Raw genomic sequence first — 288358 nt, 5'->3', positions numbered from 1 at the left:
TTGTTCAAAAGTACATACAATAATTAATACAGATTTGAATACACTTCTTCCAGGATGTGCGGAAAAAAAAAATAGTCAGGGTGATATAGCTCTCCTGATATAATTAGAGGGGGGGGGGAATCAAACTTGAAATTCTTTATTAAGTAGTTTGGCATAGTCTTGTTACTTTTTATAGAAAAAAAAAATATCTAAGCTGCACTGTTATTAATATTTGCACTGTTACTAATATTTGAAAAAAGAAATGAAAGAAAATTGTCCACCAAATCAAAACCATTCAGCTTATCTCAGGACACAGGACAGGTTGTAAAATACCATTAACAAATAATTCAAATAATTATTTATATATACAGGTGCTGGTCATATAATTAGAATATCATCAAAAAGTTGATTTATTTCACTAATTCAATTCAAAAAGTGAAACTTGTATATTATATTCATTCATTACACACAGACTGATATATTTGAAATGTTTATTTCTTTTCATTTTGATGATTATAACTGACATCTAAGGAAAATTCCAAATTCAGTATCTCAGAAAATTAGAATATTGTGAAAAGGTTCAATACTGAAGACACCTGGTGCCACACTCTAATCTGCTAATTAACTCAAAACACCTGCAAAGGCCTTTAAATGGTCTCTCAGTCTAATTCTGTAGGCTACACAATCATGGGGAAGACTGCTGACTTGACAGTTGTCCAAAAGACGACCATTGACACCTTGCACAAGGAGGACAAGACACAAAAGGTGATTGCAAAAGAGGCTGGCTGTTCACAGAGCTCTGTGTCCAAGCACATTAATAGAGAGGCAAAGGGAAGGTAAAGATGTGGTAGAAAAAAAGTGTACAAGCAATAGGGATAACCGCACCCTGGAGAGGATTGTGAAACAAAACACACTCAAAAATGTGGGGGAGATTCACAAAGAGTGGACTGCAGCTGGAGTCAGTGCTTCAAGAACCACTACGCACAGACTTATGCAAGACATGGATTTCAGCTGTCGCATTCCTTGTGTCAAGCCACTCTTGAACAACAGACAGTGTCTGGACTGCTGCTGAGTGGTCCAAAGTTATGTTCTCTGATGAAAGTAAATTTTGCATTTCCTTTGGAAATCAGGGTCCCAGAGTCTGGAGGAAGAGAGGAGAGGCACACAATTCACGTCCAGTGTAAAGTTTCCACAGTCAGTGATGGTTTGGGGTGCCATGTTATCTGCTGGTGTTGCTCTACTGTGTTTTCTGAGGTCCAAGGTCAACGCAGCCATATACCAGGAAGTTTTAGAGCACTTCATGCTTCCTGCTGCTGACCAACTTTATGGAGATGCAAATTTCATCTTCCAACAGGTCTTGTCACCTGCACACAGTGCCAAAGCTACCAGTACCTGGTTTAAGGACCATGGTATCCCTGTTCTTAATTGGCCAGCAAACTCGCCTGACCTTAACCCCATAGAAAATCTATGGGGTATTGTGAAGAGGAAGATGCGATATGCCAGACCCAAGAATGCAGAAGAGCTGAAGGCCACTATCAGAGCAACCTGGGCTCTCATAACACCTGAGCAGTGCCACAGACTAATCGACTCCATGCCATGCCGCATTGCTGCAGTAATTCAGGCAAAAGGAGCCCCAACTTTGAGTGCTGCACATGCTCATACTTTTCATGTTCATACTTTTCAGTTGGCCAAGATTTCTAAAAATCCTTTCTTTGTATTGGTCTTAAGTAATATTCTAATTTTCTGAGATACTGAATTTGGGATTTTCCTTAGTTGTCAGTTATAATCTTCAAAATGAAAAGAAATAAACATTTGAATATATCAGTCTGTGTGTAATGAATGAATATAATATACAAGTTTCACTTTTTGAATGGAATTGGTGAAATAAATCAACTTTTTGATGATATTCTAATTATATGACCAGCACCTGTATAGGTATATATATATATATATATATATATGATTTAGATAAGATTTAGATAAGTATGCCAAAATATAAGGTGTACAATAAATATTTTATTACTAGATGGTCACACCACATGACATTATATATTTTTTCAAAACCATGAAACCAACATTTACATGTAAATTACATTTATAACCACTGGCATAGGCATAAACCAAATGATGTATGAAAAAGACTGTAATCAAATGTATCTGAAATACTACATGTACCATCTAGATCATTTTTGTTCTCTGATAAACTCCCTCTATATGTACTCATGCATCCAATCATCAATCAATCCATGAATCATTCTGCTCTGACAAACAGCACATCAAGAGATCAAATTATCTGGTGTGTGATAAAGACAAATGTACAGGTGTTTATGACTGTCTTTCTCCCTCTCTCTTAAACACACACAAACAATCTCACTCCAGCAGGAAAACGGACCACTTGGGTCCCAGTTCCCAGCTCTAATAGCCAGCAATGATGGATGGGCGTCATTTAACTGGATGTATCAGTGCGCTGCCTGCATGGCCCAGCTGTGAGACACTAAACCAATTAGAGGGGGTAATTAATCTGGGCCAGGGAGCACCCCTGCCAATGCAGAGTCATACACACAGAAAGGGCCCACAGGAAAACTCAATGCGAGGCCTCCTGTGGGATCTCTCCACTTATTAAATCACATCTGAACACATATTGTAGGGTTAAGCAGACAGAAAGGGAAAGAATGAAACATTTTAACAGGTGCAACAGTAGCTCTGTTTTCATCAAATGTGTATGAAAATCAGCAATATATGACCTTTTTCACTATACAAACTTAGAGACTTTTTATATAATAACACAAATTATATATAATATTATAACATAATCATTTGCAAATTATTGCTTTTTGGAGGCAGTTCTTGGAGCACATTTTTCAAGTGCCATGAGCCAATCAGCACTGCTATGATGGCATATATTTACGGCTCATGCGATTGGATCAAAACAACCTGCATACTTTTGAGAAGCTGTAATGCACCAGCTTCCTTGACATTTGATAACGTTTTAGGTTCTCTGGGTATTTTTTTTTTTTTTTCTGTCAGAGAAGTTTATTTCCCAGTAGTTAAAAAAACTAGTCAAAAAATGTCTTCCTCAAGACATAAAAAAAAATAAATAAATGAAAAATACTTCTTATTTAAAGTTCGAGAGTCACCACTTCTCTCTGAAGTGCGTGACAAGCTGGCATTTAGTATTAATAGGCCAACTAATGTACATCATGCATCATGCAAAGATAAATGGCAAAGGATGAACGCTGCTAAAGGAGGAGGCAGTGTAATGTCATTAGTGTTGGAGAGACATGGGCAGGGATCAGACGTGTGGCATGAGTTGTGGCACTGCTCGTCTTCTCCACCGGGTGCATTTGTCACATGTACCACTCCGCAGCACAGTGGATTAGATGTTTTCCTTGGATCATTAAGTTTAGCTCAAATCCTGACAGGACAGACAAGCATTTCATCCTTGTCAAACCACACTGATGCTGTAGAGAGCGAGAAAGGCAGGGGGTGGGGTAGGTGGGGGGTTCAGGCGGAGGGGCAGGAAAAAGCCAGTGATAGGACTAGAAGAGACCAACAAGGTCTACAATACCTGATGAAAGCCACCAATTAGCATTTACATTTCATCTCAGTGGCAGTTGCTTGGCTGACGCAGGATGCCCCCCATTGAGATCCGCCATCTTTGCTCACAGGCGTTCAGTTCTGCTGCCAGGTTGTTTTGAGACGACCACCTATGCCGTGAATGCCATGCAATTTATTTCTGTGGAGCAGAAGAAAAATAATACTATGACAACACGGATTGGCTGACTGCACAACAAGAATAAACCCAGCCATAAACATCTTGCCACATTCATGAGACAGGAAAAAGTTGTCAATTTAAAGGGTTAGTTCACCCAAAAATGAAAATTAGCCTGTGATTTACTCACCCTCGAGGCATCCTAGGTTTATATGACTTTCTTCTTTCAGACGAGTCTAGCTCTATCATTGCAGTGGGTGGGTGTTTCTGTTCAACAGTTCCAAATATGTCAAATAAAGCTCACGCATCCATAATAAAACGTGGCTCCGTGGTCTGACGTCCTATGATTAGATGAAGTGAGAGAGAAGTGTTTATTACATTATTACATTTTTCTTACAAAATCGCATGGATTCTCTACAGGAGACCTTTATTCACACCCCAGAGCCGTGTGAGGCACGTTTTATTATGGATGCGCATGCTTTATTTGACGTGTTTTGTACTGTTGAACAAAAACACCCGTCAACTGCAATGATAACGCTTGGAATAGCCAGGACAATTTTTAATACAACACTAATAGGATTCATCTGAAAGAATAAAGTCATATACACCTAGGATGCCTCGAGTGTGATTAAAGCACAGGCTAATTTTCATTTTTGGGTGGACTAACCCTTTAAGGGCAATAGCAAGCTAAATCAATCAATGAATACATGTGTGCAAATCAGTGTTGCTATTGTTTACTTAAACTATTACGAATCATTATCATTAACTGAAATTGAGCTGTAATGAAATAAAATGTAAATATTAGACAAAAAATAAATAAAAAAAATAAATACAAATTAAACTGAAACTACAACTAAAATTTAAATAAAGCTATTTAGAAATATATATAAAAAAACTGAAACACAAAAGCACATGCAACATACCTAAAACTTAAACTAAAATAAAATTGGATACTCTGTGTATACATACAATAAAAAGTAATTGAAAAGGCTATGAAAATAATATTATAAAAGTATATAAATAATACTTAAATAATAACAGGGTTGCATCTGTAAAATCTTCTATAAAAATGCTAAATTAATTTAAATGTAGATGCCTTTATCAAATACACAGCCAGCTACACTGGAATGGATGTCAATAGATGCAGTCAGATGGTGTAGTTACGGCATCCACCTACAGGGGCTAACCAGCCAATGCTGACTGGAAACTCTAAACGGAATATAACAGGGATATACATTCAGAGAAGTTTCATGTTTCTAACTCTGCAAAGAAGAGGATCATAGGACGTGAGAGCTGGGGCATCAGTGGCAATTAATGCAAGTGGAATCTCAGACAAGGAGGCTAATGAGTTTTAATATACACGCAGGTGAGGAAAAGGGGAGGCACTGAAGCCCTTAATGAACCCATGACAGCCTAATTAGCCACAATTTACAATTCCCGGATTTTAATCAGAGGCACTGAAATGATGCCATAGATCTTTGTATGAGTGAGTCTTTTTAAATGCTCCAATCTGTTGCATGGTATTTGATTGATAATTGCTGTTTTTTCCTCCTTCTTTTCCATTACTCTGGCTCTGCTTCAGAGGCAAGTGCCCACATCGAACTGTGAAATAATGGAAGATGTCTAGCTATTTATAAATCAATTCTGAATTTGTACTTTTTATATTTGGTATGAGTAATGCAGTACAGCTATCATTGTTTTGAGAGTAGGTAAGCTGACAGGTGATCATTAAACTGACAATGACATGTAGATATGGTTTAACTCTATCCTGAGCAGAGTGTAATGCTTGAAAGTTGAGTTTCACACATTTAAAGACCCCATGAGATGGCTTAATGAGCTCACTTGTTCCAGTATTGATGTATTTCCAAATGAAACAGGATGCTGGGATGGAATGCAATAAAGACTGCATCTATATATATATATATATATATATATATATATATATCGATATATATATATATATATATATATATATTTTAATAGCCAATGTTTTAGTTTATATCATGGTTGTGAGATGTGCCACTTGATATTGTTAGAAAGTTATACTTGAGTTATACATATACTTGTGAGTACTAGGTGAATCACTAATATCTCTGTTCATTTTAAACGGAATTAAATATATTTAAATTTAAATTTAAATTGCTATCTTAATAAAGTTTTTTTATTTTTTTTTATTTTGTCAACTATTTTTGATAATACATTTGTTTTAAATCATAAATCCAGAAAAATTACAACACACAATCCAAAATAATACCCAAATTAAAACATTTTAAAGGGCCCTGTTATTGTAAAAAATGTATATTAAAAAAGTGTTACAGTTTTATGAATTTAATTGATTAGACATGAGTTTTTTATTGATCAAATTTATTTTATACATTAAAATGAAATCCAGAAAAAAATAAAAAAGAAAACAAATAATTTGTGGGGGAGAGATAAATAAATAAACAAACATATTTCATAGGGCCCTAAAAATGTAATTTTTGTTAAACTTTTAATAACATTTTTGGTGCATTACATATGTTTAATTAATTCAATTAATTAGACATGCTTTTTTGATTACTAAAATTTTAATTTTAACCATTAAAACAGTCCAGAAAAATTAACTCGGGGTTGGAAAAGAAAACAAGATTTCATAGGACCCTAGATTGACATGGATTACAAAAACTCATATTTTGATACTATGCAGCTGCTGTATATGTATGAAAAATGGGAGAATGTTTAAATGTTTCACACTGACACACTGAGATTGTAAATTATTTGATTTGACATTGTTTACAGACATGGACTACCTACAGCTGTTATACATTTTTAGAGTCAAAGAGCTAACCAGAGCATCAGCAGCTAGGAGAATGAGCTCCCAAAATATGAAATAAACAGTGACTTTGACCAGCAGTGCATTTTTGAAGGCACACACAGAACACTCAAACACACTCACATGTCTGCTGTCTGGACCATTCATTACACAAACTTCATAAAACAAACTTCTCTATTCTGTAAAACAGGTTACATCGTTCCCATTGAGTTTTTATGTGCTTTGTTAACTATGGAGCTGTTTTACTCAAGATGCCTTAAAAGGATATCAAAGACACGCATAGAATGTCCATCACATATGTAGATTGATATCCAAGTAGGGATGCAACAAATGATTATCGAATGATTAATGATCGAATAATCTAATGTTTTTATCAAAATTTTTTTTAACAATTAATCAACTAACTGTCAATTATTTCACTGATTAATCAGTAGGCTTTTGATCGATTATTCATATTTTGCTTTTTTGTTATAATTAGTTATGTTAATTGCATTAATTAGTTATTAAGGATAAGCATATCATAAGTTTTAAAGGCTTTTATTGGCAAAGAATATATAATGAGTCAATATTTACAGTCTTGACCCTTGTTCTTCATAACCTCTGTAATTCGCTCTGGCATGCTGGATATTAGCTTCTGGGCCAGATCTTGACTGATGGTGATCCTTTCTTGTTTTATTAGTTCTCGGAGTTGATTACAATTTGTGGGTTCTGCTTGTCCACTCGCTTTTTGAGGACTGACCACAGGTTCTCTATGGGATTGAGATCCAGGGAGTTGCCTGACCATGGATCCAAAATTTCAATGTAATGATCTTCGAGCCACTTCTTTATCACTCATGCTCCATCATGCTGGAAAATGCACAGATCATTACCAAATTGCTCATGGATCATTGGAAGAAGTTGCTCTTGCAGGACCTTTTGATACCATTCTTTATTCATGGAAGTGTTTTTGGGCAGAATTATGAGAGAGCCTACTCCCTTGGTTGAAAAGCAACCCCAAACATGGATCTCAGGATGCTTCACTGCTGGGACAACACAGGACTCACGGTAGCCTTCACCTTTTCTTCTCTTAACAATCGATTTTCCAGATGTCCCAAACAGTCAGAAGGGAGCTTCATCAGAGAAAATATCTTTGCACCAGTTTTCTGCTGTCCCTTCCTTGTACTTCCTGCTGAATTTCAGTCTGTCCTTGACGTTTTTTTCTTGGAGAGAAGTGGCTTCTTTGCTATCCTTATTGACACCAGGTTGTTGTCCAAAAATCTTGGCCTGACTGTGCGTGCAGATGCTCTCACACCAACCTGCTGCCATTCCTGAGCAAGCTCTGCACTGCTGGAGACACGATTCTGTAGCTGACTCCTCAGGAGGAGGTCCTGGCACTTGCTGGACACTCTGGGATGGCCTGAAGACTTCTTCACTGCAGTCAAACCTCTCTCCTTGAAGTTCTTGATGATCCGGTAAATGGTTCTTTAGGGGCAATATTCTTTGTAGCAATTTCCTTGCATTTGAGGCCTTTTTGATGAAAAGCGATAATGGCTGCATGTGTTTCTTTGGAGGTAACCATTGCTTACAAGAACACAATGATTGGAAGAGCTTCTTCCTCCTTTTAAAGTAATCAGTCTGCTCTTACAATCTAATTAGTATGATAGTGATTAACCTAACTAGTACTCATTCACACTTTCACATGTGCTGCAGATATGATTAGTCAATTAATGTTAGCTGGTTATTGTGTGTCAGGATCAAAAAACAGTGAACATTTGTTTATTTTGTGTGTGTGTGAAAAGTTTGTTTTTTGGAAGTTTTAGCAATTATTTAAAATTCATCTGATCACTCTACACAATAATCTAGAAACTGTGAATAAACACCACAACTGCTTAAGCAGAAAACTTTGCAAAACACAAAATTTATGTTACTGCCAAAACTTTTGGCCATGACTGTATATTACATTTGCTTCATACACAGCATCAAAGCAGTAAACAGCTTTTTGTTAGCATCTCATAATGTAGGCTAGCTCTCTTTTTAATTTGCTTGATGGAAGTTGAATTACTTTACATTATAATTAGCTTGTAGCTTGACAAGCTTGTTTCTATATAGCCTTTTAAACATGTTCTGTATATTCTAAACCAATTGTTTTCAGGCCAAATAGACTGAGCATTGTTTCTCATGCCTCTGATTCTGCAGTCTCTGTAATTTGGCACAATTTGGATTAAATGTGCAAAACTCATATCAATCCTAATTTACAGGGCCAAAGTTTGGAATAGGATGTTTGCACAACTACATCAGTTTATCTCTGTTGCTTCATTAACTCTCTCTCTCTCTCTCTTTCTCTCTCTCTCTCTCTCTCTCTCTCTCTCTCTCTCTCTCTCTCTCTCTCTCTCTCTCTCTCACTCTCTCTCTCTTTCTCTCATTCAGACCAGTATGCTGGTACATTTTATTCCCCACCAAATTGGCCCAGGGCACAATTTTGCTGTATGCAATTTACTTTTTGTTTTTTGGGGATTGTTTTTGAAGGGATGGTAACTAGATATGTTAAAAGATATTATAAAAGAGACATGCAGCTCCTGGTTCCTACATCAGTAGCGTGAATTGATACACGCAGGTCATTGACTAAAGACATCATAATTACTCAAGTAATTTGACTGTGAGAGTGGAAATTGCACATTAATTGGAAGGTGATAAATTGATCAGTGTACAATTAACAGTACATCATTTGGGACACCGCTTGGACTGGGTCGGGAACTTACATGCTAACAAGACATGATCAAAGCCAAGAGGCTGGACACAAATGATTCTGATTTAGTTCTTGGCCTTATGATGTGTATCAAATAATTTCACTGCCAAAGTGGAAATCATATTGCGATTGCATATAGTCTTGTCCTTGCAAAATTGTACAGTGGAATATATGCTTGTTTTTGACTGATTCCTTCTCTTCTGTCTACCCAGATGTCTTGATTTGTGTGTAATTAAGACACTAAAATCTTTGTTTGGCTCCACTCTAGACAATTCTGGGCATATTTTGTGCCTTTAGTCATTTACAAAGCACCATTCTGGCATTGCCACCAAAGCATGTGCAGAGTTTCACAGCACTGTTCTGCAGTCTGTCCAAACAATGGATAAAACCCATTTTAGACTGCGACTCATTATTCCAGACGGTGAAATTTCACTTTTTTTTTTTTTTTGGTCCTCCAACAGTCACCACAGGTAATTGTTGAGGATTCCAATAGTTCAGATGTTTAATCGGGTTGGTTTTCATCACCGGTCAGGGCCGCCTAAAATCTAATCTCATCAAGGAGATTAAACATGGCTATTTAAATCAAATCCATTCATATATGCTTGAGGATGATCTCAAACTTCAATCAAAGTTTGATGCTTTTTATCATCATCCCGCTCTCAATGGGATTTCAGATCCTTCATGTGGAGTTTGACAAGAGCCTCTCACCTGCCTCAGATGAGATAAGATTAATATGAGTCTATTTCAGTAGGATTTTAATAAGTCAATCTTAACCATCTTTACACAGAAAATGAAAGATAAAGGTCAGGGATTAGTGTAGATACAGTGTAAAGGTCAAAGCTTTACAATCAGAAATAACCCACCGACTGCTTTATCTAAAATAATCTTTCTTGATGCCAGTAACATAAACAGAAAATTACTGATCAGAAGCACAAGGTTTGGGAAAATAAATAATCCAGTGACATGACATGTTTGAAATGGGTATTTCGAGGCATGATAATTGCCTAGACAAAACAAACAGTTCTGATTTATGCAACCTTTTCACCTTCACCGCCAAGTTTTATTACTGCAGTACTCAAAAACTTCCTTTAAAAAATGACTGCTCTCCTTGTGCAGTTGTAATATAAAAGGGTGATATAACATATAATTTCCTTTTCTAAAATAGAGGACCATGGCGAATGTCAAAAATGTTATGGCCCTACATATCACCAAGTGAATTATTACTAATCATAACTCCTTTAAAAGACATAATTAACATTACTGTTTAAATTATCTACTGAACCAATGCCTGCTGAAGTCTACAAACAACAAACAAATGCAATTTGCTTGTAGGCTAGTACTTATTAAGTCTTTGTATGAAATTACTTGACATTATAATTTAGTCACCCTATAATTTCAATTCAAAGGCCAAATTGCAGATATGCATTTTGTTGCCATAGCAGCAATAACCATGGGGACAGTTTCTTTTGTGTGCCGAAGGATGTATCTTAGCCATATCAGTGTGCAGTATTATTATAAATTTAATTAAGAACAACAAAGCATCTACACAATCTCTGTTTTATCACTGATACAAAAATAAAATAAAAATACAACTATATTTTCATACATTTCCATTCAGCAGATACTTATATAACATTCAAGGTGTGTGTGTGTGTGTGTGTGTGTGTGTGTGTGTTATAGTGTATATATATATATATATATATATATATATATATATATATATATATGCATATTTTTTTTATTTTATATTTATTTATTTATTTATATTTAAATTTTGTTTTTTTGTTTTTGTTTTTAAATTGTTTTTATATTCTTAAAGTGTTGGTGAATAGTTATTAAATGGATGTCAAAAGTAATTCTGTGAAGAATTATAATTTTGCCTCCCTTTGGTAAAAGATATTGGATTAATAATTGAAAATGTAACTAACATTTTGCATTGCTATTTATAATTAATTAAAATGCTAGACAATAATAATGTATCACAAGTGAAACAAATTGAAAATAAATGATTCCTTCAGGAATGTGCACGTCAATATAAATAATTTCATTCAAAAGGTATTTGAGGCTTCTCTAAGGTCTAACTTAAAGATAGAATTCAACGGGGTTTTGTATATGCTAAGTTACCTGTCGTGGTTGGATGGGACTGTAAAGAGTGAGAATTAGAGGCAGAGTTTCTATGCTGTCAGTGCATGATTAAAGAGACGAGGCCTAAATTGCCTTTGAACTTGCGCTGTTACCAGCTTGCTCGCCATGAAGGGCACACTGAACACCACACGTACACACCGCCATGATGTCAGACTTGTAATGTAATTACAAGCCCATCTGTCTCTCATCGCTTGACAAGCACAAAATGTCCAATTATGGTTTCATTTAAATTCTAATTAGTTCGGCCCAATTTCACAGGCTCCGGAGCGGGGGAGGGGAGGGTGCGGTTTGCTGTGCTGGTGTTGGGAAGATGCATGTTTGAGTCAGTGCCGGAGAACCAGGAAACTCTCTGCAAGTTAACTGATGGAACATTCATGTTGGTTTGGAGCAAATCAGGGGCAATATCAGGTGTGAACAGGGGCATCAGGCATCAGTGTCTTTTTTCATCCTGAATACAAACAAATAAAACCCTTTCACTTCATATTTCGTGGAACTTAGTTTCTTAAGCTTATAATGACTGCATTTATTGGATAAAAAAAAAAAAAAAAACATTGCAATTATTGAAATATTATTGCAATTTAAAATAATGGGTTTTTATTTGAATACTTACTACAAGTACTTAATGTACTTGATGTTTTTTTAAATTGTAATTTTTTGTACACACACACTTTTATTACACACTTTTATTTAAGGTGATAATTAAAAATAGTGTGTATATTTTATCAAAAAAATTGTGGTTCAGTGTTGTATAGAAAATAATGAGAACATTTCACTAATAAAACAAAGAAATATGTTATCCACTTTTTTTCTTTTTTTTAGAAAACTTATGAAGTTTTTAGGCTTAAAACAGAGAACTGATTAAGCTGATAAAATGACTATTTATTTTAAGAGAATTAGCTCAATTATGCATTTTATTTTGGTGGTGATTGTTAGTTTTAAGCTTGCTTTGCATATTGGCTGGATATGGAGAGTAAATACTGAAATTAAGTTTTATTTTTTGTGTTTTGAGTGAAGGGAAACATATTTAATGTTTAGTGATATGTTTGACATCTGAAAGAGTTTCTGTTATGTTGAATTTCTGTCATTACCATTGTGCAGAGAGCTTATAGTTAGGTTGTGGATAACTGCATACTAACACTATAAGTCATGATGCTTTTTGCTCAATGAGCAGTAGCTTTGCTAATGTCAGTGCAGTAAAAAAAAAAAAAAAAAATCCTGCTTGAGCTGTTGTATATAGTCTTTAAAGTGTAAAAGATAACTCAGTCAAATACAAACAGGCCTTACTAAAAATCACAGACCTTTGAGAATTAACTAATTAATTACATGAGCACATTAAACTTAAACTGAGCACATTTGAATAATATTAAATTAATATTAAATGAATTGTGTCATAGATTATACAATTTAGGGGATTTTACATGATTTATTCAGGTATAGATTCCATTAAAGAAATCAAGCCTTAAAAAGTACTCAAAAATATTATGTGATATTGTTACCATATATATATATAAAAGATAGCACATAACGCTTTTTGCTATATAAAATTGCAATTTAAAAAAACTGTTGCCTCAGAAGTCTGAGGGGGCATGTGGACGTTCCTCTATTTGAATGGCATGGTGCTTCTAGCCGTGAATGATTGTATTTATTTGTCTGCCAAATACGACTGGCAGCATTAATAATTTGTCTGACAAGGCTGTTTTCTTAAAAAAATCAGTTCAAAAAGCGCACATTTTGAATGAATATTCACAATGTGTATTGCTGCATATGTAAAGAACATCCTCTTCATCACAGAGGATAAACAAATCAATGAAAAACAAGAAACAGCCCTTGAAGAACTAAAATGGCAGGATGTTCTTTATGTTTTACCTTGTGTTCATCTGTTTATCCTTGACTTCCTGTGTGTGCATTCGGATGCAAATCAGGACTCATCAGAGAGTAAATATTGTAGCTCTTTGAATGCCAGGGAAGCTACTTAATACCCAATAGCTTTTGATTTCTCTCCCTTTCCTTCCATCTGTCTAGGCAGACCGTCACTTGTTAAGTGAAGACAGGGATGTAGGATCAGTGCTGCTAACTGTGGGCCCTGTGCTCTGTTTGGTCCATGATTAGCTCCTAATCAGCCAAGAACAAACTGATTATTAGCTTGGCGCCACTTGACAGTCTTCAGGGAATGTGTTCGCTCTCTCTCACTCTCTTTCTGTCTCTCTCGTTCTCTCTATCCATCGTTTCTCTAGGCTGATTAGACAAGTCGGACACTCCTTTATGTGCACAATGGTTCTGGCGGAATGCTGAAGCCTCTTTCGGTGCAAGTGCTGTTCCTCTTCTGTCACCTCCTCTTAATGATTGGAACAGCATCTCCCTTGATTGCACCCTGGGTCTGATTACAGCTGCCTTGCAGCTGGGCTGACTCACAAATGTCATTCTGAACATCCTCATACTTTCTCTCCCTTTTTCTAGAATCTTCATAGCCGGGCCAGAATGGACTTTGCGACCTCTGCCAGTTTTCTCATGGTTTGGATGCCTGTATTTAATTGAAATGATCTTGTTTGGTTTTGAATTCCTGTAGTTATTTTATATTGTTTTTTGGTTTTGTTATGGTTTGTCTATTTAATATTGGTTTGGAGATAAGCAAAGAAAGTCTGGGCCTGATCACTAACTAGAAACACTAGGTTGTCAGAATTATTTAACCACAAAACACCAGGATTTAATGGTGGTTTACAAAGTCTGTTGCATTGTGTTCAATTTACCTTAGTCAGGTTAGACACCATATTGAATTTTACACATATAAAGAAGTGGCTATGTGCGACAGACTTTCAGTCTTTTCAATGGCTTGCACTATATAAAGATCCACACAATTTTCACAACTCAAAACTGTTTTTTGTACAATTTTAGTTTCTTTGGGCTTTTGAATTTTTTTTGTTGAGTTTTCTGTTTTTTGTTATGGAAGTTTATTTTGAAATGAACATGTTTTGTTTGTGTTTTTAGATAACAAGGAAAGGAAAAAAAAAACATGACCTGTCATCTTTATTAGATGCCATCTTCTTTAACAAATGCCAAGCAAGCTCAGTTGTGGATAGCAGGGAAAGCCGAAAACCCTATTCAGAAAGACACAAATACAACACTTTTCTTTTAGTTCCTTAGTTTTTCCTTCACATGAAAATCGTTTAAAATAAAGTTTTATATACAGGTTGTGCATTTTACAAACAATTACAAAGACAGCAGGTATATAAAACAAAAAAAAAATAGTCAAGTCGAGTCTGCTTTATTGTCAATTCTTCCACATGTACAGTAAATACATACAGAGAATTGAAATTGTGTTACTCTCAGACCCTTGGTGCACACAGATAACACAGTAGAACATTAAATACAGATAAAATATGAAATACAACTATACAAATAAGGTCATGTAAAAAAAGATAAGTAAAGCAGCACAAGGCACATGGCAGATAGAGTGCAAACCAGCGAAGTTAAAAAAAAACAGTGCAGATATAATGATTGTAGTGCAAAGGAGCTTTTTCAGTCTGATTAAAGTGACAAAAATCTCAGAGAGCAGTTAGTATGGTAATTGAATGAGGTCAGTTAAATGCTAAATGAGGTAGTGAGCAGACCAAATGCTGCACAAAGTGTCTGGTGCAGGTCACAGTGTGTTAGTGGGAGCTGGTGGGGGGTGACGGGGGACTGAGGTTCAGAGTTCAGTGGTGCATGGGGGAAAAAAGGGGGAGGGGGGCAAGGCCGGGAGGGAGTTCAGCTTCCTGACAGCCGGATGAATGAAGCTGTCCTTCAGTCTGCTGGAAGAAGCTGTATGACGGGTGGGTGGGATCACCTGCAATGCAGAGGGCTTTACGGGTGAGACAGGTTACATAAATGTCCTTGAGGGAGGGGAGGGAGACACCAACGATCTTCTCAGCTGCTCTTACTATGCGTTGAAGTGACTTGCGGCAGGACGTGTTGCAGGCGCCATACCACACAGTGATGCAGCTCATCAGAATCCTCTCGATGGTGCCTCTATAGAAGGTGCACATGATGAGGCCCGGGGCTCTGGCTCTTCTCAGTTTGCGGAGGAAGTAGAGACACTGCTGTGCTTTCTTGGCAAGTGGTGCGGTCCCGAAGAGTTCCTCTGTGATGTGCTCACCCAGGAACTTGGTGCTGCTCACTCTCTCCACAGTTGCACTGTTGCACTTTCCTGAAATCAACAACAATCTCCTTCGTCTTCTCCACATTCAGAGAGAGATTGTTGTCACTACACCAACTGGCCAGGTGGCTCACCTCGCTCCTGTAGTTTGTCTCATCTCAGTTGCTAATGAGATCCACCACAGTTGTGTCATCCGCAAACTTAATAAAGATGTTAGAGTTGTGTGATGGCGTGCAGTCGTGGGTCAGCAGAGTGACGAGGAGGGGGCTCAGCACACATCATTGGGGGGCCCCAGTGTTCAGTGTGATGGTGCTGGATGTGTTGCTGCTGAGCCTTACTGCCTGAGGTCTTCGTGTCAGAAAGTCCACAGCGCAGAGAAGTGTTGAGCCCCAGCTGGACCAGTTTGTGAATGAGCTGTTGAGGGATGATTGTGTTGAATGCTGAACTGAAGTCTATGAACAGCATTCTGAAGTATGAGTCTTTTTTTGTCCAGATGTGTGAGTGCTGAGTGGAGGGAAGTGGCGATGGCATCATCGGTCGAGTGGTTGGACCGATATGCACAATGGAAAAGGTCCGGGTGGGGGTGGGGGAGGAGGGACTTGATGTGGTGCATGACTAACCGTTCAAAGCACTTCATGAGAATAGGGGTAAGTACAACTGGATGGTAGTCATTGAAGCAGGATAGAGACGGCTTCTTCGGGACTGGAATGATGGTGGTAGCTTTGAAGCATGCGGGGACAACAGCCTGACTAAGCTTGAAAATATCTGTGAAGACATCAGTGAGTTCCACTGCACAGTCTCTCAGTATATGGCCAGGAATGTTGTCAGGAACTTGAGCTTTGCGTACATTGATCCTGCTGAGGGATCCCCTCACGCTGTCTGGGGACAATGTCATCACCTGGTCGTCGGGAGGAGGTGGAGTCTTCTGTGCAGTGGTGCTGTTTTGGCCTCAAAGCAAGCGAAGAAGGCATTCAGCTTGTTTATCAGGGAGATGGTGCTGTCACAGGTCCGCGGTGGGGGCTTGTAGTCCGTAATAGTCTGTATCCCCTGCCACAGGCTCAGAGTCTCTCTGCTGTCGCTGAAATGAAGGGCAATCCTCCTGGAGTACTGTCTCTTAGCCTCTCTGATGCCGCAGGATAGGTTGGCCCTAGCTGTCCTCAGGCCCATCTCATCGCCAGCTCTGAAGGCAGCGTTCCACGTCTTCAGGAGTCTGTATACCTCCCCTGTCATCCACGGCTTCTGGTTGGCCTGGACAGTGATGGTCTTTGTGACTGTTACATCATCAATACACATGGTGATGTATGCAGTGACAGTCTCTGAGTACTCTTGGAGGTCTGTGGTGTTGTTGTATGCGGCAGCCTACTTAAACATATGCCAGTCAGTGGTGTCAAAACAGTCTTGAAGAGCCTCTGACGACCCTTCCGGCCACACTTGTATCGGTTTGTGAACTGGTTTAGTTACTTTAACGAGCGTAGGAGCCTCACTCCTATTGTTGTTGTTGGAGATGGGAGGGATGTATACAGCAACTAGCAGTATGGCTGTATATCCCCTCGGTAGATAGAACGGCCGGCACTTAATAATCATAAACTCCACCAGGGGTGAGCAGTGTTTGTAGACCACAACAGCATCGCGGCACCACGCATCATTGACATAAACACAAAGCCCACCGCGACGTGATTTACCTCCCACGACGAGGACTCTGTCCGCTCAAAAGCATGTCAGCTAATCGAGCTGAATAGCACAGTCTGGAAAGCTGTTGCTGGGCCATGTTTCTGTGAACACATAAACACAACAGTCTCTTATAGTCCTCTGTGTTTTGCATAGTAATCGGATGTAGTACAGTTTATTGTGTAAAGAGTGTACGTTAGCCAGCACGATGGTGGGGATAGCTGGCTTGTGTGGGTTAGCTGTTAGCCTAGCCCAGATACCTCCGCGCTTACCCCTCTTCTGCTTCCTCTCACGCCGCTTGTAGCGCCTCCGCTGTGGGTGAGATGTAGTAGTGGGGGTCGGTGATGGTGAAGGCCTCTGGAGCAGACCGAGATCCTGCAGCTCTTTTGCGTACATGGAGTTCAACTCTAAAAATGTGGTTCTGCCGACAGAGAGCAGAAACTTTTTAGGTAATGTATTCTGCAACATAGCCTCATTGGAAATACTTGCCTCTAAATACATTTCTGTGAAACTTAAAAAAAATGTACCGATACAAACAAATCACTGCAGTTTCTAGCTGAAATGAACACTAGAGGCAGTAAAACTCGGACAACTTTTATTCTTTTTCACACAAAGTGTGATTTGCAGGTCCAGGGCCTAGTCCAGAGTTTAAAGAGCAGGTCAGATGGGTTTTTGAAAAATCTCTCTTTTGCAGTTTATAACGTAGCTATCCTTAAATGAAAACAATCTGCAAAGTTGTTAATCAAAAAAAGTGCATGATAAATAAAGATATTGTCTCTCAAAAGAGAGAGTTGGTTCTGAATCGCCGTAACGAGTCGTTATATGTTCGACTCTTTTGCCTGTTACCGGTGTACGTCACTGGGAACACATTTGCATAATCCCCGCCTGCCCGCGAAATACGAACAGAGTCTGATCTGCCCACAAACACTTTTGCTATTAGTGCGTTTTCATGATGTTGAGAAGATGCGGTGTTCAAGGATACCACAGAAATACAATTCGAGCCTTTTGTTGTGTGCTTGTCATTTTATTAAGAACTGCTTCTCTAATCTGGGCTTTTATCTCCGTTGGCTTCTAATCTTCTTGATTTGGACTAACAAACTCTCTGAACCACGACCTGTAAGTAGTACGATTGATACGTTAGGTGTACATTTTCAATTGAGTGCTCAAAATATTTTTTTTTTGTGCCAATATGTGATGTATACCTATAGTGCAGCTTTAGGTTTCCAGGTAAAGCACGATATTACTGTCTTACTGAAGTAGTTCTAAAAATTCGCAGTGAACCTAAGAATATGTCGATTATTGTAAACTGACGTTGTTCTAATTACTTTGTTTAATAATAAGAATGTAGTGTAGCACACAGACTTTATAATAATTGTGAAACTGCTGTTTATTGTGCTTCACTGGCAGTTACAGGGTTAATGCTGGAGAGATGAGTGATTTCGGCTGGTGCTCCTGTGATACAACTGTTCTGCGTTCTGATTAAAAGTTAAGACCAAGCGTCTTTTGTCTGTCGTTCTTCAAACATTACAGTAGACACATTTTGGTTTACAAACTGTATTGTTTAATCATTTAGTCACGTTAGCACTCGGCTAACGTATCCACCTAGTGTTCACAGTTTAGCAGCTAAACTTTAGCTGTGGGCACGATTCGCTAGTAAGTGTTTTTGTATTTTATGTCATTATAAGAACGGATTGACTATATTATTGTTTTATGTAAAGGTGCTTTGTTAATGGTAGCGCTGGCTAACTGGCTCAAGGACTCATCTCTGTGCCAATCACAACAGGCTTGGCCAGCTGACCAATCAGAGCAGAGTAGGCTTGAGGAAGGGAGGGGCTTGCTCCGAACTTGCTTGAAACGAATCATTTCCTAATCATTGGCAAATGACTCTAATATTAAATGTATATTCTGAGAAAATTACAATGTTTTCTGACCTTAGATGCATTTAAACCTGATGTAGGGGACTCCAATACAATATTGGGACACTTTAAAATACCATCTGAACTGCTCTTTAATTTTTGTAAAATTAGGGTCCAGGGCCTAGTCCAGAGCCTTATTTTTGCTAAATTACTTAGGAATATTATTATATTATTATTATGGATTCAAAACTAATTTAACATGCTGCGAGATTTGAAAACTAATACTTTTGAACGTGTCATCACATATACAGCTTCACATGCATGAGTTTTCTAATTTAGTAGGTTTGCTCGTTAGCTCGTGTGATCTGGCGTTGTACTTGAGTAATGAAGAGCTCTGGTACGAACCCCGTGAAACTATGGTTCAACAAAACAGCTGGTTCAGAATTTGCTTCATACATGGTCTAATTGCTTGAGAGGTGTTTTTTTTTTTTTTCAGTCCAAGCTAAATGGTATGAAATTTTCAATTGTAGTTATTGACAGTGCTAAAATATTCCTTGGGCTACAGTCGTTGTAAGTATAATGTTTAAAAATATGTTGATATTTTCCACTAATCATGACGACCGGAACTGTCATGGAGATTCATGGAAATCAAAAAGTATGGAACCCTGAATAAATAACAAATCTTGTCCTCAACGGTAAAAACCAACCAAGCTGCACAAACAGACTGTGTTTAACTATACAGTGGCGTGTGAAAGTATGGTCCACAAGAGGAATGATGTTCCTTTCAGGCACAGGTCTTTGAGAGGGGAGGTCAACATACTTATCGATCCATTCCACACAGTGGGCTGTATTCTCAGAGGTTCTTGCCATGCGCTTACATGCCTCACACATCTTGACTCATGTATCATACTCGAGCAGGCAGGTTGCAGACCAAAGGCACACAGTTACCGTGGTGATTAATTAGGTGCTTGGATGGTGATGTAGAGAGTATGAAGGAACATGGTGTAACAGAAGAGGTCAATAACCTGCTGAAGTACAAATGGCCCAGCAAAGTCTATAGTGTAAGGTTTTAGCAATCATGCCATAGAAGAATTTTCGGTTCCATAAAGAACATTTCAGTGAACATTTCTTAAAAGAACCATTTTTTTTCTTAGTGTGAGGAACATTTTATTTATCTGAAGGACCTTTTCCACTATTTTGTGCAATACACTGGAAAACAAAATCTATTTATTTTCCTTGAAGTTCTGCTTGAAGAACATTTAATAAAGTTGAGAGGTCCAGTTATTTGCATTTGAAGAAAGATAGCGAGAGATGATAAAAAAGACTCTAAATCCATCATCATTAAATATACCTCCAAACTGAGGTTTGAAGCACACCTTTTTCTAATTAGAGAGAGGGATCAAGAAAATGAAATCTCAATCTCATAAAGGTTAAACTTTATTCTCTGTTTGGCAGAGAGATGAGAGAGGTGAGCGAATCCCTCTGTGCTCTTTCATTACCAGACAGATTGATCCACTGATGAGTCGAGTCAAAAAGATTAATCAGAACGATTCCCCAAAGCTAATATTCTCCAACTCAGCTAATGTGTAAATGCTCAAGTCACATTTTAATTGGAGTGAATGATTCAACTATTTTGCATGTTCAGGAACACTATGTAATCAAAATGCAAAACAAAATATAGTACCGATCTATTGCAAAATAGACTGCAAAATATATATTTGACAAGTGATGGATATGAATTTTTTGGGAATTAAATGTCTGACTTTTTTGTATTCTTATAATGAAAATGTAATGGCTAACATTTTATGTATCATTAATACAAGTAAATATTATTTTCATACTTTGTGACAAAATTGCACCTTTATCAGAAATGACAAACAATAAAATATTTGTAACACTTTAAAATAATGATTTATTTCTTAGTTATATACATTAGGGGGAAGTCGTGGCCTAGTGGTTAGAGAGTGTGTGTGCACTTTGGATGGGAGCACGAATTCTGACTATGGTTCACCATACTTGGCTGTATGTCACGTCACATTATTTAATTATTTTTTTACTAATTTTTTAATATATTAAAATTAATAAAGTCATCGTCCAGGGACATTTTAACTACAGATGGTTGCTAACCATTTTGAGTTGCAAGATTTTGAAAGATATAAAGGTATACTGTTATGTTGCCACGGACAACACTGTGAGATATAACTGACCAATCAGAATCAAGCATTCAAGAGAACCATGCAATAATCATTTGTAAAATTTACAGCAATTTATGTGCAAAGTATTTAAACGTGTTTTTATTTCATGCAACAAAAAAAATAAAAAATAAAACTGATTATAGCCCAATGAATACATACAGTGCCAATTATGCCATATTTAATTGCTTCAAAATACTGAAACACTGGTGAAAATCCAAATGGTGCTCATTCACCAACAGTGAATTATAATGACGAGCCTGAAATATTTCAGCACTTACAGAGGAACCAATGTCAGCCTGCCTTTGATAATCATTTAACAACAGAATGTAATTATAATCTATTCATACAATGAGAGCTTTATTTGCTTTGTTTCTGGGCATCACATTACAGCATGGATTTTTCCAATATGTGTTAATTATGCAAAGAAACAGACTAAGAGCCGCCTGCAGACAGAAATCAACGACTACTTAAAGCCGAACGCATTTTAATCTGTGGCACGTCTTGAATGCCGGGCTGATCCTCCTCAGCCTCGGTTGTTTGCCTGCAGTGTATGAGATCCTTGCAGGCTTTGGGCCCTGTTCCCTCCAAGTGACTTCCTGTGTCTCATTTCCTCCTGAAGCGAGAGTGGCTTTGGCAAACGCAAATAAAGTTAATCAGATGATGTGGATTTTTCATTTCCTGTCATGCCGGTCTGGCCGCAGTACATGCATCCATATTAATAGGCTGGAAGTGATGATTCAATAACTTAATTCCAGAGTAATAGAGAGAGAAAGTCCTTACATCTCTGTCCAGCATCTTAGACATCTCATGTTTCAGAGTATTTAAAAAAATCTAACCGGTTTAACTAGACCACATTGCATGAACTTTAACAAAATAAACCAAGAAGTAGGTCATGGGATATCAAAAGTGGTTTTCAGATTTTTGAAATAGAAATTTTTGGATTTATGAAAGTGTATTTTCAAAAATTAACACCTGCTCCCAACAAAATCTGAATGATTTGTTTTCTTTTAGTCAAACCGATGACACTCCCATTTCATGAAATAACTCAGTTATCTTTAATATATTGAGGTTAAACTTATTTTGGCTTATTTGGCTTGCTGTCCGCAGCAGAGGACTTTGAGGAATCAGCTTCAGCTCAAGCTCTGATAAACTCCCAGGGTCTTGGAAGATGCTTGGAAGATACATAAATTATGTTGGAGTTGAGGATATGGAGTGATGACAAAACAGCTGATGCACTGCTTATTGTGCATCAGCAGTTAAAGGGATCGTATGCAGGTTCACAGTCGTATTCAGAAGCCAATCGGGCAGATGACATGGGATGTATGCGCAGCGCATGCACCCATGAGAACTGACAAACATGGAAGCGTTGAGGAGAGAGCAAAACAAAACGCCGGTCACAAATTAAAGTACAAAATGAGGATTTGTAAAGAAAAATGTAGGAGGTTTTCGATGTAAGCCAAAGAAAGTAAGGTAACTGCTTCCTTTGCTACTGTAAACAAATGTTGGTTCTCGTGAGACTAGCATACTCTCACCAGCGCATACATCCTACGCCATCCTCCCGGAATCGCTTCCACTTACAACAGTTAAAAGAAGTTAGAAAAAACTGGTTATAATATTTTACATATGGATATTTTTCTCACAAAAACGCATCAATTCACTACAGCAGGCCTTTATTCACACACCAGAGCCATGTGAGGCACTTTCTCTTATGGATAGAGGCATTTTATTGGACTTATTTTAGACTGTTGAATGAAAACACCCACCCACTGCCATTATAAAGCTTGGAAGAGCAAGGGCATTTTTAAATATAACTCTGATTGGATTCATATGAAAGAAGAAAGTCATATACACCTAGAATGCCTTGAGGGTCAGTAAATCGTGGGCTAATTTCCATTTTTGGGTGAACTATCCCTTAAACGGAAAGATTAGATGTTTTGACTGCATTTAGGTATTTCATAAAATCAGATTAATTAGTTACATATCAAAATAAATTTCTGTGTGGTCCGTTTTCCTTTTGCTTATGGATTACTGGTAGTCTATCAAGACCACCAGTAGGTAAGATTAACACTTTTACTAAATAGATCTGTGTGAATGGGGACCAGTTTTCACAACATTGCTGCTTGTATGTGAAACTTTTCAAAAACTTAATAGAAAAACTTTATGTTATATTGTGTTAATGTAGTCATGTCAACCCTCCCCTTTGTCTATTGTGTAGCAATATACTTCAGGCAAACCAAAGAATGCATGACATTCCCGTACGCATAATTTACATAGTTGTAATTCATGGGCATGTATTATGGTAATTGTGGATGAGTGCGCAATTGTGCACCACTTACAAGTCACTGGAGTTTAATAACATGCACGTTTAACTATCAAATCCAAGTTTGTGAACCTGGAGGAGCATTTTCAGGAAGGTCCCTTTTACGTGCAAATTACTCTGAATTTACCCATAAATATATACCCCATGTGTGTATGCCCTTTCCATAGAAAATCTAAAAAAAAAAATTGTTTAAAGGAGCCATGTGTAATGTCTGGCAAATAAATCAAGTCATACTCCACATTCCATACCAGATGGGGGCAGTATGCCTCAATAAAGTGAATTGGTCTACTCTAGAGTAACAAACGAGAAACGGCATAGTCTCTATGCTCCGCCCCTACCTTCACAACAACCCTAGAGCCATAGCCGAAGCCTAAAGGACGTTTTGCCTCCAGAGGAACGTTGGGTGATGTCAAGTGATTTTTAAACATGACATCTTCAAGCTACTCCCCTTCACCTTTACCAGTGAATATGTTCATATTCGTTTTGTTCATATTACATTTTGAATTAAATTAATTTGACAGACAGCATTCTGTCAACATCATTGGTCAACATCAGACAGCTGATGTTGACCAAGCTAGCGCCAACCAACGTAACCAGAGCTGCCAACTCTCAAGCATTCACCGTGAGACACACGCAATTGACTGTTTTCACACGCTTTCAAAAACTTGACCGCTCTGAATATAGTGAGTGAGTGCGCGCGCGCGGGCGGGGCTCTCTCTCTCTCTCTCTCTCTCTCTCTCTCTCGGGTTCATTATCATCGAAGACATTTCAAGCTTCTTAGGTATTGTTACATTTTAGCATCAGCTTGGTAGAGACGGGCTTTGGTAGATAACAGGTGAAAACCGGATCAGATCTGTGGGTAAGTTATAGCTAGCTAATTATCAAACGCAGCTACGGTTAGCCATCGCTAAAATTAGCACGTTTATCGAACAGCCTTCGATACATTTCTATGTTATAACTTCCCGAAAAAAATACGCATACATATAAAACAAACTTCTAGCGAAATACTAACAGCATCTTACTTACCAATCCAAAAGAAATGTTGCAAGTTCGGAGTCGAACCTCATTTCTTTCAAGTCCATCAGTTGTCTCCAGCGATGGAAAGCAGTGCCGATGTTTACTCTGGTTCGGCTCCTTTTCTTATCGGATTTGATTTGTGATTCCGAGCGTGGTTATTTCCCTGTAGCGGGTGGTGGTGGTAGGTGTCTCTTGCCAATGGCTTCAGCCATCCTTCAGCTCTCTTCCCTGAACTGAAATGAAGTAGTGGGCTGTACCTTCCACACGATTGACATCAGGTTTAAGTACGCCCACAAGCCGTGCGAGTTATTCATGTATTGCAGGTTGGCTGGTGGTTATGTTGCCCGCATACCGCCTCCCATGGCCGAAACTGGTATTACGACACCTGTCGGGCCGTGGCTAGTAATGCTAATGCTAATTAAGGTTGATATCTCTGCAGCACTATAACTTGACATCATTTTTAAAGACATCATCGCCCTTATTTCTTCTCATTCTTTTGATGCGTGTAGGTCATTTTTTTGATATTTTTACCTCAATTTTTACACATGGCACCTTTAAAGTTTCAGAGGATATGGTTACTAACTGCTGATATATGTAAACTGTGCAGTGACTGAGATGAAAATAATATACGTATGCTGGATAGTGTTTTATTTTACTGCAACTACTAGCATCAAGAGGCATGTAAATCAAATAAGTACTTTCTGTTTCCCGATCAGAGATGGGAGGGGAAAATATGCAATTGACTCACACATTGAAGAGGGGGAGAAAAACAGATGCAAGGAAAACACTGTGTACTCAGCAGGATCTGGCAGCATCCAGCTGTCTGTTTTCTGGATATAAATGGCTGAAATTATTAGTATCACTGTCCACTGATAAATGGGTTATTCACAGGACCTTCATGCTAGCTGGCTTCCTCTAGATATCCGAGCATCATCAGCAGGAACATGTCACTGGTTTTTATGCATACGAGTACAAAATGAATGTTAAACAAAACAAAGTGCAGAGGAATATTGTTTGGATGAATATGACACTGCTTTTAGGGATCAGTCCCAGTATATTTCACTTTGCAGCATTAAGAATATTTCATTTAATATGCAATTTTAGATTAGCACCTGGTAATTGAACAATTTTTGAAAGCAGCTTTTAGACCAATACTGTATATGTAACTTGCAAAATGGAGTGCATATTGGACCAGACTGCTATTGGACTTGTGTTGCAACAAAAAGTCTAATTTCTTTGATAGGAAAGAATTGTTCATTAGAAATATTGCTACCATCCTGTTCCCTCCCAAGTCAGTGCAACGCACCTTTCTGACTGAACTGCTGAAATTATTCCAAGTGTATGAACAACTAAATCCAGAGAATCCAGGCTATGGTGAGATTTTATACAGTAATGCCACTACAGTTTAATATGGTATTTATGACAACACCTAATGCCTAAAATAAGGGTTGAGTCTGATTTTGAATCCGGTGCTGGAACACACTTCTGAAAACTTTATGAATGCAAATGCATACACAAATTTCAGAGCTGAATTTCTAGTCTTGTTTGTTCACCATATTTGTCCAAAGCAGCTCATAAATAAGGAACAAAACTGCATTAGTAACTGTAACATGATATAAGCATGACACCCAACAAGACAATGTCAAAACCAAGAACTCACCAGAACATCAACGACCAACATACAGGTGTGCAGTGTGCACAATTAACATGGAAACAACCAGCATTTACAATGACTCAAATATTCTTTCAAAATACAAGACACAACAAATTTCAAAACAAAAGCCCGGTTTAAACTAAAAGACTTCATGTCTCGTAAAAAGTGTCATGCAATAAGCTTGATGTGCAAGACACCCCTAGTAAAAAAAAGTCATATATTTTTTTCATACTAAGTATAGTTCAAATCTATTAACATTTACTGACGTATCGCTTAATTACTGATATAAAAATTAGAATTAATTTTTGGAGTACTACTTGTGCACAATGCACATTTCTTAATAATAAGCCTAAAGAGAGTTTTAATGTCACTATTGATGAGGATTGTATGATCTTTGAATAATATCGATCTTTAAATGCAATGTATTTAAAGTGTACCTGAAGTCAAATATACTTCACCCAAAAATGAAAATGTGGTTCCAAACCCATAAGACCTCTGTTCATCTTCGGAACACAAATTAAGATATTTTAGATTAATTCTGAGAGCTCTCTGACTCTCCCATAGACAGGTCCAGAAATGTACAGTAGTAAGCAGTGGCGGACTGGGACAGTAAATCAGGCCGGGAATTTGACTCCACCCCAGGCCACCTCTGTTGGTGCAGTCACCACCACCCAATCCATGTGTCCACCAGACTGCTAAACTTGTAGGCTAACCCTGATGTAACAGGTAGACTACCATACATAATAGGAATGGATAAATAAATAAACCCTCAAAAACTCACTAGCAATACGCCATCTATATCATCTTTCCCTGAATCCCTCTCTCTCTCACTCTGCACATCTAGTTTCTCTGCTATATGAAATAAGCACTTTCAATAATCTATATTAATTGTGCAGCCATCAATTGTATGTCCCTATGATCACAGTCCTACTACTGATGATCTTATAAATCATAAAAGCACATATTGTTCTAAGAGTATAGCCAGCATGTTTAGTTTTGCTTATAGCTTAATCTTTACCTGAAGGTTCCTGCTCTGACTCAAAAGCTGAACTGTTCATCCCCTTAACAGCAGGAGCACTTGGAGCACTAGTGCTACTGTTGCTTCCTTTGTCACCTTCAAAATAAATAAATATACATTGTAGACTAGGCTACATATTGTATGCTAGAAATGGAAAATCAAAATTTCTGGTCAAATTTGGCACTAAAAAAAATTCTGTATCCCCATATGTAAAACAGTGTGCTAGTTTGTCATAAAGATGCTCTTTTAAAACTTCTATCATTATATATATTTGTAATTTTTTGTAGAATAGTTTGTATCTATTGTAAGTCTCTTTGGATGAAACCGTCCGTCTGCCAAATGATTACGTAAATATAAGGGGTGGAACAGCTCAACTTTTTCACGGTTCGGTTTGTTTCACGGTTTTAGAGTCACCTTTGTATGTGCTATGTTTATGGAAAAACTATACTTTCAAAAAATATATATTTTATCATATCATTAAGAATATTCTAACTACAAGCAACAGCACAAATAAATACAATAGAGTAAAGCTACAAATAAAATAAACTGACTTTCAGGTTTTTTTTAGGTAGGTATAGCATAGTTTTTAGGTACAGAAATTGAATAAAGTAATCAAATGTAAAACAGCATTGCATTTTGGACTATAAATTAAAGATAAATCTTTATTAAAGTTACAAAAGCTTTTCAATCAAGAGCAGTGAGCGATTTCTTTCTTGTTGCTGTTCGATTAATATAAAGACTGTCACTTTAAAAGAATGCACTGATCCAGTGTTTGTATTCGTATTGAACAAGAGTGAATGGTTTCGCTAGGTTTTTTTTTTTCATTGCTGTTGTTGTAATGTCTGGGAAGCCAGAATGTTCATCCATTAACAGAAACATATATTAACTGAACCCTGTTTGTTTTACGTGTTATTTATAGTAAACCATATTACAGATGCTTTCTCAGATTTAAGTTGAACCGCGGTCCCAGCGCGTGCTGAACCGTGTGTGGAGAACCAAACAGTTTGATTTTTTCAGTGAAATATCCCACCCCTAGTAAAATGTTAATGTAATTCTGACCGAGCTGCTACCTTACTGGTGAACATGGCTGGGATTTTGGGTAACTTGCTGCGTCTGTGGCCAGGGCTTTTCTCCTTTTTATACGTTCCCGCTCTGCTCCTCCTCTGCTTTTACGCTCCATTTTTTGCACGGTTTTCTAAGATGAAGCCTGCCTCTGGATATAGCCAATTAGGTAGTGCTTCGCTGATGTTGGGTCATGTGGTGGTGTCATTTTCACTCCGCGATCGCCTGATTCGTGGATTCATAAATCCGTAAATTAATTCACAGTTGCATACCAGCCTATTGCACGTCAGCCTGATCGACTGCACAGCGAAATGTCCCGGTGCTCCCGATGGCCAGTCCGCCCCTGGTAGTAAGGACATCGGTAAATAATCCATGTGACATTAGTGGTTTAACCATAATTTTATGGTTAAAGGAAGGGAGTCGTGGCCTAATGGTTAGAGAGTCGGACTCCCAATCGAAGGGTTGTGAGTTCGAGTCTCGGGCCGGCAGGAATTGTGGGTGGGGGGAGTGCATGTACAGTTCTCTCTCCACCTTCAATACCACGACTTAGGTGCCCTTGAGCAAGGCATCGAACCCCCAACTGCTCCCCGGGCGCCGCAGCATAAAATGGCTGCCCACTGCTCCGGGTGTGTGTTCACAGTGTGTGTGTGTGTTCACTGCTCTGTGTGTGTGCACTTCGGATGGGTTAAATGCAGAGCACTAATTCTGAGTATGGGTCACCATACTTGGCTGAATGTCACGTCACTCACTCACTCACATAATTTTACAAAGCTACGAGAATACTTTTTGTATGCAAAGAAAACAAAAATAACAACTTTATTAAACAATTTGTCTCCTCTGCGTCCCCCTAGCACCATTGTGGAGAATATCCACTGAACGTAAATGCTGTTCTATGTCAGCTGACACAGAACAATAATAAGTAACAACATATTTAAAAATGTGTTTTGAGCACCAAATCAGTATATTAGAATGATTTCTGAAGGATCACGTGACACTGAAGACTGGAGTAAAGACTGCTGAAAATTCAGCTTTGCCACCACAGGAATAAATAACATTTTAAAATATATTTAAATAGAACACAGTTTTGTAATTGTAATAATATTTCATAATATTACTGTTTTTCTGTTTGTTTGCAGGCTTGGTGAGCATAAGAGACTTCTTTCAAAAATCTTACCAACCGCAAACTTTCAGCCTGTAGTGTATAGTTTTATTTTCAGTTTTTTTCCAGTATCAAGAATAAATCCCAGTGACAGAAAATTAAATAGTCCGTCATAGGTGGGTTATACAGTTTCAGATATACAACTGCATTACTTTTACAGCGGATCTGAGTTATAAATTGAACACAAATATCAGTTAATTACTGTACCATTGCATCAGACTGTACTTCACTGGAGCAATAAGGCTCAACTTCTATCACACTTGAAGTCAGTTTTCATTATTAGTCATGAATGAGAGTGAATGAATTGCTGCCATTCCAGTGGTCATAACCTCAGACTGCTGATTAATGCCTCGCTGACACTTAATCTGAAATTGATGTGCTGCCGCTAGACTGAGCTAAACTCCCTTGGTGGTTTTTACACTGCAAATACACAAGGTTTTTTTTTTTTTTTTTTTCATGAGAGTTCTTTTTTTTTTTTCACATATACGACAGTGAGATAAGCTTAAACCCATCTGCCAGTGGTCCCGGATTTATTAATTTCCAGAAAGTGTAAATTTCCTTAATGTGAAAAATCCCATAACCACAGAGACTGAGGAAGCTTAATGAACCTTAGTAATTGCAGCCGCTATGGCCAGAGTTACCTGGCCATTCTGATATTAAACACAGACTTCTGTCCCCAGTGAGACAGTTCAAGGAAAAGCAAAGCAGATGAAATACTTTCAATATGCAAAAATGTCTCCTTCAGGCATAAATAGGTAGAAAGGCATTATATCGTTATCTGCTAAAAAATGAAGCACTGAAGTCATTATGGTGCCGCCAATGGAGTAACATTTTAATAAACTAATGTTCTCCCTTCTGCTTCTCATTGGATTTTAATGTCCACAAGTGACTGCAATAATAAAATCTACCACTAAAGTAACACAAACTCTGTCCCAAATATAAAACAACAAAAAATGGCATTACACTGGTTCTGTATGTGAATCTGTTTTTGTAAACCAGTTAATGCAAGTTAGCATTTAACAAGCGTTAATGCTGCAGAGCTGCAAAATAATAACATTTACATATTTATGTACTTAATAAAAAAAATACCATGCAATTGTACTTTTAGTATACTAAACTGGTATATATATTTAGTCTGCTAAATTGGAACAACTAATTTTGTACTTGAATGTGCTTTAATTGTGCTGAAGTAGTGCTGAAATCCAACAAAAAAATGTGCTGATGCATATCTGATTGTAATGATATTATTCAAAAATCATACAATCCTCATCAATAGTGACATTAAAACACATTTTAGGCTTAATATTAAGAAACGTGCATTGTGCACAAGTAGTACTCCAAATAAAGTATATTTATCATTTCATATTCATATCAGTAAGTCTAGAGCGATGTCAATAGATTTGAAATATACTTAGTATGAAATAAATGTATTTTAAACATATATTTTTTTTACTAGGGACGTCGAGGATAACTGCACTAAAAATAGGTTTTATTTTTTATATTTTTTTTTAGCCATGAAAAAGATTTTCGAGATGTTTTTTTAGTTTTTCTTTTTACTTCATTTTAAGACATCTCTTAAATATTTGTATGCTATAAGTTACTATTATTATTTTTACTATTATTATAACTTTACCTTTCCTTTTTATTGGTGTGGGTTCTTCATAATTCATAATTTGAGAAGCTGTTGAGTTTCAAATCACAGTTGTGCCCAAAGGTGCTAAAAGAGACGGCTTCTAAATTGCTATGGATAACCAGATTATTACTAAATTACGATATAAGGAAGCCAGAGTCCACTGGAATCGCTGGGGAAATCTGTTGCTCTATTCATAACCTCTGATTCAGTAATTACAGTAGATCAATCTTTGACACAATTAAGTGTCAGAATCCAATAGAAAATGTTTCTAGATAGAAGAAATCAATCTTTGCGTAACTATCTGACACCGCTGACAGGCCATTTCCATCAAACAGATAGAAAATAAAATGCTAAGTGAGAGGTGCGGGTGACATAACATGAAAAATATCCATTTGAGCCTCAGAAGTAACAGTTAGCAAACATCTCCTCTCAGTGTTGACTGTCCCCTTGTTGAACGACAGAGGGAGGCACAGAGAGAGAGACGGGGAAGAGAGACGCTTTGACGGGCTGTCATAGAACAATGTGTCAACTCCACGGCTGCTCTCCATTGATGCTAATTACAGGTGACAGGGCTAAGTACAAGGCTTTACACATGATAACGATGGCTCTAGAGGAAGTTCTTCATGGTCTCCTTTACAGCCAGGCTGACAGCCGCCATTATGCATGCTGGGATTTTATCAGGATTCACTGATGAAGATGGCCACTCAAAGAAAAAGAGGAGAACAGGACATACTTACAGTATTGCCTGATGTGTGCAGACACTGTATAGAGCCTGTCAGTTCATCAAAGTACTGAAAAAGAAAGATTTGTTTAACATTTTGATGTGTGCTATTGTTTAGTTTGATGTATAAATTAAATAAACAATAACATGAATTGCTTCATCATTTCAACACTTGTGACAAAATAACTTTGCCACCTGCATTTATATATCATGTAATGTTAAAATCAGACTGGAGATCCCTTTAACATGCATTTTTATCCTCCTAAATAACAGTATCATTCAATTATGGAGAATGGAAATATACCTGTCATTACCATTTATTTTAATGGAAATTGGCCTAAAAAAACATAATTGCTCTTAACACACTACAATTCTATACAATATTTTAAAAGTATGATACAGAAAAAAAACAAAAAAATCATCAAAATACACCACTAACATTGAATGTGTATGTAGCAAATGCAGTTGTGAAAGTACCCTACTCACAGATATATTTGTCGCCTTACTATTTATTAATGAGCCAAAATTGTATGACAAAAGAAGGAAGGAGGTAAAATGAACAGTATTCGAATGGCCATAATATCTTAAAATGGCGGCAATATCGTGGCTACACTTTTTTTTTCTAGGCAGTTGTTATAAGTAACATTTATTTCATTTCAAGTTTTTGAGATGGCCATTTTAAACAGGATTTTTGATCTCTTTAGTGTCTCAATATTTTTCTCCCAATGTGGCAGCAACTTTAGGCCGCACATATTCATTGGAGTGAACTTCATTTTATTTTAGATTTCAAGATATTTAATCTCTTTAATATCTCAATTTTGTCATGCAATGACATCAAATGGAGATACTATTACTTCACTCTCCTGCGTGTCAGATAATCTTAAATATGTCTCTTTTAGATTTCAATAATCTCTCATACTATGCTCAGTTTTTCCAAAATACCTACATTTCTGATCAAAAGTCAAATATTTCAGTCTGAGTTCAAACATCACTTCATATTCTGTTCATATTTTTAATTACCTCTATACTTTTACTGTATCTCATTTGTTTGTATTTTCATTTATTCTTTTTAAAAGAAACATTTAAAGGCGTCATATGATGTGATTTCAAATTTTCCTTTCTCTTTGCACATCAACATCAACTGTGCACTGTGGATCGCTGAATTGGCTTTCACCGTGGATGAAGCGGAGTCCAACTCATCAGTGTTGTCATGTGTTTTTTGTGGAAGAAAGGTGTACGCTCCTTCTTTTTTCCGCCTGCCACACCGTTCTCAAACTGCCCACCTCTGCTCACTTATGGAATTACATTTGCTTCTATAAAAATGAACGAATCTTTATAAAACTGAACGTAACTTTTTCAGAAACTATCAAAAATATGCCATTGAAAGAAGAAAAACACAATGAAAATGAAACAAAAAAAAATGAACTCATTCGCACAAAATTTAACAGTCTCTTCAAATATGCTTCATTCTTTGTTAATGTTTTTTCAAAGATTCGTTTTCGCTAATCGTGGATTCTGAATGCATTGCCACAGATTTCGCTTACGCTTCGCAGCTTTTCGTTTGGTGTTTTGACACAAACTTCTCGTGGGGGTTGGCTTAACAGTGATCTACTCTGATTGGATAGTGAGCTTTTGATGGACAGGTGCTCTCTGACCGGGAAGTACAGACGCCACTCAGTGGCGCGCATATTGGAAAGCTCTCGCGGTGATTTGTATTACTAAATATGTAAATAATATTTGGCCTTCGATCGTCTCAGTCTGTAAAGATGAGCTCTTGTCCTTCAAGGCAGCTTGAAGTAAGCTTGTGTTACAGAATGACAATAATAACCCGCAACAAACTGTTGCACACTGTAACATGAAAAACTTGTATTGATGTTATTGGCAGCTCAATCTAGGCCTCTGGCCTCTGCTCACTCAAGGCTGCGGTGTGTGACGCTGTTTTGTTGAGAAAGCAAAACTACTTTGTTTTTGCCTTCCAAAAGAAGACATGACTAGAAGTCATGTTTATATCATGTTTATAATGGGTTTTATGTTTATGTCTCGTCGCTCTGGCCGGACAAGGCATCACAATATGTTAAGAGGTGTAACATTTCCGTCACAAGCTTGAGGCATTCGGCCAATCACAATGTGCTGGATAGCTGGCCAATCACAGCACTCCTTGCTTTTCAGAGCGATGAGCCTTGTAAAAATCTTCCACGTTTCAGAAGGCGGGGTATAGAGAAACAATTATGTACAGTATGTGGAAAATAATGTGTTTTTAACCTTAAACCGCATAAACACATTTCATTACACCAAAAACACAAAATAATGTTCTTATTAGCAACATCATATGACCCCTTTAAGAAAGCAAACAGAGAAAGCAAGAGGTAATATACAGCAAATATCACCATTAACTGAGTATGCTGTCTAATTTATTAGAGATGACAAATAAGAAGTGGATATTCAAAATTTGCTTTGCTTAAGAAAACTTTTAGGTACGTTCATGATTTATGGTATTCAAGATCACATACAGCTTTACTTGCGCGTGAAATCAACTACATGCCAACAAACCACTGAGAACATAACTGACACAGGTTTGCAGAAAATTACCATTGTTTGGCAAATAAATAATTTACAGATAGTTACATACGTATTTCCATCATTTTATTATGTAAGGTTTAAGTTAAACCTCAAATTACAGGAATATCTGTAGTGATGTTAATATTTTGTCATATTTTGTAAAATATTTTGAGCTCATTCTTTCGGATGGCATGGATATGCAAGGCATTGATATCTGGACTGAACACAGTGAGCGAGAGAGAAGTATGAACAGCCAAGCAGAGGACAAATGCAGCAGCTACAAAAGCAACATGCCATATAAACAAGCATAAGGCAACACACAGGTGTACATGATGTAGCTGTACTGCATCAGTGTTATCAGTCAAAGTCAATGCTGCTCCAGTTACCAGGGAGAAAAACGTGGGTGCACAACCCATGTTTGACATCTGATGACCAAAGGAAGCTTAGAAGTAGTTCTGACAAGTTTGTCAGATAATTTGTACAGAAAACCTAGGAGAAAAACATTCGCTGAAAGGTTGCTCCCAGGACAAGAGTTGTTATATCAGAATGTTCATTTAAAAGTGCACTTTAGTTCAAAAGAATGGTTCACCCAAAATGAAAATTTGCTGAAAATGTACTCACTCTCAGGACAACCAAGATGTAGATGAACTTACAAACATGCAGATTTTCACTTCCCATGACATTAACTGATAGACTAGAGTTGTGTGAATCACCCTTAAAAAATAAAGGTGCTTCACGATGCCATAGAAGAACCTTTTTGTCTAAATGGTTCCATAAAGAACCTTTAACATCTAAAGAACCTTTCTGTTTCACAAAAGGGTTCTTCAGATTATAAAAAGGTTAGAAAGAGATGGGGTTTTTTTAAAGAACCTTTGACTGAACGGTTCTTTGTGGAAACAAAAATGGTTCTTTTTTTTGAGCACCTTTATTTTTAAGAGTGATTAGTGTATTATTGTGATGGTTTACCAGCCATTTGCACCTTTTCACTACAAATGATTCAATGGTGAAAGAGTAATGTAATGTTACATTTCTGTTCCAATGAAGAAACAAATTCATCTACTTCTTGGATGGCCTGAGGGTGAGTACATTTTCAGCTATTTTTAATTTTTGGGTGAACATTTTCTGAAGCTTTTATACCTGAAAAATAACAATTTTATTGCTTTGAGGGTGTTCTTTCATACTGTAAGTCAGGAGACTTAAAGAAGCCACTGCTTGTTACTGTCATATAGTATGGTACATTTTGCTGGGATAATAGATTTATATTGTAGCTTTGCCCATTATTACTTAGATGTTTTGATAGAGTGTTATTTAGTTGCTTAATGTGTATTAAAAAAAGGTCTTTAAAGGGGAACACTAATTAGATTGTACCTCATTATGTTATCAATGTTTATTCCAAACAAAATTCATAATCTAGCTACACTTAACTTGGGCCAAGATAATTTAGAAATTGCACTCTTTGTAGCACTAATTAAAATTAGACAGCCAACAAATCCATTTATCTTTAATTGAATCTTCTTAATTGCACTGGTCCTTTTGCCTCTTGCCCCACTAGAAACGGTACTAGAAATTTTTGTTTGTCACCAAAAGAGCTGAAAGCAGCAGCTGGGAACACAGGGAATATTATCATTTATAGGGTTTGCTCAACACCTGGCTCTAATAAGCAACTTATGCAGTTCTATTCTTTTTATTTTTATTTGCGTATGATGGAGAAATTAGTTCCTGTCTATCAAACCCAATGGAGCTGTCACAACCAATGAAGTAGTCCATTTGTTAGTGGACATACTTGCACACTGCATTCTACACCAGTAGTAAAATGGGGGTGAGGTGGGCCATAAATCAATATACATTGGACACAGTCCATTTCCCACCCCAGCAGTTGTCCAGAGCTGTACTTTGTGAAATCAACCGATGGGGGGAAAAAAGTCACAACTCAAAATAAGTTGCTGGATGCATTTCAGCATGAGAAGGTCCATCACGTGTCATTACACTGAAATGATTGACAGGGCCTCCTAAACCAGCCTAACACGATCCGATTAAAAATGGAAATAAACATAAAGACGAAAAGGGGTTTTCAACATCAAAAAATAAATGTTACTCAACTTGAAGTTTATTTGGCTATTTATTTTTTATGTACATTCGAACGTGTCCTTTTTGTTTTAATTGTTATTTTTCTGAGCAAAAAATAATGACTTTACCATGCATGATTTTGTTTGAAGGACTATCACACAAATTTATGAATGTAAGGTGACTAAGAAGGGCTCGTTAGTCCTTTCTGATGTCACTCATCTATTGTGTAATGAATTTCAACTGTTTCCTTCTGACCGGAAATGTAAACTCCCTTTGTGCAAATCAAATAGATATAAAAATTCCTTTGTACCTGCTACGATTATGTCACCCACTAAAATGCCATTTAGTGTGACAATAGTTTATAAATGATCTTGTCAGGCATATTTAATATTGTCATTGTTCCCATAATTCCAATGTTTTTAGTATTAGTCTAAAATATTGTGAATCAGTCTCTTTAAATTTGTTTTAATAATAATCCTAAGTAAATGACAGCAGAAGCAGATGCTGAAAATGACTAAGCATTTCATTCTACTGTTTGATGCTCCCTGCCCTTCTTGCAAAGCTTGTCACTTTGTTTCTGATGTGCCTGGCCCCAAATATGACAGCTTGCAGCTATATTTATGAATCCTTTTTGTTTTTCAACATAAATGACATTATCAGGATGGGTATTTAGTGTATTTTTGAGAATCCCCTCAATGGTTTCTCTTGAACTTGTAGTTGAACTTGACATAGTGAGGGGGGACTCTGTTGAGAAATTTTGATAAATTGTATTATTCTGACTTATGAAATCCTCAATACCTTTCTTGTCTTCTTGCTAACAATGCCTCTAGCTACTAGGTCAGCAATGACTTTTTGGCAGTGCCTAACAACTCTTTTTGTTCATGGACATCTAAATAAAAATCAATAATACAAAAATGCATTAAAATATTGATATCAATTAGGTTTAAAATATGTGTCAGAGCTTAACATTCCTCATTTATCTGAAATATAATTAAGATGCTAAAATTGCAATCTATACTGTCATTTAGTGTAATTGATGACACTTTGGTGAAACAGAGAATTTGCATTGCACTGAATGACAAAAACATTACCCTAAATGCAAAACCTCCACTTCAGCTTGTATTGCAGGCTATCAGCTGGCCACCTATATCAGTGAGCATGAGCAGTAAATTTAATCACAATTATTGGCAACACTTACTTATTAAAATAATAAATAAATAAATAAATAAATAAATAAAGTAAGTGGAGGACATACACCATGAAAAGATGAAACCACATGGTCTTCAAAGCACTTTTTGATGATGTCACAGACTGTCAAATCAGTCTTCATAACTTCAAAAAAGAACATTTTGTCTGAAAATGCAAAAAAAAAAAAAAAAAAAAAAAACGTTTTCTAACAGTTTAGAACATTGTATTACCCATAATATTGACATTTTATTTTCACAAAAATAAATAAATAAATAAACACGGAAGTAGACATGAATTTAAATGTTTCCTATGTATATAAAATCACTTTTGTAAATTTAATTTGATGCGGACACCAAAATCGTGATGTCTTGTCTTTGACCCAAAGGGGTTTTCTCTTAGAAATTAATATGTTGTGAGAGGGATGTTGCTAATACTTTCGTAGCAGCTAAAACACATACACATCTCCAGCCCGGTATTGATTTGGTCAGACTCAGCTGTTGATTATTAGAAAGTCTTCTTGACACTCAGACAACCAGGAAAAAGCTGTCATTTCCTCTCTTCAGCATCTTGCCAAGCCAATCTCTGTCTCGTTTCCCTCAATATTGCATCCTTTACCTCTTAACCACTGATTTATACTAAGGTGTAAAATATAGACCTATATTTCACCTCATTGAGAATCTTTTTCCCCCAGTCAAAAAACATCTAATTGCTAATCTATAATCCTTTTAATATGCTCTTGCCTGTTTTTGATTGATCCTCTGCCAGGCGGAACAGCATGGCTGGGGGCTACATTAATCTTATTAAGGGTGGGTTTAGGATGGTGCCGCAAATCCAAACAGTGCTTTTTCCCATTCTATATTGAACGCCCCTCTCTCTCTTTCTTTCTTTACCTATCTTTGATACATCTCAATGCCAGGCTCACCTTGCTTTTGTTTATCAGTGACAAACTTGACAAGCCCAGGTATAAAAGGGCTTTGTTGAGTGATGTTTTTTCATTAATATTTATGTTTACTTACGGTGAGGATTTGTTGTGTTTTGTTGCCGGTATTTCTCTCTCTTTTTTTTTTGATTAATATTTATACACACACACACACACTCACACACACACATTGCAATACATCATCATATTCTTTCTATATTATTCAGACAGCCCACTCGCTCAACTGTAATGTTGCCCTTCACTTTCTAAGATGGATCTAGAGGTAACACTTGACTTATATTATTAAGGCCTATTCTTGGTTATGAAGGTCTTTGTTTGAGAATGTAGACATGTTTTGTCTAACTTTGAAGCTGCTTTTTTAATGTTTGTAGTTTTAGTTAACTTTGATAAACCTGGATGCAGTCAGGCTTTACTCTTTTGAATTAATTAGCTACACTACCAAACTGCTAAGAAAAAGTATTTGACTACACTGAGCTAATTAAGGGTGCAACATCTTTTAAAATATAACTACAAACTGATGGTTTTTTTAACAATCAGAGCAGTATTTATTTGGCACAAAAACAATGCATCTCAACAAATGCGACAGCATTAAACTTATAGAAGAAATGTACTACAAATGCAACAGATAAAACTATAAACACTCTAATTGGGCCTGTAACTGAGTCAAACACACATTGACAAACAGCAGCATTAAGCAGATGAATAAAAAGTAAAGCTGAATGCCGAACGTAGTGTGTCATAAACTTGTTGGAAAAAGTAGCTTGAAAATCTAAATCATTTTGAAAACTGATACAGTTAGGCTACTATATAATGTGCATGTCCATAATACAGTAAATGCTATGTTTAACAAGGTAAACATTGTAAATGACAACATTTAGGCAATGTGTGCCCTGACAATATTTTTGATAATGAAATGCGTGTTGTTTTATTGTATGATTGATTTTTTGTTTGGACATTAATTAAAGTACTATCAATAGATGTTTAGGTAAGGCCATTTACTGCACTGCTCTGAGCAGTTTACTGATGTGATAGCTGACATTACATGATATATCTTCAGAAATGTGCTACTCTGTTCACGTAACCATGTATAATACAGACACAGCGGGGGGAAAAAATTAAATCTTCACAATTTTCCTTTTTTAATGGAATGGTTAATTTCTGCGTAAGGGATCAGCAATCCTTGAAAACAACGTTCACGCTCTATTCAAGTGCTCAGAATCTTTCTTCAGTAAGGATTTGTTTTACAGTAAGTTGCTGATGTTTATTGAAAATGTAGCTGATGTGTGTTTAAATTTGTTGATGATGTGTGTTTATTTTAATTGATTTTTAGAAATTTTATTTTGGCTGTAAACTATTTAGCCTAGAATTTCCACAATGACTAAAAGTTAAGTTGTAATTATGATTTAAATGTTCACTATTTACTCATACAGCGTCACATATTTAAATCAGATGTGTAAGACAGACCTAGCCCAAACAAAACAAAATAATTATATTGTAAAAAATTAACCCAAATAACAACGCCTTAATTCAAAATTATGAAAAATTGTTAGCTTCTGTCATTTACAGCTACATGGTATAAAAATAATGTTTAGTTATAAAATACAGCATGTAAAATCAAAATATCTTGAAAACCCATTCAGTACTACAGACTTGAAAACGTCACAAGTGCATCATCTAGAATTCTGACTAACAGCAACTCTGTAGATCAGTAAAAAATATTTTGTGGAAAAAGGTTTGGACGCTTCCTAACAAGTATTTATTGGTAAATAAGGTTAAAGAGATTTCTTTTAAGCTCATTCATCAGTACTATCCTGTTAAAACATTTATTGTGTCGAAATTCAAATTAAACATAGATGTGAACTGTACTTTCTGTGACTCGCAACCAGAGACTGTCCTGCATCTTTTTTGGCATTGTGTTTTACATAAGAAAACTTTGGCAAGATATCTGCCAATTCATTGTAAACTTCATACACAATGACTTTGAGCTTTTCTTTAAGGATTTTTGTTGGGAATTTTCACTTTTGAGAAGCAATATGGAAATGTTTACTTTCTCTGCAACTTAATTATTTTGCTTGCAAAATATTTTATCCACAAATGTAAGGTTATGAAAGTCAGGCCCCACTTCTCTTACTTTCTAGAAGATATTAAAATTTATATAAAATCTTTATCTACCTCCTGTAACAAAAAGGCAACTAAAACTTTGAATGTATGCTCACTTTTTGGTGTTTTTGTATAATCTCTATCTGACTATCATCTTTAATGAAAAATAAGTTTTCTTATTCTTTATTTTAGCTTATTGTATTGTTTTTTCTTTTTTTTCTACTCTTTCTTTTTTGATTTGTAATTGTTTGGTCATCCTTGAACCCCTGGCTCTTTTACTTGGCATATGTTCTATCATACTTGTATTTTTGAATGAATGTTTTAATAAATCTAAAAAAAAAAAAAAAAAAAAAAAAAACTAACAGCAACTTTGAACTCCTAATTACGATTATTCCGACCTCATAGAACTTTATAAGCGAATTAGACACGCCCCTTCTTATATACACACACACACACACCTGCCCCACAGAAGCAAGATAAGCACCTGTTTTGAAGATCTCTGCTCCTTCCAGCGATGAAAAGCTTGACAGTCTTGCTTCTTTTTCTTCATGTCGCCTTTTTACTCCTTTATTGTCCATTTAAATGTACTGTTCGAACACATTTCGCACCCTCCAAACTCATAAAAACTCTTTCAGTGCCTGTTGCCCAAATATGGAGTGCGCTGCGTAAACGCGCAGAATGGTTGAGAGGCAGAAAACTCCTCAAACGCCTTCTGATTGGCTACGAAAATCCTAATCCCGGGTTTTTTTATTTTATTTTATTTTATTTTATTTTATTTTATTTTATTTTATTTTATTTTATTTTATTTTATTTTATTTTATTTTATTTTATTATTTTATTTTATTTTATTTTATTTTATTATTTTAGTTATTTTAGTTTTAGTCTAATGATAGTGATATGTTTTTGCAGTAGTGTTATCTTTCTTCACTACATTTCCTGTATTTCATTCCATAAAAAAGAGAAAGAGACAACGAAAACAATAGATTAGATGCATTAGAGATACAAGATACAGAATATAAATATAAGAATGAATTAAAAATATAAAAGAGGTCATATTCAATAATATTTTTTATTTCATTATTTTCCTTTTGTCCACTTCTAACATGTGACCCTGGACCACAAAACCAGTCACAAGGGTAATTTTTTAAAAAAAAAATTAGATTTGATCTGAATAAATAAGATTTCCATTGGTGTATGGTTTGGTTTGTTAGGATAGGACAATATTTGGCCGAGATTCAACTATTTGAAAATCTGAAATCTGAGGGAGAGAAAAAAAAAAAAAAATCAAAGTATTCAGAAAATCACCTTTAAAATTTTCCAAGTTCTTACCAATGCATATTACTAATAAAAAAGTAAGTTTTGATATATTTACAGCAGGACATGTATAAAATATCTTCATGGAATATGAACTTTATTTAATATTCTAATGATTTTAGGCATAAAAGAAAAATGTATTATTTTGTCCTATACAATGTGTTTTTGGCTATTGCTACAAATACACCTATGCCACTTGTTTTTTTTTTTTTTTGTTTTTTTTTTGACTAAAGTTTTATTAAAATTTTATATTACCCCTTCTCTGACCACCAAAATAAATCCAGCTGTTTTTAAATGTCTTAAGCTAAGTATACAGTATGAGATGTTTATGTGGGAAAGACATTAATCCATGTTACAAAGTTGCATAAAGTGCAGAGGAAGTCATTTCTACAACCAAATTTTAATAAACTGCCATTTTATTATGAGGAAGAGCATTTCTAATAACAGAATGAACCCTTAAATTTAAAGGGGTCATATGATGCGATTTCAAATTTTCCTTTCTCTTTGGAGTGTTACAAGCTCTTGGTGAATAAAGAAGATCTGTGAAGTTGCAAAGACTAAAGTCTAAAATCCAAAGATATTCTTTATAAAAGTTAACACTCATCCACGCCCCCCTGAAATGGATCGTTCTAACACGCCCCCACATCTCTACATCAGTATGTGGGAAGATTTGCATAATGCCTCCCAGATGTTCACGCAAAGAAAGAAGGCATACCTTTTATTCTCATTGTAGTATTGTCATTGCCGCCTCCGGCATGTCGTATATGTCGCCAATCACAGCACACCTCACTTTTCAGAGCGATGAGCTTTGTAAAAATCGACGCGTTTCAGAAGGCGGGGCATAGAGGAGAAACAATAATGTACAGTATGTGGAAAATAATGTTTTTTTTTTTTTTTTTTTACCTTAAACCGCATAAACACATTTCATCACACCAAATACACAAAATAATGTTATTTTTTAGCAGCATCATATGACCCCTTTAAAAAGACCAAGATAAAATTGATTGCAAATGAAATTACATTAATATACCACTAAATTATTGAATTATTTAAACTAACCAGTGTGTGCAGTTGAAATATTTAAAAATGTAGAAAAAATAATAATAATAATAAGCTTCAAATTACAGGCTTATTCTGATACAATCTGTCAAACATTCAGAACTCTAAAGCATGGCTCTGTGGTGATATATCTGGTAATTATTTACATCACTTTTATACAGTAGTTGTAGTAAAAACTCCAAAGAAGCAGAAAGTGGCCGAAACAACGTTGGAAATATCAGTAGTGTTTCAAAATGTAGGAAAATGTTATATTGTGTCTCAAATGACACCTTCATGCATAATGCCTAATGTGGCGTGCTAACCTTCTGGCTGCTGGAGAGGGAGATGAATCCAGACAGCATGCAGAAATGGTAATGGAGGTGCTTTAGCAAAGGTTACCATCTCTCCACAGACCCAGCCCGCGCCGCTCCCTCACCTTCTTGTGTAAAAATCAAAGGAAATGTTACATCTGAATAAGCTATAAATGCACAGAAAGTTCACACGGGTGACCTGCTGTGATTGATTGAATGAAAGGAAGGAATTTTTTTTGGTAGACTTGATTGTGTTTGTTTGCATGAAATGTGTTTTGATTTGTTATTAGGAGCACCGAGACTCATAAATTGTGCTCAAAAATGTTTTATCTTTAAAAGCTAAAAAAATGAAGACGAAAGAAGACTATTCATTTTTTTAATGCTAGACATTCTTCTATCCTAATAGCCCATATTTTATGTTCTTTCCTCACATTTAATAAACAAAAAGTGCAACGGCTATTTTGAAATTCCAGTGCTGTCCTGAAACGCCCCCCTTCTAGTCATTTAATAGTCTGAGGGGGAAACGTGTCCACCGCTGTGGCAAACTTTCTGGAAATGATGAGTAACAGTTTTAAGGAGGAGCAGTAATGGCGCGTTCGCTCTCACAGTAGCAGAGATTTAGGAGTGATTAATGAAAACAAATTTTTCATGGCAATTAAAATGATTAAAGCCGGAGGGCCTTTTTGCTGTTACCCTGAATTGCTCCAGGAACAAGGCGGCAACAAAGCTGCGAACCAAAATTGCATTAGTACTGGAGGAGAACTGTATTAAAATGCAAATGTACAGCTGTTAATAGTTCTTCAAAAACCAATAATCCCCCACAGTCAGTCATGTGTCAGAATGGTTAATGGAAAAATATCCCAGAGGCACACAGGGTCCTTTTCCATTCCGCTTCTGATTAAAACAGAAATTCTGCAGTGGCAAAAGCAGAGCTCGGAGTGGTATGGGATCGCCTGGGATGGCTTAATGTTGGGCATGAGCCCAGAACCTATTGTTCTGAATTTCCCTGACTTTAAGGCATGCTTTGTCCCCCCTGGGATGGCTGTGAAGTGCTAAGCAGGGAAAGAAAGCTACTAAATCTGATCTGGAGGTATTAAAGCTATTTATCATGTAGGTGTTTAGTGCATAATCTGTATTGAGCAACATCTGAATTAAATACACATGATAGTCAGGTCCCCCCTTGCAACAGAAAAGGGGTCAGCAACGGGATAGGCGGGAGTGAGGGTGTGGGGTGATGTTTTAATATTTGATTAGTTTGTTTGTTTTGTTATTTTGTTATTTTTTTGTGGTTGGTTGTGTTATAGAGATCGAAGTGTTCTGACCCACCAGAGGGAGAAATGCTGTTCTGTCTCTCATTCCTGCACAGGAGGGGAGCTGCCAATGGACCAAACAAGTTGATTAAGAACATTATAATTTAATTGGTTTTGGGGGACCAGTAACAACAAGCAAAACATATAATAATTTATATATATGTAATATAAATCGCATGACATAATGGATTTTTTATTTTATTTTACTGTTTTTTAGTGAAGTCTAGTTTAGTGGTTTTCAATTGTAGCAAGGCGGTTTAAAAGGCCTAACAATCAAAGCAGTATAAAAATATCATACATATATGGATTTGATGCACTGAAATATTGATATGGTGGCAGTTGAGGAGATTACCCCCTTCTACTGTATGTAAAAGCGATTTGAGTGCTCAGAAAAGCACTATATAAATGTAAAGAATTATTATTATTATTATTATTATTATATGCTTAATTTTCTTTAAGATAGATAGATAGATAGATAGATAGATAGATAGATAGAGACCTCATCTTTAATGTTGATTTGTAATAGTATTTTTGATTGATTAGTTAGGGAAGATTTTAAGGCAAACTTCAGACAGCTCCAAAATTAGTCTTTCTGCAAAACCCCTGTGGACAGGCGATTTTGATTAATGATTAGCTTGCTATTTAGTTAAATTATAAAGTTGATAGTTCCTGCCGGAGGCCCTAATCACTTTACAGCAGACAGCTGATCTTAACTGCTGCACAGGAGTGTTCTGTGGCATTGAAACAGACTCTATCGGTCTGCTGGTCTCACCCGATCCCATTTCCTACAGCTGAGACATCTGCAAAAGAAAGATCTCCCTGCTCCTGCTGGGAAATGGGGAGCGGTTTTGTTTCAAGATAGTAAAAGAGATAGATTAACATTTCTGTATAGTTTTAAATGGGCTTAAATATTTCACAGTTGTAATTTAGATTTCAATGCCATTCTCTATCCCTTCTCTGACGCTTACAAACTGCAAATTAACAAGATAAGCGTGTAGAAAAAAAAAAGATTTTCATATCACATTCTGAGTCAGACACAATAACAAAGACTCCACGTGATAAAACTTTCAGTATTTTATTCTTTTGTACATCTCCATCCCCTTGTTCCCCCTGAAAGTAAACATGTACTTCTAATATATATTTTTGACAGTTTTACAGCCCCTGTACAAGAGCATGGATTTCATGGAGTTCACATCTACATCAGCAACATCAGTTTCTTTGTCCAAAGAACCCGAGAACAAGCATATATGGGATTGGGAGCTGAGAGAGAGGGTTAACAGACAATGAGTGAAGGCATATACAGAAGCAGCTCCATCAGGATCAACTATGTACAATACAAACCATTCATACAAATTAGGCTCTAGATATAGAATTCATTACATTACAGTGTATTATAAGTGACAATGAGCAAGCCCTCCAACCATTCCTGGATCTCATTAAACTACAGGATACAGCTCAGGCCGATCAATCCGCAATTATTACAGTACAGCTTCATTGTAATAGGTAGAAAACATGCCTGTAGTTAAGGCCTGCTCATAGCCAGCAGAACAAAGCCATTTTCCTCATCCTTGGGCCTTTGGGCTGGGAGGAATAACTCAAGAACTTGTGGGGGCTCCAGTGCTGTTCAAAAGTTTGTAGGTGGAGGGAACATTGAGATTCTGATCGCGATTAATTCTCCTGCAATACCTCTTCTGAGGCAAACTACCATCTAAACGAAAAGGTCCTACTGTATCTACACCATCATGACCTCTTGGCAGTTCTAATACACATGTACATACTTGTACAAATAAACTAATTAAACGAATATTCTGAAAATCAAACACTTGCACAATTCTAACTTAAAACGGAACATTACAAGACAAAACTGTGAGTTTACATGGTCATTCAAGAAACACTTCAGTGGTAAAATAATATTTTAAGAACATTAAAATATATAAACAATAAATTAACAATAATGTGTGCTTTAACTTAAAGGATACCAAGTGAGCAAAAAAAAAATCACTATGTTATGCCCTCAAATTAAAGTTTTCATGTGGTACTTGTGCAAATAGCCAAATACTCCTCTATTTTCAAGTCATTTTAATAGATCTGGGCCATGAGCGCATGGTATGGGCGATACGGGGAACATGTATTTGTTGTGGATGGGGAGAGAGCTCCATCCTTTGCCTCTTGTTGTCCTTCATGTGGGTGACGTCAGAGGCTACCTTCAGCCGGAAGGGAAGTAAGGAGTATCGCTGTGGTAGTTATAATCTGGGCAGACTTTCTGCACTAGCTTGTAGTCGGTGCTGTAGAAGGAGATGTAAATGCAAATGACTTTGAAGGGCTTCGAGCAGAGCCAGGATACGTGGCTTTGTGTCTGCTCTTGGTAGCATGTCTTGGATGGGTCGAAGTTGCAGAGCGTGTTCTTGGAGCCCCTCTCAACTTTCTCGTACTCTATGCGGCAGTTGAAGGACTTGGAATCCTTGGAGTCAATGACCGACTGCTGGGCCGTCAAGTCAAACTCAACGATTTTGCTGGGTGGGACCAGGCTGACGGACACATTGCCCTGGCCCGTGGAGTTATGGCGGAAGAAGACGCTGAAGGTGCCGTTGCCATGATCGACGATTTTTCCGGTGATCAGGAGGTTGAGCTTGACCGTTTTGATGTTGGAGTGGAAATCTCCCCATCCAAACATTTTCTTGAACTTCCTGTCTTGACCATTGGCCGCCGTTTGGCTCGAGGCCTGGAGTCCTGCAGGTCCGTGGTATTCCTCAGCCAGTCCCACAGGTCCTGCTCTGAGTAAGGCTCCGGAGTGTCATAGTGCAGGTCCAGGGCTGTTGCGTTTTCCTTTCCATGGAGAGTCTGTGATAGAAGTCGACTGATGGACAAGTCCTTACTGCTTTCTGTCCATATATGCTTTAGTGTCGACTTGGGGCTCCCTGATTTGAGCAGCTCCGACTTTCCCGGGATAGAACCGTGGGCACTTGAAACCTAAGAAAGCAAGATGGAGAGGACGTTATTGAGCTGTCTTAACCTTAAAGAGCTACATAAGACACAAAATGCAAAGCAAGTGAGCATTTCACCCAGTGCTGCTTGACAGGAAAAATGAATTAAGTGGATATTACTCTTGATTCGGGAGATATTGACCCCTCACCCCCACACAATCATGTAGTCTCCTACTCAACAGACAGATCAAATGGATTAGGATGAGGGGGAAAAAAAGATAATCGATCGAGCCTGCAAGCTTCAATTTGCAAGGTGTTAGCTGACAGGAGCTGTCCGGGAAATGGAACGGAGCGTGGCGAATGAGAAAAAGAATACAACGATCAAACTTGCCACATCGTGCGGTTGGGGAGGGGATCTCCGCTGGCCCTCCCTGATAATACCGGTGACTATTCTTTGAGTAAAGAGCAGACTATTAACCAGCCAGTGCTCCTTGAATTGATGATTGATGAACCACTGGGTTCTCTCCATTTAGTTCAGATGAGTGGAATTAGGTCCATACAGGGCCTGGCGGAACGCCGTGACATTGATTGCCTGATTTCTACTGTAAGACCTGACAGCAGATCCGTCTTGCGGTGGTTTTTGCATCTCGAGGGCTACCCCTGGGATCGATAGTTAGAAAATAAGGTCTCTCTACCAATCTGCCCGAACCTTCGGACAGAATTGCCTCACAGCATGTGCAAGAGCGAGGGCGATGCAGGTCCATTTTAAACACAGTGCTGGGTGGGAGCAGGGCCACGTGGCTCACTTAAGGATTTCATGTTGCGAACCTGAAAGGTAATCGATATCTGACTTGAAGAGTGGTTCAAAATGCAAATTAAGAGAAGTTTAACTTAAAAACTTAGAAATTGCATGATAGTGGTCTGGTCACGTTCAGAACTCACATTAAATAAATAAATTTAAAAAAATGCATGAAAACAATTTTAGATGTCTCTTTACGTTAATAATTTAAAATATATGAATAAAATTAATGAATTAAGATGGTTAAATTATGTTTCAAATGGAATTGAGGTTTTTTTGTATTACTCTTGTGTGGGGTTTGAGGTATTGCCCTGTACTAAAAGAGAGTAATATGTTTTGTGCTCTGGGAGCATGATTAAAGACAGAGTTATTATTTATTAATGGCTAATTGCTAAAGGGGCAATACAAACATTCCAAGGCTGATCAAGTTTCAAGGAGCTATTTGTGTGAAGTTCAGTGCAGCCTGACCGACTGGGAGGGCACTTGCATTGATAAATGGATCTTTAGAGTGCTTGTTTTAGCAAAATGTTGAGGGAAAAACATGGTTTCATGTTTATGTATTTATCATCCAATGGAATATAGTGCAATACAATAAAACAACTGCAAGATGTTTTAACAAGTGTCCTAGGTGATGTAATATACAGTCAGGATATAGTCAGCTAGTCACTATCTTTTTAATATTAATAACTAAATAATTCTGCTACTCCTAATTTTACTAATTTAATATATAATAATATAATAATTAATATTTAAATTTGGGTAATTTTCAGTTATTTTTTTTTGTTAATATGTTTTGTTCTTTTTAATTTTATATTTAATGGGTTTTCAGTTATTTTATTTTGTAATCTGTTTTACAAGCTTTATTTTCTTGTTCTTTTATATTTATTATTCTATGCTATAGAAATAAAGCTTTATATATGAAACCAGGATGTCTTGTATCACCCTGAAAATGTATTTTAATAATGACAGGCTAACCTGCTTATTTGAAAACTAATTACCAAATAAATGGACATGGAATGACATTGAAGTCGAAATTAATTTACTGCAAAGAGAATCTCAAGCATGCAGTTTAAAGGTCATTATACCTAATAATATCTGATGGCAGAATACTGCAACTGATCAATCAGAATAAATCATTTCAGATATTCATTCTAACTGAGTCATTAAAGAGTCGCACAATTGTTAGAATTTTAGCTCTTACATTTATAAACAGCCAGTTAAAAGGTAAAGTTAAATCCTGAGGCTTTCACTGAAAAACAGACCTGGATTAGGTGTCTAACATTTTGCCTCTGGCTATTCTTTTTCTGTTCACCTTTGGCGACCTTAAAAAGCTCACACGTGGAGAGCACAAAAACAGCAAAACTCTGGCCAGGAGTTAGTTCTCCTGGGCATAAAGCCTGCACACATAGTCTGAACGCAAGCCTTGGTTTGTCCAGTCTGTCTTGCCATGACTGGCTTGGATCCAGCCTGACTGCTGGAGCTTTACGGAGCCAGCTGCAGTGCTCACCTGAGGCAACAGTGCATCTGGTGAACACATTCGGGGGGGAGTCACGGCCAAGCCCTTCCCACCTCACCCACTGACAGCCGGCCAGCCAGGCACAAACAGCTGGGCTCCCCCAGGCACTGCACTGCATCAGGTCAGCAAGAGCAGCATGTGTACACCAATCCGTGTGCCTGGTGTGAGTCTTAATGAGTCTGCCTGCTTAAAGAAGTTCAAGGCTGACAGATCTGTGAGTCTTAATGAGTCTGCCTGCTTTAAGAACTTCAAGGTTGACAGATCCACATCAAATATTAATATATATAATATATATGTTATATATATATATATACATATTAAACAGGCTTCATCACAAATGCAATAATTCTTCCAACAATACAGGATTCAGGACATGCTGTTCATCAACACTGTAAGTTGGAGGATTGATGATTTTTTGTTTATAAAAGTTGGGGGTGTGGAATATGACTTTTTTTGATTGGATGAATTTAAAGATCTAACATTTCCATCATATCATATCATCATATCATATCATATCATATAATCATAATAATATATAATTATAAAAAATATGAGAAAGACAATACATAATGTTTACACTGAATAGTTATCAAAGAAATGTGAGTGCAAATTAAATCCAGTAACTTGCCAAATAATGTTTTATTAGAATTATGTATTGTAATTTTGAGAACGGTGTGATACAGATTGTTGTGGAAAATTATAAAATGAAATTTGGAGACACTGCAACATGGAGAAGTAAAAATGAAGTGAGCAGTTTAACACCACTGACCGTACTTAACCTTGAAATACACGTTCCATGACTGCAATGCAGTACCAACCAATGGCAAGAATCAGACCCTCCTTGCCTAACATAAGGCAGAGCTACATTTGGTTCTAATTAATGATAGCAGATTAAATGGAATAATTACGCAGGCTAATTCTGAGAATGCAATTATGTTATTGCCGCACATTTGTGTTTCTATTTGAATGTTAATTTGCACTAATTAAGGTATTTATATGCATCAATAAGTCAACTACAGTGTTAGCTAGAATATTATTGACACATTGATTACATCGCCAGGGCTGTTTACTTAGTAAGTGAAACATTACAATGTGCTTGTTCCCTGCATTTCTGCAGGTGTCCATATCTTTAAAACTGGCCCATTAAAAGAGAACATTTAAAACAGCTTTTAAAATCATAATCAGCCCAGACTTCAGGGGGTGTCCTTTAAAGAGAGAGAGAAAAAAGAATGTGTGTTATGATCAAAAAAGTATCATAAATTGAAAGTGTGTGTGTGTGTAAATATATATATATATACAAATATATATATATAAAATATATATATATATATATATATATATATATATATATATATATATGGAATTCTGTATTATATTATATTAGATTAGATTAGATTAGATTAGATTAGATTAGATTAATTGTTCCCATAATTTATTACATAACACCTTATGGAGGGTGAGTACTCTTTCTGTGAAGTAACTTCCTTTCAGAGTTGTATTGTCTCTTTGACAGAGCTGGCGTACAAAACAGCAAGTCAACCGATAATGACCATTGTTATAATAGCTTTTGTAAAACAACAGTAGTAAGAGCAGAGGGAGTCGATAAAACCCAGAATAGAGAAATAACCACCTCAACTCTGACCCTGAGAGCACATTTCACCATTTACCTTTACACTACAGAAATACTCTAAACGTGAAGTGAGGGGAGAATAAAAAGTCTGCCTGAGATAAACGTCCCAGAGAAAACACGGTCCTTATCAATAGAAACATGAAGTCAAGGCCAAAACCTCTACCATGCAAAACATTATGCCAATGTGCCTCACTTTAACAACCTCCCAAACAACATTTACAGCCTGGGAGATGAGATAAAACAGTGCATATCTTCTTCCTCCTCAGCAATTCACTGCCATCCACAACCTAGATGCTTAAACAAGGCACCTCATGCTGTGGCTGTCCTGAGAGAAATGAAAAGGAAAGGCAAAAATGAAGATGGATTTCAACTAAATCCACTTCTGCTAACAAAGCACTTGCGGGCTTTGCTAGCGCCCCTTTCCTCATTGCCTGCTGCGTGCGTTTGGTTTGTAGGAGTGTGAGGCATTGCACTGGCCCATTAGCGGCATAACTAAGCACTGTGCTTTAGGATGGGCCGCTGGGGTAGAGGCATGCTTGCTGCAAGAGTTGGACAGCTGCTAAGCAGCCATGGAATATCAGGCTGTGACCATGCACTAGAACTGCCTAATGGTGTCATAAGAAGACCATTAGACGCACCATTAAAGCAGGCTGTCATGCTCGTTGTGTATAGCAGCCTGTTTGTGTTTGTAACAATGCCCATGGATTCCCCTGATACAGTCAAGTAGGTACTGCAAAAGAAGTGTGACACACATACCATACAGAAACTGTTCCGCATGTCCAATATGAGATGCATTTTCTGCATTTACGAATGTAATTATAAAAGAACCAAATGAGAATATTAAAATGCATGTCTGTTTCAGCATGACAAGAACTCATTTGAACACAATGGCCTTGTTTACAAGGCAGCAGAATACGATCATCAGTGCTTGTTAATAGGGTCCGTTTACACAAAACGTGTTCTTGCATTTACAATACAAGACACTGCACTGGGGAGTGGAAAACACCATTTTTAACAGCATTTAAACGTTCAACTAGCGTGGATTTACATTGGTAACCTATTAAAGTGCAGTGTAAATTGTGAACTGGCCCCACTGGAGCCTATTTACTCAGAAGTCCAACTTTGAAAACATGGCGCTATAAAAATGTCGAAAAAGGAAGATGCAGCACAACGGTCAACAGCATTTGGCTAGCATAGATGTACATTAGTAAACGATTAAAATGCAACTTAAAGTAGAAAGTAAAACGAGTTCTGTGTTAACCAGCCCCACTGGGGCCCACACATAACAGCCAAACACATTAGTCTAGTATGTGTTTACATGGAAAAACAATGGAAAAGTTGTGCAGTTGAATGCAAAAATGTGTTCAGTATGAACCTGTTTTAGTTTTCAGGATTCAAATATTAGTTTTAGGTAAACATGCTGTGTGAATAAAACCTGTTTTAGATCCAGTCACGTAACTCATATGCTACACACAATACTCAGTTAAAAATAATTTAAAAACATTCAAAGCTGCTGTCCATTGATTCAAATTTGACAGATGAACTTGATTTTCATAGGGTTGTGTCTTATCAATGGTGATAAAACTTTTCTTTGTTATGAACATTGCCATATTTTGGACACTACAGGTGAAATTCACATTTATGTAGTCTGAGAACAAAAAGGGCACTTGTTCATACAGTTGCAACTAAAACAGCCTACTGTATATAGACTATTGTAAAACATTTGAGACTCACACCCATTAAATATGGTTCTCAATCCCAAACACTGACTGGGTGAATGCATTCATTTAACAGCACAATACACTGCTGCAAATACAGTAACATACAAGCTCTAACAAGGCTGTTTGGAAATTGAAAGGACATATTATGGTAAGATTACAGTGAACTAGACAGACTCTTATTTTAACAATGCAAAGCTCATAAGTCCACCAGATCAGGTATGATCTGATTACACATGCAAGAACTGGTCATTGAGAATCTTTGTAGCATGCTGTTTTTAAAGGGGTCGTAACAGATTTATATATATATATATATATATATATATATATATATATATATATTATATATATATATATATATATATTTATATATATATATATATTTAAAGATAACACTATAATACCTTTTTTTATAATTTAAAGAAAAAAACAGTCTGGTGTATAGTTGACATTTGAGGCTTAATACTACTGAAAAGCACAAAATATTTCAGTTAGAGTGTTTTTTCTTGTTTATTTTCGTATATAAATATGGCATGCAGTTGCATTAAACAATGGTAGAAACATCATTCAATGTAAATTGTGATAATTGTAATTAATAATTGCAATTACAATTTCAAGGGAATAATCGACAATTATGATTTTTGTCATAATCGTGCAGCTGTACCTACAATGTTAATAAAGTTTTTTTTTTTTTTTTTTTTTTTTTTTTTTTGAGAAAACTGCATAGGAAACTACATAAATGGCCACCCGCTACTGCACATAAGGGATTTGAAAACATTATCCATATAAAACTATAATTCACAGATGAAGCATGTATAGTGCTTTCAGATCCAATATCGTTAGCTGTTCCATCTTTCAGCCAAAGTTTCTTTAAAAACTCTCCATCACACTGTGCCTTATTTACAAAACAATCTGCAGTTAAATGTATGAACAAACAATTAGTTCTCTGAAGTGATCTGGGATGCCATTAAAAAGAAACCATCGACTTATTTCTGGTGCAGAGGTCCTTTTTAAGTCTGTACAGAGATGCAAACAAGCTGTTTAAACTGGACGCGTCAAAGCTAGTTATGCAAAGTGGTTTTGTTTTGTTTTTCTTCCATGGACTTGTATACTGTTGTCTGTATAGGTATCCACTGTAAGCTCTAAGTGCATGTGGACTATGTAGGCAACTGTATGCATCAGGGACTATGGTGTGATTATTTATAATTATTCGTTCATGCCTTGCTCTCTGGAGGCAAAATGTCTTATGCAATTGTATTTGTCTGTGTGACATCCCACAATCAGGGTCATAACAACCAGGGGGAAAAAGGGGAACAGAGTGTATAGGGCCCAGAGGCTGAGAGGGGCCAACAATGATGTCCACTGGGGGGCCCGACTGAGATTGTCAGCAAACACACCCTCCCCTCCTTTGAGGGGCCCCATAGAAAATTGTTTGCAATGGGCCCAGAATCCACTGACCACAATATCAAAATGAGCTGTTTTTGGAGATTGGTTACATTCTTTATTTATAATGAGAAGGACATTTTAAGTTGGATTTTTTAGTGGTACAAAGACTTCTAATATGTCAATAGATCAAAGCAAATGTGATTTATCATGTTATGACCCCTTAAAAGGACTCTTTAAAGTGTTTTATTGAATTAAATTTGTCTTATGTGTGATTAGTTCATATCAAAAGTTATTTCAGACACTAAGCAGAATTGAGCACCCATGAACCACACTCTGCAAAATGCTGCAAAACAGAACCCCAAAATGTAACAGTGAAAGTCTAACATCTTCTCAATACTATTCCCAAGGAGGAACCCACAGTTCTTTTCCTGAGCAATGCAGATTTTGTTGAGCCAACTCCGCTGCTGAGCGCTGATATTTACTGTGGAATTCTTGAGACTAATGTGGCCTGAGGCTCCATAAATCAAAGCAGGCTTTCCTTTGTCAGCATCGCAGATGGCCCCGCCGCCCAATCACCCCAATTAAGAGCCGAGAAAGCGAGAGAGAAGAACACAGACGCAGCAAGATGCAGAGAGGAAAAGTGAGCGTGTGAGAAGAGAGTGAGAGGAAGAGAGGGCACCTGTCCTGCTGTCATATTCGGGGGGCCTCCTCTGATCAGTGATTCGGGGCCTTCCTCTTAGCCACTTCAGCGCAGAATTAATGATGGCAAACAAAAGCCAGTGCGTTGCTCCTCACAGCTATTTGTGGGAGACTTCTCTCTCTACTCTTTTCCCTCTGAACTAATCCTCAATGTCACACTTAATGAGATTTTAGGCTGGAATAATAAACTGAAGCTGTGCTGCTCTTCTCCAAATGATTTCTTTTACTCCTATTCTTTATTTATTTTTCCTTTTTTTGCATACCTGGATCTATACCATGCCATTAGACACCTGTGCTAGCTACATCTGCTGCAGAAAGACAGATTGGAAGGGGTTGCATACATGCCATATATTTTTCAGTATTTTATAGTTTGGAAACGTCACAAATCTGTTAAAAAAATTAATACGGTGATCAAAAACAAAAACAAAAAAAAAACAATACGTTTCAATTTAGTTTCACTGTTTGGATGTATGCTGTATATTCTGTATGTTTCTCTGTGTGTGTGTGTTACTAGTATAAACACAAAAATATAGCATTCAATTAAAAACGCTTATATGGGGATAAAAGCAATTGAATATCAATTTAGTTTCAATATCTTGATTAACTGCAGGCTGTATGTTTATGTGTGTGTGTGTTATGCGGTTTTTTTGTTTTTGTGTGTGTTTGTTTTAAATTTAGGAATTCATTTAATATGAATATTAATTAATTTAAAGTGGAAATCAGATGCCCATTTTCCACAAGTTGGTATGATTCTTTAGGGTCTTCATGAAATTTCTGCAACATACTTTGGTAAAAAATTACCCAATGGTCATGTAAAACAACCCATTTTACCTTGTCAAATACAGCTGTGTTCACAGGGACCCGTTTCGGTGAACATCTCTTTAAATGATAATGAGCTGCTGCTCACCCCACCCCTCTCTTCTGTTTTTTTTTTTGTTTATTCAGTGGCACGTTACCATCAAAAACAGAACTTATCCACAGCGTCTTCAGTGGCTCTGATGTCGGGAGAAAATTAAGACGCCTGTTCCACACCACATGCTTCGTGTCAGCTTCACTTCATCGTTAGTCTCAGCCTCAGACGTCACGCCCACCGACCGTTGGCTAAATGTCTGATGCATATGGGACACAAAAGTGGAAACACTTCAGGAGTGTCGAAGTCGTCATCGGATTGGTTGAATTCTACAGGATTTCCGGGAGATGTGTGTGTCGTGTTCTTTAACGCTCCACATGGAAACATAGATACCGTGATGCCAAACCCCCTCACGAAAGAAGAACGCCGTCCTGTTTACAACTGTGACGACGAGCGCTTACCAGGATCAACTAAATGCTGGAGTTTCAAAAGTGTGTGAAATATTTAAAGTTCACAGCATAGAATCTTTAAAATACATCTGAGAGTTTTACACACCGGTCTGTTATTGTGGTGACATTTCCACGCCTCGAAACATGACGATGAACGAAACGAACTGTGATTGGTTGTTTGACATGTCGGTCAAATGCCCTCATGGGCAGGCCTTGGCCAGTGAAAGCTGCCATGAATTCCAGACCTTCAGTCTGAAGGTCTGGCTACGCGAGACTACTTCATCGTCACTGCAGCTGCAGACTCACAAGAGTATTCACATTGGAAGCGTTTGTACAGCAGACAACAATAATTTTTTTTTTAGAAGTTGGTCAGTTCTAAACTTGAAAGTAAGTGTGCAGCGCAGAAAATATTGATTCTGTTCTGAAACCATCGCTTCAGTGCTGCTCACTCACTGCTTCTGGTGTGAATGCACTCATTTATTAAAAAAAAAAAAGTGCTGTGAAAGTGGCCTTATGTTCACTTTTAGATCCTACTACAAAACACCTGCATTGCTTACGAGACATTGCTGTCGCTACAGCTCCTCGAGCGCTGACAAAATGGCAGAGAGTGCACAAAGTTATTATTCTAGAAACAATTTTTTATTTTTATTTTTTAGTTTGTTTGTTAATGCCATCCATCTGTTTTTAGCTGCATTGCTTACGAGACATTGCTGTCGCTACAGCTCCTCGAGCGCTGACAAAAGTCCATTATTTTTTTTATTTGTTAGATTTTATATATTATGTGTAATAATTTATTTATACTTTAAATAAAAGTTTAAAAGTTGTAAATATGTATATATATATTTATATATTATAAAGATTATTGGATGTTTTACAAAAAAATTTATATACAGTGTGTTACTTGTCATTTCATAATTATTTTCAAAATTTCTGTGTATTATTATAAGCTTCACATTAGCTTGGTTTTGTGTAGTGCTAAGTGTATTTACACATGTGTGTTTTTAAATTTTGTGTTAAAGGTGGTTGGTGTCCAGGGAAGCTGCCATTATAATGCACGCTCGTCACTCAAAATCAAATTAAGCCTATAATCCAATAAACTGCCATTTCTGCTGCAAGTGACCCCACAGGACCTCATTTCAAATCCGTGACAAGGTTTAATCAATATGATTTAGTGGTTGAGGACACAAATAATTCAGCCGGGGAGAAACGAAGCGCTGTTCTGACACTGTCTCCACACTGGAAATCTGCATCGGTGTTTTATAGCTGGCCTGTGGTGTGTTACAGTGCCGCATTTTTTTTAGGTTGCATTTTGTTTGTTAGAGTGCAGAGTTGGTTTGGGGGTGAAAAGACAGGAGTTGCTATCATGAGACCCCCTCAAGGAGCATTTAACTGAAAGTCGGAGATCAATATGCTCATGTCCATCGGAGCGGGCCATTGACAGGGCTACTTACAGGTTACAGTATCTGCCATTGCCACTTTAACCTGCCGATGGGCTCTTTTCTTCCTAATAAAAACAGCCTGGTTTCATCTCACTCTCATCTGTTTGGTGACAGGTAAACCAGAAGCAATCATATCTAGATAATGCTATACTGGCTTCTCTGATAGAAGGCTGATGCTTTATTTGTCCATGTAAACATTATGAATACACAATGCAATCATTGATGTTTGGACTGGATTTGTATAATTGTTCTTTTTTTTATATATTCTGCTCTAACAATATGATTAAAATTGAAATGAAGAGCAAACAACGAGATGTGCATTTGAGCCTGGATTCCCCTGTAACTTCTATTTGTATTATTTCATTCAGGGGAAATATACAAAAAACGCTAAAAAAGAGATATTTTGCAGAACAAAAAATTGTTTTACTTTTGAAGCTGGAGTTCAAACATAAGTTTAATGTGGCTGGTAGGGCAATTAATAACAATTAATGGTATATGACAGTTAATTGCAAAAAATACTGACGGTATTTTCTTGTATCATCTTTAAGGAGTTTAGTTTGCAATAATGATCTTTGGACTGTAGATTACACAATTACTTACCAATGGGGCATGGTGATAAAAAAATAAAAATAAAAAATAGAGATATGAGGAAAAATTATATTTCAATGTTTTTTGCGTATATTTCAATGTTTTTGCAAAACTTTGCATTTTCTCACAAACAAATTGAAATATATTTTTTCCTCTCACCTCATAGAATTTCCATTAAAAGTTTCTTGGGAGAATGCAATACTTTTGCAAGAGAATGCATATGTTTTGTGAGAAAACACAAAGTTTCTCTGGGTTTTAGGGGTAATGTACTAACTAACCAATGAACTAACTAACAAATAAATACAATAATAAGTTTTACATTTTAATATGTAAGGAGAAGAAAGAAACCACATAGTCAAACATGAGACATGAAACTACAGCAAAATGTAGGAAATTGGTGACAGTTGTGATGTGGATTTCCATATTTTCAAGTAATTAGAATGATTATTAAATCTTTATAGCTATATTTATCCTCCCTGGGGTAAACAGCCTTATACTCTGGAATACTCCATTAGGTTTGGGTAATCATGGAACTCTGCAGCCAGATGTTTCCTAATATTCATGTTTTTCATTGCAATGCTGTATTTCAAACCAATAAACTATCTTGCTGAATCATACTATGAACTCAGTTTTTTTTTCATAATTGAATGCCAAAGACAAAAACACTAAGTATAGTGTCATAAAGGTAGTTTATATTTTTAAATGTGGAAATAAAAAAATATATATGTAGAGTTACAATGTTAATACCTGTGGAAATGCCATCTTCATCATCTGTGAAAATGGTTCATCACTAGATCTAAATATCAGTGAGCTTTTACAGGAATTTCTTGTGCATAAAGTGCAAGAAAGACTTTATCCCTCAAAGAACTAACTTTTCTTATTGATTAATGACTCAATATCTCAGCGCACAGTTCAGTGCTTGTATGATACCAGCTAAGAAGACTAAAGCTGTCCTTAAGGCAAAGGATGGACTTACTTCTTATTAGGTCCTTGATACTGATATATTACTCAGTGTATTGGTTAGTTTTTCAGTGCCCTGTGGTTAAAACATGGAAATGAGGGCTGAGACACAGGACAACTTTCCTTTAAATTTTGGTCAATTGTAAATATGCCAGTTACTCGGGTCAAGACAAGTCACCTTTATTTGTATACTGTAGTGCTTTATACAATACAGATTGAGTCAAAGCAGCTTTACAGTGTAAAAAATTTGTTTGGTTTAGTGCTTTTTACATTTATTTTTGTGTTGTAGTGCTTTATATGTATACTGTAGTGCTTTATACAATACAGATTGAGTCAATGATGTTTTTTTGTGTAAAAACATTAGTTTTGTTAGTTTTAGTTTGTTGTTTGTTGATTTCAAGTCAACAATGTTGCCAGAGACTGTGTCCCCAACTAAGCAAGCCAAAGGCGACAGTGGCAAGGAACCAAAACTCCACTGGTGACAGAAATGGAGAAAAATCCTTGGGAGAAACCAGGCTCAGTCGGGGGGCCAGATGAAACCAGCGTGGTGTAATTTAATTCCTGTGGTTTAGTTACACGCAATTGTACAGCAATTTTAAACTGACTACAGTACATGATCAAAACGAGATCTTTCAGGAATATCTCTGTTTTATTTAATTGCTGGCACAACTATCATCGTTTTAATTAATTTTAACATAAAAGTTTACTTGAGTGCCTGCATTTGATTTTTGAAAAGAGAATGAGAGTCAGTGTTCTCCAGAAACATGAATATTTCATTCATCCTATAAAAGAAGGTAGGGACGTAAAGTGAGTTAATGGAAAATTCACAAGGTGCTCGGTTAAAGCGAAGCAAATAATCTACAAAGGCACTCGTGATAAACACTTTAACAATTTCACACAGGAAGAGCCTTCCCAGAAGAAGAAGAAGAAAAAAAAAAAATAAACTCCCTAATGAAATTTAAGCAGTGAATCCTGAGACAGCCGAGCTTATCACTTCCCTTCAATTACCCTCAACCAAATTGCTTTCCATTCAAGGCATGTTGCTCGATTGCACTTTTTTAAACAGAGCACAGTCTAAAGTTCATTTTCAACAGCATGAAAACAGGCTCTGGAGTACCTGACTGCATATGAACCCAGGTTCATAGACACTATGCTACATATTAAAACCTCCTGAAATGCAAGATACATGAGAGTCTGTGGGTTAAACAAACCCCGGCACAAACATACAGTAAGCTGACTCCTGTTTCTCAGAAGCACCTGATATGGTATATGTTTAACATACATTTCAAGCACATTTACATCATGCACTTAAGCTTTTCTGAAAGGCAATTTGAAAGGAATTAACAGCATATTGATGCATTATCGTTTGCTTTTTGTGTAAGTTTTGGGATTGCCTGATTAAAAAAAAAAAAAAAAATACCTGAGACTGAAAATATGCTCTTTAAATTCCAATTTAAAAGTAATGATCAAGAATTAAAATAAAACTGAATTTCAAATGTTAAAATCTCAGAAGCAAAACTGTGAGTCTCCCCATGGCAGAGAAGGTCAGTGGTTTGTTTTTCTGACCCATCTCAGATCATTTAACAAGAGTTCAAGATCAGAAAAGATGCTTTTATAAACTTTGGTTGCCTTAGGACAGAGATTTAACCTTACAGCAATTCCAGGTATTGATTTAATAATTATTTATTAAATTACTTATCTGATGCATAATTTCTTAATTACTTTAAACACCATTAATAAGATGAATTAAAATAATTATAGATATAATAAATAATAATGTTTATATTAAGTAATGTTTTTTTTTTCATAAATATTATATTCAGTGTTGCAAAAGGGCTGAAGGCTTTTGAAATTTTGGAAATGTTCTGCCTATTTGCAACCCTAATTTTATTCTAAAATAATATTATTTAAAAAAAATTTTTTTCTTGAGTTAATGAGTTAATATAATAATATAATATTTTAAAAAGATGGAGAAAAAAATATTAATACTATTTTGTCTCTAATGAAAGAACTTATTTTGTTCAATGAAAATGGTGAGAAATTAGGGATAAAATAACCCTAAAATGTTCATAAAAAATAACTTTAAGTCCAAAATAATAATAATAATAATAATAATAATAATAATAATAATAATAATAACAATAATAATAATAATAATTAAAGTGTAAAAGTTTAAGAAGTTGATCATACTCAGCATTAATAATATAATATATCTCAGATTAAAATATATTTAATTTAATAAAGTGACTGAATCTTGACAGGATGTGCTGCAAAGAGATACTTCCCATGATGCACCATAGAGTGAGGAATCCATAAATGGGCAGATGACTTTCTGGGTTATTTAGAGTTGTGTTTCTCTGATTCATATTCTTTCTCTCACACACAAACAGATGGAGGAGAAGAGAGCGAGAGAGTGTGTGCATGTGTGTGTGTGATTGAGAATGCAGGAGAGAGGGGAAGCAGAAAAGATTAATTCAAAATGACTTGCTTTTGTGTTGGTGCAGGAAAGCAGCAGCATTACAAATGAAAGTGGATTTTGTATGCTAGATTTAACCTTAAATGGTTTCGCCACGCGTCGCTATCATCTCTGACAATTTCACAGGGAGGGTCAACGCCTAGTCTCCTTTTTCCAACAGGAAATTTTATTCTCCATAGACAAATTTTCCTCATGTACATGTCCTTAATATCACTTTGCAGGTGACCCCTATTTCTCACTTACTAGTCTTAGTCTACGATAACAAGAGAAAATGCATCTTGAACCAGAGTAGATTGTGCATTTAAGGGGACAGTTCACCCAAAAGTGAAATTTCTGTCAATATTTCCTGACCCTCACCATTTGAAACCTGAATGACTTTCATTCTTTTGCAGAACATAAATAAATAAATAAATAAATAAGCAAACACTAAAATAAATAAATAACTAATTGAAATGAATGTTAATATATATATATATATATATATATATATATATGAATATATATGTGAAAAACTTTTTTTTTCATTTTTTTGAAATCATCAGTGGGGCCTAATGTAGTTTTTTTTTACAGTCTCTTAATTCCCTGTGTGTGTGTGTGTGTGTGTGTGTTTGCGTGTCTGTGTGTGCGTGTGTGTGTGTGCGCATGTCTGTGTTTGTGTGTGTGTGTGTGTGTCAAGTGTGTGTTATTGACTAATTTCAGAAACCTTTTTTTGTTTTTATGTATTTGTCTGATGATTACTATGTATTACTTGCTGAAACTCACTGTCCCATTGCTCTAATGCACTTACACAGACTAATAACACATCAAAGTAAAGCCCTGAAGATACGCAGACATGTAGAGTGTGATGTTCTCCATTTCCTATACCAGAGGACATCATCGGATTCTCAGTGTGTTTTATGTTTGTCTATGAGTATGTACTTGCATTTATGATCAAGCTCATTTGTGCAGTTTTGCTAATCTAAAATAATGTGGGATAATATATATCTGTGTGTGTGTGTGTGTGTGTGTTTGTAACATCCATGTTATAGCTGAACATGTACAAGTGCATATTTTTTATTTATGTTGGATATTATTTGTGTGTTTTTGTGCCACAAAAACAACGACTGTTTTCAAATATTAAAAAAAAAAAGCAGCATATTAAATGCTTTCTGAAGGATCAGTGTAACACTTTTACTTTTGTTTAGTACACTCACACATGCTGGGATATTTATATAATATATTATATATTTCTATATATGTAAATGGTGAATTCAGGTAGATTGCAATACTTCTTGTCACTGAGATGATATTTATATATGTGTAATTTGTGAATTACTTCACTGCTATATGTGCAATACTTCTTGTCACTGAGATGACTGGGAAACAATGTCCCATTTAACCTGACTTCACTGCTATATGAAGAGGTGAAACACAAGTGTTAAAAATATCTCATCTTCTTTAAAAATGAACTAAAGACAGTCAGGCCAAAAACACAAAATTCACTTTTAGTTTTAAGAGAGCTATGTGAATAGTTTTTTTCACATTTCTGCAGGCAAGCAGGGAGCAGTTGTGCATGGTAGAAAAAATAAATTTAAAAATGTGCTGATCACAATGGTCGTAAAAATTATTTTAAAAATAAATGTCTTATTTTTTCTTTGTTGCTTTTAGTTTTACATATTATGTTAACCATGATTAGCTTGTAAATTTTATTTTTTTTTTAGTTGTCTTTGAAGGAAGGACAGGAAGAGAAGAGCTGGTGGAAGAGGGTGCAAAAAAAAAATCATGAGCAGGGTAAAATTCTAAGCAAGGCATTACTAATCAAAAATGAGTGCTGATCTCAAAGTAGATTTTTGTTATATTTAATGGATTTTTGTTATATTTAATGTAGTTTTGCTATATTTAGTCCATTGAAATTCTAAGCAAGAAATCAACTAGATTCAGAAAAAAATCCATAATTTTGACCCATACAATGTATCATTGGCTATTGCTAAAAATATACCCGTGCAACTTAAAGACTGGTTTTGTGGTTCAGGGTCACAAATCGTCATTTCTAGATTAATAGCAAAATATGGCAACTGAAAGTCCCATAGCCTAATCAAAAATGCCAGAGTAAAAATTGAGATTTTTGTTTATTAATGGTTAATGCAGTTTTGTTATGGAGATGTGTGTCTTCTAAAATATGTCAACATGGGCTAAAGGCATAATCTGAGTCTAAAGCTACTGTAATACTGATTTTGAAACATGTATTGTCTGTTTCTACTATAGTTCATAGAAGCAGGAGTCTTAAAACAATACAAAGACAATTGAAGAAGTCACTGAGCCTCAAATGAACCCAAAACTAATTTAAACAACTGTCTGAAATTTGATTTCACATCACACCATGTGGTCTTGAAACCCTGTCAGAAAGACAATTACATTTTAACACAGGCTAGCATCATCTACATTTGCAGAAATAATGCCTTTTCCAGTAGAATCAAATTAAATCAAACTGAATAGAACTGAATGACACTGAATGAAATTCAGCTGAGACGAGTGAGTAACACATATCATAACAAGCTGGCCGTTCAGGTGTGAGTGGTGCTGTCAGTCAGCACTCACACACACACACACACGCCTGCTTGTGTTCCGCAGCCATGTCCCTCAGGAGCAGTGTTAGGTGAATCGTGCTTAACTGTCTGTCTGTGGCTGAGTGGCTGCTGCTATGGGGCCAGGCTAATGTTTTAAGTAATGGCTTTTGAGAGCTGACAGATCGCTGGTGTTCGGGCTGCTCTGGGAGAACAGAGCACATCCATCACCTCGCCATAATGCACACACCCTTCAGTCACTATCACAAGCATCGCTATTAGCTTTACAAAACCTGGGAAATACTTCGACAGAAATGACACCCTCACATGACAATTAATTACAAGGATTTTTCTCTGTCTAATTAAGATGCTGGTTGAAGGATTGGAGACTGTGGGAATTACAGGTGAAATCCTGTCATAGATCAGCAAGGTGTGAGAAAAAAAAATGAGAAAAAAAAAGCAACAGAAACTTAAGAAAGTGAGAAAATGTTCTTAAAATATAAAACCCATTTGAGGGCAAAAAAAGGCTGTGGATTTTGATAACCTATTGTTTACCACAGTTATCATCGAAACAAATAAAGGCTGTCAAAAATGAAAAGTGAACAATTATGCTGAAGCAAGTGTATTTCTCTTTTTATTAAGTGCTTATTTTAAAAAAAGTAACTATAGAATAACTTTGCTAACATTTGGGCCTTTAAACCTTTTTATAAACAACTAAATATAATAATAAGGTTAATTAATAAAAACATTAAACCATTATGGAAAAAATAAGTAAACAAGTAAATAAATAAATGCTATTCAATAATTAGAAGAAGAACACTACTTATAAGAATACTAATAATAGGCTAATAAAATAAAATACATTAATGATATTCAATAATTGAAGAAGAACACTAATAATAACACAAATAATAGGGTAATAAATAAGCAAATAAATAAATACTGTTCTGAAATCAAATAAATTAATAAATAATTAAAAGTAATTTTACGTTAAATAATAAATATATTTTATCCCTTCTGAAAACAAACAATTTTGCCTTTCGTACTCTATTTCAATGGTCTGTTTCTTTTACACACACACACACACACAAACAGAGAGAGAGAGAGAAAGATAGAGAGAGAGAGAGAGAGAGAGAGAGAGAGAGTTTGCCTTTCACATAGAACAGCCAGATTTTCAGTTAGTAGTGTAAATCCCAGACTCAACTGAATTAAAGTAGTAGAATGAAAAAGTGATGAGGACAGAAGATGACCATACAGTAAAAGAAACCTGATTGTTCTCAAAAAAACAAAACAAAAAACAAACAAAAAAACAAACAAAAAACTAACTAACATTAAACAGAATGAATCTTAGCTAGACACAGGTTGGAAACTGTCAGTCAGGAGGCCTCGGTCCCTGAATCTACTGTATTGCCTCCATGCTCAAAATCTTCAGCTTGTCTTCCTTTTTTCCTTTTAATGATTTTTCTCGACAGCTCGCGTTGGCTGCTTGCCCACACAGGCTGAGGAATAATTGTGATTCTGAAAATCAATAGAAGTGAAATCAAGCAGGTCCCAGCCATGTAATGCAATACTGTCATTCACTGCTTGAGGAGTGATAAGCGCTCTGATTGGTCTGTTCCTCTGGTTAGCAGTCATGAAGCATTCACATGCACTTGCCACACGCAAACCTTCTCATCTTGCCCTTTTTTTTTTTTACTTTCTCTCCCCACCTAATTATACAATTAAAAAATAAGGAGTGTTGTGTAAAAAAAATATTACCTATTATTTGAAAGCCTCAAGATAAGTAAAACTGATTTTCAGAGCAGAAATGTTAACTGGGGCTCAGTAAAATAAACGAGATTGGCACACAGACACACACACACACACACAAACAGACCACAGTTAGTTAGCATATGCAGTGGAGTGGTGAGCCACCTAATGCAAAGCAGCTGAACCGGGCACAGAGTGTTGCTTTGTGTCAAGTTTATGGGTTTTATTTCCATGTAGTACAGAAACTGCATCCACATGCCAGCTAATTAACTTTATTAATTACACAAAGACGACATAAGCAACTGTAATGTTCAAGCTAAATCTTCTCTTGCATTTGAATTAGCTTAAAGGGATACTCCACCCCAAAATGATTTTTTTTTTTTTCTTATTAATCACTTACCCCCATGTCGTTCCAAACCCGTAGAAGCTCAGTTCGCACCAGAAGGATGCGATGTTTTCTTTCAAATCAAAGCTCAATACACATAGAAACAGCACATCCTTGTGGACCGTATGATACAGAAGAGCATACGCAGCATACAGTGATATGGAGAGACACAGAGGAGACTGTTGACAAAGGAATTGTTGAATAAAGTCGTTATTTTTGTTTTTTTTCGCTTACAAAAAGTTTTCCCGGCGCTTCATATAACCCAGATTGCACGTCTGATGGCAGATGGAGTATTCTGACGATGACTTTCATGCCTTTTATGGACCTTGACACTGTTATTTACTTGGAAGTCTATGGGACAGTCACAGGCCTCCCAGTTTTCATCCTAAATATCTTAAATTGTTCCGAATATGAACAGAGCTTTTATTGGAACAACATGCGTATGATTTTTTGTTTAAGAAGTTTTCGTTTTGTGTTGTGTGTTAGCTTTAATGTGTGTTAATGATTATTTTTTCTCACAATGTATTATGGCACAATGTGTGTTGACAGGTTGTATTGACAGTGTTGAACATAAATACAGATTAAAGATGTATGGAGTATGGGACTGTTCACACAGACCAAGCACATGGAAATAATCTCAAAGATAATTTGGATGTGGACTTGATTTTTGTTAAGATTGTTTGAAAGGTTTAGTATTGTTTGGGGTTAAGATTAAAAACAAAAATCTTAAATTTGGGATTACGATGTTTTAAAGATGTCTCTTATGCTTACCAAAGCTGTATTTTTTTTTTTCTTAATTTAAAATACATTAAAACAGTAATACTGTGAAATATCATAGCAATTAAAAAAAAAAATTATAATAATTTCATTTTATTTTTTATTTTTATTTTATTTTATTTGTTTTCTTTGGTTGTAGTTTGGGGTTTCATAAGTCATGTCTTCAGTGTTAAGTGTTACTTGATAAATTATTAATATGCTGATTTTCTGCTCAAGACTCATTTATTATAATTAAAAATCATTGAAACCAGCATTTATTTCAAATATGTCATCTGAATTCACATTTCACTTTAAAATATCTCAAGTATAACTCTATATATGCTGTATAAATATTAATAGTAAAGATTGTGAAGAAGTAAACTGGCTTAATGGCAGAAAATGAAACTCACCAAGAGGAAAAAGTATGTGCAAATGTGAATGAAAGACTAAGGAGAAATTGAATGAATTGAATGAGGTGAAATGATTCAGTTTTCATGATGTAAAGGATTAAGTTCTAATATGTGAAAAGGCACACTTCCACAATGAATATGTCATTAAAGTGCTCAGTATTTATCTTATTGACACTCATTCTACCCTCAAAAGCATCTTCAACTTGTGACAGTGCTCCACCTGTAGGCAAAGACAGGTAATTCCTTTGAAAGACAGTAATTGTCCATAAATGCAACCAGTAGATAATGAGTACTGGTTGTCATCTTGCAACAAAAACAGTCATTTTATCATATGATATGCAATCACAGGAGGAGAAAGACACAGTCTGCAGCTGAGATGCTCATAAACTAGCCAGATTCAACACAATTGAAAGACACAGTCTGCAGCTGAGATGCTCATAAACTAGCCAGATTCAACACAATTTTATATAATATTTTGATTTTTTTTTTTTTGAATTGGTAGCAGACGCGCATCCAAACACAGTCTGGAAGTGCTTTTGGTGTAATCCATGACTATTGTTGTCTGACTGACGTTTATGGCTCAGAGATTTCTCTTTCATCTGTCTAATTCCAGCCTCTTTAATGCATGAAAGAAACTTCAGAGACCCACAGCATTTTAAGATAGAAGGGAGGTAGGCTGGGGTTATCTGGTCCTTCCTGCCTCTCCGCGGGCTTTGCATGGAGTATTTAGAAATATTTCTTTCAGCAGACCACACAGCTCCGCGGGGATGCGATTGGGGAGGATGCTTCTATATATAGAGAGAAGGGAAAACAGCCCATTGAGGTTCAGGTCAGTCTGGGGTATAATTTTCCAGATCCAACGCCCTTCTGAGGTTGTGTCCAAAGCTGACCTCTGACCTGTGTAGGTGACTGAAATTCAGGAGCAGTTTGTGGAGAGAAGAATGGAGACTGTGGTAATAAATCAAACCAACCTTGTCCTGTCTCCACCCTGTGATGTGTCCTTAGCTTGACACTGAGTGTGTGTACGTGTGTGTGTGTGTGTGTGTGTGTGTGTGTGTGTGTGTGTGTGTGTGTGTGTGTGTGTGTGTGTGTGGAGGGTCAGAAGAGGAACTAGTTTAAAAGTAAAATGTGCTAAAGCCTGTGCAGGGCCATAGACAGGTCAGGATGGACACTTAAAGGACACGTCTGTGGACAAATAAAGAGCACCCTAGTGTAGTGCTAATTAACAAAGACATGACTGCATTTTGAAGTCAGTGGAAGAGAGGTGTAAGTATGACAGATAAACTGCTAGGAAGAAAAAGCTTTTCAAATAATGAATAGACAGCCATTAAACATTATCCCTTGTTTGATCGTTTATAGAGTTTATACCAAAAAACGGCTGTTTTATGAGAGAAGTCACAGGCGATGTTGTGACCGGATAGGATTAGTTTTATGGCCCTTCACATTAATTACTATGGTATCCGCAAACAGTTATTGACTCTCGTACAACTCTAGGCTATTGGTTATCAATGAACACAAGATTCATGGCTATTTACAACTTCCTGTTTGGAACCTTAAGACTTTCTTCAATGGAACTGCCTTTCTTCAAAATAGAGCAGCTTTTCTCCAAAAAGAGCTAAGGTTTTTTATATAATGACGATAATGTTGTTTTTATTTATAATATTATTTTTAATAATAATAAAATAAAATTCTTGTGTGTGTGTGTATATATATATATATATATATATATATATATATATATATATATATGTATAAACTGGATTTGAATTTGGCAATGCATTCTTGGAAATAAAGTGTTCCTCCTCCCTGATCCAATTTATTTATTAATTAATAATTTTTTATGACAATATACAGTATTTATCAGTCTAAGAAATCAATTAAGAATATACAGATAGATATAGATAATATGAACCATGTTTGAACATGGTCAGTCTTGTCTCTTAAATTCTCAGCCATTCTTTTTCATCAACAGACGAGCTTTTCCATTCATTGCCGTCGAATGGCTAGCTCATCATGGTAAAGAAGCAGTGGTTTGTGTCATGGTGCTTGTTGTTAGAAAGCAGTTGGCAAAGAGCAATGCCCTTGCCACAGGTTTAAACCACTTGCTGAATTAAGGTCACCTTCAGACGTCAATCCCACAAAGACAATTCATCATTCACCGGCCCCTGTATCACCACACACACAGGCATAAATAAACACCCTCAAGAGTCAAAGGTCATTCCAAATCACATTCTGACTGCCAAAAGGATCAATCATGCAGTGCTGGTTGCATTCCATTGCACGTTCGGCTCATCTCAGCTGTGATTATTGCACAATGTCTTCAGAAAATCTTGTTTCTTTAATTATCTGGTTCAGATATCTGCTGATGGTACCATTTACCTACAGAGGTGCATTAACATAATGCAGATATCCTTAACTGCAATACGGAGGCACTTCATGAAACCCATAGAGTTGGGATAAATGGACTGTGGCACTGATGTGAACACATGTCTATTAAACAGCGGATGTGAGTATGTGCGCCATGGGAGGAGGGCAGATTACATTGCTTTGCACACTAACTATACAGCCCTGGGCTCTCTCTCTCTCTCTTTCCCTCTCACAGACCCCACCGCTCCTCTTCTCCTCTTCGTCACTTCAGATCTTAACATCACTCAGCCTTAACACACTTCACTGACACTAACTCACCACCCAAAAATCAAAGCCTATCCTGAAGGGGAAACATTGACAAAAATATATATCAAAACAGACACATTCCTTATTTCAGATTCAACCGAGAACCCAATTTTAATGCATTTTAATGCAACAAACTAGAACAGAGAAGCTGCGTTCGTAAGAAAGGTCACACTTCAGTCGAGTGCTAACGTAATGTTTTATCATAACAGGACAATCTTGATTGTATTGCTTAAGTTCTTATTAATTTAAAGCCCTCAAGAGGGTGATTAAAGGCCGTTTTTGTTTAACCCATTTAAAGAGACTGACAGGCAGTGTGTCAAAACGTCTCCGTTGGGACCTAGGTCAGGTGACTAACGGGTGTTCTAGTGGCTTCTGAAGCGTAGGTGAAGTTTAATAGACTAAGGGCTGAAGATTTTTACTTGAACTATTTCACGGCATCTCTCCGCCGATCATTAGACACAAGAGGTTTAGCTCAGACCTTGAACATAGCTTTCCACTGGAGTTTTAAATGGGGTGGATGTAGCTGGCTGAGCAGCTTCTACAACACACTCATCGGGGTTAAAAACCGCTGAGCTGACTGAGGATCGTTCCATCCTCAAGTGTATTAATAACAAGGTTCATCTGTGCGGCTTGTGAAGATAATGAATCTGTGCATCCATAGAGTTTCAGAGCACAATGTAAATATGCAGTTGTCCTGGAAACGTAAAGTGCACTTAGAAGAGCACATCTGGATGATTCATGTGTGTAGTTTATAAAAAAGCTGCCACTTCTTTTTAGGCAATGTGGCATTTTATATATATATATACCGCCCAATCGGTGCAATGCTGTATGCTAAAAATTAGATCAATGTTTCAGACTGTGCTAATCAACTCAAATGTTTCATTGAGATGCATGTAATTTTAAAGGGAAAAGAATGTAAAATCATACACTAAAAATTGTTAATTAATGCAAGTTACTTTACCAAATATGTTCCAGAAAAAATATTTTTAAAAACACAATAAATGTAGTTGTACTGTAAAAAGTGTAGTAAAAGTATAAACTATCTTATTACTTGCAGAGAAAATTAATTTCATATTTAAAGCAATTAGTTTTAAGTATAAATCACCTTTATAGGCCTATGTCATTATTTAGAAACTTAGTTTATTTTTTTCTTCTTCTTCTTTTTTCAATTACGTACATTGGAGTGTTGTATGTCGTTTGGTTAATATCCATTCCATTATTTAATGGTCATGTGTATTACTCTGATAGGGTTTCGCGTTTGTGTTTTTTTTTTTATATTGATTGGTTAATGTTGTGTTATCGCAATTGTTGGAGAGACCAATTTTAGTTATACAGATGGTACCTTAAGTGCTCGTAGCAAACGAATTTTAACTAAAACAGTTTAGCACATTATATTATTTTAAACGCATGTATGTAGTTAAGCCTGTTAAATGTCTTATGTGCATTTTTATTTATTTATTTATTTATTTACAAAGTTCCGACAACAGCCTGTTTTACGGTAATGCATTTATTTATTTATTTACTTTTTTATTTTACAGTGTTTTTTTTTTTTTTTTTTTTTTTTTTTTATAAAAGGATAGCGAAAAATACTAGGCTAATAAAATAAATGTGTTTGTACAGACGGTCTTGTTTAACTGGCTGGTGTTGTTCGCTCATACACAGCCGCGCTGTTCTGCTGTTATCAGGGTCAGGACGAACTGACACACACAAGAGGCTTAAACATGAAATACAGCAGCCAAGTTCAACTCTAATACTCGAAGCTGCGGACAGGCCGATGGAAATCCACAGCCACGGGCTTCAGTTCTCTCTTAAACTATCACATCTTTGGCCATCAGGTTGTTATGCATGATGTTTTAGAGAATTATTCTGATATTTCGTGGTTGAAAAGGACAACCGAACAAATGATACTGTATTCCTGTACACAAAACGCAAGAGAACATATGTAGTCTATGAGCATGTACATACTCATTGTGTGTGGCCTGTAAAACACCGTTGAGGTAAATACATCATAAAGGTGGGCTAAACAGGTTTTATTTTATTTTATTTTATTTTTTAATAAAAAGTCAAGATGTAGATAGGTTATATAAAGCAGAGTGAGTGTGAATGCTAAGCGGTAGAGGTCGGGCTGCGCTGTCCGTGGTCCTGAACTGCCTTATGGACACGAGGAGACTGCACTTCATAAAATTAAGTGTGTTACTGTTGTTTAGCCTCTATTAAATACAACACGCGGGAAAGTACAAGAAAAACACATGGAGATGATCTGTTGTCATCTAATAGGTGAATGGACACAATCTGATCAAATGAAAAATAAATGCGCCTTTCAAACATGCCTGTGGCATATTTATAGAGATAAAAGTCGTTTTTAAATCGCAAATGTTTAGTTTTAAATCTCATTTGTAAATGTTCAGATAAATGATAATAATAATAATACAATGTAGCTTAAATGACATCCATTTTGTTAAAATAATAACTGTACTGAAATAAATCGGCTGGCCATACTAATAATGGCGAATGAGAGATAATTAATGTCGTGTAACCAGTTTTAAAATGACTAAAATTACACAGCACACTGACCACGACAAAAGTTATGCGTACTTTATGAGAAGAATTGCAGTTAATGTATTGCTTTACAGCTACAATTCAAGCAACAAATCAGTATTTTGTGTTAAACCATTCTGATGAAAAAATAAACAAATTAGAACAGTACCTGGAACAGGTGTAAAAATATTTTAAAACAACATAATCTGATATTTTTTTCAGATGCAGATGCTAAAACTATAACATTTTCTTAATTTTAGTGGTGTTAAAAACTTTTTCATTTTTTCCCCCTTTATCTGTGTGTACATCAATGTGTGCGCGCACGGCATCTCTAAAACCTTTAAAATTGGAAGAAAAAAAACATACATTAATGTTTAAAATATTAATATTTATTTTATAGGCATATTTTACATAACTAAAAAAATCCACATAAACAAACACAACACTTTCAAATGATTAAACAAATGCAAGATTAAAATGCAAAGCATATACGTAGCGATTTTAATGTACATACATTTAAAATGTACTCTAAAATTATCAAATTTAATTGTGTGGTCATTGTAATTTATTTAATTTTGTAGTTGTTTGGCTATTGTATTTGTTTATTTGTTAATGTGGTGTCTCAGTACGTTATTTAATAATGTCGTAGTCTATTTCTTTTCTTTTCTTGGTGTACTGAATAGTGGAAATCAAAGAGACTCTCATCAGGGTGCAAGGCTTTCACTGCCGCTTCGTTTACGCAGCTATTTTCATTTGTTTTGGCGCCCCCGTGAGGCCGAACAGGGAAGCGCAACTCTCGCAACTGGATGTCGATCCCAGAAACAGAGGAAGGTTTTGTCTGCGCTTTTAGAAATTGAATAATTTATTTATTAAACTCACGCGGTCCGAACATTTTATACACAACTTAAAACGCGTTTAAAAGTCTCTAAATAACAAAAATAAATGCATAAAGTTTTTTTTTTTTTCCACGACCCTGAAACCATAGTTATAAAGTGAAAAGCATCACATACTGCTACAACACTCCAGTCATTCCGAAGTGCCACAGTTTCATCTGATTCTCATTTAGACACACGAGCATATTCTACATGTAAACGAGTAATACAGGTAAAAATGAGAGACACTTACCAGGTAGACAGCCGGAGTGAGGAGAAACACGGCACACCAACACGTCGCCCGCATCCTCCCTTATCTCAAACTTCCACAAATTTCCCTGCGCTGTTTCTTTTGTCTGTAAGGAACATAGATCCACTCGGTATCCGCTTTAGACCTTTAGCCTAGGCAAAAATGACACTATAGACCCCATGACCGCAGAATAGGCTTTAAACTTGGACGCAGATAAGGGAGGGAGAGCAAGTGAACGGTTACACGGGCATTAATCCAGTCAAGGAGTGAAGCACAGTCATATTTCATTAAGATGTCATGGGAGATGGTCGCTGGTCTTGCTGCCTGGAGTGACTGCGGCGTAGGTCCTCTTAGAAACAAGGACAGAGGCTTTTCACGCGCGCGCTGTCACTCAGCGGTGGCTTTATATCGCGCGGTGAGAGCCACGCGCGCCGTACTACATCCGGAGAGAAGCTCAGAGGGGGTGGGACGAGAGGAGAGTGGTAAAAAAGATTAGAGAACCGGACGAGATTGGTCCGAGAGACGACGGGATCACACGATTGCGACGACTTAAAAGAGACTCGCAGCCCACCAGAGAAGCTTTTTGCGTGTTTTCGTGCTCGCTAGACGACGCAGTTTGTGGGTGTTTTCGTGAGTGTTGTTGTGCGTTTTTTGGTGCGTGGTGTTCGAGGAGCGCGCCACTGGGATTTTTGAGTTCAATTTGACACAAAACATTGGGTTAAAAAACAAAAATAGTCTATTCTGATAGAAATAATAATAATAATAATAATAATAATAAGTGTGAATTTGCGTAAAAAGAAGTGTAAAATAATTGTACATCTTAAATGCACCTGGTTAATTTTAATTACATTTCACAATCATTTCTCTCATTTTTTAAGTTATAGATGCTATTCTGCTGTCTGTTAGTAAATTACCATTTACATCTTTCAGTTTCAATCCATGCATGTCACAAATAAATCAAAATGACACATATAAGTCAATATGGACTCACATGGCACATCCATCACATATCTTCAATTATTTATCCATTCATTTCGTTATTAATTAAAATTTTTTTAATTTAGTCAATAGTGATTTTGCGAGCAACTAGATCATAAAAATGTCAACTTTGATTCACAGATTTACTGAAACTTTCCAAAGATGCACAAGATTCAGAAAGATCAAAGGAGAAAGGTCATTAAAGGTTGATCTGACTTAAATAGTAAACATCACAGATGGATTGTAATTATTGTATATCTTAAGATATTTTGACAATTCACAAGGTCTGGTTCCAATACCAAAACGATTAGGAATTTATAGTGCATTCTTTACCAAAACCAGGTAGTGATCCACATTAGTGATCTAGATAGCATTGCTGCTTGTTGTTAGATATTGGTAAGGAGAATTCAATCATATCCTATTCTGAGGAGGCCTGAGGCTCTCATGAATAGTCTAGAAATGCCTGTGTAAAAAACTATATACCAGCAAATGCTGACTGTGTGGATTTTTTACACAGCTGTCGCTATGCATGCATGTAAAAAGAAGAAAACCAGGAAGAAAAAAAGCAGCAGGGTCTGACTCTATAAATCGGTGGCGGTCTCGTTGCTACAGCACGGTGGCAGTCTGAAGTGTCACTCAGGCAGTAACTCAGGCAGCGGCTGAAATGGGATGAGGCTGTGAATGGCTGTGGTGGCCTTCAGAGTCGTAGCATGCAGCAAATCGGCCTGCAGGGATGTATCATCCAGGCCCAGCACAGATCTACAGAGATGCAGTACAGATCATTGGTGAGGGGACATTGCTCACAACCAGCTTTTGGAGCAGAATGCAGAGCATATGGTCTATTGATGTTAAAGCCCAGGGTTAATAACTTCAAATAACCCGAGGATGCTGAAGGCCACATTACTGAGGCCTGTAAAAGACCTGCAGTATATACTTGACCTCTCTGCTCAGTCAAGTCCACAGGAACAGTAATTAATGACTTGAGGATCCATTCAACGTTAAATTCCTTTCTTACTCATCATTTTTGGAGATCATCTTTTAAAACAAAGCGCTTATGTAATTTTAGCCCTTGTTGAATTCCAGAACTTTAATTGCTAGTTTTCTGATCTTCTTTTATATTAACATCAGTCAGATGCGGAGGCCCATTTGCACCTCAAAATGTATTTGTGACTTTACATCTCACCAAAGCAATTTTATTTTTTCTTTTTTTTTGTTTTTGCATCTTGATTTTTCATCTTTATATTTGAAATTTATATCACATAAATATCTCACAGTTGCAATTTTATGTCTTACAATTACTAATTTATCTCATGCAAATGCTTATTTATATTTCACAAATGCAACTTCATATTTAACAAATGCAATTTAACATCTCATAAATGAAATTTTATGTCTGAAAATTGACTTTGTATCTTGCAGATACAACTTTATATATCCCATTTGCAGTTTATATCAGTGTTGTGGCTTATCTTGCAAATGTGACTTCATATCTCATAAATGTGACTTTACATATCACAATTCCAATTTTACAACTTTATATCTCATAAATGCACTTTTTAGGTCTCATAATTGCAGCTTTGTATCTTGCAAATAGAACTTTATCTCCCAACTGCAATTTATATCTATGTTGTAACTTCATCTCTCACAAAAGCAACTTTACATCTTGCGAATATGACATTACAACTGACAAAATGCAACTTAACATCTCATAGCTGCATTTTTTATCTCATAATTGTGACTTTGTATCTTGCAGATACAACTTTACATCTCACAAATGCAACTTTATATCTTATAAATGTGATTTCATATTTTATAAATAGCAGCTTTGTTTCTTGAAAACACAACTACAGTATATCACTATATCTCAGCTGCAATTGTATATCTCTGTCAAGATTTATCTCAAAATATGACTTATGTCGCAAATGCAACTTTATATCTTATAAATGCGATTTTGTTTTATAATTGCAGCTTTGTGTCTTGCAAATACAACAATATCTCAGTTTCAATTTCCTATCTCTGCTGTGACCTTTCTAAAAATGTGACCTTGTCACAAATGCAACTTTTTATCTAACAAATGTAAATTTTATATCTCATAATTGCGACACAACTTTATATCTCAGAATGTGACTTCTAATGCAACTTCATTTATTTCCCTTTTCTGTACTCTTTTTCTGCTTTTGATGTGTACATGGGTATCCATAGGTCGGGTTGTCTCCACAAGTTTGAAGTATTTTAAGTTTGATACGAACGGACATACGGGGTTAATGCACGAGACTTTGGCGCTCAAATCCGTCAGAGGGGACACCTGCTCACAATATACACTCTCCCTTCCTTCTAATCACGAGGTCAAGTGGGTTTAATTTAACACAGCCTACCTTTGGTCCTCTCTCACTCTCATTCACATTCACTCAAACCATGTAATCTACCACAGAGAACAGCAGATTATAGGGTAGAGACTTCCATTTCCGAACGGCTCGGTAGAAAAGAAGCGAGGGATAAAGACAGGGAAAGACAGAAAAAGAAAAGGAGGAAGAGGAAGATTGAGCCAGCTGAGTGACGCTGGCAATACACTGCTGTGGCATGGCTCAGCTGGCATGGCTGAATGCCTGATTGTGTGGGCAGATGTTTCAGAGAGAAGGGAGCAGACCCCATAGGGGCTGCGGTGACACAATAGGGAGGCTTTCAATTAGGCCAAACTCAGGCGCTCTTATGCCAGGTGCCAGCGGCCAGGTGTTATCTTACGCCACAAACCATTGCTCGTGCCTTCTTATACATTACAGACATACAGTATATTCATCCTATAAGCTGCCGTACTGATTTCAAGGGTGTGTGTGAGTGTATGCGTTTGTGACAAACCGAGAGAGAGAGAGACTTTTCATGTCGAGCTAAGTTGGTGCAGGCTGCTGGTGGCTGCCAGCATGGCTCATATGAGTGCTGGAGCGGGCGGACCCCGAAGGCACTGACAGAGACAAATGTGGGATCAGAGCACCGGTCGCAGGATGCAGCTGGCGTGCATCAAGTGCTTCCTCATGGCAATTAAACTGACTGCTGGTGTTGAAGACACGGCCAGACTGATACTCATACACAAAGTCCACTGCATCTGCATCTCAGGAACGCCGTACACAATCAGGAGGGTTTATGATTCTGATTATGGTGAATTGCAAATTCGAACTCTTTAAACAATAACAAATGTCTTACTGTTGCAGACGGCTAATTTTTATTTAGTTTTTTTTTTTTTCAATATGCTTTAGAGTTTTTCATTTCATCTGCAGGGGCCTTTTGATAAAGTTTCAAGAACTTTCATGAGAAACGAAAAAGCTTTTAATGAAGTTGTGCATTTCTGGAGTCTTTCTTAAAGGGGTAGTTCACCCAAATATGTTCTGCAGAACAAATACGAACAACCAAGCTCCTACACTTTTAAAAATAAGGGTGCTTCATGAGGCCATAGAAGAACCTTTTTGTCTGAATGGTTCCATAAAGAACCTTTAACATCTGTAGAACCTTTCTGTTTCACAAAAGGTTCTTTGTGGCGAAAGAAGGTTCTTCAGATTATAAAAAGGTAAGAAAGAGAAGGTTCTTTTTCTCATCTAATTTTATAACCATCACCATATCCCTTTAGGGGTTTTATAAAGAACAAATTCTGAAGACTGTTTTTGTACATACATCGAGAGTCAATGGGGACATTAGATCCAATTGACCTTCACTGAATAGAAATAAAAAACAAAAAAGTGAGACATTTTTTAAAATAAATGGTATTGAAGGTAAGTAAAACATGACAAAACGTGAATGGTCTCTTTAAGCTTCACTCCAGCATTTGAACATTTGGCATAGTGATCGCAGCGTCTTCAAATCAATCATGAGCTGTAGTTTTAAGACTCCCTAAAGTGCAACTTAATGGTGTAATGGAGTCGGAGCTTGATTTATCTGCTGAAGATTATCACTGTCCCACAATGTTGGACCAAAAGCGAACTTCCTTCCTTCACTTTGGAGCTTATATTCTGGGAATCCTTTCCTGTACCTGATGTCTGTTCTGCTTAATCAAATTTGCGTTCTATTTTGATAACTCAGAGGTTGGGACAAAGTCATTGGATTGAAGTAGCCTTGCACTGGGACTTAATTGATTAGGTCAGTCTGTAAGTCTTCCTGCTTTTAGCTGTGGAATTCAATTGGAATGAGGGCCAAGAGACATGATTGTGATAATTACTGATTGGGTAATGAGGACTGAAGACTCCCAGAGGCCCCAAGCCATGATTATAATCATAGGAGCATTGTGACCCTGTTGATTAAAGCCAGATATGACTTTAACAAGCTAAGGGCAGTGGGATGACTCTGCTTTTAAAACAAAAGAACAGCCTACACTGTGGGCACTGCCACTTTATGTGCTATATGTGAGTTTGACATTTTAAGGCTAATGGGAATGGTATGAGGATTTGAATATTTTAAACCATCTGGAGAACTTTAATTCATTTCTACATTGGTGGAAAAACAAATCTGCTTGTCAGGCATTGCAAGAATCCAGACACTGTCTTTTAGCGACTTCTAGTGGTGTACAGCAACAGTGAGCAAGCTAGTAAAAGATTGCAGGATGCTTCATTTTACATTTTATATTTTTAATGACAGTTACGCTCCCACAGACATGATATCCCATATATTAAAACAGTCTTGATGATTAATAACGTGTTACAATCTTATATCACTTATCAGTTTAGTAAATCTACAGAATAAATCACGCAGCCCCATTCCATCCAACATAATTCTCACCTGTGCGCGGAAGAACTCCTCCTTCTACTCATTCAATATGACAAATTCATACTCATGTCCCTGTCGTTATATATTTAGATTTATCGATATATGCCTGAATTTGAAAGTTCTTCTTCGCCTGTTGTTACCGCTGATCTATATATGACTATATTATAGATCAGTGGTTGTTACTAGCAGGATGGATGACGAAGTAAAGTTATACTGAAAGTTGATTGGCTTGAGTGGTTGCTGTTGATAATGATTGGTTATAGCTGGACGCAAATTTAAACGACGTTGCGTCATTTGAATATTAATTTAGATTGGTGTGTGTTTGAGCCAGGTTTGAGCAATAGGGAAGGGGTTTCCTTTCCTTTCCCAATAAATAAATAAATAAATAAATAAATATTTATATACATAAACTACATAAACTATTTTTTTTTATCAGTATCTGTTTTGTCATCATTGCTGAATAGGATTATTTATTTATTCTGTTTTTAGTATTATTAGAACTTCACAGACATTGTGCAGCAGTAACTGTGGCACTAAAGTAAGTTATAAGAGCATATCAGATGATACTAGCATTTTCATGTGACAGACCCATCCGGGACCCCCTAAATATTTATATGTTAAACAGCTATTTGGGTTTAAATTTTACCATAAACTTGCTGCCAATTTCATTGTTTTATTGCATGATATATGGACATAACAGCAATAATTGATGCGTTTTTTTGTATATATATATATATATATATATATATATATTGTGTCATGTTACACTGAATGAATGTATCCACTCAAAAACAGTGAGTCAGAACTGGGATGATCTTAAAGAAAATCTCTTTTGTTTGCACAAAATCAGTTACAGTATTGAACCTCCTCAACATGATATTACGAAGCAATGTGCATTTTTCTGATACTGACAATGCAACAACTGGCAAGCTAAAATGAAATTAAAACTAAAAAATTAGCTACACGTACAGCAATGTTTTTCTTGTTTATTATCAGCAATTTATCAGACACATATAAACAACCTGTAGGAAAAGAAGAAAGCAACATTTTCACACAGTAACTTGGTTCTCCCCAGCGAAGATCAGTAACGACAAACTCTCTTTCTCTCTCTCTCACACACACACTCCCTCCACACACACATACTGTCAAACACACTTTCAGAGGTTTATACTAAACACTCTGTGTAGTAAAAAAAAAACAAATGAACAAATTTATATATAATAAAGAAATCATTAAATACAAGATCATTCATGTATTTACAAATTAACAAAATAAGTATTAACACATAAGTAAACATTCCTTTCACCCGTTGCATTTGAAAGCAAATTCAATGATATGCCATTAGAGATCAATAGCGCCCATAGTTCATTCACTGCAGATATGGTTTTTGGAAAAAGTGGCCCTAACCTACTCATTTGTTCTTTTCTACCCAGTTTTTAGAAGGTTGGTGACACTGATGACCATTTCAGTCATATCTCAATCCACATATCTTCGTTACCAATTCTGTTGGTGTGTGATTACTTATATGCAGGTTCATGGCATGGTGACAAATAACTTGCACCCTTATAAAATAAATAAATAAATTATAATAATAATAAAAAAGAAGGAAAAATCGTTAAATACTAATTAAAAAAAATCTCTTTTCCTTTGAAAACTGAACATTACAAGCATTTATTACACGGCTCTCTGGAATACTGTAGTCTGGTCAATCATCATTTATGGCAGCACTGTACATACTAGCGTCACTTTCAAGTCAAACGCAACTGGCGCCATCTAGTTTATGGCAAAATTTGTAATATTTTATGTTTTTATTGTTATTTTAGCTGTAGTTTTTGTTGTTTTGTCTTGTTGATTGTCTTAATTTTTTGTATTTTGTAACTAACTTTTTTTTCTTAGCGTAAGCTTTACAATATTATAAATGTAAAATTATAAGATTATTTCAATCAATTTTTAATGTCAATGTGCATTTGCCAAACAACCATGTAATAAGCAGGATAGTGTACAGTAAGCTGGTCATTTTCACCAGTGTAATTTTAGTATTATTCATTTAATTATTAATATTTTGAAATAGCTTTTAATTAATACGGTCCATTTTAGTAATTTTGGCATGTACTTGTCATTTTTATGCTTCTATATAGCTTGAATTTTTATTTCAATTTTAGTTTTAATTTTAGCATTTGAAAATTATGAGTGTTCATTGATGACGATTATAATGATGATGATGATGGTTATGTTATACCTGACCATGAGGGGGCAGTGTGGGTACAGAAACGGGCTACAATATTTGCCTAATGTATTTTCAAAAACATTTTCTTCAAAGATCAATTTACATGAGAAGCAACAGTGGATTATGATTTACCAGAATAAGATACAGTACATGATATGTGATGATACATAGATACATGATGAAATGATAAATTTCATAGAATGTCAATTTTTTTTCTGTATTATTTCATTTCAAGTCAGTTGCAAAGGCAATATTCCGCTTAAGTTTTTTTAACAGGCTTATATTATTTATATTAGAACTCTGTCAGGGTTTTTTTTTAAATATTTAATATATATGTTTATTTTGCTATTTTAGTATTGTCTTTGCACATAACACAGCATTTCTTCATTCTAATGAATGAGCTTTGTTCAAATCAGGTTCGTAATAAGTAATAATGTCAAACAAATGTTTCCGCAAGTAATCTTTCAATATCAGAGTATTGTTTTTTCCGAATCTAGTTGATATGAAACGGCATGCTGTTATTGTGTCAGATAGTCACGTTATATAATCTGCAAACAGAACTGGTTCGCACAGACACAGTAGGATCGGTGAATCAAACATCATACTGTTAAAATCGCTCGAATTATGAAAACTGAGCCCTTGGAATCAGAGACGAAAGACTGAAACACATGGAAAAAATTCACCGACCTGGATCTCTAAGGTGAGAAGAACCATTGAATCATACACGAGTCAATCAGGCAAAGAAAGCAAACACATGGCTGATTGCAACTGTACATACAACGGGGGGTTTGGGGAGTCCACAAAAAACTTTTCAACGGCCCCTTTATCACAAACAGGAGGTAACCAGTAAACAAGTATGTATAAACAAACACCAGTGAGTTCCATCAGAAGAAAAAGGGCTACTTTTGTTCTCTCTCGCTCTTTTTTTTTTTTGTAAGAAATGTGTCTAGCACAAGACTGTACATCATCTTGCTTTGCGAGAGGCAGTTTTCTATGGCAATGCTATAAGTAAAATGTTCATGCTGCACTAATATAGTGCAAAATGGAGCCTGAATAAAGAAAGGAGGAAAGGCAGGCCAGAGTTTCTATAGGGGGCGCTAGTGAGCCCATTCGATCCGCAGTCTTTTATCCTTCTGACATCACAATATTGAGCGTTTCGGGGCTGAAAATGTTATTGTGTATTTAGTTTGTCTGAACATGCGACCTCCCATCAGCCACAGATAATGTACATATTGCAGGAGCTGACAAGAAGTGCGACTAAACAGGAGACGGGTATACTTTGTGCTTTCTCAGCAAAAAACTTTTCTATTTAAAAAGTTTTGCAATTTTAATAGGGTAATACTGAAGTATATGTTTCTGTGTTATGTTGATGTGTCAGTGAGCTGAAGGCAGACTTCCTGAAGAAGAGTTTATGAAGGCTCTTGTGAAATAAAGTCGAAAAACTTGAACGTAAAAAAAGGAGGGTTGGATGTATTATATAAGGAGGGGTAGAGTCTTTATATGAGGTTAGATTGGGTTTTTATATGAGGTCAGTCGGTGAGTTTGTGCGAGTCTCCTTGTTTGAGGCTCGTACAGATGGCCGACTGTGAAAGGAGGCGAGTGTCTGTAGTATGAAGCAGACGTGGTTAGGCTACATGTCAGCGTCGCCATCGTAAGCCAGCGTCAGAGGCTTGAGTCTGTTGTTCATCTGTCTTCTCTGGGGCTTCTTTGGCTTTTTGCTGTGGAAAAAAATAATAGCTATTATTACAAAGCAACAAAATTTTACTTTAACAGATGCAAAAAGATAGCAAGCTTGTTCACCTGCACATATCAACTAGATCTGTAATATTTGAAAAGATCTGACCTTCTATTACTGTACATCTAATATTGTATAAATCTGTTACCTTTATATCTATTGCATCTGTTAATTCATATGTTTTTATCATTTTGCTATATTGAAATACCTCACATTTGTGTTTTTCCAAGGCATTTTGTGTTGTTAGATGTCCATGCATTGCTGCTGGTTGCCATGCATTAGCAAAGGCTTTTTTTTTTTATTATGCAATAGATGAATCTAATGTAGCTTATACCAATATAATATTACATACATCATCACTGTATTTTTAGTATCATTGAGATATTATTGAAGTGATTTTAAATGAGCTTTAATATTTTCTTTTTAAAGTTTTAGTAATTTTCTGGTGCTTGTCATTTAGATTATTTTTAATCTGTTAGTTTTAGTTTTTTATGCAAATATGTATAAATAAATGTTTATTTAAATTTTAGTTTTAGTTATTTTAGTACATCAAGTTTAATCAAATTAAAATGATGCATGTTTCACCGGTAATAAAATAAGTTTTATTTAATTTTATTTAAGTTTCAAGTAATGGAAATGTTTATTGAAATATTTTAAGTAACGGAAATGTTTATTTAATAACCCTGTATAATAACCCATTTGTCATTTAAGTGTGCAGTGTATTATTTTGCGACTTTTAAATCAATATTTAACTATGGATTTTTCCGATAAGGCATGAAGACAAATGCTAAAAACGGTTAGAAAGTGATTATTAATTATTATGATTAGTAATCAGCTGCCATGCTAACTTTTACAGGAAGCATAGCTTTAGCAGTGGAGGGAACAGGGAAGTAACCAGCAGCACTTTCCAGCCCAACCAAACTTACCTTAGTGAGTACTACGACACAAAGATAGGGACACATCCTCTATACCTCAGTGTCAATCTACCCTCAAAAGTCAACTATTATCAGAATAACTTTTAAATATAAGGTGAACTTCAAGGAATATATCAGTATTTGCATCAAAGAGAAAATTATGAGTGTTCATTGATGATGATGGTTATGTTAGACCTGACCAAAAGGGGGCAGTGTGGGACCAGAAACGGGTTACAGTATTTGTCTAACGTACATTCAAACATTTCTTTGAATATATTAGTCTATTTGTATAGATACACTGCAAAAATCCTATTCTTAATGTATTTTCTAAACAATAACAATCTTTATTTTCCAGTTACAACAGTGCATTATGATGTGATTTAACAGAATAAATTAAATAGATACTGTATATGATGAAAATTTAAATATGTCACAGAATGCTGAATTTTATTTTCTGTATTATTTCATTTTAAGGTGTATTTCATTTCATATTTCATGAGGCTTTTCATTTTAATGCACATTTAAAATTTTACAAAATTTTTATTTATTCTCACATTTCATTGTAATTTTTTTTTGTTTTTTTTTGGAACATTCTAAGACATATGTGACCCAGGACCACAAAACCAATTTTTTGACACGTCATTTGTACATCATCTGAAAGCTGAATAAATAAGCTTTCCACTGATGTATGGTTTGTTAGGATAGGACAATATTTAGGACAATATTTGGCCAAGATAAAACTTTTTGAATATCTGAAATCTGATGGTGCAAACAAATTAAAATATTGAGAAAATCACCTTTAAAGTTGTCCAAAATGAAGTTCTTAGCAGTGCATATTACTAATCAAAAATGAAGTTTAGATATATTTACAGCAGAACATTTACAAAATATCTTCATGGAACATGATCTTTACTTAATATCCTAATGATTTTTGGCATGAAAGAAAAATGTATAATTTTGACCCATGCAATGTATTTTTGACCATTGCTACAAATATACCCATGCTTATGACTGATTTTGTGGTCCAGGGTCACATATTTAATAATATCATTACATATTTAATGTAGTCTGTTAAAATGCTCCATGATGCATTAGAGGTTTTACAGTGAATGTGTCTTGAATAGAAGTGTATTTTGTCTACACTGAAGAACTTTTTTTTTTCCATTTGTTTTCAGTATAAAGTTTTAAGATAACAACAATCACTGTTTCTCAGATAAATGTATATTGCTTTATTTACTCTTTAATGAAGTATAAATAAATAAAAAAGACTAATTAAACATTTGTTAAAGGAATAGTTCACCCCAAAAAGGGATTTTTTTTTTTTTAATTAGTTATCTTTTACTCACCCTCATGTTGTTCCAAACCTGTATAGGTTTCTTTCTTATATTGAACATAAAAGAAGATATTTTGAAGAATGCTGGTAATCAAACAGTTGTTGGTCCCCACTGACTTCCATAGTAGGGAAAGAAATACTATGAAAGTCAATGGGGACCATCAGCGCTTTGATTACCAGCAGTCTTCAAAATATCTTCTTTTATGTTCAATATAAGAAAGAAACCCATACAGGTTTGGAACAACATAAGGGTGAGTAAATGATACAATTACATTTTTTGGGTGAACTAACCCTTTAAGAAGTTCTTTTTTTAGCAGTGTATATAAAGCTAGACTACTAAACTCCAGTAGATCTACCTGCTCACCTCCACCAAACAGCTCCATGTGATTGGTCAGAAAGGCACATGTGACAGTGAGAAGGCACAGGTGATGGACATGATTGGACATGAGGGAAGGGGCTGAGCAGAGAGCTCTAGTTGAACTGAGTCTCAATGCGCTGACAGTCAGGGCAGGTATATATCAGCTCTTGGTCGTTGGGTCCGACCCAAACCACAGAGGTAATGGAAGGGTCCGGGCTCGGAGGAGAGCGCCGGGCCAGGATACAAAAACTGATAGATATGAAGGGTTTGGGGATACAAATGAGAAGTGAGATAAATGAAAAAAGAAAGAAAAAAAATCTTAATCTTTTTTTTTGTCTTGTCTTATAGGAAAAATGTGTAAAAATCGTTAAAATAAATATCATTTACTTTTAGATAATGTATTTTAAATATATATATATATATATATATATATATATATATATATATATATATATATATATATTTTTTTTTTTTTTTTTTTTTTTTCTTGTGCAGATATTAAATCAAACTATATTTATGGAGGTTTAATCTAAAAAAATTGTTTAAATAAAAACAAAATAAGAATTTATTTAATGAATAATAATAATATAAAATATAATCCCTGAAACTTGTTACTTCAAGTAAGGTTTTAATATTAAAGTTTTATTTTATCTTCGAAATTTTTTCAATATTTTTTAGTGTAAAACAAGACAAAAGTATTGATTAGGAAAATGAAGTGAAGCAGTCAAGTTGAAAGCAACTTACATGGGTTAACATAAATAAATCATAAAAAAGATGAATAGAATAAAGGAGATTTATGGAATGAACAAAATATCTAGTTTGCGATTATAAAAAAATGTTCTTACCAGGCTAAGTAAGTCATAGAGACAATGAACACTAGCAGTACAAAAGCTCCAGCTGCCACACCATACACCCAGGTCTTCAGTGTGCCATCTGTGCAGACACACACACACACATCAACACAAGTACACAGCTGTACCTCAGCTGTTCAGAACCAAGATAACACGCAAAACACGGCCACTCTGTTCTACCTGATGGGAACACCCTTCCTGTTCGGACCTTCATATATAACTGTGGCCTCAGAAAGTATCTGCTTGAACAAAATTTCTATTGTTTTATCATTTCAATCTTAAAAAAAAAGAAAGAAAAAAAAATCAAATGTGTATAAAATGTTGTGATATTATACTTATGAAATACAAATAAACCTATTCACTTTTAATTCAGACATTTGTGTCTAAATACTTTTCATGCCCACTGTATGTTTTTAACATTTATGTAGCAAAACAAAAAGTCTTGTTATACACAAAAAGGGTTAAAAAGATGGTTAGCAGTAGTTAGTGTGAAAATATTAGTCTTGGTTTTTTAAATGATAATTTATAAATGCTTGTGAACATGTTTCTAAGCCGGTCGTCTGCAACCATCTGAAGAGTTATATTAAGTCATAAACTCACCGGGTCCGAAGGGCTGGAGGAACCAGGTGCGTCCGGAGCGGCCTGGCAGGTTGGCGGTGGGCTGAGTGGGGTTGAGGGCTCTGATCGTCTTCACGTCAGCCTTACTGTCTCCTGCGGTGGGGATCTCAAGCACCGGTATGACCGTGCACTGGTCCAATACTCCATCAGAAGTCATCACCTCAGTGTAACCCTCATCGCAGCCGCATACTCCAGCCTGCAGGGGGAGACAGTGCACCAGTTACACACATGAATCAGGTATGGTTTATGACAGACAAGCAGCATACACAATTAAACAATGGAAATTAATGAATGTATTATACATGTATGTAGCTACAGCTTTGCCATCACAGGAATACATTACATTTAAAATATATATTCAAATAGAAAAGTGTTATTTTAAATAGTAATATTTCAAAATATTGCTGTTTTTACTGCATTTTTTATATAAAAAGGCAGCATTGGTGAGCAAAAGAGACTCCCCATACACATTCCCCCCCAAAATTAAAATTTTTATCTTTTATACAATTTTTGTAAATCCACTTTTGAACAGTAGTCTACTTTAAATCAATGAAAAATACATTTTAAAAATTATGTTTTTAGTAAAGTTATTCAGTTATTCATTTAAACAGGGATTCATAATACATCCGTGACTATATCAATATATACATGTTTATTTGATATTAGAGGCACAATATCAGAACTTATTTTTTATTCAGGACTAATTTTTATTAAATTGTTGTCTATTTGTCTATCAATTGTATGTTAAAATGTTCAACATGTAATTTCACTGGAAGCATGAGGTCATTTCTCAGCCAGAATACACTGCAAAACAAGTTGATGCTGTCAGTTTAAAGTGTGGCTAGGTGAAATAAAACAGAAGCAGAAAATCACTCAAACCAGTTGTTAAAAACACAGACAGCTTTCTACTTGTGGCATTCCCTCAGCCTCTAAACAGCTGCTAATTGAATTCACTTTCTGCCTCCTGTGACCATCGCTAGGCTTTCTCTCTACCAGTGTCACAGTGTTCTTTCTTTCTGCTAACAGCTCTGTTAGATGCTAAAAATATTTCTGCAGCATCTAGCTGTGATTTCAAAGATACTCTTCATGTTAGTCGTGCTATTTTAGTGCTTTCTTTGTTCTGGAAAACATCAAGATCATGTGAATCCTTAAGGCTACGAGTGCATGTTTGAGCGTGGGTGTTGATGAGATACATCCCAGCATGTGTTCTTCCACTGACGAGACATTAGGGTTTCCACGAGCATCATCGTTCTGCAGACCTGAGTGCTTGTGTGCAAATATAGGTGGAGAAACCCCCAGGTTCCTGCCGTCTGCAGGGGGTCTCTTATTCCCACTGCAATCTTGGGAGGATAATCGGCCCACATGCAAACACAACCTTTGTCAGATCTGTGTGATCACGTGGAAACCAGAATGCACTGGGGCATTTGCATATATAAAGACGTGCACAGAAGAAAAGGTCTGGATGTAGCAGAAGATACTGTCGGTTTCTTCCCACGTTAGAGGGATTCACTACACAGTGAGAGACCTGATTCAGACACGCTCACAATCTTCATTTGCATATAACATTCAGTTCATATGCAATGGGGGAAATTGCACACTGGAGGACAAATCTGGTGGCTCACAATGAATGTTTACATTTCATGTAGGATTATCTTCGAACGAACAAGAGACATATATAGAGGGGAGAGTGTGACTAAACTGTTTCCAGGCAATTTTAAATATTTTTTGACGTGATCATATACAGTAAGCCAGAAGTATTCAACATTTTTTCTTGTATGGCATACTACAAAAACTGCCACATCTTACCACATTCAAACTGTACGCCTATATACACATTAATCATTTATTTAAAATATTTTACAAATCAAAGGCACATGCAAGCATAAACACATTCAAACAAACCAACCACTCCAAAACAGTGCTGCCATCCAGAATAATATAAAGCTCTCAACTGATAGTGACTTATCTTCCCTAAGGTGTTTTATTTGGCCTGTACTGATCTCTACAGCACTAGCAGTGTTTCTGCTTTTAATATCCTCTGACATTGGTCACGGTGCTTGATAAATTCCATGCACTGTTATTTTTATCATGAAAAAGTCTGAACAGTAAAGTGGATTTAATAGTTTCCATCTAAGCTTATTAAGATGGTATCTGTTGATAAGCGTGTATCAAATGTTGCTATTATAGCTGGTGTATCTTGGTTCTCATGTTATAGCATTTCCCATTATACATTCCAGGACTATCTCCCTCTCCTCTGGAGGAAGTCTAATCCTGCTGTATTGAATATCCATGCAACCCTGTTTACAGTCTGCCTGCATCCCAGCATCCCACCTCAGCAGGCGTCCACACATTAACATGCACACATACTAACCTCAGTGCAGTAGGAGCGAAGTTTGTCGCAGGCTGGGTCACATGACCTGTCAGATACCGGCTCGCTTGTCAATGGGCATCCTCCTGCAGGCAAGGAGTTCAAAGTTTTATATAAACATTGTTTAATGACATTGTCACACTCACACACACAAACACATGCCCAGTTTTCAGCTACGGCATTGTCCTGGAGGCAGGAGGCATCAAAGACTCTGCATTCTGTTGCTCACCTACATTCATGCTCTCTTCTTCTCTCTTTGGTAATGCTAAACAGTGCCAGACATGCTTTACTCCAATTTAATTAAAAAATGGAAAAATGGACAGAAAACCTCCCTAGTATTTGGAAATAATATTTATTTATATATTATATATATATATATATATATATATATATATATATATATATATATATATATATATATATTTAATATATATATATATATAATATTTTTTTTTTTTTTTTTATGCCATGGACTCCTCAAATATGATGACCCCTTCCTAGAATATGTTAGCCAATTGACAGTGTGAAAAATAAAATAAATGTGTATGTATATGTAAAATATCCAGAAAAAAAAGTTAATATTAAGATATTATCTATTAAACAACATGCATTTTTTTCTACCCACCATTAGTGCTGTTAGATGTGGAAATCTATATTTTAATCATTTTTTTATGTCATAAGTGTGACTTTTTATCTAATAATTTTTTTAGCATGTCATAATTATGGCTTTTTATCTTATAAGTTTGACTTCTTTTGTCAATTTTGACAAACTCATAATTATGACAAAAAAAAATCAAAATTATGAAATGCTGTCATAATTATGACTTAGTATCTCAAATCTTTATTGCATAATTATGATTTTATGTCAGAACTATGAATTACCAAAGTATTGGGCTTTTTATTTATTTTTTTCTTATGCAGTGGAAATGGGCTTTCATAATTAGATGTACAATTTAAGAATATAATAAATATTTAATACAGGTCCTTCTCAAAAAATTAGCATATTGTGAAAAAGTTCATTATTTTCCATAATGTAATGATAAAAATTAAACTTTCATATATTTTAGATTCATTGCACACCAACTGAAAATATTTCAGGTCTTTATTGTTTTTATACGGATGATTTTGGCATACAGCTCATGAAAACCCAAAATTCCTATCTCAAAAAATTAGCATATCATGAAAAGGTTCTCTAAACGAGCTATTAACCTAATCATCTGAATCAACTAATTAACTCTAAACACCTGCAAAAGATTCCTGAGGCTTTTAAAAACTCCCAGCCTGTTCATTTACTCAAAACCGCAATCAAGGGTAAGACTGCTGACCTGACTGCTGTCCAGAAGGCCATCATTGACACCCTTAAGCGAGAGGGTAAGACACAGAAAGAAATTTCTGAACGAATAGGCTGTTTCCAGAGTGCTGTATCAAGGCACCTCAGTGGGAAGTCTGTGGGAAGGAAAAAGTGTGGCAAAAAACGCTGCACAACGAGAAGAGGTGACCGGACCCTGAGGAAGATTGTGGAGAAGGGACCGATTCCAGACCTCGGGGGACCTGCGGAAGCAGTGGACTGAGTCTGGAGTAGAAACATCCAGAGCCACCGTGCACAGGCGTGTGCTTTTGAACCAGAAACAGCGGCAGAAGCGCCTGACCTGGGCTACAGAGAAGCAGCACTGGACTGTTGCTCAGTGGTCCAAAGTACTTTTTTCGGATGAAAGCAAATTTTGCATGTCATTCGGAAATCAAGGTGCCAGAGTCTGGAGGAAGACTGGGGAGAAGGAAATGCCAAAATGCCTGAAGTCCAGTGTCAAGTACCCACAGTCAGTGATGGTCTGGGGTGCCATGTCAGCTGCTGGTGTTGGTCCACTGTGTTTTGTCAAGGGCAGGGTCAATGCAGCTAGCTATCAGGAGATTTTGGAGCACTTCATGCTTCCATCTGCTGAAAAGTTTATGGAGATGAAGATTTCGTTTTTCAGCACGACCTGGCACCTGCTCACAGTGCCAAAACCACTGGTAAATGGTTTACTGACCATGGTATTACTGTGCTCAATTGGCCTGCCAACTCTCCTGACCTGAACCCCATAGAGAATCTGTGGGATATTGTGAAGAGAAAGTTGAGAGACGCAAGACCCAACACTCTGGATGAGCTTAAGGCCGCTATCGAAAGCATCCTGGGCCTCCATAACACCTCAGCAGTGCCACAGGCTGATTGCCTCCATGCCACGCCGCATTGAAGCAGTCATTTCTGCAAAAGGATTCCCGACCAAGTATTGAGTGCACAACTGAACATAATTATTTGAAGGTTGACTTTTTTTGTATTAAAAACACTTTTCTTTTATTGGTTGGATGAAATATGCTAATTTTTTGAGATAGGAATTTTGGGGTTTCATGAGCTGTATGCCAAAATCATCAGTATTAAAACAATAAAAGACCTAAAATATTTCAGTTGGTGTGCAATGAATCTAAAATATATGAAAGTTTAATTTTTTATCATTACATTATGGAAAATAATGAACTTTTTCACAATATGCTAATTTTTTGAGAAGGACCTGTATATCTGTATTCACGATTTGATCCGATCTGATCTTACATTTTCTGAACTCTTTTCCCCTTCCTTGTGGACCCTAGGGGCCCCTGGACCCTGTTGCAAGGTATTCTGAGTGTTTTCTAGGGCATTACTAGGATGGTTGCTAAGGTGTTCTGAGGGGTTACTATTACTAGGGCATTTGTACATAATTTCTAGACCATTCTCAGTCTGTAAGATATACTGTTCCCTAGATATTCAGGCTTGGGTTACTCCATCAACGCAAGTCCATGGGATTTTTGCCTGTTTTATCATCAGCGTATATGGTATTTAGCCATTTTTTTTTTCAGTGTCGAGTATGTTTAAGATGTTAGTTTTCTTTGGTTGAGTTTGTGTATTATTTTATAATAATTTCGGTCTGTTTGAATCTTCTTGTTCTATAAAAGCAGTGAAATGGGCAGCCGGCGGCCAGTGCAGGGGTGTTATTTTCTCTAAGCTGGGATGAATCAATACATCCAATCAACAATGAGAGCAGTGAAATAGAACTGCTTCCTAATGCCGGTACCACCATTGACTGCTGCTGCCAGATACCATGACAATTGTTAAGGCCACAACCAGTACTATATGTTTATTGTGTGTATAGTGTAGATGATTAATGTGTTTTATTTGTGAAATTGGAAATGTGTTTTCTCTTTGTGTGTTTTGATGTAAAAATTCATCATTAGCAATAAGATAAAGCTATTGTCGTGTTAAAAGATCTCTTCTTTATAGCTGCACTATAAACTGTAAGCATCTGCAGAAACATGTTTACCAGTTAGCAGCTTGTATGAATATTCATACTTCTGCACACCTTAATATAACTCATGAATATGCATAAACAGGGACCTGGTTGCTGTAGAGGTTTTGATTAAAGCCTTAGAAGTTCTGCTGCCCTGTGCTGTCAGTCACAAGTGACCAGACTCATGTGTGCCATCTGGAACGAGGTCAGTTTGGACAGCTCGACATAGAGGACAAATAAACATTTGAAAAGCATAGGGATTGATTCCAAGTCGCATTAATATGGAGTGGGAATATTTATGAGATATCATTTTGTATTGTTTTTATGATGTTCTTCAGTAGAGTGTGAGGGGGATACTTCTGTTTCCATGCATTTCCACGCCTGAACCAAAACAAGGAGAGATGTAGAAGTACAAACAGACACATTAACATAGGAGGACAGCTGGATTAATGGTGAATGGGATTAAATGTGGGTGTCACATTGTCATGGATTAAAAGCTTTTTCCCATAAAGTATATACACATGTATAAGAGGAGACAGTGAACACTTCAGCTTTCCTGACAGGAAATGACAGCATAGGACGTCAGCTTTATCTCAAACCACAGTCTGTCATCAAACACTCTCTGAGGAGAGAATATTGACGCTTCTGTCACAGTGATGGTTTCATATTTTTCTCTGAATATCGAAAACAGATACAGTGTGGCTTATCTCTACTTCTACAATTTGTGCACCTGGGGATGCACTATTATTTTCTGCCCTCCTATATAGAGTATAAATTATGTTAAAAAATAGAATCTAAATATTCATTTATAAAACTTCTTATGTATTAACTCAAAATACTTTTTTTTCTATTTTATTTGATTTCTTTTAATATCATTTCATTTCAAACACTGTTTTTATTTTTTATTTTTTATATCGCTGGCACCAGACATGTCGAGATGAGCCTTTCCATGGACCGGTCATCCATTTGTACTCAAAACACTTGCCCTCTAAAACCGGTCATCCATTTGTACTCAAAACACTTGCCCTCTTAAAACAAAACAATATTAACAGTGAGACGTTGAGGAAAAAATATATATATATATATATAATATATAATATATATATATATATATATATATGTATATATATATATATATATATATATATATATATATATATATATATATATATTATAAAATAATGAATTAGTAAAGCTATAATTTTTAAAACCTTAAAACATTATGTAGGATTAAAAAGTATCTACAATGAAAAATTAAATTGTAGAAACAATTTTCACTAATTTTCACAAATTATTACAAAGAATTGGTAAGTAATACTTAAAATTAAACTTTAAATTTTGAAGATGAAATAGCATTTTAGTACTTAAGCATATTCCAGTAATGTTTGCTTTATTTACAATTTCTTAAACTCATTTTTACAGTAAAACTGTATTGTCTTCCCTAAATGCATTGATTTTGACTCACCTGTGCATGGCCTGGGTTCCCATTCCTGTTCTGGGCACTGAAGAAGGTTCTCAGGTTCCTGGGCTAGAACAGCACGAGAACGCACCTGCACTGAACCGAATCCCAGATCGTCCCCGCTGATACAGCTCAGCTGACACGGGCTCCACACTGTCCATTCTGTCAGGTAACACTCACCTGACGAATACATAATCACCTCTGTTAGAAAATTCATGGGTGATTGATATTGGCGTTTTCAAAGGTAGTTTGAAAATGTTATTTATTTATTTATTTACTTACTTTTGTCACTCTGCTAATTGCAAAATTTAAATGTAAAGTTTTTTTTAGTTTTTTTTTTACTTTTTTAAAATTCTAATTATAGATGTAAAATACCTTACAGCTATAAACATGAATTTTGCTGAAAAATGATATAAAATGGTGCTGAGAGTTCTACAGTGTTACTGGTAGCTAAAGGCATAATTAAATTCACTAAAATGTTTAATAAACAAATAAACTTTGCAAATGACAAAGTTTCAATTCTGCAGAAGTCCGTAGAGATTTATGAGGAGCTCCAGGCACATATTCTGTGTGGGCCTAGTGATTCATTAATATCATTTAATCTAAAACCCTAAAGAATTAAAAAGTTTTTGCATTTTCAACCTACAGGGTCTAACAATAACAAATTCCACTTGCAGACTTTCTTTTTCTTTCTCAAGGATATTAATACTTTTCGTGTGTGTGTGTGTGTGTGTGTGTGTGTGTGTGTGTGTGTGTGTGTGTGATCTCAGGGTGTTTTTCAACAGAAGTAGGTCAGTCTGTCCTGTTGTAATAGCAGTCCTGATTTGTGAATATTTCCCAGAGTATTAATTATTCATAGAGTTGTCATTCCATAAAGCCCTAATCCTATGATCATGATTATCAGAGCACATGCGCAGCAGAACACCAGAGGCAGATGTGACACCTGAGTTCACAGAGTACACTCGAGTGTGTGTGTGAATAGTTAATGAAGTTACACAACACTGGGATGAATATTCAAATGCACAAAGGGTGCATCATCTTCATTTAAGAAACATTTGTGTGTGAAAAAAAAACAACAAAAAACGGGAAGAGAGAGGGAGCACAGCAGTAGGTCACAGCTGGAGGTTTATAGAACGGGGTGAGATGGGATGTGTGCCAGGGAGCTACCCTTCAAGAATGAAGAATGAATGATGGGGTCAAAGGTCACAGCAAGTGAAGAACTGTGCAACTTTTTTAAAAAAAAGCAAAAAAGCAAAAATCACAACTACACTGTGGGCAAAGCATCATGTAACTCACACTACCACAATACAAATCTGCACTGACATGCACTGGTGTGTTGTTACTGTCACTGTCCCCTTAAAAAACCTCAATCATGATCCTTTCCTGCTACCACAAAGGACTTGTCAAAATGTTGTCTTACTATCTGTCACTCGCTGAAATAAAAAGCTTTCAAAAGCCTGTCTGAAAGAAATAATAAGTTTTTGTTTGCATTTATTTAATGTATTTTTGTTTATATTAATTTACTGTAAGCCATGAAGTTTTATTCTCTAGCTTATATGAGGTAATACAGCAAGGTATATGAGGGTGTTGAATTATAGCTGTGTGATATCTCAGTGAATATTTCCCACAGTGTCTCTTAAACGCTCCCTTGGAAATGTGCCAAAGTAGGTCTGACCAATTTAAAAGTGAGCTGCTAGACCGAGGAATACAAGATTGTGAATTTTCTCTAAAGCAGGGGTCACCAAACTTGATCCTGAGCTTGAGTTTAGCTCTGACTTGTCTCAACACACCTCCCTGGAAGTTTCAAGTATACCTAGTAAGACACTGATTAGCTGCTTCAGGTGTGTTTCATTAGGGTTGGAGCTAAACTCTGCAGGACACCGGCCCTCCAGGACCGGGCCTGGTGACCCCTGCTATAAAGTATAAAGGCCAATTTATAATGCTTGATTTTTATTTTTATTTTATTTTTTGAAGGAAGGAGACAGCATGATATGTTTTTGCTAAACTACATAATTGGCTTTTATACTGTCATTACAATAAACAAAATGTAGATATTTAAGAAGTTTGTTATATTCACCAAGGCTACATTAATTTGCTCAAAAATACAATTGAACTGTTTTCTGTTTTAATATATTTAAATATATAATTTATCCCTGTGATGGCAAAGCTGAATTTTCATCATTACTCACGTCTTCAGTGTCACATGATCCTTCAGAAATCATTCTAATATACCGATTTGCCGCTCAAGAAACATTCCTTATTATTATCAATACTGAAAACTATTGTGCTGTTTAATATGATATTCTTTGAAAAATATGAAGTTCAAAAGAACAGCAATTATTTGAAACAGAAATCTTTTGTAACATTATAAATCTCTTTAATGTTACTTCTGATCAATTTTAAAATAAATTAAAAATAAAATAATAAATAAACTCAAAATGTACTGATCCCAAACTTTTGAATACTAGTGTATATTGTGATTAATGTTTATGGTTATTACAATATCTTTGACAGTTGCTGAACCCAAGGTTTACATCAGTGTAGTGGATTTACAACAGCATGTTGTCACAGTTGTGGCATTAGCTGTTACCTGGACAGGGCACCGTGCAGGACTCCTGCAGGATGATCTGTTTGTCCCCATCCACTGTCTGCTCCAGGTCTCCACACAGTTCCTCATCCACCATACTGCCCGGATCCTTCCCTGAGCCATCAGACACAAAGCAGGACACGTTCCTGAAGCGCAGACCCTCCCCACACCGTGCACCCTGAGGAAACAGGGACTTTTGCCATTAATGACTACAACTGGACATCAATAAATACATTTTTTGTACTCCTAGTGGAGACTGAGGATGAACTCTACACAGCTTCTTTGGAGCTCTAGACCTCGAAAGAGGAAAGCTTCTCATGGTGATACAAAATGAGGCAGGAAGAAATCCCAGCATTGTTTCTCCATCCTCATGTTCCGTTGTTTGAGCTGTCAGCTTATTTTTTTATTTTTTCTTAAAATATTTAAAATATCATGAGGCACAAGTGAAGCATTGCTGCTAGAGACTGCTGAGGGCTGTCAGAAGACACTTTAGAGACAGGCAGCCGAGAACAAAGGCCAGAATGAATATCCTCTCACATTCTGCACTGTGACGGGGGCATGAGGTACGAGGGGGGAAGGAGAAAGAGAGAGACGGGAAGAAAGGAGAGAAGAGAGAGGCTGTGTGTTTTGTCTGTTGTCTTTAATTAAACCCCCTGTTGGGTCCTGAAAACCAGACTGATGACAGGAGGAAGACGACAGCAGAAACGCTGCGGAAAGGCCAAAGCAGGAGAGGATTGGGGAGTATTCTAAATATACCGAAACACTGCTGCAGATTAAATGAAGGGATGGCGTTTACTATAGCAAAGTGTTCTAAGATATTACTTAAAAAAAAAAAAAAAAACAGCATCCATGAAGTACATCTTAAAATATATAATTCAGCTTATTGTCCATTAAGTTACGGTCACATTCAAGAAAATCTGATTTTGCATGCAAAGCTTATTGTCCAAAATGAATCAAGAAATCTGAGTGATTCATCAGCAAACTCACCTCAGATTTGCATGGAGACCAGGCGCTGTATCTCCAGCTGTAGCAGGGTTTAATGGGGAAGGGGCGCTGTATCTCCAGCTGTAGCAGGGTGTCCTTCTCCATGAGCACCTACAAAAACGTTTTTTTTGAAAGTAAAAAAACAGATGTGCTTCATGATGCTGCATTGTAATTGTGTTGAATTTTTTATTGTGTTTAGTTTTTGATGTACCTTTGTGTTCGAAGGTATAGATGTTTTCTATAAGTAATGTTTTATGTTAATTTTATGATTAATTTTATTTTTAAGATGTACAATCCTCCAGAAATGTTTTTCTCATGCTTGCTAAAGATGATGCTTTAACATCAAGCAAAGTGACTCCTTGAATGAAATAAAGGCTTTTACAGTAAGTGAATCATCTCATGTTACACATGATTAAATATTATAAATATAATTTCATTTTGAAATATGATTTTTGATTACACACACATTACATTTTAAAATATTCAGGTAACTTAATCCCCCTCCAATGGAATAGCCAGAAAGCTCACGGTACGTGACAAAAAGTCAGATTTCTGTGTAGTAATGTTCCACCCATCTGTGAATAACTTAATCTGCCAGGCATTTTTCAAGACTAATTCCAGGCCCTGAAACCACTCTGAATATTCATCTCTCCCCCTCTTGATTTTCTTAAATCGATGCTGCAGGGCTGAGGAGAGGGATGGAGAGAAATGGAGTGTAGGCTCTTTCAGGCAGAATGCATCCTGCTGTTTAAGTGGAGGGAAATGGGTTTTTGCTTTTTTAGGGTGGATTGCATCTTGTTGTTTAAGTGTGGCTCAAAGGGATTGTTTGAAATGAAAATTTACACCCTACGTCTTCATAAAACAACAAGCAAAATGACTCCTACAAATGACTACAAAGGCTTTTACTTAAAGGTGATTTATCTATTTTACTTCTAAACTAATATCAGTAAAATCCCTCTCCACTGCTAAACCAAAAAAATAATGACCATAGTCATTTCTTGTAGTAGTGTTACTAATGTGTAGATCTTAAATCTGGGTTTCTCTCAAGTGTAGTGTTAGCTAATGTTAGATCTAAAGTGGGTTTCTCTCTGTGTATGATCCCATGTTCACCTTTCTTTGTGGTTTGTTTTTTTGGTCAATGAGTTTTGTAAGTGTGTTTATTTGTTGTTTTAAAAAAGTATTTTTTGTTTTAATATATTAATAAATTTTTTTACAGTTTAGGGATGTGCTTTTGTGTTTTAATTTATTATTAAGGCTAAGGATTTTCAAAAGTGTTTTATAAACATGCCTTAGAGCAAGCACTTAAATAAAAAAAAAAAAATAAATAAAAAAAAACAACAACATACAACAACAAAAAACCACTCATGTTCTGGTAGCTAATCTTGAGATCTAAAGGGAACAAGTGCACTGACATATTTCAAGATCAATTCAGTTGAAATAGCTTAGACTAGGCTTAAGCCTTGGTATAACCGGGGTATAAAATGTAATTTATACCTGTGATGGCAAAGCTGAATTCTCAGCAGCCTTTAATGGAGTCTTCAGTGTCACATTATCTTTCAGGAATCATTCAAATATGCTGATTTGGTGCTTAAGAAGTAACTATCAGTGCTATTTGAGCAAATTAAGTGTTGGTTAAACTGGATGTCAGGTGGTTTGTGAATACGATGCAGGTTTTGGCACTGAAAAACTACAGCAAAAGTGGTACCAAAAGGTCATCAAGCCTAGCAGAAGTGATTCTGGGTTGTGGTCTGTTACTAACTTCTTTGCAGTTAGTTTTATCATGAAGGCTGGATGTGCACAACCTCGAAGGGTACGGCTAGGCACTTCGTAATGTTAAACATGATCATAGCCCAGTCCTTGGCTGACACGTTGCCCTGAAGCTAGTTGTACCAGATGCAATTCATCTTTGCTGCAGTCTGCCGTGATGGACCATCCCTTTGGAGAATCCTCTGTGAAGCTCCATGCTTTCCAGCAGCCACAAACCAAATCAGCTCCCAGTTCCTTGCATCCTCTTTTTATATGCTGGGTTCAGCTGGGGAAACTATACATACACAAGTGCTTGTGTGCCTTTGTGAGAGTTTTTAGCTGTAGGGATTGCTCATTCTCTCAGTTCTCTCCCTTGCTCTTTCTTTTCATCTCTTCCTGTCTCTACTGGTGGCCAAGGCACCAGGTTTAGGGCAAACAGCATAACCAGTTTGCCACAGGATAGCCAATGCAGGACGTTTAGCTCATGGCTCCACTCACAACTGGGTCTTCATTTGCTTTGCATAACTGTTACATACTGTCACACATGACAATTCAATTTCCCTTTGCTGACAAAAAATAAATCATAAATAATATATAATCATAAATTCATGCCTGATTTCATGATGTTCATGGGTGCTAATTGGGTCAATAACTAACACTAATAATTTCCAACACTAATAATTTTTTTATTAGCAATGTGTATATATAGACTATATAACGAGGACTATAGCTGATATACTAATTTCTGTATTCAAATTGAATATTAAAATTTTAATTTTAATACATTCTGGGAAAACAACAACAACATTTAATGAATACAACGTTTCTCATATTACCAAAAAAAAAAAAAAAAAAAAATGGAACACTTTAGTATAGGGGCCAATTCTCACTAACTAGTTGCATATTAACATGCCTATTATTAACATATTGGCTGTTTATTAATGCTTTTAAAGCACATATTCTTCTACATTAAACTACATCCCTAATCTTACCCAATACCTAAATTTAACAATTACCTTACTAACTATTCATATATTTCTACCGAATCAAAGTCACTTTGTGTGAATAATTATTTATACCAAATAATAGTATTATGTGGTGGTAATGTGCAGAAAAACAAAATACAGGATATGATATCACAGATAAGACTGTATCAAAGTCAGTCTCTTAAAAACAAGGTCAGTTAAAAAAACAAAACAACAAAATAAAATGATATTCATGAATTAATAATTCAAGGTATCTGTACAAAATGTGTTTTACTTTGAAAATATATAATATAAAAACATTTATGAAAATAATCATTGAAATGATTAACGTTTATGTAAAACGTTTATGTAAAATGTTATCACTTTTTATGTTGCTAACACCATGTGACATTTTTAGAGTCAATTTTATTGAAAATGGCTTTTAAAAATGGTAAGAAATCACTATGAATATAAAAAAGTACAATACTGAGAACTTGTTTTTGCCAATTTATGCAAATTATTGGCAATTAAACCCAAAAATATAAATTTCAGTATGAAATTTGATGCTGATTCTGTATCTTTGTGGGAATCCTGCCGCCTGGGGACAGATTAAAGATGCCATGATGAACTAAACCAGCACAGGTTTCATGTAGCAGCAGGGTTTGCTCTAGCAGTCGCTGGTCATTGGCTCTCAAAGACCTTGTGCAGTGGAGTGGTCTCTTAGGCCCCAAGCACACAAACATAATGGGCCCCTAATCAGTCGTCAGAGCAGATGGAATTACACTCAACAACATCATTATCCTCCTCTCAAATGCTGCTTCTGGGCGATAACACAATTGTTCTCACACCATAAATTTTTTGTGGTTTTAGCCCACGCTTTGGTAATTCTAAGACAGCAGAGAGCTCAGTATAATTCCCTAAAACTTGTCATTTGAGGAACCAGTCACATTAACTAACATCAAAGACCAATGTTCTGGAGCACAAGACTCAAAGACCCTCCTGAGGCTTTTGATTTTGTCTGAAACAGACTGACTGACTGCTGAGAGTGTGAATTAACCAAGCCATGCAAATTTAATAATGTCACAAAAACTGTGAATTTTTACAGTGTTCTGGCATATACCCAACTTCAAATCAAGGTCTTCAACATGAAGTGTTGGCTTACCTGCAAGACCACAGGTGTGAGAGCATTCAGACCAGGACGACCAATCAGACAGCTGGCAGTTGACAGGGCACTCGACCACACAGGAAGCATTCATCTGCCATTTTTTCTCGAGACCAAGCTAAAAAAAAAATGAAATCAATTTAGTTAAGTGGATTTACAACAGAAGCATCACTTGTAAACTTGACTTCTGAACAGAAAAGTACCTCCTCGCAAAACTTGAGGTCCACAGACTTGCCATCACTGCGAACACAATCAAGCATGCGTGTTTTGAATCCAACCCCACATACGGCTCGTTCACTCAGCTGACATGTGCTCCAGTCTGGATGGGAAATATTAGTGTATTTAATATAATTATATTTATGGATTGTTATATTCTTCGGACCAGTTATTTAAAATGAACCTTTTTCCTTTTAGCATGTGAAAATTCAAAAAAAACCTTTGATGAAAACCTTGAACTGAAAAACAAACAAACAAACAAACAGACAAACAAACAAACAAACAAACAAAAACAAAACAAAAAAAAACTTAGAAAATTAGAATTGTTGCTTTGGCAACTTCGTTTATTATGTTTACTAAAATTACTAAAACTACTAACTAAAACTGAAACAAAGCTAAATAGAAATGTTGATTTTTGAAAAATAAAAAATAAATAAAAATGACAATTAATAATAATAATAATAATTTTTATTAAAATAAAAAAGAAAATATAAAAATAAAAGTTAATAAATACTAATAGTATATTACTAAAAACATAATACTAAAATAACACTTAATACTAAAATACTATTTCACATTACATTTGTTCCATGTGTGAAATAGTAATAACAAATTATTTTTAGAGGGGAAAATAATCTAAAATGTTTTATTTCTATTTGTACATTTTATTTCTATTATATTCTAATAAAATAATGATATTTTATGGCAGAAGCATTACATTTAAATTTATACAGAGCAACTTGCATTGCATTCAGGATATACTGTGCATTTTTTCATTTTATGCATTCCCTAGGATTCAAGCACCATGCAAAATCTATTGTTTAAGCTCAAGTTGAAATTTGTTGATAATCAGAATTAGCAAAAGTCAAGAGCTTCCAAACTGACCCTTAAACTATTAAAATGAACATGAATGGAAATGAAGTTTGAGAGGCCAGATGACAGATGAATAGCCACATTTTTCAAATCAGATCTCAGTCATTTATTAGTCCTCTCATGTATCTGGCAGCCAGCATGTTCTAGTTAAGATTCAGTCAGTATTTACCTGTAATATTATAGGAGTAATGGAAGCAGTTGGTGTTCAGGGTGCATGTTTCTTTCTTTGTAGTTGAAGGACACTGTTTCTCTTCCCCAGGCTGACGTATAGGGCTGGCGGTCCTCTGCCTTGTACTATTCACATTGCATGGTTCAAAAAAACAAAGCTTTCAATGAATAAACGATGATCAATGAATAACAAAAGAACAATCAAATGGACAAAAGAGAGGACATCTTGAAATATTCAGCATATGTGCAGCAGATTCATTTTGCTTTCACATTTTTCTTGTTATTTCAGACGTTGGCAGCTCTTTCTGAGGGAAATAAATTCCTCTCTGATGTCATGTGTAAGATGTTTTAAGCCTTCCCGCATTTTCACCGCAGGGATACTCTCAGTATCCATGGCAATTAGCTACCCTTGCAGTTTAGTGGCAGTGTGCCTGGAAATCACACTGAGACAGACGTGAGTAACCCTCCCCCTGAGAGGTTCCTCAATAATGCCTATACACACACTTATGCCACAGTAAGCGATTTCATGTGTGAACTCGCAACTCGCTCTGAGCGGCCTACCCCATCCTCGGTTTTCTTATTTTGCTTTGTATTTACTGACTGCTGGTGCACGGCTGACCAAAAATGCTTGATTGGTGTTGAGCAGCTCTGAAGAACATGCAGTGTCTCAAATCCTCCTCTACAAGAGATGAAAAAAATAGGAGGAAGAGGTACCAGCCTGGCTAATCTGCATGCATTTAAACTTATCATATAAAGCAGGGATAGGCAACTCCGGTCCAGGAGGGCCACTGTCCTGCAGAGTTTAGCTCCAACCCTAATTAAACACACCTGAACAAGGCAATCAGTGTTTTAGGGATTACTAGATAGATACAGGCAGGTGAGTTTTTATGAGGGCTGAAGCTAAACTCTGCAGGATAGTGGCCCTCCAGGACTGGAGTTGCCTATCCCTGATATAAAGGCTGGGCTTTCAGGGGACATTTGCACTGAAAAGTGTTGTGTCAGACACACCATGCAGTTATGGTAGAGCTGATTATCCATCACAACACTGTAGGGGTAAATAAGATTGTGTGCTCTACTGAACATTAGATGTGTTTGTTTATTTAAACAAGGAGTCATCTCAATTATCACCAGTAAAGTATGGAGTGCCACAAGGATCTGTCCTAGGTCCTCTGCTATTTTCAATATACATGTTACCCCTTGGTATTATTATTAGAAAATACGGAATTAGTTTCCATTGTTATGCTGATGATACTCAACTATATATCTCAACAAGACCACATGAAACTTCTAAATTATCAAAGCTAACTGAGTGTATTAAAAATGTTAAAGACTGGATGACCAATAATTTTCTCCTACTGAATTCGATAAGACCGAAATATTACTTATTAACAGAAGAGATGATGCAAACCCCTCAGAGGACCTCAGATGATGCCATCCCTAAAACGACATAAACTACCAAATTTTGCTACAAGTTTGATTGCAACATATAATCATTGCTGTTGATAGTGTTCATCGTCTGTTTGATTACATTCAATTCAATTTGACATAGTCACCACTGACAAGCTACTACTAAATATATTGTAGAAACTTAATTTTCTGTAAAGCTGCTTAGCAACGATTTGTATCGTGAAAAGTGCTATACAAATAAACTTGAATTGAATGTGTTCCTGATCAGTGTTTCCTCTCACCAATGGGCATCGACTCCAAGGGCCCCAGTCAGTTAAAACACAGTCCCCAGGACAGGGCAACTTGCTCTCTCTGGCTCCAAGCGGCATCTCCTCTGGATCACAGAGATAGTCTTCTACAGGGTCTGAAGGTCCATCAACAGTGTTCTGCATGCACCTTCATGAAAAGAAACATCTATTAGGATAACCATGCACTTTCTTTTTAAAAAGTTGTGTTAAGTAGTAATAATGTTGCTAATGTTGTTGTTTGAGTCAGTCATACCTGACTTTCCTCGTCTGTACACCATCCCCGCAGTTCTCCTTCAGATCAACATTACTGACCTTCCAGATGCTCCATGGCTCAGCCACCCAGACATACTGACTGCAGTCGCTCAGACATGGTACCACTTCATACACCTGAGAAACACCACAGAGGTTTCAGCTTGGTCACCAATTTTTTGGAGAATAATCATATTTTAAAAGCTTTAGTGGTTTTTCGATAGTTTTATGGTTTAATTGTGTTATTATTTTATTTTTATTTGGTTATCATGAACTAAAAGTCAACTAACAACTAATAATTTATTAATTCACTGTTTTAACAAAAATATTAAGCAACTTTGAGAATAATAATAAATGTTTCACCAAAATCATTTGCACTAAATCTGTATATTACATTGATTTCTGAAGGATCATGTGACACTGAAGACTGGCATAATGATGCTGAAAATTCAGCTTCGCGATCACAGGAATAAATGGCATTTTAAAATATATTTATACATTAAATTAAAAAATAATAAAAAAAAACAGTTATTTGAAATTGTAATAATGTTTCATGATATTACTGTTTTTACTGTATTTTACAGCCTTGGTGAGAATAAGAAACTTCATTCATTTTATTATTATTATTATTTTAATATAGTTAATATTTTACATAATTAATGATCTAAAATTAACTAATTTATGTTACTCTCTTATGTTAATTAAAAGCATCTCAGTGAACAAGAAAATTAATATACAAAAAAAAAAAAAAATAAATAACAATAAAAGTTGCATTCAATGGTAATGGTCATTTCCTTTCCAATTATTTCACCGAAATAATATTTATGAGCCAAGCCAATCAGGTTTATAATGTGTCCTGTCACTTTTAAGATCATTCCTATGTCCTTGGACCTTAAAGGTCATTCATCAGTATATTAATCAAGAACTTAAATTAATAATTGATCAAAAAATGATTAATTAGCATAAAAAAATGATCATTGAAAAATAACATCACATATGCACCATCATCAATCACTGAGATTTTTACCTGAGCCTGTTGCAGTATTCCCGCCATGACAAGAGAGAGAGAGATTTTTAGGTGGGACTGTTGAAGTATTAGTTGTTTGATGAGAGTTATTGGTGATTTAAGGAACATCAGAAGATCGTTTGATGCTGTGTAAATTCACATAATCTTTAATGATCTAAAGCTATGATGCACAAACAACATCCCATGACTATAGTCTATGAACATATTAGTAAACCACATTGCTGTGCATTAAAGAAACATGTTATTCCGTTTAGTCCTTTGATCAAAAATTTACAGCAGCCCAGTAATTAATAATTAAAACAAGACAAGCACATATTCAATAAAAAAATATAACAGGTTCCCTGTATACCTGATTGACATGGTCCAGTTTGGGGCAGGGTCTGCCACCATTATAAGGTTTCTCCCGAAGCCACTTGGACCGTACTTTGACTCCACTGCCACAGGACTTACTGCAACGGGACCAGTTTGACCACTCGCTGAGCTTACAGTCAGATGGACATGGGATGATACACGCTTCCTCTATGTAACCTCAAGAGATAAAAGAGAGAAGAATGAAACTTAGTGTTGCTATTATAGTAAGTCTAACCAACCTGATACAGTTATGATGCTGGTTACTGGAGTCTAATAAATTGTGACAGATGAAACAGCATCGAGTGTCTATGTTAAAGCAGCGTAAAGGTCAAGGTTTTGGCATTTGAACTGATATGGTCTGCTAAAGTTTAATTTTACATCACAACTTGAAAAGGTCATAGTATTTTTCTGGAATGGGAAAACTGCATGATGCAAAGGTTATAGTTTATGTTTGGGATGGTTATTCTAAATTTGGGTTTTTTGTATTTTATGTTAAGTGCTCCATAATACGCTGCTCCTTCAAACCTACAAGCACAGCAATATCAGATTTCAAATGGATGACTGTTTAAAAAATAAAAATTCAAAAGCTGAGCAAACATGATGGAAGGTTGCTGTTGAAAACGTAGATGAGATCCCAAATGATATATATCTGTGTGTGTGTATATATATATATATTAAACAGTTTAATAAACATCACAAAAATTAGCAATCAATGTAATACAAATCTTGAATTGTGCCATGAAATAAAATGGTAATTGCAGTATTTTATCTAACAATTCTGTTTTTATTCCTCACAATTTTTTATTTTATCTGAGAATAAAATTCAGAATTGTATGTTTAGTAAAAGTTAATAATGCAAATTGCTAACTCAGCTTTTCAAGAAAAATTATGAGATGTTAACTCTAAATTGTGTGATATTAACACACAACTGAGAGAAATAAATTCAAAAGAGAAAATTATGTATCGAATTTACAATTCTAAGAAAATCCAAGTTGTGAGATAAACTAATAATAATGATAAAGTAGGAATTGTTAAATAAAAAGTCAAAATTATTTTTATTTTTCAGACATGTCAGACATGGCCCTCCACATTAATTGCTCCAGTGGTGGGAAAAAAATTTTATTCTAGACCATTTGTAATTCTAAATTAAAGAAAATTACATTTTTAAATTCAAATTAAGAAAGAAAATCTAAAAAAACAAAATCTAACTTAAATTAAATGTAAATCTAATTTAAATGAAATTACCTTAACAAAATTATAGTAGCACTAAATAAATAAAGTTAAATTACTAACAAATAAATTATTATTCATATTTTATTAAACACCTTACTATTGTTAAACAGCTCAATCAAAACTCATTCAGTTTTGTCTTACATAGCCTGCTAAAATGGATAACACAAGATAAATCTTATACAGTCATGAATATACACTCCATAATAATAATAATAATAATAATAATAATAATAATAATAATAATAGTAATGAATGAAAAATAAGGATATCTGTATATACTTTTGAACCAAAATCCCTATCACAGAAACTTCTCATAGTTGGATTAAAGACGCTCAACCCCCCTACAGATTGCCTTGGGCAACATGTGCCAGTCTGACAGCCTCACAAAATGGCAACTACGTTTCAAATCATGAGGGGTATGGGGTCTGATTGGAGTGAGGGATGTCTCAGAGGAAGCAGGAAGAGAATGAGAGGAGGCAGAGAGAGAGAGAGAAACACCCTGCCTCCGTCAGCACATCTTCACTCTAGGGATGCAGAGTCTTTGAGCCAGTCGCAGGCCTCCAGCTGAGAGCGTACAATCCATACTAGAGGATTGTGACTCATAAAGAGAGAGGCCTTAACGTCACAGAGCTCCTGCACTGGCCACGGGATTCCACATGCTTTCATCTAACGCTGTAGTTTGCCACACTCTAATCTGGGGCTCAGAGGAACGGATTGCCAACTGCTCGTTTCTGAGCTCCTTGCTGCAGGAGGTGGCGAGAGTTGCAGAGCGGAATTCGATTACGAACACTGTTCTGGAAAGCTTATTTTCTATTAAGACAAGCTCTTTGCGTTCTTTACTTGGGAAGGACTCACTAAAAGGAATGTTTCTGATAGACATAAATGCTTTAGTCGAGCATCACGTAAATAAACTTAAATTAAAATAGATTTTTCATTTCTAATGGTACTAATATTAGTACTAATATTTAAACATTTATAAATCAAGATATATTTACATTAGAAGCAAAATGACATAATATATTACTGTATCTTGTTGGGCAAAAAGCGAGTTTATGAAACAAGAAAAAAATGGGAGCTCAACAATGGGGTAAGCAAAATGTAATTAATTAAAAGGGAAACAAGATTTGTTTTTCTCTTTGTGTAAGCAAAAACTAAATTTTCATTTAAGAAAACAAGACTTGATAAATTAAGAAGAAAATGAGATAAAAAAGACAAATACTCAGAGAATAATTTTTCACTGTTCATATTTTGAAAAATCCTTCATGCACGGACTGCATTTTAAATAATAAGATTTCAGTTTAAGCTAATTGTTTTATATACACACACAATCTTTCTTTATAAAAAAATATTTTCTACTATCCATATTAGTATATAAAAGGTGAATATTTGGTTAAATTGTGCACTCATATTTATTGTTATTTTCGTAAAAATAGTTTAATTTTAAGAGGTATTTGATTACTATTTTGAAAATGTTTAGTATAAATAAAATATATATATATATAAATAAAATATATATATATTATATATATATATATATATATATATATATATATATATATATATATATATATTTTTTTATACTAAACATTTTCAAAATAGTAATCAAATAATACAACAAAAATAGTACTTTATATATATATATATATATATATATTTATATATATATATATATATATATATATATATATATAAAGTACTATTTTTGTTGTATTATTATTTGGTGTAAAAAGAAGTTGAGCAAAATAAATGAACATAAGAAAATATTGCCTAAATTTACAAGATGATATTTTTGTCAAAACAAACAAACAAATAAATAAAACAAAAATCTGTACAAACATTAACACTCTTCTTGACAAAGTATAACACTGAAGTCCCAATCTATGACGTGAGAGGGACAATCTGTTTGTGTGACCAATGGCAGATAGGGAAGTAAATGAATCTTTATTTTTACAAGGATTGCTACACCTGGACTTTTTCACCCACCGTGACTGTTGCAGCGTGACGTCTCCACGAGGCGGTTGTCCTGGTCATAGCACACCATGGCTTGAAACCGGTAACCCTGGCCACACTCCTTGATATCACCTTGCACTTTCATACCCAGAAGGCCCTCTACTCGCCCACCCTCGGGCAGGATGCAGTCGGACCAGTTCCCCACGGGCTGGGCATTGTACTTGTTGCAGGGGCAGTACTGGGTTTCGCTCAGAGGATACATCTGTGTGTTTTTACATTGTTCTCTCTTTTTGCTTTTACCTAAAATCACACAAACATACAGCATTTCAAGATGTTAGATCAAAAGTCATAAGATCATGTTATCCATTTAAATATGCTTTCATGATCAGGGAAATAAATCTTTTGTAATAATACGATATGGAATGCACTGCCAACAGAATGATCCTGTAATAGTATCTTACTCCTTTGCTCAAAACACACTGATCTAGTAATTATGAGTAAGTAGACTTATCCAAATTGAAAGACCTATTGCACTAATCGTATTTAATCCTTTTGCAAAGTTGCTTGACTTACAGCAGGTCTTCCAAAGGGCAAATAGGTCTTTGGCACACACATTGTATTTTGTTAACCTCTAAATAACTGACTAAGCTTCTCATGGCACATTATACTAAAGGTTAAACCATATTTGTGGCTCAGCTGAGGTACAGGCATATGCATCTTACAAAAAAAATAGATGATTTTGCTTCTCATGGGATTTTATTTTGTAGATTAAACAATTTTACTGAGAAAATTTATCAAAATATTCAAAATTCACAATTATGTTTTTAGCAATTACAGGACTAAATCTGCATGTAGTTCTGTGACAGAAGCATTTTTTTATGCTTTCATTTTTCTCCCTTTTATATTAAAAACAAACAAACAAATAAATAAATAAACACACACACACATGCACATGCACATGTATACACATACATATTTGTGATAATATTTTAAGAATTTGCTTTGGCTTTAATACAATAGCTATACAAAAGCCAATTTAAGAAACATATTAAATTTATAATATTTGCAATTGTGTTTTACAGTTTTAAAGTTTATTAGAGAATTAGATGAGCAAATTAGAATGTTTTATTGATTTTTGAGTGATAATGTGGAAATTTAGGCTTTTCAGTTTTAGGAATAAATTACATTTTAAAATATATTTTTTAAATTATAAATGCATGTATAAAATACTATTACATATATTTATAAGTATATAATATATTTACAGTGTTGTAAATGATGATAATGCATCTGAAGGAATCATATAGCAAATGGAAAGACGTAGGTGAGAAGAGCCTTTTTGCTGACTTGGCATCAGGAAGTCTTAAGAATTAGACTCGCTGATCCAGCACTTACCAACAAGAGTCCTTTTCCTAGTTCGGACATCCACACAATCTGCGGTGCAGGATGAGAATTTGGACCAGGTAGTCAGCTGGCAGTCATCCTGACATGGAAGCTGGCAGGACTGAGTGAGTTGAGGCATAGGACCTGCAAATTTAAGACAGGCTGCGACGTCTGCAGGTCCACCATCCAACTTTTTACACGAAACGGCTGAGGGAGAAAAGAAGAAAGAGATCATAAACCAACTGTACTACCAGAAAAAGAAACAAAACTAAAAAGGAGAACGAGATAATAAAAAATTTTTTTTACTTGATAAAGTAAATAGAATTAAAATGTGAGCTATTATGAGGTTTTAATTTAATTATGCTATGCATCTTGTGATGGATTACAAGAGAGGGCAGTTAAATGCCTATTGACTCAAGCAGCCGGACGGATCCAGATTTCTATCATTGAATGAGGGTGAAAGCTATTGTATTGGATTTCTTTTTCAGACATGCCAGTGCATTGAGAGATCCTATTACAGGTAATGCTTTTTAATGCGAGCAGTGCTGAGAAGTTGATATTTAAAGAAGCTTTTTGCAGTACTTTATGTGATTTTTAGAACAACCTGCAGACTTGTCTTTTTCTTTCACTTAAAGGCCAAAATATGTTTACACCATCCATTTTTATAAGAAATATACTGCATTTCTCTTTTAGTATTGTTTAAATTTTAACCCTAGTTAAAGGCTCCCACATAAAAATGCTTTTATGTCAGTGGTACCTTCCATATACAGTGAATGCATCCCTATCAGCTATATAGCAGCAAAATCCACTGTCTCCAGGCGTATATAACACAAGTCTCTCATCTTTCATTTTCAGACATGTTTTTCAATCACACCACACTAATGGCCTGAATTTGAACCCTGAAAGGGTTTACTGGTAAGAGTCAGAGTGACTGCTTCAGACAGCTTCCTGAATCTCTTATAGAACATTTCATTTAAATCCAGAAGCGTTCACACAACCCTTTGATGGTAACACTCAGTCACAGATCGAATTACTACTAATCTCATGCATTTACCACACGCTTACCCATCTCCCCAGCTTCAATGTGAAACATTGCTACAAGCACCTACAAAGTTTTAGTGACATTGAAAGATGTTGCACCTTAGTAGTCATTTTAGGTTGATGTTGAGGGTTTTTCTGTACCTCTAGCCTGTAGTCCTGGTCCACAAGTCTCTTGTGCTCCAGGACTGTCCTGACGAATGGTCCAGGGCACCAGCTGACACCTGCGCCACTTGTGGGTTTTCCACCAGGTTGATGTTGAGGGTGTATATAATGCAATTTATGCATAGAGTGTGTTTATATACTGTGTGTGTGTATATAGTATATATATATATATATTTATATATATATATATATATATATATACACACACTCACACTCTCTCTCTCACACACACACACATACACACACAATGTATAGGTATACACACACATTTTTTCTTTTTTTATTACATTATTATATTATTACATTTACAATTTATATAATTTTATTGTAGACTGATATTATGAAATGTAGAACTATAATTTCAAAGAGGTATTCTGTTCACCTGTAGCCTGGACAAACAGATGAGGCATCACATTCCTTCTCCTGGAAGAGCACTTCTGGACAGTCTTGGCCCCCGTTAGCTGGAAGCTGAATGATAATGCGTTTCCTTGATTGCTTCTTTTTGATGACACCACCTGGATACACACAAGAGGACGGACAGAAAATATGAAACTGTCATGAATAAATATAGAAAATCTTGCAAAAACGTCATTCATGTTCACAAATCTAATCATTACACAAGTCTCTGTAAGACTGTGCTGTGTTTAACAAGGTTTTCAGCCACTCCTAAGCACTTTATATCTCTGAAAATGGTATTACATCACAACTACCATCTGCTTTGTGGCTTAATGATTTCCATATTAAGTACAATTGAGAAATGAAATAATGATAATAAGGCCACAATTCTTAGATTTTATTTATAATAAACTGAAGTTCTCCACAGGGTGAAGGCATCTATTAATATGTGCATCTGATTCTGTGTTCTTTTTATAGCGTTTTCACACTGTTCTTCCACAAAGCACAAACTTTGAGACTGATTCTCTTTGTAAAAAATGTAAAAGTTAGTAAAAATCACATACAGAAAATATTTACTGTAAATGTAACAAGTGCTACAAAGAAGAAAATAAATGTGGCGGTGGAAGTTATGATCTGTTTTGTGTTAAGTATAAAGTGTCAAGCAGATGGTCTTTAATAAGACAATATTTTATACAAAACACACTGGAGTGTGATATTCAACGAGAAAAAAAAAATGTTTTAACAAGAAATGCAATGCTTATTTGCTCCATATAACAAATAGCTCAGATACTGGCAGCTTGTTTTAATATTTGTTCTGGTTCCTATAGGCCGAGTTGCCAAGCAACAATTCCTCTTTATGGTGTTGATAGCGTGCGATTGTGTTTAACAAATAGTTTGTTTTTTATGGTTTTTGTTGGGTTGGTTTGTGTGAACAATATTTATTAATTATATGTATTGATGTCATTAAAACATTTTTCTATTTTACTTTAGTTCAAGAGATGCATCAGAAGCTTTACAGTATATGTAAGTTTCATAAGGGTGTGTTAAAAAGTACCTGTCTGGCAGGTGGAAGGGCAGGGTGTCCAATCACTGTACGGAGTGACAATGCAGTCTCTCTTGCAGGGCAAAAGACACGGTCTTACAGTATCTGGACGCAGACTCTCTGGGCACCTATAAAAACATATAAAGACAGTAAAACAGCATGTACAGATGCTCAGATTTTCATGAAGCTTAAAGCTAAAGGGAAACAAACCAAATACTAAACATTCTAACATTCTGAAAATAATGTTCTTTGTTTTTTTTTTTTATTATTTTTTAACTTTTCTTTCTATGCTGATAATAATATTTAATAAAAAAAATAAAATTAATATATATAAAATAAAATAAAATAAATATATATATAAATATAAATATATAATGATAATAATCTGATAATATTGAAAAAATAAAATAAAATAAAATAAAATAAAATAAAATAAAATAAAATATTTTTTTTTAATTAATTTAATTAATACTTGTATCCATCAATAATGCATTAAATTGATCAAAATGACAGTAAAGACAATTATAATTTTCCAAAAGATTTTTATATCAAAGTTTTTTTTTTTGATGTTTCTATTAATCAAAAAATGTATTGTCGTTTCCACAAAAATATTAAGCAGCACAACATTGATAATAATAAGCAATATTACTTGAGCAGCAAATCAGCCTATTAATGATTTCTGAAGGATCATGTAACACTGAAGACTGGAGTAATGAATGGTGAAAATTCATGCTTTGCCATCGGCAAGAATAAATATCATTTCAAAATATTTTCCATTTTTAATTTTTAATTTTAAGTTGTCATATTTCAAAATACTTTACTGTATTTTTAGTAAATAAATGCAGGCTTGAAGATGAAGTTTTTTCAAATCCATAAAGAAAAAAATATTTTGAACAGTAATGTATTCATAAATAGCAGAATGCAAATATGATTTCACCCTCAAATAACACATTTTCATCTTCATTATATGTCTCTGCATATACTACACTTCTTTCTCCTTCCTCTCTCTGTCCCCGCATCATTCTGATATGCTTGCTTCTTTCACATGAAATCCCATAACGATCAGCATGCAGCTCACGTGTGCATATCTGCCTGTGTATATGAATGTGTAGATCAGTGGGTAAAGCCCAGCACATGAATAAACCTGGGAAGAAAGCGGGACTCATTTCCATTGCCAGCATGGGATCCCTGAGCTACACACCCTGTTTCCACAGCCACTGACAGAATAATGCCACTATTAAACTGAATAAATAAACAGATCATTTATTTTCCCAGTAGACGCCTTCGGGGAAAGACCAGATTCAGATACTTAAACTACCGGCTGAGAGCTCATCAACTTAAAGTCTCTATATGTCAATAAAAATATGGCTTCGGGGATTGTTCAGTTTCTTATACAACTTAAGGTAATGGATGAAATCAGGGCTGTCTGTGACCCGCATGAAGACATTGAAAGGAAACATATATTGTTGAGACAAGACAATGAATAGAGGTAATTAGAAAAATATGAGAATCTAATTATATCTTAAAACCTACTTCTAATAGTCTTTGTCCTGCCTAAATGAAATGCATGCCATTTATAGGGCAATTTATAGGAACACATTTTTTTTAGGTTGCTTTTTGGGTGGATTGTGGCGGACATTGATGAGTTTACGAGTGTGTTTTCGAGTTTGGATGAATGCCTCATTAGTGCCGACTCCTGCTCCTGTGCGGCTGAGCGAGCTGTTGGCAGACGGAACGGAGGTGTCCTCTATGCACTGACCCCAGGGCCCCGTCTGCCAGTGGTACACAGTGCAGGGATGATCATTGCAGTTGCGGACCTCTTGCAAGGAGCTGCTGTTGGGGCACTGACCTCCACCTAAAAGATAAAAAGGGTTATGAAAGGTTGTTACAATAATGGGTAAATCATAAATCCAAACTGTAAAAATACATTTGTTAAATACTGGGTAAATCATAAACCCAAAAAAACAACAACAAAACATCTGCATATCTGTAATTTAAAGCATGGGAAGTTAGCATATATAATAAATATTACAAACACAGTTTCAGTCCTGGCTTGTAATTGGTTAATATAACATTCCAGTTGTGCTAAAAACCAAATTCAAAACAATTTCAACAGTTTGTGACACCTACTCACCATATCCCTGTCATCTTCCATAGCAGATCATTATTTTTGTGGCATAACAATATACTACTATGCCAGATCTATGTCTATTTTCTAGCAGAAAAATGCAACTTAATGAATTTGCAAAATAAAGTAATATTTCAAAATATTGAAGCCTGTTTCCACCACATAAGAATCACAAGTAATTCACACAACTCCAGTCCATCTGGAAGTATGTCCAAACCGTGTATTTATCTGAAAAAAAATAAATAAATAAATAAATTCCATCATTAAGGTGTTTTAACTTTAAACAGTCACGTCTGGTCCATAATCCATAATAATGCTTCCTCCAGTGAAAAAGTCCATCCCCTGTTGTCCTCTCACATTAAAATCCACTAACAAATTTGTTTAGAACTGTTTGGACAGTAAGCGTTGTTTGATTTGTACATATTTCTCTCTTGATTCAGATTAGATTATTGATATAGGACTTGCTTTATAGCTGTAAACAACTCTTTAAAGTTAAAAATGTCTTAATGATGGATTTGTTTCTTACAAACATGCAGCCTTTCACTTCACAAGACAATAATTGATAGACTGGATATGTGTGGATTACTGTGCTGTTTTTATCAGCCGTTTAGACACCCATTCACTGCAGAGGATTGGTGAGCAAGTGATTTAATGCTAAATTTCTCCAGATCTGTTTTGATGAAGAAACTACATTTTTTTTTTTACATCTTGAATGGCCTTAAGGGATAGGTCACCTTCTGTTGCAGGTCTCCATTGACTTGCATAGTGTTTCCCCATACTATGGAAGTCAATGGGGTCCAGCAACTGAAGGTGAACTATCCCTTAAGGGTGAATACATTTTCTGGAAATTTTCATTTTTGGGTGAATTATTCCTTTAAATGACTACCTTAATATAATTGAGAAGTACATATTACATCTAGAAACTGCACAATGTGAGTTTTACAAATAATACTGATTCAAATAATACCATACTCATTGTGGGGGACAAGATCCAAACTCCTTCCCCACACCCCCAATATAGAGAAAAAAATAATTTAAATATAATAATATATATAAATATATATATATATATATATATATATATATATATATATATATATATATTTATTTATTTATGAAATATGAGCTGAGTGCAATGCATGAGGCTACTACAAAAATGACTGTTAAAATAAGAGCTTCTCCTAGATTTATTAGCCAGGCTTTGCTTGGTTTTCATTACAACCTGCAGTCACACACAAAGCATCAGAGTCCCCACGGAGCGGTCAGCCATTATCTCAATGGTGCGCATTAACAACCGCACACTGATCAATGAGAAAATGGTAAATCGGTGAATGAGAAAAATGGACAAACCATGTATCAAGCAGTGCTCCTTGTTCAAGAGCACCAAAAATAATGAATAATTGACTCATCCTTTGTAGCAATGCAGAACACAGTCCTTCAGTATCTAATTTATTAAAAAGTTATCGACTATTATCACACACTTCATTAGACATGTGAGAACCATTAGAAAGCACTTGCCATGAGCAGCACAGCCACAATAATGGCCCTGAAAGCGAGAAAAAATTCTTCACAGTTAAAAGGAGGGTTATTTGACTTCCAAAGGGTCTTACAGTGGTTCAGGGCATGCCAGGGCAATGCATTAGCAGAGCTTCAAAAAGCTGCAGCAGAATCACATTGTTTCAGATGGGGATTAACACTCCCTTTAGTTATTTATTGACCTGTGACTCTGATGAAGGCTAATCCTTTGTACAATTACAAAAGTTTATTCTGTGCTCAGAGTAGTTTAATTTTATTGGTGAATATTTGTTTGTTTAATTGCTAAGGTTAGTACTGGAGCTGATGAGATTAATATTTAGTGTTAATTTTCTCTTGATGTAGGACACAGTGATGTCTGCATGAAGTGGTGCATTTGAAATCGTCAAGCCCTCCACTTAGAAATAGCAAATATGTGTTACATATCTGACCATGCATTAAAATGTAAAACCATAAATATTTTGACAATCCATTAAAATTTTATCCTTTTTGTATACACTGGGCTGACAATAATGAAAGAAGTTTTCCAGAGCCCTGAACAAGGGTCAGTGACTGGTTTATCAAATTAATTAGTTAAGGACTTTCACTGTAAATATTGTTCCAAAACAGTTTAACATTCTTTTACAATTCATTCATTTCTTAAATTAAAACTGGGCTGTAAATAGAATTAAATAATCATGATTAATCTCATTTTGTCTTTAAAAAGCAAATTTGAAAAATGTGTTAATATTTGCATCAGACATCTTAAATTAATATTAATAACTTGAACGGAAATTCTTCCCCCTCCATTTTAAATTTTCATTAGGTGACCACAGTTTGAAAACCTCTGTTCTAGGAGGCCCTCACTGCCTACAAACTTAATAGACTAAAATGAGGCAACTGGAAATTTCTGCTCATTCTGAGACAGCTAGGTCCTACTCTGAGGGGCTTAGCTACATGGACAGCAAATGACCAATGCTTCATGCTATTCTCTCAATCACCTCACAAAGAGGCAGATGGCAAGCAGAACAGGATCTACTAAACTTCATGCTACTGTCAGCACACCTGCTTTCTCAGACGCTTGTCATCAATTTGGTCCACCGTCTCCTGAATCATTTGAAGGCTAATAATCCGAGCAGCATGTAGCTAGCATGATTCACCACAGGGCAGAAAGCATCATTTCAACATATGTGGTATCACATTGGTGCTAAAACTGTAATATATAAAGCAACCGCACTCCACATATGTACTGAACATACTACCTTTGATTCTGGTATTAGCATGACTGTAAAGTTATGTGATGTTAAAGCAAACCAAGGCGATTTGCTCTCAGTCAGCAGTGCAAGTTCTGTTCCCTCAAGCTGCATATTTGTGGAAATGGATTTCTGGTGGGTGAGTGGTGGAGGGAAGGAAGAGGTTTTAGCCCAAAGCAACCACTTATCCATCTGTATATTACACATCAGATACACACTTACAGTCTGTGCTCACCTGAGGTTTGAATCACTTAACGCTCCGAGACCTTCATTACCTTGTGATGTTTTTTTTTTTACCTTGTGAAGTCTGCTCACATGGAAGAACGTTAATCTAACATAAGGGGGTAAGTGCAGTAATATATTCGCAATCTGCTCATGTCTACTTGAACATCATGTCTACTTGAGCATACAAATTCACATAAGCAGAAAAAAAGGTGCTCACTGATTATATAAAAAAAAAAAAAAAAAAAAAAAACAGGAATCTTTGTAAAGACTTGCAAAACAGTCTAGTTTTGGACTAAGGGCTTTAATGCTAAATACTTTTAGCAGCATGATTCTCTGAAGAAAAGAAAGCATACATGCAGGGCATCAAGTAATGCAATGCCTTGCTGAACCACAAAAAAAAAAAAAAAAAAAAAAAACCTGGATTGAGCAAGATAAAAAATGGGCTTCAATTTAGGCAATGCTACCTGCTTATAAAATTGCTGAATATAATTATTTTGAATGTTAAACATAAACATATTCTCAGTAAAGATAAACATAAACATATTCTCATTTCATTAAAGAATCATTGTTTTAAACAATGTTTTTAAGATTAATTTTTAAAAAAGCTTCTTGAGCATAAAATCTGCATATTAGAAGGAGACCTTAAAAAAAAAAAAAATCATACTAACCCCACAGTTTTGAATGGTAGTACAGTATATGTTCTCAGTCTCATGAACTCCAGACACTTTATTTTCAATGTCCGTAATAATATATTATTGACGAATAGTATATAGCCCCTTTCACACTGCACGTTGGACCCGGAAAATTGCCGGAACATTGCCGGGTCGCCTTCTGTGTGAACGCAAACACGTCCCGGGATTGATTCCGGGTCGGGGACCTAGTAACATTGTTGGGTTCAGTCCCAGTGCTGTGCCCAATTTTGACCCCCTGCCAAATTATTACCCCCTCGTTTAAATCGCTACCTGATTGCCTAATCCTAACCCCACCCCTAATCCTAACCCCTCCCCCAAACCTACTCCTAAATCTACCAATACTAGGGGGGTAATAATCTAGCAGGTGGTCAGAATTGGGCACAACACCGGAACGAGCGCTGTGTGAACAAAAACCAGAACTAATGCAGTGTCGTAGTGATGACGCACGTTATCGCGCGACTCTTTTAGCGTGTTTTGAAGGCAGATCAACGTTCACGATGAAACAAATATGTGCAAACTGTAACGAAGCAGAGATCAGTTAAAGTTAGTTCCTCACTTTCTGCGCTGAAGCTGAGATTGTTCGCCAGCTTAAGTGAAAGTTAACATGCCTAGCGTTTTCGACTCGTACATTACACTTCACACCTTGATATCACGTGTCTTCACGGGTTGTGTGTGAATGCACACACATATTCCGGGTAATCACTGGCAGTGTGAAAGGGGCAAAATCTAGCGACCTGGGAACAATTGGCGGGACACATTACCCAAGTATTTTCCGGAATCGCAGTGTGAAAGGGGCTTATGTTTTTTAATTGATTATTATGAACTATGAATATTATTATCATTCATTCATTTTAACTTCTCACTATTAATACAACAGGAGCCAGTCATATCATACAAATGTGTAATTAAATTGATTCAGATGTTAAAAAAGATCTTTGATACTCATAAGATTAATAAACAAGACTTCAAGTAGTGTTTGTTTGTGAACAGGCTATGCAGCAAAATAGTAAGGTGCATCATTGTTCAGCTCAGTGGAAATCCAGGTCTCAGCTCAATCCAAGTGGTTTTGTTGTTATGTGAGTTTTTTGGTTGTTTGATTATAGTAAAAACCCTACCATCCCCAGCATTGTAGGCCAGAATGGAGCGTGATCTGGTCTGCTTGCCCTCTGAGTTCTTCCCTGAGCAGGTATTGGAGCACAGAGACCATGAAGTCCAGGGACTGAGCACACAGTCTTTGGGGCAGGGCACCTCACACAGCACAGGCATGGGAAGAATGGCATCCCGGCACAGCTGCCTGTCCACGTATTCACCTGAGAGGCACAGCTGCCTGTCCACGTATTATAATGAGTGAGTGGGCAACTATTGTCATGTTGTATTGTCAAGTCTTTAATTGTGTCCTTTTTTAATAATGACCCATTGCTAATTTCTAGCATAAAAATCTCCAAGGACAAGGGTAAATTGCATACAGAAGCCTTTTGCATAGTTATGGCATGCATTTAGCCCAAAAGTTTAAGAGTAGAAAGTAGTTGTGTAGAGTTTTTTGTTCTTCTTTAATGTGATTTTTGGATTTATATTTTAGTTTAATATTTGATTTTACAGCTGTGCACCCAAGAGGGACGCTGATCCGGCGATGTTTGCAATCACACAATCACATGTAATTATACGTAAATGCTGTCCAAGAAAAACAGCCAATGCAGCAACTGCAGCTAAATAACATGTATCTCGTGACATGTTTTTAGTGTATAACATTTAACTTAAATCTTTACTGTATGTCTTATACATGAAAGGATCAATATTGTTTTTACATTTTAAATGAGTTTAATTGTTTTAATAGAAACAAACTAGCAAAAATAAAAGCAAAAATAAAACATAAAAAAGAAAATCAAAACCAAAAGAACTTTGTGCATAAAATAAAGCAAAAGAATTTGTGCTATATAATAAACTTTGACTTTTGACTTCCAAACCATAAAAAGCAAAACAAATCAATGCAAAAAGAAAATCAAACAATCAAAACAAAGTAAAACAAGACAAGACAAAACAACAAAATTTAATTTTATTTTGCTCGTAGTGTTAATGTGATAGATTTTGGTTTTTGACACCTATGTGGACTTTTTGACTGTGCACCAGTGTATGTATTTATCGTTGATCCCCACCCCTGCAAAAAAAAGCCCAAATTGACAGAAAACCCACTGAGTCAGATGACACTTTGGGACCCCATGGGACACAACAGATCTATTCTCATCAGCACCAGACAACAGGAATCAATAATTGAGAGAAGAGGGGAGGCACTAGGGAACAATGAGGAGTGGTTGAAATTGGGGGTGTGAAAGAATTAGATTTCCACCACACCGCTGGTGTTTATACACAGCATTACACGTAAAAAAAAAAAAAATAAATAAATAAAAATAAAAATCATTACAGTCCATTACAGACATTTATGTGCCTTTTTGGAAGTTTAAAACTTAGCTTAGCCCATTAGCTGGTCACCATCTTGGATTTAAAAAGAAAAGAAAAGAAGAGAAAAGAAAAGAAAAGAAGAGAAAAGAAAAGAAAAGAAAAGAAAAGAAAAGAAAAGAAAAGAAAAGAAAAGAAAAGGCTGCACATAAGGCAAATCTCACAGACTTGAGGAAAAACAAATCAACTGTCCTCATGAATAACTCAGTGAGTACACGCTGGGGAAAATGTAATATCAGCTGTACGTCTAGCGCTTATATATCTCAGAGTGTTAAACCTCACCTGCGTCTGACTGTCCCCTGATGGAAAAGTACCAGACAGCATCTGACATTTCCTCTATTGAGCGCTGTCACATTCTGATGAGGCTGCACACTACTCTTCCCAAAGTTAATGAGGGAGAGAGGGAGTTCAGCTAAATGCAGACTGAATCTGAGGGACTAACAGAGTTAATTTCATTTATACAGGCGGCTCGCCACTGGTGCCAGAACAACATATTCACCATCTACCCATCTGCGAGGCAGGACAAAGAAAGAGGTGACCTTGAACAAATCATTATTCCTCACTACAGCAAGGTATCTGGACTTAAATGGGTCAATGTGTTGCAGGGAGGAACAGAGAAATGGCCAGTGTTCCTTTCAGTTTTTGGATATATGTTTTCATATATTCATATATGAAATATACACACTGTATATATACTGTATATATATATATATGATATTCATATATGAAATATACACACTGTATATATACTGTATATATATATATAGTGTGTGTGTATATAATATATATATATATATGATAATATATATACAGTGTCATCGAAGTCAATGGGGTCAAATGTGGTTTTGGACTCCACTGACTTTACTGTATAGACAAAAAAAGTAAAAACATCCTTTAAAATATATTCTTTTGTGTTCCACAGAAGTGAGAGAGAGTCATACCAGTTTGAACCGATGTTAATTAAGGCATTTGGTTCCCAGGCAAAAATCGACCCACCAAACTACAGTCTAAATCGGGGTGTGTCAAACTTCATTTAAGGTTGAGGGCGGGAGAAGAGTAAATGTCCCATTGTGTGGGCCGAATTACCTTTTGGTAAACCCTACGTTTGCTCACTTGTTACATTATATATAACCATACAACACAACACAACAACAAAAAAAATATATTATATATGTATGTATACTTTTTATATAGTTATTTTAGGGTTGTGCAAATAAATATGATACTAAAGCCACCAGTAGGTGGGGATGTCGTGGCCTAGTGGTTAGAGAGTTTGACTCCTAACCCTAAGGTTGTGGGTTTGAGTCTCGGGCCGGCAATACCATGACTGAGGTGCCCTTACAACCCTCTACGGACACCCTGGCAACTGAATCGCCATTGGCTAGTAAATATTTTAGTTTACTCGCCAGACTTGTATATATACATACATACATACACACACACACATATACAGTATTATTTAATAATATAACTTTAGTAATTAGAAGTAAACTTGATAACCATGTCTGAATGCATATTAGTCATTTAACTGAACATTGAACTGGACTGGTGGTGGGCTTTTTTTTTTGTCATTCAGTGTTTCTGTTACAACATGAAACGAATTCTAATAATAAGAACTATAAAACACACTAAGGATTACTAAGGATTAATGAGCTGCTGGATTCATGAATATTAATCAGGTGTTAGCTTGAACTTATTTGCTAAAAACAGGGGCGATAATAGGTGAGCGCCAGCCAATGAGATTGCCGTTTGTGCATTAACTCCACCCACTACCGGAAAACCCGTTTGTTCTTAAAAGCTGAAGACTTCCATAGGAACGCCGTTATTTTGACAGGAAAATACAACAAAGAATATTGTTTAAATGTAGTGCATCAATTCTCTCTCTCTCTCTCTCTCTGCGTGTGTGTGAGAGAAAGCGACGGCGCTTTGTGCGCCTTCACATTAGAGTTTACGATACAATAAATACAGGTGGGCTTGCACATCAATTGAGATGAACTGAAAAAAAGCACAGATCGCCTGACGGAGAGTGAAACTGAAGCGCTCAGTCAGAGAGTGTTCGCGAGTGAAATTATATCTGTGCTAAACTTATACTTAGCCTCCAACTAACACACTGGCGAGTAAAATCTGAGAATTTATTAGCCATTGGCTAATATTAGGCATCATTTAGTCGCCAGAATGAAGATTTAGTCGCATATGCGAGTGATTTACTCGCAATGTAGAGGGTTGCCTTAAGCAAGGCACTGAACCCCCAACTGTTCCCCGGGCGCCGCAGCATAAATGGCTGCCCACTGCTCCGGGTGTGTGTTCATGGTGTGTGTGTCTTCACTGCGGTGTGTGTGCCCTTTGGATGGGTTAATGCAGAGCATGAATTCTGAGTATGGGTCACCATACTTGGCTGTATGTCACTTCACTTTCACAGCAAGTCTCCGTCTTAATGAGGGATCCATTGACTCATTCATTCAAAACGTCTGATTCCTTTAGAAACGAAGCTAGTTGAATGGGTCGGTGAATTGTTTAATTGAATGATTTGTTTTGTTAAAGATTAGTTTAATTCAGTAACAAATGAATGAGCTCATTCATAACTGTGAATGAGCACAGTGCTGCTCGGAGACGCACAACTGGTCTTACTTTGGCTTTGTTAAAAACTTTTTCTTGCCGAAACAGAGATAAAAAGATAGCATTGTGACTGAGCTGTTGTATAAAATCAATTCATTTGCGATCACGCTGACAGTCAGGAAAGCAACACTCTTGTTATACTTAGACATTACTTAACTATCATGACATAAATATTAAAAAATAAAATTTCTTACAGGACATTTTGCCTCCATATCTTGAATTATATTGTAATCTGATAGCCTTCATCCGGCAATGAAAAACTCTCATGATATGGTTTTTTTTTTTTTGCAAAGTTACAAAATGTCAGCTTGCACATTAAAACAACAGTTAGGATATTAGTACACGATAAATATTGCACACTCATCGCTCATTTACTTTCTCCATGCAAAGCTGTCCAGTGTGTCGTTTAATATCGCCCACATTTACCACAGCCTCGAGTAGTGATTAAACATAACTATCGGAGTTGGGATTACAAAACCTTTCTTTCCATTTCTCCTTAAATAGCCTGTCCGCCCTTCCAGGTCAAATTTCTTCTTTTGGACGTTTAAAATCACCAGAAAATTGCCACACAAGCATCAGTTACAACGCATCTATCATCATATTATCCTCGTGCTGCTCGAGTTTCTGGCGCGCTTTAAAATTCACAATGTTAGGTGTTCCGACTCCCGAGGTGTAACATCAACATAAATAAATGAGCAATTTGTTCCGCTTTAAATTCAAAATGAAATATTGTTAATTTTCAAAATGATGTTTTATTTATTATTTTATATTATTGTTTAAATCCTCCTGCGGGCCGGATTGGACACCTCTGTGGGCCGTGTTCGGCCCGCGGGCCGTATGTTTGACACCCCTGGTCTAAATCATTTAATTACTTCAATGACAAAACAAGAAGTGCTATAGCATGCATGTATCATATTTTATCCCGGACCATTTTGACCCACAAATATATTCAAGAGGAGAAAATTGAGCTATGCATTTTAGGGTTAGTACAGGGTGATCAGTTTCTTTATTTAATTAATTGGTCATCGAACTGTTTAATGCATGGCTGCCTAAGCTATAGAATCTGTGCCTGCTATATAAAGTACAGTTGTTATACGTGGCATGTTAAGGAAGGTGTTTCAGGGTAACTGTCTAGGAGATGAGGTTCGTTGGAGGGCCGGGGGGAGGTGGCAGTCGTCTCTGTGGTGACAGCTGAGGCACATGCAGTATGACACCTTCAGTTGGTGTGAATGGGATGCTTGATTATGAGCCTTGCAAAACTGATTGAGTTGCACACACATACACACACACACACACACAGGAGCCTTTCTCTGCCTCTCTCTTTCTGTCCTTACTCTCCGCCTTTCCCTCTCCCCCGAGTCCTCATTAGCGATGTGAATGCTGAGGTTCTGGAATGTCGCAGTAATTGCCTTGTCCGCATACTGAAATTTACTGGAACAAGGAGTGAAATGTGAGGATGTAAAATACAATTACGGTGTGCGCTCATAATTGATTCATTAATGCAAGCCGAGTCGAGTCGCACCTCCAGACAAGACATTAACAATATGGAAGGCAAAGAAAAAGAAGTCACAGGGTTGGTGCTTCCATTTTTAAAAACTGAATATTCTACTTGTCCCTTATTATCCACAATAATTTAAGGTTAATTATTTTTGATAAGCTCGCTGAATGAACCTATTTCATTTCCACACGTTGGAGACAGGATTTCCACTTTTTTTTAAAATATTCACTCAGCTATGCTCTAGTCTCTATTATATGAAATTAATTAGATCGGATGAATCGGTATTGTGGGTTTGTGGCACTGAATTTCACTCCCTCATCAACCAGAGGAAAGTGTTCATCCATAAAATCACATTAAAAAACTGTTAGTACAACATAGCTGGGTCATTTCATTTCTCAAATATCTATGAAGTTGTAGGCTGTATGAATGATTTAAATCAAAACCAAGACAGATGGGAGATTTTATAGCCCTACATAATTAGATATAAAAGTGGCTTTTGACAAAAGCTTCTCAGACAGTAGGAGTAAACAATGTAATAACTCTAAATCCACAGAGAGCTTAAGCAATATTAAGTCATTTGTGTTTCATGTTCTTCTTTGTTTGCATGTATGTCACCATTAAAGATTTTGGGATCTGTAAGATTTGTTTTTTTTTAATGTTTTTGAAAGAAGTCAATAATTTAAAATATTATTATAATTTAAAATAACTCTTTTCTATTTTAATATTTATTTAAAATGTATTTTATTCCTGTGATGGAAAGCTGATTTTTATGCATGATTACTCCATACACATGATCCTTCAGAAATCATTCTAATATGCTTTTTTTATTATTTTTTTTTATGATCAAATATGCTTTTTAATAAGATTTTGCTGCTCAAGAAACATTTCTTATTATGCTGCAATGTTGATAACCCAGCTATTTTTGCATTTTTTGGAAACATATTTTTTCTGTTTTTTTTGACTAATAGAACATTCAAAAGCAATTATTTGAAATATAAATCTTTTGTAACATCATAATTGTATTTACTGTCACTTTTGATCATGTTAATTTTTCCTTGCTGAATTAAAGTATTAATTTCTTAACTTTCTTTCTTTAATAAAAAAGTTGTATATTTATTTAATAATTCACCTATTTGTTATTTTTTTTTTTTTTACCTTTTTGAAATAAAATGCTTAACTTATGGGTATTGGAATTGCAATAATTTAAATGGATGTCCATGTTTTCTTATAGTGTTACAAGTTACAACCTACATGTAGCACAAAAAACTCTGTTACAGCCATCCCAGCTCTCCTTTCTTTCAGTATATTGAGGCATTAGTGTCAGCTATGGTCACAGATCCAGGCATGTGATTGTCCCCAGGTAAACTATATTTTTCTCTGATCTCACAGATGGTGCTGGTGTTGGTTTCCCTAGCTACCGTGTACTCAGTCAAGCCAATAACATCCAGACGCTATTGGAGAGTTTTGGGCCTTTGGGCTAGTTAGACGGTAGACCGCCCCAGCACACGTGGATTTGGGTTTAGAAGAGTAAAAGGCAGCAGTGCCACTTCTTACTCTGAATTTTGCTCCGAATTTCCCCTTTGGCCACTCTAACAATAGAGAAGTACTACCAGCCGCCTGTGCAAAAACAACAATTACGGCATTGGGCATGAGTCCAGAACATACGCCCTATGGACACAGTTCAAGAATGGACCCAGCTGTACAACAACAAAACAATCTTAGTTTGTTGCTGCATTCGACACACACTGCAGGCGTGGATACGACCCTTAAATAGAAAGTCTATGCAGGCAAAGATTTTTTAATTACCTTGAATATTTATGAATGGAATGAATGAACAGTCCCATATCATGCAGATGGAAGGTGTAAGTATAACTTACCGTCACTGTTGATGCACTGTACTTGTGGGTTCTGGGTTCCCGGTCCACATGCTTTGGCATTGTCAGGCACACACTCCTCCAGCTTCACCAGCAGCCATTCATAGCAACTGGGCTCCTCACAGGGAATTGCCTCCGTCAGGTGGGGGCAATTTCCTGTGCCACCTGTGGGCTCATTCATGATTTTCCTTTTCCTCAGTTTGAAACCTGTAGAAGAACACAGATGAGACTCAAAGTCATTCATGTCACTGATTTAGTCAGTTGAATTAATCCGTGGGAGTAAACAGTGCAGGTAGAGTTGAATCATGTAAAATAGTCAAACAGTCATCCAAAAAATTAATTGATTAGTAAATATATCTGTTCAAATGACTGAACTTTTTCTCTTTATTGCAAATTCAACAAGCTTTCACATTCATATATATCATGCAATAACAGGTCGTCATACAAAACAAACAAACGAAAGCCCTTAAACTATTCATTAACTTAAAAAAAGATCAAATAAAATATAAATATTAGATTAAAAATCATTTTATAAACTATTTGACAAATTTTATTTGACAAGTTGCCTTGAAGTACTAAAATTACTAAATCCAAAATAATGCTAAATATAGATATTTAATAAAAAAAAAAAAAATAATAATAATAATAATAATAATAATGATAATGACAGAAGTATGCAAGAAAATGACTAAAATTAAAACGGAAACTATAAAAGATTAAAAACAAAATATTACTATAATAGTCTATAAATAATTGTAAAATAACATTGAAAAAGATAATATATTATATATATTAATGTACTAATATATATATATATATATATCAAATATACTATATATATATAAACACTGTTCATTTTTAAAATAGCATAACATTTTAGGAAAATAAAGGAATGTAGGATATATATATATATATATAAATATATATATATATATATATATATATATATATATATATATATATATATATATATTTATTATTACTTTTATTATTATTATCATTATTATTATACACAACTATTTTACAAAGAATAAATAAAATAATCACTTCACCCTTGTTGGACAATAATTAGTTTCAATTAGTCACAAATTTTATTCATGCTTTTCCAAATTAAGCAGTTTGTGGATGGAGACATTTTTCTCCTGAAGTTCACATCGACCCAACGCTTACCCGACTAGTGTCTGTACTAATTAACTAGTCGGCACAATCCCTTCCATTAGCCCTCTAAACTGTCTCAGTGTGTCATTGCATAATTACTGTAATATTACATTAAACATATCGGTCCATTAAGCATGCAAGATGACAGAATATACTGGAGCAGCTCATCATAATGAATTGTATTATTTCTTCCTCATTATGCTTGCCTTTCACCAAAGGGACTAAAGCATTCAGCAATCCATTAATACAGAGGCTTTGGCGCCAGGGGTATTCCCATTCAAGGGCAGGAAAAGGGATCCAGAGGAATGAAAATGGGTGGACTGGACTCATGACTGGCGCAAGGTCACCTACTTGTACCCTGCCATTACCCTCCTCTCTTTGGTCCCTGGCCTCTGGTTTAATCCACATTGCTGTCTGGGGCCGATAAGGTAATTTGGGAGAGGGGGGCCTTTAGGAGTTAGTTGGAGATACCAGCGTTGTCCCTTTTTCTGATGACTTCTGTCCTGCGCTCTCCTCCTGGCTTTATTTAATCAGAAGGTCAGCGTAGAGCTGATTGTGGGTGTGTAAGGGGATTGTATCACGTCCTGTCAGTCAGCCCTGGAGGTGTTTGGTGGCATATGCTGCCTCTGTCTCTTTATCAGACAAAAGCACGATACTGGGTTTCATATGAGCCCCTGAGCCCCAAAAATAGACAAAAGGCACAGCCGCACAAAAATCTCATCAGGATCTCATGGGTCATCACGTCTAAGGTGCACACTGACATGTTATTGGGGCCTCAGGTTGAGATGTCACATGTAATTTGTACTTTATCTCCCATCAAGCTTATTTTTGTAGCTTGTTGAGGTTATAATAAAGATTGCTGATATATTACAAAAGAACACCCTTGCTGTTTTAATAACAGTTTATATCTACATTCATCATTTGTAAGACAGCACTGGATTTGGTTTTTGCTTGACATCAAACCAGGACTGCACAGCATTATTGAGAATTGAGTTCTGTTGCAAAGAAGAATTTAGTTCAAATTTAATTCTAGAATGTGAATTGAGATTTACAGAAACAGTTGATGTTGTCTAAATTAAAATACTTGAAATATTGTTAAATATTGATTTAGATTTTACTTTATTTTGTTTTTGATCTTGTTTTATGGGGAGGTGGAAGGTATTATAGGTTACATTTAATATATAGTTTTTTGATTTTATAATTTTTAATTATTAAAATGAGAAATTTTTAATTTTATAAATATAAAAAATAATATCATACAACAGATGTATAAATCCATATTTATAATCACAAAAATGTTATAATATTTGCTTTTTGGTCTCCAGTAAAGTAAAATAAATCATCATACAATATATATTTGTAGCAAAAATATTTAAACTCAAAGCGATGTACACTAAATTCAAGCTATTTTGCATCAATTTCTACCTCCAATCATTTGGTTATTTAAATTTAATATTGTTAATAAATTTGTTTTATTTGCATTTATGTTAAGTCTATTATGGTTTTTGTTTCTAATTATAATTAATTGTTATATTATACTTTACTCCTATATTTGCATGAGTACATATTTTTTATCCATTGACAGAATTCACTAAAATTTTCTTCATGTCATGTTCTATTTTTGTCCTTGTGAATGAGATATTTCTTGACTTATTTCGCTGAATATTGATGGACAACGTAATGTGAGCCAACTTAATGTGTGTTGAGAAGTTTTGTTACTTTTATTTGTTGTTATGTGTGATAAGTTGTGGTTTGAAAAGAGAGAGTGGAACACAGATTTGCAGAGAATTCATCATTAAGATGCATGGTGGAGAATTTCCTCCCATCCCATCCTTTTGAATCGCTTCATTAGGGAAGAGTCAATATGCATTAGTCATGGCACGGGTTGCTGTCCCAGCCATAATTAACGAGGAAATGCAGCCAGCGTGCCAGCACCTTTGATACACTATACCATCTGTCAGCAGCAATCGGTAAGCCACCATCCTGTGAATCTAGCAGATTCTGTTCCATTTCAGAGACCATTTGAAGCTTGTGTATGTGTCTTTGAAGCCGTCTATCCCTTGATTTGTCTTTTGTCTATTTGTGACATGTTTTATTTTTCTGTGGGTCCCTTTTGTTTGTTGTTCCCTCTACAATGGTCCTGGTTCATAAACCTTTAAGAAAATGAATATTTTGCCCTAGTAGGCGCTGATAAGTTTATTGCCTGGATGCTGATGGCGCAGACAGATGTGAGAGGTGGGGCAGTGTGAGTTATGTGTTAAAAGGCTTCCCGTACACAATTCATGTGATTTACAATGAAAGAAGACGTTTTATTGATCTGCTCTGTTTTAGCGAGATGGGTGAAATGACCGCTTCCCAAACACAACTGTAAAAGATGAAGTGGTCCTGTAGTTCAAGCTTACCTTTCTTTGTGGACTGATCCTGACAGTTTTCAAAGGTGCAGGGCCCCCATGCGCTCCAGGAGGACACCTCACACTCCACAGGGCAGGGAATATGGCAGAGCTGGGTGGTGTTGGGAGAAACGCCCAGACACAGGTCACTGTTCACTGGCCGCAAGGCTGAGGACACAGACACACATTGTTACAGAGTCCCTAATAAAATAGTTGTTCCGCAAATGGAATAAGAATATACAGGAGGAGTGTTTTGTTGCCGCTTTTCTAAAGAATCTTTGATACTTTATTTGTATAAGAATATACAGTACATTCAGCTTTTTGAAAGATATCTTACGTTCACAAAGGCAACAAAGTAAAATTTGTAGTATTTTGCAAATATTATCTTATGTTCACATATTATATAATAATCAAATATATATATATATATATATAGTATATATATATATAGTATATATATATATATTTTATAGCATATGTTTTCTAAATAAAAAACTATTCTAATATGGCGATTTAGCGCTCAAAAAAGTTATGAATAATTATCATTTTATCAGGGTTCTGAGAATGAATCTTTTATAATATTATAAATGCCCTTACTGTCACTTTTGATCAATTTAATGTGTCCTTGCTGAATAAAAGTTAAATAGAAATATAACTTTTACCCCCAAACTGTTCACAGGTGAATATTTACTGTATTGAATATATTTGATAGATATTTTTATATATACATATATATATGGTTATATATATATGATATGATTGAGTAGTATTTTTTTATACACATAAATATATGGGGGCCGGAGATGACGTGAGTCAGACTCAAATTTATATTGTTTGAAAATTCGAACATGAAGAGATAAAATGACATGATGAACATCTTTCTCACAAACAAGTGCTCCTGATTGCACATGTTTTGCCAGACATCTCCCAAGACCCCTTTTGTCCTTGTTTTCTTTTTATCTGTAACCAGCACTCAGTGCAAGTGTGCTTTCAGCTGCGAGCCGTAGGTGACTTTCTGCAAGGTCAGTGCGTGAACAGATCTGCTGCCGATTCCATTTGACGGATCTTCTCTTCATTCACATGCAAATTGCTTCGTGTCCAAAAGGTGTTCTATGTGTGCTTTGAGCCTTTTCTAAAATCATTCAGTTTATGTGTTTTGTGTGTGTGTAGATTTTCAGTGTGTTCTAAGTGATTGATTGCATGGCCAGAGTCATTAATGATTTATATGAGCTTGTTTAAAGCAGAAATTAAAATGTTTTTTTGTGAAGTGCTCCTCTGGGACAAACATCCACCGGAACGCTCAATTTAGCAAGCTGAATTTACTTCCAAAAGTGACATGTCAAAAAAAAAGGCTGTCAAATTGACAAAATTGATTTGCAAAAAATGTCGAATTGACTTGCAAATGCAAGTTCCCTTATTCCCACAGACAGACTTGTATCCATGCGCTCTGTATTTCTTATTAGGACGCGGTTGTGCTGTTGAGGTAGTGAGGTGGGCAAAAACCTGTCTGACTTCCTGTCTCAGCGGCTCACGTTTCGCTGCCCTGTTAACCCAGCCTGATTAATGACCCTATCCTTGTAGGTTGACCTTGTTCAGGTGGCACAACACTCGCTTGGAGGCCAGATGGTCTGCTGCTTGCCCACCCAGGGTTTCCCCGGCCTAATTATGGCACCAGTATCCCATCAGTCCCTCTGTCCATCTGACAGTCGCCAACACATTCACCTGCTTGCATCACCATCATCATCATCATAAATAACTCGGGCCTGCCCGCGGGGCGGTGCTGCATGGATGCACTGTAACAAAGCCACTGCGTTGAATATCTCATAAAGATCCACGATGGGGTGCAACATTGATTATATTCTGGAGAGCTACACGGCCGTGCCGAAATAATTGAACACTGTTGTTGTGTTCTGCTCTCTGTGACTGAGATGTCTTAATGGATAAAGATCGCAACAGCAGCTGCTTTCCCCTGTCTTCTAAATGTCTGATGCCACCCGTGGGGAGAGGAAATCAAGCACAGCTTCCCCAGGCCCAAACAGCAGAGCAGGAAGCCGGATGGGAAGCGGCATTGGTAGAGAGGAAGACAACAAGCTGCTTTTGATATGTAAAATGCATACATTTTGTGTTCAGTGCGATTCTGGCATTCATTACATGGGTTTAAGAATCCATAATCCCAAAATGACTTGTAATGCAAATAAAGCTTTCATGTTCGTGGAAACAATATATTTCACTGATTCTTCACTACTGGCAAAACAGAAAAAGTTTCTTAGTTGCTGGCGGGGTGGGGGTGGGTGTGCATGTGGTGTTTACGTTTGCATTTACTTTTATTCCATTTCATTTTATTTGAGTTTAATTTAATATGAGTTTACACTGCCAGACACAAAAATAAATACATAATGTGAAATACATTCACAAAAGACTACAGTTTCAAACTGTTTAGTTTGAACAGATCTCCACACACACACACACACATAATAAACAACAAATAATATATTATATAAATTTTTATATAAATTTTAATATAATAATGTTTGTTGAGAATGAGTGACAGATGTGTGATATAAGGGTGTGTTTAAATTTAATATTTTAATTTATACAAATTAAAGGAATAGTTCACCAAAAAAAGGAAATACAAATTAAAGGAATTGTTTAAAAATTAAATGAAAAATATTTTGATAAATACTGACATCCTTTGGATTTTTTATAATACAGGAGTTGTTACATACTGTGGAAGTCAATGGCCACCATCAAATGTTTGGTTACCAAAATTCATTAAAAAAAAATTTGTTTTTGGGTGAACTATCCCCAGGGAAGTAGAAGATACTGTGAGGTCATAATTTTGCTAATTGCAATCAAATGTGTGATGGTTAATATTAAAGTGGCTATGTTGCTGCTTTTAAAAAAAACTAATGGTAGGTAAAGTTGTTGGACATGCCTTAAGTATCAAAGTTTCATATGTACTGGCATCACACTTTGTACTGAAATAGAGTGCAGATAAAGATAGTTGTCTAATTTCTACAGAGGATTTAGCTATGATCCCTGGAACTGAATGACCAGATTAAATCTGCTTAAAGCACGTGGTGTCTGTCCTTGAGTAAACCACCGCTCCTGATGCTCTCATTGTCTGGCATTAATGTATATATATAAATACCTGTGAATAATTTCAAAGGCCCAGTGGCACATCACTTGGAAATGTCCAATCATGTGAAGGTTGAAATTAAATCCTCTCAAATCTGTCTGAAACTCCCTGAGGAGAAAAGTGCCTGATTGATTCTTCATTGATTAAAAGGAAACCAGGAAAATCAGGAAAATAGTAGGGCCGGCAATCAATAAAAAAAAATAAAAAAAATAAAAATGAATTAATTATGTGATGCGCAGATTAATTAATCAAATTAATCGTATTTAATCACATATAACAATGTTTGCTGAGATGGATGATGGGTAAAACAAAGGAAACTAAAAGAGAGAGAAAAAAAAAACACTATTCAAAAAAGAGCATGAGACAGAGCTGGACAAGGTGTGGAAAAGCTTGAGGTGTGAGTGAGAGTGTGCAGGTGTTCTTTCATTTTTCCTTTTCTTTATCTCACACAGTTCTTCCATCTGTCACTGCGTGACTCGTCAACGCGCCAGGCCTGTCACCTCCCCCAGCGGGAAGCTGCAGTTAGTGCCATGTGCTTCTCTTAAGGCCACATTACAGATGGGATTCCAGCACTGTCTGGCAGAACTTCCTCACAGAAGGGAGGCTGGACACCAAGGTCCTGATTCACCAAGATGCACAACAAAAGAGATACGAATTGCTTGTGTACTTTTTGGATGTATTGGTGTTGTTCCTGATTCACAAGGTGATGAATTACGAGATACGAATTGCTTGTGTACTTTTTGGATGTACTGGTGTTTTTTTTTTTTTTTTTTTTTTTTTAACAATAAAAAAATAATACATTTATTCAGCAAGGATGTATTACATTCATCAATAATAACAGTAAAGACTATATTCTTACAAAATAATTTGATGGTGTTAATAATACATTTATTCAGCAAGGATGTATTACATTCATCAATAATATAAGTTAAGATTATATAAAATATATATATATATATAGGACATGTACAAACTAGTTTCACTGTGATTCCAGATATTATAAGCAAAATGGACAAGTAAAGACAAAGAAAATTTGCCATTATTTATTTGCACATTTAAGTCCATGCAGTACAGATCTTTACCAACAGCCAAACTATCAGCTGCGCTCAACACTAGTGCTTGAGCTACTTAAGGTGGTGGATTTTGTTCTGAAACTTGATCTGCTCTCAATTAACTTGAGAATATAATTGTAGAAAATATATAGGTTAGGATTCCTTAAAAATAAATGTTTCATAAAAAAAAAAAAAAAAAAAAATGAATAAATAAAACATACTGACAACAAAAATTGACTACACTGACTACAAGATGCCTAAGTTGCTCAGCTGAAAGACATAATCCTCAATAGACAACGTCATTTTTATTTTTTCAAGTAAAATCAAGGCTTACAATAGCTGTTAAATACACCATTGTGAGTTTTAGCCCATTTGTTTCATTTTAAAAGGCGAGCTGCTTTCTGTGTGCTTTGTCTTCCTATGTGTAGTGTGACCAAGCCATGCAATGACTGCTTGAGGACAGCTGTGGACATTTGAATAAGTTCCCTGAGAGGTCGGCGGTTCAGCTCTCAGAGCAGATGGCAGGGGAGTTTCTGTGTCAGTCCGAGAGTGAGCACAGGCCCAGCACCAGCCTCGGTGCATGGCATGAGGCACTGGCACGTCCCTGTTTCTGTCGTATTACTCCAGAGAGAATTTGTGTTTGGGTGTATGTGCACCTGTGTGTATGTCTGTGACGGCATTAGCATTCCACAGTAGCTGCCTCATTAATTTGTACAGCTCTGCCTTCTTTATTCCTTAATTTCACCCTGGTGATCTAATTTCCGCCTTTAAAAAGCAATCCAATTATATGTTGGCTTGAATTGTGTACCACAATACAAACATCAACTGATCTTTGTCTAACAGCTCACAGTGAGCCTGTAAGTCTGTAGTGGGGCAGAGGTGACCAGAGCCCAAAACAGGAAGGCAATTTTACCAAATATAACTTAGTACCAAGCATGTTAGTCACACAAACTTTTATCAAATATCACATGAGTAGCCGTGCAAAATGGCTCTATATCAGCACGGCTGTGATTCAGACAAAATAACCATCACTAACACACAGAGTGTTTCTAAATACCAAATGAGTATTTAAGATTAGCCACTGGACAAATAGCATACATAATAACCCATAGCAGATGTATACAGGTGGAACTGGGGAGGTGGAAGGTTTCAGAGGAACTCTGAAAGCGCAATGGGAACTACTAACCAGCCATTTAAATGTAAAGCAGTAAGCTCATTGGCTGTGTGTGCAACATGAACCAATCAGCTTGTGACAAGTATCTGTGAATCTAATCAGTTTGCTTAAAGGACCCATCAGCCTGTGCCATCTAGAGTTTCATGACAAAACTTGGCAATTGCTAATCAATTCAGTCAAAAATACAAGGCAGCGCTCTGATACAGCATTAACATATATAAAAATATAAAGTTATGAAACTTTGCTCTAAGCCAAAACTGTTTGCTGTGGAACAAATAATAGATTAATACCAAAGACTGTCCGTTAGATTTACCCAAAACAAATTATAGCTCATGTTATAGAGACATCATAACCAGTGGCAAATTCCAGAACTGGCTGAGGTCAGGCTGCTCTCGATGGGTTCATGAGAGCTGAGCAGCAACTGATGCCTGGAGCTCACATCTCAGAAAACGTCAAAGCAAATTTTCAAATAATAAACAAACCGTATAACTGAAAAGTACATCCTGTGACACAAATCCCTGATTTAAGCAACGTATCACACTTATATAATTGCTCTTTGTTTGCATTATTTATTTATTGTCAATTCATGTAAGAATAATAACTACCATTACATCTCACAAATTCCCTGAAATGTTTAACATATTATCATAATCATATGCTGCCGTACTGTCGATGTCAGCACCAACTGGGAACATTTTTGGAAGCTGGGCTCTAATTCAAGAGACTGCGCCATCTTCCCAATATGGGTCTTGGCAAGTTTTGAGTTAAGCACATGGATGAACTTGTATTAATGTTAACACTTGCATAAAAAATACATGCACAACAAACGTAAGATGATGATGACTGCTGCCCCTGTTCTCACTAATAAAAGAACGGTTGCCAAATCCTAATGTTTATCTATTAAATCATCTGGATTCAGTTATATTCACAGAATGGAAAGTGTTTGTGTGCTCGCATACACTATGTGTGGGACTTGCATCAAGCTCAAATAATTGGTGAGAATGTGACAGGAAATGATTGGGGAGAGAGATCAGAATGGGTTTGCATTAGGGTTTGGATTAGGGTTAAGAAGATGGTTATGATAGTTTTTTTGATAGTTTTGTTACCGTCTTTGCTCTTGAGGGAGCTGAGGTTAGATGAGGTTTCGGAGGGGGCTTGAACGCAGTAGACCTCCCTGGTTTGAACCCCGCCTCCACAGAGCCCTGTCTGGTTACTCCGGCGACGGTCCTGTTGGCTAAGGAGCACATCCACCCTGCATTCGCTCCACTCTGTGGTTCGCCAATTATACCTGCGGAGACAGAGGAAGGAAGGAAATTTAGTGAACAGACAAGTGCTGATGAGTATTTAATGTTCTCTTAATTTATCCTCTGAAGGCTCAAGATTGAGAGAAGACTGAGGGTGAAGCTTGTTTTTATTTTTATTTTTTCACACAAAAATAAACTGTACTTTGGTCTGTCCTTTGGAGTTATAAATATAGGATTATTTTAAATAGACTTATCAGAAGGCACGTCAGTCAGGATGCCTGCTAAGGTCATAGCTTTATTGAGCATCATTGAGTTTGATGGCTGGGCTGCTGCTTTTTGATTTATCATGTTAGCGAAAGAACACTAGGGAAACAGCATCAAAAGCTGAGCTATGGATAGAAATGTTGCAACAAAAATGACACACTCTTTACTTATTATCATATGCATTTTTTAATTAGTTCTTTTCCTGTCCAGAGACACCCTTATGAAAATTAACCATGTATTGTAGTAAAAGGCTAGTAACCATGGATTTTTGGTGTATTGATTACCATTTGTAAAACCACAGTTTTACTATAAATACCACAGTTAAACTATGGTAAGCATATTGAATCCATGGTTACTTTTTGGTTACCATGGTTTAACTATAGTTTTTTTTTTTTTTTTTGGTTTTATATATAGTAAAACCATGGTTAATTTTTGTAAGGACATAAAATTTTAACTTAACCACCAGGCTTCACTGGCTACTGGCTATTAGCTACTATCACAAGCTAGATCAGGACCAAACTAGCCTGGACCCACTGTTATTATTAACAAAAACTATTATAAATAAAAATTAAAAACTGGGGAATTTTTTTTTTTTTTTGACTACAGTGTTATTTTAGTATTATTTATATACTACTTTAGTTTTTATTAATATTTTGAATTAGCTATAGATTTTTTTCAGTTTTTATTTTAATTTTAACTTTTAGTGCATTTTTTTTAAATATTACTATTTCGTTTTAATCAGTTAGTTATACGTTATAGTATACAGTTTCAGCTTTAATTTATTTTCAGTTAGTAATTATAGTGCTTCAACTGAACTTATTTCACTAAATTGCCAAGGCAATGCCTCATTTTCATTTAGTTCATGTTTTTTCCAAACATTTTACAAATAAATTAGTTTACTTTACTAGATTCTTTCAGTGTCTTGGCTGACTTGTTAAATTATGTTATATGTTATGTGTTATGTTATGTGTTATGTTATGTTATTTTTTTTTTTTTATGTTATTTTTTTTTTTTTTTTTTTTTGTTTTGTTTTGTTTTATGTTATGTTATGCTATATTAACATATTTTGGATTTTTGTGTTATGTATAAATATTTTTGGATCCAACTATTCAAAACTATTTTCGATTTTTTTATTTTTCTACAAAAAAGAATAAATCCTGCATGCAATCCGCACTTGCAAATGTATTAAAATATACATTTATTCAACATGCCTGATAAAGGTCATGGACTGTAACATTGTGAGTGAATACATTTTGAAACATTTGCAAGGGCGAATAGTGTGTGGGATTTATTATTTTTTTGTTCTGAATTTGGACCTTCTTTTGGTCATTTTTCCTGTGCACCTATCAAGTACCTAAAGGTGTGCGACAGGAATTTTTATAAAGGAATATATATATATATATATATATATATATATATATATATATATATATATATATATATATATATATATATATATATATATAAAACCTGAAACTATTATAACCATATCTAATTAATTTATGGTCTTTTCAGTAAAGGTCTTAGAGCCTTTACTAATGAAATGTTGATACACATTTGGTTCAGTGTTAACAGTGTTAGCACTGGCTGAAAAGGACAGCACCTCCTCTTTACCGTTGGCCTTTGATCACCATTTATTTTCCACGTGTCTCGCTGATCAAAAGCTGGAGGGCATGCTCAGGGGGGAAGCGCTGGTAGTGTGTGTGTATGCGTGTGCGCATTTGTGTGCCGTGTGTTTAAATGTCCAGTGACCTTCAGTAACATGTCTTGCTTCCAGCTTTTAAAAGAGTTCAAATAAGAAGAGTAAAAAGAAAGGAGAGCTTCCTTTAAAAACATCTCTTGACCATGAGCATGCACTCTAAACTAAGAGGGAAATGTTCCCTTGCTTTGCTTCTGTAGTGTAAATGAAAAAAATATGAAAAATGTATTTCAGTTTCTGAATACAGCAGGTTGTATTTTAAAACCAATAGAGAATTCCTGCTGACTTTCCATGGTAATGGCTCTCAACCTTTTTCACAGTTTGAAAAATGAAGTCCATTTGACCTCACAAATGCAGAGCTCAATATTCATGAGCTGTGATTCAGTGTGTATTTGAGTGTGCTTCTAACAAGACTGCATTCAGAATTTTGCTTTGAGGGCTTGACTTTCCATTTATGCACTATACTTGAGCTACACGTAATGTGTGAAATGAGAAAGCTTTCTTATTTAGGATACTTGAATGAGTAATGGACTGCATAGCAAATGTTAATGGTTAAGTAGCGTAATGCACCACCAACAAAGCAGTTTCCCAATACGTTTACATATATATTAAATATTAATGAATTAAATGAAATTGATTCAAATAAACAGATTTTACAAACATTCACAATATTCTAATTGAGATGTGCTGTGTTTTAATGCACCATACTTTTATGTATGCTAATGTGAATGTGCTCTATCAGATGGCAACATTTAAAGATGTTTTGTCAACTTTTGATTCATATAAAGATTTATTAGAGACTTTCACAAGATGCTAAACCTGATGTGACATTTTAATGTACCATGTACACTCACATAAATGAGATCTGAGAGCTATATTGGATGGAAAAAGAGAGTAATGATTAAAATTTCTCTCACTAGCCGGATTTCCATCCAAAGTTGCGAATTTAACTTATGCGCAAAATTGAAATATCGCATAAAGCATTTGCGAATAAGCACTGTTTCCATCCAACGAGTCAAAGAGAACAAAATCATCACTTCCTTGTAAGCTGGCACTATATATCACTAAGAAAAGTAGGAGAAGCCACTGAATATAATACTTTTCTATATAATAAATTACTTCAGAACGAGCAGACGAAACAATGAATGCGGTTATTGCTTTCAGAGGTGGATGCCTACTGTTTGGGAAGGCATTCGTGTAAAAGCTCTGGGTGGCAATTATACAGAAATACTTTGATGACAGACTATGCTCGGGCATTTCACAATGACCATAACAACATTTTAGATGCTGTGGAACAATATCAGCCCACAGGTTAGTCCGGTTTTGCCGTCCTGTAGCGCAAAATCACAAGATTTTGATGCGCATTGAGGAATTTATTCGGTAACTATGTTTCCATCTCCCATTTTGAGCATGAACCCTTTTTTTGCCCCTAGTCAAAAACCACCTTAAGCGAGAGAGTAAAAACTATTTTGCGAATTAAGGGATTTTTATTCGAAATTTGGCGTTTCCATCACTCATTTCCAATGTGATACTTCAAAATGTGCATAAAAACAGGGCGATGGAAACATAGCTACTGTTACATAGAGCATTCATAAGAAATTATTCCTTTGGATGACAAATTTACAAAACAACAAAATCAAACCAAACCAAACCAAACCAAAACAAAACAAAACAAAACAAAACAAAACAAAACAAAACAAAACAAAACAAAACAAAACAAAACAAAACAAAACCTGTGTCCCTGTGTCACATTTGAGCTCTTCTTATTTATTGTAAAAATATATTTTAAATCCTGCCATTCATCTAAATGTTCAAAGTAATCCAAGGTGTATTTTAACTTATTTGTACTTAGCGTCAATTTATCTGTAATGTTTAATACTGCCATTCTCATTATTAAAAAAAAAAGTTTTGCCTTTAAACCGCATCAATGTACAGTAGTTAGCTACTTTTTGTTACCACTTTGTAGTGTAGCAAAATAATGTTTCAGTAGTAGCTTGACCTAAATGAAGCTAGAGTACATTACAGCTTCAGCTTCAGCTAGTTTTAGCATCTCCAACACTGAATTATATGGAACAACATAAGAGTGAATAAACAATACCGAATTAACTATCCCTTTAAGAGATTTATGAGATGCTTAACAGTAGGTGAATATTAAATTTTAATGGTTACAAGCCATTCTTGGCCACCTGAATCTCACTCTGGAGGACGTCTGGTCATAAACCCCTGCTGTAAAGGATTCTCAGTGACAGCAGTGAAAGCACATGTGGGGTTTGGTGAGAGAGCATGGCCCAGCACACACTGGGTCAGCACTACAGGAGCACCCTTCACCTCCATCAAATACAGGGGCACACGCTCCGCTCTGGTGAGATCCAGTGTAGTGAGGTGATGAGTGATGGGGAATGGACCGGCCCATCTGTGGGGGAGATCAGATTAGACAGCGTGTGGCCTGTCCTCTCAGACGTTCACTATTCATAGGCTCACCTCTTCCAGGGTGGCGCTGTGCCAAACCACCAACCCGCTGCCATCTCTCCATCTTCCCCAGCAGGACCTTCACCCCCACCCTCGTTCCCCCCTTCACTCCTCCATCTGTGTTTTAACACATTCATGCTATCCAAAAGCTGTCAACAGATGACGTGCATACAGAGAGAGATTTTATGGAAAATTGCAGGCCTATTATTAAAAATGAAAAAAAAAAAAAAAAAACATTGTACGTGTGTGTGTATGTGTGTTTATATACTCACCAGGGCTGCATTTCACATACAATAAAAACAGTAACTTTCATAAATTTTAAAACAGTAATACTATATTAATATTAAATAAATAAAAAAAGTTTTCTATTTTAATTTGTCTTAATATTGTGTGTTGATAATTTAGAAAATAATATTTTTATATTTTTGAGGAAACTGACTCATTTTTCACCCTTTGATTATTTGATTAACAGAAAATTCAAAAGAAAAAGGATGTATTTGAAATAGAAATCATAAATTACTTTACTGTCAGTTTTGATTAATTTAATGCATTCTTGCTGAATAAAAGCAATACTATCTTCTGAATGATTCAAAAGCTAATTGTATTGGATATAGTGCTGTCAAATGATTAATCACATCAAAAATAAAAGTTTGCGTTTACATAATATATGTATGTGTACTGTGTATATTTATTATGTATATATATACATACACACACATACAGTATATTTTGAAAATATTTACATGTATATATTTATTTTAACAATTTACATTATATAAAAACATATTTATTATATAAACATAACATATGTTTCTTAAATATATACATACATCTGTGTGTATTTATAGTTTCAGTTACTTTGCTGCTTTGACACAATCTGCATTGTAAAAAGCACTATATAAATAACTTGACTTGACTTGACTTAAACTGCATCTTTAGATGCATCAGATCAAGTACGGACGTCACATACAGTAAATGCTTCATATTAGATAGAATATAAATATCATGATCCATGCACCAAAGCAGAAATGATGCTGCACTTACACTATACATGGCGGGATTTCTTCTCCTTGAGGATAACACGGTTCAGTCTCCTCCAGCTCAGGACACTCGGCTCTTCCACCCATTGGGAACTGCTTCACCTGACGTGTGCGTGTCCTCTGTCCCATACGCCCATTCAGATCATAGCACTCCTTTGAGCAGGCAGACCAGTCCGACCACTCGGTCACTTCACAGTCCTTTGGGATGACACACGCTTGATATGTCACAGGAAGAGTCTGCTGGTTACACTGGCTGTAGGGACACAGAATAAAGTCTGTTATGGATCAATGAATCCAACAATTATTATAACTAAGCTGCAGAAACATCTTGTCTGCACTTCTGTGACATCATCATTGTTATTTCTAAACACCACAAGAAAGGGATGCTATTACTTATAAATTATAGTAAGTAATAGCAATGTTAGAAAAGAAAGAGAACTTATCATCTCAAGCCTGACCAAGCTGTTTTCAACCAATCCCATCCAATTACTTATATCATTTTGTATATATGCAATAATAAAGATAATCATCTTAATGCTGCTTAAACTCTGACCTTGCATCTTACCAGTTTTCCTCACCAATGTTCTTTAATTTCTATCTCACTGCAGTCACTACAGATTGTGATTCAATTTAGATATGTATCAAGCTATGTATTTCATGAATTTTAATTAAGAGGCATCAAACGGCAGCTTGGCTTTGGGGGTTGTTATGATTGAGACTGTGGCCCTCACTAGAGCTCCTACAACACATGTAAGCAAGACCTCATTTGTCTTAATCAGTCAGATGAAGAAATTAGGGGCTTGGTTGGTTCACAGATCACTTCTTTGGTGTCAAAGGCTGTTGATTTAAATCCAGGCAGAGGCCATTCCTGTACATATATCTGTGTGTGACTTAAAGGGATACTCCACCCCAAACTGAAAATTTTGTCATTATTCACTTACCCCCATGTTGTTCCAAACCCGTAAAAGCTTCGTTTGTCTTTGGAACACAATTTAAGATATTCTGGATGAAAACCGGTAGGCTTGAGACTGTCCCATAGACTGCCAAGTAAGCAACACTGTCAAGGTCCAGGAAAGTATGTAAAGCATCGTCAGAATAGTCCATCTGCCATCAGTGATTCAACCGTAATGTTATGAAGCAACGAGAATACTTTTTGTACAAGAAAAAAAAAAGAAGACTTTTTTCAACAATTCGCAGTACGCAGGCGGCATATGCTCTTCTGTGTCAGCTGTGTTGCTCTGATGCGCTGTTTTCATTCAAACCAAAGTGTAAATAAACATAAAAACGTATCCTTGTGGCGCGGCTGACACAGAAGAGCGTACGTCGCTTGCGTACTGCTCAGAATTGCCAAAATGGTGCTACGCTGATTTGGAGAGACACAGAGGAGAGGAATTGTTGAATAAAGTCATTATTTTTGTTTTCTTCTTGTACAAAAAGTATTCTCGTTGCTTCATAACATTACGGTTGGATCGCTGATGGCAGATGGACTATTCTGACGATGCTTTTCATACTTTCCTGGACCTTGACAGTGTTACTTACTTGGCAGTCTATGGGACAGTTTCAACCCTACTGGTTTTCATCCAAAATATCTTGAATTGTGTTCAGAAGACGAACGAAGCTTTATGGGTTTGGAACGACATGGGGGTAAATGAATAATGACAAAATTTTCATTTTGCGGTGGAGTAACCCTTTAACCACACGTTTAAAAATCTATTACAAGGTTTATGTTTATTTAAGTGCCACTGCAGCGTGTTTATTCAACGTAGGGCACATTTGTGCGGCATTTTTGTTGTTCATTATTTTTGTTAATACTTTTTATGTTTTGGTGGTTTAGTTTTACATTGTCTTCTATGCGACTTTGAACATAATATGAAAATTCATCTTTAAACATTGAAAATGCAAATAAACAAATATGGTACATATGTGTTTTTTACACATCACACATTTTACACATACTGTATTATGACTGTCCCTCAATTGTGATGCAATTTCCATTACAATAAAGAACAACTAATATGTTTTTAATCCAAAGTTGCATTTGGTCATTTCCAATCAAGTTTGCTTTCAATTTACCCAAAAAGTGTGAAATTGTATTTCATTATGTGTATTCAGGATTCATAAATGCTTGTAAAGTGTCATTTACACTTCCACCTCAGACTGGACGATTCACCCAAAAATAAAAATAACCCCATGATTCACTCACCCTGAAGCCATCCTAGATATGTGTGACTTTCTTCTTCCAGACGAATACAATCAATTATATTAAAAAATTTCCTGTCTTCCATGCTTTATAATGGCAGTGAATGGGGGTTGAGATTTCGAAGCCCAAAAAAGTGCATCCATCCATTATAAAAATTATTCCATATTCCATATGGTTAATAAAGGTCTTTTGAAGTAAAGCAATGTGTTTTTGTAAGAAAAATATCCATATTTAAAACTTTATAAACCAATCTCTAGCTTCCGCTAACTGTCGTTTATGTGTTCACGAGAGAGTGGCATTCCAGCGGATGATGCAGGACATAGGTGTAGCATAAGCCTTGGTGAGAATATGCTAGTCTCGCAAAGAACCAAGTTTTGTTTACAGCTATGGAAAACCAGTATCCTCTTTGCTTATATGGAAATCCTCATTTTGTACTTCTGATTTGTGACAGCGGGGTTTTATTTTTTATTTTTATTTTTTCTATATCCTCTGTGCATCTGCATTCACTATGTGCAGTATTTTATGAGGGAGGGATGCACTTTTTTGGGCTTCAAAATCTCGACCACCATTCACTGCCATTATAAAACTTGGAAGAGCCAGAACATTTCTTGTGTAACAATTGTAATCGTCTGAAAGAATAAAGTCATAAATTCATAGGATGGCTTGAGGATGAGTAAATCATGGGGTAATTTAAATTTTTGGCTATCCCTTTAAAGCCAATACATAATTTGAGATGTATGGAAATGACACTGTGCCCATAAAGAAACATTTTCCCAGAGCATAATCAAGAAACAATTTGGTTTGACTGGCGTTTACTACACTGCGAGGTCTGATTTTGATGCTTTCTTGTTTCTGACCATGCCATTCCATACATTTGATCCAGGGCAGGGTGCTGCATTAACACGGTCATCAGAATCAGTTAAGCCTCTTTGGGGATTTCAGCCATCTGTGAAGTCAATGAGTAGCTCTAATGTACTGATCTGCCTGGGATAGTGCACATCTCTCTCCATCTTCCTGTGCTAATCCCATATAACAACAAATACAGGCAGATATGAGACGTCCCCATTCTGACTCTAGAAGGGGAACCTATGGTGAACATGACAGACATTTTTTTGCTTCTGTTTGCATTCTGTTGCTTTGCTGAAATTCACTCTGAAAGTCTAAAGTTGCTCGTAGTGATATTCCCATTTCACTTGCGTTTAATTGTTTAAATTGAGAATATTTATTGTTCTAAAGTATGAGACAGAATGAGGACATGCATTGGAGATATGCAAGCATAACATGAAACTTCAATAAAAGACACTCTTAATGACAGGCTGAGCAAACATGTAATGAAAACTTGCCGTGAAAAGGCCATATTATCGGTTGCATAAAACTACATACTGGTATAGCTGAAAATTGATAGGAAAATGATGAGGGACATTTCTGAAGGAAGATAACCATTAAATCTTTGGGTTAGAATGACACAATTTTACAGTTACTAATAGGTGTTGGAATGATGGGAAGGCAGTGGGCTTGGGTCATAATATTGATATGAGAGCATGGCTCCATAAATGAGATTTCTCTCTTTAGTTAGTCTATTACTGACAGGCTCTTTGAAACTTCCTTGAGGGAAAGTCCACTGCAAGAACGGTTTAAAATGTCAGTTATCATACTCCACAATCCCCAAAAGAGAGGGAGATTATAACACAGGGACCAGATTAAAAGAGCATTGCAGTTCGGATGGTTAACATGCAGTGCAGTCGACAAAGAACAAGCATAAATTGATAAAAAATTAAGAATACATTTGAAAACATGGCTCAAGTTAATATTAATAGCCCTCAGGATCTATAAGATACTACATGTCTTTCTGTGAAGCACCTTGTTAACTTTGCTAAAGCTGTAATGTGGAAAATAAAATATCAACAAACATATCATATCCCTGCCAAAGTCATATCCCTGGGGTCTAAAACAGACATTACTGTTGCCTCTTACACTTTCTCTCACACACACCGGAACAGAAGACTGACCAGCTTTCACACTGCAAGGAGAGAACAGCAGAAACTTTGGAGGTGGGAAGGAGGTAGTATTGACTTATGATGACTAAGTTGATAAGGTACAATAAGTCTGTATTTATGTTCACCCTTAACAATTTCATAACCAAATCATACATGAAAAGTAAAGAAGAAGAGGCTGACCTGAGTGCCGCTGTGCTTCCGCTTCGGTGAACACACGTCACCTCCCGGGTCTGGTAGCCCACCTGCAGGTCCCAGAACTTCAAGCCCTGGCGGTTCTGACGATTCCTCGTCCTCTTCTTTTTGATGAGCTCTCGGGTCTCAGGGTCCCTCATCCTTCCCTTTACCCTGACCCTGTCTTTCACACGTTCTCCTTTGTTTTCCTTCACCTCCTTTTTCTCTTTGTTTTTGCGACGCTTGCCCTGGCGTTCCTGCCTGGCCTGCCGGTCCCGCTTTGCTTTCCGTTCAGGTTTGGGCTCTCTGGCTTCTCGGGTCTGTCGTATAGGTGAAGCCATGCAGGGGCCCCAAGGTCCCACCCTCAGGCTGTGCAGGCTCTCCTCACCCTCGCAGGGGCCTGGCTGGCAGGTGCGGAACTCTGTGAGGTTAGGGCAAGCCGATCCGCCAAAAAGGGGCGGGGCTAGAACCCATCGCAAGCGGTTCTGCAGACCCATCCCACAACTCTTGGAGCAGGACGTCCATGGGGAGAATTCGGACACTACGCAGTTGTGTGGGCATGGGATTAGGCAGGCCTGCTCTAACCGTGGCTTGGGCTCAAAGTACTCGCAGATGGCATCTTCTGCGGGAACAGCATCCGATTTGTGCACGCAGCCCACTTCCCGCGTCTGGATGCCCTCTTCGCCTCGAGTGCACACCGCTGGCCTTGGCATGCCCGCACTGCGCATAGACACTGGCATGCACTGGTTCCAGGCCCCTAGCTGCCAGTCGTAAATCTCTTTGTGCCAATCGCACACCCGGAAGCAATTCTGTTGGTTGCTGGGCCGCTCCGATTGCTGGCAGTTGGTGTGTAACGTGGTCCAGCCTTCAGAATGGGCACACCAAACCGCTCGGCTTTGACTTCCTCCCGGACCACACTCGCTGCCCATGCACCTACCCCATGGTCCTTAAAGAGAGATGGAGAAAAAAGAGACAACTTTGTAATTCAGTAAAAGCTTTATGAACAGATGTCAGTCTTGATTTGCGCTCATGTTCAATATCCTGATTGCATCCGGTTTCACTTCCTGTACAGGTCCTAATTAATGTCTGCACCCTACATGCACTTAAGACTTTAAATAGAGTTAAAAACAGAACATGAGCAGCCAGGAGGAGTCAAATGCCCATTGTCTCAATCAATATTCTTGTATTCCCAGGGACTCCATAATTCAAAACACTCTAGGGAGGTGTGGTAGTGAAGACAAGCTGATTTTACTGATGGATTTCACAGTGTGACAGAGACATCTTTGTGGAGAGGGTCACAGAGTACAGGGAGAAGAAAGAAAGAAAGAGGCCATCGTGTTGTTTTAAAAATTGGTACTTCCCACACATGATGGTTTTGACATGACAAAAAGGCAAAAGCTCATGAATATTAATTAGATTAAGCTGAAATTCTATTTAATGATGTTAATGTTTCAATAAATATTGCTATGTTCATAAAAATAAAAATACTTAAATATTTTAACATTAAAACAAGAATAAAGGTGATGTATTGATCAGGATATCTGTTCTCTTAAATGAGTATCAAAACAAATTTAATCAATACACTGTCTGGAAAAAAAAAAGTACCTTTAGGAGTACAACAGTTTGGGGCAGTACCCTTAAACTCTGTACCTTAACGGTATAATATTAGTACCTAGAGTAGTAATACAGTTACAAATTACAAAAAGTGCCACAAAAATGATCCATTCCCAGAAAGGCCAACAATAATTACAATTATATTTTCTATAGAACCTTAAGTATTACACAGCTACTTGAGGGACCAATTCAAGTGCTCAATTGCATATGAAATTGTGACATATAATCTGATAACTTGTTTTATAGTGTATGGGTAATTTGATTTTATATGATTGTTAGTTAATGTGTGTTTGTTTGAAAGATGTGCCACTGCCAGTCCCAGGATTTTGTTGGACAAGAATAGTTAATCTAAAAATGTACATTCTGTCATCATTTACTCACCCTCAAGTTGTTCCAAACCTGTATGATTTACATTATTGTGTAGAACACAAAAGAAGACATTTCTGAAACATGTTTTAACTGTTTTGCCCATTCAATGAAAGTCAGTGGGGTCCAGTGTTGTTTTGGACAAAGAAAGGAGTAAGAAGAAAGAAAGTCTTTTTGCATGAGATGAGGGTGAGTAAAAAATTACAGAATTTTCACTTCTGGGCAATCTTTCCTTTATGAATCATCGGTCTAGTAGTAATATGTTTGTTGGGTTATATGGGTAATATGGGTTATTTTAAGCTAAAGTAACACCCTTAAACCCCCCATTTCCTCTGCATCTTCCAATTTTTCAGTCTCTACAGAGCACTAGAGACGTAAGCGCACAGTCTGAAGCAGCAAATCAAAGTGAGCTGACAGATGAACTGAAATTCAGTTTGACAATTTGCTGAGGTCATGAAGGGGAAAAAAGGCATTTATACCTAGTGATGAAGTGTTAAATTGCATCTCTATTCTCATATTTCTCATTCTCATAATATTCTATAACCATCACCTGAGGTCATTTCATTTGATTGCGAAGCACGGCAGAGATCTTCTTGAAAGAATCTTCTCTCTCTGACTATAATGGTTCATTGTGTGTTCTGGTACCTGTTTTATACCAGAGTGCCTGGGCCAAGGGGTGATTTATTTCATAGAAATGAAGGCCATTTGAAGACCTACTTTATGACTCCACTTGATAAGGACGAGAGAGGTCGATGTTAATGTCAACGGAAGAAGCAGTGGGCTAAATTAGCCTACAGCTGCAACCACAAGGACCATGTCAATACAGATCGATAGCGACCACAAGAAACTGCTTTGGATACAAAAGATGGAGCCACCACAAACCGAATGACCTCAAACACCAGAAAATGATATTCATATGCTCCATGCACTCACATAGTCTTTTTTTTTTTTGATATTTTTTTTCACTTTTTTCACCAGCATTTTAATAAATAATAATAAAAAAAACTAGCTGTGAGTAATTTCTGACTTGTTCCACAAGAAGTTTGTCACATGGTTAGCCACTGTAAACTTCAATTTTCTGGGGAAATCAAGAGCAATTTGGTTTTGAGAGCAAGAAGGAAGATTAAAATTCCACACTAGTGAACACTTCTGTGTTTTAAACTCTAAAAATATATTATTGAATATTGTTGTTTGTTTAAATATAAAACTCAATCAACAGTATTCATAGCATTGGTAATTACCCAAAATTTAATTTCCAAATGTCCCACCTTTTCTGAAAAAAAATCAATCGCATTTGTGGTACTGTTAAATACCCCAAAAATTAATTTCCACACTTCCTTCCTTTTCTTAAAAAAAACATAATCTGAGTTACAGTGAAGCACTTACAATGCAAAGGAGTCTATTCAAAAAAAGTAAATAATAATATGTTTTTTTATTATTTTTTATTAGAGTTATTTACAATTTTCGTGTTTTTACCATGACACTTATTTTCTCTATAAGATTCTTTTAAAATTAGTTTCTATAGTTATTAAGGTCACTGTTTATTTTTAATATAGATTTTATTTTTATTTTTTATGTAAAGTTATGAGTTGAAATTATTATTACTACTACTACTACTACTACTACATCAAGCCACAAATGCAGAAGATTGAGCATGTACTGTTCTATTGAATCTGTTTTTTTTAACTAGAGCTCTAGCTTACAAACAACTGAATGTGTTTGTGGAGGAAGCATAATGGAGCTCCCTAGAGAGAGCCGGCAAGAGCTTCTTCATTCACAACGCCTGCAGCTGCAGGTGCTCAGGATAATTTATGAGCATGTCACAGGGTGATGTGGTCATCTACAGGCCAGGGGACACCAGGGAGACGACAGCAAAACACTATGCAGGACTGGGCGGAACATCACAGGAGCACGATAGAGTCATGCCCGCAAATTTTAGAAAGGACAGAAGATGGCAAATTTATTTCCACCTGTAAAGGTTACCGTGGATGCGAAGCCATGGAAAAGGCAGGGATGTGGGAATGAGTAAGGGAAAAGAAGATTCCAGAAAATGGATAAAAGAAGGAGAAGAAGAGAGTTTTATGGTAGATAAGACACCATTGTTTGTAAGCCGTTGCTCCAGCTGTTGGATCTACAGCCGCAGGGCATCAGTAAAAGAGCTCATCAATTTCCGTCTGCTCATCCACCTGCCACTCACTGATTTTTTTTATCTCCTATCACACAAACATGGCCCAAATATACACACATATGGCACAAGAACTGGCCGTTAACAGACGTAAACATGGTTTTTCAGTTAAATGTAACTCAGTTTCTGAAAATGCATTTAGAGAGTTGCGAGCTAGAAAGTTGTTGTCCTGAATATTGAGTGTTGCAGATCATTATAGCCATGCTGATATCCAGACCAACAGAGCGATTGCAAGTATGGCATTGCTTTTTCACAATTCAAAGAAATTAGGTGACTTACAATCAGTGTTGGGCAAGTTACTCTGAAAATGTAATCAAATTACTGATTACTCATTTTAAAAGTAATCAGGTTACTGTTCTGATTACTTTATTTAAAAAGTAATTAGTAATTAGTTACGTTACTTTTTTCTCCATGAAATTTATGTAATCCCAGCATACACACTGCCTATAAATATTTGTTATTAAAGCATCAACATTCACAGAACACTGTTATTTTTACCTAAATCAAGCGGCTGCTGCATGCATGGTTTGGCTTGGCAGAATTCCAGCAAAGAGCGCTGCATTTTTAATCTCTAAAAGATCTCAGTTCATCGCAATCTCACAAACCTCTGTTATAACACAATAAATCTATGCATAATGAATCTTTCATGATGTCTACAATTCATGTGTTATAATAAGAGGATTCGTGAGCACGCAACTTTCCACACTGCATTGCACAACGCTGCAAACACGTGTTATAGCCTAAATAGAAACTCTGCATACGCTTGCACCTGTTAATCGTTTATATTTTATATTAGTTCATGTTGCTTTTGTGCAATGGATTAATAATAATTTATTTGTTTTAGATATTTTATGTTTTGATATTTCTATTTTGCAGTAGTCCTGTGAATCATTTTACTCTTTAGAATCCCGCACACACACGAGTGTCTACCCGCCCGCACCAGCACTCACCCATCTTGTTCTACGCCGCGCTCTGTTGCATCGGGTCTCGCGGGAGCAGGTCTCTAATCCACTGGCACTTGACTCACAATGTATGTTCTACATCCTTTTTACAATCTCTAGATTATAAAACACTGCATTCTGTCAGCAATGTAACGTGGCAGTAACGTATAGAGACCTCGGCTTGCAACTATTCTCAGTTGCTTTTTTTTTGAAAATTGTAATGCGTTAAATTACTCCGTTACTAAAAAAGTAATTAAATTACAGTAACGCGTTACTAAGTAATTATTTACTGACCAACACTGCTTACAATTTAGAAATATATTGACATTTACATTATCTGTTTTATTTTTCCTGTCAATGAAGATCCAACCTGAGCCAGTGAATGCACAATTTATTGACTCTGAGCAACACATTCTGAATAAATCTGTTTTGAACAAATAGGTTTCATGCATGATTCAATGACTCACTCATTAAGACATGTCATTCCTGAATTAATCTGTTTTGACCTTATTGAATGAGTCAGTAATTAATTCAGAAAGAAATGTTACATTCTTGTATGAATCTGTTTTTGACCAAATCAGTTGAGTTAATGATTCAGTGATTCACTCATAAAGACATGTTTCATGAATCAGTCTGAGACAAATCAGCTGAAAGAATGATTCTCATTAATTGAAAACTGTCTACACCAACTGGTGTGCTGATGTATACAGTACTCTAATGATCAATATGTATTTATTTGGTATTGGTACCTGTAAAATAGGATGGATAATGCCCCATCAGCCAGACTGTACATAAATTGCAAAACAGTTATGGAGCTCTTGATATAATAAATCAAAGTAATCTTTTTCAAAGCAATTACATTTAGCTCAGATATTCTCCCATGGGTACAACAAATCCATTATACAATTAATTTAGTTCTTCAGTTGTAATCAAACACAAATTCTCAAAGGCCTTCATTAGTTCAGTGAAGAGAAGCAAGTGATTGTTGAAGGTTATGAGACGTGTTTTTCACAGATATGTTTATGTACATAAGTCAGCTGTAACTGTCTGAGGAAGAGAAGACTGAGATGAATAGGAGAAAGAGATGGAGGGAGGGCGACTGGTCACATGTAAAATCATTTCTCTCTGCATCCTCTCCCCATCCCCAATTTGGTATTTCTTGTGGTGCCAGGTGGGCCAGCTAAACCTGGCATTTACCAGGGAAATGTAAAACAGCATGGAATGTTGCTCCATACCAGCTTGGCTGAATACAGAAGCTTTAGAAAATGGACCATGCTGGGTAGATGCCCTGAATTTATGCACTTCAGACACTCACATGATGAAGAACTAGGAAAAACCCAGGAAAAGGTCACATGTTTCACACTGTCTATTGTTTAGATTGGCACAATTACAAAGTTAAAATGTTATTCCATTAAATTGCATGAAATTCACTGTCAGAGGGAAAAAAATATATAATTCTTTGTAGTCTTTTATCAGATTCAGTCTCAGTCAGCGGTGAGAATCACTGTCGAATGAGGACAGTCTGGTTTTATCTGCTACCCACAGAGAAATATTGAAGTTGTGCTGATAACTAATAATATCATGAACAGCTCACACTCTCACATACACATTTAATATCAAGACATCTGCTACACCCGAGACACTCATATAGGACTCATAAAATCTTTTATCCCTTTTTCTTATTCATGCTGAATATCTTTTGTGATCACAGTAGAGATACTAAGGTTTTTCCAAAGCTTGCAGCAGAGTCTATTGGCCACAAATCCCTTTAAACAGACTTCTGGATTTGCCTGTATTGCTTTACCTGGTTGAATGATAGATGGTTATAGAGTTTTTTTTATGTTGTGGTGTTTTTTTTTTTTTGTTGAAAGGATGTCACTGATTTTTGCTAATAATGTGATGCTAAAGTAAGTAGAAGTAGGTAGAGTTATATTAGTAATATCATATTGTTATATTTCTATGTTTGTGTGTGTGTGTGTGTGTGTGTGTGTGTGTGTGTGTGTGTGTGTGTGTTAGTGTGTGTGTCACAGGGTGACCCAAAAGAAAATGTTTATTGCTCAGAAGTTGCTCTTTGTTATCTCAGGAGACTAATTAGAGTTCTTACTGAGAGAGACAGCACAGAGAGAGACTTTGTTGACATCTCTTCTGAAACTCTAGTTTAATAGAATCTTTTCTAAAGAGGAAGTCCAAAACTTTGGATGACTCAAGTAAAAATCCAAATCATTACTTTATGAGGGACATATCTCATCTGTGATTTTTCTTTCCTACAGGGCCGTTCATAGACTCCTGCATCTTCAGCTGTCGAAATCAAAATGCTCAGAGCTTGATTAATCATGAAATGCCATATAACCACTGCAACCCTGCTGCTTTATCTGTCTGCTTTTATCTGTTCACCTATTCTGAAACAAAATGCTTTACAACCAACCCCAAAAATCTTAAATATATAAAAAAAAACCAGTTACTTTATGAAAAGGAATATTAATTCAATAGAGGATGCAAGCTCTTAAATATTTGTGTCTCTTTAGATGTCCTGTTCAAGGACGTTCCTGTCAAAATGAGTAACTGTTCTCTGTTCAGACTGCACTGAGCTCGGTCAAGCTCTCCTACACTTTGGAGAGGGAAAAGGGTTTAAAGGTAAAAAGCTAAACTAATGATAAAACTAAATCTTGAATTTCAGCTAGTCTCCTTCATGGAAAATAAGAGAGAAGAGGTGAGATCTATGGATGATGTCTATACAAAAACCATTATTCTGAGGCTATTAGTTCAGTTTAAAGTAAGAGAAGCGATACTAGGAATCTAAAATGACTCATGTATCTTTCATAAAAGTTCACTGAGCGGTAGGTGCTTTGCTATTAGTAAGAGACATTACACGCTTCATTTAGGATGTCGTGCAACATTGTGAAAGCCCATGAATACATGCCAAACTGTTGTGAATACACTCTTTTCAGAATCATCAACTGCACTGTGGGGAAGGGGCGAAAATTACTTTGAAACATCTCATAATCGTTTTTAAGGCCATTGCTGTTTATAATTTGGCTTTAGATGTTTTAAAAGATTGAATCTGACACAATGTGTGACAAATCCTACTTGATACATTAATGGTGGTTGACAAAAGATGTTACGTCAGTCATTCTGTCAAACTCATGACTTTCTTCCCGTGAAACACAAAAGGAGAATTTTTGATGAATGCTCATGTTGCTCTTTTTCATGCAATTGTAACAACTTGGAATTGAAGCTTTCAAGCTTCAAAAATGACACAAACTCAGGATTCCAGTAAATTGTTTATTTTTTAGTTTTTTTCTGTTTTTGCTTATTCAGGATTGAAATTACATAAGTAATAGACATCTGAGTGAATTGTCCCTTTAAACCAGACTTTTTTCTTTGATGTTGTTTGTTTTAAATGCAGTGAATTGCATTGAGTACACACTTAACTCACAAAAAAAGACAAAAAAACATATTTTCACTCTATTCTTAGGGTCAGTAATAACAGGCCAACTTGAAAAAGCTGAATCATCATTAGTAAATGGGTTTGAGCTTCACAATATCAAGAACATGCACTCCCATAAATCATTGGAATCAGCTAGAAAAAAATACAATAGCTGAATTTTGTGTGTCTGAAGGGTTGCATGAGTGAATCTGAGCAGTGTATTCGGCCACTGGAAAATATGCCCACTTCACTCAGAGAGCAATAGGCATGATGGGATTCCTACCCCCTGCTGAATGCCATCTAACACACAGACAGCCACACATTTATCATTTACCACTGAGTATGTGTGTGTATGCAAGTGTATGTAAGTGGCAAGGAATGATTGTGTCCATATAACTTCAGACAGAGAGGAGGCACGACCACCTGCTTGAGCTGTCAGTGAATGGCTACCTTTCACATCATGACATGTTACATGAAGAATAGAGGTGCATAAAATAAAATTCTGTAGTCTCAGAAATTCAGATAATAGAGACCTTAAAAAATGAAAATTCTAAATAAAGAAGTCCAACTGTTATAGTGGTCTTCCCACAGATAAAAATACTGATTTAACGATTACATGGGAGCTAACATATTTTTAATATCATAAAATATCATAACATAACATCTAAAGTTCAATCATTTTTGTGTGCTATAACTAATAGTAGAGAAAGAAATTAAATAACACAGCAATCTTTCATGCAACATTAAAGACTGTCAAAACAACATATATTTTTGGAATTTCACAATGAAATTGATTGACAATTTGAAAGCAATGAAACTTTTAAAAACGGCAAAACGTGAAACAATCACATAACTGCTTTCTGATTTAACTTATGACTTGAACTGAAGGAGTGTTTCACATATATGGTATACAACTATATTATAAAACTTCATCACATTAAATACAAAATATCTAAGCATGTGTACATGTGTCATGTTAATGACACATAAGTTCACATATTTTCTTCCGAACTAATTTCACTTCTTTGTACATCAAGGTCCCAATTATTAGTGACTATGAAGTCAGTTCACACAGGATCATTATGGACATGATCCATTAACATCTGACAACAAGAAAGTGTTCAAATACTTGTTTTCTCTTCATCCTGAACAGTGTATTTGTATTGGTTTATCATTATATAATAGAAGAAGAAAAAAAGGTCTTGTTATGTTTTGCTATGAAAGTTTGCTGACACCTCTTGGTCTCATATTTTATAATTTAATGATATTCAGCCATTGTAAAGGGTGGCATAAGTATCTAAATATTTTATGAGGCCACTTTGGAATAAGTGTAAATTATAACCTCCACCAAACAAGCATATAAACAGATGCAAACAAGAGTCTCAGAGCACTCAATACAAATCTCTAGTCATATCAGCAGAGTTACACTTTGTTATTTTACAATAACACAAAGCCTCAGGAGATCTGTGTTTTACTGTGAAACGAGTCCCGCCTCTTTCCAGCCATGAGTCAGCCAGAGGCAGCTGAGACACACTGACACCAGATCAGTCCGGCCCGGGTGGAGGTCTGTGCCCGTCGGATGTAGGGAACTGGCCACATCCTCCCTTTGTTCCTGACAGAACAGTAGCATTCTGTACTGTGAACTCACAATAGAGAAGCACCTAAAGCTGGACGAGTGTGACCACGTGCCTGGTCAGAGCTTCAGCTGCCCACACACAAAAATACAGCATGGTACAAAGGATCCTTTTTAGTTCTTCTATCCAAACACACCCACAGACAAACTCAAAGCTGCAAAACATCATTGTATTCATCACTATGTGTTTGTTGTTGTTTTCTGTATAGCATATAAATAGCCCTAACAAGATAGATGAAGTTCATTTTTAGAGGCCACTGGCTAACTGATTCATTTTTATGTAATTTAAAGAAATAAATATCAACATTTAGTAAAGTCGATGCCTAAAAACTATTCTTCCTTAGTTGAGTTAAAAAAAAAGTGATGATTAGAAATGTTTTTATTATAATTGTTTATTACTGTATAGGGATAATTTCACGTAAAAAAAAATGACTTAACATCTCACAATAATAAGAAACTTTTATGTAATAATGGCTTAACGTTTCACAATAATAAACTTTTACATACAGTAGAAACTTAAAATCTTATAATAAACTTTCACATAATGACTTAACATCTCTTGATAATGAGAAACTTTAATGTAATAATGACTTTGACACCTCACTGAGAAACTTTCTGACAATAATAAACTCTCTTAATGATAAACGGTATCATTACGATGAAGTTTCTCATTATAATGAGATAAAGTCATAATTATTTGATTTTTGGGGTAATACTTTACAGTAAGTTATTAGTTAACAGTGAACTACATTTGTTAACATGAAATAAAAATTAACAATACTTCTACATCTTAGTTAATGTCAGCATTTACTAATGCATTATTAAATTCACAAGTTGTGTTTGTTAACATTAGTTAATGCACTGTGAACTAACATTAACAAACAATGATTTATTTTTATTAACTAACATTAAAATAGATTAATAAATACTGTAATAAATATAATGTTCATTGTTTGTTCATGTTAGTTAATACATTAACTAATGTTAACAAATGACACCTAATTGTACAACATAAGTCAGAACTATGAGAATGTCATTAAGTCATTATTTCAAAAACTCTCTCAATATAATAAATAAGACTCGCCGTTTTGCATCGGTGCATCTGCATAACAGTTAGTGATGCATCAATTTAAAAAAGTGTGCATCGGATGCAAGCTGGCATTTGTATCTTGATGCATCATTTCTAACATGTTTGCATCGGTAAAAAGCGATTTATTTATATATAATTTTTAGTAGATATGCTATACTTTCATTATTTAGAAAGTGACCAAAAATGTATATGCAGATTGATCTCTCGTTTATTGATTGTTTGTTTTCTGTCTGAACCAAAGAAATAAAAGCAGTTAATTGATGATTTGCTGTCTGTCTGAACCTAATATATATATGTATTTATATTTTTTTTTTTGTATAATATTGCACTATATATATATATATATAAATTTTTTTTTTTCCACTGCATCGTATTGCATTGAATCGCATTTTGTTGAATCGAATTGAAATCGGATCGCACTGCAGTGTTTTTTTTTTTTTTTTTTTTTTTGTGAAGACATCTTTCTTTGTTGAAACTCTTCACTCACTCTCCATTTAAAGTAAAATCCCAAGCCACACAGTGTTCATTATAAACAGCCGCTGTTATCTAATTCTAACAGAAGAATAATCAAATCTTGGAAGGGTAATTAAGAAGAGGCTTGCAGCCCGATGAACAAGAGGCAGTTGGGCTCTGGAGGCTCTCATCTACAGAAGCAAGATTTGAAGTCATATTTTCGATGCCTTTAAGATGTTCTGAGATGATCTTGCACTGTGTACAATGATCTGTGGAAGAGCTACGGCACTTTAGACAGAATATGAATAATCAAAAAAACCAAAAATAATAATTTGGAAAAACAAAAATCTGAAATGATTTATTTCATTTTATTCCATCTTGCAGCATTCAAAGATCATTTTGAGATACAATAGGCTTCAAAGATCTGAGTCAATCAAAGATCATCACAGCAAATTCAATTATTTCATGGGCAGCAGACATAGATATACAACAGGAGACAACAGGAACAAAAGCAAGAGATGGAGAAACCGCGAATAAAGACAAACAGAGATGCAGCAAGTAAAAGAAAGGGAAGTGTAAAGGAAATCTTTCAGGATGCATGCCCTTCAGATTAATGACATTGGTCAGAGTACGGGGCAGGGGGCGGAGGGGTTTACATGATTGGATTTGGCTCCAATAAAGATGAGAGAGGTGCAGAGAAAGAGAGGGAAAAGAGCGATGGAGACCGCAGGGGTCATGTCTGCCAGCATGTGGCCATGTGGAGGGGGAAAGTCAGCGGGTTTGTGGGCACCACAATGCTGCTTTGATTAACATCATGTTCACGTCACATCAACACACACTTTCAATGCTGTTTTTTTTAATATAATGTTTTTTTCATATTAACATATATTGTTATGTATGATCTGGGGTAAAAAATGTTTAAAATTGAGTCAAATCAATTTAATTGTGTAATTAATCCATTTAATTTCCCTCTAAGACAGCCTTGTTCTCTTTGGCTGTGGCAAATTCATTAGTCCTGAGTTTATTGTTTGGATTGCAGATTAGAGTGTTGATAACTGGACTGGACACATGCTAATACTGCAATAGTAATTTTACATTATGTGTGTGTGTTGTAGGCTATTAAGTCTTCAGCAGACACAACTGGAGTGTGGGAAAGACACCAGGTTCAAACATTTTGAATCAACTGGAGTGTGGGAAAGACACCAGGATCTGAGGCTAAAGTCAGCTTAATACAGTATAAAAGTGCAAAAATGTGCCTAAGGTTGTGGGGAAAGACACCAGGTTCAAACACAGTTCTGCAGAGGCCTATACATATAACTTTATATGGCATTTAGTATATTTCTAATTCATGTTTTTAAAAATCTTTTTGTTTTATATCTTCTGTTTTTATTTATATTGTGTTTGTTTGGAAGTGTTTTTGTTAACAAAACTGAAGTCAGTGACAAGACAAAACAGTTTTTTTTTTTTTTTTTTTTTTTTTTAGAATATCAACTTTTTTGTTATGTTAAGCCATAGAGGTTTATAATGACATGAGGGTGAGTAAATGAAGATAAAATTTTAGTTTGCACTATCCTCAGGTTATAAGGTATTTAAAAAGTGAAATCAATGTCTATTTTTTATTTATTTATTAATAAATCAGACAAATCTTAAAATAGATTAAATTTCTACAGATATGTTTGCTAGGATAGTAAGATTGTGTTTTCTTGCGGTCATCTCAGCTTCTTTACTTTTTTTTTGCTGAAAACTGTATGACAATGGTAACTAAAGACCATTTTTTCTAAAATTCAAAAAACTACATTTGTATTAACCTGCACAAAATATTTGCATCATCAGAATAAACAATTTTCTCAGAGTAGAAGAAATATTACAATCTTATAAAGGAATGACAATAAGCTCTGATATGTACAGGGTTTTAGATAATGATAGTGAGATCAGCTCAATGAAATCAGCTCCAACAGAGAGAAGGAGGAAGAAAAGCAGGGGGGGGGAGAATTGGAAGGGGTGGATGGATGAGGTTGAGAGGGGATTATAGTTGGAACATATTGGAGAGGATTTAATGAAATTAAAGAAGCAAGATGGATAAATAGAGTGCTAAAGAACAGCACATGTTGGAACTTAACATACACATACATGCATGCACACATATCTGAGAAAATCTGGGATTCTAAATTGTGTTTAAACCTCAAGTTAAGTAGTTACTATAAATTGCGACAATGAAAATGGAAAAGTATTACTTCACTGTATAGCTATTTAAAAGACTATTAGACTTATAGATTAAAGTGCCCCTATTATGGGTTATGAAAGGTTCATATTTTGCTTTTGGGAGTCCCCAACAACAGGTTGACATGCATGCAAGGTCAAAAAACATGTTCGTTGTCTTATAATATGCATTTATTTTTACCTTACTTGTTCAACGACTCTCAAACAATTCGCTCAGTGATTCATTTTTCCAAACCCCTCCTCTGCGTCCTTTTGTGAGCGCAGTACTGCTTTGTGTACAGCGTTGCCGGGGATACCGCTATTTTTACCTATAGATATGTTACATATCTATGTTTTTACCGCTCCGAAAGCTGCAACTAGTGGCAAAGAATGAATTTGCATTTTTATTCAGACCTATGCAAAAAGACCAACAAGTGGGCGGGTAATATGCTAATGTTTGATGTCAACATGAAACGACTTGGGATTCATTTTAAAAATGACTAGTTTCAATGATTCAGAGTCGACTCTATCTTTTGAAAGACAATTATTTTATACACGGTGCACTTTCGGATTTAAAACTTTGCAGGATATTTTCATTCACTTAAAGCTGTGATACACACTGCATGAAAGGTAATTTTCAAAAATCCATAATACGGGCACTTAACCCCTGCAAAGTACTTCTGTCATTGCTGAATGTAATTCAGTACCAATCATCTGGCCAAGTTCAACATGTCAAAGCCAACAACCACAAAAGGGGATTTAATTATTGCCTTTAAGGAGGAAAAGAAAAGAAAGAAAGAAATTAAAGGAAAACAAATACCTAAGCATGTAAGAGGTGATCTCATAAGATGTTCTGTCTTTGGTCACTCTAAGATGTTAATGCCTCCAAACCGACACGCTAATAACATAGTGAAGAGAATGTCTTTATAATCTGCCAAACAATGACTTACAACCTAAAATTAATGATGTGTCTATTTTTAGCTGTGCTGAGTCCATTAGTCTGCCTGCTTGATAGACATTGAAGACAGAAGAAGATCAAGAGTGGGAGTCACACTGCAGCTAAAAAGTTGGCATAAAATGAAAACTCGCTCTCTGTTCTATTTTATAAATGCACGTCATTGATCTTATTGTGAAAAAATCATACATGCATGCTTTTCTTTTTTTTTTTACCTCTTAATTTTTAATAATCAGAATGATGAAAAATAAAAGTAGATAAAGTGTGGCTTTAAAAAGGACTGATTTTAAGGCAGAGTATAAACAAGCAAACATTTACTTTCCATTACTCTTTCTAATATTAGTACAGTGTGCATGTTTGTTTATGTGCGCATTTAAAATGCATTTTATATGAGTCAAGAAAGCTTAGCAAAGATTACAGTGCATGTGCACTAGACAGGAATCAAATACAAGAGGATTGAAGTGGATTGCAATGTTCTAGGAGGCTTACCACGAAAGAGGAGCCTGTATAGCATCTGACTAAACTTTCAGACAAGTTGATTGGAGTGATACATGTCAGTTTTTCATCCATAAAGATGGGCAAGGTTTGGATTAGGGAGGATAAAGCTATTGTTCACTGTGACATGTGGCTGAAGATCTCATAGATCAGTTTGCAAGGCTGGTGCATGTGCTCCATCTGTGTCTGTTATGAAGTGATTAGAATGACCTTTGATGGCCTGATTCATTTCCTGCGGGTTGGCATGTCACTGTTAAGTAAGGGTTGGCTTAAACTGCTTCTTTCTTGGTAATATTATACCAGACATAGCAGTCCATTCTAACTTAAACCAGCCTACATTTTCCTCATCCACATCAGAGATGTGATGTACAGCACATAGTAATTGCATTTAATTGGAAACAGTCCATGGGGCCGCAGTCATTGAATTGACCGTTATGGTTATTATAATGTTCTTAGTTCTTCCTAAATTTATGAGATTAACCATCCTAATCAACATAACTGTTAAATGATCCCATAATGCAGGAAGAGGTTTGCTTATGATTGCAAAATAAAGCAATAAGCCAAGAGAAGCTGTACATTAGAATTATTATAAAAGGGTTAGGAAGGTTTATGCATTGTGTTTTACAATGGTGAAATATTTTAATCATTAAATAGTTAAAGTCTAGTAGTTTAGCATGCTATCTTTTGATTAGCTGCTAGGAAGTTTAACCACCATTTGCTAAATATAGCCACAGATGCTGTATTTTGTCTCCTTGTAGTTGTATTATGTTCTGGCAAATGGCTGGCCTTAGAAAGGTAGCATATATATATATATATATATATATATATATATATATATATATATATATATATATATATATATATATATATATATATATATATATATAAAAATTCTGAAAAATCTTTTGCATAGATGTTCATTATTAGTTGTTCCTAAACTTTATAGCTGTCGCCTTTTTTCAGATCACACCCAACCATCACACAACATCCAGAAAAGTATCTTAAGAACAAAAACAAGAACATTAGGGGCTGACCTTAATCACAGGTGAAGTAATCACATTAGGAAGAGACCATTACTACTAACTGGAGCACAGATGGACGGATAAGACCCTTACTCTTATTACCTTTGCCACATTTGCCCATTTGTTAAGTGCTCAGCCGTGTTCACCTCAGTCAAACACAATAAAGATCCAAGAGATGATGGTGCAGAATCATATCTAAAGTTATAAATATAATAAATCAAGTGATATCACCTTTATTTAGCTTTGTTCACCTTGTGTTAAGCCAGCCAACAGTATTACATGCGCTCAACCACATACTGTATAGAAGCACAGCACTTTCTCCACACCTTATTTTGAATCACTGCCCATAGAAGGTCACTTAGAGGTTCACTTGCAAATTGAAGTAAAAATATGAAATCCATAGGGATATTTCATAGGCATTATAATTCGAAACAGAACTAACTTGCTTTCGGTGTGGACCCAAGATTTTGGTTCATTTTGATCAAACTCAGGTTTGAACCAGGAAACCATACTTGAGTCCACATGAAAAGATGGTCTGGGACAGAGTTTATTGGTTCAGTTGATGTGGAAGTGAACTCCTAAATTGAAATGTAACATTACACATTTGTCAAAAAGATGGATTAAATGTGTTCAAAATGTTTGAAAGCTTCTCATGGGTCCTGTAAATTGTTTAACATTTATAATCAATGGGTTATTAATTTACTTTAGTTGATGAGCCTTAGTGGCCACTGCAATTTTCAAGATAGAAATTGTAAAAAAAAAAGAAAAAAAAAAAAAGAATTTGCCACAAAAACAGAATTATTTTATATTTGTGTGTGCGTGTGTTTATTTCTACTGCTATACAGTATTTTATATGAATTACACTGCAATTCTACATTCTCTAAGTGTCATAAGTAAAAGGCTATTTCTAAATTTCTCAAATTTGGATTTCTAAATTGCCTAAAATTTGCATTGGTTTGACCATTTCCTGTAGATGCCATCTTCTCACATGCCATGACTGGCCGATTATGTACAATGCCTCAAACTTCTATTCAAACTCAAACTATTGGTCAAACTTCTTTCCAGTTTTTAATTTCAGCAAGTATGAAACCAATAGAAAATAAAGCCAAAAGGTGAGTTCGGCTTGAAGAGGTACTGCGAAGATTGATTGGTGTGTGACAACAAAGTACTGTGAGAACGATTCGACAGCATGCAGAGGTTCTGCTCTATAGCTCGCGTGGTACTTTGATGTCAAACACCGACTGGTCTGTGCAGTGCTGCTTCAAGCCGAACACTCCTGTAAACTAGAAAATTTAGAAATCTGAGAAAAAGCAGTTGTATGGTCACCCTAAAGTTAAAAAGGCATGGAGGCATGGAGGAGGGGCAAAAGCATCCTTGATTAGTCTCTCTTTATAGCATGCTTTCAATCATCCACTAATGACCGCAAAGCTAATCAAGATTTTTTCCTCCCTTTCGTACCCTTGTACTCACGCCCCAAAGGTATTAGTGTTTGCCATGTAGGACAGGGACACACTCAATAACAGCTCTCCTTTATGCAAATGCATGCTAACCTACTATGGCTTCTGTGAGACAACACACAGGCAAATACACACACTCCCAAATGCCCTGCAGCAATGTGGTGCTCAATATCAGGGCCAGTGTGTCAGCAAGGCAGTGTGTAGAAAAAGCACACTCAACATTCACACTCAACATTCACACTCAACATTCACTCACAGAAATCAGTCAAGCCAGCCCGTGCTAAAAACGTGAACACTTTACCTGTTTAGCAGCCCCCAGGTCTGTTTTTCTAAAGGGCATTCACCACACTACTATGTCCTTTTCAAAAAACCCAGAAGAAGGTTAAAGGACATATTGTGTGCCAGCCATTTAGCAGAACAAAATGCACCATCAAGGAGACAAAAAAAAGTAATAAATATTTAAATGCCCTTAGAACACATAAAATGAAAGATTTTAAAAAATGGTTCCACAGTGTAAGTGGTAAATTAAAATTAAAATTTTTACCGTTAAATGCTATATGTACCACCCAGCCAGCCACATGATTCTGCAATGTCATTGTGTGTCCTTAAATGACAAATCATGAGGTTTGCTCAAGCTACGCAGCAAGTATATTGTCGGTAGATAGACAGATCTGGTAACAATTTGTGAGCATGATCGTGATATTACGCATCAGTGATGACGTTCTCTCTGACAAATTTGCACACACGGAGGGCACCTTGGACTCTACAGTCATAAATGACATGGCATCAATTTACAAAGGTTGGGAAGAGGCCTGCGCTCCCGCAGTAATCAGCTCATGTTGCAATCAATAGGTGGGAGTCCGTCTGCTGAATAATTCAACACAAACGCTTTCTCAAATGAAGAGAGCAAAGAAGCCATGGAAATTATATAAACCTCAGTACTACTATAATAGAGGACTTTTAATTTAAGGGTCAAACTATTAGATGAAATTCATCTGAGCTCTATTTGAAAGGGCTTGTGTAAACTTATTTAGCTATTTTTCATCTCTTATTCTATGTTTTTCTTGTATTTATTAGTATGTGGGAATGCAAGGATACTGCATGCATTTGTGTGTAAAAAAAACATATATTTTGTAATTGTTTCCTAACCCTCATGTCGTTCCGAACCTGTATGACTTTTCGTATGTAGAACATAAAATATGATGTTTCTCAGAATGTCTAAGCTGCTCTTTTTCATACATTGAAAGTGAATGAGGACCAGGGACTCTGAAGCTCCAAAAAGCAGCATGAAAGAATCATAAAAGTAGTCACGTTTACTATATAAATACCACAATAATGAATGCACTATATATTTAAAATCTTCTGAAGTCATATGACAGATCTGTGCATTGAACAGACTAAAATGTAAGTTGTTATCAGCTGAAAATCTTGCTTGACAGCTGTCGTCACCATTTAAAAGAGCAGCTTGGACAATGTCATAAATATCTCCTTTTGTTTTCTACATAAGAGAGTAAGTCATATGGGTTTTTACAGACATAAGTGAGCAAATAATAACAGCTTATATAGAGTACTGCTAACAAGTTTGGGGTCAGTAAGATTTATAAATTGCTACATTCTTTCCTAGACCTGGGATATTGATGTTCAGAAGCTAAAAGAGCAACAAACAAGATTAGATGGATTATAAACAAATGCAAAAATAGAAATGTCTTATTCCTTGGCATATGGCCTGGTATGGTGCCTGATATGGTGGCCGTATGGTTGAACAGCGCTGTGAGATGGTGCCATTTTTTCACACCTCAGATGGGGCGAAGCAGCCACTTCTCTCTGGCAAACCCACAGGGCATCATTTACACTGCCGAATGTGGGAAGCAGGAGGAGGTCTGTCAATCTCAGAGTCACACACACAAACTAAGACAATCACAATTAAACATCCATAGCAAGTGTCACAGTACAGACACTCTGTAAACAACCACCGCTAATGAGCACCTTCCGAATAAATGCTAAGCTTAGATCTATGCGAGTTTTACGTACGTGATGTGAATATAGAAATGCATTAGTACTAACATTAGAATATGTGTATAATTAGTTGTTGGTTTCCATATTTGGACCTGTATTAAGTTAGCATGCATGTGAGCACTACAAAGGAATTGCTAAAGCTGAAAACAGAGCCACTGTCACTAGGGACTCTTTGATGCCTCTACATGACTTAACCCAGTTCATGCTAATAGGGCTAAACACAGCAGATGGGAAAGCAGTGGCACCTTAGGAAAAAAGAAAAAGAAAGGGAAGGAGGGGAAGGATGTATAGTTGATAACGAGTGCAAAAAAAAATAAAATACTGAAAATGAGTGTTTGGATCACCTACACTGTACATTGTTCAACCACCAGCTTAATAAACGTACCAAATAAAGTCCTAATAAAAATGCAGAGAAATATGCGTAAGGGTTAGGTGATAGAAAACGTTATTATAAAAACAAAAGCAGAGATATTATAAAGGGGATGAGATGGAAGATAGAGCCTCATCAGTTAAAAAAAAAGATCTCATCTTATTGGCTTTTTTATTCACTGTAGAACAGCTGAACCAGCCTGAAAAATATTTTTAGCATCGTTTGAGCCATTATTGTCAGACTGTACTGCTGAATTGAAATATATTGTTAAAATGTAATCTTGAGAAACAGTTTTCCCCATTCAAGTAGATACAAATTTTATCTGTATACACTGGTAAAAAAAAGGGTTGTAATACCTAAATTTACAGTGTCCTCGTTATGTTACATGCACTTATATTGTAATTATGTAATTGTTATATAATTAAATGCATCCTAACCCTAATTCAATGGCAAATAGAAATTCCTCACCATGATAGAAAAATATATAAGTGTACAAGAATACAAAGGGCAGATGTAAGAAATCAGTGGAGTCACTGGTGGCAAATGGATATTGGTATACACTTACTTCAGTTGTCAGCGTATGTCTGGAAATACATACTTGCACAAAATAGAAAACATTAGTATATCTTTTAATGAAAACTCCATGCAAAAAATAAAAAATAAAGAACATTACCCATTAGCTGATTATTTTTCAGTCGCCTCTTATTTTTGTTAAAATATTCTGCCATGTTTATCGCTCATGTGTGCATCTTATAACATGTTCAAATGTCCCATGCCGCTGTCTGCGGAATATTACAACAAAGAATTAGCAACGGCCTTTATTGAAATATGCATGAACACAGTTGTGCCAGGCTTAATGATGTGTCTGAATTAGCAGGTTGTGGGTCTCATGCAGAGAAGGCAGATCTGAGGGGCTGGGTGATGAAGACAGTGTGAATGTGAATGAAGGGTGTGGATGAAGAAAGAGGAACAGCCTTTGTGTGAAAAGACTTCATATTGTTTTATAAAACATTTGATTCTATTGTATATCAGCATGTCTAAGATGCTAATGGCAATTTGCACACTGTGATGATCTGACTGAATAACAAAACAAAATCATCAAACTAGAAACTGAGATAAACAGTCGTGTTTGACGTCATACGATTGTTAGATATGCATTTACTCACGTTTTATTAAATATATATTAGCGCTTCTAAAATAACATATATCTCAGCATTCAGCGAGATGACTTTTTTAAAGTGCATAACTGTTGGTATAATGTTTGAAGAGTTTATTTTAGATTAAATGTGTGTTGGTGATGGATAAAGTCTTCACGAGATTTTATTTTTGTGTGGTGCTGCCTGCAGGTTCATTGCTTTTTTTCCCTCCAATGATGACCTACTTTTCCCTGCCTTATGCATGAATCTTTGTTTATTAGGTATTCGCCTGGGGAGGGGGGGCGAATATCCTGATTTGTTTATTTTACCTATCCATATCATTAAACAACCCATGAAAAGGTCTGTAATTGAATGTTTACATCTCGTCTAGACAGTGAGCAAAGAAACCAATCAGTATTCAAATAAAGGTAATCACATAAATGTAACAGTACCAGATTGAGCAATTTCAAGATTATCTACACATGAATGCTTCGGCACATATAAATCTTTGCTTTATCTACATAAAAGCAACCATTATTTAGAAATAATTTTAAAGAGAATTTGTATTTTTATTTTTTATGCATTCATATGTGTTTTTTCATAATTATCTTTATCATTATCATTATTATTATTATTATTATTTATTTATTTATTTATTTAGTTATTTATTTTCTGAAGGACATTGAAGTGAATATTTAAATAGAAATAAGCAAACCATGTATTTTCAATAAATATTAAAACAATCCAGACACTGAGATGCCAGTTGTGCATTGCATGATTCAAAAAGGATAATATGTTTAAAGCTATAAGAATCCATTTAAAAAAAAAAAAGGGAGCTGGAGATAATTTACATTCCAAACAGCTGCCATGAAATCCCTGACATTTTCTCTCCAACTGTTGGAAGATGGACACTGTTTTTATTAAAGGACTGTTTGAGTAGTAATAATGTAAAAACTGTCAAGCATGACAAGTCACATACTTTTTCATCTGATTACCTTATCTCTTTCCACAATGCATGAAGCAACATCCTGCTATCTCTATTATTGGCCGAGAGCGGGTTTCCGAGACATCTTTTTTGCATTCAGCCGGAGAGTTTTTGACATTATCGGGATTCGATGACAAACTCATGCTCGGACAAATTGGTTTTAAAGGGGCCACTGTGACAGTCAGAAAATAACCAACGTTAATATTTAATGCTTGAGTGTCATTTCATGTCCTGAAGAGGAAAATAGCTTCTGCGGCCTCAAGTTACAATGGTTCACTGACCCTAATGGAAGTGGCAGACAGGGCAGTTAAACAAAGAATATGAAAATGAATAGTCAAGATCATGTTTCAGTATCTCCTCTGGTGAAGCATACAATCTCAAATAAATAAATAAATAAATATAATTAATTACATATAGTTTACTTTTTGTTGGATATTTCACAGAGTGTTGAATGCTGTATTATTTTGAGTTTTAATAGCATGTCCTTAATATGCAAATGAGTGCCTCGTAATCACCTTGTTTTTGTCTCTCTCTCAATTACTGCTATTCTGCGTTCCTTTTTCTATCTAATTAACATCAATGGGTGCAATTATATGGTCTCCCATATAATATGTTCTATATAATTGTCTCCCATTCAGACACAAGACCATCCGTAAGGCACCATCTATTCAAATGCACTACCTGTGTATTTGGAAAAGAAAATCTTAAATTTGCTTCAGTCATGATACATACTGTACTCATCAGTGGTGTATTTTACTTCAGCTGCAGTTGGTGAAATGGAGAGGAGGTGGTGCACTGCCATGAACATGTCAGAATTGCTGTGACTGGATGCAATTTATGGTAAAAAGCCTCATTGAGGTGTGTTCAACCGTACATCATCCCAAGATCAAAGAGTTGAGAGAGAGCGAGGGGGAGGGGAGAGACAGAATGAATGCTATCTTTTGTTTTTTGGAGCACACTCAGAGTGCACTCATAGTGAGTTGTCTGCCTATGGTCAGAAGGTGTTAACTGGGTGATAATTCAATTCTAGTGATATCTTTTTCATTGCTGCTGGGAACTTGTGGGATCTGTCTTTAGATTAGAGACCACATATGTTATAGCACAACAAAACATTCAAATTAGATTTTGTATCACATGCAAAGCACCACAGATACTGTGAAATCATCACATTTTGATGATCTGGGAGGAAATTATGAAACTGAACTGGATGGTCCAAGGAATGAGGTTAAAAAGGAAGACATTTATGCCTTTGACCTATGGTTTTGGCAGAGCACATTCTTCTTGCACAAACAGAGATGGTTTTAGCAAAACCTCAAACCACACTAAATTTTGTTTGGCTACTTCCAGATCTGTGCTCAATTATCCAAGCAAACCCGAATTACCCACAATGCATTAATCTCTCAGAGATGATGGTCACAGTTAGAGGGGGCTGGGATTCAGTGAGGGAGCTGGTCGTTTAATTTCAGCCAGAGATGAATGAATGACAGCTAAAACCAACCTCAGCAAGCTCACAGACACCCGCCCCCAATATCCCACTCTCATCTAGAGACCGTGAGACCTTTATATTAGATTTAGAATACACTTTCCAACTCTCCATCTTTAAAATCTTAATATGTGATAATATGCTTTGAGTGTATGTGATATTGTGATTAAGTATTAGTATATTCTGAAATCAGAACAGTATGGCTAACCAGTTAAACTACCAATTCTACAACCGCTTCACTTTAGGATAACATAGCAGGGGCTTTCTCACACAGCTGACATTTCCTTTGACCTCTCAGAGCAAAGTTACATGGCTATATAGCGGATGGGCAAGTGTACAGTGAACAAATACGGGAAGCTACACACAGCACAATGCCTTCACAGAAGAATATAAATTATGAGTCAACCAGAATAATAGCCGTTGTTACCATACAGGCAGCTTCTTAACTGCATCACAAAAGTCAAATGTCTTTTTCAGGCTTAAAGTGCAATCAACAACAAATGAATCAGACACTTCAGTTAGAAATCTGAAGGAGATAAGAGGAGGGCAATAAGTTGGGCAGTGTTTCAACAGTAAATGTGAAGTACTTAGTATGCAAGCAATAAAAACACAGGAAATAATGGGCACTACTCAAGAGCCAGCTGTGTACCTCATATAAACAAACACACATACAAAACAAATAACCTCCATTCACAATCATTTAAAATTAGACAAGAGGAGGGGGAAGAAAAAGATTATTCAGTAAGGAACAAATAAATTATATTTGTCAACAGATTATCTACACATACAGTAACACAGAAAACAACATCCTGTTATCATTGACAGTAGGGATGCACAATATATCTTGACACCATATTGGTGCCACATTTTTTATGATTAATATATAATATAAAAATAATATGATTTTAACATAATTTCTAATGAAAATAAAAATGCAGTGAGGACCAGGCACAATTATTTTGATAATTCAAATTCATTATAATAAGGATTTATAATGGCTCTATTTTCTAGATGTTTTCTTTTTTTTTTTTCTTGGAATTAGGTTCCATCTGCATTCTGAGTGGTTTGAGATATTGTGCTTCAAAGTATTTGCATTCAGTATACTTTTCAGGTAAAATTTAAAAAAAAAATATAATAATAATAATAAAATAAAATAAAATAAATAAATATAAAGAAAGAAATAAGAAGTCCCAAAATAAATAAAATAACTCAATTTTGATAAAAATGTCAGAGTGATTCCCTTGTCTGTGTGTTATGTTCTGATTGGTTCCTTGGTTCATGTGTCATGTTCTCATTGGTTGTCTTAGTCGTGTCTTGTTTATCATTGGTTGGTTCTTGTCATGTGACCCTTATTGTTTGATATAAATAGCCCTCATGTTGCCAAGTCAAGCCAAGTCAAGTCTGTTCATGCCAAGTCAAGTCAAGTCAGTTTGTCAAGTCAAGTCTGTTTATGTCAAGACAAGTCTGTTCATGCCAAGTCAAGTCAAGTCTGTTCATGCCAAGTCAAGTCAAGTCTGTTCATGCCAAGTCAAGTCAAGTCTGTTCATGTCAAGTCAAGTCTGTTCATGCCAAGTAAAGCCAAGTCTGTTCATGTCAAGACAAGTCAAGTCTGTTCATGCAAAGTTAAGTCAAGTCTGTTCCTGCCAAGTCAAGTCTGTTCATGTCAAGACAAGTCAAGTCAAGTCTGTTCATGCCAAGTTAAGTCAAGTCTGTTTATGTCAAGATAAGTCTGTTCATGCAAAGTCAAGTCTGTTCATGCTAAGTCAAGTCAAGTCTGTTCGTGCCGAGTTAAGTCAAGTGTGTTCATGTCAAGTCAAGTCAAGTTTGTTCATGCCAAGTTAAGTCAAGTCTGTTCATGTCAAGTCTGTTCATGCCAAGTCAAGTCAATCTGTTCATGCCAAGTCAAGTCTGTTTATGCCAAGTTAAGTCTGTTCATGCCACGTGAAGTCATTGTTTGTATTTTGGGATTACTTTTGAATAAACTACACACAAGTTCTTAAACTCTCCTTCAGTGGACTCTTTGTTACAATAACATTAATATTACTATTATTATCATTGCTACTACTACTAAAATAATATATTTATTATTATTATTATTATTATTATTATTATTATTATTATTACTACTACTACAGTCAGCCACAACAAAAACAGTCTCTACTGGCCAAAATTTCAGTAAATGTAACCCAAACATTAATAATAATAATAAAAAAAAAATAATACTAATAATAATAATAAAAAACACATCAGTGTTGATCAATGTATGGAAGTTTAACTTTAAAGGAATCATAGATAATAACCTCTATATTTTATTTATAATTGCACAGAATAGACTGTGTCATTAATCAAAAGAAAGATCCAACGATACTTCTCACAAAGATCATTCAAACAGATTCTCACCTACACACATAAAAAGGAAATTACTGCATCTATAGTAGGGAACCTGCTGTTCCAGTCAGACTATGGGATGGTGAATGTGGTGGAAAGAAACAGGGATCACCTTCTCTCTGCCTGCTGAGTTCTGCTGATGCTGCACAGTTTTTTTTTTTTTTTTTTTTTATTATTTCCCTTTTTAATGAGGCTGACCTTCAAAGGAGAGAAATGGACAGCTGATTGAGCTATGGTCTGCTTGTTTGTTTCATGTTTGTATGATTTCTTTCTTTAAAATTGGCTTTTAGATTCTCCATTGTTTTCTCTGACAATGAGAGATCTGATGTAGTATGTAGACATGTAGACTTCATTTTTCTTGGGCTGTCCGTGCTGTTCCATTAAAATGAAGGACAGCTGGAATTGTAGTTGGTGGCATGGAGAGAACCGAAGGCGAAAGGAAGGGCTGTTTTATTGTGTCCCACTGTAATGAGAGCGGCGGACACTTCATCACTCACGCACCAACTCTCCCACCGCACTGGATGATGGGTGTTTAGTGAGTGTGGTCTACTTCTCTCTGCTGATTGTTCCCTCTATGTACAAAACATTTATAACAAGCTTCTTTATTATTTTGTCCATGTTCTGTCGTGAAAGGGTCTGACTGAAATAGCGTTACAATCTCCATCACTGCGAATTTAATCGTCCGTATTACATCACAATGTTCTTTTTCCAACAAGTGTGTCCATGACTGGCTGACCTCCCTCTTGTTTCAAAATGCTTCCTTTTTTTGTATTTTTTTTAACTCTTTATTTTAAGTTCTAATTCTTGCTATTAACAAACCATTAACTACGACTTTTGCCTCAATGAACTCCTTATTTGCTGCTTATTAATAGTTAGTAGTTGTTATGTATGGGTATTGAATATGGTCATGCAGAATATGTGCTTTATAAGTACAAATAAATGTTAATAATAAACATGCTAGTAAGCTACTAGTTAATAGTGAGAACTGGTCCCTATACTGTTACAGCAACTTTAAATGTGCAAAATAAATAAAATAAAATAAAAAAACAACCAAACTAACGAAAAACACAAACAAAACAAAACAAGACAAAACGAAACAAAAGACAAAACAAAACAATACAACAAATGTTGTCAGACAAATAAGTGTTGTAATTCCTGGATAGACAACAGTAGATTGTCTTTATGACTGCACATTCTTTTTAAATGTGCACTGTTGTCCTCATAAAAAAGTTCCCTCTGACAAAATGAAAATTACACATGTGTGTTTGTGTATATAATGTTACACAGTTATTTTTACATTTATGTATTAAAATAAAATCACTCATTAATTTCAGTCATATCAGTGGCCTGTTTTCTATGACATGTCAGGTTGCCTCATTTGGGGCAAACAAGCACTACTCACTTAGCTCATTTCCTACTACTCCCTTATTATTTGACATTGACATTTATACTGTGAAAATACATGATATATACATGTGCAAAAACTATCTATTATCTATCTACTACTAATCTATTATGAAAAATAATGCCAAGACATGTCATGTCAGCCAGCAAATATAAGTGTAATTCTTCATTACATACATGAATCACCTCAATCCAACATTCCAGTCATCCCATGCCACATTGCATCCTCAAAAACCATCAGGGCTACAGCTGGCAAGGGGCAATATGTAGTGTGACTTGCATCTATCACACACAAACACTTCCTGAATGCTGATGATCAGATCTGGAGAGACTCATCCAGTGCTGCTCTTGAGGAAATGTGGAGGGAGTAGAGCTCAACAACACACAGTTGAGCAATCAAGCTCCGGAATGGACTGAAGCCAACACTGCTGTATGCGATGACTGATTATACTGTAAGGAAAAAGTGCTTGATAACAAAATTCACTCAGCAAATGTAATTCAATAAAAACAAATGTCTGACATTTTAGTGTGTATAGTGAAAAATCTCAGCGACTGAAACACCTGATTGCCTTTTTGTTCAAAGAGCATGGGAGAAAATAATGCCAAACAACTGCCTTATACAACAGATAAACTACAACACTTTAAAGACAGAGGCATTGTACAGACCATGGTGACTTCATTTACCAGTCCTCACTGTAAACAATCAACTAGGGGGTAAAACATTACACAGGTTTCCAGGAATGGACTGCTGGGCTTAAAACCTTGGTAGAGGGATGTCAACTTTATTTTGTATGCCCTACATTTCCCTATTGAGACGAGTGTTGTCAGAACATAACATCAGATTTCATTAAACCCATTCCATCGCCTCATTGACAATTGACAACTGACAACGAAACATGTCTCAGTTCAGTAGATTCTTGGAAGCTTTTCCAGACAACATCTGCAGCAAAACAACATCTAATATGGAATAGAGGGTGACTGCAGAAGGACTGGTGGGTAAATGAAGTGGAAAGGCAGATGTCTGCAGAGGACAGAAAAAAGAAGGGGATGAATGAGACAGATGGAGAAAGTGCATGGCACTGCCATACAGAGGCACTGGCTACACATTTTTAACAGAGTTATTGGCAAAATCATGTCTCAGACTATAATCAGACATGTTTCGTATCAGTTGTCAACGAAGCGATGGAACGGGTTTAATGAAATCTGTTCTATAATCAGTACTGTGACAAACCAGCTCCTCTTTGTTTTGCTCAGATTCAAGGAAAACGTGTTAAAATACCATATCAAATCTATTAAAATAAGCAATTTTCTCAGTTCCAGTGAGTTACAATGTTTTTTTGTTTTTTTTTTGCTATTGTGGCAGGGGGTCTCAAAAGAAATACATCATGTTGTGTAGCAATTCCATCAACCCTCTGAAATCTAACTGTATCACATTTGGGACCATACAGCAAATATAACCATGTTTGAATGCTGTAAAACAGAAAAGTATCTTCAACCGCAACATGCAGAGATTTGTTGTTCATTGCGAAATGTGCTGACTAGCCTGTCAGGAACGTAGCAAGGCACCTTTCTCCAGCATGCAAGCTTGTGTACATTTAAACATGGCACACCACATTTGATGTCAATGTCACAAATTAAATATGCAAGCTGGCACGTTTGTGAAGATTTCAGGTATGTGTTTTACAGGATGGATCGGACTGTGCAATTAGTAAACAGTAGAGACCAAAACTAAAACCTCCAATATTAGCCATACATTTTTGTGAAAATATGTTTTATTAGAATTTTAAAAATTATATGGTGTGGTTTAACTTTTACATGTTGTGAGTGGAAAACACTCCAGTAAAGCATATTTAACAGGACAACTGTGAGTCATGAATCATCCAAGGGGCTGCTCTGTGTGCTGCCACAGCTGTGGATGAGGCATTGGACATCGTAAACAACCTCAAATAGCATCATAAACAATGCTGCAAACTAGATTATGAGAATATTATGGAAACGTCCATGTGTGCCTATGGGCAAATGATAAATTACACATACTCATACCCGGTATATACATGACCATTTCCAGTATTATCAAAGGCATAGTGTACAAACACAGTAAACATTAAGGGCATAGTTCAATAGACTATAATAACAAATCTTCTTAGGATGCTCTAAATAATGTTTATGAATAACCTAATCTATAATCCATTGAGCATCTATATATGAGTAATGCTGGACTTAGTCTAAAGCCTTACCATTTAGATTATTGTAAATAGTCTCTTTCTCTGTCACAGACTATTTTTCTTAATTTCCTCTACTTTATGTTTTACTGCATTTTGTATTTGTTTTGTTTATTTAATTTTTTTTTGATTTGATATTTTATCGACACAACCGCAGTGTGTGTGTGTGTGTGTGTGTGTGTGTGTGTGTGAGCATTGGCAAGACATACATAAAGATTAGGAGTTTGTTGGATTACTGTGAAAGTCCAATAACTGAACCATTTTGAAACAATAACAGACATTTTCCGCCAATTTTCCACCAAATTTACTTGTCAAGACACATTCATCTCTCATAACCACTCACATACTGACTGCATTATATGGAGGAGTTTGCATAGTAAATGTGACTGATGCAATATCATTCTCAGTGAAGTATTCTGAACACTTGCAGTAGTGTCACATGAGGCTCTCAAGATCCTCAAGTTGTGGTGAAGTATTTTGTTTCAAGTTGATGGGCTCAGGAAATCTCATTAAATAAATTTTAATTAGATTTTTTTTAGTTTGTTTAAATTTTAGGACACTTTATACAAAACAAGCAATGAGGCAAACGAGGTAGGCACTGTGTAATAGTGCATTGTGGGAAAACGGAAGTCTGGGGGCAGTTCCATCAGGGAGTATGACTGAGTGTGCGGCGTAACTATGATGAATTGAGGGTCCCTGGTAACTCACTTACAGTAAGCCCTGCAGACCTGGCCATGAAAAATTAGATGGATAAAATGTTCTCTCCCTTTTCACCAATGTTTGTCTTCTCACTTTTATTTCCCAGAAAATGATCTATTTTAGGCTCCCCAAAGAAGAGCAAACAGAAGTATCTCTACAAGGTTATTAAAACATCAGGAAAAAAATAAATAAGTGATATGACAAAATATCCACCTATAAGCTCTGGCCCAATTCCAACCCCAGCTTTTTGTTGGAGACATGCATTTATTAGCTTTTTATTAGAGTGGAGTGGGTATGTGTCTGCATGAAAATGCCAAACAAATAAACATATACATACATAAAAAATGTTTTTTCAGCCACTGATGACTACCACAACAACGAATCAACTAGCGGTGCATGATAAATATTGGCCGATAATTAATGCGCATCTCATCAGTAAAGCCGGTTCTCTAATCAGCGGTAAATTCCATCGGGTGTGTGATTTCACATAGAGCAGCTGTTCCTACACACAGCCGTTGTTAACTGACAAGCTGCGCAAATCCACGTTCATTATCAGCGCCTGATGGAATTTACCGCTGATTAGAGAACTGGCTTTACTGACAAGATGTGCACTAATTATCGGCCGATATTTATTGTGCATCCCTAGAATCAACAACTTGAAATTTACAACTGACAGCACAAAATGACAGAAACTCCTGCTCTAGAAATGGAGATGCTTTTTCTGTGTTAGATAAAATCACAGTTGCAAGCAATTTCATAAAGTGTTATGGACAAAATCTACCTTGATAAAAAGTGTCCAACCCATCCCCACTATAAATAACACATATGCATGTTAAGCATAAAGTAGGTGAAGTGTGTGGACGTGAAAATAAAAGGTCTTGAGTGGGTGGCAGAATCAGTAGATATTTGACAAGTTACCATTTGAGTGGAGAGATGCTAACCTTTCCACATCAACATACTGCTACTTCTGCCAATGTGTTTTGCATTTGATATTTTTTCTTTGTTCTTTTTAAAAATTCTGACGACTTGACTTGAGGTTGAAGCAAAAAAAAAAAAAACCCTTCCTTGAATTGTGTTTTAAAAGTAAAATAAATGTTGTAAATATGCAAGCCTACACAAATATTTCAGTATTTCAGGATGATCAGATAGTTAAAAAGGATTTTGTCTAGTTGACATTCAGACTTTATGTTCAAACACAGAGTGAAGGGGCTCTGTAACACTCAACATTTTCATATAATTAGCTAGCTTGATACTTCACAGTTCCCAAACTTCCTACAACATGCCATTCAAACTTAACGCTTCTTGGATTCTAAAAGGTCATGTCAGATTATGGTTAGCTGATTAGACAGACAGGAAAGTCCCACTCACACCCAAACTCACTTATTACACTCAGCTTTCACATCAGACTCCCAACAGTGAACCAGGCGGAAATCAAAAGTCTTCTTCTGCTCATTACAAATGTGAAAGCAAGACTAGAAGTGCAAAACTGCAAAATTAAAATAACACAGCTGTGAACACAATATTTTCTACACACACATACATTTGTGTCTGCGAGTGTTAATTCATTGTAAATGGGTGTGTGAGTATCGTTAATGAAGAAATTTTTTGTCTGCCGCTATAATTAAAATCAGACTAAACCTTGAGGTTACCTATCAGAGAGGTATTATTTAGTTTTGCTGCTTAAGTGCCAACTTTTGCTGCCCATGCCAAAAGCTGCAGGTGTTTCATTGTGTGCGAGACCGCGATCATCTGCGCAAATGCGTTTATCCAAGCGTGCAGGGAAAATTTAGCGCACCACCAAAGAATCAACTAAGATGACAAACAGTCTTTTTGTTGTTTTTTATTCTCCATCTTTCACTCCCATCTCCACCAGTTTCTCTCCCTATAAGCGTCCGTAGCACGGATCTAGAGCCAGAGCTCAGCTGCTGCATGGCTCAACCTGTCTGCTATTTATATCTTCATCAGAAAAGACGCTATGCAATAAAGTAAGGCACTGCTCAGCTCAGCTCCTCAGAGACAAGCTTGGCACTCAAGCGTGTTTCTAAAGACATACAGTAACATAGTAAGGGATGGGAAAGTGAGCAAGTGACATACACACTGTAACTTCCAAAATCTCAAACACAACTTTCCTCAATAGGAAATGCATTTGGCGTGTACCTATGGGTGGGAAAATAAAGACATAAATCGCTCTTTCATAGAATTATTCATAGAAAGGCCTTCTGTAGGTGGCATTGGACAGGAAGTGTGTGACTCAGGTGTTGATTTAAAGTGGTTTAGCATAATGAGTGTAATCCCTTTGCACGTTTCAGAAAAGCTAAGCAGCCTATTGCAGGAACGTGAGTTGTAGTGAGTGAGAGAGGAGAAAGGCACCAGGAACACATTGTGCTATTCCGCTAATGTGTTTAGTGCTGTCATAATTTAGGAGCTTGTGTTGTTGTGTGTGAGATAAGAGGGGAGTTTTGGAGTTATTTTTTTAGTACTTCTAAATTTTTTTTGTTTTTAAGGACTTTATAATTAGATTCTTTGTTTTTTGGGTATAAATTTGTCAGTGAAAAAAAAAAAAAAACCCAGAAGCTGCCTTCTCAGCATCTTCTGTCAGAAAGCTGCCTTTAGATATGAAAAAAAGGGTTTGCACCACACACCCAGGTAATTACAATCGCTCCCCCACACACAGGCAGGCGGCAATCCATTCTTAGCAAACTAATGAGGTGCGTGAGGTGCAAGCGTGCATGTGTGAGCAAAAGAAAAGGGAAAGAGAGAAGGGGGCAAGTGGAACAAATCATGCTGTCAGTCTGTCTTTTGTCATCTTTTGGCGGGCACTCATCAGGATTCTCCCCTCGCTCTCCAGGATGAAAGGAGAAGAAAAGAGCAAGGGAGCACACAGATGCTAACCTTTAGAAACAAACGGCAGCGGGAGGAGATGACCTAGTGCAAAACTGCTAGGGCTGAGAACACTGATACGCACAATTAAAGAAGAGAAGCGTAGAAAATGGTGACAAAAACCATGACAGCAAAAACAGCCATGTGACAAGGTTCTTGTGTGAGGCGGATCATTTTGGGTGGGCGGCACTTGTCAGGCAGGTTGTTGTGAGCAGCTGGACCGTACTCAAGTAAAGTATCCAGACAAGCAGCAGCAATTTGGCACTTGATGATTCCGAAAGAGAACTCCATTTCATCCCTCCTTATAATGGTCGCGTCTAACTCGGCACGCAAAATTCAGGCTGATGGCTGGGCATAATTACAGCTTGATTGCCTAGGGAATGTTTGTGCACTTCCATATGTTTTCCTTCTCTGTTTTTCTCCATGATTAGCCATATCAAAGGACACTGAGGAAGCCGAGATGCACATGGATGCGTTCTCCCCAGGATCCTAGGGTCTAAAAAGAGTCTTGTTGTGCAGTCCTCAGGTGGCGTATTTGGTATTGAAGTCTGACTGAGTTAAAATGGCTGAATTAACCGCTTGACACTTAGCCTCCTGCCACCGATAGATCCTGCATTTTCTCCTGCACTGACATGCCCTTCCAAGACCCTTTTAACCACAGGGTCAAAGGTTGACCTGAAGAAAAGAATGCTGAAGGAGTAGGTGAAAGTTGCTGAATGAAGGAAACAGAAGGGTGGACATTAGTGAATGGGGCAGTAAAGGCAGATTCACACATTCAGTGGGAATAAAAGGCATCTCATCTGCTGGACTGCATGGGTGGGGTGAATGGGGGAAGGGTCCTGCCGGACTCAATAGCTTCCTCCTACATTTATGGCACTGCTAGGCACAATGCTGACCAGGGAGAGAGTTCAGCCCTGTCGATTAAGATCAGTGTGTATGTGTTATTTCAGGCAGATGTAGGGCAGTGAATGGCCCATATAGAGGCCCTAGAGAGTGACGGTCATACAGAGGTAAACCCCAGGATGAGAAAGCAATACAGTTAAACAACACACTGTGCAAAGCAGCATCAAAACTTGACACTGTTTGCAATAAACTCTACAAAATGAAGTCATGATCCCAATGTGGCCTTCACAGCAATGGTGTTAAAAAGGGGTTACCGTTTACAGTGTAAGATTGGAAGATAAAAGGCAATAAACTGGTCCAGACACTTCCCTAGAGTCTTTGAATACAGCATCACAGCCCTGAAAACAGGGACTTGTAAAAACAAACTGCACTGTCAAATGCTTCAGGACTGAAATAAATAATAGACGATTGACAGCAGGTTTCCATCCATTCTTAAGAGTCTAAAATTAAAAAGTTTCTTGCTGCTATGATTTTCAGAAATGCCCTGTTTGTATGTGAGATGAGTAGCCTTCTGGCTACCCAATTGGTTATTGATATGTAAACATGATGGCCATATTTGGTGTTGATGTATTGATTTGTCAGACGAGTCATTCAAAGTCATTTTGTAGCCTAGTTTCAATAAAACTGAGGAGGATGTTTTGATAACTGAAAGTTACAATGTGTTGTCAAGGTACATATCTCAAAACATTAAATATGAAATTATGTTTTGCATAATAATAAAAGTGTCAAAAATGTTGCCATCACCCTTCTCCATCTAGGACCATCCAAGGGGAACACGAGAAAATGTTTTTCCTTTAATGTAGTATCTGGTGGATGTTGATGATATGCATCTGTACTGATGCACACTGCCAGGGCCATTTGTCAAAGCCACAATATTTATTGTGCTTTTATCAAAAAATTGATTTTGGTCCCATATGAACCCTGTAGATAGGCTAACACAGTTGTACAAGTCTCTTCCAGTTTTCCTCTCATTTCCCTACATATCAAAACACCAAAAATATTTAAATTATAGGAAGGAAAACTGGAAGCAAAGAAACAACAACAGGAGGAGATAGATGCTTTCCACAAAAGCTTAAGATTTGCTTAACTGGCCTAGCTTGGGATTCTGAGGTCAAGAACTTGCCAAACACTTGGGCTCAGTTTTAGGACTTACTATGTGTGTATTTATGGGAAATGCAAAAGCGAGGCTTTGCTGTATGTAGGTTAACTTGTTTCAGCCAATCTGCTTGTCCTCCCTCACCCCATGTTTAATCTCCTGCACTCAGTTACAGTAGTGGGGGCAGGATACTGCACCACACTGCAATGATATTCCCAGTACCACTTCAGCACTACACTAGACAAGCAGATCAACATGAAGACATACTAGAATAAAAGTAACATTCACTTTGCCAGACAGAACAGCATTAAAATGTAGCATCTCTCCTTGAACCATTACATCAATCGAGTTGTCAAATAAACATCAGATGTTTTATAGTGTGCTCTTAAAAGAATCTAAACCCACTTGGATCCATGGATCTATCGAACACCTTGTTCTCCAGATTTGCACCCCACACATTGATCAGGCTCCTTCTGAGTTAGACCAGAGTGATCAGAATTCACCATTGATCCTGCAGGATCTCAATTCTGTCCAGCCATGAAGCTGTGCATTGATCAACTCCAGCAGGACACCAGTGGCCTACTGCACCCTCTTAATTGATCCAGAGATTCTCCATTCATTCCCGCCTGAGACCCTGTCCAAATGACCCATCGATCCGTGGCCAGACCACAGGAACCATTTCTGTATCCCAGTTCAACCTGCCCCTCCCCATCCCAACATGTACCCAAAACAGACTCACCCCCTTCAGCCTATTCCAACCCCCGACTTCCACTGCCGTTGATATCCCAAACATGACAAATCTGCACCCCGATACTACCCCAAATAACACTCACTAGCAACACTGAGAAAAAGATACCTGCGCTACATTCCATTGAACACATATCTTAACCAGAGCATGACTCTGCAGGTACTAAAGACATCTCCAATATTGTTGGCAATGTATTCTCAAGGCATCACACTAGTTGTTTTGACCATTCTGCTTTTGGAAAGCATATTTACAGCCGTTGCATGGATATCCATGTGCTTAATTATTGTCACACTATACATAATCACACTAATCAAGTTCAAGCTTGCTTTAAAGAATCAACCATGCCTCTTATTTTGCAGGATGTACCATGCGGCTACACATTTCATAAAAGTGTGGAGGGTTACCAGTGAGTCGAAGACCATCCCACATATTCTGAAAATATCAAGCGCTCTTCAGCAACAGCACAGGTTTTGACAAGAAATAAGTGCCGGGGGGTATTAATAAAATGTATGTACCCTGAATGCACAATGACATATAGCTACAATCACCTATTAAAAGTAACCTCCAATGAATGTACTTCCACAATCAAATTTTGACTCTGGAGTGAAGTCAGCATCAATTTCTCATCTCAAGCCTGTCTCTGAGCACAACAGAGCACACTCAAAAAAACAACAGATAAAATTTAACATTTTTTTTAGATTTTTGTTATTGGCTTTTTATTAGATATAACTGTTTTACATGTTTGGGTGGTTTTTGTGTTTTTTGTTTTTTTGGTTTTTTGTTCCCGTAGCCCAAAAAAGAGCAGAGCTACTCTGAAGAGGGTGGCAAGAGCCCCTGCTGAAGTGCCCCCTCTTCCTGCTGCCCTGCTGGCCAGCCCCATGGCTTTAGCCCGGCCAGATAGATCCGCACGGTTCAAGTCTGGCCAAACAGACCGGCAGGATACACACACTCAGCAGGAGATGTATGCACGAGAAGATGCGGCACAGGGGAACGTGTGCCTGCTATTGTCCCTCTCACTCTTCTGTACGCGGTTCCTCCAGGAAAGGGTAATCCACTTGTCTTTCTATCTTTCTCCACTAACTCCTCTATTTTCCCTCCTTTTATTTCTTCTTCACTGTGTTCTCTGGGTCAGTGGAGAAGTATGAGGTCTGAGTGGAGGAGAAAAAAATAAAAAAGCTGGAGGAACAATAGATCCCTCAGCTCAGCGCGCTGCTTGTGCGGCTACTGCGTCCTGGCTCAGCCTGGCTGATACAGCACCTCCCATTTCCCCCTCCTCTCTGTCTTTCTCTCGCTTGCGCTCACTCATACAGTCTCGCTCTCCTTTACTAATCCAGTATCCACCTGCATTCACTTTCTGTTATCACTTTGCCCTGCTATCAAGGGTTGCACTATTGTTCACGCAATAGGGAACTGGGGTAAGGTGCCAAGGTAAGAAGCACGTGCATCATTGTTTTATGTGTGCTGATTTGGGATTGGTTGTTAGATCCAGAGACACCAGAGTCACTTGTACCAGCTGGGACTAAAAGCTTTAAAGAGATGCAAAGGAAAGATAACGTTGTGAGCGTGAAAGAGAAGTGAGAGAAAGGGAAAAGGTGAATGGAGGGGGTCAGAATCCGATGGGAGGGATAGTGAGAGAGAGAAAGAGGATGGCAAAAAAACAACCGAATGAGAGTAGTAAAACCCCTCATGAATATTTAATGTGAGCTCACTCTGACCTTGATGATATCCAAACCATAGAAGGGGTGTTATGAGTGTTATGAGATGCTGTCTCCACAGTCATTACAGAAACAGACTGGGGAATCACACCTTTGCATAAATGCTAGGAGCCTAGGTCGTCCATCTATTATGACCAAATTCAAGAAACCGTTGTATAAAGAGAATTATAGCTTAAAAAGATGAACCCTGCATATGAATATGCCTTCTTTCTTGTTATATGTGAAATGCACTATGTCAAGTATGTCAGAAAATGCAGTAATAATGAAACAATAAAAAAATACCCAGATGATTTAAGCTTTCCAACTGTATTTGTACTACACAAATGTTTACTTACAGAACCTAGTTATGATATTAAAATACATTTAGAAGGTACATCTAATGAGTGTGTTTACATGAACAACAAAATGATGAAATCTATGGAAAAAAAATAAATAAATCTCAACATAGATACCAGATAATGCAGCAAAATCATTTCGGCATACATAACATATGGAAGTCATCCAACTTTTATGATGTCAAAAAATAAACCAACATGAATAACGATGCACACCAAATAAGCTGCCAGCATGCCAGTAAAGCTGTGCATAATGAGCAAACATATAAATAGCCCAGTTGGTAATGTTTACATGAGCATAGCATACACATTTTTATCTTAATAAACATACTTGCTTAATTAAGTAAACACACTAAAACTTTGAAGAATATTTATTAGCTTATTTAAGCTTATAATCATTTACAATGCAAGAAGAAAAAGACCTGTATTTACCTAGACCTCTCTTTCTTTCTCAACAACAGTTCCTAATGTGCGGTATGCAGTCCCTCCTTTATATTCAGGCCTGGATAATGTCCGTTGGAGTAATTTCACAGTGATTAGGGTAATGAAGGACAATGCTCACCCCCTGCTAACCGCCAACACAGAGAGAAAACCATGGAACAAATTAGCCAAGCTGTAGCATTAACAGACAACAAGCACACTGACCGGTCCCTACCCAATACACACACACACACACACACACACACACATTCATATTTAGTGGAGTTGTGGCATTATGGGAGACTATGTCAACTTCATATATAATACAAATACATCAAAACAGATGTAATGGAATGACTGTGCTGAATACCTGGACATTAAAATGGATACTGGATACTGTGCTTATCTTAAATCGTGACTTGTTATATTTAATCTAACCATTTATTTTTCAATGAAAATATATATATATATATATATATATATATATATATATATATATATATATATATATATATATATATATATATATATTTTTTTTTTTTTTTTATTATTATTTAAAAGTACAATATTATTTGAAAAATGACACAAAATATTTTACATTATTTATTAAGCTATTATTATTGTTATTATTAATGTCATCATGCAGTATATGCACTGATTCAAATCCTAAATGAAAAACCCTACTAATCAACATACAGTAGAAATCTTGGGAAAATTACAAAGCTTGGATCTGAAGGTCGGGTGGGCTGCAGGGGTTGGTGGCTAAGCTTAAGGTGGCCAGGGGCAATGTTTGTTGTATTTGTACATGTTCTGTATATTGTATGTTAATTAGTAGGGACAACATGACACCACTGTGGGCAGATTTGTCATTTAGCAGGACCGGCAGGCCTGCAGGCCTATTTCATTGGAATGATTTTAGTGTTTGGTTGAATGATGTGTTTAAGTGATAAATTGCCTTCAGTAACTCGAAGGCTCGAAGATAAGCACTATCTTCAAGAAAAGTTAATGATCCTATCCATCCTCTTCCCCAGTTGATGTGAGATACACTGAAGAAGCCAAGAGAGAAAGACAGTTCTGATTAGTGACAATCAGCTGGGTGGGATTACAGATACAGCTGGCCTCCTTAAAGAGTCAAAACAGACAGTGCTTAACTCAGTGATAAGTCCATGCTGTCTCAACCATGGACAGAAATACACATGCAAACATGCCACACACACATACACGTCTAAAGCACAGCATGTGAGACACTGATATCCACCGCTGCTGTACCTTAATACTAGAGCTCAGCTAAAGAGAAGAGGAGGGGGGGAAACGGGGGTGGGGAGGAACAGATTGAGAGGAACAAAGCAAAGCTTTTGAGGGCAAAAGAGTATGGCAGAAACAGGGATAGAGGGGGAATAGTAAGGGGGAAGGAGAGGGATGGGGAGAGGGATGGGAAAGGAAAAAAAAAATAGAGGGAAATTGAAAATGAAAAAGTGTGTAGGAGAGGCTGTGTTTTTTCTTTGCTTTTGTAGAAATGGAGCTTTATAATGAGGAGAGATGTGAGCGTTGTGTGGGGCGTGATGAATGGCTGTACAGGCGTACGGTCTGCCACAGCACTTCCTTCTGATCGTGCCTGATTATTGTGTGTTTGTAGGAACACGCTCGAGTGAGAGCCCTGTAGAAGATAATTCAACAGCAGCAGGCCTGCACAATTAAGCAAACAAAAGCAAAACACGTTATCATGAAACAGGTGCTTATGCAGAACATGCTTACAGCGTGAACAATGAGTGAGAAATGCATGCTACAATTAGTCTACTTCAGCACAATTACACTCTACGTGGAAACATTGAACATGGAATGATTAAAAGAGAATTACAACATAAAATGGATGATGCTGGCTATGGATACAATATGTAGAATTTATCAAATAATGACCAATAATACTTGTATTCTGTAGCTGGTAACCAATATACTGACATATATTAGATATCAATCTACATTTTGACTGACTGAAAAGAAAATGCTCACCTTAAAATGTTAGATTACTGTGTATTATTTATTTATTTAATGGTTTTGTCTTTCAAAATCTCAGATCAATCTCAGAATTTCATATTAAAAATATATAATATTTTACAAATTATTAATTTCAAATTATTTAATTTTATTATTTTAATTTCCATTTTAAAAGTGTATTTATTTATTTATTTACGTCAACTAGAACTAATAATGGGTCATATGATAATTTGTAAATAATGTGTCAGCTGAAATATCAGTTTTGTTTTTTTTACTTAACTAATCGATAACATTGAAACGTCCTTTACTGAAACATACTGATATGACTGCGGTTAAAAAGTCATTTTTACTTCTGACTTACATTTACAAAATGAAGATAAATGCAACATATTCATAAATCTTCAGACCCCACCCACAGGTGGTGGCAGCATGCAAACAGTGCGTATTTTTGTAAATCAGCCTGACTTACATACTTTTTAATTTATCATTTTCTCAGGTAAAATACTTACCGGTACTGATAACCTTTGTAGATTTCTATCATTTAGAAAATTAACTCAAATTTAACCGTAAAATAACTTGCTCAAAACATAATTGGGTCATAATTGGTATAATTGGGTCAAGAGTCCCAAGTGGAAAAGTTTGGTACTACATCCACAAAATCTAACTTATTTTTTTTTTTTTTTTTTTTTTTTTTTTTTTTAGGTATCAACCTAAACTTGTTCAGATGATTGGCTTTGATTTTCTTGAAGATTTGGAGGTAAACGTTTTTATATTTTACATTTTCATAAATTTTAACTTCAGAACTTTTTATAATTTTACTTTTATGACTGTTTTTTAATTCTACAATAATCTGTGATGTTTCACCTTTCACAAAACTTAAGTTATTTCTACAAAGTATTCAAGATTTATAACAATTTTAGCTGGAAAAGTCACTTTTATGTCTATGCTCAAAAAGTGGGACTTGCCATTAAAAAGGCTAAAGAGTCTTGTTTTAACAAACTTTGAAATCAAAAAGTTGTTAAACTCATCAAGACACTGGCACTAGGAGGCACTTCAGGACTAGAGTTGAGGAGCTCTGACATACAATAAAGGAATTTGTTATTTTGTGTCTGTACAGTTGCTTTTGAATGGCTGGCTATGCGGGTCAAATTGAACCACGAACATCACAAACACATAAAGATTTCTGTACATACATTTCACAACACATCAGTGTTCATTCATGACCCTAAATGAGAAAAAGTAACAAAACTTAAAGAAAAACAACATGGGTTAAATAGCATTTCAGATAGACTGAAAAAATAAAAGATAGCTTATTTTTACCATCTGTGGCTGACAAAATATTTTTCTGTATTGAAATGAGTGGGAAAAAAGCTCATATTTTTAGCTTCATTTAGTTAAAAAACTAAAATAACAAAATATAACCAATAAATGATATTATTTTGGGTCTGTAGAGTTGCCTTAGAACATTAAAATAGGAGGGCCAAATTGACATGGGAACAGTAAGAAACTAAACAAAAAAATTTGTGGATATGTCAAAACACATCAGCGTGTTGAAACTTTGCACTTTACAAGTTAACTGACATTCCGACAATTCAAAAATCAAATCGGGTCAGACTGACCCAGAACAGTACATAAGGGATATCAATGTGCCAAGTTGCTAGTTAAGCCCATGAACCAAACTACTTGGCTGAAGAATTGTTTATTCCAATTAATATTAATAAAGTAATGATTTATTGAAACACCACTGACTTTTATTATACTGCTAGTTTTCTAAAAGCATGCTATTTCAGCATGAAAATGGTGCTTTGTTCTGTATGACTTCATGTAGCAATGACATGAAAAAAATGCATATCATAGCTCAAAGCTCCTGAGAGTACACAACTTTGTTGAAAATCTACTCAAAACGTTAAATACACAGCAATTTGTAGCTAGTAAGTTCCCTGAAGCAATGGAGTAATGGAGTGATAGCTCTCTGTGCACCTGCCAGCATTAACCTGGGCAGCAGTCAGTGCGCGGTCACGTGGATGAGCGAGCGGAATAATCGACAACACTAGTCTGCAGTGAAGCCTCATTAAGAGAGAAGACAAAAGAAGTGATGGCGTACTAGTCAGGTGTGAAGTGTCTCCCACGGGACTGTAATGGCCGTGTCTTTTTTTTTTTTTTTAAGACGTGACCAGACACACTTTACCGGCACCACATACCCACACTGATGCCAAACACCCGCATTTGATAAACACATTACCCAGCAACCCCATACTCCTCACAACTTCACACAATAAATGCTTATTCTTATTCATTTCACTTTTTATCTCCATTCTTTGGTCACAGAGCTCCTGATGAGGCAGGGTACCAAACGTATGACCACTCAGATGGCGACACAAGGCTGTACAACTGAGCTGTATAGAAAACCATACCAGTAAATGGGCTTGACAAATCCAATATTCCTTATTTAGAGAGAAATGCTTGGTGTGGAGGAGGGTTGCTTCAATAAACAGCAGTGTTTGAATAAACAGAGAGCACATTGCACATTCTTAATGGACACATTTGCTACTGATGGTTATTACAGTTATTTCAATGATCATTAGGTAAAAGACAGTGTACTGGGGAGTGTATAGGTTAACAGTAAGGCTATAAGCAACATTAAGCATGGCAGATAAAGAAAACAGTCATATTCTGGACCATTACCTAAATAGATCTTCACATTGTTGTGGAGACCTGAATTGTGAGCATAATGATCAACACAGTACATCAAAGCAGTACAGATTTTATTTTTATATTTTATTATAATTTATTGATATATTTACATCCAGATTACTATTGCCTTTATCTAATGCTCACTTAAAAAAAAAAATAATAATAATACTTTGAAACTATTTTGACAACAAAATTGCTAGTAAATATCACAAATAATCACAAAGAAAATCAAAAGTAACACACTGAAACTTTTGAAGTAATAAGACTGAAATGGCAAAACATACTCTTATAAAACATACTTTTATAATCTTTATTTGCAACTTCTAAAAATCATGATTTTACAGTGCAATAATAATTTAATAATGCTTGTTATCTTAACTTGTACATCAAAATGAACATCTTTTTTTTTCATACTGCACATTATAATCTTGTGATCTTGTGCCTAAATTCACTTGTATCATCTAAAATGATATATTTATTTTATTAAAATGTATTTAAACACCATAGAATTTTAATATCTGCCATTTATTGGTTATTGGCCATATTGGCCATAAGACAATAATTCTCAGTTTATCATATCAGCTAGAATTGAATCTAAATATCAGTGGATCCCTAATATCCATTCATCCATAAGTGTACAAATTTGCGCCTGTACATGTGAAGTAATTTGGCTTGAAGTGTGCCGCATCCAAATCTAAGTGGAGCAGACAGGTTTGGCACATTACACTACAGACCCAATCCAGTGTTTTTGTTTCGGAGAAAGAGCTCAGTGTCTGACTCATTTTTCAAACCTTCCAGAACAGCTGGAGGTGGGTAGAGGGGTGGGGGACCAACCAGTGAAGTGGGAGGGGCATTGCCTAGCCAAGCTGATCCAATTTAAATATGCAAATGTTATCAGAGTTGGAAAAGGAAATGGGAAGGCAAGTGGAGAACAAAAAAATCGAGAACAAAAAGAACAATATCTAATGCAATTAATTGTTTAGCATTGTTTAGCCTTCTATTAAGGAGATAATTATACGCCTCTACACTTTGGCCAAGCTACAAAACACATAAGAGGAGTCTGTTGATTCACTCTTCAAATCATCTGTCTCTATTTGAAAGGTACCTGAGGGGATTTGCACCCACAAAACACTGTGCAAATTGCAGCAGTTGTCTGCGAATGATGATGTTATAGCAGAAAATTACAATTTTGTCATTGTTTCCTTACCCTCATGTCATTCCTAATGACTTACTTTCTTCAGAGTAACATAAAATACGATATTTTGAAGATTTTGTTTGAAAGTCAGTGGGGTCCTAAACAAAATTGGACTCCGCCGACAACAACATTCATTGTATGGATAAAGAGAGAAAGTCATACAGGTTTGAAACAACACAACTGTGTTGCAACTAGTATTACTAGTAGTTATTAAAACAGCTGCTCTCTTGAGCCTGAGCTCCATAAATCCAACTGCAAGCACACCATCCGTTTCTTTTTTTTTTTGTATGTTAAGACCTGTCAGGTCACAAGTAAAACATCCCAATCCATAAGCTTTAAACAGATTGTTCTGAGCACTTCCTTGATAATAGACCTAAAATCTCCCATAAATGCTAATCCAAGCAGCTCATATCTGTCAGGGCAAATCAAGCCTGAAATGAGTTCAGTCAGCCGCACCCCTGGTTTCCTCAGAACCGTAGTGGAGTTGAACCCACCACGCTCCCATTGTCCTCCGCCTCACTGACTCCAAGCATATAACCAGGCTGGGAACAAAGGCATCAAGGGGGAGTCCCCCCAAAACCCCACTTTGCTCAGAATAGAAATGGTGAGGGCGGGGGGAGAGGGGGCACAGCCATCAAACTGGTTTTCCACCCGTTCGTTTTTGAGAGCATAAGGCTGGTCCTCAGGGAGGTGAAACTAAACAAATAAGGGGTGACTGCTTTAAACTGCTCACCCCTGCAAGAAGCGTTGTGCATTTCACACAATCAGCTGCAGCTCACCCGCCTAATTAAATATTTTCGGCCCACAGACATACATTGCATTCTCCATGGAGATTTGCTTTCTTTTAGAAAAAAAACATCAAGCGCTAAAATGATTATCGGCAATGTGTCAGGTTAATTTCAAGTGAGTTTTCGGCTCAAATTTGATGGAAATGTAAATGACCAAAGTCAGCTTGGGGCACAAGAAAATGGGACTTCTTTTGTAACTCATTCATTTAACAAGTCGGTCCGAACCCTTCGTTTATGTGTGTGCTCGTCAATCTGTGTGTGTTCAATTGATTTGTTCTTTAATGACCTTGTCTACATGATGTAGTGCAGTGGTGTGACTATCTGTCTGGATCCACTGGAGAGGGTGGACAGGTGTCTGGACCGACGGTGGGATTAAGGGGCTCCACAATGGGATGGGGGAGGGTCACAGGTACCATCCCTGTGGTAGATGTACGAGATTTGGACTGTCAGAATGGGACAAGCGTGCTGCATGTCTCAGAAGTGGAAGAGATGGAACATCTGGTGTGGTTTTCCGTCAGTAACCTGCCACTGACGTGTTGAGAATCCCACATGAAGGTGACTTACTATTAATGGGGGTTTCTTGACACCTGCAAAATACCCTATCTACAGCATTATTTATCACTTAATATAACTGCAAATTGAATAATCTTTTTTGGAGGACATCCATGACCAATTACAGTGGTGTAATCAATACAATATGTTCTAGACTAGTAAGTTCACCAATGAATAATGCATCATAATGACATATAGGGGGGGCTGGGGATGGATGTTGCACTTTTTGCACCACTGAGTATTTCTCAGGGTAGAATTATTTTGTGAAAGTCAATTTCTGTAAAGACATCTTCAAAGAGGCTTCAAAAAGTGGCTTTTGACTTATTTCCAATGTTATTGCCTAGACAAAAAAAGATTGTTCACTGAACACAAATTGGGGTTCCTTTCACAAATGAACTTGCTGTTAAATAGCCCAGTTAAGTTATTAAATAGTAAAGGAATTATGAAATAAAAACAGTAAATTAACAGTATATATACTTTTATTCGGCAAGGGTACACTAAATTGTTAAAAAGTGACACTGAAGACTTTTACACTGCTATCTATCTATCTATCTATCTATCTATCTATCTATCTATCTATCTATCTATCTATCTATAATGAAAAAAGTGGTTTCCACAAAAATATTAGGCAGTACATCTAATTTTTACACAGATAATAATAATATGTATTAATTCATTAATACTTTTATTTTATTATTATTATTTTTTTATCTGCATATTAGAATGATTTCTGAAGGATCATGTGACACTGCTGAAATAATGACTGCTGAAAATTCAGCTTTGCCATCACATAAATAAATGACATTTATAATATATTAAAATAGAAAACAGTTTTACATTTTAAGAGTATTTCACAATATAAATGTTTTACTTTAATTTTAATCTCATAGATACAGGCTTGGTGAGCATAGAAGAATTTAAACACTTATATGGCAACTAGCACCAACCTCCCCTATATGACAGCAAATAACACTTCAGGATTCAAATATGAGAAACAACCTAAAAATGCATGAAAATGATTATGACAGTCCAGCTAAAGCCAGCACACAATGCTCGATGCTAGGCTTTGATAGAAACCTGCTTGAACAAAACCCACTGGTAAAAATGGCTCCTGTGTTTTAATGTGTCTTGTGATGAATTGCACATCCGATTGAGAAGGTCAGTGATTCAGACCCAGAGTAAATGTTCCGTACAGAGGTAAAGACATCAGTGACAGTGGCCATTTTACTGGTTATGAAGAAGTGGTTTAATAATGCAGTATGTTTTCATTGAATGAGGTGAGCTATTCAGGCAGAGTCGCATATTCATCTATGTCATCTCTGTCAGGCACATGGGGGCTGACTACAGCCCATAAAAAAACAGCAGAGCTCCAGGCAACAGAGATGGGGTAACCCTGCAATAACAGCTGGAGAAAATGCACTTGATGCAAAAGAGGACATGGTCCTGCTTTTAGTGACACACAGCTAAGTAATAAGACTCACACACCTGCGCACAAATACACAAACACACTCACAGGGACTTGTAAGACTTCAAGAACATGACTGAAGAAAATCCTTCATATCTTCTCCATGTCCATCTCCATCATAATTTACATAATTAGTAATAAAACTAGAATAATTATGACTTAGTGCGATTAAGGTGATTATCAAATCATGAAGGCTGTGATTTAATTCAACAAATATGCAGACTGCATATTTCATAGTGAATAACTGCACTGTTCATTTATACATGTGCAGTTCAAGGTACAGTGTTTCAGCATCTTAGAGCGTCTCAGTTCACAGTTAATGCTGCTCCACACGAACTCCACCTCTGCATTTGCAGAGAGATTTCTGCCAAAAAGCTTCATGTACAGTGTTTCAGCATCTTAGAGCGTCTCAGTTCACAGTAAATGCTGCTCCACACAAACTCCACCTCTGCATTCACGGAGAGATTTCTGCCAAAAAGCTTCATGTACAGTGTTTCGGCATCTTAGAGTGTCTCAGTTCACAGTAAATGCTGCTCCACACAAACTCCACATCTGCATTCACAGAGAGATTTCTGCCAAAAAGCTTCATGTACAGTGTTTCAGCATCTTAGAGCGTCTCAGTTCACAGTAAATGCTGCTCCAGACAAACTCCACCTCTGCATTCACAGAGAGATTTCTGCCAAAAAGCTTCATGAGTTAAATGTTTAAATATGAATAAATTAAACATAAACTGTACTTTTAAAGTATAATGATTTTTATTAAATAATCAAATTCTTCATTGTCAAACTTATTATATATTATTTTATTTCATATTAAATGGGTCAACAGTGGGAATGTAGCCTATAATAGCTGCAAAAATACATATTTTTGTAAAAAGCACACCAAGGGTGTCACATTTTTCCAAGTTGTTCAGCCTAAAAGGATGGTTTGCACTTAAAAAAAATCATTTTTTGAATGATTTTAAATTGTCTATGCAGATGTACCCCTACAAAATAAGACCAATCTATTCTAGAATACACTTTCCAAATTTTAAAAAAAAAAAAAAAAAAAAAAAAATCCTGTATTTTCTTTCAAATTGAAAAATATACTGTAGAAAAACAAAATATTGCAATGTTATTAATTTTATTCAGACACCCAGCCCCCAACCCAGTATCATCATATTATGATATACAACAGTCAAATTTCTTACATGCTCCTCGCATAAAGTCATGGTATAATTTTTCATTCAGAGGGATTGGATTTTGGAAATTTGGTGTTTTGGGTTTTGGATACTTTTTTTTTTTATTTTTTATTTGATTGACAGATGCATTTACTATGAACTCATGTCATTGCATGGAAAAGACCTACATTTTCTTAAAAATTTCTAATTTATTCACAGAATTAAAAAAAATTACACAACAACATAATACAGGTTGACATACAGAAGAGTAAATTTCCATGTATACTGGCTATACATATCATTACCACCCCAATTATATCAGCTCTGTCTATGTTTAAACACGCACGCTAGGAGGTATTAAATTTTTTTTTTGTTTTGTCTATCTTAAAATGTGCGCTAGAACTAGACAGCACCAATTATTTAAGATTTGTCTAAAAAGTGCCCTGGCGGGACCCTCTACCTTGGAAAAATGACACTCGGCACGCCTCGGCGCTCCAGCATGGACAGACCACTTCCTGCTAATTCAATTCCCTCCCATCAAATTAATATTATTATCGGGTGGTTTTGCAACTAAACACAATGGCCAGTATCCGGTCAGTCAAGCCCTACGGGATTCAGTTGACATTGATTTACACTGACCGCTCGGCATCAGGGGCACAAATCAACAGCTGTGAAATCTCCCGTTTCAACGGCAATCACAGAGAGCTTATTGATTACTGATACAGATCAATGTGACGACAGCGGAAGAGCAGCTAGTGAGAAATGGCTTTTTACAGACTGGTCTAAAAATTGTTAGCTCTGCTTCCACTTTATGATATTTGAGAGGGAGCTGAGGTAAGCAAATGAACTGACAAACACTGCCTCGGGAAGAAAGCCTGTGAGGTGTGCCAGGATGTAGATAGCGGCTCAAAAAAAGAGAACAAACCTAGAATGTTGTGTTATTTGAGGTCTTGGCTATGCTTGAGTGTTTCTTCAGTATATATTATGCACTGTTTGCATTTCAAGTTCAAGTTTTGCTTATTAGTATGTGAGGGTTCCAACTCTTGAAGTGCTGCGTTTCCTAGCAACAGATTCCTGGTTCACCCGACTCGCTGTCAAATGCAAGACTGTGCGGCCTCTGACAGATGACCTGACTTCACAACACAAAACTCTGTTTGCTGAATGTTCTCCAAGTTATTTCTCCCTTATTTCAATCTCCTCTGTTATATGAATGTTTTATTATATATATATATATATATATATATATATATATATATATATATATATATATATATATATATATATACTTTCAATATCCTCTGTTATATTTTTACATAAAAAAAATAGATTAATGTAGCCTTGATATGTGAGAATAAAAATGAGGAACGAGGCTAAGTAGATCACTGCACAGCATGCTAGCAGATTGACATGGAGGCAGGAAGCCAACTAAAAAATTCAATTCTCATTAAGAATTTTGTTTGTGATTGAGAGATCAAATGCAGCTATATAAATGGACTGTCATGAATGCCTGAAGTTATGTTTACTCACATTTTCAATTTTCAATAGCAGTGGTTCTTAAAGGGATACTTAACCCCAAAATAAAAATTTTGTCATTAATCACTTACCCCCATGCCGTTCCAACCCCGTTAAAGCTTTGTTCGTCTTCAGAACACAATATAAGATATTTTGGATGAAAAGGAAGAAAGATGGACTATTCTGACGATGCTTTTTATACTTTTCTAGACCTTGACAGAGTAATTTACTTGGCAGTCTATGGGACAATCACAAGCCTCCCATTAAAACATATCCTGCAACACAGCAGCTTAGAACCACTGGTGTATGATATCTGGTTTGAAAATACAAATGTACTTGAGTCAAACAAACTCAACAAGGTAAGCTGTAGATATTAATTCCCACCTATTTTGAATGAATCTGACTGATCCTGTCTTAGAGAAGATATTTACTAATGCATTAGAGAACTGATGAGACTTAGAATCAGTATAAGTATTAGCTCTACTTAGTGCTGTTGATACTGTTTTGCTGTAAATTGTTTAATTTGAAGTCGACATCAGGGTAACAACTGCTCCTTTTGGTGAAGTTGGCGTTCTTGTTTATGTAGTCAAGCCAGTTCAAATGTATAATTATTTCACTATTTGCATGTTCATATAATATTTAAGTATGAAGTAGGTAAACATATACATGAAGAATGTGAACTTGATGAAGATGATGTCCAACATAGTGAGAGATGCTTGACCAGTAGACTATGTTACAGTGCTTAAAGGAGTGTACATGAAGAGGTAAAGAACATAAGTTGGCCATTACAAAAAGTTCCGGAAGGTGGAGAATATTATTAGAAACATAGTTGTTGCCACTGAAGCTCCCTTTTCTTTCATTTTGCCCATGTAATATCTATATTACCCCTTTGTAAAACAAAAATATTATATTTGAAGTAGAGGATTGGTTTTGTTTAGTATTTCATCTTCTTCACCCTTGAAATACCCTGCCTTCCCTTCCCCCATTTTTGCACCCCCCCGCCCCACTACCCCCCAGAATCTTCCTCAAGTCTGCCAATGAGCGCGCATTGGCAGCATTTTTTTCCTAGAGACAGTGTGCTCCATGTCTGGGGTGGTTCCACTCCTTTGCTCAGTCGTGGAGTTCAACACCAATCAGACAGCAGGCCGCAATGATTCTGCATCGCAGCCTTTCCTTTTGGCAAAGCGCAATATGTGGTTTTTCAGGCTTGTTATCCTCCAGGCATGAGGGGTGCCATGTGACGACATGCATTCTCTAAGACAATGGAGATTACACCCTGACACGCGCACATTAAAAACAGATTCCAGCTAGGTGGGGGGCGGCTACGGAGCTACAGTCTATGGAGGATTTCTGATTTCGTATTGTATACAGTTTTGTGTGCAACTTGTTTTTGGACTAAGATTGCAATAGCACTCCATAAAACACTCCACTCTTCTTCTAAAGGTTTTCCTAACTGAATGGATAGTCTGTGCACGAAGAGCTCTAGGACCACATGCATGGCTCAATTTCTCCATCTCTACAAAAAGCAAAAGCAATCACAAAACAAGAGCCCCAAGATGATTCGCTGTATTTATATGGATCTCATATTCTCATCTTGGGTGGAACATTGTTTTCAGACAGAGAGTTACTGTCCGAGCTCAAGGACGAATGTGATCAATAGCACAACTCCCCAGGCCTTCTCATATTGCAGAGTACATTCTACTGATAGTGTGAGATGTCTCTGAATCTAAATGGATCAGGATTAGCTGAAAATCGGCCCTGCACTGTCAACCGATGATTCCTCTAGAACGCAAATTCGCCTCATCCCAAAAAAGCTTAAGAATGCCATAAATCCAAAATTCAAACATGGTATAAAACATAAAATAGATGTGTAATATAATCAGTTCTAATAAACACACTATTCATTATTAGATGAAGTACAGTGTCCTGCAGTCTCTCAAGCCATTCATGTTTCCTAAACACTATATTTTCCCAGCTTCGCTGCCACCTCTTGTAGTTGAAGAACAAGTGAAACAACAACTGCTACTGCACATCAGTGTCAGACCTGCCGTGATTTCAAGCTGCACACGGAAGTGCCCCCAATTCAGACATCAAGTGACTTGAGTGAGGCAAATACAATTTCACCCAAATTCACTCTACAGCAAATTCAACCTGAATGGTTTTGACCTTTTTATGATGACTGGACCATACGGATGAGACACCGGACCCATTTGAAAAGAAGCCCCCCTCTTTGTGAGGCACCAAGAATCATGGGTTTGGCCTTAAGAGACTGAATTACGTCTCAACAAGAGGAAGTTTTGAAAAATAGAAGGGTTTTGACAGCTGGCTGGAGACCGCCAGGGTTAAGAGAAGCTGGCTGTTCCTCCTTGCCGTGAAACAGGGGAAATTGATGTGCTCAGTCGTTGGAGTAGAACACATTTCACACTCTAAACAGCTTACGTTGAAAGACACAGAGCGGGAGAGAAGAACAAAGTGATGGTTGGATGGCGTGTTACTCCAGAAACTATACTATATACTCGAAGCTCTTGTTTATATGAAAGAATGCTCAGTGAGCTTGTTCCTGTTGTTTTAACATTGACGATTTGCATCAAACCTTGGCATTCTTGAAATGTGGGTCATGCAGCTACCCATGTTCTGCATAGCAACCAATGAGAAGCAGTGGTGAGGGACCAGCCTCCACACACAAGTGCAAACATACACAAACAAGTAGGAGTGAGTCTATTACTAAAAAAAAAGACTGTTGCTCAAAACCGATTTATAAGCAAACAGAAAACAAAAACTGCTGCTCAAGTATGTAAAAAAAAACCTATTTACAAAATATCAGTGAGGAACAGAAGTGTGAACTCTAATATTACTCACACATACAGTGGTTACATCCATTGATTGACAGATGGTTCAGGGGTCCCATTCATTTTAATTATCTCTTCTAACACATATGGATCAAAAGACACTACAAAAATAAATAATATAAAAAGAGAGAGAAAGAGAGAGAAAGCTTTGATTAGAGAAAACACTATATGGTTGCGTACATATATTAAGAGTGATATATTACACTGCAAGAAATACAAATCTTTAGAAAAACATGCATTGTCATTAATTAACTAAATTATTAATTTAAATCATTAAAGTTAATAAATATTATATTAATTACTATTATTATTAATATTATTTAAATTAAACAAAATTACAGTTGTAAAAAGTTAAATATAATTTGTATTATACATTTTGTTGCAATTATATCTATCGATATAGACAGACAGACAGACAGACAGACAGACAGACAGACAGACAGACAGACAGACAGACAGACAGACAGATAGACAGACAGACAGATAGATAGATAGATAGATAGATAGATAGATAGATAGATAGATAGATAGATAGATAGATAGATAGATAGATTTTACACTCCAACATTTCACTTAAAAAAAATACAAATAAATAAATAACTATGTGCGGTGACAAGTGTAAACAAAGCAGAAATAAACACCACTTAGACTCTCAAACAACTTCCATTAGTGCCGGTCAAATAATATTAGTGATACAAATTCAATGCGTCAACCACATCTCACCACATACACTCCATTCACTCCTGTGTGTTTGTTTCACTGCTGTGTGTTTGTTTGATAATTATTTTATTTGTTTGATGGGTGATGAAGAATTTGAGACTTTCTTAGCCAAATATTCTCACCCCAGATGCAAACATCCATTTTAATATGGGCGGTCTCTTGTTTGCATCAAAGAGTGTCATTAAGAATTCACTGCAAAACAACTGTTCATTCGATCCATCCAATCTGAATTATGATAATTATTTGGGAAAAACATTGAGATGTGGCTCTACATCATGACTGTAAATGCGGATTTTTGTTGTTTTCTGTAAACACCAATTTTTAAACACAGGGCTCATCCCTCTTCACGCCTTCCTTTGCTGTTAGCAGGATATTAGGAAGTACATCTATACTGTTCTCATTATTTGTACATGAGTTTTTAATTTAAAATAACTTTTTGTCTATTTCTCATTCTCATTGCTGCCACAACAAATTCATCATCATAAGCACAATGGATCAGGATAGATGGTCAGGATAGATGCCATATTTAATTTGCGGGCAAACGAAAACTGGATCAGGATAGATGGTCAGGATGGATGCTTTTTTTAATTTGTATGCGATGACAGCATCATATATACATCATACGAATTTGTATGCATTTAAAAAAAAAAAAAAAATCCAAAAATTTCCAAAATTCCATTTTATTACACATAACTTTATTTCTGAATTATTTGTTTTGTTTTCTTTGTATGTATGGATTACTTGAGTTGATATCGACATCTGGTGACAATTTCATGTCAACAGGACCTTTAGAAATATATTTACTGAGAAAAATGATGACGTGTTCAGTAATTATTTTACCCGCTGTACATACATACACATACATAATATTTGTTATGAAATTATATATGAAAAAACAAAGATGTCCATTCCATCTCTGTCTTCATTGTTTACTTTTTACAAAACTTAGTTAAAAGGATGACCTATTGCTAAATGACAATGACCACTAAAAAGACAAAGGAAAAATATCCCTTTTAAACAGGGATAATGAACCCAAATTCCTCAACCATAAAAAATCTACAGCACAGAATGTAAGTCTCTGAAGAGAGATGCAGCTCTTAATAGGCAATTGTGCTGGGTGACATCACAGGTTGGTGCTAAAAAGGAAATTATAAAGCTCTCCAGGCCCGAGTCTGCACTTTATCCACTAATGCAGCCATTAATGTGGCCTATCAAAAAACACTCCAGCCCAGCAAATGTGAAGTAAATCAAATTAACGTCAGGGTTTCCTCTGACCGTAAAGATGCCATTTTACATTTCAATTGATCAGACAGCTCTGTCTGCACACAGAGCAATTATAACAATCTATCATCAGACTGTCTTCTGTATTCCTTTCAATAAATTTGGTTTATTGAATCCACTCTGAAGTTCAGCTCTCTCTTCTTTTGCAGTTTATCAATCACAGAGAGTTGGAGAGAGTGATGATGATGGAAGAGCTTTTCTCTAACACTAGAATCCAATTTGGATTATAAAGCAAACATAATAAGCAACATGACAGGAATACATACCAACCAATTAAGTGAATGCATCTTGTCACTTCTAACTATATCTACTACAGATTTCTTTAGAGTGGGAAACATAAAAGAGCTACATTCCATGTCCTGTTTCTGTATGAAATTCCTCAAGGAAGGACATAAACGGCCTGTAAAAGCAAGGCTATCATTCATAAGACCTCTTCTTTCTCTCAAACAATTGCAGTAATTAGACTGATTAAAATAACTCACAGTACTAGCTCTCCTCAGTTGGCCTCAGTGGGAGAGAGTACATATCAAAATGAAAAAAAGACTATCAGATCAGTATACTCTGCATTCATCACACGGGACAGGTATGTAATTAGGAGGGCCTGAAAGGACCTGATAATAAACAAAATCTGAATTACATCCCACTGGTTATAAATCATTTATGATAATGCTTTTGTTCAAATGTGGGCCTAAGTGTTACATTATGTGTAAATTCAATTAATATTTAAATTTCTTAGGGTGTATACAGCTATTTTATTTCAAAACAAATACATATTAATTATTGTATTATTGTATAAAATTATTAATGTATTAAAACATATATAACTTATTGTTTTATATTTTTATTTTTTTATATTTTTATATATTTATGTATAATTTAAAACACACACACACACACACACACACACACACACACACACACAATTTCAAACTTTTTATTTTATACACAAAAAATAAATAAAAATATTAACTTTATATACTATTTATTTCATTTAAGATTAACTATAAATATTGTCATATATTTACTGTATATTATGAATATAATGTGATATAAATATTAGTTATAAATACATTCACTTACGCTTTTATATATTAATATTAGTGCTGTCAAATGATTAATCATGATTAATCGCATCCAAAAAAAAGTTTTTGTTTACAAAATATATGTGTGTGTACTGTGAATATTTAACGACTCGTTCTAATACACACCCCCAGTATATTTTGGAAATATTTACATGCATATACATTTATATTGCATATTTTATATTATATAAAGATGTTAATATATAAACAGAACATATTTTTTATGTAAACTTTTTAACATATTTTTATGTAAACAACATAATATATTATGTAAACAAAAATTTTGTTTTGGATGCAATTAATCACGATTAATAGTTTGTATAATATATTATATATAAAATAATATAGATTATTTTTTTTATAAAAAATTTTTTTGTTCACTGTGTGTGGTTTTATAGATATAGATATCTTTTTATATTTTATTTTTTTTATCAATTATATATCAGAGAAAGTGGTTGTTTATTGTCTATGATCACTATGTAGAACTTTCCTTTGAAATGAAAATTTCACTGTGTCTATCTTTCCTTGAATTATTCAATGGGAATTAACCTATTCTGTTTACATTCACTATGCACATTTATGCAATATGACAAACATTGTTTACAGGCATGGTGATGCTAGTTCATTTGCAAAAAAAAAAAATATTCTATTAAAGACATTCATTCACACCCACATATTAAAGAACAATAGGTGAGTGAGTCTATGGTGCATGTCTATGAGCATTTATGACATGAAGGTCAATAAATGCTGAATTAGCACAATCTCTTACAATCTGCACTTCAAAGAAAGCGTGCTGCTGCTCTCCAAGGTGCTGAATGGCTGGTCGGACTGGTCTGTAAAAAAGAGGCGAGTATAAGAACGATTGTAGCATTTGGAGGTTTTTCCTTATCTGTGCAGTCACACGAGTGGACCTCATTAAAGCCACTGACCGCAAACAGAACACAAGATTCACGATGAGTGTTTTATGGGTTGAAAGAAAAAGCACCTTTTCATTTGTTTCAACTGTCTGAATGTCAGTGTGTGAGAGAGAGATATAGAGCGGACACATATCTGGCAGTGTGATAAGTATGCGAATGTGTGTGTGTGTGTGAGGGTATATGTATAATCTATCCTTGTCCTCTCACCTTTTTCTAGAAACAATAGGATCTGTCCCCTCGAGGCACTGGACAGAAGGAGGACGTGATAAGGCCGCTGTTCTCTGCTCTGAAATGACATTTCAAATGTGCCTTCTGTGACACTAACAGCATAACACACAGTCTTACAAACTGCCCCTTCTGACCAGCAGCACAGACTGAATGATTCTCCTCAGCAAACCCAAAACCAGCCATATGCATCTGGCATTGAACATACCAGGGCATTTCCATGGAACAAATTCCCTTCTGTTCTGAAAAATGCAATGTAAACACATTGAGAGAGAGACAAAGAAAATCTGCTTCTCATTAACTTTTCCCGGCTAGTAATTGCACTGCAACCAAAACCCACTCTAAAAAAGAAAGGAAGAGAATAAAACCTGCTTCAGAATGGCCACACAGAAATAAAAGTCACTACTATAAACCACTATAAACAGAGCAACAACTCACTACTATAAACCACTATAAACAAAGATATAGTGGTTCTTTAAACAGAACACAAAAGAAGACATTTTGATGAACTTTGGGTCCAAACAACACTGGATCCCACTGACTTTCAATGCATGAACAAAAACTGTTGAAATATTCTTTAAAATGTATTTTGTGTTCTACAGAAGAAAATTAAGCTTATTCCTCTTTTTGTTGATAAGGTTTTTAATTGTTTTTGTTCATAAAAATTAGTTTGTTGGGGTTTTGAGAGAAATTTTGATTGATTATTTTGTTTGAGTTTTAAGGAAGGTAATTTTCTCTGAACAACTGCCTACACAGTTAGATTCAAAACTTAGAATTTGATTTAACTAAAAATGACAATAAAAATAAAAAAAGTACATTAAATTATTAATTTACAAAAAGGATGTGTTCAATTAAAAAGGCAGCCACATGCAGTGTGTTCATTGGGATGTGAGAGTAAAGCATAAATGCTCTAAAATAACTGAAAAATAACACACTTTTGCTGATTTTCCTAATTTTCTTCTCAATATTTAGTTGATATACTCTCAGATGTATGTCACTCAGTACTACAAGCATTATTATGTGTCCTCATGGTTTACAGTTTAACATTCTCTTTATGTGACTACTCATCATTTAATGCTTCTCATTTTTAAGGATTGATATAGGAACTGATGTTGTCAATTAAGTTTCAATCATAACGCTTTCTCCTTTAAACCAATATAATACTACCAGTATCGCCCCTCATATAGAGTATAACCCTTAGCCTACCGTATACCATGGCAAGCCAGTCATAATATAAAACTTCTTGTTAAAATGAATGTCCTGTGTATTTAGTCTCACATCCAATATACCGATTGCACAGACAGATGGCAATAGGAAAACTCATTATGTTAAATATGTGCGTGTCAACCAGCAGCCAGACATTTGCTTCAAAGATGCCACTCATGCAGAAAACCAATTAGTGATATGTTTTAACATTTGCATAATAAATAGAAACAATCCACAAGCGCTGTCTACCGGACACCGAGCTGTCCTGTGTTTTCCCTGCGTGGGATGTTTGTGCAAGAATGTGATGTGTGACAGCTCTTGGCAGTAAAGGGGAAGAAAGTGACCTTTGCTTGGGTTTGCTTGCGGTAAACATCTCGTCACATGTGCCGGTATGATTTATGGCAGGTTTCAACTGCTCCGAAATCAAATGCTGAGGAATAATCGCAGATTTATTTCAAATGCTGTGTGTTTGTGTGCATATATAGCAACGTCAACCTCCACCTTGCATTTTAGATTCATTACACTAAATTACATTATCCACTGACCTGCATGAAGGAGCATAACCATCACGCATTTGGGGTTTAGTGGCCATATATCTTTTTCTATAGCTTCCCCTGGTTTTACAGCACATCCAAATGTGGCTCATCCAGCAGGGGGGAGGCTGTACATGAGAGACTATGGCCTGGGGCACAAGACCCTGACTGAAGTCTGCTAATGAGCCTCTTCTACACAGCTGAGTCACTCCATTTATTAAGGCAAAACTGGCACTGCACTGCCCACTGTCTCTTTTCCACTTTTAATGATGCTATTACAGAATAATAAAATATTTTCCATTTACTTTCCTAGTCAATTCTCTATTTATTTTACAGGGCTGTAACATAGACAATAGAAATATCTATTTAAGCTTTAGGTTTTTCTTTTAATCAGTAAGGATAATTAAACCAGCACAGCAGTTCTGGCCCATCAATATTTATGACTTCTCACCTCTTTGGCTTGGTGTCAGTTGGTGTCACAGATTTGTGTAAACTATTTTTGCAGCATTACAACAGGAAGAGGGATTTAATATTTAATGCCAATTAGAAGATGTGCTTTGAGCAGAGGTAATTAAAGCTGCTATGTTGTGGCTTGCTTTAAAATGATATCATTTAATATTAGCACATACAGGAACGAATATGCATGCAGAGCAAGCTGATGTCAGGGTTTACAGGAAATACAGAGACAAAACAATAGTTAATGATCAAAATGAGCAACTATAGTCTATTGCTGCAAGGGCTAAACATAAATGATTTGGAATGTTTTAGGTCTGCTTGAAGACCTACTTGAATTAGCATGTTCTTTTATTTTTATTATTTATTATTATTTTTTATTTACTTCACAGAAGAAAATCGATTTCCAACTCGAACTGAGTTTTGAAGAAGTGTTGAGAATGATGTTCTGATGCCCTCTTGTGTTTGGACAGAAACTTTCAATGTGACGCTATAAGACTAGACTGACACATTACACATTATTCGGTTCTTTTAATCACTTCGCTGGAAAGAACCGGTTCCTGACACGACGTGGTATTTAATGTTCCGATAAAAAAAAAATACACTTGCACATATTTAACTTGATTAAGCTTTTAAAAATGCAATCATTAGAATCCGATTATAGTTTGCAATTCCGTGAAAAAATAAACTAATTACCTCTTTCCTTAAATTTCTAAAATCATCATATTTACTCTAAACGCATTTGATGCACGATTTGCTACATCTGTTTGCACGTGACACCTGAACTAAAGGGGGCGCGCGATTAACACGTGCTGCCGAGTAGAGCATAACGTATGCTTGTGGCAAAGGATGAGAAAGACAAACATGATTTGGAATTCGTTGAGGAGAAAATAAAAGCCTTTCCATGAAATATAAACATAGCCCAAAATAACTCTCTGCCACTATAAATTCATCATTAACGTGCAATTTATCGGAGCATGAGAATCTCAGGTACACATAACAAACATACCAAAACACCTAACGTGTAACATCAGTGCTGTACGTACACAAAAGCTGTTTGTTCTCTAGTTTAAAAGTGTCTGTAGGGGTTTTAGAAGTCGGCTCCGTTACTAAGTTAATTGGTGAATGGTGGACTCTGCTGTTTGTGCGTAACTTACCCAGGACTTGCTCCCCTCTCACACTGCCCCTTCCTGGTTTTGGGTTCATACTGTGTTATTTTGGTACCGAACCGCGATAAGTTTGTGACATCAGAGTGGCAGCTGTTTACCCCGTTACTAGGTAACACATTATCCCACGCACCGAACTCCGACGTCAAACGCGGAGGTTTTGTGAAACGCTTTAACCGATTGACTGATGAGAAAATGTGACAGTCGATGCTGCTGTTATCTGTAATCAATTACTAAAATAAACCACTGATTCTTTTTATTTTCCATAGTAAAATAAATTAACATTGTGCAGGCATTTATATTCTTCTATTGTAGGATATAATTGCTAAATCCTCCACTTTCTATTGAGGTATAGTATAGCAGTCAGTTAATTAAGCAAATCACGCTAAAGTGTTCTCTGTTTCTTTATTTGCATTACTCTTTCTTACTACATGCCATGGTTTGAGCCGACACAATGGTGATTATGGTAAAAAAGATCATGTGACAACATTAAAAAACTGTATTGATAACTTGTGTTAAACTGCAATATGATTTTTTAAAAATTTATTCTGAACAAAAATCATATTTCTGAACATGTTGTTTCTTTCTTTGCATGTCTCTTTTCAACTACATGTCATAGTGAATATGATAAGATAGAACACATTTGAATATTCAATCTGAATACACTAAACCTAACAAATACACTAAATGCACCAACACCTTTATTAACGTGCTAAAGTGCAGCATGAGTGTGTTATTTTGGAAAATTACTATTTCTGATCATGTTCTTCTCTTTCTTTATTTGCATTTCTCTTTCTATGTACATGCCACAGTTTGATCTGCCATAATGACGTGGTAAAGTAGTTCATCTGACTGCAATATAAGGCAAGTCAAATCTGAATGTTTTCTGTCTAAATACAGAACTGTATTGACTTGTTTTAAAGCTGAAAACACTGTGTTTCTGAACATGTTCTTCTGTTTCTTTCTTTGCATAACTCTTTCCAACTACATGATTATATGTCACAATGGTGAATATGGTAAGAGATCACATGACAGCAATAAAAGGTTAGTCAAATCTGAATGTGAATGCATATAAAAACATTACAAAACTTTTAGTTTCAGATTTAAATTTATTTCATTCCAAAGCAAGACATTGCAAATAATGTTTTGGTTGTGTGTGAGACAAAAATATGCAATATGTTGAAAACAATATGTTGGAACTCATGGGTGTTTGATCCTTTTAATGGACACCCGATGGTGTTATCATCTAAAAAAAAATTGCATAATTGTTAAACTGGGTTAAAATTCTCAAAGCTCTCCAGTCGGAATTAAATGGTCTCTGTAATTGAATTATCCTACCAGTGTAGTTTACTAGCGGCTCTTTGGCATCCTGTGTATCCTTGTGAAATCTATCCCTCACAGAATTTTCTATGTATCCGTATTTTCGGGATCAGTTGACCCAGAGTGTTTTACTGACAAATTAGTGAAAATAGAAGATGCATACACACACACACACATTATGTTACACATTGGTGAAAACAAAAGATGCATACATACACACACACATTATGCTAATGAGTTATTTGAGAAGTTAATTTTATGGTTATTACACACACAAACACGATGTTCTGAATGTATTCATGAAAAGATTTATTTATGCTCTAATTTATTATTTTATTTTATGAACTGTGATAAACATTAAACATTTGATACAATGCAAATAATCTGTAATTAGATGACTAAATATATATGTTATCCACTATGCGTTTTTTTTTTTTTTTTCTCACTCAATACTACATATAAATATATAAATAAAAATCTTCATAATGCATATATTGTATTTGTTTAGGAGGTGCTTCTGTCAAATTCCATATGAAAATGTACTTCTAAATGAAAAAGACCTGCATTTATAAAATGTCATCAGTGTCCTCCACAGTGTATCTAGGATTTCTGGGACAGCAGCAACAGCAGCACCGTCTGAACCAGTGCAGTAGCCGCAATCTCCGTGAAGTTGGCCCGGCCACGCCCCCTCTCTGGGATTCTCCTCTCGCTCCTTCCTCCCTGTCTTCACTCAGGACGTCCAGAGAAGTCTCCACCCTTCCACTGACACTTTCCATCTGTTCAGTTGTCACTCTTTGAGCTCCTCCAATCTTCTCTCCATCTCCTTCCAGCATCAGCGTTTGCACGGCTCTGTCCGTCACCCGTCTGAATCTGTCCACTCTTAGAGCTGCATCACTAATGAGGCGCTCCATAATCTCCAAGTGCTGACTACTTGTTTCTGTTTCTTCGCTCTTCAGTCGATTGATCTCAATCAGCATACACTCCCTTAACAGAAGTATTTCCTTTTCCTTTTCTATGAGCATGAGTCTGTCTGTTTCTCTCTCATGCTTGAGGGCTTCATTATATCTTTCGATTTCAGCTTTTCGTAGCTCCAACTCGATTTTTTCTCTTTGCATTCCAAGTTTTTCCAGTTCCTTCCTCTGTATGTCTTGCAATCTGTTTTTTAGTTCATCTTTCATTTCCTGTATTCTCCTTTTCATTGCATCTATCTCTACATACTGTGGTAGAGTGTCTCTTTCCTGGTCTTCAGTTTGTGTCTCTTGAGTTCTCATCTGCTCAACATCTTCTGTATGTTCTTGAATGGATTTTGTAGTTGCTATTACTTCTTGATCTTCTTGTTCACTCTGAATATTAGTTTCCTGTTGAGTCTCCTCAGTCCTTGTCTGTCTTTGTATGTCAGTCTCAATTTGTTGCAGTTCTCTTCTTTTGCATTCATAGCTTTGTGTGAGATGCTCAGTCTCCTTGGTAAGTCTCAGCACCTCAGCTTGAACCTTCTCCAGGCTGTTCCTCCTCCTCTCGAGACTCTCCATGATCACTGACTTTTCTTCTTCAGCAGTTTTACATTCATCCCTTAATTTATGCAGGTGATCCTTTGCCTTCTCCATCTCAAGAAGGCCAGTTTGTATGATCTTCATTTTATTCTCCTTTTCGTCATGTTGCCTCTGTAGTTCAGCTGTCATGATGTTTAGCTCATCTCTTTCTAGGGTTGTGCCATCCATTAGCTGAAGAACTTCTCTTTGGGTGTCAGTTTTGTAGGTTTTTGCTTTTGTTTCTTCATCTGTTTTGGCCCAATAAATGCCAGTCAGTTCCAGACTGCTGTCTCTGTCTGTCTTTTTCTCCTCTTTAGTGTCTTGTAGTTGTTCCAGTGCTGTTTTATATGTGACATTCTCAGCATGTGTGTCACTTCCAATGGAAGTATCATCTGTTTTTCTCTTGATTTTTAGTGTCTCCTGTTCATTTTGCTTTTGTTGAAGCAACTCATTTTCAATGTTTTCCTTCTCTTCTTTCAGTGACCCTATAGTCTCTTCCAGTTGTCCCAACTTTATCACGAATGCTTCTGTGATGCTCTCTATTTCCTTATTTTTCTTATCAAGGTTGTTTGATAATTCCTCCTTGTCTTGTGTAAGTTGTAGCAGTTTTTCTTCATTTCTTGAATTCTCCTTCATGAATTCCTTTATATTTCTCTCAAAGTCTTTTTTTGCTTGTTCCAGTTCATGTCTCTCTTTTTTCATCATTGTCTTCAATTTCTTTTTTTTTTTTTTTTTTTATTGTCTTCATTCTTTGCAATCCATTATTTCTTGCACTTCAGATGGGTGCGTGTCTTTTGACTTGGCCACAGTGGGTTGTTTTTTCTTTGTTGCAGCCGTTTCGTCTTCTAATTCCTTTTGTCTACCATCATCTGTTTTCTTAAAGTCATCCAAAGATGTTTGTGTTTCAGCATCTACTGAGGTGGTCTTCATCTGATATATCTCAAGTTCATCTGTTTTTTGTTTCTTTACTTCTACATCCTCTCTTAGGACATCAGCATCCCTCTTTGAGTGATCTTTTGTTTTCATCTCTTCTGGTAAGCGATGCATTTCTACTTTCTGTCTCTTTATTTGAATCTCCATGTTTAACATCTCCAGTTCAGATAATTGTCTGTTTATTTGCTTTTGCAGGTCCTCCATTGTTCTTGTCTTTTCTTCTATAATGCCTTCCATGTCCTCTTTTTCTTTCTGTATCATGTTTTTATCTTGTTGTTGTTGAGTTATATTTTTTTGTTGTTGTTTTTTTTTTTTTTTGTCTTCAGCCTCTTTCTTCAGTCTGTTTAAATCAGCTCTCTCCTTTTCGATACGATATTTTTCACTTTCATTTATCTTTTTGCTGTTTTCAATCTCTTTTTTGTCCTTTTGAATGTTATTATTAAGCTTTTCAAGCTCTTCTTGTTTTGTCTGGATATTTTTATTGAGTATATGTATGTGTTTATCAAGTTCAGACTTCTCTTTCTCAAGCACATCTCTCTCGCATTTGATGGCCACCATGATGTCTTCTAACTGTTGCTGCTGTTGATCTAATGTGAGCTTTTTCTTTTCGATCTGATTTTTTTCCACCTCAATTGTGTTCCTCAGTTCTTCTAGTTCATCCATCTGTTTCTGGAGATCAGCCTGCAATTCAGCATCTGTCTGGTCTTCTTCAGTGTCCTCTCTGTCAATTTGTAAAGCAGCTTGGGTCTGTGTTTCACTCTCCACCATTGTTTTTACATCTTTCTTCTTTATTTTGGTCTTGGCTCGCTGATCAATTTCTGTCAGTAAATCTGCTCTTTTCTGAGTTAATTTTTCCATCTCTTTTTCAAACTGTTCTCTGTTTTCTGCCATTTCTTGCTTGGACCTTTCAATTTCAAAATTTAAGATTTGCAGTTCATCTTTCTTTCTCTGGATTTCTTTTTTCAGAGCATCAGTCTTTTTTTTTGTTCTTTTCTTTTTCTTTCTTTCCTTTGTTTTTTTTTTTATGTTCTTAAGTTTATTGTTTTTTTTTTCTTAGTGTACTTTGAATCGATCAAGAATATTCTTCTGGTCTTCAAATGTTTTGATGTTTTCTTGTAGTTGTCGTCTCTCTTGTTCCAGATGAGCTTTCATGCTCTCTAAATCATTTCTCATTTTTCTGTTTTCATTAATCAAGTCATCTACCTCTTGCTGCTGTTGATTCATACATTTTGCCTCTTTTCCAGCTGCATTTTCTCAGCCATCACAATGTTTCTTAAGTTATCTACATCTTTTCTTTGCATGTCAAGTTCTTTTTCTTTGTTTTCCAGATCCTGTTCTTTAAGTCGTATTTCATTCTGTGTGCTTTCCACTGTCTCTCTTAGCTGTGTTATATCAGTAATCTTCTGCTCCAATGTCAGCCTCTCTTTGTGCAGTTCTTGCATTGTCAAGTCATTTTTTTCTTTTTGCTTTTCGAGATCTTCTCTTAGAGCCTCATTCTCTGCTTTGCTCTTCTCTAAGTTCTCTTTCTGTGTCTGAAGTTGCAGTAGATCTGATTGCAGAAGCTTTGTCTGCCTTTCGATGTCGGCACGCATAGTACTGAGCTCTTCTTCTTTTCTTCTCATGTCATCCAGTCTCTTTGGAATGTTCTCTTGGTCTTTACTGATTTGAGAGGTGATTCGGTAAGTTTTCCTGATTTCCTCATTAAGATTTTCAGACTTTCTTTGTAAATCTGCCTTGATCTCCTCCAGAGAGTCTTTTTCTTTTTGAATATTTTGTTTGTCATTGTTCATTTGCACAATGTTGCTGTCCAGTTGAGATTTTTTATTTTCAGTTTCGTTCATTAACTGCTTCAGCATTTTCTTTTCCTCTTCAATGCTCTTCTTCTCCAACTGTAACTCGGTTTTTAATTGATCCATTTCATGTTTTTCTGTTAACAGTCTGTCCAGCATGTCTTTCTTCTCTTCCTCAGTTTTATTTTTCAGTTGCTCTAGGTCTTCCAACTCACTCTTGATGGTTTTTAGAATGTTTTCCATCTCTTGTTTTTCTTGTTTTACTTCTGCTTTCTCTCTGTCAAGTTCAATTTTCTCTCTTTCTAAGATGTTCCTTAGCTCTTCTACTTTGGTTTTCTGTTTCTGTATATCTGCTTCGCATAGAGTTACTTTCTCTCTCTTATTTTCCATTTCAGTGGTTTTCCTTTCTAGCTCAACATTCATTTTCTCCAAAGCCTTTCTTTCTCTTTGCATGTCATTCTCTTTGATTTCAAAATCCTTTTGCTGTTTTCTGATTATTTTCTCTAGTTCTTCATTTTTAGTCTTTATTTCTGCATTCATCTGTTCAATTTGATTCCTTTCTTTTCCCAACCTGACCTTGATATTTTCGATGTCCTGTAACTGTCTTTGTATCTCAACTTCAGCATACTCCTCTTTTCTTTTGTTTTCTTCTGCTAGTAAATCCATCTCTTCTCTTTCTTTTTGTTGTTGAATTACTAAGGCATTTAGATTTTCCCTCTCTTTTTGTAAGTCCTTCATAATTTTCTCTAGAGCATTTGTCTTGTGTTGAATCTCAGTCTCATGTCTTCTAATTTTTGTTTTTCAAGCTTGATCTCTTCTTTTTGGTCATTTAATTGGGTTTGCATCTTTTCAATATGTTCCATCTCTCTATTAATTCTCTCTTTGGTGGTTTCAACTTCCTCTTTCTCTTTCAGCAATTGATCATTCAGATGTGCTAGTCTTTTTCTCTCAGTTTTTAAGACTTGCATGTCCTCGTCATCTTGTCTGGACCTTTCAGTGGCTACCTGTGTCTCAACCCACTTTATTTCTGCAGCTTTCCCAATGTCTTCCACTTGTTGTTTGTGTTTGTATATTTCACACCTCTCTTGTTCTAGCTCACTCTTCTCAATTGTCACTTTGTTCATCAGTTCTTCTAGGTCTTTTGTCTGCTTTTGAATTTCTTCTTTTGTTTGCAGCAGCTCTTCTCTTCTCATTCTTAAATCTTCATTTTCCTTTTTAATTTTTTCACGTTCTTTAGCCATCTCATCCTTAAATTTCTCCAGATTTTTCTTCTCTGCCTCTCTCTCCTCTGTTTTGGACTTCTGTAGATTTTCTAATTCCTTAAGCTTAATATTCAGTTCATTCACCATGTCCTGTAATCTCATTTCTGCTTCTCTCTTTTCTTTTTCTAGAAACTGACAGGTGCTTTTCAGCTCATTTTTTTCTCTGTTCAAATTGTCATTCATCTGTTCCAGGTCATCCTTCTGTCTCTTGGTTTCATTGAGGATTGCTTCAATCTGGATAATTTTATCTTGTAAGTTCTTATCACTGTCCGTGTCCCTTATTTCTGCAGTCATTTGCTGCATTTCAGCTTTCTTCTGTTCCAGCTCAGTCTTCTCTCTTTTTATAATGTCCATCATGTTTTCAATTTCTCTCTGCTCGTTCTGGAGGTCGGCTTTCATCCTTTCTATTTCATCTTTCTCTTCTTTTAATGTGTGCATAACACTGTGAGTTTCATCATATTGCACTTCTGCATTGGTTTTCTGTGGTTCCTCTTTCTGCAAATCTGTTTTTATTTGCTCCAGTTCATGTTTTTCTCTCTCACATTCCCTTTGTATCTTCTGAATTTCTTCTCTTTCATTGTCAATTTCAGTCTTCATTTTTTCAAATTCTGCTCTCCTTTGATGAAGCTCTTTTTGTCTCAGTTCTTCAGTGTGCTCCATTTCTTCTTGCTTTGTTTTAATTTCCTCCTCAATCTGTTTAATCTTGTTTATCCTTTTATTTGTCTCAGTCATAATAATTTTAAACTCTTCCTGTTCTTTGGAAAGTTGGGCTGCCATTTCTTCTACCCTTTTCTTTTCTTTCAGTACATCATCCAAAAGTATTTCTATGTCCTCTGCTCTTCTTATCCTTGATTCCAGCTTGTCTCTTTCTGTCTCTATGTTTTGCTGCATAAGCCTAAGCTCCTCTTTTTGTGTCTCCAGATCGATTCTCATTCTGTTCAGTTCATTTCTTTCTGAGTTTAGCATTGCCTGATGCATCTCCATTTCCATTTGCTCCTTCTGCAGCCCAGTGAGTATTTTTTCAGCTTCATTCCTCTCCTTCTTAATGCTTCCTTTTGGTTCTGTATTTCCTCCATGTTTCTTTTTATATACTCCTCTCTCTCTGGAAGTATTTCAGTTAACTCGTGTTCCTCCATTTCTTTGGTGTCCACCATCTCTTGTCTCTTTCGTTTTAGCTCTGTATTTATGAAGTCCAACTCCTCTTGTCTCTGTTTCATCTCAGCAGAGATGGTTTCCATTTCTCTCTTCTTTTTTTGTAGTTGAAATTCCATGTTTTATGTTTTCTTCTGTTTGCTCTTGATCTCCATTAGAATATTTTCCATGTCCATCTTAATTTGATCTTGAGTCATTTCTAACTCAGATCTTTCATTTTCCATATTCTGTCTGCATAACTCCATCTCTTCATATTGTTTCTCCAGCTTCTTCCTCTCTCTGTCAGTGTGTTGTCTCATTGTCTCAATCTCTTTCTGGTCTCTCTGTAAAACAAGTCTTGTCTTTTCTAGTTCCTTTTTCTCAGTCATCAACATTTCAGTAAGGCCATCGACTTCATCTTTATTGAACTCCAACTTTACTGTCATGGATGGATCAGGTATATCTTTATATTCTTTTGCCAGTGCGGTGTCCTTTTGGCTTGACTCCATCTCCGTTTCTTCTATTCTCATTTTGAGCTCTGTGTCCTCCTGACCTCTCATTCTCTCTATTTCATCTTCCCTCCCTTTTGTCATGAAAGTTGTATATTCCTTAGGAATGCCTGTGTGTTCCTCAACAATCTGTTCCTGAGGTGCTGAAATGTCACCTACAGGAATGTTGTCTAGATCAGATGTTTGTGTAGCAGAACTAACCAAAATTAATTCCAGCCTCTGTGTTGGTTGTTTTCTCTTCATTTCGTCCAGTGTCTCTCTCTGATGTTCAAGGATTTTTTTGTTTCTTTCAAGTTCTTCCCTTTCCCTTTGAATCTCAGTTAAGAGTCTGTTGGCTTCATCTATCTGTATCTGTTTTCCTTGAGAGGCCATTTCTTCTCTCTTCTGTTGAAGAAGCTGTCCAGATAGATGTTCTTCTTTTAATGTTTCAGACACATCTTTCTCTTTTTCTAACTGTTGTGTCTGCTCTTTCATGATCTTTGTTTCATCAGTCTGTCTCTTGATTTCAGCCTTGGACTGTTCCAGATCTTTCCTTTCATCTTGCACTATTTGCAATTCCAGTTTGATTTCCTCCTCTTGAGCATTCAGTTTGACTTTTGTTTGCTCCATTTCCTTCTTTAGATGGTCTATCATATCCTTGCTCCTATCAGTTTCTTTTTGTTCTATCAATATCTTGGCCATCAGTTGATCAAGTTCCTCTCTCTCCATCTTTGCTTTTACTCTCATTTCTTCTTCCATTTGTTGTCTGTATTTTTCACATTCACTCTTCATGTTCTCCAGATCTCTCCTCTCCTCATTCACAGCTCTTATAATCTCATCCAGTCTTTGCTGCTGTTGATTCATTTTAGTCTTTTCAGTTTGTAACTCATATTTGATTTCTTCCATTTCGTCTCTTTGTTTTTGTATTTTCTTCTGGAGAACATCCAGCTCATTCCACTTCTTCATCTTGTCGTCTTTTTCTTTCTCTAATTCATTTTTCTGTCTCAAGATTTCACCAGCCTTGTGCTCAAGAAGCTTTTTCTCTTCATCCATTGATCTTTTACTCATCTCTTCTTTTTCTTTTTGTTCTGTCATGTGCTTCTCTAGGTCATCAGCCCTTCTTTGCAAATCTTCTCTTTCCTTTTCAATGTTATTTCTATCTTTTTTCAGAAGATCTTTCTCTGTCTCAATCTTTTGATTTTGTTGTGATATATCAAACATGATTTTCTCTAGTTCATTCCTTCTCCTGTTTATTTCTTCTATGACACTTTCATATTCCTTATTAGCCTGTTTAAGTTTTTCTTCCATTTCTGTTTTTTCATCTTTCTTTCTGGTGTCCTCCAGAACATTCCTCATAGACTCAGTCTTTGACTGTTCATATTCATAAATTAGTTTTTAATTCTGTCAATTTTTGATTTTTTTGTTTTATTTCTTTTTTTTAGTATTTTTGTGGGGTTCTTTAGTTCTTGTTTTTTTTTTTTTGTTTATTTGTTTATGTTTTCATGATTTTCTTTTTGTCTGTTTGTTCTTTCAGTGACACTCTCAATTTCTTCCTTTTCCTTTTGTAGATGAGCTTCCTTTTCTTTCATTGTTTGTCTCTCCTTATTAATTTCCTCTTCCATGTATTGCACTCGTTCACTTTCTTTTTGCAGTTCTGTCTTTATTTGAGACAGAAAATCTTTTTCATCATTGATCTTTTGTCTCTCAAGTTCAATTTCTTCTTCATGAAGTTTAATATTATTTCTCTTTTCTTCCTCCTCATTCAATAATTTCTGTACATTTTCTTTGCTTTTCTCAATATTAGATTTTTCTAGATCTGTCTGTTTTATTTTGTTGTCAAGTTCTGATCTCTCTTCTTCTATTTGTTTTCTTTGTAACATTACTTCAGACCACATCTTCTCAAGGTCATTTCTTTTCTGTTCAATGATCTTTTTGGCATCATTAATTTTCTTCTGCTCATGATCTATTTTAGTTTTCTCTCTTTCCAGTTCACTCTTTATCTGACCAAATTCTTCTCTCTCCATCTTTTCTTTTACCATCCTTTCTTCTTCTTTCTCTTCTTCTTTCTTAATATGTTCTTGCAGTGTGCACAACTCTTGCATTTTTAGGCATATGTCTTGATGTTCCTGCTCAGCTTTAGTTTTCAGCTTTTGAATCTTGACTATGGTCTCTTCTAGACCTTTTCTTTCTTCTTCTATTTCCTTTTGTTCTGTTAGATATTCTTCCTTCTGTTTGCTGACTTGAGCATCAAATGCATTCATTCTCAGTTGTAACACTGTCCATTTATGGTTTATTTCTTCTCTTTCATATTCTAGAAGGGCTCTGCAGTTCTTCAACTCTTGTTTTTGTTTTTGTTTTTTTTTTTCTTTCTATTCTTTTCTTCAGTGACACTCTCAATGTCTTCCTTTTCCTTTTGTAGATGAGCTTCCATTTCCTTCAGTGTTTCTCTCTCCTTCTTTATTCCCTCCTCCATGTATTTGATTTGTTCGTTTTCATTTTGCAGTTCTGCCTTACTTTGAGCTAAAATTAATTTTTCATCAGTGATCTTTTGTCTTTGGAGGTCAAGTTCTTCTCTCTGGAGTTTAATATAATTTCTCTGCTCTTCTACTTTATCCATTAATTTCTGAACTATTTCTTTGTTCTTTTCTGTTTCATCCTTTTCTAGATCAATATCTTGTATTTTCTGGACAAGTGCTGATCTCTCTAGTTTGATTGCTTCTCTCATGTCTTCCATTTGCTTTCTTTCTGTCATGATGTCAGACCTTATCTTTTGGAGGTCTTTTCTTTCCTGTTCAAACATCTTCTTATCATTGTCCATTTCAGTTTTCTCTCGTTCCAGTTCCCTTATTATCTGATCAAGTTCTTCTTTCTCTATCTTTGCTTTTACTCTCATTTCTTCTTCTTTCACTTTTTCTTTAATAAAATGTTCTTGCAGAGTGTTCAACTCTTGTAATTGTTGGCTTATGTCTTGTTGTTCCTGCTCAGCTTTAGTCTTCAGCTCCATGATCTTGACTTTGGTCTGTTCTAGACCTTTTCTTTCTTCTTCCATCTCATTCTGTTTCATGAAATCTTGTTCCTTCTGTTGCCTGGCTTGAGTATCAAATTCATCAATTCTCTGTTGTAACTCTGTCCATTTATGCTTTATTTCTTCTCTTTCTTGTTCTAGAAGGTCTCTGCTGTTTCTTCATTCTCTTCTTTTTTGTTTATCCAGATCTTCTTTTTGTCTATTTGTTTCTTCAGCGACACTCTTAATTTCTTCCTTTTCCTTTTGTAGATGAGTTTTCATTTCTTTCAGTGTTTCTATTTCCTTCTTTATTTCCTCTTCCATGTATCTGATTTGTTCACTTTCTTTTTTCAGTTCTGTCTTACTTTGAGCTAGAAGATATTTTTCATCAGTGATCTTTTGTCTTTCAAGGTCAAGTTCTTCTCTTTGGAGTTTCATATAATTTCTCTGCTCTTCTACTTTATCCATTAATTTCTGAACTATTTCTTTGTTCTTTCCAATTTCATCCTTTTCTAGATCAATATCTTGTATTTTCCTCTTGCATTATGATTGCTTTTTCTGGTCAAATGCGGTCATGTCTTCCATTTGCCCTCTTTGTGTCGTTGTTTCAGACCGCATCTTTTCCAGGTCTTTTCTTTCCTGTTCAGTCATCTTCCTGTCATCGTACATTTCAGTTTTCTCTTGTTCCAGTTCCCTCTCAATCTGATCAAGTTCTTTTTTATCTATCTTTGCTTTTACTCTTATTTCTTCATCTTTCTCTTTTTCTTTCATAATATGTTTTTGCATTGTGTTCAACTCTTGTATTTTTAGGTTTATGTCTTGACGTTCCTGCTCAGCTTTAGTTTTCAGCTCTAGGATCTTGACTTTGGTCTCTTCTAGAACTTTTCTTTCTTCTTCCATCTCCTCCTGTCTCATTAAATCCTTTTCCTTCTGTTGCCTGGCTTAGTATCAAATTCATCAATTCTCTGTTGTAACTCTGTCCATTTATGCTTTTATTTCTCTCTTTCTTGTTCTAGAAGGTCTCTGCTGTTCTTCATCTCTTGTTTTTGTTTATCCAGATCTTCTTTTCGTCTGTTTGTTTCTTCAGTGACACTCTCAATTTCTTCCTTTTGCTTTTGTAGATGAGTTTTCATTTCCTTCAGTGTTTCTCTCTCCTTCTTTATTTTTTCCTCCATGTATCTGATTTGTTCACTTTCGTTTTGCATTTCTGTCTTACTTTGAGCTAGAAGATATTTTTCATCAGTGATCTTTTGTCTCTCAAGTTCAAGTTCTTCTTCATGAAGTTTAATATAATTTCTCTGCTCTTCTACTTTATCCATTAATTTCTGTACTATTTCTTTCTTCTTTTCAATTTCATCCTTTTCTAGATCACTCTCTTGTATTTTCTGGTCAAGTGCTGACCTCTCTAGTTTGATTGCTTCTCTCATGTCTTCCATTTGCTCTCTTTCTGTCATTATGTCCGACCTCATCTTATGCAGCTCTTTTCTTTCCTGTTCAATCATCTTTCTTTCGTTGTCCATTTCAGTTTTCTCTCGTTCCAGTTCCTTTATTATCTGATCGAGTTGTTCTCTCTCTATCTTTGCTTTTACTCTCATTTCCTCTCTTTCTTTCTTCTTTCATAATATGTTCTTGCAGTGTGTTCAACTCTTGTATTTTTAGGCTTATGTCTTGTTGTTCCTGCTCAGCTTTAGTCTTCAGCTCCAGGATCTTGACTTTGGTCTGTTCTAGACTTTTTCTTTCTTCTTCCATCTCATTCTGTTTCATGAAATCTTGTTCCTTCTGTTGCCTGGCTTGAGTATCAAATTCACCAGCTCTCTGTTGTAACTCTGTCCATTTATGCTTTATTTCTTCTCTTTCTTGTTCTAGAAGGTCTCTGCTGTTCTTCATCTCTTGTTTTTGTTTATCCAGATCCTCTTTCTGTCCCTTTGTTTCTTCAGTGACACTCTCAATGTCTTCCTTTTCCTTTTGTAGGCGAGCTTCCATTTCCTTCAGTGTTTCTCTCTCCTTCTTTATTCCCTCCTCCATGTATTTGTTTTGTTCAGTTTGTTTTTGCAGCTCTGTCATACTTTGAGCTAGAATTAATTTTTCATCAGTGATCTTTTGTCTTTCGAGGTCAAGTTCTTCTTTCTGGAGTTTCATATAATTTCTCTGCTCTTCTACTTTATCCATTAATTTCTGAACTATTTCTTTGTTCTTTCCAATTTCATCCTTTTCTAGATCAATATCTTGTATTTTCTGGACAAGTGCTGATCTCTCTAGTTTGATTGCTTCTCTCATGTCTTCCATTTGCTTTCTTTCTGTCATGATGTCAGACCTCATCTTTTGCAGGTCTTTTCTTTCCTGTTTAATCATCATCTTATCTTCGACCATTTCAGTTTTCTCTCGTTCCAGTTCCCTTATTATCTGATCGAGTTGTTCTCTCTCTATCTTTGCTTTTACTCTCATTTCTTCTTCTTTCTCTTTTTCTTTCATAATATGTTCTTGCAGTGTGTTCAACTCTTGTATTTTTAGGCTTATGTCTTGTTGTTCCTGCTCAGCTTTAGTCTTCAGCTCCAGGATCTTGACTTTGGTCTGTTCAAGACTTTTTCTTTCTTCTTCCATCTCATTCTGTTTCATGAAATCTTGTTCCTTCTGTTGCCTGGCTTGAGTATCAAATTCACCAGCTCTCTGTTGTAACTCTGTCCATTTATGCTTTATTTCTTCTCTTTCTTGTTCTAGAAGGTCTCTGCTGTTCTTCATCTCTTGTTTTTGTTTATCCAGATCTTCTTTCTGTCTCTTTGTTTCTTCAGTGACACTCTCTATGTCTTCCTTTTGCTTTTGTAGACAAGCTTCCATTTCCTTCAGTGTTTCTCTCTCCTTCTTTATTCCCTCCTCCATGTATTTGTTTTGTTCAGTTTGTTTTTGCAGCTCTGTCTTACTTTGAGCTAGAATTAATTTTTCATCAGTGATCTTTTGTCTTTCGAGGTCAAGTTCTTCTTTCTGGAGTTTTATATAATTTCTCTGCTCTTCTACTTTATCCATTAATTTCTGAACTATTTCTTTGTTCTTTTCAATTTCATCCTTTTCTAGATCACTCTCTTGTATTTTCTGGTCAAGTGCTGACCTCTCTAGTTTGATTGCTTCTCTCATGTCTTCCATTTGCTTTCTTTCTGTCATGATGTCAGACCTTATCTTTTGCAGGTCTTTTCTTTCCTGTTCAATCATCTTCTTATCATTGTCCATTTCAGTTTTCTCTCGTTCCAGTTCCCTTATAATCTGATCGAGTTCTTCTCTCTCTATCTTTGCTTTTACTCTCATTTCTTCTTCTTTCACTTTTTCTTTCATAATATGTTCTTGCAGTGTGTTCAACTCTTGTAATTGTTGGCTTATGTCTTGTTGTTCCTGCTCAGCTTTAGTTTTCAGCTCTAGGATCTTGACTTTGGTCTCTTCTAGAACTTTTCTTTCTTCTTCCATCTCATTCTGTTTCATTAAATCCTTTTCCTTCTGTTGCCTGACTTGAGTATCAAATTCATCAATTCTCTGTTGTAACTCTGTCCATTTATGCTTTATTTCTTCTCTTTCTTGTTCTAGAAGGTCTCTGCTGTTCTTCATCTCTTGTTTTTGTTTATCCAGATCTTCTTTCTGTCTCTTTGTTTCTTCAGTGACACTCTCAATGTCTTCCTTTTCCTTTTGTAGGCGAGCTTCCATTTCCTTCAGTGTTTCTCTCTCCTTCTTTATTCCCTCTTCCATGTATTTGATTTGTTCACTTTCGTTTTGCATTTCTGTCTTACTTTGAGCTAGAAGATATTTTTCATCAGTGATCTTTTGTCTTTCATGGTCAAGTTCTTTTTTTTGGAGTTTCATATAATTTCTCTGCTCTTCTACTTTATCCATTAATTTCTGAACTATTTCTTTGTTCTTTCCAATTTCATCCTTTTCTAGATCAATATCTTGTATTTTCTGGACAAGTGCTGATCTTTCTAGTTTGATTGCTTCTCTCAACTCTTGAAATTGTTGGCTTATGTCATGTTGTTCCTGCTCAGCTTTAGTCTTCAGCTCCAGGATCTTGACTTTGGTCTGTTCTAGACCTTTTCTTTCTTCTTCCATCTCATTCTGTTTCATGAAATCTTGTTCCTTCTGTTGCCTGGCTTGAGTATCAAATTCATCAAGTTTCTGCTGTAACTGTGTCCATTTATTGTTCAGTTCTTCTCTCTCCTGCTCTAGAAGATCTCTGTATTTACTCAACTCTTGTTTTTGTTCATTTATGTTTGTGTTAATCTTTTCCAGATCTTCTTTTTGTCTGTTTGTTTCTTCAGTGACACTCTCAATTTCTTCCTTTTGCTTTTGTAGACAAGCTTCCATTTCCTTCAGTGTTTCTCTCTCCTTCTTTATTCCCTCCTCCATGTATTTGTTTTGTTCAGTTTGTTTTTGCAGCTTTTCTTTTTTTTGTTGTTAGTAGTTACTTTTTTCTTGAGTGTTTTTTTGTTTTTTGATGTTTTGTTCTTCTTTCTGGAGTTTTATATAATTTCTCTGCTCTTCTACTTTATCCATTAATTTCTGAACTATTTCTTTGTTCTTTTCAGTTTCATCCTTTTCAAGATCAATCTCTTGCATTTTCTGGTCAAGTGCTGATCTTTCTAGTTTGATAGTCTCTTTCAAGTGTTTTTCCATTTGTTCTCTTTCTGTCATTGTTTCAGACCGCATCTTCTCCAGGTCTTCTCTTTCCTTTTTAATCATCTTCCTGTCGTTGTCCATTTCAGTTTTCTCTTGTTCCAATTCCCTCTTTATCTGGTCAAGTTTTTTCTTTTGCTCCTTTCTTCCTTCATCCTCTCATTCCCTCCATTCTTTTTTTTTTTTTTTTTTTTCTTTCTGTGTGTTCAACTCTTGTATTTTTAGGCTTATGTCTTGTTGTTCCTGCTCAGCTTTAGTCTTCAACTCCAGGATCTTGACTTTGGTCAGTTTTAGACTTTTTCTTTCTTCTTCCATCTCCTCCTGTTTTATTAAATCATTTTCCTTCTGTTGTCTAACTTGAGTTTCAAATTCATCAATTCTCTGCTGTAACTGTATCCATTTATTGTGTATTTCATCTTTCTCTTGCTCTAGAACCTCTCTGTATTTTCTCAGCTCTTGTTTTTGTTCATTTATATTTGTGCTCATCATTTCCAGATTTTCTTTTCGTCTAGTCGTTTCTTCAGTGACACTCTCAAGTTCTTCCTTTTCCTTTTGTAAAAGAGCTTCCATTTCTTTCAGCGTTTCTCTCTCTTTCTTTATTACCTCTTCCATGCATCTGATTTCTTCACTCTCTTTTTGCAGTTTAGTCTTTATTTGAGCCTGAAGATCTTTTTCATCATTGATCTTTTGTCTCTCAAGTTCATGTTTTTCTTCATGGAGTTTATTATAATTTCTCTGTTCTTCTACCTCATCTAGTATCTTCTGTACAATTTCTTTGCTCTTCTCAATGTCACATTTTTCTAGATCAGTCTGTTTTATTTTGTTGTCAAGGTTTGATCTCTCTTCTTCTATTTGCTTTCTTTGTAACATTATTTCAGACCTCATTTTCTCCAGGTCATTTCTTCCCTGTTCAATAATATTTCTGTCATCATATATTTTCTTCTGCTCATGATTTATTTCAGTTTTCTGTCTTTCCAGTTCACTCTTTATCTGATCAAGTTCCTCTCTTTCCATTTTCTTTCCAGTTCACTCTTTATCTGATCAAGTTCCTCTCTTTTCATTTTTGATATTCTCCAGATCTCTTCTCTCCTCATTCACAGCTCTTATACTCTTCTCCAGGCTCTGCTGCTGTTGATTAATTTCAGCCTTTTCAGTCTGTAACTCATATTTGATTTCTTCCATTTCGTCTCTTTGTTTTTGTATTTTCTTCTGGAGAACATCCAGCTCATTCCACTTCTTTGTCATGTCCTCTTTTTCTTTCTCTATTTCATTTCTCTGTCTCAGGATTTCGCCAGCCTTTTGCTCAAGAAGCTTTTTCTCGTCATCCATTGATCTTTTACTCATCTCTTCTTTTTCTTTTTGTTCTGTCATGTTCATCTCCAGGTCATCAGCTCGTCTTTGCAATTCTTCTTTTTCCTTTTCAATGTTGTTTCTCTCTTTTTCCAGATGGTCTTTCTCAGTCTTAATCAGTTGATTTTGCTCTTCTATGTCATCAATAGTCTTTTCTAGTTCACTTTTCTTCCTCTTATTTTCTTCCATGGTATTGACACATTGATCCATCATTTGTTTAAGGTGGGACTCCCTTATCTCAGTTTTTTCTTGCTTTCTTTTGATCTCTTCTGATACGTTTTTCAGATTTTCAGCATCATTCTGCATCTCAGATTTTGTCTGGTCAACCAGTTTTCTTTCCTTTTGGAGTTTTTCTGCTTCAGTTTGGATCACTTCTTGTTGTTCCACCAGCTTGGCTTTCGTGATTTCCAGATCTTTCATTAACTTGTTATTCATGTTCCTGTTCTCACCAATTTCTTGTTTTTCTCTTTGTATTTCATCTCTCAGTTGTGCAAGTTCTTTTTCCTGCTTTGCAATAGTCTTCATGTCCTCTTGCATTCTTTGTCTCTGAGCTTCTAGTTCAGTCCTCAACTTATCCATTTCCCTTCTTTCTTCCGCTATCTCTCTTACACTTTGATCCAGTCTTTGCTGCTGCTCAGTAATATATTTCTCTCTCTGCTCCAGCTCAGTCTTCTGAATTATCACTGTTTGTCTCATTGTCTCTATTTCACCATTTAGCCTATTTATATCAGCTTTCTCTTTTTCAGTTTGTTCTCTCTCAGTAAGAATCTTCATTTTTTCCAGTTTTTCTCTTTCTTTCTCTAGCTCTTCTAACTGGACTTGAACCTTATCTTTCTGTTGTTTAGTCCAGATCTGCAGATCATCTTTTTTCTGCTTCATTTCTATATTTTCGTTGTCTATTTCATGCCGTATCTTCTTAAGCAACTCAAAGTCCTTATTGATTTCTTGTTTTTGCAGTTCTATATCATGTTTTATCTCTTCAAGGGCATGTTGTCTCTTATTGGTTTCCTCATGAACTTTATCTAAATGTTCCTGTTCAATGTGAAGCTGAGCAGCGATTCCATCTAATTCTATGTTTCTCTTCTCTACTTCCCTTTCCTTCTTCTGTATGTTTAGCTCTTTTTCCTCAAGAGCATCCTGCTTGTCTTGCATGAGTTGCATTTGTAGTTCAGTCGACTGAATCTGACTGTGTATCTCAGCTTGCATTTGTTCAACCTTGTCTCTTTCTTTGTTGGTCATGTATTTTATGTTTTCCATTTCTTCTTTGGCTTTCTGAAGTTTTTGCTTCTCTTCATTCATTTTTATGATGTTAAGCTGCAATATCTGTTTCTGCTGTTCAGTTTCAAATCTCTGTTTTTCCAGATCTTCTCTCTCTTTTTTGTTTTCCTCACTGGTTTGATCATTCTGTCGCTGCTGGTTGAGTACCTCGACTTGCCGTTCCTCAATGTTTGATTTTTCCATAATAAGTTTATTCTTCAAAATCTCATTTTCATTTTGCTTGTTCCTTGTCTCTGCTCTTAAAACTTCTAGTTTGTTGCTTAAAGCCATCAAGTTATTCCTCTCTTCCTCCATTTCTTGTTTTTCATGAAGAAGTTCTTCCTTCATCTCCTCAAGGGCCAGTCTGTCCTTTTGTATCTGCTCAATCTGGCCCATCATTTGTTTTTCCAAGTCTTTCTTTTCTTTGTCAATATCTGTCTTTTCTTTGTCAATTTCTGTCTTTTCCTTTTCAAGCATCACTTTTGTTTTCTCAATTTCTTGCTTTTGTCTCTCCATCTCCTTTATCGTCTTATCAAGGTCCCTCATTTTCATTTCAGTCTCTTCAGACAAACATTTAATTTCTTCTCTGTCTTTATCTAGTTGGATTTTAATTTCTCTTTCTTTCTCCTTTAAATTAGTGTCTATTAGTATCAATTTATCTGTCTGTATCTTTATCTCAGCTTTTGTCTTTTCAAGGTTAAATTTATCATCTTGAAGTTGTTGATTATCCTTTTTAATTTCCACTTTTGTTCTCTCCAGTTCAATCCTCATTTGCAACAATTCTTTAATTTCTTTATCAATATTTTCTTTCTTACTTTTAATGTCATCTCTAATTATTTGCAACTCGCTGTGAAGTTTGTTAGTTTCTTCCCTCTGTCTCTCTAATTGTCTGATTTCTTCCTCCACTCTTTCCTTTTCACCCTCAATCTCCTCCCAGCATTTCTCATGATCCTGTCTTTCCTTCTTGATAACATTTTGAATCTCTTTGGATTCTGCCCTTATCTGTTCTAGTGCTTTCTTCTCATCTTGTAAATTCAGTTTGTCATGTCTTAGATTTTGTAATTGCTTCTCCAGATCATTTTTCATGTTTTTAAGTTCATCCTTCTCTTGATCCATCAACTTTTTGCTGATTTCAATCTGCTCTTTTTCTTTCTGTATTTCTTCAGTCAGCTTTCTGTATTCATTGCATTCTCTTGTAATTGTTTCATCCATTTCCATTAATCGCTGTCTCTCCTCTTGAATTTCGGCCTCCTTTCTTTCCAAATTACTTTGAATCTCCTTCTTGATTTTATACATTTCATCTTGAATCTGTTTTAGCTGCTGCTGCTCTTCCATGAAAGTTTTTACTTTGTTTTCAAGCTCACTTTCCTTTCTTTGCAGTTCTTCTCGAAGTGTATCCAGTTTCTGTTTTTCTGAATGTACAGTTTTCTTCTCTTTGTCAACATCATCTCTTTCCTTCAGAATATCCACCTCCATTTGCTCTAGAGCCTCTTTCTGATTTTGAATCTCTCGTTTCGCCATCTCATCTTGTTCTTTCTGCTGTAAGGTTTTTCTTTCCAGGTCCTCTGTTTCCATCACTAACTCTTCCCTCTTAAGCTGCAGATGTGTCATTTCCCTTTCATAAACATCTCTGTCGTTTTTCAGTTGTATCTTATCATCTTGAAGTTTTGCACTCATTATATTTAGATTTTTCTTCTTGGTCTCTATTTCGGTGATGATATTCTCTATATCTTCTCTTTGTGTTTGAAGTTTTAAACTGAGGTCTGTTAATCTGTCCCTCTCGTTGTTTGCTTCCTGAATGAGTCTGTCAGTGATCTCTGACTTCTTCTGAAGCTCAGCATTCTCTTGTTCAATTAAATGTCTCTCTGTGATGACCATCTGCTTCATTTCTTCCACTTGCTCTTTTTCTTTGTTTAGTTCACTCTTCATCTCCTGTAGTTTCTCCTCCATTTTTGTAGCATCATGGAGTTTTTCATCAAGTTTAGCCCTCTCGTTTTCTAGTTCATTCCTCGTCTTTTCTAGATTTTTCAGTTCCACATCGTAAGCCTTCATGGCAGCACTCACTTCATGCCTTTGTTGATTGATTTCAGCTTGTTCATCTTTGAACCAATCCTTCTCCATGATCAAAGCATGTTTTGAAGATTCAACATCAACTCTCTGTCTCTGTAGTTCACTTCTAGAGAGTTCCAGTTCTTGCTTCTCTTGCCTTAAATTGTCCATTTCTTTTTCTATATCTTCTTGCTTCCTCAGTATTTCCATGTTGATCTTTTCAAGTGTATCTTTCTTTTTCTCCATTTCTTCAACAATCCAACTTTTCTCTTCCAACTCATGTTTCTGCTTCTCCAGTATCTGCTCTGTCCTCTTTACTTCAGAAGTAATGCCTTCCAGTTCAGCCCTTTTCTTTTCATGCAGTGTTTCCATTTCTTCCATGGTTTGCCTTTGGTTTTGTATGTCTTTGTTGAGCTGTTCTAGATCACTCTTGTTTCTCAAGAGTTCCTTAGTGACCATTTGCAGTTCTTTCTTGTTCTTTCTTGTGTCTTTGAACTCTTCCATTTTTTCTTTAGCTATTTCTTCCTTAACCAGCTCTCTTTTGGTCTCCATATCCTCCTTTTCTCTGTTTATCTCATCCTTCAACTGCTCCAGTTCTTCTTTTTCTTTCTGCAGCATTTCTCTCATGTTCTCTTCCACCTGTTGCTTTTCTGCAAGTTCTGCTCTCATCTTCTCCAATTCATTCTTATCTCTTCTGGTGGTTTCTATCTCTTTTCTAAGGCTTCCAAGATTTTCCCGTATTTGTCCAATATCTTGAATGAGCCTCTGGATCTCAGACTTGAAGTTTTCCTTTTCATCTCTCACCAACTTACTTTCCTCCATCCTGTTCTCCATGTCAACTTTTAGATTTCTCACCATTTCGCTGATTTTTACAACCTCTAAAATTAGTCTTTGGATGTCAGCATTGGTGCTTTCCTCATCTTCTAGATTCACAGTTTTCTCCACCAATAGCTCAAAATCCTCTCTTGCACATTGAACATCATTTCTGAGTATTTCCAGCTCCTGCCGCTCTCTGTTGATCTCCTCTCTTTCCTTTGCTATCTCAGTCTTCATTTTCTCCATCTCATCCCTCTTTCTCATCACTTGTTTCATCTTCTGGTCCAGATCTTTCTTTTCTATGACTATCTCAGACCTTAAGACTTCCAGTTCTCCCTTCTCATGCATCATTTTCTGAATCCTTGTTTCTAGGACTTCTCTCTGGCTCTGTATATCCATCAGCTCCACCTCTCTAGTGTCCTTTTCATGTTGTAATATCTCAGACCTCATGTTTTCTAGCTCATCCATCTGATGTTTTAAGCCTGCTTTATTTTTCTCAAGTTCTACCTGCTGTTGATCCAGCTCAGCCTTCAACTCTGTCAGTTTGTCTATTTGTCTTTTAACTTTATCTAACTGACTCTCGCTCTCTTCTTGCTGGTCGCCCATGCTTAATGATTCCATTTTCTTCCTTAATTCCTCTGAATCTCTCCTCATTCCTTTCTTTTTTTTTGATTTTATTTTATTTAGTTTTGTTTTTTCTCTAGTTGTTTCTTCTAGAAGGTTTTTGAGAATTTCATATTGCTGCTTCATGTCAACGATTTCTTTGTTCAGCAGTTCATTTTCATCATGGAGTTTTTGTTTTTCCAATGCTATTTCTTGTTTTTGTCTCTCCAAATCAGCTCTATTTTGCTCAAGATCACTTCGCTCTCTGCTCAACAAGTCTTTGGTACTCTCAATTTGCTGCTTCTCTTTTTGTATCTCCTTGTTCTGTTGCTCATAGGTTTCCTTCATGCTATGTTTCATGGCTTCGACTTCCAGCCTTATGTTCTCCAGTTCAAATCTTTCTTTTCTAGCTGCCTTGACTTCATCTTTCATTCTTCTGAGAACCTCTCTGACATGTTCAATTTCCTGGATCAGCCTCTGCATGTAAGCACTCATTTCTTGCCTTTCCTCTGAATCCGCTTGAACATTAACATCTCTCTGCATGCTTCTTTCCAGGTCATGTTTTGTTCTCCAGGCCATTTCCCTAGTCTTTTCAGCCTCTTGAATAAGCCTCAGTATCTTGGTGTTTATTTGTTCTTTCTCTTCCAGATCTCCACCTCTTTCTTCCGTATGAGATAGTAGTTCCTCTCCTGCTCGTTGTTTCTCAGCTTTTATTCGCTCCATGTCCTCACGCTCTATACTTAACATGACTCTGTCCATTTCCAGTTTCTCATTTGCACTTTCAATATAAGCTCTCATTTTCTCCAGCTCATCTTTCTTTCTTGCTGCCTGTCTCATCTTGTGTTCAAGATCTTTCCTCTTGCCATCTGTTTCATCCTGAAGAAGCTTCAATTCTTTCATCTCATGTTTAGTCTTTTGCATCTTGTCCTCTAATTCCTCTTTCTGTTTGAGTATTTCAGCTCTCATACCAATGAGTTCCTCTACTTGTGATTGTCTTTTAGTCTCAAACTCTTCTTTTTGGATTAGAATATTTGTTTTGATCTCCTTATATTTCTCCATTTCTTTTGTAGCCTCTCTCAACATTTCATCATTTGCTTTTCTTTCTTTTGCTAACTTAGCTTTCATTTGCTCTAGTTGAATTCTTTCATCTTGAATATCCTGTTTTTGGACTTTTATCTCCTGTAATTCTTTTTGCAGATTTGATTTGTTTTGTTCCATGTCATCTATGTCTTGTTTCAGCTGTGTTCTGTTTTTCTCAGTCACTTCTTTTTGATCCGAAAGCTCTTTTCTGAGTTGTTCCACATTTTCAATGTCCTTTTTTAGTGTTTCCATCAGCTGACGCTGCTGTAGTATTTAACATTTTTCTTTTTTCTGTTTATGTTTTTTGTTTTTGGTTATAGATATTTATATTATTATGATTATGTCTATTTTTCTGTTTGTGTGGGCGTTTGATGTCACTCTCCTCGGATTGTCTTTTGAAATCTTCCTTGGTTTTTTCCAGATCCATCTTTTCCTTTGTAATGATCGCTTTGTCTACAGCAATGGCTTGTTTCTGTCTTTCTATCTCAGCTTGTATTTCATCCAGGGTGTCATTTTTCATTTTGATCTCCATAGTAAATTGTTTTCTCTCTTTTTCTAACTCTTCTGCAGCCCTCTGCCCTTTTTTCTGAACTTCTAGCTTTAACTTCTTAATATCCTCTCTCTTCTTTTCCAGCTCATCTTGTTCATTTTTAAAAGCTTGTTTCATATTTTGGAGGTTTTCCAAGTCTCTAGCCAACTCGGCTCTCTTTTGTTCCAGATTCTCAAAATCATCCTTTTCTTTTATTATGTTGCTTTTCATGTCATCCATTTCTTTTTGTTTATTTTGAAGTTCTGTTCTCATTTGTTCTAGTTCACTCTCTTTGTGTTGTATTTTTTCCTTCTCATCTTCAATTTGAGCTGTTTGTCTCAAATTATTTATACTCACTTGCTTAAGAATGTCTTTATCTCTCTGTAAGTCAGTTCTTTGTCTGTCTAGTTCTTCCATGGCTTGGTTTATCTCTGCCTTGGTTTTCTCCAGCTCAGATCTTTCTTCTTGAAGCAAGTCTTTGGCAGACTGAATATTCTTTCTTTGTTTCTCTGTCTCATCCATGAGCTCTTCCGCCTGTTGGTAGTCCGCTGGAATACCACTGACGTCTAATTGCTTTTTAAATTTGGCTGCCATCTCTTCTGCCCTCCATCTTTCATTCTTTGTCTTCTCAGATAGTTTCTCCAAGTCTTCAGCTTGTCTTTGAAGGTCGCTTTTCATCCTCTCTAGTTCCTCCTTCTCATTTTCAAAGGTGTGTTTCTCAGCTTTTAGATTCTTTAGTTCTTTCTCCATATCCATTTTCTGCCTCTCCATATGATACAAATTTTTGGTCAACAGTTCTCTGTCTTTTTCAACCTGATCCTTTTCCTCCAGTAATTTTAGTCTCAGTTGTTCACAGGTCTCCTTTTCTTCCTCTAGACTGACCATCTCTCTCTCTACATTTCTCTTCTGTGCCATCATTTCCACTCTTTCTCTTTCTATGTTGGTCATTTCTGTCTTTGTGAATTCCATTAGATCATCAACCTCTCGCTGTAATAGATCAACGTCAGTTTGTCTCTGGTCCAGTTGACTCATTTCCATCATGATTGTGTTTTTCAGTTCATCCATTTCATCCTGTTGTTGTAAAATGGTTTCCTTCATGTTTGTTTGTTAGTTTTATTTTCTATGAGGGGATTTATTTTGATTTTTTTTTTTGTTTGTATTTGCTTTTTTTGTGTTGGTCATCATTTTTTCTTGAGTGTCTCTCTCTGTCCGCATCTCTTTTATTGACATCTCATTCCTTTCTTGCTGTTCTGCAAGAAGTTTGTTGGCTTTAGCAATTTCTGTTTTGATTTTCTCTGAATCAGTCTTCTCCATTTCAGACTCTGTTGCTTGCTTTTGTTGATTGAAATTCTGAACATTAATCTCCTCATTAAGACTTTCAAGACTTCTTCTCTCTTCATGAAGTTGAGCAGCCATTTCTTCTAGCTTCTGTCTTTCGTTCTGCATGTCCTGCTTTTTCTTTTCAATGTGTTCAGCTTCCCTTTTCAGTTCAGCTCTCATCTGTTCCAGTTTGTCCTTTTCATCTTCAATAAACGTCTTCTCTAACATCATCTCCTGTTTATGAGGTAAATCCTCAGCCTCAGGTAAGTCTGACTTTTGGCTCTCAACATCTGTTTCTAATGCATCTTTTAAGTCCATTTCCAGCATCTGCTCCATCAAGACACATTTCCCATCTGGATCTGACATTTCTTTGTCTGTTAAAGATTTGACTACATCCACCTCACTCTTTTGAAGAAACATTTTAGCCTCTGACTTCTCAAGTAGACTCTCTCCTGTTATGCCAAATCTCAGGTGATCAGTATTTTCTTGTTTTCTTTCGATGTCTGCCCGCATTCTTTCAAGTTCTTCCTTTTCTATTTTTAATTCTTGCTTTTCATCTTCAAGCATATTTTTTTCTCTTCTTATATTCCCAGTCATCTGTTCAAGCATGTTTCTCTCTTGATGCATCTCTGCCAGTGTGATCTCAATGTTTGTTTTTTGTTCAGAAATCTGTTTTTCAAGCTCTTCCTTGGTTTGAGACATCTCAGCTTTGGTTTTCTCTAGGTCAGACCATTCCCTTCTAATCAAGTCTTTGCCTCTCTCAATTGCTTCTTGTTCCCTTTGTATTTCAGTATAGGTTTCATCCAGAACATCTCTCTTCTTTTTAATTTCCACAATAAGACTATTGATTTCTTCTCTCTCTTTCTGGAGTTGAGCTGCCATTTCTTTGTGTTTTTGTCTTTCATCTTGTGTTTGTAGTTTGATCTTCTCGAACTCTTGTGTCTCTCTTTGCAGGTCAGTTTTGATCTTTTTTATTACTTCCTTCTCATTCTCCAAAGCTTCTCTCTCATGTTTCAGACTCTCTGAGTCTCTGTCTACATTAACTAGTTTTTGTTGCAGAACTTCCACATCTCTCTTCAGCAGTTGTTTGTTGTTTTTCAATATTTCCTGATTAGTCAATAGCTCCTTCATCTGAAGCTCAACATCTTCAGACTTCTTTCTCAGCTCAGTCATCATGTCCTGTTTTTCCCGGATCACTGCAACTCTTTCACTTTCAATGTTGTTCTTTTCCTTTATAATTTCATTTTGTTGTTTATGAATATCTGCTTGTAGTTGATCTAGTTCATCTCGTCTCAGTCTTATTTTCTCTTTCTCATTTTCAAGATCATCAATTTGTTTGGAGATGTTCAATCTAATTTCTTCAAGGTTGTTTTTCTCTCTTTGTAGATCTGCCATTGAAGACTCACTTGCAGCTTTCATTTCATGCAGAATCTCATGTTTTCTCTTTGTATCTTCAGTGAGATGAACAATATCTTCTTTCTCTTTCTTAAGTTCTTTGGCCATCTTTTCCAAACTCTGTCTCTCATTTTGTGTTTCTTCTCTGAGCTTTCTGATATCATCAGCTTCTCTTTGCAGATCAATCTTCATCCGTTCTAACTTGTTCTTCTCATCTTCAGTCACTTGTTTCTGAAGTGTCGTCATCTTTATGTCTTCAGCCAGATCTTCTCTGCTTTGGTCTACATCATCTCTTTCTTTCTTCAATTGCTGTTTCTGTTTTTCAATCTCTTGTTTATCTTTATCTAGTTGGCTTCTCTCATTTCTCATTTTTTCCATAATGTGACTCACTTCTGTCTGTTGTTTGTCTAGCTCAGACTGTCTCAGATCAAGCTGACTTCTGTCTTTTATTATAATGTTTCTGTCATTGTCTGGTTCTCTCTGCAGATTCTGAATTTCAGTTTTCAGTTGTTCGAGTTCATGTTGTTTTTGTCTCATTTGTTCCTCTTGATTTTTAATTTCATGTATTTGTCTTGTGATGGTCTCATTCATCTCCTTTAGGTTGTCTCTCTCTTTCTGTATCTCTGCCCGTTTGATTTCTTTCTTTTCTTCTTGCTCAGCAAATTGCTTTTCAAGATCTTCTTTGATTTTAGCAAGTTCATGTTTGGTTTTCTCCAATTCATGTTTTTCCTTTTCAATCATGTCTCTATCAGATTGAATGGCTTTAGTTTTCACTTCAATTTCTGTGTTCATTTCATCCAAGACCATGTCTCTTCTTTTGGTCTCCTCAGTAAGATCATTGATTTCTTCTCTCTCTTTCTGGAGTTGAGCTGTCATTTCCTCCAGTTTTTGTCTTTCGTCTTGTGTTTGTAGTTTGATCTTCTCAAACTCTTGTGTCTCTCTTTGCAGGTCAGTTTTGATCTGATTTATTACTTCCTTCTCATTCTCCAAAGCTTCTCTCTCATGTTTCAGACTCTCTGAGTCTCTGTCTACATTAACTAGTTTTTGTTTCAGATTTTCCATGTCTCTCTTCAGCAGTTGTCTATCATTTTCCAGCGTTTCCTTTTCAGTCAATACATGCTTCATCTGAAGCTCAACATCTTCAGACTTCTTTCTCAGCTCAGTCATCATGTTCTGTTTTTCCCTGTTCATTGCAGCGATTTCATTTTCAATAATGCTCTTCTCATTATTTGCAAACTCCACAATGTCATGCAGCTCCTTCTGTTGTTTTTGTATTTCAGTCTCTCTGAGATCAAGCTGCTGCTTCTCAGTCATGATGATTTCTTTGAGGTTTTTCAATTCACATTGTTGTTTTTGATTCTCTGCTTGTAGTTGCTCTAGTTCATCTTGTCTGAGTTTTATTTTATCTTTCTCATTTTCAAGATCATCAATTTGTTTGGAGATGTTCAATTTCATTTCTTTAAGGTTGTTTTTCTCTCTTTGTAGATCTGCCATTGAAGACTCACTTGCAGCTTTCATTTTATCCAGAATCTCATGTTTTCTCTTTGTATCTTCAACAAGATTAGCAATATCTTCTTTCTCTTTCTTAAGTTCTTCAGCCATCTTTTCTAAACTCTGTCTCTCATTTTGTGTTTCTTCTTTGAGCTTTCTGATATCATCAGCTTCTCTTTGCAGATCAATCTTCATCTGTTCTAACTTGTTCTTCTCATCTTCAGTCACTTGTTTCTGAAGTGTCATGATCTTTACGTCTTCAGTCAGATCTTTTCTACTTTGGTCTACATCATCTCTTTCTTTCTTCATTTGCTGTTTCTGTTCTTCCATCTTTTGTTTTTCTTCATCTAGTTGGCTTCTCTCATTTCTCATTTTTTCCATAATGTGACTCACTTCTGTCTGTTGTTTGTCTAGCTTAGACTGTCTCAGATCAAGCTGACTTCTGTCTTTTATTATAATGTTTCTGTCATTGTCTAGTTCCTGTTTCTGATTCTGAATTTCAGTTTTTAGTTGTTCTAGTTCATGTTGTTTTTGTCTTATTTGTTCCTCTTGATTTTTCATTTCATGTGTTTGTCTTGTGATGGTCTCCTTCTTCTCCTCTAGGTTGTCTCTCTCTTTCTGTATCTCTGCTAGTATGATTCCTTGCTGTTCTCTTTCTTTTTCTAGATCCTCCTTTGCTTTAGCAAGTTCATGTTTGATTTTCTCGAGATCATGCATTTCCTTTTCAATCATGTCTCTATCAGATTGAATTTCTTTCATTTTAACTTGAATTTCTTTGTTCTTTCCTTTGGTCTCTTTTTTTTAGATTTAATTTATTTCATTTTAAATTGTGTTTCTTTGTTATTTAATTTCTAGTTTTGTTCTTTCTCTTTCTGGAGTTGATTTGTTTTTTATTTCCTCCAGTTTTTGTCTTTCGTCTTGTGTTTGTAGTTTGATCTTCTCGAACTCTTGTGTCTCTCTTTGCAGGTCAGTTTTGATCTTTTTTATTACTTCCTTCTCATTCTCCAAAGCTTCTCTCTCATGTTTCAGACTCTCTGAGTCTCTGTCTACATTAACTAGTTTTTGTTGCAGATCTTCCATGTCTCTCTTCAGCAGTTGTTTGTCGTTTTTCAATATTTCCTTTTCAGTCAATATCTGCTTCATCTGAAGCTCAACATCTTCAGACTTCTTTCTCAGCTCAGTCATCATGTCCTGTTTTTCTCTGATCATTGCAGCTTTTTGAGTTTTAGCAATGCTCTTCTCATTCTTTGCGATCTCCACAATGTCATGCAGCTCCTTCTGTTGTTTTTCTATTTCAGTCTCTCTGAGATCAAGCTGCTGCTTCTCAGTCATGATGATTTCTTTGAGGTTTTTCATTTCACTTTGTTGTTTATGAATCTCTGCTTGTAGTTGATCTAGTTCATCTTGTCTCAGTCTTATTTTCTCTTTCTCGTTTTCAATTTTATCAGTTTCTTTGGAGATGTTCAATCTCATTTCCTCAAGGTTGTTTTTCTCTCTTTGTAGATCTGCCATTGAAGACTCACTTGCAGCTTTCATTTCATCCAGAATCTCATGTTTTCTTTTTGTATCTTCAGCGAGATGAACAATATCTTCTTTCTCTTTCTCAAGTTCTTCAGCCATCTTTTCCAAACTCTTTCTCTCATTTTGTGTTTCTTCTTTGAGCTTTCTGATATCATCAGCTTCTCTTTGCAGCTCAATCTTCATCTGTTCCAACTTGTTCTTCTCATCTTCAGTCACTTGTTTCTGAAGTGCCATCATCTTTAGTTCTTCAGTCAGATCCTTTCTTCGTTGGTCTACATCATCTCTTTCTTTCTTTATTTGCTGTTTCTGTTTTTCAATCTCTTGTTTATCTTTATCTAGTTGGCTTCTCTCATTTCTCATTTTTTCCATAATGTGACTCACTTCTGTCTGTTGTTTGTCTAGCTCAGACTGTCTCAGATCAAGCTGACTTCTGTCTTTTATTATAATATTTCTGTCATTGTCTAGTTCCTGTTTCTGATTCTGAATTTCAGTTTTCAGTTGTTCTAGTTCATGTTGTTTTTGTCTCATTTGTTCCTCTTGATTTTTCATTTCATGTGTTTGTCTTGTGATGGTCTCCTTCTTCTCCTCTAGGTTGTCTCTCTCTTTCTGAATCTCTGCTAGTATGATTCCTTGCTTTTCTCTTTCTTTTTCAAGATCCTCCTTTGCTTTAGCAAGTTTCCTTTTGATTTTCTCAAGATCGTGCATTTCATTCTCAATCATGTCTCTATCAAATTGAATTTCTTTCATTTTAACTTGAATTTCTTTGTTCTTTCCTTTGGTCTCTTTAGTAAGATCATTGATTTCTTTTCTCTCTTTCTGGAGTTGAGCTGTCATTTCCTCCAGTTTTTGTCTTTCATCTTGTGTTTGTAGTTTCATCTTCTCGAACTCTTGTGTCTCTCTTTGCAGGTCAGTTTTGATCTTTTTTATTACTTCCTTTTCATTCTCCAAAGCTTCTCTCTCATGTTTCAGACTCTCTGAGTCTCTGTCTACATTAATTATTTTTTGTTGCAGATCTTCCTTGTCTCTCTTTAACAGTTGTCTATCATTTTCCAACATTTCCCTTTCAGTCAATATCTGCTTCATCTGAAGCTCAACATCTTCAGACTTCTTTCTCAGCTCAGACATCAGGTCCTGTTTTTCCCTGATCTCTTTTTGCAGATTTTCTAATGTGGACTCATGTAATACTTTCATTTCATCAAGAATCTCATTCTTTCTTTTTGTGTCTTCAGCAAGATGAACAATATCTTCTTTCTCTTTCTGAAGTTCTTCTGCCATCTTTTCCAAACTCTGTCTTTCATTTTGTGTTTCTTCTTTTAGCCTTCTCATATCTTCAGTTTGTCTTTGCAGCTCAATCTTCATCTGTTCTACGTCATCCTTCTCATTTCGAATAGCTTTTTTATGATATTGAAGCTCCTTTATCTCTCTGTCTAGGGCTGCTCTTTTTTCATTTATGTCATTATTCAGTTCTGCCTTCAAGAGCTCCAGTTCAGTCTCCATTTGGTGTTTCTGTGTTAGCATTTCAGACTTCTCTTTTTCAATATAAGCCCTTTCTCCTGTTGTAAATGCCATGACTTCATTTACCTTTCTCTGTTTTTGATCTATTTCAGTTTTCTTCTCTTCAAGTCTACTTTTTTCCATTGTGAGAGCTTTTTGTGTGGCTTCCATTTCATCTTGCTGTCTATAAATCAGAGCTTGGAGTTGTTCAAGTTCAGTCTCTCTAAGTCTCATTTGCTCTCTCTCATTTGCAATGTTATCCTGTTGCTCTGAAATACTGTCTCTCAGTAGAAGAAGCATGTCTTTTTCTGCTAGTGTGATCTTATTCTTTTCTCTTTTTTCTTCGAGATGGTTTTTTTGATGATCCTTCTTTGTTGTTGTTTTTTTTGACACCTTCTGCTCATCTATCTCTGTTTGCTCTTTCTGAATTTCCATTTTTAGACTTTGCAGCTCCGCTTGTTGGTATCTTGTTTGTTCAATGTCGTTTTCTAGATCATCTCTCTGTTGTGATATGTTCATCCTTAACTGCTCAAGAATGTGTTTCTCCTTCTGTATCTCTGCCAGTGTTAGCTCATTTTGTCTTTTATGTGATTCAATTTGGTTCTCAAGATCTTCTTTGGCTCTGGATATCTCTGTTTTAGTTTTCTCCAGGTCAGACTTTTCCTTTTAAGGTGTTCAGATTCAATTGTTTGTTTTTGTTTTCTTAGATCTCCTTCCTCTGATCTTATTCTGGCAAAAGAAATCTCTATATCTTCCTTCTCTTTTTGAAGGATGATCGCCATTTCCTCAGCCTTCTGCCTGCCATTTTCTATGTCTTGCCTTAGTTTAGCAATAATTTCCTTTTCTTGTTGGAGCTCAGTTTTCATCTTATAAAATTCCTGCTTTTCTTTGCCAATCAATTGTTTCTGGTAGTTTAAGGTCTCAAACTCTTGCGATAAGATGGTTCTATTTTCTTGAATATCCTCTAGATCTTTGTTCATTTTTTTTTTTTTTTTTTTGATTTATTCTTTTTCGTGGAGAACTTCTTGCTTCATCAGCTCCACTGTTTCACTTTCCCTCTTCAGTTCTACTGCAATGCCATTCACTCTTTGTCTTTCTTCCATTACATTAGTCCTCTCTTTTTCAAGTCTGTCCATCACACTCTCTAATTCTCTCTTTTGCTTTTCCATTTCAGCCTGTCTTTCATTAAGCTGACTCTTTTCTTTCATGATAACATCCTGAATCTCTTCTATTTCTTTCTGTTGTGCATGAAGTTGTGATGTTTGTATATTCAGGTCATTTTCTTGGTGTCTCAAACTTTCCTTCACTATTTTAATACCATGTTCCTCTTGTGAAATGTTCATCTTCATTTGCTCAAGGGAATTTCTCTGCTTCTCCATCTCTAACCGATCAATATCATTCATTTTTCTCTTTTCAGCAAGATCGTCTTTTGCTCTCGCTATGTCTCTTTTGCTTTTCTCCACTTCAGATTTCTGTTTTTCTAGTATATCTTTTTCAGTCTCAGTTGTTTGCTTTTGTTTTTCTAGCTCAAGACGCATCCTCTCCAGAGCTTCTTTTCTGTAATTTCCCTCATGTTGAATTTGAGCTGCCATGTCTTTTATACTCTGCTTTTCAGCTACCACCTCTTTCTTTAGTCTCTCAGTATTGTCAGCCTCTTTCTGAAGGTCAGCTCTTACCTGCTGTATCTCTTTCTCAAACGATTGCCTCTGAAACTGCAAGTTTTCAAATTCTTTGTGCAGTTTGGCTTTATTTTTCTCTATGTCTTCCTCATCCATTTCTAGTGATTTCATCCGGCTTTCAAATACTTCTTTTTGTTCAGTTAGATTTTCCTTTAGGAGCTCCACATTTTCATATTCTACCCTCAATTCTTCTCTCAAATTCTCAATTTCCTGTCTCTCTTTCTCCAGATCTGCCGCGTCTCTATCTCTTGCAGTCTTAACATATTCTATTTTTTCATGTGCAACTGTCCATTGTTGATCTTGGTCAGCTTGCATCTGCTCAACTTGCATCTTTTCCATTCTTAAAATGCTCTTTAACTCATCTATTTGTTTTTGTTTGTTTTCAATCTCTGCTTCTTTTTGTTTCAGTTCATTTTCTCTCTGTCTTAAATTTTCTTTATCATTTTCAACGATGCACCTTTGATTTGAGATGGTTTCACTCATCTGGGTAAGATTGTCTCTTTCTTTCTCTATATCTGCCAGTATAATAATGTTCTGTTCTTTTTGCTGAGCAAATTCATCTTTGAGTTCTTTGAGCTTAGACTTTTCCTGTTCTAGCACATCTCTCTCAGACTCAACATATTGCTTTTCTTTTTCAACCTCCATGTGTATCTCATCTAGAGCTTTTGACCTTTTTTCAGTCTCTTCAACTAGACTATAAGTGTATTGTCTTTCTTTTTGAATTTTGGCTTCCATATCTTTTATGTTTTGTATGTCATTTTGAACAGCTTGTCTTAAATTTTCAATGACACCGGCTTCTTTTTGCAGATCAGCTTTCATGCCCTTCAATATCTCAAATGCATTTTCCTGCTTTTCAACATCAGCTTTCATTTTATCCAGTTCCTCTATCTGTCTTTTTGTCTCTTCTGAAAGGCTCACAATGGCATCTCTCTCTTTCTGAAGTTGCACAGCAGTGTTTTTAAGCTTATGTCTTTCAGCTTGTGTATCTTGTCTTAGCTTCTCAGTATCTTCAGCTACTTGTTGCAGCACAGATTCAGTCTGTTGCAACTTGCTTTTCTCATCTGCAATACTTTGTCTTTGTAATTTTATCTCATCCTGCCTGACCCAAATTGATTTTCTTTTGCTCCAGATCTTGTATCTCTCTCATTAAAGCTATTCTGCAGTCCTCAATAAGTCGCTTCTCATTTAGTATCTCTTGTTTCACAAGTTCCACAGTTTCCAGTTCTCTGTTTAGTGCATCTGTCATGTTTCTCTCCATCTGCTGCTTCTGTTCCATTATAGCTGCCCTTTCTCTGTCAAGATTGTCTTTTTCATTTTGTGTGAACTGCATGATGTTATCGACCTGTTTTAGCTTTTCAGCTATTTCCTCTTGGCTTTTCTGAAGTTGACTTTTTTGCATTAAAACTATATTCTGAATATCCTGCACTTCTTTTTGTTGTCTGTTAAGATCAGCCTGCATTTGCTGCAGTTCATTTTCTCTCTGCTTTATTTCCTCCTTCTCATTCTCAAAATCATCTTTTTGTTTCTCAAGAGTGTCTCTCTCCATTATGATCTCCTTCAATGTCTGCTCATTCTCCTCTCTCGAATTCTCTAGATTGTTCTTTTCTCTCGCTATTTCTGCTTGTATCTGTTGCATATCACACCTTTTCTTTTCTAGTTCCTCCCTCTCTTGTTTAAGCTGCTCTGCCCATTTCTTCATGTTCTGTCTTTCTTTCTGCACATCCTGTTTTAACCTTTCGATATCACTAGACTCTTTTTGCAGCTCATATTTCATGTTCTGTAACATTCCCTTTTCATCCTCTATCCTTTTCCTGAGCTTCTATGTCTTCTAGTTCTTTAGCAAAAGTGTCTTTTAGGTCGGCCTCCATGGTTTGTTTTTGTTTTTCTATATCCTGTCGAATGTGATTTAGAACATCTCTGGCATTTTCTAATTCTGTTCTTATCATGTATTCTTTTTCTCTGCTTTCTGTAATCTCAGCCTGCAGGTCATCCCATCCTTTCTGTATTTCTAGCTTTGTCCTTTCCAGCTCATCTTTTGTTCGTTCTAGCTCCTGTTTTCGCAGCTCTAATTGTAACTCTATGTCTGCTGTGTTTTTTGTAGCAGTTTGCAGTGCGGCTTCTTTGAGTGATAATTCATCCTTGCTCAGTTTTATTTCTGCCAGTTGTCTCTCAATTGTACTTTTTTGTGCAAGTAAGTCTTCTTTAAAATTCTCCAGAGCTTGTCGCTCTTTATCCAGCTCCTCCATGGTCAAGATCATCTGATGTTTTCCTACATCATCCATCACATCAGTTTGGACTTGCACATCAGCTTGCTTAATCTTTCTTGTTTTTTCTAATTCATATTTCTCTCTCTGTAGATTTATTTCCATATTGTCTAGTTCTTGTTTTCTTTGATCCAGCTGCTTCTTCTCTTTCCATATTATATCTAAACCTCTCTGGTTTTCTTCCTCTCTGATTGCAGCAGTCTTTCCCAGTTTTGTAGACTCGCTTGTTTCTTTTCCATCTCCTTTCCTCCTCTTGTAATTTTGTCATCCTCTCTTCAGTTTTATTCTTTATCGCTCGTACATCCTCCTTTGTTTTCTCTAGTTCATGTTTCTCTTTTAAAATTATTTCTTTATATTGTTCCAGTTTTTGTCTTTCTTTCTGTATATCACTGACAAAGTCTTCCACTTTAATGGCAGCTGCTTCTTCTGTTTTTGCATACTCCTGGCTCTCGGTTGGAATGATGGCTGGTTGAACCTGAAATAAATGGTTCTTGTTTGCATTTGCATCTCTTTCCCAATATATTTTTAGATATACTATGTATACAGTTCTGAATATGGTTCCTGATTAACTTACTTTTCACAATCTTGAGTAAAAATTCAGTTTAAATCCCTTTTAGCATTTTATACAACTTGAAATGTTGACCCTATTTACTTTCTTAATACGTGTGTATAATTCATTGTCAAGTCTTTGTCTAATTCTTTTTCTCTTGTTTCACTCAAGATTGTCATGTTTAACTGTAATAAGTTGCATCCTTGCAAAATAGGTTACGGATGCTTCATGTTGACTTTAAGAGTCCATTTGCTGCCGTCAATATTGATAAAGCAGATAAAATAATGACACTGTTCAATGCAAGTAAATTATGACTTACCTTTTCTTTGCCTGTCTTTTCTAGAGCAGTGAGTTCTTTCTGTCTCTTTATCTCTTCTTTGGCCTGTGCTATGTCCTCCAAAGCATTTCACATCTTCTCTCATCTGCTCCATCATATCATTCTCTTTAATGGTCTCCTCCAGCCTCTCCTCCAGTTCTTGTCTTTGTCGCTGCACCATATTTCTCACGAGTTCTAGTTCGTCTCGTTCTCTCATAATCCTTTCTTCTCTATATTCAATCTCTCTTCTCCTTCGTTGAACTTCATTCTTCAGTAGCCTCATCTCATCCCTGTCTCTCTTCATCGTTTCCTTGTTGTGTTCTACCTCAGCCTTAAGACCTCGCAGCATTTCACGGATGTGTTCAATCTCCAGAATGAGCCTGTGCATCTCAGCATTCATCTCCTCTTGGTCTGTTGTCTCCATCTGACTTCCTGCCATTCGGCTTTCAATCTGGAATTTTGCTTTTCGCACCATTTCTCTCGTCGCCTCAATCTGTTGAATAAGGTTGATTATTGTGAGGTTCATCTGTCCTTTCTCTTCTTCTAAATCTCTCTCCTCCATCCTAAGTTCAAACTCCTCTCTCGCTCTTTGGATTTCAGCTTTAACTTGCTCCATTTCATATTTCTGCCTCTCCGTCTCCACTCTTTTCTGTTCCATCTCATCTTTTGCTCTTTGTATCTCCATCTTCAGTCGTTCCATCTCGTCCTTCTTCCTCATGGTCAGTTTCATCCTTTGCTGAAGTTCTTTCTTCTTCCCTTCCATTTCTCTCTTCATCAGCTCCATTTCTTCAATCTCTCGTTTGGTTTTCTGCATCCTTTCCTCCAGCTCTTTTCTTTGTCTTTGTATTTCCTCTTTGACAAGCTGCATTTTGTCCATCTCTGCTTTTGCTAGCTCCATTTTCCTTTCAACATCCTCTTTTTGTTTTAAGATCTCAGTCCTCATCAGTTCCATCTGGTATCTCTCACTTTTTGCTTCCATCATCTGGATTTCAATATCTTCTTTCTGTTTTTGGAGGTCTGCTTTCATCTTTTCAAGTTTAGTCATTTCCAACCTTGCCTTCTCCATCTTTACGTCGATGTCCTCCTTCTGTTTTGTTAACTCCATCTTCATGTCTTCAATATCACCCATCTCCTTCTTCATAGCTTCCATCTTCCTCATCATCTCCTCCTTCTCCCTGTTCATCCTTTCACATTCCTCAGGCTCTCCCTTTTCAGCCTCATCCCACAACCTCTCTATCTCCGCTCTCACCCTGTTAATCTCATCCTTGACCTCTTCATATGTGTCTTTCCCTCTCAGCGTTTCCAAACGGATCTTCTCCAGGTCTTCTCTCTCGTGCTCCATGTCCTCTGTCATCTTCCTCAAGGTGTCCTCTCGTCGTTTTGTCTCCTCTAACCTTTTATTCACTTCCTCTCTTTGTTTCTGGATCTCAGTCATAATGCGTTCGGTTTTCTCTCTGTCTTGTTGCGCTAATTCTCTACTTCTGTTCATGGTCTCTGTGTCTCTAACTAACTGAGTCTTGATCTTCTCAAGTTCTTCTCTTTGTCTCTGCACTTGAGCACTCTGTTCTACATCATATCTCATCATTTCATACCTTTGTTTTTCTAGATCTTTCTTGTCGTTCTGGACCTGAACTCTAATCTGTTTGAGTTCCTCTCTCTCCTTGTCCATCTCAGCTAAACGCTTTTCCTGATCTTCCTTGTCCTTCAACGCAGCTGTTTTCAGTTGCTCAACAATCTCTTTCTCTTGCTGTGTATCCTCCAGCATTTTCTGCAGGTTTTCTTTTTCAGAATACCTCAACTTTTCTAGCTCATGTCTGGCTCTTTGTATCTCTTCATTTATTTGTTCTAACTCCTCTGTTTTTTTGTGTATTTCATCTCTTTGCTCCAATGCCTCTGTTATGGTTTCATACCGTCTCTTTTCTGACTCTTCCATTTGCTTTTTTAAGAGCATCTCAGCCTCTTTGACTCCAAGTTTGGCATGGTTTGCCTCCTCCTTTTCTTGTTTTGCAACTCTAATCCTGTTCTCTATTTCTGCCTTTTGTTTTTGTAGCTCATTTCTCATGCTTTTGATTTCATCTGCTTCTTGTTTAGCCTGTTCTCTGTTGTTATTAATCTCCCCTCGCTCTTTCTCCATCTGTTCTATTATTTTTGTCAGCTCTTCTTTCTTTGCTTTAGCCTCATCCATCTGTTTGATAGCGGCAAGTTTGTCTTCTTCTGCCTGAAACCTCATTTTTTCAAGACTGTCCTTCCATTGCATGCATCCTGCTCTCCTCAGTGTTTTTCTTGGATATTTGGACCTCGTCCCTTAATTTTTCCAGTCTTTCCATCTCATGCTGAGTTTTCGCTCTGAGTTCAACTTCCTCTTTCTCTGTTTCATGCCACCTGTTCTCCATTTCCTCCTTCACCCTGATGATTTCACTTCTGAGGAACTCACACTGTTCAGTCTCTATTCTCACCAATTCTCTCTTTGTTTCCAGCTCCTCCCGCTCTTCCTCCAACTCAGCCTTTGTCTCCTCCATTTTTTCTTTTGTTTTTTGGATCTCCTCAATTTTCTTCTCAATATCTTCAATTTGTCCTTGAATTTCAGTCTTCATTTTTTCCATTTTCTCATTTTCCCGGATTGTGACTTCTTGGCTGTTCTCGATATCCTCTTTGGCTCTGTCTATCTCATGTTTAATTATTTCTAGCTGTTGTCTCTCCCTCAGCATGTCCTCTTGTCTTCGGTTCAAGCTGTCTTTTTCGGCCTTGTTCTCTGCTTTGATCCGTTCTGTAATTTCTCTTTCTTGTCTGGCTTCTTTTCTTATCTTAAAACTTTCTTCCTTCTCCTTCAGTATCTTTGCTTTCTCCGTATCGTTAGCCCTTTGTATCTCTACTCTTAAACTCTCCACCTCGTCTCTCTCCCTCTGCAGTCGAGCTCTGTGCTCTAGCTCCTCTTTCACTATCTCATACCTCTTCTTCTCCATTTCTTCTTTAGCTTTCTGTATGTCTTCCTTCTGTTTTTCTAAAATATCTTTATCTTTCTGCATCTCTATTTTCATATGTTTCAGCCTATCAGTTTCTGTTTTTATTTCCTCAACTCTGGCATCCATAGATATCTTGTGATTTTGTATGTCCACTTTGGCCTGTTCGATTTGTTCCCATTCCTTTTTGACCAGCTCTCCATTCATCATCAACTCCTCTCGACCTCTCTCAATTTCATGTTTAATCTCTTCCAGGTCTTTTTCTTTTCTTAAGACATCTTGCCATTTCTTTTCAATGAGGTTGTTTTCTGTGAGTGCTTGAGCTCTCAGCTGGTTTATTCTCTCAATCTCTTGTTTTGAAAAATCTCTGTTTCTTTCAACCTCTTCTCTTGTTCTTTGAATCTCATCTTGCAGGTATTTCAGCTCATCTTTCTCTCTCTGAATTATAGCTCTCCGTTCCAGCCCTTCTCTCTCTGTTTCATGCCACCTTTGTTCCATTTCCATCTTTACTTGCTGTATGTCAGCTTTAATCTGCTCAAATTGGTCTCTTTGCCTCTTGATGTCGTACTTCTTTCTCTCCAGGTCGGTTTTTTCCTCCTCTATTTCAGCTTTCATCTGCTCCATCTGACACTTTGTTTTCTGTGTTTCCTCGATCTTCATCTCTATCTCGTTGATCTGAACTTGTATGGTACTTTTCATTTGTTCCATTCGTTCCATCTCGTACTTTGTGCTTTCACGGTTGCTCTCCAGCTCCTCCTTCTGTCTCAGAGTCTCATATCTGATCATCTCCAAGTTCTGTCTCTCTCTCATGATTTCATCATGCTTTTGCTCCAGGGTGGTTTGCTCAGTTTGGAGATCAGATCTCATTTGCTCAATCCTCTCCCTCTCTCTATTTACCTCTTCTTTATTACGATCCATTCTTTCGCAGATGTGGTCCATCTCAGCTTTCATGTGAGTAATAGTTCTCTCAAGTTGTCTTTTCTCTGTGGTCATCCTGGCTATCTCATCTTGCTGTTTCTGAATCCTCTGTCTCATGTTGTCTATCTCAGTCCTTTCTTGCTTAGTTCCTTCCCAAAGTTTCTCGATCTGCTCAATGGCACGCATTGTTTTCTGTCTACGTCTTTTTAGAAAGTCTTTTCTTTTCTGGGTGTCACTTGAATGTCCATTTCTGTCATCCTGTCTTCTTTTTTCTCTGGGAGAACTGGGTGGACTGATTCTCTCTGTTTGTGTATGCTTGCTGTTGCGTTGTCTCCACTCTGCAAAATAATAATAAAAAAAGATAAATAACTTTTGAGTTTTATTATTATTATTTATTTTTATTTTTATTAAATAGTTTTTTTTTTGCAAACGTTTTTTTTTCTTTATGATATTTGTAGTGCCATGTTAATAATGACAATGAATGAATTTTTTTTGTGATGAGAATTATTGAATTGACATGGATGAATTTATTTTTGTGTGGCACTATTGCTATCCACTAAAATTAATTAGATTTTCTAACCTAGTTCTTGAATCAGTTCAGGCTCTGTCATTCTCAGGATGAGATGGAAGGACACTCTGTTTAGGGGTGGCTGTCTTTCCAAAGCCTTAAACAGGAGCTGCATTGCCTCCTGATTGGTTGGAGCAGCCTGCACTTGTTGAGCTGCTGCTTCATGGATCAGACTTTGGGAGATAACATCCTCAGCAATGTCACTGACCCGAGTCGCCCTCGTAATTATCTGCTCCTTAAATTCTGTCAGGAAGTTTCCAACTGTTGGGAAGGAGAACATTTGCACTGCATTCATAAACAATACATGACACAATCGCAATAAATGAAACTTTGATTAAATTAAGTGGTGCATTGAACTTTACCGTAATCTCTGGATTCTGCCATGGCTGCTTGCTTGCTTAAGAAATTAATTCCATTGTGTACTACAGTATTTAAAAATAACAAAATATCATTAAAAATAAAGGAACATAAGGAATAAACATAAAGGATAAAGTGTACAGAAATGTAAAGGTGAAGTTATTTGAGTGTTGTACCGTTTTCAAAAGATTTTAACTGTGAAATGTATTGTAAAATAGAGAAAAACAATAAAGCAAGATATACATTCAATCCAGATCATACTGTATTTTTATACATGAGTATTAAGGAGGCAGGAATGGTATTTCTGCATTTTTTATAGACTTGCATTGTTTTCTTGACAAATGTTTTTATCCTTTAACTTAATAAGTAAAACACATTTTGAAGTTATAAATAACATGATTATTAATATGTTTTACAATAAATATTATTTCAGTTTCTCTTCAAAATGTCATGTTTAATTTGTTGCCATGTCCTTATATTTGTTTGTGAAATTTACTAGCCATTTCTGAGTGATTTTTTTTTTCTAGTGCTAAGATATGACTTAAGGAACTAATATTATTTTATAAAATTGTTTAAAAGATTCTTACCTTTTGTGTTATTACTGGATTTAATTAGTTCTGTAAATAGTTGTGGTCTGATGTTGGAGGAATATTGCTGTAGTAATGGTGAAGGTGATTTTGAACATTTAAAAACATATCTTATCTTACTTTAGCACATGCTTGATGTCTGCGTAATTTACGTAAAATGGCACGGCTTTGGGTTATCATGCATTTGATAGGCTGTGGGTGGTAAAATTTCTTCTGTCTGGTCTTCTCTGATAAACGCAGTGTATGACGGTACAGGTCTACCCCTGACATAGTAATGTGAATTATCTACACCAACACCCACTTGTACTAACTGGTTTGGGAATAAGTGCATACTAAATGAGAGCCAAAATTATGGCACCTTGAGTAAATTTTGTTTGTTTTTATATATATATATATATATATATATATATATATATATATATATATATATATATATATATATATATATACACCCTTTTGGTTTAATCAAGTTGCACTCCAGCATAAACGCCGTAAGTGTAGAACTATTTGACGGAAATATATAATTACCGGTATATTTTTTTTTTTTTTTTTTTTTTATTACATTTTTGTTATCCAACGACTCGCTCGTTTTTTATAACCTCTCGGACTTTTATTATAGACTCGGACTTTTATTATAGGTTACCCCGGACTTGTATGAAAAGCAACATCCGTCGACGCCGGAAGATCAGTCATTGGGCGAGATGGCAGACCAGCGGGTGTATTTTTAAAGAGGGTGTGAATTTTTTTAAATTGAGTGTATTTCTTACGCAATGAGGTATCAATTGTTTTATTCTTATTTAAATAAAATAACGTGTGCTTTATTAAGTTAAATACCAAGGTTTATCGAACAGTAGTAACTGTTTGTTTATTTTTGTTGGTAGAAAGCTGACCCGGCGCCTGTTAGCATGTTGTTCTGCTAGCCGCCGTGCTTTTGACGAATAAAATAAAATGTATTTATCATTGAAGTACTTGCTTTAAGACTGATTGAACGAAACGTTTGTATTTAATCTTCATTTAGTATTTTTAAACGCTAGATATCCGAAAAACGAGACTGTTCATTCATTCATGAATGAATGATAGAACGAACGAAGAGCCGAGCATTAGCATGAACAGTGATGCTCGTTTCACCACCAGGGATTCACTGCGTTTTCTCATTGGTTATTTTTTGTTTGGCTCGTAAATTAATCTTTCACAAACATTTTGAGATTATTTTCTTAATGTAGAAGTTTTTTCGTATATTGTATGGTTTCCTTTTTAATTGACTGAAATGTTTTTTTTTTTTTGTTTGTTTGTTTTTCCTCCGCAGAGGAGATCGTGGCAGGGGCCGAGGTGGCCGGTTCGGCTCCCGCGGAGGTTTGGTCCAGGGGTGCGTTGTTTATTATGCATATGCTTGTGTTTTTATTATTTATTGGCATACTTTAATTTCTTCTTGTTTATTTTTTTATTATTTTTGTTTTGTCTGGTTTCTTTATTTTGTCCTTGTCTTTGCATTTTGTTTTTTTGTTTTTAGTACAGTTCTACACTGATACTTTGCTTTGTGAAACAATAAGCCTCCAGCTCATAAATCTCTTCTTGCAGTGTGAGATGGCCTTTCCTCGAGTGAAGCCAGCTCCTGATGAGACTGCTTTCAGTGAATGTCTTCTGAAGAGAAACCAAGACCTCTCTCCTACCCCTGTTGAACAGGTACATTGATTTTTTACATGATAAAGTTCAAGATAAATGCTGCCAAAACACTCAAACGAGTCCTGTCCATTTAGGTTAAGCCATATATCAGCAGATAATAACAGCCTCCATGTTAACACTTAAGTCTTAAATTATCTCCGTTATTAGTTTAATCAATTTTGCTCTTGTTATTTATTTCTGTCTCAGGCTTCCATTTTGTCCTTGGTCACTAAGATTAACAACGTCATTGACAACTTAATTGTGGCACCTGGAAACTTTGAAGTGGTGAGAAGACATTTTAATAAGTTCATTTTCATTTTTTTTTTTTTTCTCAGTGTTTTTGTAATACTAATCAATGTTTGAAGTTTTGAGGATAATTGAGGATTTATTTTATTTGTGATTGTTTTTTGTGGTAATAATGTTAACTGGGCACAATGTAGCTGACCTCGTGGTCATCCTGAAGATCTTACCCACCTGTGAGTCTCATTAGTTCATGAATTGTGATGTTCTGTTTAGCTGTCTTAATATGTTAATCACTAGCCCATGTATGCCACGTTTGTTGATAATCCTATTATTTTTTGTTCAGTGGAAGCTGTCGCTGCTTTGGGAAACAAAGTAGTTGAGACCCTTCGTACACAGGACCCTTCTGAGGGTGAGTATGGGTTTTAATCTGGCAAGCCAATCAAAGCATAGAAGGGAAATAATTTGTAATCAAAATAGTGAAAAATAAAATTCTCAACAAAATATTTTCCTGTTCTCTTCAGTACTGTCCATGCTGACCAACGAGACAGGATTTGAGATCAGCTCTGCCGATGCCACTGTGAAAATCCTCATCACCACGGTTCCACCCAACCTGCGCAAGCTGGACCCAGAGCTCCACCGTATGTTACACACTCAAACGCTTCTCATGTATTCTTTCAAATTAGCTTTTCTTACTAGGGATGTACCAGGTATCTGTACCATGCTGCTCTTTTTCTTTTTCATTCTTGTTAATATTGGAAATGTAATCGTACACACTGATTGAGTCTATTTTGACATTTGCTGTTATCTAATGTTCATTAAAGAACACATAACACTTAACTTATAACACAAATATAATCTTCAGCAAACCTGTCCTTTTTTTAAGTCTGTACACTAATGTTGTGATGCTTAAATTCACTTGTCATTTAAAATGGTTGTTTTTGGCAATTTATTTTATTCTGCATTAGTGGAGAGCTTCGGTATCTGGGATTTATCTGTATTCTTGGTTGACTAGAATTATAAAGTAAAATTTTTTTTTTTCTCTTCGTTTTGCAGTGGACATCAAGGTTCTGCAAAGTGCTCTGGCAGCCATTCGTCACGCTCGCTGGTTTGAAGAAAACGAATTGTTTGTCAGTGTAGGTACGGTTTATTTTATTGGCTTTAGTGTTTAATTAATTGTATGTTTCGTGGCTTACTTTGGTTTCTATCTTGACTCAGTGTTAAAGTTTTGATCCGCTTGCTGAAAGACCTGCGAGTCCGATTCGCTGGATTTGAGCCTCTCACACCCTGGATTCTAGATCTGCTGGTGAGCACTGTTGTCAGAGTCCAACATTTTTCTAACCTCATCTGTACTGCACCGGCTGACTTAACTGTTATTTTGCTCTCTTCACAGGGACACTCTGCTGTGATGAACAACCCGTCTAGGCAACCCTTGCCACTCAACGTTGCTTACAGGTAAAGGGGGTACTATCTGTGTGTTTTGCTTGTGGTAATGGGCATCAAACTCTGTGGATTTTGAGGTATAATGAGCATCTGTGTTGCAGGCGCTGTCTTCAGATGCTCGCAGCAGGTCTCTTCCTGCCAGGCTCTGTAGGAATCACTGATCCATGTGAAAGCGGAAACTTCCGTGTGCACACTGTCATGACCCTGGAGCAGCAGGTAATGTAGATTTCAGTCAGCAGGTAATTTAATGCATAAAAATTTAGTTTTTATAATTGATTTGTTTTTGTTGGTTTTTTTGTGTTTGACATGGTGTGTTCTGGTGAGAGTTCTCTCTCATGGAGGATACAGAAAAATCTTGGGCCTTGAAGGAGATGCTAGTTGTAAGTGTTTGAGGTTTATTCCAGATTAAGTTGATTTATGTAGTTGCATTCGAGTGTCAGTGTCGCTGAGGCTGATGTTTGGGATGCTTATCTGCAGATCTCACCACTGAGATGTCTACATGGGATGGAGTGATTGTCACCCCATCTGAAAAAGCTTATGAGAAACCCCCAGAGCGCAAGGAAGAGGAGGATGAAGCGTTGGAGGAAGGTGGAGAGGGAGAAGATGAAAGCATGGAGACCCAGGAGTAATGCAATGCTCTCTGACAAAGTTTTGGCTTGGTTATTTGTATTTATGTTGATTTTTAATAGAGATCTGCATCTGTAAGTTTTACCCAGAAGTTCCCTGTGTATCTGCATTTGGTTTTTGTACATCAGTCTGCACCTTCTAGAGTTAAAGCCATGGTAGTGAACAGCAAAAAGCTCTAACAAGGACCAAAAGGCAATATTATTCTGTCTTCTCACCTCAGCTCATTCTGATACGGTTACGTCTAGGAAAAGGACTGAAAATAACTTAATTTGGTTTCATGTTTTGTTTTTTGTTTTTTATTCACTGATGGATCAAGTAAAGTTTTTATTTCCTCCTTTGTACCATGTTTCTGCATTCTTTAAAAAAAGACAATTCTTTTAATATTGCTTGGGTATTTTTAGGTAGCAAGTGTGGTTAAGCTTTACCACATTCAAAAAAATCAGAGACCAAAAAGAATATCTTCATTTGTGTACTAAAGATAAATGGGAGTTTTATGTGTGTGGAATGATGTGATGGTGAGTAAACGAGTTATATTTTTTGGCTACAGTACCTCTACATTTGCCATCTGAATATGCTGTTATTCAGACCAATAGTAGCATAACTAGTATGGAGTTGCTTTTACACACAAACTTACCAGTTGCCTTTATCTCTACTAATGAGATATGTCCAGGTGCTGATCAACAGTGTCATATGTGACAGCTGGACCAGGCCAGAAGTCTCTGTTCAGAAGTTAGAGCAGATCTGATGATCCCCTGCCCCCACCACTAACCCTAAATTAACTAAAACTATGACAGAAGCACCACACTAGACAACACCTATCCACACTTTACCACTAACCTCATTAAGGCCCCACCCTTCTGATCTGAAATTGCTGTCATGGATACTATGGAACCAATGACAATGGTCCCAAGCATTGCCAAAGCAAAGTGCAACAAGCAGTAGTTACATTTTTGAATGAATCTGTTTTCAACAAATTGGTTGATTAGTTAAATCAATGGCTCATTCACAAGCAGATGTGTCTACTAAAGGGCTGTCCACACAGGACTATGACTCTAAAGTGTTATTTGCTTTAATCCTATGAGAAAAGGAAAATCAACACCACAGCAGTAATGATGACACAGGAACGATGTCGTAGGCTGCATCCGAATTTGAACTTCCATACTAAGTAGAAGAAATATATGACAGTGTATGTCTGAATTTACAGTTGTCATAAAAGAGAAGCCAAGTACCAGGACGACCTCACAGCCGCTATCATTTTCTATTTTACTTTTTTTTTTTAAATTGCTAAGTGCACCTGTAGCATACAATGGATAAGTTCTTCTGAAAAGTTAAGAGCAAAATAAAAGCCTTGCTAAAATAGCTTTATAGTAATTTTTTGAAAATATTTACAACCGTTGACAATATTACATTCTGTGTTTAGGTTTACCACATCACAGTGTGCCATCTCTGATTTAATGCTAGTAGACATTGAGCTGTACATCTCGGTGACCAAAAAAAAAAAAAAAAAAACTGTTCCATGTAGGCTATTTTACTTCAGCTGTGCCATATTGTTCCTTCACCCTTTAGCCACAACACATGGTAAGAGATTCAAATTTATTTCAAATCTGGAAATAATATATTGAAAAGGTGATGTTGTAAGCTATTGCAGTTTGGTAAAACAATGTAAAAAGAAAAAATACAAAATGAGGTTATTTTACCTTCACACTGTATCAAACAAATATATGATTAAAAAAAAGAACAACCATAAATAGTGATAACATTAATAATCAATATTTCCACAATGTTCTTATAATGCAGTGTTATGAACAACTTAATGAACAATTTAAAAAGAACAGAATTGTTTTGCTACATCACAAACTGGCCAAACATTTATATATATATTTTTTTTCTTTTTTCCATTAAGAAAGGGGAATACTCATTCTTCAGATCTACATGTTCATTTGACATTTTCTGTAATCTTGCACACAACTGCTAGAAGAGATGGGCCTAACATTAGCTGTTATTTTTCAATTTGTCTCATCTCCCACAGGGCTATTTTCTACATTAGCAGCAATTACAAACGATAGAATAAAATCTAAATCGGGTTTCTCTTTACACGTGAACACCCTTGAGAATACAGAATAGGTTTTCTCATAGTCATAATTGCAATAACATTTGTCATTATATATGAAATTATTAATAATACCAATAATCATCAACAATCCATTGAATATTAATAATAACAACTTCAATTGCAACAGATATATTTACTGTACATAATACAACAGAACGTGAGAAGGAAGGTATTTTAATTACACAGTAATTGTTTGTAAGTCTATGACCCATGTAATTTCCAGTGATCTATAATGCGTTATAGAATCCAACGTAACGTCTACGTCACACTGCTACAAGCTCCTCTGTGCTACGAAGAAATATTCATCACTTACTCTAGCTAAATCGGTTTACGGCATATACAGAGGCTTATACAGAGACTTTTTAGACTCGTTTTTTCAGCTTAAAGGAGCAATGGCAGAGTTTCAGCCATCCATTCTGATCTATTAAGACACAGTTGTCTCAAGAACCGACAATCAGCATACCATCGGGTCATGTGTTGACATGGGAAGCTTTACATGATGTAGCGAGAGACACAGTCATTAAATATTGTATTTGATTAGTTTTCATCAGTCAGTTTACATTGGAAAATGTTGGTTGGAATAGAAAGGCCATCAAAATAGTCTTTCTGAGCAGTCCATTTGAGAGTCAGACTGATTCCTGTCAGTGCCTGAGAAGGCAAACAACTGGCAAAGGGGAAAGTGTGGTCAGTCTTGCTTGAAATTAAGTTTCGTTGGTATATCAAAAACATATGGCCCTGATAAGAGATCATCCTATTTCTCCCACTGGAAACCCCAACGGCATGTACAGAGTCTTTCAGTGTTTTGAGAAGGCAGGAAGTCCTTCACAGTGGAAGAGGAAATAGTCTGTTGTGCTTTTCTGTCATCTTAGACTTGCTGCGTCCAAAAAAATTTGTAAGTTGACTATGATTACAACCGTTTTGATGCTTAAAAAAATATGTGTTTATAAAATGATGGATATTTTATCCTTAAAGTATTTGTAAAATAAATAAATAAATAATATATAAATAAATACAGAAATAAAAAGAGATGATAGGCAACAGTAAATTAAAAAAAAAAAAAAGTACAAATGTCTGAAAAAAAAACCTGTTGGACTAATTGATTGATTTAAAAAAGAATAAAAATCAAACAAGTTTAGATACAGAAATGTAGGTGTAGTTATTATAAATAATTAGATAAATACTCCTGCCCTTTTTTTTCCAGACAGTGAATAAAGATCTACAGTTTTGATAGAAGAGTTTGTTCATTATTTCCATGGATTAATAAAAGCATGCAGGTTACATAGAAACATCCAGTGTGAGGTGGTTATTATCTGGATCAGGTGTAACAAATCAAATTATTAGAACAATACATATTGTGTGAGTTATATATTTTGTATTGAATATAATACTGAATAATTATATTTAAAAAAGCCACACATAGTGCTGTTAGGCACGTGTAGATAGTCAAGACATAGAAAACAGATTATATTTTTGCCCATGGACAACATGGCAAGTGGATGTCTCAACCATCTATTCTTCTTTTGTCAAAAGTCTTTAGCCAGTCTGTTTCGACGTTGACAAAAGAAATAAGTGGAAAACAACACGATTCTGCTGAAGTTTGTAGCGGTGAGTTGCCCACTTCTTTAAAGTCCACATCCCTACCTTGTAAATTCTTAGACACGTTTATAACATATTTTAACATCACTTTTGACAACATACTGTATGTTTATCTGCTAATCTAAAAATGTACTTTATAAAATATACATCTCGCAATAAAATATTTTCCATTATTCCATTACTTCGTCCATAGTTAAATAAAAAAAAGTTCAGATCATTCATGCAATCAACATTTTTTCATTAAAAAGGGAAAGTAATAGATGGAATTTGCAAGAATTACTGTGATCTCGTTTCCAGTTTGCTTTTACCCATTTGAGAAGTTGAATGCACACAAACACATAATCCATTCTTCCGATCACATTTCTGTTAATTAATGTTTTCTTTCTTTCATAAACACACAAAACTTCACCACCTAAACTAACACAGCATTTTTTAAGAAATAATCCACAAATTAACATTTGGTGTGAAGTGGACACATTATTTTTGTTCTGAAGTATATTATTTTGTTTTGCACCTCAGATAAATTTAAAAAGGGAAATAACATAATAGATTTAAGATAGAAAATAGAACTGGAACCAGAAGAATTCATGAATTTCTTAATTTCTCAAAAAAAAAAAAAAAAAAAGAGGGGAAAAAAAACAACCACAATCAATTAAAGCACTCAGGCAAAATGTAGAAGCTACATTAATTTCATGTTATAGGGTTTAAATGTGTTACAAAAAAAAGAAAGAAAGGGGGGTGTTTGGGGGGTTAAATGAACAAGATGCTCCCCCTCCTCTCTGAATGATCATCTTTCAGTGTGCAGGTCATGTGTGAAATTGAAGATTGTCTTCTGCACTCCTGTCTCTGAAGTGTCTTGTGATGTAGACTGTCCTATTTCAGGAAGTGTTGAGCTTGAATGTTTCTGTTGTTGTTGTTTTTTCTCTCTCATCTTTTTTAAGACACGTGTCTTTACACTGGGCTGATGAGAAGCCTGACTGCAATTGCAAAGTTATATTGCACTATATGGGAGATGAATCCCTGTGGTAATTTGATAACTGGCTTCAAAAAGGCATTTATCTATACTGCAAAAGTTGCTTTCAGGAGTTTTACTACTGCACTGCTAAGACATTCAGTTTCAGGCCCAAATTTACATCGGGGTGCATTGCTCTACTCTGGCCACAAGAGTGCGCTTGTGTCACAGTGAAAGTGGCTATGTCCGCCACACTGTGGAATCAATTAAGAAACACATACAGCCACGATTATATCAAAACAAGGTCTATTATTTAAAATAACAAGATAAGATCCTCTTAATATATGATATTGCACCCGTATGTGTTGGCGTGGTTCATTAAAACAGTCCTGACATTTTTATATATTTTTGTGGACTTAAAAAAGTCTCAATCTTGTTATACTTGGTTGTGCTGGTTGAGCCCTTTTTTCTGAGAACAATAACACTTGCTCAACAAAAAATTTAAGTAAAATGTGTACGCTCACATCCATACACCAGCAGCATACTAGTAAGCCATCTCAAGTTCCCCGTTACACTAAAGTGCGTAATTGCACTCGCTCTCTGGCTGCTTTGTAACATGGAGGTCTGTGCAGAAGGCCAGAGAATAGCCGTAGTGGTTCTTTAACGGGGTCCGAGCGACTCAGAGTCTCGTCTGAGCCTCTGTGATGTAGATCTCGATGCTGTCAGCGCTCTCTGTGGCAGAATTCTGGCGGAAAGAGGCTGAGCGTTTGGTCTGGAGCAGCCTGCGCCGTGTCTCCAGCTTCTGGCGGTCGCCTACATCCAGCGATTTCTCCCGTTCGGGAACACTACGTCCTCGTGAGAGCACTAGCATGCCTCCAGCCTCGGTCGTGCTGTCGGCACGCAGGCTGCCCGTCACGCCACCGACTGGCTTCTTTGGTAATGGAGGTGGAACCTTCTTGTCCTCCTGAGAGGAAGAGCAGGGGAGTGGCGTGACAGCATGGATGACCAATGCAGGGATGGACGGGAACGCAGGGAAAGACACCGAAAACGCACACGTACAAGCAGAGGATATGTCAGAGAGGATGAAGACCAGGATATGTACGGAGAAGGGACAGCACCATGAAGTAGCAACATAAGAATGATTTGGATTAGTGTATTTAGGATGAGACATGACATTGTGGAAGAAGCAGACAGTAAAAAGAAAGAAAACAGAGAAATTAGTTACAGATTTGTTAGGCTTTAATATCTCAAAGCAAATGAACAGCTCTTTAGGCAGTAAATCAGATGTTATTCCAGAGCATGCATGTCTTTTTTTTTTCTTTTTTCTGTAGTTTAGTTCCTTTTCTTGCTGAGGTGTTTGTGTGATGGCAGAGAGCTGCTAGGGCCCAGCACATGGGCGGTTCTCCTGCCTGCCGCTGTTTTGGCACTGGAGTGGACTTGAGCAGAGCGAAACTCCACTCTCACCTTCTTCTCAGGAGGTAATCTCCAGCCCGAGTCCTTCAGCCGCTGGAGGTCCTGAAACTTCACCCTGATGTCCTCGATGGCTAACTGGAGGAGGTCCCAATAACTGGCCAGATCCTGAGTGGTGGGCTGAGGGTATGATGAAGGATCCTATGAGAAGAGGGGGAATAACCAGCTCAGGACCATCTTAAACCAGCTTCCATGCTTCAAAACACACCTAACCAGCATATGCTGTTTTTTTTTTCAACTGGGTATATCATCACGCTAAACAGGTGAGCTCATGTTCTCACTTGTCCACTTTTACAGCCACTCTATGTTTAGAATCATGCTCTTGCAAACTAGCCAAACTAAACTTCCAGGGTCGTTGGAAGATTAATGGTGGCGACACTGAAGTCATGTGACCATGATGTAGTTCATTTATAGTCTAGATTTAGCTTTTTACTTCTTGATATTGTATTTAGACTTCCAAATTCATTAAAGTTGTGTTCATTTGTAAAGATTATCATGATGAACAAAACATGTATGAATCAAACTTTTCATAGTAGCAGAGCTTTTTTTTAATAATTTAAAGCGAAGATAGTAAATGTAGGTAAAGTTCTTCTATTTACACTTTTTTAGTTATTTATCTGTTTTTCCAATGTATAAATTTATTTTAGTAATATTTTTTCTCATTTATTATATAGTATTGTATTTATCACATTATTGTACTATATAGTTTATATAGATTCTAAAAAAGGTAAGGATATCCTCTCTTTTATCCACAACAGAGTTTCAAAACACTCACCACACTCTGTTGGCACATCCTGAAGAACTGCTGGACTCTTTGTGACATGAGCATCTGAGCACTGCCGACAGCTCCTCTGATGAGCTCCAACACTGAACCACAAAACAAACCAATCAGAAGGGGGAAAAATAATTAAAACAGCATTTAGACAGAAGGAACTGTTCTTTGGGCAAAACACTACAGATTCAAGACCCCATGAAATCAATGAAAACTCATGTTTTGGGCCTTTTAGCCCATGTCACATTTCCTCACTCACCCTCTTCTGGCAGTTCATTTGTCTCTGCCTCTCTCTCCATGTTCTGGCACCATCCCTCCATCCTCTCCACTTCCGTGTGCAGGAGCCGAAGGAAGAACTCTCCATCTCGTAAGCAGGGCGAGGCTCGGCCCGAATCAGGGAGGCTTCTCGGGCCCTCGCTCCAGCCTCCCACTCCACGCTCAGGGGCCAGGGGCAGAGGGGAGTGGGAGCGGTGAAGGGCCCTGAGTTCTGGAGGGCCGGGCTCGTTGGTGTAACCGCTGTGGTAATCCTCACGGTAGGCCCACTGGCCCTGTGTGTGCACTGTGCGATACTCTGTAAACTGACCGGCTGATTCTGGTTCAGACGAGTGGCGCTGGAATGAGCAGCCAAACTGCAGGCCCTTGTCTTGTGTGGGGACTGTCAGCCCACCAAAACCCTCCGTCTCAAGATCAGCCTGGACACTTGCTGTCACACTGTTGGAGCGTTTAAAACGGGCTCGTCTGGAACAAAAAACAATAGGTCAATTTAGAAGTCAATTTAGAACTAAATATTGATGTATAGTAGGGGTGTGCATCTCCATAATTGAGGCCGATGCGATACACATCTTGATGCATAGACAACTATAAAATACATTAAACATACATATGAAGCAGCTACAATGCAATGTGATATGATTCAACCCATTACGATGCAGTGCCTTCCGAATCATCCGATTTCGATTTGGTTCAACACAATCCGATGTAATGGAAAAAAATATGATGCTTGCAATATGGTTGATAGTTCACTTTTATTTCTTTTATTTTTATTTCTTTCAGACAGACACCAATGTTAATTTATATTCTAGGTTACTTTCAGGACATGCCTTGGTCTCTGTAGTGTTGTGATATGTCATATGTACGTAGCAGCAGCAGGGCTCCAGATAAAAAAAATTGAGTAAGGAGCCACTGGCAATATCGTTAACAATTCTCGTTTTTAATCATTGTTTCTTGTTATCAAGATCTATATGTTCTTTACACTTTCACTTTTTTTCACTTTAAAACGTGAACTTATTATTTGTAGCTCACTTGCCCCCCAGTAACCTTTTAATAAACAAAGGTTAAAGGAATGATTCACCCAAAAAATTGCTGAAAATTTACCTACCCTTAGGCCATCCATGATGTAGATAAGTTTCATCGGAACAAAATTTGAGAGATTAAGTATTTCATCACTTGCACACCAGTGGATCCTCTGCAGTGAATGGGTGTCCACAAGTCCAGAAGAATGTCTTGTGAAGTGAAAAGCTGTGTGTTTGTAAAATTCAATAATGACACTTATTTTTTTAATTTTTTACCTCTGCTTCTGGATAAAATATAAGTCCTCTTATGTATGATTTTGGACTGGTATTTTGGCCAGGAGTGGTGCTTTAAAGCTAAAACACCTTAATAATGGATTTGTTTCTTAAAACAGAGTTTTACACTTCACAACACATTAATTGATGGAGTCGTGTCGTGTGAATGTGGATTGTTATGATTTTATTATGATTTTTTTTTTTATATAAACTGTTGAGAATCCACTAATAAAAAATGTTATATCAACTGCAGAGGATCCACTAATAAAATGCTAAAAGATGAAGAAATGAACTCATCTACATCTTGAATGGCCTGAGGGTGAGTACATTTAAAGCAAATTTTCATTTTTAGGTGAACTGTTCCTTTAACTTGTACTGAAACATTTAATGTCTCAATACCAAAAATACATAAAATATGACCCAAAAGACTCCAAACTAACAGTGTTTCTGCTAAATCAAAAAAGAGGCCAACAAAGGTAAGATCACAAGACACAAAGCATGTTAAGCTCATTCGTAGATGAGTGACATCATTTCACAGGTTTTGGCGTATTGCGTAATGGCTGCCTAATTATACCCTCTCACCTCACTCTGTGTTCCTAGCACGTACACCCACTGTGTGTGCGCTTGCTTGTGTGAGTGTGAACCTTGCACCTGCACCTCTTGCTCATCTAACACTGACACATTCACACTCCACCCCACCTCAGAAATAAACCAGCCACCCCTGACATCAGGAGAACAAATGCAAATATCAGAGAGATGATGAAAGAGCCCATGAAAGCTTTTAGTTCATATCTGTTAGATTGAATTAATCTGTAAGTTGGTGCACTGGTTCTCAAGAACTGTACAATTTTTGTAATTGTACAAAACAAAGATGTCCTTAAAATCAAACACTTTATATATATTTAAATAGAATGGAAGATATAGATTGTACTGGATGTTAGCTTGTTTATTGTGCCCAGAAGCATAATTTAAGTCCAAATGTCTTACTAACAAGAAACTCTGCTTCTAACAAGTCGAGAGCTGTAGTTCCTACCACGCAAGTTTGCGACGTTGTTTGCGAATGTTCTTTTGAATTATGGTTTTGGGAAACACTGAATCGTTGAACTATGTTGGTAACGACGGAACTTGCAAGCATAGTTGGCTAACAATGCTTTTGGCAAATGCACCCCTGATTAGTTATTTGTGTCTGTTTGATTTACTCAAAAAGAACATCATCTGAAACCGTTTTCAGCTCCCAGCCCATATTTAAAACAACAAAATGTAACACATTTATTATACATAGCTAAAATGTACTCTAATAAATTCTGATGGCTCATGTTGCACTCAGGAATGTTAAAACATAAAAAAAAAATCATTTATAATAATTATTAATAATAATTAATTAAATGCTCTCTAGAATGAGAATGTCCTTCCCACTAATACAAACTGCCACCAACCAGCAATAGCAAGTAGCAACTCATGATTCATGGCTATGTAAATTGAAGTCGTGGCCTAATGGTTAGAGAGTTTGACTCCTAACCCTAAGGTTGTGGGTTCAAGTCTCGGGCCCGCAATACCATGACTGAGGTGCCCTTGAGCAAGGCACCGAACCCCCAACTGCTCCCCGGGCGCCGCAGCATAAATGGCTGCCCACTGCTCCGGGTGTGTGTTCACTGTGTGTGTGTGTGTGTGTGTGTGTGTGTGTGTGTGTGTGTGTATGTTCACTGCTGTGTGTGTGCACTTTGGATGGGTTAAAAGCAGAGCACAAATTCTGAGTATGGGTCATCATACTTGGCTGTATGTCACTTTCACTTTAAATGAGGAGCCCTTCGATACTCCTCAGCTTATTAGGAAATATATCAACACAGGTTATAAAATTTTGCTGTTTTTTTCCATTTCATAAATGTTATCGGATATAGAGATGAAAAATGAAACTTGCTAGATCTACCTCTTGTCATCCTCCACCTGAACCCCTATGGAGTGCACCTCTCTCAGCGCTTTGCCTTCTGGGTCGGAGTCAGACAACGTCTCTGAGCTGTCCACCTGGAAAACACAAAGAGAGACATTTAACAAAATCTTGCACAAGAGAGAGACATCATTGAGTCTGAATCTCTCATGGGATTATCCCCTCTTATACCTGGACTGCAATAGAGGGTCTCCACTTCCTCCCTCGTCCTTCCTGTTCTCCTCCAGTCAGAGCTTTAGCTAGGGACATACTGTTCTGGGGCAGAGAGGCTGATTTTCCCAGGTTGCTTCCAGCTCGCTCCCTAGATCCCCTGGGCCCCTCCAGCAGGTTATCGGCTGAGCTGCTGTGTTTCGGTTTCAGTGGACCAGGTCCACCAGGGTAGGCGATGCTCTGAAGGGCCCTGCCATTCAGATTCTCTGCGGAGTTGCTGCTCTGTCTGACACGCACCGTGCCCCCGCCAAGATAGTGCCCACCTCTGGAGCTACGGCCCCCGCTGTTCTCTGTCAGGTCCACTGAATTGCTGTGCTGCCTGGGCCGGACCAGAGCGGGCTGACCTGTACTCTGGAAGTAAGCGTCCTGAGTGGACTCAGTGCTGCTCTGAGCGGTCACAGAGATCATTGGCTTGGACATGCGAGGGGGGAGAGGAGGAGGTCCTTTCCTATATGTGAACACTAGACCGACAAAGACAGAAAGGTTTTATTATTTTTATTGGGATTGGTGTTCTGTTGTTTCAAAACATTCGGTTGAGAGGTGATGGGTTTTATTATTACTTTTAGTTAAGTTAACTTTCTGCTGAAGAAGGAAATGAAGAAGGAAAAGCATTAGTAAGGAGAACAGAGGAAAGGTTGCAAGGACTCACAGTACAAAACCTGCTAGAGGCTTCAAGTACTAGGCACATTTTTTGTAGGTAAGAAAAAAGATGGACACACAAACCAACATGAACACTAATGTTTTCAGTACAATTAAAAAATACTACCAAGACAAGGATGTGGCACCTTTATAGGGACGCCTTGTTTGTAATTTCATCCTCCCCCCTTTTTGTTTTTCTTTTGGATATAATGCAAGAGAAATAAAAATACAATGTTAATGATGACCGTAGGCTTCTACATTTAAATGTCTGACCTCTTTAGTATTAGTAGCCAATGCTACCTGTTGTTAGTGTTTTATGGTCATTAATTGTTTTAAAAGTGTCATGTCACAACTTTTTTAAGGTTACGGAACAATGGCTGTGTTTTAGTAGTTTCAGTGCATTTTGGATTTGAAATTAACCGACAAGCTGAAACTTTTTAAGGACAACTGGATGAAGAGTTTTGAAAAATTTACCCAAGTGTAGAGAAATGTGTCCTAGCGATTGTAAAAAAAAAAATGGTATTGAAGATATAATCTTATACAGAGCAATCATACTGCCTTTGACTTACTTAGACTACAGATGATAGATAGATAGGTAGTTAAATAACTAAAATTTACAGTAAAGACAGAATTGTGAGAATGCACACAGATATATGCAAATGTATTCTCTGTATCGAGAAGACAGAAACAGAAATATACATACATTATACATACAAATTCCCAATTTGAATATTATCATTCAAAAGCTTCAGACACATCCTCATGGCTTAAGTAACATCAGCTCACACACACATACACACAGACACAATCAGTAGCTCTTGAGAACGGAGACATGAAATTTAGAGGGACACACTCAGAGATTAAAGGAGTTTTAAAAAAGCATTGCCTAAGCCCTCCTTCCATCTCTCTTGTCCTTTCCTCATCCCTCTCTCTTAAAAACACTCACACTCCGGTGTGTGTCATGAGTGTTGCCTTGGGAAACTGCAGATGGATGCTTTTGACACTTCACAAGGGCTTTAATAAATCTCCAGTGAGATTTTCTGCTTTAAACGAGAGAATAAAGGACAATGGGGAAAAAGACAAAGTCATCCACGTGTTAGTGAGAGAGGGAATAAATTTTGATTTCAATCGTGGCCATGCAGTGTTAATTTTTACAGGGACTTTTTGTTGTTTGGCTTTGGCCCTGTCTTTTGGATTTTGTCATATTCATTCATTTCAGTAATTTCATTGACAAGATTAACACTGCGACCATAATCTTGACTACAATTTAAGGGATAGTCAAGGAGACAGACAGTCTTATGGGAATTTGAGCATTTTAAAGTTTTTACAATGTAACATTTGTTTACAGGCTTGATATACTGAGAGCGTAGAGACAGAAGGAAAACAGTTTTGATCTAAATCCCTTGGCTGAAGCGTGTTTCTCCAGCAATTCCTATGAGACTGATCCAAAAAATCATTAAGTCACTAATCTAATCCCTGTGACAGCATGGAAACTAGGTACATAAACACATGCAGATGACTCACCTGCTTCGCCCTTCACGCTCCCCTGTGGGCCTGACATGGAGAAGACAGACAGGCAGTCATCGTCCTGGGAGCATCCGGCTTGGATAGCCCGTACGTAGCTGTGACTGCGGGTGCGGAAGCATCCGGGTAGGTCCAGTGCCTCGACAGCCTGTGATTCCATTTCTCCAAACAGGTTCAGAGTGTCACTCAGCTAAAAGCATACAAAGACAAGGTTTTAATGAAGGCTGAGGTCCAGATGTTTCAGCAAATAACCAAGACTGTTCATGCAACTCAGTTGATAAATGATATGTAAAATCTGAACGTGACCGCACATTATCACTAATCAGGGTTATACATAGAGACATATCTAGTGACCAGAATATGAGGGGGTGTGCTCTGTTGACATTCAGCCAATAAGCATTTATCTAGAACATTAAAATAACTTAGAAAACTAACTACACATAATGTGAACGCTGTATGGTTTTACCTGAGCGCTGGTCAGAGAGCGTGTGGCGCTACGGGAGCGAGCGTGGCCTTTAGGTGTGGTTCGACTGTTTGGGTAGACGTCTGTACACTGTTTACATGAGTACCTAAGAAGAGGAGTACATCATTAAAGCCCCAGATTACACTTCCCAGTCCCATAAAGCAAAACATACACCATTCAATCCTTATGTACAGTTGCGGTACCATTATACAATGATGTACAAAATGGATTTAGCTTGGTACACTCATATACCTTACCATTTTCATGTACTATTGATTTTACATGGTAGTCCAGTGTGCTACTTGTTAATAGTGCAAATACAAATCTCAAAATAGCAACAAAAAACGGTCACAGAGAGAAATTAAAACTGAAAACCAAGTGACAGCTGACTTGGATGTGGTGGAGGAGCGCTGGTCCATGCTGACGGAGCGGCGGAAGGCTTCTCTCTGGGCAATGAGGGCTGATTTGGGTGAGGCTTTGGGGCTAGTGTCTGAGTCAGCGCTGTCATCGTCCCCCATAGCCTTGATGTAGCTGCCACTGCGCATACGTCTGCAAGGGATCTCCCCACCACTGTCAGATGGACCGCCACCGCACCAGTCATCTGAGGGAACCTGCAAAAGACACACAACTTGCTGTCAACATGGCCTTTACTTATAAAACTGAAGAGGGATGAGGTTGTTCTATATTTACACAAAAAGCTAATACTAAGAAACTTACATTTTAGACACAACATCTGCAGTTTCTTTGAATCGAGCAAATCTGCTGAACATATACTGTAGGTTGAGTGAATGATTCACTAATTCACTAATTCGGTTGTTTCATTCTTAAATTTATCTGTGATTTTGAACAAATCAGAGTGAATGATTCAGTGACTCTCTCATAAAGATTAGTTAGTGTTTTTGAACAAACCGAACGAGTAAATGATTCAATGACTCACTGTTTTGTACCAGAATGAATGAATGCTTTGAACGAATGAGAAAAGTTAATGTTTCAATGACTCACTCAATATAAGAAAGTCACTTGTCTCCACCTAACTGGTGTATCGATGTAACTTATAGGAAGAGTCAACTCCATCACTAATTCACAGATTGACAGTCTGTCTGGAGTGATTCAAAGAGTGAAAAGTCCAAGTGCTAATTTCGAGGAACTAAACTTACTGTTGTGTAGCTACTGTATATATCATTTATATGAGAGAAAATGCAATGATATTGCAACTAAAGGTTTTATGTATATCAGAAAAAAATTTAAAATAAATCTTATTAGAGTTGTGGCTTTCTGGCCACAGCATGACCAGAGGGAATGCAGGGTTGAACTGAGGGCAGCTGAGTAAAATGGAATCTGATTGGCTGACAGGGATGAAAGCCACCAGCTGTACATTTAGAGCTGTCATCTCACTCAAGAGCTACCCCTCGGCTGGGGCATGGACAGAGCACAGATGTGTGGAGATAGCAGGTTATGGAGGGGAGACGCAAGATTATTTATTCTCATGAACTCTACTATCCAGAGCCTTGTCCTTTTCTGATAGCATCAATGCGTATTATTGCTGTTTTTTTTTTTGCCTCTGCATTTGCTCTCTGTCATATTTTGAAAACATAAAATAAAAAATAGTGTCGTACAAGCTATACAGCCACTATAGGATGGCTAGACATTTAATACCAGAACCAATAACTCTTTCAATTCAGGGCAAGACGAGATGGGCACAGTTTCAGTGTTGTCTATGTTTGACAATAGGATGTTCCCTCTTAAACTTGTTGCTGTCCTTACAGTTTAAGTGTATACATATTCTCTGTGTTTAATTTTTGTTAATCATTCAGTTTTCACTATGAGGATGCAGGAATATGGAATTAAATAAAACATCTAAAAATGATTAGCACACTTAAAGTGACGGTTCACTCAACAATGAAAATTATGTCCTCATTTACTCACCCTCAAGCTGTTCCAAACCTGTATGAGTTTATGTTTTGTTTTTGTCTTTTTCCTCCATATTATGGAAGTCAATGGCTATTGTCAACTGTCTGGTTACCAACATGAGTAATAATTGCAGAATCATTTACATTTTTGAGTGAACTATCCCTTTAAGATTGTAGGTATGGAGTTATCAGGGACATTTTGTCCAAAGAGGCAGTGCACACACCTAAATATAGACAAATATATAAAACAATGGAAGGTTGTGCCTCAACAGACGGCTTTATACTTTCTTTCTCACCCCTTTCTTTCACTGACAAAAGATGATAATCCCACCACCAAATGACCAAAGGGAGATGCACTTGTGCTCACACACACACACACACACACACACACACACACACACACACACACACACACACACACACACACACACACACACACACACACACACACACACACAAGATAAGGAATGCCTTATCTATCAGTTGACCACTCAGTGGGGTACTTAAAGGTCATCTCTTTCAAGGGATGATGCGACTTGATCTCTCTATCCATCTGTTTCTCTTTGCTCCACCCCCTCCTATCTTTCTAATACACACATGCACTTAGGTAGACAAAAACACACCAATACACAAACATAATTTTGAATCAGGAATTCAATTGGCCTCTTCTGGAGATGCTGATCATCGATTTTTCTAATCCTTGGTTTAAGTGTCTCCATTGTTCTCTTCATTTTTCCTCAGGCTTCCATTTTGTTCTTTTAATGCAGCAGAAAAAAATATTTGTTCCTGCAAAGACGTACGTGTAATGTCACTGCATTAATGTCATACTGTTTTTCTTGCATAACTTGTCTGAGTCTGACATAATTGGCATCCTTCTGACCATTTTAAATGAATAGATCACTAAAAATATTATGATGTTTTTGGATTGATTGGTGTGTAGGTGTGGTTATAATGACAGAATTTTATTTTAAAGGGACAGTTCACCCAAGAACGACCATTCTGTATGCATTCACTTACCCTGATGTTGTTCTTAAATTGTATAATTTCCTTTCCTCTGTGGAACATAAAAGGAGATATTTTGAAGAATGTCTTTTTTTTTCGTCAATATAATTCCCCATCCCCCTGCCCACAAAAACACACTTTCCTTCCTTGCAACCTGTGTTATTGTTCTCATCCTCTTATTTCCCCCCCAACAGCCCCTGGTATTCGTTCTTATTGTATTGACACATTTCACTTCCTCCTGCTCCTCTGCTAATTGCGACACAGATCGACTGACTTGTAACAGAGGATTCATCTGGTTCATCCCCATGTCTTCATTTCGGATCACATCAAAAAAACTGCTCTCCCGCGATGAGCCCCTGACTGAGCTACAACCCACAGCTGGGTTTCTTTCTCCCCAGAGGCTCAGGCTCGCTGAGTCAGCTGCTCTGCCTTCAGCTATCACTGTAAGACCTCACACAATTTCCTCTGGACCAGCTGCTCTTCATGATGGAACAGAATGAGCACTGATGGGGACTATATGCAGGCTTGGGGGTTATCTGGATGTCAGAATCTACTTTGAAACTGTAGCTTCCAAAGTCAAGCTACTATTTTGTTAAAAGTAGTCAGCTACACTACAAACTACTAACACTAAGGTCCTGTTTACACCAGGTATTAAAGGGTTACTCCACCCCAAAATGAAAATGTTGGCATTAATCACATACCCCAATGTCGTTCCAAACCCGTTAAAGATTCATTCATCTTTGGAACACAATTTAAGATATTCTGAATGAAAACCGGGAGGCTTGTGACTGTCCCATTGACTGCCAAGTAATTAACACTGTCAAGCAGTGTTGGGCAAGATACTCTGAAAATGTAATCAAATTACTGATTACTGATTACTCCTTTTAAAAGTAATGATGTTACTGTTCTGTTCTGATTACTTTATTTCGAAAGTAATCAGTAATTAGTTCCATTACTAGTTACGTTACTTTTTTCTCCATGAAATTTATGTAATCCCAGCATACACGCTCCCCATAAATATTTGTTATTAAATAACTCTCACCTGTCCCTTCTGTGGGATGCCTAAGTTTACTTCACTATTTTACAATTAAATTCTGATCTAATCATGACAAATTATATATCATTGGAAAGGACTCCTAAACAGATATTTTACCAATGATTTTTGTTAAAAATTATGTAGGAAAAGTAATAGATTAATAATGACAAGAGTGCACCTCAAAAATCTACATCATAACAGGAGTTTTGACCTTTGTTAAAAAATGTCTTCTTCATTGCCTTTTTCTCTATCACACTTTAGAAATCATCAGAAATTATATATCAATTGAAAACTTAAAATCTCAAAATTCATCCTTTGAAAACCATTTTAAAATCAGACATTGCATTACCGTGAAAATGGTACATCAATATCATGTTACAAAATGTTTTCATTCATGAATTATAAAAAATTAAGTTTGGATCATGCACTTTCACGTCTGTGTTCAAAAATGTGAGTGACAGTTAAGGGGTTAAAGCATCAACATTCACAGAACACTGTTATTTTTAACTAAAGCAAGCAGCTGCTGCGTGCATGGTTTGGTGTGTGGTTTTGCATGGAAGGATGGTTGCATTTATTGTTTCATTTATAATTTTTGGTTCATCGCAATCTCACAAATCTCTGTTATAACACAATAAATATATGCATAATAAATCTTTCATAATGTCTACAATTCATGTGTTATAATGAGAGGATTCATGAGCAAGCAAATTTCAGCACTGCATTGCTCAATGCTGCAAACACGTGTTCTAGCCTAAAAAGAAATTTTTGCACCTGTTAATCGTTTATATTTTATATTAGTTAATGTTGCTTTTGTGCAATAGATGAATAACAATTTATTTATTTTTTTAGATATTTTATGTTAAGATATTTCTATTTTGCAGGAGTCCCTTGAATCATTTTATTCTCCCGCATCCTGCACACATATGAGTGTCTACCCGTCCGCACCAACACACGCTCATCTTGTCCCGCTCCGCACTTGGGTCGAGTCTTGCAGGAGCAGTGCATGTGCTACATCCTTTTTACAATCTCTAGATTATAAAACACTGCATTCTGTAAGCAATGTAACACAGCAGTAACACATAGAGACCTCGGCTTGTAACTATACTCTAATTACTATTTCGAAAATTATAGCGCGTTAAATTACTCCGTTACTAAAAAATTTATCAAATTACAGTAACGCGTTACTAAGTAATGCATTACTGCCCAATACTGCTGTCAAGGCCCAGAAAAAATATGAAAGTCATAGTCCATCTGCCATTAGTGGTTCACTCTGAATTTTATAAAGTGACAAGAACACTTTTTGTGCACAAAGAAAACAAAATATCAGCTTTATTCAACTTTTTCTTCTTAGGGATAGTTCACCCAAAAATGTAAATAGTGTCATTATTTGCTCACCCTCATGTCATTCCAAACCCGTAAGACCTTTGTTCATCTTTGGAGCACAAATTAAGATATTTCTGATGAAATCTGATCAGAAAGCAATGCAACTACCATGTTCAAGGCCCAGAAAGGTAGGAAGGACATTGTTAAAATAGTCCATGTGACATCAGAGTTTCAACTGTAATTTTATGAAGCTACAAGAATACTTTTTGTGTGCAAAGTAAACAAAAATAACAACTTTATTCAACAATTTATTCTCTTCCATGTCAGTCTTTGATGAATATTAACTTTATTATAATATTTATTGAGCTGGCATTCTGATGTAGAACCAGTAGAACTAGTTTGATGAAATAGCAGTTAGCCAAGGAGTAATCAGTCTAAATCTACATTTTTATTTAAACAAATTAAATAAGTTACGACCAGTCTTTAAATTTAAAAAAGAAAAAAAAGATGACTTAATAATTAGACTAGTCTAAGTATTTCACACAATCCAGTCACACAGTATCTGGCACAAAAACAGATTGTAAGGTGGCAATCTCTATTCTGATCATAATAATTCACAAAATTTGCACTGAATATACTAAATATGACATGATAAAACTATAGAAAAAAATAAAAATACATAATTAAAATGCTGAAAACAGTTCTACTACAAAAAAGTGCAGGGACAATCAGATTAACTGTGAATCCTTAAAATGAATTGGAATTCTCAACATAGAGAAAGTGTTTTTTTAAGAAAGCATGTTTGATTATCAGCTGGTATTGTTCAACACAATGTAAACAACAACAGCAATATAGTGACTGTCACGCTACACACTGCAACTCATTAGAAAAATTAGCTTGCTACCAGAAAAGCTGTGATGTATAAAAAAAAAAAAGTTCTACTTATAGTTATTCACTCTCCAAACATTACTGGCTATGACAGTGTACAGTATGTTACTACACAGTAGCCATTTTGAAATGTATATCATGCGTGGTAGTGTATGATAGTTGACTGGTTGTCTCTCTGTGACAAATGAGCTAAACAATAGTGGTGACTGACCAGATGTCTTTCTATCAGGGTGTAGCTGATGTTCTGTGTAATTGGAGCTTGCAAGTGCTAATATTACAGGAAGTTAAATTAGTGTCAGGGCAAGACCTCTATGCACGTTCCTGTCACCCTGGGCAACAATAGCAGAGAATGCAAGAGACAGCACAGTTGGTTATGTCCGTCACAAAGCATTTACTTTTCTCTCTCTCCCACTGAAGAGCCTGGGGACAGAGCAGCCATGAGATGTGGTGCACCTGATGCTTATTGTGCTTATTGTGTTTATTGTGTTCTGAAACGGGTTTTCTTTTCATTGAGCACCAGGTGTTTGAAGTCCGGGCATGATGTGACATAGCATGAATGCAACAAAAATTATAACCAGAAGGCCACAAGCTATTTGACATACCACTTCCCCTACACAGCCTGATATTTTCTTTCAACACCACTATAAGAAAAGAATGTGTCATGCAGACAACTGGGGGAAAAATATCTAAAATGCTGCAGAAATCACCCACTTACATCTAAATTTAGTAAAGTCTAGTCACACCTTCCACAGAATGTTTGCTTTAGACTATATTATGCTGTAGTGTGTCAGTAGGTAATATCAGTTTACATTTCCAAGCATCAATTTTGCTATCAATTGTAATAATCCAGTGAGATTTTTGTTTGCGCAAGGAGTCTGACAACACCCAAAGCTCCACAGAGGGATATGATCTCACCATCATCCAGTCTGTCTGGAATGACATGAAGAAACAGAAAAAAAACTGAGACAGAATAAATCCACAAGAACTGTGGCAACGTCTCCAAGATGCTTCAAGAGACCCACCTGCAAAGTTACCTGAGAAACTATGCGCAAGTGCACCTAGGGAGAAAGTTGCTTTAAACGCAAAGGATGTTGATTTAATTTAGTTAATATGTTAATTGATAAAGAAATTCTATTTACGAAAACCATCCTCATTTTACAGCATTTTTACACAAGTGCCTAAAACTTTTAACACTACTGTAGCTTTGTGGATAGGTTTCTTGAAGCATCTTGGAAAAGTTGCTCCTAGAGCTCCATCCTGTTACCTTAGAAACATAACCATATGCTGACACTCGGTGGAAAGTGTGAGAGAGTGCATAGGAGAACAGTTATCCTCATTTAACCTGATGCCATGTCAGATATAGATTCCTCCCCCCATTTGTGTGTGTCCACAAATAAGTATTTGTGGTAGCATGTCTAGATGTGTTCTCAGTGGGTGGGTCTAACAGCATAACGGTATATGCGTGAGAAGAAAGAGAAAGACAGAAAGGAAAACAATATTTGAGTCCAGTTACACTATGCATATTGGAAATCATTTCAAAACTAAACTAAACCTCTTTCAAAAAGTACTGTGGTACTCATTCATTCATAGGTTTAACAAAAAGTCAAAATCTTACCAATATCTATATTATTATATCAAGTGATCGGTAATAACAGACAAAGCAATAGTGACCATGTAATAAAAACAGTTACTCACACTTGGGTTGCGACATTACTATCAGATCCAATATAGCTGGCACAGCATCGTCTTTTAATTTCAATCTTTTTTCGAACTGTGCTTTGTTTGTAAACTAACCCGTGGTAAATTGAAGTGAACAAAGGACCAAGTTCTTACTGATGCGGTCTAGAACTTCATTAAAAATATAGTTCATCCACTCTTTCCTAATGTTAGGATCAAAAGGAAGGCGATGCAAAGACACAACTTTGCATTGTATAGCGTCCTGTTGTCTTCAAATTACCAATTTTGTCGTTTGGTTTCTGCGTAGACCTGCATTTGCCTCTCTCGTTATTTACACTGCATGCATGAATCTGTGGGAGGGGCTAAACAGGCAGTGCTGTAGAAGCAGGCATTGATCTTCTTCCGTGGAGGCAGTGTTAAGCCACAATATTACATCATAAAGTGGCACATTCCACAACCTGTCGTTTTGACTGATTGGCTTCAATAAAAGCTGTTTTTAGACTAACAAGAAAGTTTTGAGTTCTGAAACTTACAGTATGTTTTTATAGTACAATGACCTCTCATATGTCTCTCAGTTCCTGACCCCTTTAAACCATATAACAGTGGTTTTCAAAGTGTGGGGCGTGCCTGCCAGGGGGGAGGGGGCGCACGAGTATTGCGCATCAGCAGAAAAAAGAAAATAATTAAAACAGTAAACAGCCAAAGGACGTGTGTGAAAGGGAAGAGAAAACCATAGATGAAGTCGCACAGACCCAGGCAGGTGCTGGTCATTCAAAAGCTAAATACAGAAAATATGACGAGGCATATCACTCACCGAGTCTACACCAGACGTGACAGTGGACACGACAAAGCGACTGCTGCAAATCATTTTAACTTTGTGCCAGTATGTCATAAATAGAACAAGGCATCAGTTTAATGTTGGGGATTTGTCGTGTCGCATTGCAGTGTAGACGTAGCTGATTATAATGGGTTCTACTGTATTTTGCCACTCGCATCCGGTGTAGACACGGTGTTAATTTCGTTTGTTAGGAGGAGATTTTTTTATGGGTTTAAGGGGGGGTGCGACCAAAAAAGTTTGAGCACCACTGCCATATAGGAAGTCACACATGACACCAATAATGCTGAATTATGATGCTAAGAAGCATCCTGTATTCTTGTATACTTTATATCACAAAGCAGGATGTCAGTGTTGTGTGTGCAATTGAGCAGATGAGTAGGAGAAATGAAGCACACAGCTTGCAGCTTGTTTCTGTTGTAGATTTTGTGGTTTTTGAGTGTTTTTTTTGTGGTTTAGTGGTTGATGTGTTTTTTTGTTTTATCCTCCAATGCTGTTTTTCACCCTTTCACACCGAGCTGACAGAGGCTGGAAATAGCATCAGCCTCCATTCTTCACAGCTTGCAGCTGATAACAAACATAATCATCAAGTTATTTTTTTCTTTCACTCATAGAAATTGTCATTTAGTGCTGATCCCCATCTCTGCAGACAGATTAATTCTTTTGACAATGCAATGAATCTGCAAGTCAATAAGGACAGCAGACTGATTGTATTTGAGAACAGAGATGCCACATAAATAATGAAATCTCAGTAGGAGCCAATTTGGGATCACTGCACTGACTGGAAAATGGGCTCACATGTTGTTAAAGTTTGTCTCACTTACACACTGGGGTTGTATGCCATTCAGAATCGAATTGACAATGCCTTTTTGGATGGATGGATAGATGTATGGATGGGTGGGTGGATGGATGGATGGATGGATGGATGGATGGATGGATGGATGGATGGATAGATGGATAGATAGATAGATAGATAGATAGATAGATAGATAGATAGATAGATCACACTTGCATGCAGATAGTTGGGTGTTAGTTAGTTGATTTTTGGATTTTGAGTTTAGAATGACTTCTTATAATACACTCATATTCCTCCGCCACGGGAAGATGGATAGACTTCTCTAGCCTGACTGACCGTCAAGGCTGACCATGTGCTCCTTTTCAGAGAGTGTCCGCTGTCTCCTGCCATGGCTATGTTGGTGCAAGCCAGGCACTCTCCTGGAGGTGGCCCCTTAGATTTCCTCAAGGTAAGCTCCTGGATGGCAGCATCCAGGGTCTCATGTCCGGTGGGATACCTGCGTCTCCCTCTGCCCGCACCCACCAGAAAGCTGCTGTCACTGTCCAGGTTGTCATCAGAGCTCCACCATCCAGCTGTTTTGCTGCGGTGGCGGGAGCTTCGAGACTCGTGGCGGGAGTCTCCACTCTTGCTTCGTTCTCGGCTTTTGTTCCGACGGGCTGAGCGAGACTGGTGCGTTCCTGAATAATGATGTCCGCTGCTTTCCTCGCCACTGCTGCGGTGCCCCCTATCTCTTTCCCGGTACTCTCCACCACGGGTGCCATTAAACTCTCGTTTAGAGGGGGCCTCCAAAGAATGTGACTTGGCGAAGAGACGCTGGACAGAGTTCACCAGATGCCTTATGCGACTCGGACTCTCACTGCGTTGTTCCCCACTGGCTGTGCGTTGGTACTGCAGGGTGTGGAAGCCATCTGGGTGGAAGGGCAACTGTTTCTCGAAATGATCCAGAAGGTTTGGTGGGATACGGTGCATCTTTCCCCCATGACTATGGCCGTGCCCTGCAGAGGTTAAACACTCTTCACAGGTTGAGTCGTAGGGCTGTGGCTGACTGGGGTGTGAGCGAGGGAAGGTGCCTCCACCAGATGGGACCATGGCCAACGGTTCAGGGGGCCCCCCAGGCGGGTAGTAGGGGTGGTCATTGTGCCCCTGGTAGTGGTCGGGGTGGTGCATGTAGTCCCGCACAGTGTCGCAGTCCTCAGGCATGCAGTAGCAAGGCCCAGAGGAGTGTTGGGACAGACTGCGACTCACCTGGTAGCCCTTCAGTGCCGGGGCATGGTGGGCCGTCCGGGCCGAGAGGGGGCGCTGTGGGCGCGACAGGGCTGCGCCGGAGTCAACTATAGAGAGAGAGACAGAAAGGAAATGAGACAGTTAAGCACGTTTGTGTACAGTACAATAAATATCAGCATTATTCTCAAAACACAGTAAACTAACATGATCCTTGACTTTTCAGATATAAAAAGAATGAAGTAAAGAAAGCTTTTGTGGAAGACAACTGAACTAAATTAAAAACGTCAAGGTCATATCAACACTTTTTGAGAACAGCCCACCAATAAATGGTTAATTATTCAGCAAATTATATCATTTTTCTTTTCATGGATGTGCTGTTTTGTTTTCTAATAACAACCACAAACAGGCAGCTGACAATGGAGAACAAGCATGTTCCAATCTGTCTGGTGTAGCAGAGCTGTCATTGACCCTGAACACACATGAGTGACGGTGGGCAAATGCTGTGCAAAAATGACTTTCTACTTTCATTTGATTCACTCTAGGTTCTTTGTTGGAGTGAATCATTGTGTCACTATCTCTCAAAATCTGTTCAATTGGCAGAGCAGGGCCGCTTCTCTGCTAATTCAACCTTTAATCTAGTTCATGTTCATAACTGATAAATCTGCTTATTGTTTCACAACACAATCTGTGCCCATTTTATGATTTCAGTGATAAAATGGGCAAAAAGCCTGAAAGGAAACAGCGATACGTGAAATGGCTTGTGCTTGTCAGGTGGTTGCCGTTCATATGGGCCTGGTCGTTGAAGCAGGTGGCGTTTCCAAACGCAAGCTATTGCTGACAGATGTTGAGGTGATCATTAGATGGAGATTAGCCTGTTACTTTTAATGAGCTAAATTTGCACAGCTAGCTTGATCCTTTGTGTCATGATCTCTGAGCTCGAAATAGCAGAGCAGTGCTCACACTTCTTGTTAAATATCGAATACTGTACACCGGCGTGAGAGGTCATTATTTTTCCTGAGTAAGTCACAATTTGTGCTTCATGGAAATTAATAAACTTTGTGATTTCTATCCCATCGAAAATAAACATGTCTTTGTTTTTCTCACACACCTTCTGCAAAAGTTACAGAGAAAATTACCAGCAGATTTTTGGTCAACTTATAAGGTCCTTTGAGAAATGTCTGTGATTGTGATATTGTATTTTCAAACAGTTTACACTCATTTATTTTGGGCTTCACTGAATACTAAAGCTTTTTATCATTGAATACCATAACTAAAATGCTTGTTGTGATGTCTGAAGCACCTTCATTATGGAAACTAATGTATATTATGGAAATGAAATCTAAAAGAGACTTAAATCAAGTTAAACTTGATAAAAAAGATTTTTGTTAACTGAAATTAAAACAAAAACTAACATAACTGGGAATATCTCTAAAACTAAAATAACAGGGCATTAATGGCAACATTTAAATTTTAGTTTTGCTTTCTGATGCATTGTGCATATAATATAAAACTTTAAACCTTTACAACCCGCCTGCATTAAAAGTCAAAATGCCAATATTTACATAATGCCAATCATCTTGTGCTGATTTTTTTTTTTCAAATAAAAACATTTTTAGTTAATACCAGATGATATTTACATAATGCCAATCATCTTGTGCTGATTTTTTTTTTTCAAATAAAAACATAAAAATTAAAATAATAAGCCTTGATATAATAATAATAATATATATATATATCTATACGATATATATATATATAACCAATAGTAGATAAAATAATATAATAATAATAAAAATAAAAAATGTTAGTTCACCCAAACTAAAATTAGATTAATAAATCACCCTCATAATGTTAAAACCCGTAAGATTTCATCTTCGGAACCAAGTTTAAGATATTATAGATATATCCGAGAGCTTTCTGTCCCTCATATGAGGTATCTATGTACAGTATACTGTCCACGTATAGAAAGGGTAATAAAAAAATCTTCAAAGTATGACATATAGAAATTTTTGAAGCATCGAAAATTTTTGGTTTGATGTCAGCGTTCTGTCTCAAGTGTCTGCAGTTTAGGGATTAGCCTTCCCATGCTTCAAAATATTCAAGACCTCTGATGTTCACAAATGAAATATTACCTTTCTGGACGGGACAGTATATGAAATACATTCTCAAATGAAAGCTCTAACTCAAATCTAAAAGTTAAACTGTGATGGAACGGATGTTATGAATACATCACATGACATAAGTATATTTGGGTGAACTAACCCTTTGATTTCTGGAAAAGTGCATGTATCTGGTTGATTTCTGAAGTGCATGTATGTGTTCGTGTGCATGTGTGCATGTGTGTGTGTGTGTGTGTTTGTGTACTTGTATTCCCTTTGTTATGGTGACCAAATGTCCCCACAGGGACAGTCAATGTTGACCTTATGTTGACCTTTTTTTTAATCCCTTATGAGAAAACAAGCTTTTTTGTAAATGCAGAAAGTTTTGTATGAGGGGTTTAGATGTAGGGTTAGGTTAAGAGTATAAAGAATACAGTTTGTACAGTAGAAAAACCATTATGGAATGTTCCCATAAAACATGGAACCCTGTGTGTGTGTGTGTGTGTGTGTGTGTGTGTGTGTGTGTGTGTGTGTGTTGTGTGTGTGTGAAAAACTGAAAGAACAAACGTTCACAATGTACTTCAAGTTGCATGGTGCTGTCAAATCTCTCGGCATGAATAACACAGAGTCTGGTGTTTCCTGTAATTTAGTAGAGGCTTCTGTCAATCAATGTCACTCAACACCACTTCAGGTGCCAGCTGGACCCTGTTTGCCTCCCGTGGCATCATCACGCCATCTCCTCCCTGAACCCGAGATGAAAATGGAGATGAAAACAAAAGAGGGCATGAAAGCCATCTCATCATTTCCATTCTCCCTCTCCTCACCAGCTCAGAGTCTCTCCAGACAATCTCTCTCTCTCCGTTTCTCCATCGTTCTGACCTACTTCTTTCACTCTGGTTTATGTGGTTGCTGCCTGTCTGTCTGTTTCATTGCCAGCTGCTTGAAAGTCAGTATAAGTCTCTTTATTTGTTTCTCTTTTTATCTATATGCATCTCTCTATCCCTGTCTCACTCACAGCCTTATGTTACCGCCTTTGAAATATACAACAAGCAAAGGCCAGCCATATGGAGCAATCAAAAAACCCTTCATTCACATAAAAACACAAACTAACACACAACTACCAACACTTTTTTCTTAAAAAATACAAGATACAAGAGCCTTTCTAAACAGAGCATGGCACTAGCAATGGCAATGTTATGAGTTTGATTCCCAGGAAAAGCAAGAACTGATAAAATGTGAGCCTTTTTGAATAAAAGTGTCTGCCAAATGCATTTAAATTAAAATTTATCATCTCAGTCAATACTGGATATTAAATTGTGAATTCATGTTTCCTCTGTTTTTGTACATTCTGATTGCCCTAGATATTTAATTTACTCACTTTTAAGTGCCTTAAACAACACCCTGGATATCTTTCAAAGACTGTAATTATGATTTCGGCCACATTTTTGTGCAAAGTATGCATCAGGTATAGTCATTTGACATATGGTCATTTGAGGCTAAAAATTATTTGAAATTCAGTAGTAACTGACTGTACAAAATCTTTTTAATTTAGTTTTGTATCCTCCAGTAGGCCTTCTCATGTGGTCAGTTGTAATAGCATCAGTGTGTGTGCTAACAGACTGAGGGCTGCCATGCCAGAAAAAAAATGGACACAGTTTGTTTTCTGGCTTCAGTATTAAGCAACCAGAGAGAGAAATCCTTCAAAGCCAAAATACAGTTTATGGGTCAACAGTGATGAAAATAATGACAATAATATCAGTCAGCAGCACATTGCTATGGGTCTTTATTACAAATACGAGTGGAGATTCCAAATTCTGCCGTCAGTGTTGGTGAATGTCATTTAAATCGAACTGAATTCAGCGCAGAGACAATGTTAGTGATGTACGACTTCTGCGTAGCTAGCTTAGAATGCATACACTGCCCTCCTAATAGCTCCAGCTATTGTATCTTTTTTTCTGACAGTGACTTTTGCTAAATCATTCATGCCAATACAAAAGAGCAGATATGTCCCAGGTTTTTCCAGAATGTTATCTTATTCTCACATAACCTTACGCACATTTGCTTCCAGCGATGGCCCCATTCAGCCCTACGAGCATGTCGAGATCTCTCTCGTTAAATATTTAGAATTGTTCAACGAGGCTTCGTTAATTTTCTGTAATTGGACTGGGAGGTTGTCATTACGGATGTGAGAACATTGCCGAGCTGATAGGAGAAAATTGGATTCACTTTAGGCCTATAAAACAGCAGAGAGAGAGAGAGAGAGAAAGAACAGGAGAGGGAAACATTGCAATGGTCATTATTTGCCCAGGAGGTTTTAAACAGCATAAGCTGTGCACTAACATTCTAAAACCCTAGTGCCATGCAAATAAATGATTTCTGCATGGAAATGTGCTTTTCACAAGCACGGTTGGATGAATTAATGAATTTATGAATAAAGAGGTATAGATCTTTTCAATCTTATGGAAATTATAATTTTTGGTGTGTTGGATGTTAAGGATGTGAGAATTTTAATTGGTGATTTGTTGTGGTGTGTTGTTATTGCAGTTGTTTGGTAAGAAGTAGTTGATTGGCTGCATATTATGGCTCAGTCCTTCTGAAATGCATGCATACTCTTTTCCTGTTACAGCTTTATATGGATTGCAAGCTTTTACATTTTGAATGAGATTTTATTGAGAAGCATGCTTTCATAACCTAGTTCTAGTCACATAGCTGTTTTTAGAGCAAGTGCAAAGCGATATTTTGAAAAGTGCAAGGAGTATCAAAGGGGATAGAGAGTGAATGGGGAGGGGGATGAGGGGTTTGTTATGTTCTGGTTTACATTAGTGTTTTCTTTTGTTCAATGATATTAGCGTGTGTTGGTTTTCAAGTTCTGACTGCAGTTCTGCTGCAGTAATTGACAAGCGAATTATATGGGAAATGCAATAAAATGTACTGACACATTTCCAAGTAATGACAATGAAAAAGGATCTGGGTTGTCATCTCTTGAGCTGATTTGTGTTGTAATATCAAAAATTGAGACTCCTTTATGACAATTATTTATTTTAAACAAACACACACTTCTTTATTTTAATTAATGCCATTTTTTGAGATTGTAATTTTTTATACTATTCTACCTTTTTTTTTGTGTTTTTATTGAAAGGATTTGGTTTGATCGTATAATATTATTAAACATCAATGAATGCCTAAATACATTACGTTACACCAACACAACTTAATCTACAGGTTATTTCAGGTACAAATGTCTCTGTAAGGTAGCATTTATTGCACTTTACAATAAAGAAAACAGGATTTGATCAAAATGCATATTGCATGTATACAGAAGAAAAGGGTTAGGTTTGGATGAAAATGCAGACTGAGCTTGTATACTGTGTGTGAACTCAGTCAGACCATTACACACATATACTCCTCACAGGTGAAGGGTTTTGATATGATTTCTCTCTAAATCCCCGTCTCTCAAAGAGATAAGCTCTTGCCTCATTCCTTCCCCAGCACGCTCTATCCTTCACCTCCAGCATGGAGAGATGGACACTAACAGATAAATGAGAATTCACACCCTGAGGGCAGTATCTCAGTCTCCTGCATCTCCCACTCTTTCTTCTCCCGCTCTACAGGTGAGGCTGGCTGCTCCTGAGAAGGAGAGGGTTTGAGATCCATTCGGAAGAGGCTACTGTTGTGAACGATCAAAATTAAGGCTCAAAAAGATGAAAGACTTGAATCACATGACCTTTCTTGTTTCAACCAGAATGCAATAAAGGAAAGTTCTATACAAGTTAAGCTCCATATAGCATTTTTATTTTTATTATTTATTTATTTATTTATTTATTTTGTAGTATAATAACCACAAAAAGCAAACATTAAGGTTTTAATAGCAGGACTGTGAAGCTTATAATTTATACAAGCAATTATGGTAAATCATTTTTTTATCTGAGCAGTAAAACAGTTTTAAATAATTATTTTACAGTCATGTTAGGGTTTTAGGTTTAGGACTGTGTAAAATTGGATGTAACTTCACACAGAAAAGCTTAATAAGTTAATTGTGAGACTAAAATGTTAACCCCACCTATTGTTCACATCTTATGGCTTTACAACTGAAACAGTCTGCAATGTTTATGGCCCTGTTTGCTTCTGTTATTCACAACTGTTCACAAGTTTGGTTTCATTACTTTACTTTATTTAAAAAAAAAAATGAATACAGCAAGAACACATTAAAGTCCTGACAGTAAAGACTTTTAAAATGTTACAAAAGGTTTCAAATAAACACAAATCATCAAAGAATTCTGAAAAAAACACATCACAGTTTCCACAAAAATATTAAGCAACACAACTGTTTTCAACACTGATAATAATAAGAAAGATTTCTGGAGCACTGAATCAGTAGGCTATATTATAATAATTTCAGAAAAATTCAGCTTTGCCATCACCGTAAAAAATTACATTTTAATATATATTAAAATAGAAAAGTTATTTTAAATTGCAATAATAATTCATAATATTACTGTTTTACTTTATTTTTTAATCAAATAAATGCAACCTTGGTGAGCATATGAGACTTCTTTCAAAAACATTTAAAAATCTTACTACCCCAAAATTTTAAATGGTGTTCTAAGTGTATTTTTTTTTCTTTTCAAGAAAAGGTGGGACAAGTGAAAATTAACTTTAGTGGTAATCAAGATTACACCAAAAACACAGTCGATTGAGTTTAACTTGTACTTAACCTGGAATATTCCTTCAGTACAGGCAAAGCAAACAGTTTCATCAAACCCTCCAGCAGATTTTACATCTAAAAATAGAAGAAAAAAGTTGCTCTTTAATTTCAAAGAACTGATCCATTTTTTTTTTTGGCAGCTCGGCTCCTCCTTTCCATCTTTCAGTGCCTCAAGTCATCGGCAGCCCGGAGCTCAATATGAGAGAGGATGGAGCAATTTATCAATCGTTCTCCAGACAGACTATCAAAGTGAGAAGGAAAGCGAAAAAAAAAGTATTATGAAGTGAACTTTTCTGCTTCTCTGAAGTCTTAACACCTCACCATTTCACATGACTAATTCTGTTCTCTACTCTATAAAATACGATATTTAACACACCTACAAATATATTCCTTCTTTCTAGAGACATAAAGAAAAGAGGGGAAAGGTTGAGCAAGTGCATACCCAACCCCCTCCAATCCCTCACCTGGGGAGGTAGAGAGAAAAGATGAGGCTGCGGAAGAAAAACGGGAAGAGCGGAGACATTGAAGGACAAAATGGAAGGTCAAAAACTAGGCTTAGAGAAAATGGAGGGAGAATACAGTGAAAAGATAAGGAGGGGATGAACAGGAACATGCATTGGTAATACCAGAGATAGATATCACACTTATCAGCTTTGAGATTTTGTGGTTCATACCAAACTTACAGCAGATAAATCAGGCATTTCTGCTGATATTTATGAACATAGTGAGGCTACAACCAGAAATAAATCACTATCGACACAAAATGGCAAAGAAATGCATGTTAGTGTGCATACGTGATGTGACGAGACTTTCAGATGCACCCAAAATCACGTGAGCAGCCCATTTTACTCTCTTTAATCTATTAGCCTGTTCTAGAGATATGTTGAATATTCATATACACATAGCCTCTTTCATCTTCTTAGTCATTCTTTTCATTTCTATCTCTCTCTCACACACACACTGTTATCCAGCCCAGAGAGTACAATAAGCCCAGGTGCTCGTGTGTTAATGGGTGTTACGCTCATTATTCATGTTACGGGCCCATGCACCATTAGTACTATGAGTGGGACAGAGGGTTGAGAGGGATTTAAACAGCTTTCTGCTCTTTTTACTGACTGCTTTACTGAGCAAACACTGGTTTAGCGGTGCTTGTACGAGGACTCTGAGCTATGTCACCTCTCTGACGGTGGGGGATGGAATTGGACCATCTTATGCTATTCAAATTTATGCCATCAAAGCTGCCGAAGCCCAGGGAAGCATGTTCTTCTGCATACATGTTCGCAAGCACACCCAAAGCTCTGTGTTGCTAGGCTACACCATTAACTAGGTTATTTCATGTACAACAGAAATAATTTTCATAATGATTTCACATTGGTTATTGCCAGTTAGATTGCATCCTGTTGGTGAGGCTCAAGGAGGTCGTCCTTTCTGTGGAAGCAGCCAACTGGCTTTGAAGTCATACTGAAGTATGATCGTTAAGTTGGTAGAAAACTACCAAGGCAGTATGAGATGGACGCTCATTGAATGTGAGATTGAACTTGTGTGTTGGATCAGAGTCTTCTGATGTATTCATGTTGGCGGTAGAGGAGGCTGAAATGGCAGGCAAGTGTTGGTCATTTTTTGGAAAATAGAAATGGTCGCTTTCTTATCATCTCTTGGAACCGAACGATAGCATAAAGACACAAACACACAGGTGTAAAAACCAGGCCTGCATAGCTGAGGTTCACAAGTTTATTTTTAAATACCCCATGAAATAGTTTGAAGAGCAGTTCTATCTATCTATCTATCTATCTATCTATCTATCTATCTATCTATCTATCTATCTATCTATCTATCTATCTATCTATCTATCTATCTGTCTATCTATCTGTCTATCTATCTGTCTATCTATCTGTCTGTCTATCTGTCTGTCTGTCTGTCTGTCTGTCTGTCTGTTATATATATTTTAGTATATTATGTATATTTTAGAGAAAAAGAAAAGAAAGCGAAAAGAAAAGAAAAGAAAAGAAAAATAGAAAATGATAGATCTGTATATACAAGCTTCAACAGGTCATTAAATTATTAGTGTTTTTAAAGAAACTTTAAATGGGTGTTACATAACAGAAAAGTAATTATTCAATATTAAGTATAAATAAAATATAATTGTATTTATATTAAATTAATGCATTTAGCAGACGCTTTTATCCAAAGCGACGTACAGTGCATTCAGGCTATCAATTTCTACCTATCATGTGTGCCCGGGGATCAAACCCCTAACCTTGCGCATGCTAATTATATATATATATATATAATATATATATATATATATATATATATATATATATTATATAGTATTTATTTATTTTTAAATGTATTTAAAGGGGTCATATGACGTTGCTAAAAAGAACATTATTTTGTGTATTTGGTTTAATGTGTTTATGCGGTTTAAGGTTAAAAAAACACATTATTTTCCACATATTATACATTATTGTTTCTCCTCTATGCCCCTCCTTTCTGAAACATGTCAATTTTTACAAAGCACATCATTCTAAAAAGTGAGGTGTGCTCTGATTGGCCAGCTATCCAGTGCGTTGTGATTGGCCAAATTCCTGAAGCGCGTGATGGAAATGTTACGCTCCTTAACATATTGTGATGCCATCTCCCGTGATGACAAAACAAAACCAATAAAACCCATTATAAATGAGGCATTTGTTGCATCCAGTGGGGACATAATTACTGATTATAATGACTTATACTGTCTTTTTACGTGTTGCATTGCGTATTGTGCCGCGAAAACATAAGACCCTTGTCTGCATTTGTGATCGGAGAAACAACAAACAACAAGCTCTACTTTACACTGATCAAAACTAATGATTCTTTAAATATGTAAACGTACTTACAGGCTGTGGAGTCAGAAGCGCCAGACTGTCCTTGAAAAGTTGGAATTGCCCCACTTTATAGAAACAGACACCGGCATTGTAGGCTACTCTTCCAGGTAACAGTCCTCGTCCTCTGTAAAATGCGCAGCACACATCTAAATATTTGGGTTGGACTGTTCTGGAACAGTGTTGTAAATACAACTTAACCAATGATTTCTAGTTATGTCCTCTTTTGGAAGGTCAAACAAAGTAGTTTCACTTTCACAACGAAACACACAGCATCTCCACAACATGGCGGCGGTGGCAACAGCGGGAATAAAAGTTACGCCTTCATTCTTTGCATGAACATTTGGGCAGTGTTATGCAAATCTTCCCATATCGTGACGTAGATATGTGGGGGCGTGTTAGAACGAGCCGTTTTAGGTAGGAGTGGTTGACTTAACTTTTATAAAGAATATCTTTTTGGATTTGAGACTTTAGTCTTTGCAACTTTACAGATCTTCTTTATGCACCAAGAACTTGTAACACTCCA

The 288358-nt window shown here is 36.3% G+C and overlaps 12 protein-coding genes and 1 long non-coding RNA gene across 15 annotated transcripts; 1 reads left to right on the top strand and 12 right to left on the bottom strand.

The window, feature by feature from the left end:
- Positions 1-45694: 45694 nt before the first annotated feature.
- Positions 45695-74732, bottom strand: nxph1 (neurexophilin 1). Its single transcript, XM_019075252.2, is given in 3 exon segments — positions 45695-47320; positions 47323-47605; positions 74249-74732. Coding segments are annotated over 3 exon segments (816 nt in total). The 5' UTR covers positions 74303-74732; the 3' UTR covers positions 45695-46841.
- Positions 74733-86545: 11813 nt separating this feature from the next.
- thsd7aa (thrombospondin, type I, domain containing 7Aa) lies at positions 86546-153731 on the bottom strand. Its single transcript, XM_042745485.1, has 28 exons — positions 153728-153731; positions 148622-149558; positions 144249-144497; positions 138635-138816; positions 132176-132331; positions 128619-128822; positions 121289-121483; positions 115978-116218; positions 114376-114491; positions 113308-113440; positions 112905-113008; positions 111735-111929; positions 110373-110639; positions 107154-107333; positions 105783-105921; positions 105524-105677; positions 103837-103978; positions 102782-102897; positions 102501-102696; positions 100596-100669; positions 98709-98816; positions 97725-97899; positions 95141-95314; positions 94582-94663; positions 90380-90482; positions 87991-88204; positions 87385-87472; positions 86546-86788 (listed from the first exon to the last, which is right to left on the bottom strand). The coding sequence occupies exons 1-28, from the start codon at positions 153729-153731 to the stop codon at positions 86653-86655; spliced, it is 5064 nt and encodes a 1687-aa protein (XP_042601419.1). The 3' UTR covers positions 86546-86652.
- Positions 153732-210130: 56399 nt separating this feature from the next.
- Positions 210131-210531, bottom strand: LOC109051861. The gene is made up of 2 exons (XR_002011440.2): positions 210380-210531; positions 210131-210287 (listed from the first exon to the last, which is right to left on the bottom strand). It is a non-coding gene; the product is annotated as an uncharacterized LOC109051861 (long non-coding RNA).
- Positions 210532-210680: 149 nt separating this feature from the next.
- Positions 210681-212603, bottom strand: LOC109066578 (coiled-coil domain-containing protein 30-like). The gene has a single exon (XM_042745365.1). The coding sequence runs from the start codon at positions 212593-212595 to the stop codon at positions 210928-210930; it is 1668 nt and encodes a 555-aa protein (XP_042601299.1). The 5' UTR covers positions 212596-212603; the 3' UTR covers positions 210681-210927.
- A 532-nt stretch (positions 212604-213135) lies between these two features.
- On the bottom strand, positions 213136-213802 carry LOC122140730 (tropomyosin Tod p 1.0102-like; the record flags this gene model as incomplete). The annotated part of the gene is made up of 1 exon (XM_042745484.1): positions 213136-213802. A coding segment is annotated over exon 1 (579 nt), but the record flags the coding sequence as incomplete, so codon positions are not given.
- A 74-nt stretch (positions 213803-213876) lies between these two features.
- On the bottom strand, positions 213877-218984 carry LOC109093740 (myosin-11-like). Its single transcript, XM_042745483.1, has 3 exons — positions 217154-218984; positions 215510-216977; positions 213877-215372 (listed from the first exon to the last, which is right to left on the bottom strand). The coding sequence occupies exons 1-3, from the start codon at positions 218848-218850 to the stop codon at positions 214044-214046; spliced, it is 4494 nt and encodes a 1497-aa protein (XP_042601417.1). The 5' UTR covers positions 218851-218984; the 3' UTR covers positions 213877-214043.
- Positions 218838-219845, bottom strand: LOC122140793 (protein CROWDED NUCLEI 2-like). The gene has a single exon (XM_042745775.1). It carries the CDS (start codon positions 219753-219755, stop codon positions 218979-218981), a length of 777 nt encoding a protein of 258 aa, XP_042601709.1. The 5' UTR covers positions 219756-219845; the 3' UTR covers positions 218838-218978.
- A 2165-nt stretch (positions 219846-222010) lies between these two features.
- LOC122140792 (trichohyalin-like) lies at positions 222011-226166 on the bottom strand. 3 transcript variants are annotated; one of them, XM_042745770.1, is made up of 2 exons: positions 225359-226166; positions 222011-223846 (listed from the first exon to the last, which is right to left on the bottom strand). In XM_042745770.1, the coding sequence occupies exons 1-2, from the start codon at positions 226160-226162 to the stop codon at positions 222020-222022; spliced, it is 2631 nt and encodes an 876-aa protein (XP_042601704.1). In that variant the 5' UTR covers positions 226163-226166; the 3' UTR covers positions 222011-222019. The 3 variants fall into 3 exon arrangements, with proteins under 3 accessions (XP_042601704.1, XP_042601707.1, XP_042601705.1); XM_042745773.1 differs by lacking the exon at positions 225359-226166 and adding an exon at positions 224480-224920; XM_042745771.1 differs by lacking the exon at positions 225359-226166 and adding an exon at positions 224506-224920 and having other exon boundaries at positions 222011-223872.
- A 4-nt stretch (positions 226167-226170) lies between these two features.
- On the bottom strand, positions 226171-240403 carry LOC109111195 (centrosome-associated protein CEP250-like). The gene is made up of 4 exons (XM_042745481.1): positions 239338-240403; positions 233997-237828; positions 233190-233903; positions 226171-232567 (listed from the first exon to the last, which is right to left on the bottom strand). Exons 1-4 carry the CDS (start codon positions 240351-240353, stop codon positions 226190-226192), a joined length of 11940 nt encoding a protein of 3979 aa, XP_042601415.1. The 5' UTR covers positions 240354-240403; the 3' UTR covers positions 226171-226189.
- A 2218-nt stretch (positions 240404-242621) lies between these two features.
- On the bottom strand, positions 242622-247093 carry LOC109066580 (trichohyalin-like). The gene is made up of 4 exons (XM_042745480.1): positions 244866-247093; positions 244418-244471; positions 243646-244001; positions 242622-243551 (listed from the first exon to the last, which is right to left on the bottom strand). The coding sequence occupies exons 1-4, from the start codon at positions 247090-247092 to the stop codon at positions 242823-242825; spliced, it is 3366 nt and encodes a 1121-aa protein (XP_042601414.1). The 5' UTR covers position 247093; the 3' UTR covers positions 242622-242822.
- LOC109081133 (trichohyalin-like) lies at positions 246862-250330 on the bottom strand. The gene is made up of 4 exons (XM_042745774.1): positions 250253-250330; positions 249671-249730; positions 249321-249569; positions 246862-249078 (listed from the first exon to the last, which is right to left on the bottom strand). Exons 2-4 carry the CDS (start codon positions 249690-249692, stop codon positions 247097-247099), a joined length of 2253 nt encoding a protein of 750 aa, XP_042601708.1. The 5' UTR covers positions 249693-249730; positions 250253-250330; the 3' UTR covers positions 246862-247096.
- A 1491-nt stretch (positions 250331-251821) lies between these two features.
- ilf2 (interleukin enhancer binding factor 2) lies at positions 251822-254565 on the top strand. Its single transcript, XM_042745237.1, is given in 11 exon segments — positions 251822-251935; positions 252122-252219; positions 252287-252390; positions 252501-252566; positions 252679-252795; positions 253211-253280; positions 253373-253460; positions 253548-253609; positions 253699-253819; positions 253893-253977; positions 254075-254565. Coding segments are annotated over 11 exon segments (1062 nt in total). The 5' UTR covers positions 251822-251836; the 3' UTR covers positions 254227-254565.
- A 1064-nt stretch (positions 254566-255629) lies between these two features.
- On the bottom strand, positions 255630-278269 carry dlgap3 (discs, large (Drosophila) homolog-associated protein 3). The gene is given in 10 exon segments (XM_042744724.1): positions 255630-259849; positions 260350-260496; positions 261131-261222; positions 261387-261865; positions 264620-264714; positions 264809-265308; positions 267011-267200; positions 267477-267579; positions 267864-268153; positions 277226-278269. Coding segments are annotated over 10 exon segments (3096 nt in total). The 5' UTR covers positions 278141-278269; the 3' UTR covers positions 255630-259564.
- Positions 278270-288358: the final 10089 nt, after the last annotated feature.

Source organism: Cyprinus carpio, chromosome B19, assembly GCF_018340385.1.
Source record: "Cyprinus carpio isolate SPL01 chromosome B19, ASM1834038v1, whole genome shotgun sequence".
Taxonomy (NCBI): Eukaryota; Metazoa; Chordata; class Actinopteri; order Cypriniformes; family Cyprinidae; genus Cyprinus; species Cyprinus carpio.
The sequence above is the reverse complement of the archived record's forward strand: the minus strand, read 5'-3'. Positions and strand labels throughout refer to the sequence as shown.

What these genes read in the sequence shown, in the direction of transcription:
- LOC109111195 (XM_042745481.1), bottom strand. Translation starts at nt 240,353, where the DNA reads ATGCTTCTTCTACTGAGAGACAGTATTTCAGAGCAACAGGATAACATT. An exon ending in AATGATCTTACTAAAGAGAC is followed by an intron (nt 237,829 to 239,337) that starts CAAAGGAAAGAA and finishes AAAAAAAGAGAC; the next exon opens with CAAAGGAAAGAACAAAGAAA. An exon ending in TGATGACCAACACAAAAAAA is followed by an intron (nt 233,904 to 233,996) that starts GCAAATACAAAC and finishes TTACAACAACAG; the next exon opens with GATGAAATGGATGAACTGAA.
- LOC109066580 (XM_042745480.1), bottom strand. Translation starts at nt 247,092, where the DNA reads ATGAGGTTTCAGGCAGAAGAAGACAAACTTGCCGCTATCAAACAGATG. An exon ending in AAAAGACAGGCAAAGAAAAG is followed by an intron (nt 244,472 to 244,865) that starts GTAAGTCATAAT and finishes CATTTATTTCAG; the next exon opens with GTTCAACCAGCCATCATTCC. An exon ending in AGTATGCAAAAACAGAAGAA is followed by an intron (nt 244,002 to 244,417) that starts GCAGCTGCCATT and finishes TGGATGATGTAG; the next exon opens with GAAAACATCAGATGATCTTG.
- thsd7aa (XM_042745485.1), bottom strand. An exon ending in GAAATCCCGCCATGTATAGT is followed by an intron (nt 138,817 to 144,248) that starts GTAAGTGCAGCA and finishes CTGTCTCCGCAG; the next exon opens with GTATAATTGGCGAACCACAG. An exon ending in TCTATGACTTACTTAGCCTG is followed by an intron (nt 86,789 to 87,384) that starts GTAAGAACATTT and finishes CATATCTATCAG; the next exon opens with TTTTTGTATCCTGGCCCGGC.
- LOC109066578 (XM_042745365.1), bottom strand. Translation starts at nt 212,595, where the DNA reads ATGATGAAAAAAGAGAGACATGAACTGGAACAAGCAAAAAAAGACTTT.
- LOC122140792 (XM_042745770.1), bottom strand. Translation starts at nt 226,162, where the DNA reads ATGGAAAGAGAGGAACTTGATCAGATAAAGAGTGAACTGGAAAGACAG. An exon ending in TAAGCCTAAAAATACAAGAG is followed by an intron (nt 223,847 to 225,358) that starts TTGAACACACAG and finishes CAATTACAAGAG; the next exon opens with TTGAACACACTGCAAGAACA.
- LOC109081133 (XM_042745774.1), bottom strand. Translation starts at nt 249,692, where the DNA reads ATGGCAGAATCCAGAGATTACG. An exon ending in GGCAGAATCCAGAGATTACG is followed by an intron (nt 249,570 to 249,670) that starts GTAAAGTTCAAT and finishes CCTTCCCAACAG; the next exon opens with TTGGAAACTTCCTGACAGAA. An exon ending in TGAACTGATTCAAGAACTAG is followed by an intron (nt 249,079 to 249,320) that starts GTTAGAAAATCT and finishes ATTATTTTGCAG; the next exon opens with AGTGGAGACAACGCAACAGC.
- LOC122140793 (XM_042745775.1), bottom strand. Translation starts at nt 219,755, where the DNA reads ATGAATGCATTTGATGCTCAAGTCAGCAAACAGAAGGAAGAATATCTA.
- LOC109093740 (XM_042745483.1), bottom strand. Translation starts at nt 218,850, where the DNA reads ATGAGGAATGTTCTGGAGGACACCAGAAAGAAAGATGAAAAAACAGAA. An exon ending in AAGAGCAAACAGAAGAAAAC is followed by an intron (nt 216,978 to 217,153) that starts ATAAAACATGGA and finishes AAATACTTCCAG; the next exon opens with AGAGAGAGGAGTATATAAAA. An exon ending in TGCTGAAAGAGAAAGAGGAA is followed by an intron (nt 215,373 to 215,509) that starts GTTGAAACCACC and finishes ATTCAACACAAG; the next exon opens with ACAAATGCTCTAGAGAAAAT.